We start from the raw sequence: 235,660 nt of genomic DNA on the forward strand, positions 1-235,660 counted from the left end.
GGTCTATGCACGAGTCCTGATACTATGTGTCCAGCTAAAAGCATGTATGCTTCTGACCAAACCCTTCCACGTATTTACAGCTGTTGCGAGTGAAGACATTCATTTTGAGGAGCTAACCAATGCTACAGGTGGCAGTTAATACGCACATTTCTCACTCAGCATTTTGCAATTTATCACAGAGCATAATAAAACAATCACACCAAATTAGATGACCTTTAGAGATCAAGCGCTACAAAGCTAAAAAAGGGAACTTGGTCACTACCCAAATGTCACAGAAACACATTTCTTTTCTATACAAAACAAAGATCAACCAGCACTGCTTTGGTAAGAACATAAAGGGCAGACAAAAAGATCTAGCAAATCAGATAGGAGAAGCAAGAGACATCCATGAAGACAACAAATTCAAAAACCACCTATGTGTAAGGATTCATACAAGTCATTCCTTCCATATCGTTTAATGATAGTGACTCCAACTATTCCAACCAAGCACCAACTTCTACAGGAAGAGAATTAAGACCAAAATACCTGACTGACCTGTTTAAAAAAAAAGATCATGGTATAGATCAAATGTGAATCATATCCCTGAAAACTCTTCTAGCGCCTAAATGACCTATACGGCTCTCCTTGGTCCAAAAGGGAACATTGTTACTTTAAAGCACTACTGAAAGACTGGAAAACCTTTTCCCGAACTTATTTACAACAAATACATGCTTCATTAAGAGATATTTCACAGAGCTTTGGAGTTGAAAATAAAAGTTTCTAAATAGCTTGATGTCATTACAAGTCTTTTAGATTTCTGAATTAAAAAATATCTTGAGCAGTCTTAACTGCAGATTATTCCACAGCAGGCAGACATCATCTTCAACTGTATCCTCACTAGCTGTCAAAACACAGAAAACCCCGTTTTGTTTTGAAGCCAGAAAGCCAAACATTATTTCTGTCATTCAGAAATTAAACATTTCTGCATTTAAGAGCCATACTTCCACCCCTTTATCACAAGAAGGAATCAACCTTGCAAGGTAACAGACCTTAGAAAGGCAACTTCTACCACCAGAGTTTATTCTCATTCCAGCAATGTGATTCCCACACATCAAGAGCAGTTACTGAACAGTCAATTATTTTCAGGCATTACGGTAAAGCTTTCCAGCATTCATGCGATGGACATGCAGGAAGTAAGCAGTTCCTTTACATACACAAAACAGAAACTAATGCTCAATCTCTGCCACACTGGCAGTTACAAAATTAAAAACTGAAGTACTCACAATAGAATAGCAGTAACAGGCCAGGAAGCAATATGAATATATCTTCTGAGAATACATTCAGTTTCAAAATACATCCAATTCCTTAGGAAAGATGAAAACACAGCTGACCATTAGCAGAATGGTCAGTTAATTTTACAAGGCAACTGACAGGAAAAGTGTATTCCTTTGCTCTGCCACAGAAGCCAGCTTTCCACATCACCCTACAAAGGCGGTGCATCACGTGCTGCACAGGAGCACTTGGCACATCCAAGGACACAGCAATTTGAAAGACAGTTCCGCACTTATACCTCAGGTCAAATGCCAAAAGATGCTCTGAATATTAAGTGTATTTTGAAATTCTAATGTTATAATATGCCTGTATGCATATAAAAGTACTTCTTATTTAACTACCAGCAGTAAAACCCAACGAAAATGCTTTTCCAAAATTATTCCAGAAAGATTAAAAACTTTTTTTCCCCTAGACCACAGAAACATTTCACAGGAGAAAACACCCTAAAACAAACAAACAAACAAACAAGCAAGCAAAAACCACACAAAACCAAACAAAACAAAAAAAACACCCCCATTCTTGACCTAAGATCTCCTTTGCCATCCTGCTAATGAGACCTCCTGGTCTGCATAACACTGGGCAGCACTGATCACACAAAGTTGCATTCAATACATCACTTTCAATGCGTGTATAATATTTAACCTGATGTCAGAATTGCCAGCAGTTGAGGAAAGACATTCTAGGTATAGGCCATGCTCTAGAAAAAGCACTTTTAAATGGTGCTATAAAAATAGAAGGAAAAGTCTTATCAGCTATTACTACTTGAGCTTGCAGCTCCTGCCCATGCCAACTGCCAATGAGTTCCACACACAATACCTGAAAAGCTAAATCTACAATACTTAATTTAAAACGTGTTATACCAATAAATAAATGGACAAGGATACAAGGCTAAGATGATGCAAGGATAAAAAAAGAAAAAAAAGAAAAAATAGAGCACATTCTTCTCAAACAGCACCACAGAACATGCTGCACACATTAAAAATCACAAAATAAAGCAAACTTGAAAAGAACCTTTCAAACTTTTGAGAGCTGAAACCAAAGCTTCTACCCACAGTGTCTTGGACTTAAGTACTGTGTTTATTTCCCAGTTCTTGTCTTTTATGTAAGAGATCCTGCTTCAGCATTTATAAAAATAGTATCTTATTTCCTATGATTTCTCCACTGGCTGCTTTCAAAACATACTGACAGAACCTGCAGCCACTCAAACTTAAAAAAGGACCATTTTTAAGTAGACTTGCAGTTAAAAAACTAGGAATATTTTAAGTGTTCTAAGAACGCCCTGCTAAATTCCACCTTTATGACATCTTGTCTCCAAACAGTCTGTTATCAGGATTCATCATCCCTCCCTCATTACTCACAGTACCTTCTCAAAGGAAAGTTTCCAAAGTTCCTTCTCAGCATTTTTGCTTCTCTGATGTGCATCACTTGCAGAGGCAACTTCCACTTCAGTATCTAAGAATACAGGCATAACTTGGCAGACAGGATTGCATTACACCCTGGTCTCAGAGGGATTCCACACATCTGAGCTGCAGCACAACGCTAGAGACTTCTCACACTACCTGGCAAGCCCAACACCATGTGCAAGAGCCTGTCTTTACCTACTCCCAAAACATAAAAGCCATGTCACTCAAAGACCACTCCAAAACTGAAACCTATCACTTCACACCAGATATCCAACTTAGCCAAAAGTCTTGAGATATCACATTTTATGACTATGAAAACCAAAGGTTATCACATTCTACTTAACATACACTATGAGCTTACACCTGTAGGTTAGATTTATTTGTAACGCTTTCAGTATTATTTTAACATAACTGTATTTTTTTGTAGTCTACATTACAAATGCAAAAGATACTTTCCTTGAGAGGCACACTCTCCTTAAGAAGCATGCTCAGTCTAAGAAATGCACCTTACATGGATGTAATTTATAGTTCTCAAATAGGTTGATGGTAAACCCTTGAATACAAAATTATTCACATTAAGTACAATAAATGTTTGGGTAAGACATACAAGCTAAAAGAACTATGGAAGAACAAAAATCCTCCAGCTGTATTTTGAAAGGAGTTAAGGTTATAATTTGTACTACAAACAAAGCTTAACACTTTAGTCAAGTAACCAAGCTCTAACAATAAGAATGACATAATAGTTTAATGAATACATGGAAATTTTACAAGTACACGGGCTAAATTTTAACAAAGCCCTCCACTCAATACCTATTTTATCACTTCCCATCTTGGACTTTCTGTTATAATACAAGCTTTTGTTTCCGTGTTTAGGCCTAAGGAAGACCATTGTATCCAACAATCATCAAACCAAAATTGTATTTACATTTGTAGAGTGTATTCTTTGTAAAGTATACTTTTTGCAGGCTGCAATAGCAATTGCAATGTTTATAGCAGAATACATGCTATAGTAAGGAAAGATAATTCTACATCTAACAATAAACTCTGTATTGCAATTCATCATGATAACAAAGTACTACAGCCTACACTACACTCAGAACTTAATTTCTAACTGTTCTTCAGATCATTATGTTCAGACCACTCAAAAATTTGTTATTAATATGACAGCACCTGCACAGTTGAAGATGTATCTGAAGAGAATTTAAGAAAGCCAGTGGTCATATCAAGGACAACTAGTCAAGCACTTCACCACCTAAATTTCCCAGCATCTCATTTATCTCACCTTCAAGCAGAAGCTATTTACATTAATGAAAATTTTCAACTGATAAATCAAGCACCAAAAGTCAAAATTGCCCAAAGCTTGTTCCTACTCTCAGGCACACAGAAATACAGTCTCTCCTTGTTTCCCTTTTCTTTTTCTGGGTGTCCTACCTGGCTGCTACGAAGGAAAGATGACGGGTCCCACAGTCAGGGAATCCAATAAAGCACACATTTATTTTAGATGCTTATTGTTTCTCTCCTGTCTTGAAGAGTATACCAGACATTTGGGTTAGAATTCAGAGACTTTGACAACAGGGATAGTGAAACATTTTATTTATGCTTGGAAGAGAAAGTTAAAACTCTTTCAAATACATTCAGTGTTTGAAAAGGCATGGCACCATTAAACCGAGAGTGAGTTTTCAATAGCTGAGTTCTGAAGCTATTTCAAAAAAGATGTTCCTTTCTCACATGGGGTGTGAACTCTACCCAGTCCTTCTATTTTATTAAATAACTGAGACTATTATGGTTAGATAATGGAGATGGCAAGGGTGCCCCATTCCAGCACCAAGAGAACCACAAATACTTCAGTGGAGAACTGGGAGTCTGAAGACCCAGATCCAGTAACAATGGGTCCTTTCAAGGAAGCGTTTCCCCTCAGGGGCTATGCCAAGAGCCCAACCTTTCCTGTGTGGCTGCTGCCTTATTGTGAGATGTAGAGTATCTGCTTCCTGGGATATATTTGCTTTAGTAGTATGGATGCTCAGTAAAAGGAGGTAATGACTTTTTTTTCCTCTTCCTCTAAATTCTTGGAAAATATTTTTTAGGTTAACATAAGAACATTCGAATCAAATTTCTGTTTGCCTACAAGGAAATCATCAAGCACAACCAGAACAATCATAAGAGATGAACTTTCCTCTGAAGTTTAGACATTTAACTTTTGTTTCCTCAAAAGTACACATGGTTGGCATACAGCTATGAGTACAGCACAGTTCCAGAACCAGTCATACTCTACATAAGTAATCTGCTTTAGTGTCTCTTTTCTTTCCCATCCTAAGTATGACTTAGTACCTTTCATTACCTTCAGCCGAGCATTGAGACAAAACTGAAGTATTTCTTCACACTTTCCTGAAGACATGATGTAAAACTTAAAGTTCAACTATATGACTACTAAATGCACACACATAGACCATCTTCCAGATTAACAGAAAGAGCACCAAACTGCACTCAATTCTAAAACTTTACTCTGTAAGAAGTCCTATACATGCAAATAGGTTAAACTTCAGCACTTAAACCTGGGGTTTTTAAAGCCTACAGAAAGTACAATTTTTTAAAACAGTTGCAATAAATTGATACAAATTGGCACATTCACTTAGAAACACTTCAAGGAAAGAACTCTCTCCATGTGTGCAACCAATCCACCAACCAATAGAAAAACTATGCATGACAGAAATTGCTACAACTCAAATATATAACACCACTAAAAATTACAAATTAAAAGATTGTATCAAAGAATTTAACACAATTTAAAATGTCAAGCAATTTATTTGCCTTGATGAAATTCTAACTTAATATTTGCAGATTTTTCTGTTGCTTAAGTTTCATTCAGACCAGACTGCTGTAGAAGATTTTCTTTTGCACAGGAAATTAAGCAGCCTGACAGATTAGCTCCTGAAAATTATTAATTTACTCTCAGAACTGCCATATGAGGCTAAGATGAGAAAAAAAGAAGGGGAACAGTTTCACTCTACATCCATGAACAGAAGTTTGACAAAGACAAGAGGAGAACAGATGTACAGGACTGTAACATTTAACTCAATTTTTCCACGCCCATAATGTAAACTTTGGCCCACATCCATCTAGCTATTATGCCCCAGACATTCAGAGCAGTTCTATAAACCCAGAAGAGCTTTATCAATTTAGTGAACAGTTATCCCTCAGAGAACGATTTCTACAATCCATGACATTAAATGAACTCACAGCAGCCTGCTACAATACATTTCATCATTGCCTTAAATAGCTCAGTCTAAATGACACTTTGCAGTGCTTGTGTACCTTTTGAGAATCATTTCCACAGCGTCAGCAGTGGGAGACATCTTCTGTATAATAAAAACAGACTGCAATAATCTGACATGTCACCCCCCTTCAACTGCTGCAATCTTCTCAGTAGTGATGACAGTCAGTAAATATCTTCAGTTTTGCTTCTCTCAGTGAATAGCTTTTAGTTACCAATCCATTTATAGTTAACTTCTATCCTATGCACTTACATAAAAGAAAAAATTCTCCTTTAACATTTAATGTCTAGAGCTATATTTCTGTCTGCATTTCAGCTACCTTTTTTAGCTTTTTTTACCTTTCTTAGCCCATAAACCTTTTTATAATAGTACTATTATATAGTTATAATTATATATAATATAATTATATATTATATGTAACTGTTAACTATCCATCTTCTCTAAGGAGAAAAGAAAGTTTTCTTAAAACCAGGAGTGAAATTATGTAAACAAGTACATTAAAGGTACAATAAAGGAGCACTCTTTCCTCAAGCACTAACTGAAATATCACCACTGTCTAGCCAAATATTCATAAGAAGCCTTTTTTCAGATACCTCTGGTCTAGATGCTCTAACTCAGATTTCCCCACCAGCCTTGCTTTTCCATAAATGTTAGGTGAAAACAGGTCAGTTTTCTAAAGCACTGTTAAGGACTGCCACTATCCTCCACATACATTAAAAGAGGAAGTTGCTTTTACTCTCTACCCTTCAAATGAAACTAACAGAAGAATAGAAAGCCTGGCTGAAGGCTAACAGAGCAAGAAAATAACAGTCCTCAAAAGGTCAGATCAAATGTGCACTTAGCCCGTCATCCTGAAGAGCAGCAGCCATGGAGGTGAAGTTGTATAACAATACTTCCCGGTAGACTCTCTCCAATCCCAGTGACTTGCAGTTCAAGAGCTTTGTAAGTCAAATACTATATCAACTTATTTCACACTAAGAGGATTTTTCCTTCATCTTTTAAATTATTTTGGGGCACATTTTAAGCTTGCCAGCATCCTGCAAACAAAATTCGAGTTTGTGGGAAAGGATTTTAGTTGTCCATCTACTAGTTTCAGCTGAATCCTCCTCCTTCTTGTATCTGAAGGGGCGGTAAAGACATGCCTTACTCCCCCCTGCCACCTGTGAATCTTTTATAAACTGTTTTATCCCATATCCTTCAGTGCTCTCCTCTCCATGCAGAAACAACAGCTTCCCTTACAAAGGTCATTCCATTATTTCTGGTCACCCTTGTCAGCATCTTTCACAGTTCTGCTATGTATCTTTCTTACAATGTCTCATCCCCTACAAGAATTTGCACTTGGCAAATAACACATTAATGCCACAAATAAACTAGAAAATAGTACAGTATGCAAATAGCTAATTAAGATTAGGAAAAAACCAAACAAACAAATACAACTCCACCAAAAAAAAATTTTAAAAAAACCAAACCACAAACAAAAAAAAAAAACAACCCACCCAAACATTTTTCAAATAGCAGAAGTGTGTGTTTTCTGTCATACATACTCTACTCTTTATTCATACACTGACTCTTTACAGGTACGTGGAAGACAACCTTCAAAGATCTCTTCCAACCTCAACCATCCTATGAGTCTGTGATTCCACTTATACCCAGTATATTTTCGTAAAAGAACCATGGTGGCTCACAAGATGAGAGATTTAAGCCAAACATTTAATGAGTTTTCATAAGTTATCAAGGAATTTAACTGGCAGTTACATAAATACTAAATTCCTCCTCATCAAGTCCTGGATCCCTGAGATCTCTCTAGAAAACGCTAAGTTCCCATCAGGACTATCCCTAAATGCCATTTCTGATGAGCACAAGTCTTTCTGGACTTCTGGTTTACAGGATGAAGTTAATGCTTTTATTCCACATAGTGCCACTGCACCCAAATCCCTACATGCATCTTACACTTTGAACCCCACAGTAAACAGATCAAGGGCAGATCACAGAATATATCTGAAAACACTTCAAACACAAAGTAAGCAATTTTTCAACCTAGCTTTCTACACAAAGGAAGTGGGGTTGACATTCACAGTTTACGTAAGTGACCACAGGGCACCTCCGTCACAGTTGACACTTCACCATGAAGCTTCAACTGAATCATAAGACTTAAGCATACACTGAACCCCTTGTAGAGGCTCTGCAGAGTCCTCAAATTCATATACTCCTTACAGAAACTACAGCAGCATAGCCCAATTTCAGATGCAGTAGGTTTTACCCAGGATACCTTAGCAAACCAGTGTGATCAATACAGTCAGAAATCAAAATGTGCAATTTTCCAGCAGACGTTAACTTAACTCCCATCTTACTTGCAAACATACCGAACATTTATCAATGTAGAACAAAAGAAGAAACACCCAACTTAAACACTATCAATCACAGCTCACTGTATGAATATACACTTGGAATTCTCCTTGGCCACAGCACTCAGGAAAGCAAATTTAAAAACAATTTACCTGAATGAAAACAAAACAATCAAAAAGGTTTTGAAAAAGACTGAAGCTCTGAACATTACTTTATTTCTAAGGGACATTAGGCCACAAGTTACTGTATCTGACTACCTTTCAAGCAGATGTAATAGGTATCAAGCCAATTTTCTTAGCTGTATTTAACAGATACACTATCACACTTTCAAAATTAAAGAGATATTAACTTCACTAAAATCAAAACTGGCATCTAAGGCATGAGGATGTTCCCTGATGAAGGCATAAATATAAAAAACAAACTTCAAGAATCCAGCAAAGGTAAGATGGGAGGACAGAGTGAAACACGAAGCAGATGATTCACCACAAAATACCGTCTTATGAACTTAGCAAACTCAACTGCCTAGATATAGCTTAATGTCCACAAAACAAAGTTACAGTCTCCAAGAAAAATGAGTTTTACCAAAAGTGAACTACTTCAATTTAGCAATAAGTCATCAGAAAGCATTTCTCAGGGTGCACACCAAAATAATCTCAACCTGATGGAGATTCTGTTGACAGTAACTAATCAACCAGTACAATCACTGTCTGACTACGGTCTGTGTAAGTTCTCCTATCATATCCATCAATGTTACACATAACAAGTGTTACCTGACTTCAGCTGGACAGACAATTATGGCATTTAATGTATTACTGCTTCCCAGACACTTACGCCATCAGAATATGACTGCTATCAGAAGAAACTGAGGCACTCTACCTCTGTTCCACATGCAAGACGTAGACTACAGAAATTAAAAATACTTTGCACTGAAACCTGAACAAAACACTCCTATGATCCACTCTTGCTGCGTGGACCAGCCATTGCCAGCAAAGAGACAGCAGCAATCTAACGCACCAGATGATCACTATCGAAATGACCACAGCCTAAAAACTCGTGTTACAAATGCTACTAGCATACCAATACCAGCTTAAGGTACAGAAGTCCTTCATAACACATGCTCAGAATGCAATTATGCCAACAGTCCTGCTACTGACAAAAGCTGTCTCTCTCAGGAAAAAGATGTTGCTGCATAAAGGCTGGCACAGGGAAGAACACTATGAGGATACCTATATTTGCATGCCATAGAGTAAGGACTGTCAAGCTGACAAGACCGTAAGTTACTTTGCATTGTGCTTTCACCTTACAAAAGGTATACAGTTTGTGTGGTGAAAGAGCATGTGTGTTCCTACATTTTTGCCTGTTTATTACTAAAGTAAAGCTATTTCTGTTGGAAAAAGACACAGTTATAAGAAAATACAATTTATATTGCAAACCAAAAAATAAAATTTGTAGATGAACTTATGAAGTCAGGAGTCCGCGTACACTTTCAACCAACAGAGACTGTACAGTGGTGGTTTTCCAAGTGCTTCTGTTTGCTCACACATTACATCTGTCTCTGCTCCATACACATTCCCTTCACCATGGGTTGATCACATGCTTTATCCAAGCACTAGGTAACTGTTGGAGCAGTACAACTGTACAGAACAACAAACAGGCAGAAACTGTGTTTCATCCATACACTGTTGGCATTTAAAGCCTGACTGTCCAAAACGGAGTCAACATGATTACTCCTTCTTACACCACAAGTCTTCAATATCGCTAGTATTAAGGCTCAGGAGACTGCCTCCAGCAATAAAGCATGGCTATGATGCAAAAAAAAAAAAAAAAAAAAAGAACAACAATCTCAAGACCCTCTCCTGAAAGACAATTTAACTTTTCTGTGGCCCTCAACAAATGGACTGACTGAAGATACGGTTAATCCAAAGCACACTCTCTGCAAGACTGCACATTTGACAGCTCGTTTATGTTCCTGTTTGAATTACCTGTTGGTTTGAAAAGAACTTTTTGCTGGCTTGTCAGATCTGGAGTACTGCTATAGTGACAACAGCACCAGTTTCAGACAGCAGCACCCTCAGCCAAAGACTGCTCAAGCCAACGGAACAGCTTTTGAATTCACTGGGCTTTGGATCAAGCCTTCACAACTTAGGGACAACTTAGTGGCAGATATGTTAAGATCCTCCACTCCTCTAAGATAAAAACAGTTCCCCTTTTGAGAAACGTAAGTAAGACTATCCCTCTGCTCAAAGAACATATTCTCTAGCAATTCATCAGTAGTAGGACGTTCAGGAAATTAATCTGTACCCAAAAGTTATGCAGCTCAATAAATTACTTGGTGAAGGCAAAGTCAAGCAGGTAACGCAACGTAACTGCCAACACACCACACAATCTCCACACTGGAGGCCAACCCATATCTACATCATTGAACTTTCAGCTTCTGCTATCTAGTACTGCATTAAACGGATTCTCCAGAAGATAAGCTCTTGCTATTTTTGATGTTAAATGCGCAGCAGATCTAAAGGCCAGAGTTCACAAGGGTAACTGTTCTTTCTTCATTGATTTGGAGACGTGGTATGATAGCAAAATGCACAGGATTAATTTCAATGCTTCCACACATTCCAGTTATCTAACAAATCAATCACTGAAATCGAAGGAACAGTTGGATCAGTTGTTCTGTCATGCACTGTATCGCAGGCAATCAAAAGCAATTATAAAAGTGCATGAAAATAATGATACATAAAATAGCATGGCTATACTCACAGTTGGACTTTCAACTTCAAAATCTGTCTGTTCTCACTCTGGCTCCCTGTACTGCTGAATACACCAAAGTATATGTTCTTCAAAAGATCTTCTAAGCCAAAGGTAGACCTTTTTAAGCACGGATCAGAGACATTAGGATTACCACCTGAAGCTACTAACACTACTAAAATTACTGAAAATTCCTCATTGTTCTGTTACACTGAAGTTACACCACATTGCCCACGTGGACATATGGATGTCCCATAGTACCTCCACTGTGAAGGTTTAAAACATCCTGATAGCGTAAGAAAACTTGCTCCATTCACAAAAAGTAGCATCCCAGAGAAAAGAGTAACACCCAGAACACCATGTTTCCAAACTCATATAAGCACCACAGTCTAGTCATTGCAACCTGTGCAATGTCTGAACTGGCATGATATGACCAAGTGATGGACAAAAAGAATCGTGTATTCCCTCTCCTTGGCCCAAACTCGACCTAAACTAAAACAAGAATCCTATCAGATGAGATGAAAGAGACATCAATAGAGAGTTTAGTCTATTCTCCAACCTAAACCAACTATACCAGTCTTTCTCAATACACAAACTTGTTCTTCATGACCACCAATAAAAGACTTCTTAAAGTACTATTCTTACTGTGAGAAAGTTGAAAGCTTAATTGGCATTTTCCTTGATGAAACTTAATCTCATTTCAACCTGCCCATCATGGTCACTGAAAGCAGCATTTCCTTCTTACAAATCTTTCAAATACTTGAAATCTCTTACATTCCACTTAACCTCCTCATCTCTTGCCAAAATAACTCAGATTTTCTTCCATCTTTATGAAGTTGTTTCTTCAAACTGACCACTTGCATTTCTCTCTTCTGAACTCTTTCCAGCTGGTCCAAATTCTTCTTGAATTTTGGCACCCAAAAGAGATGCTGTCTTTTGAGAGTATACCAACAGCAAATAAAGATGACAGATTTAAACTCTACATCTCTCAGACAATATTCCTATTTAAACATACCAGTAAGATATTTGCCTTTTCTGCAAACAGCATGACACTGACTCATGTTCAACTTGTGATCCAGTACACCCCCAGGTCCTTTTTCTAGTACCTAACCAGTTATTCTTCACCCTGCATTTCCACAGCTGATAATGCCTGCCTAAGTGCAGTACTCTGCATTTCTCCCTATTGCATGTCATCGTATTTTTCAGGTCATTTTGAACTCTCATCATGTCCTACAACACATAGTCCCCAAGAATTTAATAAGCACTTTTAATGAGCCAGTTGTCTCATGCTTTCACTAAAGGCAACCTGACCCAGGACAGAGCCCTTAACATAACCTCTCATTTCAACACTGAATCATTAACTACCATTCTCTGAATAGAGCCATCTACCCAATTTTGCACGTTTCCTAGACTGCTTTCCCCAGATCATGTCTCCATTCGCTTATGAGGCTATTAAAATGTGGGAAACTTATTCAGCCAATCAATCAGGAAACAAGATTTCCACTGCTTCTGCCATAGCCACAAAACCTTAAGCTCTGCAGTAAAAAGGTATTAGACTTGGGATGCAGTTTTTCCACAAATCAGCTCATGATGTCGTTCTTTTTGTAGTTATCTTCCAAGCACTTGAAAACCAAATGTTTGTTTATTACTCTCAACTGATGGAAAAAACTGAAATAAAGTGAACTGTCAGACTTCAACTCAGCTCTCTCTCACAATTCTCTGAAGACACCCTTTGTCAGTCTTCTAGTACTTCTGAGTATTTTTAGATAATATTTTTGCATGTTTTGAGCTGTTCTGAGAACTGTACAGTGAAGCTTATCAGGGCCAGCTGACGCAGGAACATCTAGTGGAAATACACTCCAGTGCAAAATACCACCTCACACAAGTATTTATAAGATTAAGCATCCGCATGACACCTGTTAGAGAAAACAAGCAAAGGAAGCACCAAGGACTTTAAATGTTCTGCACTTTCTGTAGATATATATGTTCTCCACTAAATCTAGAGACATTTCCCAATCTTCCTCCTGCTATTAATGGGCTTCTACAGGAACCTTGATAGCTTTTATGCCTCTTCCTAGTTGCAATTCCATGTGCACTTTAGCTTTTCCAGTATCTGCCTCTACTATTCTTTAATACATGCTCTTCATAATGTGACTTAATTTCAAGCACTACATATATTTTTTCTTGCATTCAAAGTAAAGTTCATATCCTACCACTTTCTCTATTTCTCAAAAGCTTTCCTGTTTTGCTGTTGTGTCTCCTACCCTTTGTAAGTATCACAACCTTTGATTTCATAGCTGTTGTCATGTATCACCTCTCATTTTGACATCCTCTAGCTAGAATAAAATCCAAGAGCTGCCACTTTTCCAGCTGTAGGCACCTTATAAACTGAAAATGTCACCATCATGTAACTTTGACAAAGGTCAAAAAAGAAAGTTAAGTATCTGATTTTTAAAGATGGTCTTTTGATCTTAAATACAACATAAAATATCAATCAAACTAAGTAGAAATGGACATGCGACCATTTCCAGTAACTGGTCCTCTTTCAGAGAGCTGGTTTAAGATGAACAATGTAAAGCCACAATTCTAATAAACCAGAAGCATGAAAAAAGGGGCTAAGTTCTTTCAAATGAAAAATACACAATGAAAGAATAAAAATATAGACTGAATGCAAAATGCCACTAATTCTGGTAAGACTGATAGAGTTCTGAACATGATAAACAATGCACCACTTCAGAGCAAGCAGCTAGACTCCATGGCCATGAAGACCCCTTCCCAACCCAAGCACAGCACTCCATTCAGATGGTGCTGAAGTTATATACTTTAGAAAAGGAGTAGCAAGATACAACACATAAAATTTTTGTGTGGATCACATCCAAAACTCCTGAAAAGTAACTGTGAATCACCCATCCTTCTTTTATTTAAATCTGCCTTTCAGCTACCAAAGATTAAAGTTCATTTTTTTCCATCAGAAATAAAGGTGTCAGACTTGAGGCTATAATATAACTACAGTTTACTACAAAATCAAGTTTTGTTCTTCGCTAAGCAGATTATTTAACAAAGGAAATAGCTTTTTTTATGAATGAAAACTATTTTCAGCTCATTGTCTAACAGTGAAAGGGAAACGCTTTGGCATTAATGTTATTTTAAAATATTTTTTTAAATGTCTAATTTGGAAATTAGGACCTTCGGAACTCTGAACTCGGATTGAGTTTGTACAAACATCCCCATGTTAGACATAACCAGATCCAAGCATTAGTCAGAATGCTGGGGGTTTTTTTGCTACTGAAAGAACACAAAACCTACTAATTTGCAAAATACTGTGCCTACAGACCCAAAGCAAGCTTGGCCATACTAGATAACATGCTGCAGAGACTGGTAATCCCTGCACAAAAAAGCATACATTTAAACACACACTCCATTCTCCAGTGCAAGTGTTTAAGCTGTTCAGAAAGTGAGTCTAACCATAGACTGCAGGTACATTTCTACACCACACTGATGATGTTTGAGCATTAAGAAAATCAAATTTAAGGAAGCCCTTTAGTTAATTCTCCCAAAACTCTGAGTTTTGGAAATTAGACAAAACAACTTTGCTTCACAAAGTATTAAAGGAATGAAACCACTTTGCTCCATGCCAGCTACCATCAGGTTCATACCAGACAGACACTGAATAAGGAAAGTGTGAGAACAGTTCTCCCTGGCCTGCTGCTAAAAGATGCTTAAGTATACCACTCAACTCAGACATTTTTCATACCAGAAGTAGTAATTCCTACAACAGACCTTGGAGAAACTAAGTCAAAGTAATCCACTGTTGGTACTTTACAGAAGTAATGCAAACAGTATCTGAAGGTTTCCGGAAAAAAGAACAAGAGTGCAATGGTTAAGATGCTTAACAAAAAACTGGCCTTTTCATGTCGCTTTCCAGTTCTAGTACAGATTTCCTCCATGACCTGGGCAACCCATTCGGACCTGGCTTTAACAATAAAAAGGCATTTTACTCCCACAGAATAAATGGAATTTGTCTCCCTACCACTGAAAATTTGTGTCTTGCTTATTGTTTTATACTCCACATAGAAGACAGTGAGGAACTACCTCTTTGAAGCAAATGAGCAAATTCAATCCAAGGACTCCATGTAAACAGAGACTTTTTTCTTTCTTTTTAAAAATAATTTATTAAGACCCCAGCAAAACAGCTTGTCTGACACATCAAGCCTCTCACATGACACACTACCAGAAGAAGACTGAATTACAAAGTTTCTCAGTCATACTCAGCCATCATGATGCAACTTCCCTCCCTGCTACACAGCCCTCATGCTCCCTTGCCAGCACTGCAAGTTGCCTCACTAGGCAGCTAGAACCTTTCATCCCTCTCTCTCTTCACATTAGAGATGAATCAGTGCCTGCTGGAATCATCAAGTCCTCCCTAGAGGAGAAGAGGATGAATGAAAAAGATACACATGAACACCAAGAAGACACTTCATTCCAGAAGACAAGTAACAAAAAAATTAAAGGGTGAGAGCATGCTGAGCTCAAAGTCTAGAGAGCACTATTGGAAGACACAAAAACCAGCACGAGTGCTGCTGGGAGGTATTCCAGAAGGCAGAAGTTGCTGTCCAGCACCTCTGCCAGAGACAGTGTCTGCAGAATTGCTCAGATCCCTTTCACTGCTTTCTCCTTGTGGCAGGGACAGACAGTTTCGGCCACATCCAAAGTTAACAAGGTCCCTCTTACCCATTTTCTGAAGCCCTTTAAAAGCCAGCTTTAGAGCACAACAGTTTTTCCTAGCTGACCTAGGCACTCACACTGGAACACTTTATGCTGCCAGAAGCCAGTGTTCTTCCTCACAGGTGACTACACCAACAATTCACATTTTTATTTCACCAAGCCATCTTAACAATAAGCTTCTCAGAAGTCAGAAGAGTTAAGTCAGTCCCAGTAAATTTCCTGGTCAATTCTACAGTTCAGTTTCCACAGTACATCTTCTTTAAACTTTGTAACATTGTTTTTGTAATTAGCCAATGAGAAAAAGCAGCTACAAACCCAGCAGTATGTAACCCCTACTGTGATGTTACGCACAACACAAATGCTTCCTTGGTATAAGTGTAGTCAAGATCTATTGCTGTCACCTGTGACACTGCTACTTGGATACTAAGTTTATGAGGGCCTGACTTATAGTATAGAATATGTCTAAATAATGCCCCCCCCAAAAGATATTTCTCCACAGGTTCGAAAAAATCAGTATTCTACAGAAGATAACAGTGTTGTATACAAGTCAGCTTTTCTTTAATGAAAGGTAATAGTGGCTCTTTCAGACATGATGGGAATGATGGCAGAAAAACACAGCTAACCTGTCTGAAGAGCCAGTGTGTGGACAAATCTCATATATACAATGGCTGAGTCACCTACAATAAAAAAAAAAAATACAGTTAGAGGAGTGAATAGACTAACTGAAACCTAATCTTAATTGCCCTGGCTAAGAAAATATCATACAGTTCTAGTGAATGTGGACAGCAAAGGGAACAGGATAATGATTATAAAACTGGAACAAAATTCTGAGCAAGCTCAGATGAAGCGGAAGCAGTCAGTCAGCGTGGCCAGACAACCATGAGAACTCACATAAGAACAGTTTACAGTTAACCACCTCCCGCTGCTGGAGGCTATGCTATCTTAGCTGAGGGCGACAACAGCTTCTTGAAGGGCTCCAAGAAAGCATCATCCAACCACAGCACTTACAAGGATATGCAGCTCCAGGGAAGGAGGTAAGCCAGAGCACCAGTGGTAGCAACAAGCTTTAAGGCCTGTATTGCAGACAGTCAAGTTATTCATTGTCAGTACCAGTGCAGTTTTAAAACTGTCTTGTCAATTTTGTTCCAATTCTCAGTGTTTAAATCACTTAGTAGTTGTTTATCCCTGAAAAAGTATAAACAGGCCTCCCCTTTGGGATGATGCAGGGGCTGCCAGAGGTCCATTCAGTGTGAGATCACCATCTCCACAGCTCAGTTGACAGAAACCCCTCTATAACCTCTGCCAACAGCAGCATAGCGCACCAAATCATATGCTGAAAACCGAGTGAGTCGCATTGAGCCCTCATTTTGTACTCTACTGGGAAAGTTTCTCTCTGGTACACGATCACTAACGCTTCCCACCGACCCCGCCACTACAAAACGCAAGAACGCATTCCCAAGCAGCGAACGCTCTATGCGCGGCTGCGTGGCAACCAGAGCCCGCAGGCGGGACTGGGAGCAGGGCAGAGCGGACGGAAGAAGCGCGATCGCTCTGTTGCCCAAGTGCTGAAGGTGTCGCCGTGAGCCCGGGGCAGGCGGGAGGGGAGGGGGAACCACCGGGCTGCGAGAAGCGCCGCACGTGCCTGGACACCAGCGGCCGGGAGACCCCGGGCAGCCGCCACACGCTCGCAGCCACACGCCCGTTCGCTCCCGAGCGGCGGTGGCTGCCCCGGGCTCTGGACCCGCTCCAAGCTGATCACGGCATCAGCCCCGACACGACCTCTGCGCCCGAGCTGGGCCGCCCCGCGGGAGCCGCTGCGCACGGAGGAGAGGACGGCTTGGCTGAAGGGCGCTGCGGGCGAGCGAGCGCCCGCGCCGAGTCCGAGGCGGCAGGAGCTGCCGGCGTTGCTGGAGGCCCGGCCCGGCGCAGCCCGCGGCCCCTCCCTCACCTGCCGGGCCGGGCCCGCCGCCCCGCGGCCCCACTCACCGGCGGCGCCCTCAGCTGAGCCCCATGCCGGCGGGGCGGGCGCGGGACCGGGACCGGAGCGGGACCGGCTCTCCCCCGCCCCACCCCGCCCGCCCAGCGGCTCGCCCGCGGCTGCCTCGTGAGGCACGACCGGATCCGCCGCCAACCGGCTCCACGCGCCGGCCGCGCTGGGCGGGGGCAGGGAGGGGCGCGGAAGTGACGTCACCGCGGCACGCTCCCCGCTCCCCTCACCCCCACCCCGATTGTCACGCGCCGGAAGAGCGGGGTGCCGCGCGACACCGGGGTTGGGCGGGGCCTAGGGTGGGGAGGGGGCGTCTCGGGGAGCCCGTGTGGGTGCCCGGTTACGGGAAGGGACGCGGTTGTCATGGGGACGAGACAGCGTGCCGTGGGGCAGCGGCGCCTGGGGACAGGGATGTGGGTCCCAGTGAGGCAGGCCTGGGGCTCCCTGGGGACCCGACCGGTGGGGCAGTGTCGGGGGTCTGAGCCAGGAATGGCAGCGGGCGTTGGGTTACGCTTCAGCGTGGGAGCAAAGGCTCCCCGTGTGCTGGCTTTGGGGTGTCCTGCAGGCAGTGCGGGGCTGGACATCGCGCCTAAAAGCCACAGGGCAGACACCCCCATGGAGTCAGAGGCCTACACCTGAGTTACCACCAGACCTCAGTTGCCGTGCGGTGGCGAGAGGCACACTGCAGGGGTGACCGAGCAAGACCTTCAAAGCCTTTGCTGGAGGAACTGACCCAGTCCCCGACAGGCATTCACACCATGGCAGGCTTGACAGTCAACCGCAGGGCCCAGAGGAGCAAGCACCTACGTATATGACCACCATGTGTGTTACACAGTGGTGAGAGTGTGGGGATCAGCTCAGGGAAACTTCCCTGTAAGGCTGGAATGTTCCCTGTGGGAGCCCTGGAGCACCACAGCAGAGGCATCACTTGCTGATGAGCTCCCTAAGAGACCCTATGCCAGGAGTGGGACACAGCCCAGGTCCCTCAGTTTAACAAAGCCAGCTGGTCACTCAGCTGCTCTTCCCCTCAGCCCAACAGGAGTGCCAAGAGGCCTTTCCCCTGCCCAATATACACCCGCTTTTAATAACCCATCTGTGCTTCTGTCAACCACCTTTGCCATCTGCTAATGATATACTTATCTGGAAATGCAATGGTGTCCAAGGAACGTGCCCAGTGCTCAGCTGCCTGTTATTTGCCTCCTCTCCCATGTCACTGCTCTCCATGGCGTGCTCAGCTGGGACTTCGGTGTGCACAGCCCTCAGTGCCTCTCAGAAACCATACGGAACATGCTTGGAAATGCCCAGCCAAGAAATCTCTTTGGAGCAGTGTGCTGGACAGCCTCTCTGTTACTGTCCCACCAACTTGGGCATCTCTTCAGACACTAGATCACAAATTATTTTTACTACTTTCAGGTAACCTATAATCAGTATTGTAGGGGCAAGAAGTGTGTGACTTCACAAAACATACCTTCAGGTGGATGACAGGTATAGTGGTTTAAACCCAGCTGGCAACTAAGTACCATACAGCTGAAAGCAAGACACAGTTTAAGTTTCCAGATGCATCAGTTAAAAGAGTTTGAAGAGCACTGTAAACCATGTAGGGGATCTGTAAACCACAATATGGTCAATATTTATTTTCACATAGTACTATTTTTTTTCCAATAGTTCTCCACTACTGCAGATTAAGGGGACCTTTGACCATTACATCTCATTGCATGCAACGCCAGCAGCAACTGAACAGGGACTACATCTGTCTGGCATAATAGCCTTGCTCTTGGCTTCCCACAGAAACTCCTGTGACTCCACAGCTCCGGGTGACTCAGCCCAGCATGGGGATCCAGCAGGAAACTGCCAGGAATAAAAAGAAAAGAAAAGGCACAGTTTTCTGTTGGCCCAGTGAGTTGAACTGATTCATAGGGCATGCATGTGACCACTATGGGAATGAGAGGAAAAGGAGAAACAAAACTGCCCCTTTCGGCATCCATCCACAGATCAGGCATAATACTGACTCAAACCAGAATGGAGACCTTCCTCTCTCTCAAAAATAAAAATATAATTAAAACCATCTATTTTCCTTTAATGTGTTAACTCTTAAACTGTCACAGTTTGTGTTGACTGCACATATCATCAACCTGCTTACCACTTTTGCCCAAGGCTGGCATCAGCCTAAGACAGAATTCAGTTCCTATTTACTTGGGCTACATCAGTTACTGATTTTTATATAATGATTCAGCAGTTACCTCCTCTGATTCTCTGAAAATTCAGTGATGCAATATTTGCTAAAAAATGAGTACTAAGGGTTTGGTGATCTGAAGCTATTTTAAAAATAATTTTGTATGCAAGTTTTAAAGATAGAAGGGTATTAACTGGTGGGTTTCATTCACTGTCGTTATACATGCTAGACAAAAATTAAATATGGGGACATTGTTCTGTCCATTTGCCAAATGAAGAACAGAAAAATTCACTAATAATTTCAGGTTGTGGTTTTTTTCACTGAATTGTTATTGGTTTTGTCTAATATCCAACCTAAATCACTGTTAGAATTTTCTTTGTATCTATCTCAAGGAAACGTTGCTTGGGCCCATATATTTTCACTGAGTTTTCCTAATTCATTACCCCTGTTTGCAAAGTGTTGATCTACTCATTGATATCAGCTTCAAATTTCCACCTACATAGTCTTTATTGTTGCCTATACCTTCCCTTTCAAGCAGGATGTTTTGTTTCATCTTAAAACCAGAAAAGCCTCCTTTGATGACATTGAAATTGCCAGCATTTGAGTCATCTAATGACACATTGCTGAAGAACCCTTCCAGTTTCCATTTGGATCATGCTGAAGTATTTCCTCAGGCTTACTTTTGCTTGTAACTGCTTTTAGCCTTGCAAACTTAACAGCAGCGTCCCCGGTAGAGTCATACCAAGGCAGGGAGATTGAATTGGGTACCATTCCTCCTGAATATTGTGGAAAGAGAAAAACAGAGAAACACAGGCAAAACACATGAGCAGAGGTAGCAGACACCCATACAAACCTAGAAACATGACTGCGATGAGAAGCCAAGGAAATTTTTTTTTTTTTACTAAGTGTTGGCTGGTAAAAAGAGCCTACCATATGACTCAAAGGAAACATGCTATTAAGTTATTAGTGCTATTAAACAGACACTTTTATACTGTTATTCTCTATTAGGAAAAAGATTTGTTTTAATACATACATTTCTTTGTTCTTCATCAAAATTCCTTTAGTCATTTTCAATTAAAGATTAATTTCTCATCACATCTTTCAAACCATTGCATACATGTGTAAAACATATTCTAATGTATTATCTTTATCCACATTGGAAGGTTTCTCTTAACACCTTGACATGGCTTAACCCAGCCATCAACTAAGTACAACACTTAGACACTTGAGGTGCCCGCTCACTCCTACCCTCCTTGGTGGGATGGGGAGCAGAATCAGAAAAAATTAAACCCACAGGTTTTTATCTTATCAGAGACAAGAACAGTTTAATAATTGAAACAAATTAAAATATAATAATAATAATAATAATAATAATAATAAAGCGGAAAAGAGAGATACGAATAAAATCCAAGAAACGCAAGTGATGCGTAATACAATTGCTCACCACCCACTGACCAATGCCCGTCCCATCCCTGAGCAGAAATTGGTGGCTCCCGGCCAACTCTCACCAGTTTATGTACTAGGCATGATATGCTGTGGTATGGAATATCCCTTTGGCTAGTTTGGGTCATTCGTCCTGGCTGTGCTGCCTCCTGGCTTCTTGTGCCCCTCCTCACTGGCAGAGCATGGGGAACTGAAGATTCTTTGATTAAGAGTAAGCAGTGCTTAGCAACAACTAAAACATTGGTGTGTTATTCTTATACTAAATACAAACACAGCCCTGTACCAACTGCTAAGAAAAAAAAATTAATTCTATCTCAGCCAAAGCCAGGACAGTAGCCACTCCTTATTCCATACCCTTTACATCATGCCAGGTCACACACTTTCCAATACATCATCACCTTTCCTGTCTTTTGATACATATACACAGATGTCATTCCCTTAGTCTATGGACCATCCCTATAAAAGCCCATTGAGTTCACTCAGTCCATGACTTTGGGCTCCATCTGTCATAACAGTTTTGCAAGGCAGGAGAGATGGCTTATGGTGTTGAACTGTTGCATGCTGAAGCCAGTTCTGATTCCAAAATTCATTCCTCGTTAATGTGGTGATCAAAAGAGAGTCTAGTTCAGATCCTCAAATCTGGAGCGATGGAGACAGGCACCATGAGGCACCTAGTGAGGTGATGGGTGTATACTTGCTATAGAAGCGATAATATACAGTGTTACATAGCTATTAACATCATACAGTTTAATTCATTGGCTGTTGTCACCAAAAATAAAATCCCCTTGAGGCACACATCAGATTTTCTCATCCTCCTGCATTACCCACCAAGTGCATTCAGGTCCTTGGACAGAAACAATCCCATAAAGGAGTTTGCATTTATCTGAGGCAGGAACAACCCAGACTATTTTTCCTACCATATCCTTTATGTGTACTACAGGATCTTTTTCCTCTTCTACAGTACATAAAACTTTTAACTGGGCAGGGCCAGCCCAATTGGCAGATCCTGAATAGTTTACTGCAGTCCACTTGCCTGGGTGACGTATAACATCTTCCTTGAAAAGATACCTTTCCTTCATGCTTGAAAGGAGTCACCTCCAGAGGCTGAGGACTTCTATCCCTCTTCCAAACACCTTGTCAATGTCCCCTTCCCTAGCAAGTGATCCTAGCTGCTTGGCTTCCCTATCCTCTAATTTCAAACTACCAGCCCCATTCTCCCAGCATTGGAGCAGCCAGGTGACAATGTCCTCACCTGGATGATGGCTGATATGGTTTTGCATATCTTGCAGCTCACTCAGGGATATGGACGTAGAGGTTACCTCTTGTTCTGCCTTCTCCTCCTGTTCTAGCAATGAACTTGCTTCATCCTCCTTCACTAAGTGAGACGTCTCTTGTGTCCGTTTCTTCTCATGCATAGGAGTGACTGATACCAACACGGGTTAGTCCTCTAGTTCAGTAGCATCACCCCTCACCAGGGTCTGAGTGGTTGTAGTGCTTGTTGCTGGGGTTTGAGTAGTCACAATGCTTGTCACTGGACTTTGAGTAGCTGCAGTGCTTGTCACAGGGATGGAAGCAGCCAAAACCAGGACACATCTAATTGCTTTTTTTTTTCAGCAATTGGCAAATCTGAACTAGTTTATTGCTTCACAAACCTCAAACCATGCAGGCTTTTTTAATCCAGAGATTTTGTTGTTGGCAGAGTCTCTGCACCCGTCTCATTAAGCTATTTCTCAGCAGCTTTCCAGCTCTCTTGGTGTCACTCTGGTTTGTACTGCTGGAAGTGCCTGGCAACCTCCACTCTCCTGCAGCATCACTGGCTGCACCTTCTCTAGAGATGGGATGTGTCACAGGGCATCAAGAGTTATTGCTAGATATATACCTAGAAATCGTTGTGCTTGGTGCTTTTAAAACATTGAGTAGTTCAACCTGGTAGAAACAAGAAAAAAATAAATAAATTAGAAGAGAAACAACAGGGTTTTAGTGTTTAGTTCACGTTAGTGAACTGGTTAAGAGGAGGAAGTAAGCCAAAGCACACATTCTAGCACTGTCATTGCTCCTGGAAATGTTACCGCCCTTCACAGCCAGTGTAATTCCTCACTTTGCTCAGTAATGTGGGAGCAGGCAAGCATCTTGGACCTTGAGGACAGGAGGAGAAGTCCTGCAGCCTTTCTTAACAAGCTTCCTATGGCTATTTTGATTTCATAGTTACATACATTCCACCTGAACTGAGCATAGGTCTCGCAATAAAACTTATTAACTCATTTACAACTTCCTGTGACTAGAACATTTCTCACGTGTGACATTTCTTAATTGCTCCCTCCCATCACCTTTTCCCCAGTGTCAAGGGCGTACACTGTTTTCCATGTCCAGCTTTGCCCCACCAAGCCCTGCGCTTTGCCAGGCGAGGCACAGATGTGCTGAATGATGCTCGTTAGGTGCATGGCATTTAGCAAGTCTCAGACTGACTAATCACATTTTATGTGCTTTTTCTCTCTGACTGTATCCACTGTTATGTTAAACTGTAAATCCTTCAGGGCAGAGACCAGCTTTGTTATCTGTTGCATATTACCTAGCTAATGGGGGTCAAGAATTTTACATGCTTTGGCAGTAAACACCATAAATATAATTTTGCTTTAAGAATATTTGCAAAGTTTTTCTCCTTTGCACATGCACAGGACAAGAACCTATCTGGAGATCACATTTGTGTACAAAATCTATCTTGAGCCAAAACTAGGATATCAAAGTAGCAGAGAAAATAAATCAAAACCTACTGTTTATTTATTCAGTCTCTTTAATGTGTCTATATTAGCGTGTTCCACCCTGCTTTTTCTAGTAGGGCTGTATAAATATGTGCCTTAGCTCAGAGGAGCTTATGGGTCCACCTCCACAGTGCACAGGCACCTAGCTGGCCACATCTGATGCCAGATGCTGCAAGCACACCTCTGCTACCCCTGTACCACCAAGCCCTGCCCTGGGAAAGCTGTGGGACCTCCTGTGGGACATTTCTGGGCTTGTTTGCTTGACTTTCCTGGCAAAGAAGGCAAAGGATCCCTGCTATGCTTAGAGGATGAAGTCCCCCTGGCCCACTCTCTCTAATCCCCAAACACCCTTCAGCAAATAAAAAGAGTTCCATAAGAAAAGGAGCTGAGACTGGATAAGGCTCTATGCTTTCCCTGAGCCACAGAGGGGAAGAATTGGCTGTGGGTGGACATGACATTCCTCCTCCTCCCCTTATGTGTTTTCTCTGACCTCAGTTGCTCACAGGTTCTGCCAGTTGAGATTTTCAAGTTCAGTAGGTTGGCAACAGCAATGCTGTGCTGGCTCTCAGACATAGGCATTGTGTCCTATGGGATCTGCATAGGAATATCTAACTCTTGAACGCAGTGCCAGAGATCATAAGCACACAGGCAGGTATATGGTGACCCATGAAATGGTTGTTAGCAATCTGAAATTACAGTTTCACTCTTCAAGAAGATGATTCATGTGCAGTTGAAAGCCACAAGTCTTTAAAAGTCTCTTTTGAAAGCTCCTTCAACTGCTTTGACAAGCTGGAGTTGTTAAACAATTTGTTATCACTTCTCTGCCAGAAGAGCTTGGGAAACATCTTAAAGAGCAAATTGTACAAAATGTCCAAGATTGTCACAAAAGAAGCCTCTCTTTTCTTGTGCTACCCAATCCTCTTTCCCCCCTTTCCCCAGACATGCAGTTCTTCTTGGTTTAAAATAGTCTGCCTAGTTATTTCCATTATAACAGCAGCATATCTAGTAAGTCACATGCCTTCAGCAACAGTCAGAGTGAAAGGGGAATTCATTGCTTCATTTATGCGAACAAGATCTTAGTCACTTTTTATAGTAGATGGAATAAATAATATGGTGCTTTCCCATTCCTCTTGCTAGCCCCATAACTGCTATGGGAAGGAGTAAAGGAGGTCAAGCCTGTCTCCAGGTTACTTCTCAGGCACTTTGAAGATTATTCCCTCCCCAGAAGTTACCATCCCCTCTCCTGTCCTGGCTCCCTGCTGCCAAAAAGCCACAAGTGAATCACTGTGCAGTTCCTCGGCACATCCTTTTTGTTGGCATTTGTCCCTTTCCCCCTACCCTTTCTATTTTAAATAATACAGAAGTCTTTCAGTTAATAGGACTGTCAGTCTTTGTCTAGCCTGTATCATACCAAATGAAAAGTGGGATCTGAGTGTCTTTACCCACTTTCATGCCTCCACCATATTATTTCTGAATGTTGTCATGTATCACACACCCAAAAACTTGCTGATGGATTGTCTCCACTGAGGACACCAATCTCCTGATGGCTTACATAGGGCTTGCCACAGCTGAGTTGGGCTGAGATTCTTGGGCACCACATCAGCACTGGTGATGCTAACAGCAGAACAAAGGCTGCTGCACTGTGAAGGAGGTTTGAATTTGGTAGCAGTTGTCCCAACTAGAGGGAAAAGGTGCCACAGGGACGCAGCAGATACCTACAAATCTATTGACTTCACTGGAAGTGAAGTAAATGGGGGAGCCCTCCACCCACACCAATGGACAGCATAAACACAATTTATTTACATAAATAAATAACCTATTTACAGATAAACTACCTCAGGACTGCTAAAAAAAAATAATAATAATACAGTAACTATCTAAAGAGAGATAAAAAGAAATAACATGCAGCCAAACCTCAAATGCATGACTCTTGAGGAAACATCACTTTTACCTAGCAGACTACAACTGGCAAAGGGCAAGTGCTTGTATATTTATTATTTGGCTGCAAGTAAGCAGACAGTGAAATGAACCTGCCTGTCACTGCCCACCCAGCACAGAGGACAGATGCAAGCTCTTTGGCAACCTTCCTAGCTGGAAAAGGAGATATTCCCTCCAGCTAAAGAACACACACGCACCACTAATGGACCTTGCCATTAGCAGCACGATGTTTTGATTTCATATTAGAATTGCTTTAAAATAGGGCCTTTAATACCTCTATTGTTATACTTTTCTCCCTCAAAGTATGTTTAAAGGACTTAATCAAACTCATTTCCTTAATTTAAAGCATATCTCTGAAAATGTGTTATCCCAGGCTGATGGCATCAAAGAGGAAATTAGGAATAAAGCCAAATGAATAAAAACAAAGATATTTCCTTTCAGTTACTGTGCAGACTTCACAGGCTGCAGAGCATTAGGGCTGCCGAAATACCACTGGCACGTTCTTCAAGATCTGTGAATTTGCTTGCTTTGACACCCTTGGCAGAAAGTGAGGACACAATCCCCATTACACTTAGCCTGACAAGGGCTGTGCTGTGATGAGGAGATTTAGATTTATAACACTGAAAAATTTCTTTGAGCCATTGTTGTTCAGGTTCTCAGTTTCTGAGACATATTTATCATAGCAAAGTTCCCCTATTAAAACAAATAAACAAAGATTGATTTGATTTTTATAGCACATGCAACACCCCTTTTCACCCTCTGTCCTTCAAGATCAATTGCAGAGAAGCAGCAGATCTTGCAGTCATCCTGGGCCAGGCAGAAGGTCTGCGCAGCCTACTGTCCTGACCATCTCTGACGGGAGCTGGCTCAGAGCAGTCAATCATGCAGTAAGGAGCTGAAATGTACTGAAACCTAGGGTGAGCTTACATGCCTTCCCATCAGGGTATCAAACACACATCCCCTTTTTACTGCCTACCACCGGGGACTGTAACACAGGCAGGATAGGGGGTGTTTGGCATCCGCAGCTTCTCCAGGGGTTCATCAGAGATCTCAAACCAAGCTGTCCCTGTCCTGCCAGGCTAAGGAACAGCTCCTAACCCCTGCCATGCCTGGAGACAAGACACCATTTTAACAGTGTGGGCCAGGGCAGACAGGAAGGGTTACTGCTGAAGTGTCTTATGCAACCTTGTTCTCACTGCACCTCCTGGGAAACTGCCCAGCAGACAGGCAGTCGATGCTGTTACAACAAAGTGGAAGGCTGGGAAGCCTTTCTTCTGCTTTGTGCACTCCAGAGCAAGGCTGGGATGTGCTGGCTTTCAGAGAGCACAGGAGCCAGAACCTGTGTGCATCTCGTCTCCTTGGCACAGTGCCTTGGGGAAGGAGGCAAGGCGGGTTATGCTGTCCAGTCATTTGGCCCACCATCAATCATCCTCATTAGTAACTTTTTCATCTCCATTATTTCAACTAAAAGGGCAAAGTCCACACGCTTATTATGGTCTGAGAAGCTACACTTCTGCAATGTCCTCTGCCGCCCTGGTGGCTCCCAGTTCACCCCACAGACCAGCAGCATCGCTGCCTTTGAGGCTAGTGTGCCCTGCCCACATGGCCCAGCACCAGCTGGAACAGAGCGGGAACTGAATGTGCTGATGGGCAAAAAACGTCTTGTGCAAGGGCCAGAGGAGATCAACTCACCCACAAGACACTGAAAAGCAGTTTCTAGGGCAGGCAGAAAGCCTTGAGAACACAAGCAGCACAGCCTGGTAAATGCAGAGTGACAAGAGACAGGCAGCTCTGCACAAGCGATGCCTGTTGTAGGCATTTGGCTAGGGGTACCTGTACGCTAGGCTGCTGGGCACAGCAGCATCTGAATGTTCCTGCTTGTGAAAGACTTGGAGAAACCCAGGGCTACCTACCATGAAGCCCAGGCCCTTCTGAGCTCACCAAGAGAGGCAGTGGAACATCCCCAGCATGGGCACCCAGTTCCCCCGGTCGGAGAGACGGGGTTTGCTGGTGTGCAGCAGGCAGAACTGCACAGCCAAGGAACCCCCAGACCACAGACAGCCCCCCCCACAAATGCACATGAAATAGCTTTACAAAACACAAGGTGAGAACATGCTTAAGGGTCATTTTGCTTTTTTGAAACTCCAGGCTTCAAAAGTTACCTGCTTTTTCTTTGTCCCCTGCTTTGCAAGACACACTGCTCAGGCTCCCTCCATCTCTCCAGCCTTTCCTCAGCAACAGCCAGGCCTGCAGAGTGCTGCAAAGAAAGCAGGGAGGACAGTCACTTGGGCTGACAGGAGCCAGGGTTTTTTATGCCCAGCCATGGTATCACCATGACAGAGCTCAGGAGTGCTGCAGCCTGACAGAAATGGGCAGCTGTAGGCTTTCTTTTTCTCCCAGCCCATGCCAGAAGAAGGCTTCCCCATGCTGTCCTTCCCACAGCTCACCAGGGTGTGAACTCCAAAGCCATCACACATAAGCAACAGCTAATGCTGAAGTAGAAACTACTGGATCCTTTCCACCATCTCTTACCCTCTGGGAGCCTTTCTTTTGCATCTGTAAGGTATTAGCATGAGAAATTACTAATTACTTTTGCAGCTCCACCCTAACAAAGCACGCTCATCTGCCTCCTTAGGAGAGGTCATGCCCGGACAACCATCTGGCTGCTTGATTGCTTCAAACACCTCCTGGGGTTCTAAAGACAGTGTGGACTCTAGGGCATGAGAAGACAAGTGGTTGCTGAGTAGCTATGGGGGAAGCAGCTTTCAGCCCCCTGCCCTGGGCTGAGCAAGCAGCACCATGCTTTTGGTGGCTGGGAAAACAGAGGAACTGTGCAAGAATAGGGGTGCTTGTGTGACAGCACATCCCACCTACTCACATACATGTGCAAAGGAATGCATCCATGTGCACATGCCTATGCACCACACTGGGGCTTCCTGCAGCTTTCCTGTGAGCCAGCACAGCATGCACTGCCGGGGACCTCCCCAAAGGGCTGTGTCCATGGAGAGGATGTTCTTGGGGCCTCTGAGGGCTTCATCCAAGACATCTGGCCATGCTGCTCCAGCAGCTGGACGCGGCTGGACCCTCCTTCCCTCCTGTCCACACCTACAAAACCAGCAGAGATTAATGTCTTTCTTCAAGCCCAAAACCTCAAGTCACCCTGTGGAGCAGAAGACCCCCAGCAAATGTACTGAAACCACTAGGTCTGCCCAAACCTGACATGGTGCCATCCCTGTCCCTGGCCAGGCTGGTGGGCTAGGCTGAGCACAGCTCTCGGTAGGGGGAGCTGAGCAGACAGATGCAGCTCCAGCCCCTGAGGAAAAGCTTCCTCCAAAGCTGTGCCCGCTCAGAGCACTCCCACCCTGGCTATTGTTTTGGGAATGGCTGGAAAATATCAGCAGGGCGCTGGGTGCGGGTGGGGGGTCAGGAAAAAGGAAAAACGGATGATTAGATTTTTTTCTAAATCAGCCAATAAATTATATTAACTTTTCCAGTGACCTTTTGTCGGGTCACATTATCAGACTGGTGAACGTGGTTCATGAAGATAGTATTATGCTCGCATTTCAAACTGTGAAGAAAATGCATCCCAAGCAATATGCCAAAATGGAAACTTTGGCTCTGCCAGAGGGGTGTGCTGCTCATTGCCCTCCTGAGGAAGGCCAGATCCAGCACCTACCACTATAATATATCTTACCGAAAAGGTCTGTTTCCCAAGCAGGCTGGGGATTTCATTATCTCTGGCTTTATCAGTGGTGCTGTTTACTGCTTTTTTCTTGAGACTGTGGTGGCACTGGAGCTGCCTCCAAAGAGACTGGTTTGCACAAGGTAGCCAAGATCTCCTTCCTGCCTGTGCTTGGCCAGCAAGCCACAGTGCAGACAGCTGAGAACAGGCAGCTTCTCTTGGCCAGTGCATGAACACTGTCCTCGCATCACAGTGCAGGGCAATGTCCAAAGCATGGGAAGGAAGAGGGTGTGAGGGTGCAGGTACATGCGCTGGGTGCCAGCAAGGGTAAGGGGGACCACTGGCTATCAGGGCTACCCCAGCCTCAAGCTGAGTCTCCAGGTGGTGGCAGGGACTGCAGCAATGTGCTGCATTGTATTGGCTCCGTATCACAAAGCCAGCAGCAACAGCTCCTTCCATAGCCATGGCACCTTCCAGGACCACTGGCAGGGAGTGTGCCAGCCCATAGGAGACAGTGTGATCTTGCTGTCCCTGGGCTGTCCTGGTCCTCTAGGCTCAAAGAGCTGCTCTGCCCTTTGGCACAGACAGAAGCACCCTCTCACCTCCTGCTTGCCAGCAAGACCAAAATTAGCCTCCCATGCGTGTGTGCCAGGTAGAAGAGCCACAATTGTGTCTCAGAACAGCATTATTGTACTCCACAAGCCCTATCTTATCAGGGAAAGGAAAATGGGACTTTGACAAATTGCCTCTGTTGCAGCCGGGGTAAGCACATGATTTTCGGTAATCGCCCACCCTGGCCACAGCACTGCCCTGGCCACTATTGTTCCCGGTCCTGGTGCTGCGCTGGGCAGGATCCGGGCAGCCGCGACCCTCCCCAGGTCAAAAGAGCATGGAGGCCCTGGCCACCCTCCCTGTGGCTGTGCCCCTACATTTTGTTTGCAGGTGGGGATGCAGCTGAAGCTAGATTGATCCCTTTATCAGCAGCTTTCAAGTGCTGATAAGGTGACATCATCCACCAGGAGCAGGGACTTGAACTCTTTTGCAAGGGGAGATGGTTATCAGCAGGCTCTGGCAGGGTTCTTCAGCCTTGCAGCTGGAAGCAGAGCCACACTCTGAGCCTCTGACACGATAGGAAGGGTTTGTTTTGCTTTGCACAATGGCTGATCAGATCCTGTCCAACAGCAATGCAGAGAGCACTTCAAAGCCACTCAGCTTCACGCTGCCGTGGCATGGGAGACCCAGTGTGGCCAGTGACCATCCTCCCCCTGGGACATGTAGACAGTTGAAACAGGAGATGCATTGTTTCCAGTCCTGGGGCAAAGAGCATCATTGCCTGAAGAGCTTATGTTACCTCACTGGCAAGCCCAAAAGCAGCCCACAAGCCCCTCTCCACCTGCAGAGCATCCCTACAGGGAGGAGAGCAGGTCACTCCTGCCATCTCTCCATTCTTCACTGCTGCAAGACCACTGGGGACCCTCAGGGCTGGGAGGGCCAAAAGAACCTCCTGAGTGACACCAGGTACCCCACAAACCACATCCTCTGGGAGAGCAGGGAGCACTGGGTGCTTGGCTCACCTTTGCTGCAAGCCACAGGGCAGGAGAAGATCCAAAAGGCAACTGTAATGGCATCAGAACAGCCAGCACAAGCCCACAATGATGTCCCGTGGGGGAAGCCTGACTAGCCCACTTGGTTCACCAAGTAAGAGCAAAGGAACCATGCTGGGTGCATGCAGCCAGCCTCATCGTGTGACTGCTTGTGCAATGTGTGGCTGCAGCAGGACTGCCTGGGCAGCAGTGCTGGGAACACTCCAGTGTGCTCTGCACTGGGAAGAGCTCCTCATGGCCCCACATGGCTGTGGCTGCTGTGGGGTAATCTCCATCAGAGGTGCTGGTGGCAGAGGCAGCTCCTCAAATAGGCAGTAGAAGCAGCCAGTGAAGGCTACAGGGAGTGGGCAGAGAGATTACAGCAAACCACACTGCACAGATGTGCAACACCTGCCCAGTGTTATGGTGCTTTGTGCCGTGTTTTGCTCTGCTGCCAGGTCCTGCTTCCCTAGGCAGCACAAAATGAAGCACTGCGAGTGTCATGATAATCCAATCAAAGCTGCTGCTGTTCTGACTCCTGCAATTCTCCCTGTGCCTACAGCTCAGCCCTCCCCTTTCCAGAGTCATCAGCATGAAAATGAAGGGGAAAAAATCTAGGTGGACTGAGTACAAGATCTGAAAGGGCTGAGACCACTGATCTCCCCTCACTGCACCCCAGAACAAAGAGCAAGTGCAGCCACTGGAGAGCTGCAAACCACAGTAATGTGTGATGTACCTGAGTTCCAGGCCCCCCCTGCACAGCTTCTCCCTTCACTTAGGTCCCTGCAGCCTTCAACATGCCTTCTCACAGCCTGAACTAACACCATCACACCCCCTCACAGCTCCTATCATGGGACCCCAAACCAGAAGGGAGCAGGACACAGCACCTGTCCTGCTGTTGTCTGAAGTTTGGCTGTTAACGACAGGACCCCAAAGCAGCCCAAGTGACAGGATCTGTTAACAGGGCTGTCAATGACAGGACCCCAAAGCAGCCCAAAGCAGAGACTCACCTCTGAGCAGGCAGGCATAGGGCGACTTCCTGCAGCCAGCCCTACCGCTCCCAGCGGCCACAGCCCTGGGTGCATCCTGAGCCAGAGGGGCTGCCCTGGCCTGTCTCCCTGAACTCCTCTCATCATTCATCCCAGCCCTGCTGCCCGAAATAGCACACAATGATTTCCACAGTTAATTTAGGCCTCCTCTGAGCCTGCAGGCTGTAATCTGAACTTGTCTCTGCCAGCTTCATTTCAGAGCTCCCTGTGCTTGTGCTCTGAGATGCAGCAGAGGCACTTGTCCTTTCCTTTGCTGCCCTGATGGTACCCACCCTATTACATCCCCTCTTTGGAACAGGACACCTTTTCAGAGGCTCACCTCCATCCTTCCTCTGATACCATCTGTGCCACTTGCTCCTCTTATTGTGACCTATGTAGCTCCAGGTGTTTTGGGGGATGGCCGGCTCTGTACACACACCAGCATTGCACAGATTCACTTGCAGCCCTTGCCATGGCAGTTCCCATACAGTGTTGTGCTCCCAGGACCAGCCTCCTCTATGGCTGGAGTTAATCCTGCTCCCAGCCCTGCCATATGGACACACTCTCTGTGCCCGTCCCCACCATTCTGACATGTAATATAAGCTGTCACTCTGACCCCAGCCACTCAGCAGTGCTAGACCCTTTCAACACATTCCAGTACCAGCTTTGGGATGTTCCTACACCCAACTATTATGTATTATTAGCAAATATTGCAGCCTCACTTTTCTCTTCCAGAGCATTTAAAGTAAGATTTCTCCCGCCAGTGTGTAAATGAAGGACATGTAGGATGGAGTAGGCCAGGTTCCCTGTTGCAGAGCACTGCAGACAGTGCTGCCACTGTGCACCGTGTGACAGGCGCACATGCCGGCTGTGCCCTGCCAGCTCAGGAGATCCTGGCTCATGCCGACATCCTCCTGTGCTTTAGAAAGCAGCTGAGGTGCCCACCCCACTGTCTGCAGCGGGGACTTTTGTTTCACTTTAGGTTATCTTATCGCCATAGGAAAGGCAATACAGCAGAAGAATTTCCTTTCCTTTATGTTTCCAGCCTTTCCATTGTCTGGCGTCTGGATTTCTGAGCCTTGCCACTCAGCAATTCACTGGGACCCTTGGAAACATGAATCCAGGCACTTCTTATCAGCAAGAGCTCTGCAAAGGCTCCTTTTGCTGCTGCAGGCAGTACCAGGCAGGGTCTGACCACCCCAGGGCCCCATCCTCACCCTGCTAAGCCTCACCCTGTTAAGGAGATGTGCCTTTTCCACTGCCTAAAGCAGGTTCCAGCTCAGCCATTCACCTGGGGGTATGGCAGTGCCAGGCAGCAGTGCTTGATGAGGTTTGACCATGGCATTAAAAAAATCATGGTCTCTCATTTCTTTCCTCCTTCCAGTTTATTCAGCCAGAACAATGCCCAGAGACCAGGGCAGGATGCATGCCATTGGGAAGGAGGGTCAGCTACAAGCCACCAGCATCTTGGAAAAGACTGTGGGGGGCACCATCAGCCCAGGCCTATACCAAAGGCTCCTTTCCTGATGTACTCCTTGTAGAAGCTACCACCACCCATCCTGGGGCAAAGAGCTAAGCTCAGCTGCAGGGAGCAAACTGGCCCCATCTGCACTTCTCACTGCTCTCCCGTGCAGGAAGCTCTTCTCCTCTGTGCTCTGTAACAGAGAGGAGCAGGAGAGCACCAGGCAGGTCCCCAAGTTCCCATCCTAAACCCTCTTGCTTCAACAGAGTGTCCAGGTCACCCAGGGCTTCCCTCCCAGCATCCCGGGCCTGGGGCATCTGTGCACAGCACGGCATGTGGATTTGACAGATACAGACGAAGTTAGAGCTAAAGCAGCACTTTATGTGCAACAAATCCATCAGTGTGGGCTATGGGGTCCTGGGATCCCCATGCTGCAGCCTCACCACTGCACAATGTGGCCCAAGGCACAATGAATGCAAACTGACTGCTCCCTCCTGACCTTTGTGTGGTCTCCTATTTCTGCAGCTTCCACTAGTCTGCACCGCACACATTTTGAGGCACACAATCATCCCAGGGTATGAAATTCATCTCCTCAGCACAAGAATTGGCAGCAGTCTCCTTTACAGCAGCAGGCACCTGCTAGGCAGACCAAGAGCAATGGGTCAGTTCCGCACATACAGCACTTAAGACATTTATAACCTCCCCAGTGGGTGTCTGTCTCACTGGTCCCTGGCTAGCATTAAGCAGATGGGGATAACCGGGAAGCGCGGCAGCCACCAGCAGGAAACCGCAGTGGGGACTGTCCCTGTCTCCTGCCTTGCTGGGCAGAGCAGCATGCTTCAAGAGTTTACAAAGCCTGACTGGGCAGGGCTTGTAACCCCCGGTGCTGGGGAAAACATGAGCCCAACCAAAAGAGGAGACTGCTGGGTTTAAACCCAGCCTTAAGGCTGCATCTCTCCCACAGCCCCAATTCCAGGGAGTGCAGCCAACAGTAGGGGGAAAAGGGGACCCTCATATCCCTTTGCAGCAGAACAAGGATGAAAGGAGATGCTGAAAGTTGTCACTGCTCCATCCAGCAGTGCTCCAGGCACAACAGGGCATGGCATCACGGGATGGCACCCCAGAGCTTATCACCTGTCCCAGGGCAGCCCTGAGGAAGGCCCTTCTGTTTGGTTGGTTGGAGGAGCAGGTGCTCGGGGTGGCTTGGAGGGGCAGCAGATCTGAAGGTGCCTGGGCACAGCATGGAGCAAGGCTGGGCAGCAGGGCTGGGCCGGCTCCACTGCACCGTCAGGGTCCCACTGTGAAGAGAAAGGAGCAGGCAGTGGCACAGCTGGGTGTGAGGGAGCCCCGGGCAGCACTGCTTCCAGGCACTGCTCCCGCGGGGGCACAGGGTCTGTCCCGCCTTTTACGTGAAAGGGGAATTGGCTGTTGAATTGAGCGGGAACTGAAACCAGAAAGTGTTTGGTTCTCCCTTTCTCCACAGCAACGCAAGCAAAGCTCAAAGCAGAACAACACTGGGTTCCATCTTCTCACATGCTTCCCTCCCTGCCCAGGCAACATGAGGACAGGCCTCAGGAGCACATGGGGTGGTGGTAAAGTGAGACACACAGTACGTCGAGAGAGGGAAAATCCCTTTTCCCTGAGATCCCACTGCAACGGTTCCTGAGCATCCCCCTGAGGTGCCATAAGCAGAGCTGGTGCTGAGAGTCACTAAGCAGAGACAGCTCTTGCTAAAACCCTGCAAAACCCTAGACGAAGCTCAGGCTGGTTCTTCAGTGCCAGCAACACCAAGGAGCTCTGCAGAGGCTTCCAGCTTCCCTTTGCTGTGTGCAGGCTGAAAAAGCCTGGCTGGCCTGAGGGAACTTCCCATCAGGACATGATGTTTCTGTTTCTTTGCCTCCGCTGCTGACTCCGGAGTGACACGGGGCTGGGGAGTGGGACATTCCCAGGAAGGCAACCCAAGCCTGCTCCACCCTGCAAGCGCAGTCCTGCTGCCCTGGCACCACCCATAGGACAGACCCTTTTCTCACAGCCGCAGCAAGAGAAAACACTGGGGCAGAGTTCTTCTGACTCAGGAGCAGTTTCTTTTCCTCTTGTCCTCACCATGACCTCTCTTCATGTCCCAGGATGTCTTGGGCACCCCAGGCATGTACCTCTGAGAGGGTATACTCTGGGGCATCCTGGGGAGCTCCCAGCAGCCCAGTGATGCTTTTCCCCAATATTTTTGCTGCAAAAGAAAGATGAAGAAAAGAAAAATAAATGAAACCACCCCAGGAAAAAAGCTGGACTAGATCCAGCATGCAGCAGGTGACAGAACCCAGCACTGCTCCTCGCAGACATGCAGGTAGAGAAACCTGCTGGTGCCAGGCAATGGTGCCAGGCTCACGGGAGCAGGGAAGAAGCTATGAATAGGGGGGTTGCTTCTTACGTTAAAGCACTGGTGCTTCAGGACAGCCAGGAGAGAGCGGCTTAACTTCAACAGAAACAGCCGGCGTGGGCCTGGAGCTCCGCCTCACTCACCAGGGCACGAGCTCATCTCCCAGGGTGTTGCTCCCGACCGCGCTCTTGCCAGGCTGGCCGGGAACGCCCCGTTCCTGTGCCACAGGGCAGGGTGCGTGTGGGGGGGCCTCCACCTCTGCTGGGGTCGCTGAACGGGACCGGACCCAGCTGTGCCGCGGCTGCTCTCCCTCTACCTTGGAAAGGCCGGCCCCTAACGGCGGGAGGGCAGGATTTCATCCTCCTGCTCCGAAGTAACGAAGTGTTCTTGAACCAGGCAGTGCAGCAGAGCTGGAGGGATGCTCGCGTGGCAGCCCCGTGCTGCAAAAGTCATCGTCCCAGAGGTCTTTGAGCTGAGACATCAGGACAAGATCAGACACACCCGACCCTGACAGCGTGCTCTGCAGTGGGGTGACGGGCAAGAGGCTCTTGCATCCTGGCATCCCTTCACTTGCTCACACGCGATGCTTCCATTTTTCAGGAACAGAGTAAAACAACATTGCTCTCCCCCCAAAAAGGTGCTGCAAAGCACATTTTCTAGTAGAGGGATGGCCTAGGCAGCAGCTCTGACGTGGTGCAGTGTCAAGTCTTGTGTATGGCCAGCCCCAGCCTTCTGAACCTCCAGGGCAGAACTGGGGCCAGGAAATAGCATAGAAACTCTGAAAAGGTACCAGTCTTGCCCCTCTTCTGATAATAAAACTCCACTGACCAGTAGGCAGACAAAAAGAGAGAGAAGGGCCAATATAACACTACCAAGAGGAGTCCTGCAAAATCCATTGCTTTCACAGCAGCTTCTCTGCAGGACCACATCAGCTATAGTTTAGAGTAAAAAGACCTTTGAGTGAGCTTGAGACAACCTGGAGCTCACCCTGGCTCCAGCCTTTTCGGGGGCAGCCATGAATGGGCTGCAAGCAAGGCTGGCATATGTGTGAGGAGATGTAGAGATGCTGTAGTGGTTCATCTATGCCTTGCCATGACAAGCTAGCCTCCACACTCCTTTTCTGAGCTCTGCTCTACAGAGCAGCGAATGTGCCTTGGCAGCGTCCTGTGCGTTGCTCTGGGATGGACCTGTCCAAACAGGACACTAGATCCGCCTGCAGCAGCAGGACTGTCACTGTGTGGGGTGGATGCCTTAATGTACACACTGCAGCAGGGCAGAGCGATGCCATCTGGAGCCAGGCTGCCAAAATCCTCTACCTCCCACGTCCTCCCCCCGGGCCCAGCATCCCAGAGCAGCAGGCAGGTGTGTGGCCCATGGCCACTGCAGAGGCAAGGCAGGGTGCCCACCTGGATGCCAAGCTGGCTGGCGAGCAACCCCCCAAAGGTGTTACAGATGTGGTCCAGGAAGCTGTACAGGATGCAGGACAGATGCCTGCCACCAGCCATCCCCAGGCACTCGCCAGGCAGGTTGGACTTCCAACCCAAACCACTGTGATTCTGCTGCAGGTATCAGTGCAGCAGGCAACTGCATCAGCCAGGAAAAGAACTGTCTGCATTAGAAAGAAAAGCCCCCTATAAGGAAGGCACACTGATGGGGGGGTGCCACAAGTGCTGCAGATCCTGAAGAACAGACTGGAGCTGGTTGCAGCCTGCACACCCACTCCACATGCACAAGGCACTTTTAAGTAAACAGCACTCAAAAATGGAACTTGCCTTCTGTAGAAAGCAGTGGGAGTAGCAGAGCAGCTCATTCAACAGGTGGCCAGGGCAAAGCACAATGTCTCCTTTGTGCAGGCTCCTCACAACAGCAGAGTCCTCACATTGCCTCATGCCTGGCAGCTGCTCGTATGCACCGTAGAGCTGTCAACACAGCCCAGCTGGCATTTCCCAGCAAGGGTAGGGCAAGGCAGATGCTGTTCAGCAACAGATCAAACCACCAGAGGAAAGCATTAATTTAACCATGGTCCTCGCCTATTACCTCGTTTGCCCACTGCTCAGTAGCAGCATAAGATATTAACAAGCTTTTAGATCTACGACTCTTGCTTATGGTCCTCCTCCTATTGAGGCCAGAGTCCTTCAGCACAGCAAGGAGCAGCTTATAATTCACAAAACTGAGCAAACATTATTTGCTTGGTTGTATTTACATTATCCTCTATTCGCTCACACACACTGCAAGTGGTTTGGCAGGTCTTGTGGCCAAAGGTTTCTGCAAGCAACAAGCAGAGTTGTCCCAAGTCTCAGGCCCTGGAGATTCATTACTCCCTACATTTGGAAGGGTCTACACCAGGACACAGCCTCTCCAGCAAGGAGGGGAGACCCAGCTGGCAGGAAGGGGCAGAGAATGCAAAAGAAGGAAACTCAGGTACACGCAACATGAGCCAAGAATTCAAAATGCTTTGAAAGGAGAGAAGCAGAACAGAAAAAATATTTTAGAACTTCAGTAAAGGATACCCCAACTTCAGTTTGACAGGTAATAGCTTCCCACAGGACAGGACTGTCGTGGTTTAAGCCCAGGCCGTAAATCAGAGCCACGCAGTCCACTTCCCCCCCCACCTTTCTTCCCTCCGCTCCTGGAGGGACAGGGAGGAGAATCAAAAGAATGCAACTCCCATGGCATGAGATAAGAACAGTTTAATAACTAAGGTATAACACAAATCATTACTGCTACCACTAATAGTAATAATGATAAAGGAAATAACAAGGAAGAGAATACAACCGCTCACCAACCGGTACCTCACCCCCACCCCGCGGTAATCTAGACCTTCCGGGAACTCCCCGTTCTACATCCTGGGCATGACGTGCTGTGGTATGGAATACCTCTTTGGCTAGTTTGGGTCAGGTGTCCTGTCCCTGCTTCCTCCCACCTTCTCCTCCTCCCTGGCAGAGCATGAGACTCACAAAGTCCTTGGTCAGTCTAAACATCGCTGTTATCAGCCCTGTTCCCAGGCTGCAAGTCAAAAACACAGTGCTGCAACACCTACTAAGAAGGAGGAAAAATGACTGCTACTGCTGAACCCAGGACAGGGACAAAAAGAAATGGGCACTTCTGAGCAATCAGGCCCCTAAAGTATTGTAAGGGACAAAGGCAGAAACTGTCCCTCCAAAGTGGGTGGGGAAGCCTGATCAGAGACTATCTGGGTAGGGCACAACCTCTTCAGGAAACAAAGGCAAAGATCACCTTCCCCAGGAGAACCAGATTAAACAGTCTCTTCTGCCAATCTACTTTCCACCATGGTAAACTGACTTAAAACACCAGTGACCATATTCATTCAGTACAATTATGCCTTAGCTGTACAGGTGGCAGGGAAATATCTTCCCTCCAGTGATGTAATTAAGAGCTTGAGAGTAGGGACTTCAGGGGAGGTAAAAGCCAAGGTGAGAGCTCACTGTGAGGGTGGTGAGGCGCTGGCACAGGTTGCCCAGAGAAGCTGTGGCTGCCCCATCCCTGGCAGCATTCAAGGCCAGGTAGGTCGGGGCTTTGAGCAACCTGGTCTAGTGGAAGATGTCCTTGCTTGTGGCAGGGGGGTTGGAACTGAATGAGCTTTAAAGCTCCTTCCAACCCAAACCATTCTATGACCCTCCACACACATAGTGCAAACTGGCTGTACAGTACAAGCACACAAAGGGTCACGAAGTCAAAACCAGCCTGGTCACACATCCCACATCTGCTGTGGCTTTGCTCAGCAGTTGCTTTCATCTCTCCATCCACACTTATGGCCTGGAAAGTACAAAATTACAAGATAGCAATCCCTTTTTTAGTATCGGAGACCAGCATCATCTGTTAGCTTGCTTTACCACCTAAAAACAAAGCACGATTTGTCTTTGTGAGCCTTTCCAGTCCTATTATTACTCCCTGTGTGCTGGACTAGGAATGACCACCACTCACCAAGTGCACATTTTCTCAGCAGGGTAACCAAGGAGTAAATCTCACTTAAGCCTGACCCCAAGTAAGTACAGTCTTTTGAGAGTCAAATACTAATTAGTTTCAGAGACAGTTAAAATCTGCTATTATGACACTTCTGTGACCAGGTTAGTGCAACAGAACATGACACCATATAGGAAGTAAAATCTCAAATATATTTAAGGACAAATTAGCACCAGATTGTTGGCCAGTCACACGGAGCTCGTGTTTTAAAATACCAACAGGAAGTCACACAATAAAAACTGACAGCAGCTCAGTGTGAAGGACATAAAAGCAGCATTTTCCTTGCACAGTGTGCCATGGTCTGCTTTAAGCTGGGAAACAGGGAGTGGTTTCAGTACCAGATTGCATGGAATAGGGCTTGCATAGCAGAGAAGGAAGAGGGCAATAAAGATCCTTTACTGTGTTTTTCACCAGATGGAAGTACTCTGTCAAATTAACAAGCTTAAAAAGAATAATGAGCAACAGTGTCACAAAGTGTAACAAACATCACTCATTGAAATTCAAATGTTCCAAAATTTTAGTCAGTTTTACAGGTCTTGCCTTGATCCCAGCTGCTACAAAATACATCCTTTATGGAAGGAAAAAACATTCCCAAACAGTTTCATCTGCTCCCACTGAAAGGATGCTTCAGCAGCACGCAAATGCCTGGGCTGGCTTCCAGATAACACTAACAGCCAGGGCTCTTTTGCCCTCAGAAGGGGTGAGCTCAACTAGCAGAGCCCAGTCTCATCCTCTGCCCAGGACAATCCACAACAAGTGAGCTAGCGATGCCCACTTATCCTTTTCTCACCCACCTCAGTTCAGGCCTGTGGACAGCACAGTGCCTGCCCTAAAAAGGCCAGACACCAGTGCCACAGCTAAGCCTCCAGGTGCTTAGTGATCCTGCGGATTTTCTCCTTCTTGTTCCTGTTTCCATGTTTCTTCCAAGGCTTTCCTACAACATTCCCAGGATTGGGTGTAGTCACAGGCACAAGGCCACCGCTGGGCTGGTATCCCATTGCAGCCCGGACCCCTTTCACGAGGGCACGAACGTTCTCCTGGAAGAAGAGACAATCACCAGTGACCGTGAGAAGATACTTCACCACACGGAACTGTGACATGTTAATAAAACCAGATACAGACAAGCTCAAACCCATCAAGGCCTGCTCAGCCCCACCTCCAGAGCTGCAGGAAAGGTCACACCACACAGCTGAGTTAAAGCCTGCCAACATGCTCCAGTTCTGTCTGCAGCTACACCTCACTGTGCCAGGTCCTCAGTGTCTACCGCTGCAAGCACAAGAGCATTGACGAGACACTGAGCTCCGAAAGACATGAGCTACGGCACCAGGATTGATTCTCACAGTCTCTGCTTTGCACACAACAAACTGGCTTTGCAAATAAATCTGGTGTGTTTGAAAAGCCAGAGACTAAAATAACTTGCTGAAGTCTGGAGCGTGGGTAGCACTGTCGGGGCTCTCAGCTCACGCCAGCACTTTGGGCAGCCAGAGGAAGAGTCTGGTAATTCCAAAAATTCAGGTCATAGTTCCTGAAACAGCTCACTGGGTTTTTCAGAAAAGAGCCTGAATTCTTGTTTTCAAAATGCTTGGCTATCTTTAGCTGTGCTGAAACAAATACTGTTCATATCCAGCTAACCAAACAGAATGGATCATGCTATCTATGACCCATCCTCCTCACTGCTAAACACCCTGTTATGATCCCTGTCAGGTACACAGACTTAATCAGTTCTGGATTTGACATTTCATTTTGAGTCACTAACAATTTTTTCTGTAGTGTGAAGGCAAAACAGATCCCTGTGCAACCTAACAAGAAACATACAAGTTAAAAAAAAAATTCCATTTTCCATTTCAAGATTTCTCAATTAGAATTTACATCAGTTTGTGTTCTTTTCATCTTATTTAAGGTTTTGAGTCAAACCAACCATATAGTACTAAATCAGTTGTATTGAAGCTTATCACATCCCCAAAATACATCATCTCAAGAAAGGAAAGTTAGTTTGAAGGACCTGTTAGTCCAAAACCATGTTCCTGCTAGGTTGCTGTGTCACACCACCCTCCTTCCTTGTGTCTCCTCCCAGTCACTCTCCTGTTTGCTCAAGATCAATGTCAGGCCCATGATGACAGGTGCCACCCTGCTGACCTTTTAAAAAAATCAACTATGTGTTCCTCATTAGCTGTCTTTCAGTCACCCAGGACATTCCCAGTCACTTAGGGGATAATAAAAACAACAGAGAGGTCTTGGGTGGAAATTACACGCAGCATAACACACCTTTAACTCAGCCCAGCACCCTTCCATTCTCAAAGCTGTATATTTTCCAGTAACTATGGCATGCCAGTGCTGCAGTAAGAACTCCTACAGTAAGTCTCCTCCAGAATTTACCTGGTGGAAAAATGTTTTGTCCACCACATTTTCTATTTGTTTTGCTTTGGTATTCTTCTCAGGCTTCACCTGTCCATTGGCCTGCACAGTTCTGCTCCCTGGGCACCTTTGATGCTGGTGCTGAAAATTACTGGGGTCAATGCCAGGAGGTGGATGGCAATATAACAGCTTCCCCTGTGAAAGCAATGGGATACAGTTATTACAAGAAAAAACAAACCCAAAACCTCAGAGATACACAGAGGAAAGAAGACAACACCAAACCCAAGAAGGGCCCTGGAAGTCCAGGCGCTCACACCAGCTGATTATTTATTTATTTCTCCTTCCAGGCAACAACTGGCTCAACTTTTAAGTTAAAGTACCGTTCCACCTCTACTTCAAAGCACCATTTCCAGCTGCAATGTCCAGCTACAAACAGTATAGTGCAAAACTCTGAGGAGTACTGGAGGATCCCATTAAGAAATACCCAACAATAAGTTGCTAAGAGGTGCTGTAGAAGCATGCAACATTACAACACCACAGTCCTTAGTGGCAAACACAGGTCCAACTATACAACATGGGTTTGTTTCCTGAATGTCTCCTGCCTGTTTTAGAGACACAACTTATTTAGCTGGCACCATATTTTTAAGCAATCATCTTTTTAATATTAAGCAGCTCGAGAAGTTCCATTTATTCTTTTAAAACATAAAAATAGCCCAATTTAAAGAATATTTTGATATATGGTGATTTTATTCTGAGAAATAGAGTTAAAGCTCCTCAGGCTCTAGCAAAACCTTCAGTTCACCTCCTAAGAGGAGAGAAAGCCCAGATGCAGGAAGCACTTACACTGACATAGTCTTTTAACACATATCGAGCTGATCTTGGATGGTCTGGCTGTCCGTGAGCTGTCATAAACCCTCTCATATCTGTAAACCAAATCCAAAGTACATTCTGTGTCAGTACAACCAGAGAATTAGTAGTGTTGTTCTCTGCTGCCTAATTGCATATTTGTATCCTTTCTCAAAAACAATCCCCCCCCAAAAAAAACCAAAAACCCAAAAGCCCCTTAGAAAGAAGCTTCTGTTGAGGAAAGCAGGCAAAAAAAGAGAACCTGCTGACTGTAGAGGTACTGCAGAAGCATCCTAACTGGAAATGAGCTGACATCTCCCTACAGCTCAGTTTTTATTTTTGTTTTAAGGCCAGAGAAGATTGACTGCCTCAGAGAATCAAACAAGGGAGATAATCCTTCACTGTATTCTTCAAAGTCTAATTCAAGACAGAGTTGACGGAAGGTATCTGAAAGGATGAGAGCACCACACTGCATAGGCCAGCAGGGCACTTCAACATCCTCAACACAATCACATCATCTGTCTGACGAAACTGGCAAAGCATCACTGAAATAAACACATGAGATTAGCTGTTACCAAAGGTCCTTCCCGAGAGGAGGGCAAGTTTTAATGGCGACTTGCATTCAGTGTGTGACAAATCTGAGTTGGGTCTAACTTTAAATAGTTCTCTTAATGACCATGCACGCAGCGTAGGCTTTGAAGGGATCATCACTCACATCCATATGCTGTTAGCAGCTCTTCAGCTGTTGGCTTTCGATCTGGATCCTCATCTTCCCTTGGCCTTATGATATTTATTCCATAGGTTGCTTCCAAAACGTTTCGTGGGATATGCTGGCAAACATAAGCTAGTGAAGGAAACCACCTGGTTGATTTTCAGCTACACAAATAATCTTGCCCCAGTCATTCAAAGACTTTCAGGTTTTGTTGCAAACCAGAACAACAATGTCAGTCTGATACGACAAACTTGAAATGAGATGGTGAAACACCAACACAGCAGGGCTGTTTTGTCCACTGCGTGTCCCCACCGCCCTCAAAACATGAGCATGTGTGCCCCTGGCAGGGCTGAATACATTGCATACTCCAGATCCAGCGCTTGCAGACACTCTCACAAACCCCATGCAAAGGATATTAGAGAAATAGGTGGGACATGGTCCCTCATCTGATCTATAGGCAGAATTCCAGAACAAATCATTTCTGCCTTGGTAGAGATGAAAGATGGCATCACCAGACCAGGGCAATCACAAAGACACAGGCCAGGCTCCACATACAGAGTCTACACAATAAATAACCAATTAGCTCACCAAGGCAAGTCAGTGTCCATGGAGGAAAAAGGAACAAAAAAATCAAATGCACAGAAGAAACATGGATGCAAATGTGAATAAGCGGAAATTCTACTAACACAGACATCTGTCCTGCCGGCCTCAGCCACTGAATTAAGGAAATAATAGAATCATAGAATGGTCAGGGTTGGAAAGGATTTTAAGATCATCCAGTTCCAACCTCCATGCAATCAGCAGGGACACCTCACACTAGACCATGTCGTCCAAGGCTCTGTCCAACCTGGCCTTGAACACTGCCAGGGATGGAGTATTTACCACTCTTGTGGTTTAAGCCCAGTCGGTAACTCAGAACCAAGCAGCCGCTTGCTCACTCCCCACCGCGCCCCCCCCCCCCCGCCCCCAGAGGGATGGGGAGGAGAATCGAAAGAATGTAACTCCCACGGGTTGAGATAAGAACAGTCCAGTAACTAAGGTATAACACAAATCACTACTGCTACCACCAGTAATAATAATGATAAGGGAAATAACAAGGGAAGAGAATACAACCGCTCACCACCCACCAACAGATACCCAGCCCGACTGAGCAGTGATCTAGCCCTTCCAGGTAACTGCCCCCAGCTTATGTACTGGGCATGACGTGCTGTGGGATGGAATACCCCTTTGGCTAGTTTGGGTCAGGTGTCCTGTCTCTGCTTCCCCCCTGGCAGAGCATGAGACTCGGGAAGTTCTTGGTCAGAGTAAACATTACTGAGCAACAACTAAAAACATGGGTATTATCAGTGCTGATCCCAGGCTGAAAGTCAAAACCACAGCACTGCACCAGCTACTAAGAAGGAGAAAAATGACTGCTACTGCTGAACCCAGGGCAACCACTTCTCTGGGCAACCTGTTCCAGTGCCTCACCACCCTCACAGTAAAGAACTTCTTTCTTATAGCTGACCTGAACTTGCCGTTTATGTTTTAAGAAATCTGACGTGGAAGACAGCAGCACTTCCAAAGTTCATAAATAACATGTCCAGATGGGGGCAGCAAGATCTTCAGCTCTCCAATCTCATGGGAGAGAAGAAAGCACTCCAGAAAACCTTTAGACTTTTTGAAACGTGTAGGAAATTGCACAAGTACAAATCCCACAATGTTCATTATAGCACTGGAGTTGCTACCTCAAAATTAAATTTGATCAATATGAAATCAGTAGCATAACTAGACTTACTCAGAGCAATGACTGTGGACAAGGAGGACAGTTTGAAAGCTTGACCTTAAGCTATGCAGAGGAGCATTCACTTTTCAGAGGTGGTGTTGAAAAAAACAGGGCTAAACTACCTAAATAAAATCAGGAGATGGAATAGACCTCCCACTGCAGAGCAGCTTTCATGAGCAACTCTCAGATTGTAGCAAGAGTTTAGAAGCAAGAACTAAAATTCCAAAACCAGATACATCAAGCCCAAGCCTCTCCAACTTACTCTGCTTGGCAGAGTTCAAGTTGGCAAACAGGGTTCTCAGTGAGTGCACATGGTTGCAACTAATTCATAATGAAGCTCTCTTCCACCAGGGAAAAAAGAATAAGAAGTTCAATGCCCTTTGTTAGCAATACCTGAAAGTGTTTTGTATGACCTGGTGTAGCAGACACTGACACCTTCTTATTTCCAAGGATTGTGTTGATGGTCGAACTTTTGCCAACATTAGGGTAACCCACCTAGATGATAAAGAAGTGGAATGGTAACCATGATATCAGGCCGGGCAATGCCAGAAGACTGGCAGAGCTCTGATACAAAAGCACTTTAACAAAATGTACTAAAAAATGTAAGGCAAGCAGTGGGGAACACCAAGCTTTAGGAACTTCAGAATTAAACTTTGTACAAAAGTCTTAGTAATTTGTGCTTGCTAATCTTTTTACCCTTACAGGAAGACAGGGTACAGGATGAATTTTTCCCCATGGAAGGCATATGGAATTAAAATTTAGATTAAGTAAGTTCCATTTAAGCACAAAGTCCAACTCACCAGCCCAACATTTACTTCCCCATCCTTCACCCTCGGTCCATTGTGCATGGTTTTGAATATCTCCAGCAGCTCATTTCTATGCACCAAATGGCTGAAGTTCCTGATGTTCTTGTTCTGCTCCCGCACTATATGCTGCACTTCAGCCCCATCAGTCCTGCTTTCCATGCTCTCTGGAGCAATAGCATTTACTTTGTCCCCACCTTCATCTTCAGAACAAGTTTGCCAGGCCTCCTCCTCATCATCTTCACAGTCCTCATATTCACCACTACTGTCATCATCACTAACCAGAACTTGGTTTACAGTTTGCAAAGAGTTGCCTGGGGATGTACTTTCTGCACTATCTTGTTCTGTTTCACCTTCTTCTTGAACAGAGCCTTCATCCTCAGAATCACTCAGGTCTTCTGCTACATCTTCAGCATTTAGTTCCTGTGGGAATAGTATTTCACAGGTGAAATGCAAAGACAATGCTAAGTCTTGCTGCTGACTGCAATTGCTGCAGCACAGTCCATTGTGTTTTCATCAGCCAGATCCCAAGGACTACTTAAATCACAGAGTTTTTCTAGGGGTCTTGAGTAAGACATAAAAACAATTAGCCTGTTTGAGTGGAATGACAAAAGTATGCTAAGAGAGACTGTTAGCTTCATTGTGAAGTTGTTAGGGGTTTCTCTCCAGAAGCACAACTGAATGCATGCACACCCACAGCACCCATACGCACAGCAGCTGCAGAGCATAGCAAATAGTTTTTTAAATTATCCAGTGTTCTCAGTAAGAGGAATTAATACAATTTTTTTTTTCCAAAATGTTTAGAACACAAAGCCATTTTTTTTCAGGTCTAAACATTTCATTAAAATGATTTCAAGCTTTTTCAGTCTAACTCTTCACATTTCTTCCCTGAAAACTGCAAACAGTTCACATTCAAAAAGAAAGACCTTTTCATAACAATAGTATTTTGACTTTTCTTTCTGAAAAAGAAAGCACAACCAACACTTTGAATCAATCTGTAAAAAGATTCTATCCAAGACTAGTTATTTTTGGAGGGAGATATGGGATATTCTATAACTGAGTAGCAATGGCTGTAACCAAAACCTGAAAGTGGCATATATTGATAACATGTTAACTTGGGGCAGCAACAGTTTGTTCCAGTGGGCAAAGAAAGGCCCTCAAGTATTTTAGGCTAAGAAACACCTCCTTTCCCTAGGAGAGAAAGATCCTGTGTGCAGATTCATTCCCCACAGCATCCCTCTTGGAAAGGATTCCAATTCTTTCAACAAGTCAAGGGTTTGCAAACAGATCTACAAGGCACATTTCTGTAGCTATTCAGCAGCAACCTCAAGGAACAGTTACATTTAGTTCACCATTACTTATTCTGTCATAAACCTTGAAAGAGAAATTGTAAGCACTACAGTGACCAAAGGGTGTACCATTTTGTTCACAATTTTACTGTAGTCACTTTTGGTCTGAATCAATCATTAAATTACTGTTCATAGCCACACAGGCCCTTAGAATAATGCTTCCCTGAGATAAGGACTGTGCCTTTCCTAGAAAGGTAATCAGGTATATCACAAGCATAACTGCAAAGGAAGTTATCAGAGGCAGTCAGCACACACTCAGTTTGAACTGGTCACCTACAGTACCTTTTCTTCTCCAGACAGCCATTTGCACTCTGCCAAAGCTGACCAGAACACCACCTTAACACCCTCTTTCTCGAAGAACTGTGCCCAGGCAACCCGCTGCTCCTCACTCAGCAAATCTGCTTTGTTTATCAGGATCATGTTCTCCTTGTCATTGTTGACTTCCTTAACATAACTTTCCTGAAGAAAAAAAGAGAAAGGTCAGTTTGTACTCTGGTTTAGACTCCTCCTCCCCCTAAGGTGATATAAGAGCAGCAAGACAAGCTACCCCATCCAGCTCCACACCAGTGACAGATAAGCTTACCCTCCCCTGGGCTAGATGGAACTGGTGTTGAGCAGACAGCTACAAGAACAAATCAGAGCATGGAACTACAGCAATACAGGCTGTTTCTGGCCACCTGTGCCAACACCTTGTCTGCTTAGAGCTATGACAAGATATTAATCAGCACCTCACAGCAGAACTCCTGAGATCAATTATTTGGGCAATTTCATTAACTCACTGATGCACAGTGTTCTAATTATTACAAAGTTGTCACTTCAATAATTACTGATCCTCCAATTTCAGCGCAGTAATCCTTACCCATTTTTATTCCACCATGCTTTTAAATAGGACAATTCCTTTAAGTGTGGACACTTCTAGTGAGTAATGAGGAGCAAAGTAATATCTGCTATTTAGTATCTGCAGAACCGCCTCTAAATCCTGAACACTCCATGTGAAATATAAAAAAACATTGAAGAAATAAAATTTGATGCCAGAATACTTGTATAAATAAACAAGACATCCAGTTAGGCACAACAGAAGTACAGCTTCAAGGTGGATGAATATATTAAACAAAAATAAATCACACAAACTATAAGAAATAAAATGAAGACAATATTCAAGAAAGTGAATTACTTACCAGATCTTGGCATCTAAACAGAAGGGGGTTTCTGGCATCTACTATCTGGACTACAATATCACTACAAAAATAAAAGAAAGCCATATAAACTTTCCCCCTCCTTTTGTAAAAAGAGTAGTTTAACTACAGGCACTTCCATTAGAGGTCTCCAGGCAGATAATTTTGGTTGCCACATGCTCATTCTGTTTTCTTTCACAGGGATTTCTGTTAACTCAGGACAACTTCAGAACACCATGGGGTGAATGAAAGAATTTCAAGCCTCACCAGGCAGTCAATTACATATAAAAAATAAAATAAATATAAAATCAATACCCTCCCAAGGGAGTAATTTAATAAGCCACATTGGTACAAAGAGGTACTGAACAGTTACAGAAATTCCAAGATGAACATGAGAGAAAGCTGACACCATGGTAGTGAGATGAGATATCGAGAAGTTACTGAATCACACTCCTGGGAGCTCATCTGAAGCAAACACAAGAAAAGGCTGACAACAGATCAAATTATCTGGCAAGGTAAAAGACTGGAAAACTTTTGTTTGATTCTGAGACAACATTCTCACTCTACACGAAATAAAAAGCTTCAACAAGAGCAGAAAGGCACTAATAACATATTCCAACTCTCTCAAAACACACAATATACACACACTGCACATAATGATACCCTATAGTGGATGCGCCTGACCCAGCTCTGTCCCAGCCGAAGGCCCAGCAGCACCCAGTACAAAGCCACTTCTGTGGAAGGACCAGCTTACCATGACCTCACTGGTGAAGTATTTTTCAATTTTAGGAAAATCAGATGAGATGATCTCAAACTTAATTACTAGCGAAATTAAATGCCCCAGTTGGATTAACAAAGCAGATAGCACTCTTATTGTATTATAGGTCTGCAGAGCAAACAAAGCTACTTCTGTGATATGACAGGCTTTTGCCTTTTGTGCACTGCTGCAATTTCTTTGTATGGCAAGAAGCCAAGGACCAAGAGGCTCTTTCTTTCCTAATGTTACTTTAGTTGATCTCCCTTGCCACCTGTCCCTAGACATCAGGCTGCAGCTGTGTGGCTGACAAAGAGAGGAAAGGGTTAATCTGGCTGAAGACCTCAAAGACACATTCTCAGAAGAGGCCTTCCACACAGAGTTACAGAAGAGGCCAAGAGCAGCAGCATCTGAAGAACCATCACAGACTCAAGTGAACCAACTGCAGAATCACAGTGCTGAGGACAAGCATGAGCCACTAAGCAGCCACCTTTGTTCACATCACTTTGTGATCACTTTAAAACAAAATCACTTCAGTGCTGATAGAAAAATGTTACTGACTGAATTTGTTCTTCCTGGGCTCAGACACTTGAAGCTTGACTCAGAAGCTTTAATTCAGGAAAACATATTAAACATCACTTTTAAAAAGCAGAGAGAGATATGCTTTACCTTCTTTCAATGACTCTCCAAAGTTGACGCCAAAATTCCAAGTTGCGTTCAAATGGGGTTAGAATTAACTTTTTTTCTTCCTCAAGGCTAAGGTAAAACAGAGAAAAAACATCCTATTTGGCCCATGTCAGGCAATAAGCACACCGCCAGTTCTTTCCTAGATCCAGAAGCCTTTAGTTTCAGGGATAGTTCATAGTTTAAGTTTCAGGAGTCAAATCAGACTCATATATAATAGGTACTATTTCTGCCAGTTTTGCAAACAGATTAGCACCTAGGTAAAGTGCTGTCAGTGGCACTGGTTCAGCAGCAATGCAATGGCTCCTCATCATGCCAAAGGAGAAGTGGTAATATATGGAAAGAACAAAAACTCATCAAAAGTTTGCCAACGGAATGTCAGAGCCACAATAATAAAACAGAGAAGTTATCCCAAATGTCAGCAGTTCAATCAAATATCACCTGGAAAATCTGGGGATGGTATCTGAAATGGCTCTATGCAACCCTTGAGCTGCTGTTACTACCAGCTGAACAACTTTACTCAGGGCAAGAGTAGGTCTGCTCAGAGGGTGTGAGCAGATACCACCTAATTCTCTAGGACCAGCACAGGCTGGCATGGGCTGGCAGCACTGCTCCCTATTAAGAGCAGCACTGTTGCTCTTAGAAGACACATTCACCACTACCCCACTGCACAGGCAAAAGGAGAACATCACACTCCTGAAGAATTATAACTGTAAACAGTATAAGAACATGCACACACAAAAGCTTTGCAGAGCTCACCACAAATATATGTCTGGACTGTGGCTAGGACTTCCAGCCTTTCCGAAGAAGTACAGCGAACTACTGATGAATTAACTACTGGCCTAGCAAGGATAAATACAAGCCACTGCTTCCTGTGTTTCCAAATGCCAGCTACTTAGCCAGACACAAGCAGCATACTCACTGGGCAAGCTGTCGCCTCCATTCGAGAAAGCTCTCCCTCTCAGCTTGCTGCAAGGCCTCCGCACTGGTTGTCTGATCCCAGCGTGGCCTGTAACAAGCATATTTTGGAGTGGTCAGAAATAGCAGTTACACCAGTTTCACTGCTGGAAACATCTATAAAGAATGTAGGCACCACACATTCAGCTACGCTGAGATGGTTACAGCTCAGATGCAGTGCATTTGTCTTCAGCAGCTTTAAGTACACCTTTTTTCCTTGTTCCTTCTAAACTCCACTAGCTGCTAAGACACTACCCTATGCACACCAGATCTCACAAAGCTGTTTTTTCAAGCTAAGATTTTCAAAGCATTTAAGATGGGAGATGCACCTCTCTGCCTAGCACGCACAGAGCTCTGGAAAAGTTTACTAGGTGGCCTGGTTGCACCAGCTCCAGCAGTGCCATGCTCTGCGCAGAAAACCCACACAATCAGGACAGACAGCCTAGTGCTGGCAGCACCCACGTGGCACATAGGCACTCATACTTGAGGTTACAGCAGGCTCATGCAGACTAGGTAGTGGTTTCCCCAAAAACAGGGTACTGTCAAAGCTGGGCACTGTCCCCATGCTCGCAGGCACCGAGCAACTGAACTCACTCAGCAGAGGGGGATCCAGGCCCAGCCCCACGGGACTCACCTCCGCGGGATGCGCAGGAACTGCTGGTTCTCCTCATGCAGCTGCCGGACGTGCTGGGCCTCCTGCGCGGTAAGCAGGCCGGTGCGGCTCTGGGCAGACACGATCTGGATGTTCAGACGCTCTGCAGGAAGGGACAATCATCCAAAGGCAGCTGTCCTCATCCCTGCCCGCCACCCCTCAGCCCGGGATCAGGACTCCATTCCCTGGTCCCCCACCCGGACAACCCCATTGCCAGCCCCAGCCCCAGCTATGCTCCCACTCCCCATCCCCGGGTTCCCCTCCCCAGATCCTGGATCTTCGCCCCAGCCCCAAAGTACCCCCCCGCCGCCGAGAACCCGGCCCGGCCCCTCACCGGCCACGAAGCGGGTGCCGGCCAGCTCGGCCGTGGCCAAGAACTCCTCCAGCGGGCTCTGCTCGGGAGCTGACCGCAGGTCCGGGCCGCGCTCACCGCACACCTCGCTGGAGTGTAGCTACCGGGACAAGATGCCGAAGTCAGCCCCGGGCCTCCTGGTCCCCCGCCGCGCCCGCCCCCCTCAGCCTGCCCGCCCTACCCATGAGGAGGCGCCGCGGCGCTCCAGCCCGCGCTGCCGCTGCAGGGAGCGTCCAAGACCCGCGCTCCGTTTCTTGCCCATGCTGCCGCCGGAGACGGAAGTTCCCGTCCCGCCGGGCTCCTCCGCCGCGCCCCGCCTCCCGGGGAACAGCGTTCCGGGCAGCCCCGTTCCGGGACGGCCCCGTGCTCCCTGCGCCAGCCGCCGGGCGGCGCCACGGCACCGGCACCATCCCCATGTTGCTCAGCACGGAGACATGCCTCTGACACCCATTTCCAACCCTCTCACTCCCTCAGCAGCCACCACCCCACCATTAACACACAGCACTAATAAAACCCGTAGCACATCTAAACACAACACCTCGAGCCCTGCACTGCTGCAAGGAGCCCTAGCAGAAGGACAACACACAGGGCTGTGAGTCCCGGCAGAGCCCACAGCAGCACCAGTGGCTGCAGGGGCCGGTTTCACTCACCGGTTTGTTCTGGCACAGATACTAACCCCGGGAAGCAAACAGTGCTGGCAGCGAGGCATGTGAAACCTCGTCCTGGCAGCTGGCAATGGGGGCAGAGGTTCTGTGTGTCCCTCCAGGGCAAGCGGCAAGCTCTGGGGCTGAGGTTGTCCCTGTACCTTGTAATACACCTAGCCCCATGCAGGATCTCCATCCCCAGCACACCGAACAGTGCATATGAGGAATGATGGTGACAAAGAGGGATTTTGGATGTGGAGATGTAGCAATGTACCTCAGATGCCATGAGGTAGCTGCCAAAATTTGACCAGAGTCTGGGTGTCTCTACAGGATGGAGAACATTGCTTGCCCATCCAGGGAACCATCAAATGGGATTTGGCAGCAGCCATTGCGACCAGTCTGGGTCAAGATGGAAGAGAAGGCTAAATTAATAAACAACTTGACCTCTTCTTGCACAGTGAACTGATTTATGAACCATTTCTCTTTTATCGGTGTTGGGTTAAGGCCAGACATTTTTGACTCTAACTCTGTAATGTGTGTCAGTTGTAACTGGAGAATAACCTGGCTGCTACTTGGAAAACACAGGTACTGTCTACACAGGCAGGCAAAGCTTAACTTCAGGTATTGTCCACCAGCAGCACGGCAGCGTGCAACACCCTGTGAGCAGGAGTGGTCTTTTCTCATGCTCAGCAATACGTGATGCCTCCCCGAGATAAATGCTTGGTAAGAAGACAAAGTTTTTCCTTTCTTCTCATTTTCAAAGTCAGCAACCATACAGCATGAATTTCCCACGTACATTTGAACCCTTGCCATGCTCATCCCAGGCTCTGCCACCACTGCCAGCCTGGCTCAGCCCCTCCTTTGCTTCCTAAAGGCAAATGAGACAGATGAAAGGGGACTCAGTATTCACCTTTTCATTTACATGAGGTACTTCAGTGAAAGGCTGGTGGGCTGCAGACAGCATGCAGCGATTTAGTAAATTCATTTTTAATCAAGTCGTCTTTAATGAAACCATTTCAGGTCTTTATGTGGGCACTGAAGCAGTAATGTAAGTGCTCATTATTGTATTTCTTTTGTACTTCAGTTAAAAGTTACCTTCCTTCTACACTGCATAATCATCAACCAGAGCAGCCAGCCAGTCCGGCCTTTCCCCATGCCTTGGGTCTGGCAGCACTTCTAACTCCACAGCCGAGGCACACACAGTGCTGTTTCCAGGCTGTCCAAACGGGCAAAATGCTTTAATAATCCCATCAACACAGCCCTGGCAGCACGGCCTCAGCACCGCCAGGATCCTTGGCTGGTGACACAGCCACTGGTACGGAGTGCGGGGCTGGATGCACCTCCATGGGACATGGGCAGCCGCAGACAGTGGCATGAACTGGAAACAGAGACACACGGAGACAGGCAGAAGTGCTGGTGTGGTGGGAAAAGGAGGCTGAGGCTTGCTCCATGGCCTGCAACCCTCTGTGCATCCTGGGGCAGTGAGGTTTGAGGGTAACCTGAAGAGCAAAGATGCGTGCATTTTTATTGGAATGTTTTTCTCACACGTTGCCCTTTTTCCCACACCATTCCCCATTTCCAGACTGAAGCGCTCCAGGGACAGTCACTGCAGATATTTTCTGCCACCTCTGTGGGAGCTGCTGAAGAAATGCCCAAATTTTCCTCATTCTTGCAACAGAAACATTTCTGAGCTCTCCATAAACACTAAGGAATTATTTCTGTCCACTGATGCCAGCAGCATAGTGAGGATCACTTTGAGCAGAGAAGTGTTGAAGGAGGTACAGATTGGGTAATCCCAGTGACAGACATCAGAGCCTCAGCTAGAGTCTTAACTGCCTATTTCTAACTGCCATGCTTCTCATCCCCCTCCTAATGCTCTGCTGTGCCTACCTCAACAAGACATGCTTCTTCTGGTTTTACCTAAACACGACAACCTGCTTCTTCTAGAAGACATTTATGTGTGGATTAATTGCACGCAGTGAAAAGGGCCACAGCAAGATAAATGCTGTCACAAGAGAATTAAAAGGCAGCTTGGCCTCTGTGTGTACCTGTGAAGAGCACAAACAGCCAAGGAGAACACGGAGGAGAGGTGCATGCTGCTGAGAAGTCCAGTAAACCTGTTGATGTGCAGCCCACTTCCATATAATGCAGCTGCAAAATGAAGACTGTTTTCACTGTTGGGCCTTGCTTTTACATCTCAGGTCTTTGACAGCAGTGCTCAGGCTGAAGTGCAATGCTGTCCTGGGACAGCAAGCACCCACTGTGCATCATCGAACCTCTTGCCGCTCCATTGAAGACTGTTAACTGAGTGCTCAACACTGCCAGCTGCTTGGAGTGTAGCCATAGCTTTGGGACTTCTCACAAAACCATTGCATTGATCAAGTAAAATCTCCTGTCCTCTTGCACATTGTAACCACTGACTTGTGCCAAAAGAGCTGGTTTCTCTCCCAACCTCTTTTGCCTTCAAGCCAAACCACTGTTCCAGTTTTTGATGCAAATCCTGAGGATTATTTAGCAGCAGCAGTTCTTTTCCAAAAGCCAACTACACCAGTGCATTCTTGCCTAAAGGAAACATTGTTCTTTATGGACAACTTTTCCTCCATTTTCCTCTAAGGCAGCTCTGGGAGATCTCAGGGCCATGTCTCTGAAATATTCATGTGATGGCTATTCATTATTCATGTAGGCTCACAATGCTTGATTCAGCGGTACTGCCAGCCTCAGCCTGACAAGCAGATACATTAAGAAGCCCCCCAAAACACTCCTGCAACAACATAAAGACAAGTTTGCTTTGTGCACAACTGCAGCTGCTTCAACCCCTTCTTTCCAGCCTTAATCAGAAGCATGCCAGCACAGTAAGAAAAGGGGGAACCTGCTCTGCAAACTGCTGGTGAAGGCCTTGGTCCCCTCTAGAAAGAGCAGCACCTTGGGGAAGCTCTGAAGCGTGGCCCAGTCTTAGCCCTGACAAAGCACCAATCCTGCTAGAGTCCTCAAGCAACTGTTTTCGACTCTGCTAAAGATAAAAATCACTTCCCTGCCTGACAGGGTGGGGGAAGATTAATTAGAAAGAGCTGCCTGCATCTTTGACAGTGCAAAGCGACAGGCAGGATCTGACAGGGGATTTCTCCAGCTTCCTTTGTGCTGGCATTGCCTGGGCAGGCTCATCCTCACTGCCCACCGATGCCTGCACTATCTTCCCCTCCACATAGGCAGGGATCGCCCCATGGTGGCAGTGCCTAGTATGGGGCATCGAGCAGAAGATGCCGCCCCGACACCACCTCTGAACGCGCTGGCTGGCAGCATGGCGGGCGGTGTCACAGCCCCACTGTCCCGGCGAGCACCCCTGCGGGTGCCGTGACCCCTGCGAGAGGAAGGCTCTGTGCCTTTGGCCCCCAGCGGCCCTTCTAATTATAGCTGTGGGTGCAGGACGCGCCGGGGCCGCCTGTGCAGGAAGTGGGTGTGCCGCCCGCAGCAGCTGAAAAACAACCGTGGTGGAGGTGTGCCACTGCTGCCATGGCCCTGGCGACCTCGGTGCAGCCGCTGGGCTGCGGCACCCTAAGCTGCACCGGCATCGCTCTCAGTGCACACAGGGGGATCCAGGGCATCATCGCATGGACTCTCCACAGTCCTCACACCACTCCACCATCACCCCCAAAAACCCTGCCAGCACACAGTGGCTGGCAGAATAGGATGCTGATCCCCTTTGGAAGGGCAGGAGGGTAGCAGGGGTGTCATGAGGCATCCATTACTGGCTGTTAAGGACCCTTCTCCCTGAGCAGGAGATCCTGTTCCCTACCCTACCAGCTCATCTCCCACTGCCTCACATCACAGCAGCATGCAGCCATCTACAGCCAGTGCTGGTGAGACGTGGATGACAGCCAGCAGCAGGGCTGGAGGATGTAGCATCCTGCCTGCCCCCACTGATGGCCCACAGGGCCCAGGTGCTGCTCAACCTTTCTATTTCATGGAAAATCCTGACAGTTCAGAATTTCCTTTGTTCCAGTCCGGAACAAAGAATCGAAACGTTGACATTTAGCATAGATACAGAGTCTCTGAAATACTTTGCTTTGGAAAACACTGAAATGCCAGTTTGAAATGTTTAGCTTTGACTGTGTCACCCCAGCTGCTGTTGCATGAGCTCCACTGCTATCTGAGGGGTTTACACAAGCTGACAAAACCAATATATTCCCATGAATTATTTTGGGCTTGTCGTATCAACTTTTCTCAGCATCTTTTCCTTCTACTCTTCCCCAAGCAGAGACCCACATCAGCTCCAGTTCTGGCTGCTGGGCACAGAGCAGGGCTGCTCTCAGTAAGGTTTTACTCTCTCCCATTGGGAAGACGCTGTCCCTGGGCAGCCAGCATGGGTAGCCCGGCATCCCCCTCCAACAGAGGCAGTGGGGAACTGCCCACCTGCCTGTGACTTAAGAGGGCAGCTTGCACCCCAGAGCCCACAGGCTCATTCTGGGGTGCAGCCATGGTCTCCAGCACTGACCGGAGCAGCCAGCGGCAGAGGAGGATGGAGCAGGGCAGGGTTCTGCCAAGAGCCAAGTGCAGCACTCACTGCGCTGCTGGCATGGGGCCGCGGGGAGAGATGGTATCTGACAGACTTTCCCACGCCTCGCACAAGCCCTCCCGGTGCACGCATGCAGACAGGTGATGCTCAGGATCTGCTGGGGTATTGCATAAAGAGAGCAGGCTGCTGGGCTCCCCCAGGCTACAGGGCCATGCAGATAACCCCCCAGTGTGAATGTCCTACACAGCACAGGTGCTGCTGGCCTCGCAGGTGGGGAGTGAGCCTCCTGCTCACTGGGAACCAGGCAGCATGCTCTGGCTCCCCTCTTACTGTGCCTCAGTCTCTCTTCCTGGTAGTGAAACACAGACATTCAGTGTCACAGGAATAGCGCTACTCTTAGGGCAGGTGCCCCAAGCTTCCTGCTGGTGCACTTCACCCAAACATTGTGGCACTACCCCTCAGCCAGTGTGGGGCTAGGAGGAGTCAGCATTTTGTCTGGGAATTGCAATCACAGGCCACCATGACTTGCAATGGACTCTTCTGCTGCTGAAGCATGCAGCGATCCTCCATGCTCAGGACTGAAGCAGCCACTGCACAGCAGGAAAAAAATGGTCCTGAAGATAATTGGGCCCATTAATGAAGCAAGGAAGGCTGCAATGGTCTGGCACACCAACTGGTGAGCAAGCATGGTGAGGAACTGAGCTGTGACAGTTTCCATCATCAAGCAGGGCTGTAACCATAAGACACCTTCCCTGCTGCTGCACTTCCAGCTGGCCCAGAGGCAGCTATGCCAAGGATGCTGCTGCTCCCAGACCAACACCTGGAGCCCCCAGTGGGTCTTTGAGGGGCTGATAAGGAAACCTCTTCCCCAAGAAGGCAATGCAGAAATGGAAGTACTGCTGACTTGGGAACTGGGGAGGTGGTGAGGAGATTGGGGTTCCTCCTCACCTTACACGCCACTGGACCTTGTAGAAAAATGTGCCCAAATGCTGTTAGAGAGACACAGGGATTGGCAGCCTGTGCAAACCACACTGTGAAAACTGAAGGTCTTCATTTCTGAACCCAGGTCACTTCCACCAGGACAGCAGAGCTCACCACGGCTCTGTGGGAGTCATTATCACAAGTGTCCATGTACCAGCCTCCCCAGTACTAACCTCCCTCCGGAGGCAGCGCTGCAGGGACGCCTGGGGGGATCCTCCCTTGCTCCATCCTACCCAGAGCACACCCCTGCCTGTGGAGCCGTCAGCCTCGGACCCAGGAAGGGCCCCTCTGCCCCTAGCCGGAGGCAGGAAAAAAAAGCTCCCACAGAGAGGCTGCCGGGCCCATGCGTCTCAGACCAGCAGCCAGGGCTGCTCTCGGCCTTACGGCTCGCAGGCACTGTTCGGGGAGGTGGCAGCGCTGAGCACGGGCATGAACTGCGGGCTCTCACCACACTGGTTCAGCAGGACAGGTCGAGGGGAGAAGGCAGTTCTGCGGGCACTGCCGGAGTGCCACGCCTCATGTGAGTGTCACATGTCACCCTAACCCGCTGGATTTATTCTCTGTGCACAGCAGTGTCTTCCCTTTTCACCTTGCAAGACAAAGGGGACAAAGGAAAAGCACCTCAGATGCTTCTGGAGGTGAAGTGAATAAACGGTACAAACCATCTCCTGCTACTCAGGAGGATGGCCCTGCAGGCTGTCAGGAGCTGCCTGCAATGGACTGTAGCATGGCACACATTCCCTCCTGCTCTCCACACCAGCAGTGCTGCAGGGGCTCCCGATGGGTGCCGTGCCCCCAGCCCATGTCAGGCCAGTCGGGGCTGAACTCAGAGATCCCCAGCTGGGGTGGCTGCTGCTGGGCACCGCTGGCTGGGGTGGACCTCAGTCCTTCACTGGCCCCTCTGGACTCCTGCAGAGTCCCCATGGGACTGTGCTCCAGAGGCCAAGGAGGTATCTCAGTGGGTGCTGGGCTTTACACCAAGGGGCTTACACCAGCTTCCTCCACCATGCAACAGCTCCTATGCATTGACTACTGTGTGCCCAGCCCATGCAGCAATTTTCCCATAGGAAAATGAGAGCATCAACATGCTCACTTCTCAGGGCCAGCTACAGCCTTCCTAATGCTGCAAAAGTGCTGTGCTGCTGAAGGCAGGAAATACAGCGTGTTGCAGATCCACACCCACCACCCGCCTCTGGAAACCGTGGATGCGGTCAGGCATCCCTTAGTACGGGCTGTGGCCGAGCAGCCTGAGGGGATGGTGCTGGTGACACTGCCCTCCAGGGAGGGGGAATTTTGGAAATAAAAGCAAATCAGAGATGCTTTGAACAATTTGACCCCTCTCAAATAGTTACTTGCAGTTCTCAGGTAATCTGCTAGATGGCATAATGCTGTAACAATAATAATGATATTAAGCATAATGATAACTATACACAGGTTGATTTTAATTGATCCAAACTTCAGAAATGATTTGTCAAATAATTTAAGCAGGCCTTTACATATCACACTGCACATGTACATACCGCTTCCCTTTTGCTGAGCTTTTATTCAAATACTGATGAAGTGCTGTTCTCCACAACCTTGGAATTTCTCTTCTTTCTGGCAAAGGACATGATACATGACATAAGAAGCTATAGCAACGACACAGAGATCAACTTTCTAATTATGTCTGTGCCTGTACTCGAGCAACCCCAGCAAGAAATTACAAGACAGCTTCTTGTTATTTGGCTGCTGCGTGTAAATAAAGAGCAAAGCATTACTCATGCATAATAGCTTTTATATGCTGCAAGCTCTTCAGCTCTCAGAGCCGGACTAACCAAATCAAAGTGAAAATTATGTTGCAAGAGTGGGGCTCCTGCACTACACTCCCTGGCCGGGAAAGCTGCCGGGGTTCGGGCTCTCCCGGAGTGTGAGGCCCCACAGTGGCCTTGAGATTTTTACCATTTTGGGAGGTTTTGAGCTCCCTGTTCCAACACCCCCCCGGGCCCCGCTGCTCTTTTCATCCTCCCCGCCTCGGCAGCGTGGCCATGGGTACGGCTCTCATGGGGAGGGAGCCAGCTAGCTAGCGAGCGCAGGGGTCGCGCTCATCGCGGGCCGGGATCCCGCAGCGCCCTGCTCTCAGGTCCGAGACGCAGCGGCCGGTGCTCCCGCTGGGCGCCGCGCTCCTCGGGGCCTGTGCGAGAAGGAATACGCGGGGGCCGGGTTGGCACCGCCCCGTGCCCGCCCCCAGCCCGCCCCACGGCGCGCCGGGGCCGGGGCCGGGACGCCGAGGCGGGCGGCGCAGACCGGCAGCGGCGGGCGGGCGGCGAGCAGCGCGCCGCCGGCTCGGCGGGCCGCGGGGTGCGGGCGCTCCGCCCTCGGTGCGCGGGGCCTCCCCTCTCCGCGCCCGCGGAGCGCCGGCGCCCGCCTATATCTACGACCGCGGCGGCCCGCCGCCCGCAAGGATGTGAGGCGGGCGGGCAGCCCAGCCGCTGCCGCCGTGGCATGCCCCCCCGCGCCAGGAGCCGTCGGCGCGGCGCCTAGCCGCGGCTCCGCGGGGCGATGCTGCCCTGGAAGCGGAGCAAGGTGGAGCTGGTGGCGGGCGAGGCGCGGCGGCAGAGCAAGCCCAAGGGGTACGCAGTGAGCGTGCACTACTCGGCGCTCACCTCGCTGGCCCGCGCCTGCCCCGAGAGCGCCCTGCACCGTGTGGGCAGCATGTTCCGCTCCAAGCGGCGGAAATTCCGTGTGACGAGCGAGGACCCCACGTACACTGTGCTCTACCTGGGCAACGCCACCACCATCCAGTCCAAGGGCGAGGGCTGCACCGACCTGGCCGTCTGCAAGATCTGGAGCAAGAGCGAAGCGGGCCGGCAGGGCACCAAGATGAAGCTGACCATCAGCGCGCAGGGCATCCGCATGGCACACGCCGAGGACAAGGGGCTGCGCCGGCCGGGCCACCTCTACCTGCTGCACCGGGTCACCTATTGCGTGGCCGACCCGCGCCTGCCGCGCGTCTTCGCCTGGATCTACCGCCACGAGCTGAAGCACAAGGCGGTGATGCTGCGGTGCCACGCCGTGCTGGTCTCTAAGCCCGAGAAGGCGAAGGCCATGGCCCTGCTGCTTTACCAGACCTCGGCCACCGCGCTGGCCGAGTTTCGCCGGCTGAAGAAGCGGGACGACGCGCGGCACCAGCAGCAGCAGCTGGTGGGCGAGCAGAGCATCCCGCTGGTGCCGCTGCGCAAGCTGCTCAACGGGCAGTGCTGCTACAAGCCGCCGGTGGAGCGGAGCCGCAGCGCGCCCAAGCTGGGCTCCATCACGGAGGACCTGCTGGGCGAGGAGCAGGAGGAGCGGGCCATGCACTGCGACTGCGAGGACATCCTGGAGGCGCTCGGCGAGCCCGAGGGCGAGCTGCTGCGCGCCGGCGCCGGCCGCGGCGAGGGCCAGGAGCTGGGCCAGCTCCTCCGCGACCTGGGCGAGCTCAGCCTGGGCAACGACCTGCGCTCGCTGCGCGCCGACCTCCGCGTCCGCCGGCTGCTCTCCGGCGAAAGCACGGGCAGCGAGTCCTCCCTGGAGAGCAACGGCCCGGACGGCGCAGCCCCACCCTGCAACGGCGCCGAGCAGCCGCCCCCCGGCGACCCCGAGACCGGATGAGCGCTCGGCCGCGCCGGGGGTCCGTGGGCCATTCCGGGAGTGCGCGGCGCCGCCAGGGCGCATCGGGTTCCCCCGGGTCCTTCCGGGAGTGCACGGCTCCGCCGGGCTCGCGGAATCCTCTCCGGCCCCGCCGAGATTGCCTGGCCCCGCCGGGCCACCCCCCGGGATCTGTCGGCCCTCCGGGCTCCCCGCGGCGGCCCCGCGTCCCGCCGCATCCCGGGCAGCGCCACCGGAGCCACCAGAGCCGGGCCCCAGCCCGCCGCCGCCCGAGGAGGGGAGGCTGCCGCGGGCTGTTTACCTCCGGCTCAGCCCTTGAAGATCTGCCAAATTCCTGGAATAGCTTTCCCGGGGGAAGGCGGCGGGAGGGAGGTGTTGCACCTTGTTTACAGTCAGAAATATCACATCCGAGAGGGCCCCCCGCGCCGTTTTCTCCATTAAAGTCACTCCATTGTGCTGTCGTGTCCGAGAGGTTTGCACTGTTGTGAAGGTTTTGGTTTTTTAATTATTGTTATTTCTAAGTTAGACCCTTTTTGGGGCCCCAGTCCTGTCCCCGGTCTCAGTGCTCTAGGTCTTTTGCTGTGCAAAAGAAGACTCTACTTGTGGCTGTTCACCTGTACATAGGGAAATGTATGCAAATACATTTTGTTACTTTTAAGAACACCACCATTGCGATCTCCTCTGTTTGCACATACATGAAGAAAATAAAGATGACAGTAATTTAAAAGAAACTGGGGTCACTGTGGTGATCTGGCCTCTGTGTGCGCATTCCTATAAGGAACTGGAGGAGGGGAGGGAAGGAGGGAAGAGATCCTGTGGGATGTGTTGTAGCTGCAGGAGTTCACTGCACAGAAAGGCCCTTGAAAACACTGATCACGATTCCTGAGCCAAATGGAAATCTTACACTGGGGAAACAGCAGCGGGGACTTAAGGCCTCATGAAACACAGGGATGAGGTTTTCTTTCTGCAGCTTTTGATGACAGGGGCAGGAACGTGTGAGAAGCCTCGTGTTGGGGGCTCCGGCTGGCTTGTAGGCTCAGCTCAAGCAGCCCTCACGGAGTTTGCATTCGTGTGCTGCTGCTGGAGCTGGTCTTTCCCAGCTCGCAGCACCAGCTCAAGACAATTTCATAACCTCACTCAGGGTAAGCAGTGAAGTTGATTAGCCACAGGACTGCCACGGTATTTTTAGCTGTAAATCTGTTTGTAAGTGGCAGACTCCCGGGGCAGTAGAGATGTTCAGGTTTCATTTGTCCCCAAGTAGAGGTATCAATTAAAGGGTAATTAATCAGGCATTTCTGATGTCTAAATGTTTTCCACTGTGCTGCAATGGAGCGAGTTGCAAGAATGTCAATGAAAAGCCCAACCAGCTGCCAGGGCCAGGCCACACTCCTTGTGCAAGGAGCCAGCTTCCAAACTTGTAAATACCTCATTAAAACAGATTGCAAAATCTGCCACTGCACCAGGGAGAAGCTTCTACCATTGCCTCAGCATGAGTCAGTCCGAGGAGGGTGGCACGCCAGGGTGGTTTGCATGGGAAGGGGTAATGGCAAGAGGGGGACTCCCCATCCAAACAGGCACCTTCCTGCCCAGGTCATGCTCAGCCCGTAATGGGCAGCAAGATGCAGCAGGTGACTGTGACCGCTGCTGGATTTGTCACTGCTGAGACATGCCTCACAAAAGAAAAGTGCATCTTGCTGCTCCTTCTCTGGCAAAGCTCCCTTCGCCTTTCCTGGGGAGAGAAGGGGCAGGTGATGAGGGGAAAATGAAACACCAGGGAGGCCTTATCCTGCAGTGCTTTCCCCAGGGTGGGAGCTGCAAGGCTGCCTTGCTTACAGTGGAGGACCCTGGGGATCACAAGTGCCCTAGGTCTATGCCCAGGGTGCTCTGTCACTGCCTGCTGTCTCCTGGGGCGGAGAGAGCAGCTAGTACTTGGAGCAGGGTAGTGATACCGCACCCAAAGAGCAGGGCACACCAGGGAATTCACAGGCTGGCTTGAGCTAACCCCAGCTGCTAAATGACCGGGAAGTGTTTGCTGTACATCCTCTCTGTGTGCTTTCAAGGTGGTTAATGGCATTAGCTCAGTCAATGCCTTTCCTCTGTCCAGAAGAGCCATCGTGTCTGCAGCAGTAAGGAGAGGTTTTTGTTGCATTCGGGAGCTGAAAGCGTGATTTCCTGAGCAGCACCAGAAGCAGCCAGGGCCGAAAGCATTCACACTTGAAGCCATTAGCAGGGTTACCATGTAGTTTCCTTAGACTCCTGTACAGATCATTAGCTGTAAATGTAGGGTCTAAATCCTTTTGTGCCTGAGATATTTTGGTATTAGAGCCATTCGAAAAAAAACCCATACAGATATCTGCAGTGCTAGTGAAAGGTTATTATGTATGCTTAACTGCCGTGGCCCCTCTGTAGCAAGATGCATGGGCCTGCAAATGAGAGCATGTGCATGTGAGGAGAAATAAGGTCATATTTTCTGCACGGCAAGTTTAAGGAGCATCTCCCAGCATTAAGAGAGGAGGAGAGAGGGAGACCTTCTCTCAATAGGTTTGAGTGAAGAGCTGAGCTGCTAATGATTTTCTTTTGAAACAAGTAGCTTCATGCCGAGCTGAAAAGCCTGCTGCTGGCTGATGAGGAGGCAGCCCAGGAGAAGCACAGGGCTTTGGAAAAGGCTTCTCGTGGGACACACGGGCTCTGCTGCCTGCTGTGACGCCATTCTTGTCCCAGGCACTGCTCCCGTTGGTAGAGGACAGACTGTTCTGTGGTCTCTGCTCAGTGCTGAGGCTGCTCCTCGCAGACAAGGTGCAGCGTTCCCCTAGGCATGGCATGTCCCCTGCTCAGGCTGTAGGCAGAGATGCACGGTCCCCCATCCGTCAGGATCATCCATCCGTGCTAAGTCAGCTTTGCAGCTGGCGATGGTGAATCAGTCCCTGACACAGCTGAGACGTGTGGGCTGCACAAAGAGCAGCACAGCCCCTGGAACTGCTCTGCTACAGCCAGCAGCCCCATCTCACCACTGCTTCTCAAGGATGGGCGTGCAAAGGGAGAGCAAAGGCAGCCTGATTGCTCTGCCGGTAAGTTTGGACTGTGTGGGGAAGTCAGATGTGGGAACAGATGTTTGCAGAATTACACATCAAGCATTGCTGTCTGCCGGTGCTGGAAATCACTGCTCTGCTCACTGACACATCAGTTAGGGCTCGGTGGGCCGTGGTCCTGCCTGGGCTTGGGCAGCCCTTACAGCATGGTAAAGTTGAACGCTGAGCTTCACACAGGTCTGATCTAGCAGGCAGCATGTGATGAATTGGCCAGAAAATACCCATAACAAATGATATAACACCAGGAAAGGCAATGATCCTGCTCTACAGTCTTCAGCTTCTGGTCTAAATCTGGCACATAGGACTGATGCTTTGGCAGGGCAGCTTAGGTACTGCACCAGGTGCCTGAGATTTCCTGAGCATGTCATGGCTAAATAGAGCATGTGATTATTCCAGGCAATAGTGATGATTTCCAGAATATGAAGAGATTAAGGGAAAAAGAGCACTTGTTGCTAATACTATTTTTTCACTTTGTGTATTTGCTGGTGTACTATAGACTTGCTTATGCACATAGGTAATGAGGCTGTTGGGGGCCACACAAATGTGGAAGTGTTTGCAGGATCCCACGTGCAGCTTCTTGTTTTGATCTAAGTGTGCCCTTCTCCTGTCCTCACATCTTCCTCAGCCACAACAGGAAAAAATATCATTGACAACCAGAAAAATTAGCCAGTCATCAAGTGGAGTGAGCCAGGACACGGAGTGACTTTTAGCCCAGACTGCAGGACTGATTTAGATCCAGAATTATTTGCAGTTCAGTTTGAAGACATGCCCTGCATGGGGCATGTCCAGTTTGCTGGGCCAGGGGCAATGCTGCAGGAACTGCTGAGGACTGCTTTGAGCTTCCAGGTGTGAGGTCTGGTCGCATGTCACCAGGTCAGTGGTGAAACCCTCTTGGTTTTGAGGTCTATGGGCAATACTACCCAGTACTGACTTACAGCTCCAGCCTGTAGGGCAGTTCTAAGTCACCTTCAGCATATACGCTGCGACTCATGCAGGAAGGCGTCAGGATTTCCTCCTTGGCAGTGTGTTGGGGAAGAGCAGCTGACCTGTCCCACTGCTGTTAGTCATCCCTAAGACACCACAACTGCCCCATTTCCTAGTTCTTGGCCATCACACTATATCCCCCATTACTTAGTGGGGAAACACCCTAAATTTCAGCCTGCAAATTAGGCGCAGGGCAGGTCTCCTTCCTACATTCAAACCATCCAAGGGGGTGTGGGTGACAGCACTTCAGAGCCCCTGGTTTTCTTGGGTGAATGTAACCAGGATCCCATTGGTGACCTGCGGTGCCGCAAGCAATGCACAGTGCCGGCCGGCTGTGCCTCACCTCCCACTTCTGGAGCTGGGAGGAAAATATCCCTGTATTTCCAAGGCCATAAGCAGCCCCAGCTCCCGCAGAGCTCACGTGCCATGAAGGCAGCTCCCCTTCCTCACCCCAGCCGCTGGTAGCAGCAGGGGCTGTTTTCCCCAGCAGCTGGAGGGAGATGATGTGCAGGGACAGGAATGCGAGGGCAGGCAGGCAGCCATGGCAGGGCATGGACAGCGTGGGGTTCCAGAGGCCAAGCCAGGTCAGTTCATCTGCAGTGCTCAAAGAGCTCAAAGAGCTACGTAGATGAAATGATCTGGCCTGACCTCTGGGGTTCTGCTTCCCTCACAGCTCCATCACCCACCTCAGTCAAGGTGACATCTCCAGCTTGCTGGCTAGTGGCTAACAGGGGGCTGCGTCTATGTTAATGCCCTGCAAGGTGCGTGCTGGAGGGGAGGGGGGCGTAAGTGGAATTGGCCGCTGCTATGGCCCAGTGTGAAATCAAAGCTATGCATTCAAAGAACCATGACATTCCGCTTTGCCGGTGGGGGCTCTGCCTGGCAGGAGAGCTACAAAAACACATGGAGAAACAGTTATATAATGAAGGACATGGGCCCAATCCTGCCCTCAGCTCAACACTGCAGCTCTCTAAGGAGCTGAGCTTCAGGCTGCAGCTGCCCAGGACCGTCCAGGATTTGGCCTTGGTTGCTGCGCTCCATGCTGCTGCTGGAGGGTGGAGGCAGCAGAATGGCTGCAAACCCCTTTTTCCCAAGCTGGGAGATGCCCTACGGGCTCAGCCTTGGTAAGCCAGAGCCCAGCTTTCATCTGTAGGCTTAAAACAAGTCCCATAGCAGGAACTGGGCAAGGTCTGGGATGGAATAGCACAGAACTGCTGAAGGGCAGGGGCTGTTTGATGCAGGCATTTGGGCTTTCATGCTACTGTCCTTTATTCTCTGTCCCAGGTGCCCCAGACATGGTGGTGGCACATACAGGGACACATCATCTGTCCCCACACCCTGAACATGTCCTCAGCTCCATGGAAAGAACATGAGCTCTCCCCTCATGAACTGCCTCCAGCAAAGGGCTGTTCTTATAGAGCTTCTCCCATGCTCTCCTGATGCAAAATGAGGGCCAGCTGGGCAGCCTGCCTCTTGCAGCTGATCCTGTTGCCATCCCACATAGAGGGGTGACATGCTCATCATCATGTCCGGATCTGTAAATACCTGCTCTTTGGTGTGGGTACTCTGAAGACCTCAGGGGATGCAAGCAGATGCTCTGGGATAGGACTCACTGCTCTTACCATGGCGTGAAGTTGCACACACTCTGCTCGAATGCATGAGCAAGTTAAACTGTGACATTAATTAGAGCTGACAGCATTCCGGAGGGAGCTGGCAGAGCAACAGCATGAAGCCATTGCTGCTGGGTCTGTGAGCAGAGCAGAGCTCTGCAGCAGGCTGGCCTGGGCATGCCATGGCCCTCAAGTCCTGCTACATTGAGCTCCTTGCTCATGCCAGCTCCAGAAATCATGGTGGCAGGTACACCCTCAGCCCCAAGGGACAGGAGATGTGGTGCCTGAATCCAGCCCTGACAGTTGCCTCCTGCTGAGCATCTTCCCAGCATCACTCTGCCCTTTCCTGCCAGCCCTGCCCCGAGCTGGGCACTGCCTTTTCCAGCCCTGCATGCTCTCCTCCGGCTCTCCCCTCCTGCTGTGGTCCCCGGATTGCTCCAACCCTCAGGACTGCTGTCTGTCACAGCGATTCTCCTATCCCAATTTCATGCTGAGTAAGGGCTGCCAGTCACTGCTGTTTCAGCAAGTGCCAGCAAGAATTGCCTGTGCTGGCACACAGTGCAGGCAACCCAAAGCTGTGAGGGCTCCTCCTCCTCTGGGCAGGGAGCAGTTAAGGGAATTAGGATGAAAAGGTGCTACAAATAACTTGGTAGCTCCTGTAGGAAGATTGCAATTTAGCTTCATTATCATAATTACATTTTCAATCTCTCTGCTAATAATTACGAAACAATAGAGCCAAAAGCGAATGCATCTGCCTGCTTTCCCCACCAGTGACTTCTCATTCTGCTGCTTAAAACAGGTCCACGGGGACAGCAAAGGGTAGGGATGACAGGTAGGGATGTGGTATTTCCGCAGTGCCTCTTTCTGGGCATTGGGAAACCTCATTCCCCTCTGCCTGGCGCTGGGATTTTAACTTCAGCTCCAGGGTGAGCAATGAGATCATCTGAGAGCAGCCTGCTTTGGTGCGACAACATTTTCTCTTCCCCTTGAAGCGGAGAGCAGTCTGGAAATACTTGTTTCTGAGCAGGGAGACCTGTGCTTTCTCTGCTGATGCACACTGTGGTTGCTGACCATAGGGGCAGCTCCATCCATGTCCACCATGGCCAAGGAGATGAGACTGGTGCAGGCAGGGAGCTGGCCCAAGGCAGCTACTGGCAGGAACATTCACTGGCAATAGCTAATTAAAGCTGAGCGCTAGTGATGCTGACTTAGGAACATGGACAGGATTGTGTTTGCCCTGCAGCCTGCTTCTATGTTTGCCTACACAGGAGGAAATGGAGGCTTCCCAGCAGGAGGGGCAAGTTCTGGGGTCCATGCCCTGCCCACCACCTTCTCTGGGGTCTTAGGTGAGCCCAAACCAAGGGCAGCTTGCCAGGGCCCCAGCAGCATCAGGCATTGTGGCCAGGAGGCAAATGAGCCAGTGGAAGATGCAGTTGCAGAGGGCAGGGTATGTGCTGCATCTCCATCACACACAGAACCCAGAGGAGTGGCCAGGGCCATGGGAGGCCCTTCTCCATCCCACCATCTGCTTTCAGCAGGGAAGTAGCCTGATCTCCTTGGAGGGATCCCCAGTGCAGGAACATGCAGGTCCCTGCCCTGCTCTGCCCTGGCTCAGCAGCAGCAGCAACACTCCATGTCCATGTCCTGCATCCACAATACTTCTGCACATCCAGCTCTGATCAGTGCAGGGCTGGGACAGGTCTGTGTGCTTGGACTGCCCCAGAGGCAGTCTGTCATTGTCCCTGCAGGTGACACTGTCCCATCCTGCCTCCCGCCTGCCACACTCCTCCAGCAAGTTGTGGGATGAGATGTGAGCTGCTTATCTTCAGTGCTGCTCTGATCTAATTTTACTTTCTTAAGCAATGTCCAGGCTTGTCTTGTAATGCAAAGGCTCAGCATGGCAAGGAGGGGAGTCCCTGCACCAGCATAGCAGTTATCCCCATACGACTGCTGCAGAAAGCCTCTGTGGCTCCAGTGCTGGCTGGAGTGAGGTCTCAGCAGATTCCTAGCAGAGGATACAGTGTGCTACAGCAGTGCAGGAGACCCTAAGGTCCACCAAGATCTGCTGGAGCTGACAGCCAGCAGGTACACAGCCATTGCTAGGAAAGGCCACCAAAGATCTGCCTTCTCCGCTTTTGGACTCCCAGCCCAGCCCCACAGAGACCTCTCAGTTACTGCTGCTTTGAAGTGAGCTGAACCCAGCTACCTCTGCCTGGCTTTCACTGCTCTTACTGAAGAGAGAAACACCAAGGAAACCAGACCCTCCAGGCTGCAGTGAGTGAGTGAGGCAGAAGAGCAAGGACTGCTGCAGACACAGGGTATTGCCAGGACCTGCTGCACAGCAGTAGAAGGTCTGCAAATCCTTATTGCACCTCTGGGGTAACCCAGACTTGGGGTTCATCAGCCAGGCCATAGATGGTTGTTAGTTCTGCTCCCCAGTTTGGGCTACCAGGACTGAAAGGGGTGAATTTTTTGTGAAATGGGCTACATGACCTGAACTCAGGTGCCCTCTATGGCCACACATCACTCCAGTGCCTGTGAAAGTATCTCCTCGGACACTTACGCCGCTGCTTCCCCATGGTACCTTTGTGAGTAATACTGAGCAGAAAGCTATTTCAGGACCCAACATGACTCTCCCTGATGTCAAGTCCAATTACTTACATCCTGCAAGGGAAAAAAGTCTCCTAAAGCCAGCCCTGTTGGGACAATGATATTAAGACATCACAGGTGCTCATCTGGATTCCCTGAGCAAACCAGGAGCTAAACATTGCCCTGGGAAAGTGACAGGAGGGGGTGGCTGCTATCTTTTGCCCTGAGGTCTCCTGGGGAGATCCGCTCCTGCACGGGCCATCCCTTCTGTTTTGTAACCTGGCCTTCCTCTGATCTGCCCCTGAACAGGCAGTGAGCAGGATTCACCTGCCTGCAGCAGAACTAAAGCAAGGACCAGTCTGGCCTCATCTTGGTGGGCTTGACTCGAGCTTCACCCCCACACTGGTGTCCATCACATCTCACCGTAGTTTTTCCAGGAAATACCCATCGGGAAAAATAAAAATAAAAAAAAATTAGTCAAAATAGTGAGAGACAGAGAATTTTAGGCATTTCATATTCTCATTGTCTTCCCCCACAATGGCATTATCCTTCTCTAAATAGACACTGAGCTGAAGACATAACAACACTCTACTTCCCCCCAAATAGCTTGAGTGAAACAAATGCAGGAAGTTTGGGGGGGTCAGAGCAGAGCTGTGGCCAGCCCGGAGCCCGAGCACCCCAGTGGGCTCCTTGGGGCCACTGGGGCTTCAGGGGGCTGGCAACTGAGCTGCAGCGAGCCAAGGCCGTCTGAAAATGAGGGTGCTGCCTTTCCACAGCAAAAGAGCTCAAATGGGGGCCTTGGCTTGGTCCCCATGCTGCCCCCCATCCCTGAGGAAGCACCAGTGGGGCAGCCCTGAAGCACGGGAAAGGCAGAAACACAGACCCCACATACCAGTCTGGCTTGGTCCTGAAAGCTGGTGATGGCAGGCTGGTGGCAGCGACCCTGGAACACCACTGTCCTGCATAGTACCAGTGCCAGCTCCTGCTTTGGGGTGATGGGGAAGAAACTGGTGTCCCCTGGTTCAGTGCAGCCAAGCTTTGCTGCTGGCACCAGTGACTGTCCTGTTCCGGTGTTGGGAGCTGTGCTCCTCCTGCTGTGCGATGCATGGGGTGATGGGGATGCCCCAACCTGCAAGTAGCCACTGCAGGGAGATGCTTCATATTCAAAGGCTTGTGGTTCCCCATAAGGGCTGCGTGCCATGGGGACAGTCCCCTCCTGCCCTCCATCCCAAAGCGGGGGTGACATTCCCCCTTCTGGGCTGGTGCTGAGCTCCTGCCAAGAAGCTGGGGCTGTGCTGGGACCCCCAGCAGGAGCTGTTCCATCAGGACCAGGGCTTTCACACACAAGGGCAGAGCCCCCAGCAAAAGCCACACTGAGACAGATCAATGGGGTTCAACCCCAGGGAGAGGCAGCCTAAAGCTGGAGGGCTGGTGCCCGAGGCAGGGCTGTGTGAATCCCTTTGGCAAGTGTCTTCATCAGGGCTTGGATCTAGCACAAGGCATGGAAAAGCTGCTGCTGGCAGTTACAACACTTAAGCAACTTTTCTCAATCATCTGTAATGGCAGAACCAGCAGTAAGTCACTCGGAAGTGCAGTTAGACTTTCCCTCCCCAAGGAATACTGTTAACTGAAACCAAAGCGCAGAGGCAGGGAAATTGCTCGATGAAGTGGTTTGGTAATTGTGCAAAAGAAGAACTTGTTTTCTTTGTCTCGCAACAGCAAATTGCACAACGTGACCTGCAGCAGCTTCAGCTCGGCAGGCTTTCAAGAAGAGGCTGTGGGGTGATTTTAAACTCCGACTGTGAGGAGGAAAATGATTCCAAGACTGTTATGGACCATATGGTATAAGGAATGTAGCTGTGGGTGATTGAGATGGCAGTGATTGTGCTTGCTTTGCCACTCAGGTGCCATCCTGTCCCGTTCGGGGCGGGGGGGGGCAGCTAGGAAAGGAGTTGGCTCAGCCACAGGGCTTGCCCATGTTCCCAGGGGTAAGGTAAGCATAAGGGCCCACCTATGAGACACGCATTAAGCAAGAGGAGCTTTTAAGAGCTCAGTTTCCTGGGTTGCCATAAGAACCGTTATGGTGATGATGACTTTTAGCAGTGTAACATAAAGATACTTTTTGGCAAGATGAAGAGATGCACTTGCAGCCGAGGGCAGAAGGAGAACAAAAGCCACAAGGCCAGCTCAGTTTGGAGTGTTTGTTTTGGTGTCACTTCTATGTACTCCAGGCCCAGACATGAGCTGGGTGTGCTAAGTGCAGGATGAAAAAGAAGAGAAAGGGTTAAAAAAGTAGTAGTGCTGAGAGGAGCTGGCAGCAGAGAACAGGACAAGCCCTGGCCAGGAAAGCAAACCCTAGCAGAGGTCTCTCTCCTCCCCTTCTGCATCCTTCTCTCTCCAGGTGCTGCTGCCCCATCCTGGCTTTGCCATTCAGATGTGAATAGGAATGTTCCAGTGTGAGGCAAAGGCCACAGATAATGTATATTTAATTCAACTCAAAAAAGGCTACTGGGTGTTAAAAGGGAAATGAAAACAATATAACCCCACAAAACCCTTCCAGCTCTGTGTTGTCCCAGTTTTAAATGGTAAAATCTGTACTTTGTTCTCAGCTGTTGTTGCAAAATTGAACCACTTTCAGCCTCTCACCTTACTTAACCACAAGCTACTTTCGTGCAGAGCTGCTGAGTGCAGCATGGAATGATGGCTTGGCCTAGAAACCTGATGTGTGTGAACATCACTGAAATGCACAGGAGCCAGGCTTTGAAGTGAGTGAAGTTAAAAGCAAGTGAGCCCCCCAAGAACAGCTGGTGTGTTCTGCTCCCAAGCCAATGAGTGCGCCTCCAGCTGAGAGACATGCTGCATCTCACAGCCCCTAATGCCTTCTCAATAACCACCATGGCCTAGAAATAACCTGGTGCTAGATGATGCTCCTAAGGGGCTGATGGATGTTGCCGACTTTATGCAGCAGCCCAGCAGTTGCATCCCACCTGGCCACACTGCCCCGGGCTCAAGGACCTGCAGCACCCATGTCTGATGAGCGCTGAGGTTTGGTTGCCTGGCTAGGCAAGCAGCTCCTCTCCTGGGAAAGAGGGAAAGCATCTCTGGTCCTGCAAATGTTGCAGGTGCACTGGCCTCCCTGGAGGCTGTGCCTCTGGGAGCAAGTCCAGCACGCAGAGCTGCCAGGATAGCGTTTCCATTTCTCTTTGGAGACGTACTCCTGGGAAGGGACTGAGCTGAGGCTGGGAAAATGCCAGTGCTCATCAGGAGCATCCCCGTACTGCCGGCTGGTGCCCTCCTGGTGGCACTGAATCCTGCTCAGCCTTAGGCTGCACACTCCACTGGACTCTGCTGGGCCAGGGATGCTCCAGCAGTGAGACCAAGTTCACTCCAGCCCCATCCCCAGCCCTCCACACACCCCTTTTGCTGCTGCCACTCCCCTGAGCTGGCTGTGGGGTGGCTGCCCCCCAAACTCCCTGAGTCCTCCTGCACACAGCACCAGGCAGCTGTTGGAGAAGCCGCGGCCTCTGCCAGGAGCAGGGTCACTGCATTGGCCCTGGATAGAGGACAGCGAATTGCAACCTGCAACTGAGTTCCTTGTGCCCAGATACATGCTTTCCTCTGCTCTGCAGGATCACAGTGCAAAGCCAAATGGCTGCTGCACTGCATTTCCCAAGCGGCCACTATTTATCAATGAACCAAGTGAGTCCTTGCCTATGTGAGCACTGTTCATAAGTGTTTCCACATGGAGCAAGCAACCAGCAGCACTGGAGGATTGAAGTCAATAAAGCCATGTTCTTACCCATCCATCCACTCTGCAGAGAAGGCAGGGATGCTTCTGCTGTCAGCAGGTAATGTAGAGACGATAATTCACTTATCAAGTCATTTAGTACAATTCTGAGTTATTAATACTATGCTTTCTGGGTTTTTTTCAGCCTTGTGTAATATCTCTCCTCTGACTCATGCTATCCCCAAGAGTTCTGAGCTCTGCACTGCATTGGCACTGCTTGCGAGACGCATGAGCTCCATAGACGCTTCATGGCCTTGCCAAGGGGACCCTCTCCCCTTCCTCCTTCAGCACTAGACCCTGACCTGTCCCCAGCAGTACAGTAGGAACAGCCCGACCTCTCTAACCTGCCCCAGCTCATGGCCCCAGGCTCCTGCAGCAGCACTGATTTGTTTGCAGTCACTCTACAGGGGAAGCAGAAAGCTCCCTGGCATCTGTTTATCTGTGTCCATGTTAAAGCACTACAGTAATGTGTTAGTCAGGCTTAGCAGAAGGGCAACTTCTTATTTTTTTATTTCTTTTTCTAATGAATAAAACTAGAGTTCTATTTGCAAAGTCACAAACTGCCTCTCCCTTATCAGTTCTTGCTCTTCCACAGTGTTTCTCAAATACAGGGTTCCAGATCAGCACCATGGGGACCTGATTTGCACACACAGGTCCCTGGAGACCCCAGAATATGAGGCCTATCGCACAGCTCCAGGAGACAGGGCAGGCGCACGCAGCCTGGCTTCTGACCCAGGCTCCAGCACCACAGCAGGGCTCCCTGCCTCAGCCTCCTGTTTGGAGAGCTGGGTTGCCTCTATCCAATCCCTCCCTTCCAGACAGAATGTCTTGCTCATCTGCAGCACTCATAGCTTCATTAAAAATGATGTATCTCATATTGGGGGGATGTTATTTACACAACAACTCTTGTTGTCTGACATCTGCAGTGAGATGACAGCATTGCCAGAGGCCAGCATGGCGTGTTTGGCTCACCACTGGTGCTGTCTCAGTTTCCCCTTCTTGATGTCTGAGCCAGGAGCCACCACTCACATCCCTCTGTGCTTCCCTCCATGGGAGCATAGCAAAGACTCTGCTTCTCCTGCACTGTCCCTTTGGCTCCTGGGGCCTGTCAACCCGCCTGCAGGCAGGGAACCACAACCTGCACCAGCCACCATGGCCAGAGCCAGGTGGACCTGCAAGGACATGCATGGAGGCATCCCACAGTAGGCCAATGCCACCCTGCATTGCCACCCTCTGCCAGCCCTTTCCTTGACAGGGCCTGGAGGCAGAGAATGCTCTGCCTGGGGCGAGATGCCTGGAGCTGGCATGCAGCGGCAGCTGGAGCTGCTTTAGGTAGCTGGCCACGGGCTGTGCTGGGCAAGCAGGCTTCATGAGTTATTTATAAGCTATGGGAGGGAAGCAGCAATAAATAATACATTGGCACTCTCATATTCTGCACGCGTGTGGCTATAGATAAATATTTCATTCTCCCAGAGTATACATAGATGCTTGTTGATAAATAAAAATTGGAAAATGTTCTATTGGATGGTTTTAAATGTGACTCTCAACTTGCATCCAAAGAACAGAGTGTACCTTGTGTACAGCACAAAGATGCTAATTTCCCACAGCAGAGCCTGGCTTAAATGTATCACTGCAGTGTACTGGGCACAGTGCCCAGTGTAGTGTGCGCACCCCAGAAACGTAGGGCCCCAGCTTTCCCATCCACACCATTATTTTAACATCACTTTCATAACACTATTCAAGCAGTTTTCTAATTACACCTTGTACTGACTGGGCTCGGGACACAGCTGCCAGCCTTCTAAATACTAGCAGACAGAACCAGAAGGCAGCATGCTGCTTCTAAGTGTCATTGGAGTCTGCAGTGTGCTTAGGCATGGCTGGCAATGCTGTTTAATTAGACAGGTGATTTCTCCCATTGGAAAAGCAAGAGATACTGAGTGGGATGTGAGCAAATCCATGTGTCCCACCAGCCCTGCCACTGGCACGGAGCCACCATATGCTGCTCCCTCTGCCAGCTTTGGGGATGCTTGAACCCAGGGAGCTCCTGGCCTTGAAGGCAGTTTTCAAGGCAATGCAGCCCTCTCCATGGAGAGTGCAGGGAGTTGCCTGCCCTTGGTACTTGCTGCTCAAACCAGGCCCAGCATCCCCACTGCAGCATCAGCCTCCACCAGCCCAGCACCGGCAGCAAGAGCAGGTGAAGGGGGCATTTTCCCTAGAACATAGGAGGATGGGGCTCCTGGGACAGGTTGCTGTCAACTGGCACTGAACTCAGCATTGGAAGTGGAATGATTTAGCAGGGTTGCTGTTGAACTTGGCCTTCACCGAGAAGGCCATGAGCTGCACAGCACCGCTGCCCCTGCACCAGCTGGCGGCACAGCCAGGTCTGCACAGAGCAGCCAGCCCCAGCCAGCAGCATGCACGCTACCAAGTGCCAATTCGCTGTTTCTGGCCTGATAGGCACTGATGTAGCACACTGACATATTTGGACTTTTTCCAGTGGCTGGTTTTGGCTGCACTGACTCGGAATTTTTTTGAGTAACCCTTTTTCTGTTCCATGCCCAGTTAGTTATCAATAACTGGGTGCTGTGCCGCGCTGGCTCCTGTCCCAGTGGCACACGGACAGCTCCCAGCACTCTCCACGCTGTGCTTCACGCCACCACCCAGAACAAAACCAAGGGATTTCCCACCTGGAAATCCCAGGAACCGAGCCAGGCTGCAGCAGCAAAGCTTGGTAGGGAGACTTTTTTTTTTGCCGGGGCTCATTCCCCTCAGCCATCCCAATCAGTGGAGTGCTGCACATCAAAGGGCAAAGAGGAGTAACTCCTGCTGAGCACAGCAAGGCTCTGTGCCATGAGAGACTGCAACAGGCCCCCAGGAAGGGCAAGGCGCAAGGAGCCACTGCCCCAGGGAGGGGAAGGTCTAAGCGGCTCCAAGGGGCCGCAGGGGAGATCCAAGCTCAAGGAGAAAAAACTGGGTAAGAAGTTCCAGGAAACAGAGCGAAGCAGCTATGGTGGGAGAAAGCCAGGAAGGAGGCTGGCACTGCATCTCCAAGAGCTTATCTTGTGCTCCTGCAGCCACAGGACACCATGCCACTGGGGTCTGACTTCAGCAGCCCTTCTCATCCTCCCCATCCACAGGGAGCAGGGAGGCCCTGGGGGAAGCAGGACTATCCAAGGTTTTTGGAAGCTGCACAGCTGAGGTGACACACACAACTGTCAGTACACCAGGGGATGCACAAAGTGCCCCAGAACCTGCCCAGAACACATGGTGGTGCAGGATCACACCGTGCAAAATATGGCAGGCAATGGGGGGAAGCACTTTGATGTTGTGTCAGCCAGCTGGAATTAGAGCCTTGTTAGCTCTTCCTTGGCAGGAATCTCTATTGCTGGGAGAAGGTTTTGGGACAGGAGGGCACCACATCGACAGTGCCAGGGGCCATGCTACCTCCCTGCTCACCCTGGGTATGCACTGCCAGCCCAAATCATGCTGCACCTTCATTTCCTTCTTCCCCTTGCTGCGTGGCATCACTGCCATCTGCCAGAAGAGGTTCATTTTTGCTCTCCTCCTCCTTAGCAAAGCTGTTTGTTCTGCAGCACCTTTTGCTTTCCCCCCACCTGGTACAAGCATGAAGCACACAAAGAATTTTGTTAAGCCCAAGCAGTCTGAAACCACAGTACATTTATCTCTAACGTAGGAATTGCGGGAATTGTATTTCTAGTTTGAGCTAATCCGTATGCTGCTGGTCCCCACTTCTTCCAGCCCCATTAGGACATGTGCAGGCTGTATTATATGGCAAGAATTAAGTTCAGAAGGAAGATACATCACTCCCGTGCCTCATCTCGCTCTTTAATACTGGTCTAGCACCCTGGATAAACTGGAGTATTTGTGCAGAAAATTGCTCCATCCATATCATGCCCATGAGGAATTTCTGCTCCGAGTAACTGATTGTCACCAGTGGCCAGACCCACCCCTGACAGCAGGTTCCTGGGAACATCAGGCAGTGTGAGGGTGATGAAGGGGCCAGAGGCTTTACCCCTCAGGGCAACAGAGGAGGACCTCACAATGGGCCTGTCCCACCACCCCAGAGCAGGACACTGGGGGCAGCCCCAACCTCAGGCAACCTCATGACTGAGGTCAAGGTGGGAAGCTCACCTGTAGGTCTGGACCAGGGGAGCTCATGGCTGGGCAGGTACAGCATCTGGGTGCTCTCCTGCTCCCTGCTGCTCTGGGAAGTGATGCCATCGCAGGGGCGGGGTGAGGGCAAAAGCACCGTCTCCTCAAAATGCATGCCTCTTCGGGCTGGTGTTTGCAGACTGAGCAGGCAGGGCAGGCTCTGAGCAGTGCCCAAGCCTTGGGCTTTGCTGCCCGCAGGACACTGACCCCATGTCCTGTCCTTGCTAGTCCCAGTGTGCTGGGCTGGCAGGGGCAGGCACAGTCAGGGCACAAGGACAAGTAACTGAAATGTCCTACATAACAGCGCAAGGTAGGAGAGCCTCCGCCCCAAGGACATTTGTGCTGCCTGTGTCAACCAGAAAGGGAATAAAAATAGTGTCTATTGTAGCGTGCAGGCAGCAGGCTGTGCAGGGTTGTGTAACGGTGCCAGCCAGCGCAGGCTGGGTCTCCCAGGGATGGTGTGACTGCTGCAGGGATGTGGGTCACCCAGACAGAGCTCAACAGGAGGCCAGGCAGCAGCAGTCCCCAAGGTAGAGGAGGGATGGCGCAGCCACTGCCCTTATGGATCCCAGCTGGCTGCCTCAAGCCCCAGCCTGGGGCTGACATCCCTTGCTGCACAACTGCCAGGGGCGCTGGCTCCATCCTTTACCACCTGCCTGCATCCCCCCAGCTTGCACTTCCCCGGAGCAGCCCAGCTCCCTCAGCAGCTCCTCCAGCCCTCACCAGTATGCCAGGTCTCCTCCGGATGCTCTCCAGTTCCCCTGCCTCCTCCTGAGCCAGAGAGCCCAAAGCTGGCTAGGAGCAGCATCAACAGCTTCCCAGGAGAAGGGACACTCACTCCCCACTGCACCGCACAGGGACATTTTCCCCTTGTGCTTGTCTGTAAAACTGTGAGAGCGTAAAGGGAAAGAGCATTGAGCCCTCCCCAGCAGCCAGCATGGCACTGGCAGGAGCCAGGCGGGTTGGACCTGCGGCTATGCCAGGGCAGCTGTGCTTATGTGTTCTCCCTGCAAGCTGTCGCTGTGCCCGATTTTGCAGCTGGTGTGCTGCCATGCTTTGCCAATTGGCTTGCAGATTGCTTTATGATAGCATGGTCCTGTCAAGTGTTTTAGTAAAACCTGGATTCTATTTTTTGTATGGATTAAACACAGCACCAGCAGGAGCTGGTCTCTGGCCAGACGTGGCTGCAGAGTAAGTGGGTCAGGGAAGCGGTTTTTCAGACACCAGCCACAGCCAAGAGCTGTGTGCCTGCGAGAGATGATGCCCAGCACTCTGCTTTCCTTGCAGAGAGGCTCAGAAATCACTTGCAGATGTGTCTCAGCACAGGCAAGCACCAACCACTCAGGTATGTGTGGTTTGTGATGTACCACTATGTCTTAACCTGACCATACACAGCCACTGGTGTCAGTAGGCAGTCAGACAAGTCCGAAAAAGGGTGCAAAGTAGGTTGACACGACTGTCACATCCAGCAAGCATCTACCTGACCTGCACTAGGGACACTAGATGGGTGAACACACACATCTGCAAGACAAGGGAGGTCCACCACACCACCCTCACCCTGCAAAGAGCAGCTTGTCCTGACTCTCCCCTCTGGCTCCTCTGCTGTCCTTAGTGTTCAGGGAAAGCAAAGAGCTCAGGTAACAAAAGCAGAAACACCAGTACCTGCCTACACAGAGCATCTGAAACACACCTTGACCTGTGGCAAAGAACCCACCAAAAGCTAGCACCAGTGTGGTCAGCGCTTTGCATGTGTTCCCTCCCTAAAGCAAGCTGAGTTTTTAGTGGGAAACAGGGATTGCGCCAAGAGAAAATAAATGGCATATTCCAGGTGAGCAGTGTCCATGTTTCTCATTGCCTCATCCCACCCTTGGGTGCACACAAGAGCAGACCCAGCCAGAGGAGCATCTCTACTAGAAGGGGTGGCCCAGGCCAGTGTTTAAGCCATCTACCCCAGCAGCAATCCCCACCTTGCTGCTCTGTGACAGCCCTGATCACAGTTTCTCTCATAAAGCACCAGGAGAGCGTCTTGCTGTAAATCCTCACTGTCCTCACCAGTACTTGAAGTTTGTCCTTTCTTAATCTCTGTGTGGCTCTTTCCTTCCTTCTGGAGAGCATGCAAATACCTTTAAAGTTGATAAGATGTTTCTATATCAACTTTCAGGTTTATTTATACAGCAAAATATCACTTCATTATAACGCAAATGGAGGTATCCCTGGGAAGCAATCAAAGCAAACAGAGAGGTTTGTTCACACTGTTTCATGTCAGACAAGCTGGGATGAAAGGACTGGCTGGCAGGAGCCACTGTCTACAAATGCCACCACGCTTTTGCTGTTCCTGTGCTGATCACGCTCATGCAGGCACAGGCAGAAGCTCTTCTCCACACTGGCTCTGCAGATAACCTGCCTTCCCCTTCACCCATCTGGCTACCTGGTGCCACCAGAACAGATTCCCACCCACTGCAGCACTTTCTGCAGCAGATGCCAGTACACTGCATGCTGCCCGTCCGGCTCAGCAGCTGCTGGCATCACCGGAGCACTGTGAAACCCTGTGCCCAGCAGCCACCCAGCCCATTGCTCAACACCTAATCCTGCCCCACAGCCTCATGCTCAGTCCTGTCTCCTCACCCTGCTCTGGCATCTCTATTGCCATTAGAAGAACAAAGCCAGCTGAGCAGCTCACCATATCCCACACCAGACAAATAAGCAGGAGTACTGGAAAACAGGTCCCCAGAGGGGAAGCACTGGGGGCTGTTGCTCCACTGCCTGTGCATGCAGCAGGGCAGCACAGCAGGCAGTGGGAAGGAGGGACAGCAGGAGCAGCACCACCAGTAAAGGAGCTGGCACAGGAGGGCACAATGCATGTCAAATAGCGACCACAAGCACCAAGCCACTGCCTGTCAAGGAAAGAGATGGGGACCATGGCCATCATTCCCCAGTGTGGGAGTGCCCAGCTCCCCTCTGGGTACTCCAAGAATGTGCTGGAGCTTGGGGACAGCATTCCCTCCCCAGAGGCACTGTCACCACGGGGACAGCCTGTGAGGCCAGGGGTGTTACCTGGTGTTGATAAAGCAGGTAAGCTGGTTCTAGCTGGTAAAGCAGGGTGCAGTCCTGGGCATGGGCAGATAGCAAGGGTTCTACCCTCTTTGTGAGCAGGGACATGGACAGGATCCATGAAGGAGAGGCTGCTGGAGGCTCACAAGCCACAGACCTCATGTGCCATTTGAAGACTGAATATTTGCAGTCTAAGAGGAAAGCCTCTGGCACAGCTTAATCCAGCTGAAGCAATTGTGCTTAGATAAAGTCACTAGGTGCAAATGGCTCATAATGAGGGAGTTTAGCTGGATGAATATTTCTGGAGTAATTGCAGCTTTGCCTGATAAGACAGCCTAAATGGGTTTGCACTCTCCCATTATACCAGGAGCAGAGAGCTCAATGACCAGTGAGAGTGCTCCCGGGCCAGTTTCTACCTGCAGATAAAAAGACTGGTTTCCCTGGGATCTGATTGTCTCTGCTGTCCAGAGCCCACCACAGCAGTACCAGCCAGGTCATCATCAGCAAGGGTCCCACCTGGGCAGCATCAAGTATTTAGCTAGAAAAGGTCCTGGGACACCAGGCCATGTGCCCCTGCCTGCCCTAAGGGGGCTGCATACCCTGCACGAGATTGACCTGCTCCAAAGGCCTCCCCTATAGGAAGACTCCAACAACCCAGAAATAATCAGCCCATTTTTAAAGGTTAGGAAGGCTCCCAGCAAATGATCCCCTGGGTTTCCTTCCCTCAAGCTTTTTCTCACCCTCTGCCTCTCCCCTGAGATAGCAAACAATGATACCACAGGTTTAATTAATGTTTTTGACTTCCAGCACAGGGACGTGATTTCTCTTCTGTGCTTTTGCCAGAAGCCATCTTATCCTGCCAAGCAGGCAGGTAATCTGGGCAGGCAAGACTGGCTTCATACCTGCAGCTGCTAACACCGCAAAAGGTTGTGCCTTCGGGATCTCTGGGGGTGCTGGCAAGGCAGCAGATCCCCAGTGCTTGTGCTGAGCATCACGTGCTGGTGCTGGAAAACCTGTGAGCTGAGACAGGACCTCTGTGGGGAGGAGAGGAAGAGGAGGCAGCCCCTGCATAGGGGCTGCCAGGTGGGGTTTCCCCCAGAAGATGCCCTGGTGCCGGGAGGGCAGTAGGCAAAGTGCTGGTCTTGGGAAGGGACACAGGAATCCAGCACAGGGGCACCCAAATAGCCCTGATGACAGCTGGCATGTTGCTGTCATCCAAAACTGTTTTGGAGCCTTTCTACTTTTGTCCAAGGTACTCAGACAGTGTAAAATTAGGTTTAGCCTTACTGCTAAAAAGAAATGCTAATAGCATTCAGCCTAAAGGCTAAAGATGGAGCCACATCCATTAATACACTGGCGCCTTCACCCTCCGGAGTGGGATTTCCAAGCCAGCCTGCTCCACTACAGCCGAGGACTCCCTGTTGCTCAAGAGCTGGCTTTAGCCACAATTCCCTTCTATGCAGAGTAGCAAGAACACATGACACAGGTGGCTACTATTAATTACAGGGAGGACTTGTTCCCTCAGGTTGTTTAATTAGTGCTGATCAGCAGAAATGTGCCATTAAAGCCAAGTCTATCTCTGTAGGTCATCATGGTCTGGCAGACCACTCAGCCCTGGAAACATGGCAGCAGTGGAGGCAGGAGTGGGTAGCACCCATTGGGTGCACTCAGCAGGCACAGGGGCTTGGACACACCAGTGTCAAGCTGGGAAGGCAACCTGTGCTGGCTGTGGCAGGGAAGGGAAGAGGACCCGGTTGATGCACCATGTCATTGGTCTCCTTCCTTTGTGCAATGCATGTGCAGATGGTAAAGGGAAAGCTCAGACCTGCTCCCATCCCAGTGACACCCACCCTGTCCTAGGTGGAGCAGGGAGACACAGGGTAAGAGGAGGTGATGATCCTGTTTTTTCTGGTCCTGCCTGCATTCTGTTGTTACTGTATTTCGAGTTCCAGAAAACCATCACATGGACCATAGGATTTCTTTAAGTCTATATAAAAACATACCTCTTACAATGAATGAAGAGGCCATGGACTGATAAGGTATCCTGGGAGCAAAGCCTTGCCTCTTCTCAGCCATAAATCGCCTGAGTGGGCTGTGACATTTTTGCTGTGCTTGTCATCCCCATGATGCGTGAAGCTCTGCTGCAAGCACCCCTGGTTCTGTAGGCTGTGTGAGTACTGCCTCTGATGAGCAGGCTGCACCCTGCTTCTCTTATTTTGCTGCCCAGATCCCCAGGGTCCCTGGATTACTACAGCCCCATGAAGCAGGAGATCAGCTAACCACCAGTGTCTCCATGCAGAACCAGGGATGGTTTTGCTTGCTGTGCCCCAAAGTGTGTTCCATGACATAACACCTAATGCCCCACAACCACCACACCTCTTCTCCATGGACCCTCAGCTGCTGCAATGTCCACAAAAGCCTCATCTCACATTGCCCTCAGCTGCCTCCTGCCCACAAACTGCAGGATGGGAGCCAGTTTGTGTGCAAAGTTGGGTGAGTGCTGAGCTCCTGCTTGCCTCTGGGGCCCCCAAAATGAAACATGCCAGTAGACATCCCTGGAAGGGGAGATGATCAGGCAGGCACCCATGATTGCACAACCCTTGTTTGCTTCGGAAACCAGGACAACAGCAGCCCTATTTCTGCCGGAGGAGATGACAGCAGGGATATGGCCTACTGGAGTTGATGGGGAGCAGTCCCAGTGGCAGTCACCTGGTATTGCTGGAAGAGAACAGCCCTGCAATGGCTGCAGCAGCGCAGCCACGCTCTGCAGGCTTGTACTAACCAGGCTCAGTCCCTATGAACACACCTTGGGGATGGCTATGCTGAACCACAGCCCCTTCCTGCAAGGAGGGGGCTGGCAGCTCTTCCCAAAAGCATCCAGAGCAGTAAATGCTGGGCTGCGCTGACAGCTCTGCTGCTCATTCACCCATCCCCACAGCGCTGCTGGTGGTGACTGCAGCAAGGCAGTAACTGGAAGTGCTAAACACAGCACGTGCTGCCCACCAGCCAGCTTTACACCTCTGATGAGTAAAGGGCTAGAGGGACAGCAGGTTTCTCCATCCTACCACCACGTGGCCATGCCACACACACATGGTAATGGGAACCGTCAGCTGGGCTGGAGGAAGCTGCAGTTGGGGCTGGGGGGTGAAAGGGGGCAATTTATTAAATACTTGCCATGAAACGCTGTGGTTTCTGTGAAACTCGTGGCAGAGACCTGCTCACTTCCAGGCATGCAGCTCAAGCGATCAATGCACACCAACCTTGCTGCTCATCAGGCTTTTTGAGCAGTGAGCTCAGCCTGGCTTTGGCTGTTTCCTATCAGCTACTTAACCATTTCCCTGGCAGCATTAGAGGGGCACTGCCAAAGCTGTGGCCAGCAAAGACAGAGTCATGGACACTGGGGGCTATGCAAATTCTGTGCTGGCTCCCTGCTGCACTGCAGCTGGATTGTCTGCATAAGGTCAATGCAAGCCTTCAGGAGCATCCTTGGCTCTTGCTCCTGGTGGTACCCAACTCTCCCTGGGGACCTTACCCCAAAGGTAAGCTTATAGGCAGCAGCATCCACCCCCTTGCTCTCCATCCGTCATCTGGTGGCTGTGCCAGGGGTGTCCTGGGGGAACTTGCTCCAGCCTCCCCTAATGGATGGGCAGGGCAGCAGTAGAGCCAAGCCACTGAGCTAAAATCCCATTAAATACTCCATGGCACTGAGCAGCAGCTCCAAGCCCTGAGCCTCCCAAAGGACATAAGGCTGCTTAGGACACCCTAAGCTTTTCATGCAGATGAATACTTGGGGCCATCAAAGAGATCTTAAAAGCTTAAGGTAGGTAAATGTTTAAACTGCTCTAAGCCCTCAGTGTTGTAGCCAGGTCAGAGGGAAGTCCCCAGCACGAAGCCATCCCTGCATGGTTGCTTTCTGCCCCAGCAGATGCCCCTTCACCCTCAGCTGTGTTTCTCCCATCCCTGTCCTCACCATCTCCCCAGACCATATTCACACAGCAAAGGGTTGGGCCACCACGTCTCTCCCAGCACCGTATTTATTTTCTGTCTAGACACTAGTGGATTTGATATGCAGCTCCCTAAACCCCAGCCATGGCTTCTGCTCCCTCTCATCAGGAGAGCAATAAAATGAATGTTTTTTTTGTGGGCAGTTACACACTTAATTCAAGTTCTTCCCACTGAAAAGCCTGAACGAAATTGCACAGAGCACAGTCGGTGCCCCAGGAGTGTTTTCATAAATAAATCTGGAGGTTTCAGTGGGATCTTTAATACACACTAAATTGGAGTCTGTCACAAACATGTCCTCTTGCTAAGAGACAGCAGAATATATATCGTCCACAACAGCAGATCAATCCACACAGATTTTCCTCAAGTGGTTTCTCAGTGTCACTAATGACTCACTCCTTCTGGTTGCAGAGAACAGTATTTGAAGTAATGGGATACCGCAAATTACTTCATTTGCTTCCAAGATGCTGAAGCTGCCCTTAAGCTTAATAATGCAAGTTATTGCAGGTATCTGTTCTTCTTTCCACTGAGGTACCATGAGAAAAGCCTTTCTGCCTGCCTCCCTCCCAGGTCTTGTGTTCCTACATGTTTATTTTCTGTGTGGGAACAAATCAAGTTCTTCAGTTCAGTCCATGCATCTGCCCTAGAGAGGTCCCTGGGTGCAGGGTGCTCATCAGCTGAGCTTTAGCCCTGCACCTACAGTCATTTCTCTCTCCAGACTCCGTTAACTCAGTGAGTGCCACCAGCATAGCGTTTCCAACCATACTCACAGAGCAGGAATACGATGTCCCTTTCCAGAGCTGCCTGCCCTGGAGCAGGGCTTGCTTTCAGACTCCCTCTTTACCTTTAGGGATACTTCTACAGCATTAACCTTCAGTTTGCTATTTAACTTTGCTGGGATACACACCACCTGAAGTACAGGGGCATTGTAAAGCCAAAGCAAAGTAAATTAATGTTTTATTTTGACACAAGAAACATCACATCCAGCCAAGTGATTAGACACCTGCACACATCCTTTTCAGCATCCTCCCCAGCCAAAGCCATCTTCCCACCGTAACATCCCGTCCAGTGCGTAGCACTTCTGCCACTCCTGGAGCCAGCTTGCTCCCAGTCTAAAATGACCTCATTAAAGACCCCTTCTGACCTCCCCAGCTTTTGCAAGGAGATGATACTACTATCAGCTGTGACCAGTGCTTCCTGTAAACACACTGCTCCCTATGAAGTTCAGCCTGGAAAGCACCCCAGCAGCCAGGTCCTGAGCACTGTGGTGTGGGAGGGAGCGATGGCTGGCACGTGATGGATCACTACTTTCAGATCTGACAGGCATGGGAATTTACTGTTGGGTCTTTCATAGGTTTTATCTCCATTCAGAGCCATATAGAAAGTAGAAAAGGCAGCCAAGCACTTTGATGTGGATCCGCACAGAGAGTTCCCAGCATTCGGGCAGCCAACTCAGATTCCCCAGGTTACCAGAGGACTTCTGCTTCTTCCAGACCTCTGAGAAAACCTCACTCCAGCCCCAGGAACCTGTTATGGGTGAAAATATATTTGGAGGGAGGAGTGGATTTCCATATGAAAGAAGGCATCGACTTGAGAAGAAATAGGAAGACTGCAGCATGATGCTAACATGAAAAGCACACTCATGAATATGGACTTGGTAGAAGAGCCTGTAAAAACCCTTTCCACACTTTGCTAATGCAGGTCTATTTTGCATGCAGGACAAATGCTTGCATACCCCAGCTCGGTACTGCACTGCCAAAGGGGCTCCAGGCCCTTCCAGCAAAGACCTGCAGCAGCATGCTCAGGATGCTCCTGTGCTGCTGCAAGACTCAGACCCTGTGGATGTGGACACACCTGCAGGTCTCACCCCAAGAAGTACTGCTTCTTATGACTTCTGCTGCTGGAATAGGAACAAGGGACCTGGAGCATTTTGCTTACAACACCCCCTATTCCTCCTCTTCCTCTGTATGAGACCCCATTCTGTAATTCACAGTCGCAGTCTGGGAGACCCAGGGACCCCAGCACTGGGGTAATACTGGGAGGTAAGAGTTCCCTAAGCCTAAAGTACCTTTTGTGTTGAAGGAATTCTCACATTACTTTCACGGTCTCTTTAAATAAAATCCAAGCCCAGGCCAGCAAATTGAATCCTTTACCATGGTGCTAAATTTCACACACATTTCTGAACCTAAAAAAAGCAACTAATTATGATGCTATAACTATGCAATTACATCATGAGGGACAGGAAAATACAGACAGAACTTATAAAAAAAGCCAGGCTTACTCAGCTTTTAATGTAGCACAAGTGTTCACTCAGGCATCCTTGGAATGAGATTTTTGAATTAAGGTTGGTGATAGCCTGCAATAATAACCTCCATACCATCTACGAGGCTTTCATTCTATTAACTCCTGCATCTCAAGCAGGATGATAAATTCACTCAATAGTGGTCAATTAGCACTTTTTCTTACAGCTGGTATTTTCTGCAGATACCATCTCCACAGTCCAGCCTGTGCTGGTGCCAAGAGCACTTGCAAAAAGCCTTTCTATTCAACTGCCTTGTAATGACTGAGGAGCTTTGCTGCTGGGGACGTTCTGGTCCCTGAAATGAAAGTAAGTGGGACGTGCCTTTATGTCTCACTACTCTGTGCTTTTCCAGGTTTTCTTGTACAGAAAAATCACCCAAGTGCCCAGGACATTGTTAGCCCCCATCCTGAGTTCAGTCCTCTGGTCTCTGTGAGCAGGTTCAGCTTCATTTCCCTTCTCTAGGGTCAGATCCCCTCACATTTTTCAGGAATATCTTGATCCCCTGAGCTGTCATTTATATCTTACACCTGGCTTGTCACCAAGTTTGTACCAGCATCACTGCAGGGGTAACAAGTACACATGCTGACAAGTGAAGCCACTGAGAGCAGGCACCATGAGGCCTTGCTTCATTGCACAACCACCAGCATCCCGAGAACCCTCTTCTGTATGGTACTCTTGGAAGCTACTGTGAAAAAGAGAGAGAATGACTCACTGTTGAGAGCTACAACAAGATAAGAAATACTCAGCAGGGGAGCAGCTGCTCTAGGTTGCAGAAAGGGGCTGCCCTGCTCAGGACTCCGTCTCTCCCAGCATCCCGGCTCCAACCGTGGCCACAGCACATTCAAAGAAGGATGCAAGAAGAGACCAAGTTTAATGATACGTCTCAGGATGTGGAACCAGGACCAAGAGCTTGCAGCCCCGGAACTTCTTTGAACCAAGGCAATATCTTGTCTTTATAGCCTCCAGTGGCCAACAGTGTCAACTCCCTGTCTGGCATTCAGCCTCAGTAAGGGACACCAACCGAGGTCCTTTCGCAAATGGCACAGCTTCCCCAGGAATGCAATCCCCATGTAAGCAAGCAACACCATGGAGAGGCACGGAGAGGCTGAGGAAGGAAGACAGACGATTTCAGATAAGCTCTGGATGGGAGCCAAGCACAGCATGGACATCTCCAGCACACCAGTTCCTTTCCCGCAGCGTAGGCCACAGCAGCACATCTGCTCCCAGTGTTCCCAGGATGCTTCTCCAACCTCATGTACTGATTTGGGAAATTGGTCTGGTTCAGAAAAAAGCACAAGTTCCATTTTCAGCTCGTCTTCCCCAAGCAGGGACATTCTCTCCCAAAAGGGATGCAAGGGGAGATGTACCAGGGGGACCCTGCAGGGACTGAAAATTGCCTTAGCAGCAATTACTTGAAAGACCAGGGCCACAGGAGATAATAAGTGAGGAGCAGCAGAAGGCCAGCAACCTCTATATGCGGTATACCATGGAGAGGAGGAACAAGGTAGACTGGTCCCTGGCACTGCTGTGGGAATGCAGACGTGACTCAAACAAAGCTTTGCCTAAATACTGTGCCTTGTCTACGGACAAGGCAGGCAGCAGCAAAGAGCTTTTCTGATTTATACTCAGGACACAGGTACAATAAGCAATTTGGTAAATAAAATGAAACGCCAGTGGAAAGGGCTCAAGCTTTCAGGGAATTTTCCCCTTAGGAAGAGCTGATTCTTCAATAGTCAGACATCTAAGGTGTCCTAACTTCCTTAAACTAGACTCATAACTGGAAAATGCAATGGTGGCTATCATTTCTGTAGTGACAAAGTGGAAAATTCAAGCCCTGATTCCCCTGGCCCCTTCCCCTGCCTGGTATTTTTCCATGGCCTGGTTACCCTTTGGACACATCCCAAGTTCCTTCCTGTGGTGGTCTCTGAAATTCATTTAAATCAGGAAATTACCCTGCCTGTTTTCCTCCATAGATTACATGTGCCCAGGCTGACAAATCACAGCAGGACTGGATGTCAACCATGATTTAACTCTTCATATGAAAGGCCATGAAGGACCCTGCCCTCTCAGCTCCACAGCACAAACTGTGCCAAGATCACAATTTCTAGGAGAGGCTCATCTCAGTTATACTTTGCTGGATCCTCCCTGACTCCAGTTCATTACCCCGGGACTGCTCACAGCACTCAGGATGTGAGCACACTGTTTTTATGCAGGTATATGCTCTACTGCGCAGTGGCAGCTCATGCACAGAGCAACACATGGATGCTAACGGCATGCAGGGTCCTGCAGATAGTCCCAGGACACATGGCAGCAAGACCAACAGCACTGCTATTGCAGGCTGTAGCAGGACAGGACATCTGTCAGCATGAGTGAAGCCACAAGGCTGTGTAGAGGGCAAGGCTATTTCTCAAAGAAACAAGAAGTACTGCAGGAGTTGCTACAGGACAGGACAGAGCATTCTGCAGTCAACAAGCTCGTGGTGGCTAACAGATCTCACCTCCCCAAGGAGCAGCTAAGCTACAAGTCTTCAGTAATTAACACCAATTTCTTACAGCTACATCAGCCTCTCTGGTGCATCAGCTCCAGGAGGAGGACAAGTGAGTCTAGAGCATCCCTGGCAAAGATGCACCTGCAGTGAGCAGAGGTGCCACATAAGCTGTGAGCACTGCCAGCTGTGGAGGCCATGCCTACTTAGCAATGGTCACTTCTGCTTTTTAAAGCCTTTCCCAGTCCTCACATGGGATCAGATCACACCCATTTTGGGGCACAGAAGCTGTGGCCGATAGCAGGGTACAGAGTTGATTGTAGCCTTTAAACTCACGTTGGGAATGATCTGGAGACCCAAGGTCCTTCTGTGATGTTCATTCATCTGGCAAGCTCACATACATGGGAAGCCTTCTGACCTTGAAGCACATTCCAAGGAGGGCAAATGGCTGGTGCCCAATCCTACCACCAGCAAACTGCCCAGACCAGTGGCACACATCCTGCCTCACAGGGTTCTATGCAGATGACCAGGGTCAGGAGGAGGGAGCTTAAAGAGCAGGTCTAGACTAAGGCTAACCCCAACCAAAGGTCCCATATACTCCAGCTCAAACAGCCAAGCAGAAGCTGCTGCTGGAAGACAAGAAAAGCTGGAAAAGATGATTAACAGAGGCTTGGAAAACAGCTGGCTTGATTTCTTTTGAAATGGAGAGCAGCTCCTCAGACAGCAGCCTGCATGAACCTGCACAGCTTCCAGTAGGAAGGAAGATAGGCATTGGCTGGATGCAGTCCAAATCACTGCAAAAGAGAGATGCATCAAGGAAGCAAGTGTTTCACAAATCGACCTTGTGGCTCTCCTTCCAAGGTGCTAAGATGGGCTCCTGCTTGTGGGACAGCCACATCATCACCCTGCACGAGGGCAGAGGCCTTCAGGAGACAGACCCTTCCAGCAAAGCCAGCTGGGCCAGGAGGTGCAGGAAGCTGGTTTACAGCCTTTGGCAGAAGCTCCAGGAGCTGGCCAGGATGGAGAGCAGAGCTGCTGGCTGTTTCAAAGTCTACACTGCACTGGCCCTATAAATCAAGTGGGGACATGTAGTAAACTCATCACGGTGGGATTAAATGGATTTCTCATTGGTATCACGCCAATGCCATAGAGCTTTGGTTCATCTCACTCTCATTGCCAGAGGCTTTAAATAAAGCCTTCTCCCCTGCACTGTTTGTGATGTGGGTGAACACATCACAACTCCTGGCTGGAAGGACAGGGAAGGCAGCACGGAGCATCTGTGCTGCACACCACCTGTGAAATTGGGAATAGATCAGGGTAAGCTACTCCATGCCAGCATGGGAGGGGAGCTGTGGTCCCCCTCACCCAGCAGGACTTGCAAAAGACCCTGTGGCCTCCACAGGACTGCTCCAGCTTGCAGCTGAGGCAGGTAGTCCAGCCACAAACCACACCGGCCAAGGGAATGATTCTTTTAATTAGAAACAAACTCCATCTATTAAATAGCCTGCAACACTTAAAGGGCTGTTTAGAAAGAAAATGTTTTATTTCCAGGGAGATGGCTCATTTATGACAGCTGTAAAACCCCATTAATGAGAGGATAAGAGCTCTAGAGCTGTTACGAAATCCACTGGCTCATTTGTTGCTTTTACTGTTGCTTACAATTCAATTTGCACTCAGGAACATTTGTTTAGCAGATGTTAGTATAGCAAAGGTGAGCTAACTGCATCCAGCACTTCTTCACTCCCAAAAGCCCATCTGCATGACCCAAAGGATGCAGCTGTGACCCCTCTGCTAGGACAGGGCCAGCACAGAGCCTCTCCTCACCACAAGCACTGGTGCTTTTGGTGCCAGCCATTGTTTGCTGGTCCCTCAGCAAACCCGTGTCACACCAGGCAGCTGTTCCCCTGCAGCCCACCTCACATGGTGCTCATTGGCGCCTGAGGCAGTTCTATAGCATCCCACCATCAGCTTTTGGGCTTTACTCCACCATCACCACAGTGCTCAGAGCACTTTGGATACCCAGCCCATGCAAGAGGACATCCCTTCTTTGCAGCTCCTCTCTTGTATGGGGCAGCAGCCTGGACTATGGTATGACAGCACTGGGGGTGGGGAGAGTGGGGCAGTGCCACATCCTAATCCTAGTCCCTCTCCCACAAAGGCAATAAAAAAATTACATCTATTCCCATGGGAACACCACTCAGCTTTGCACACTGAATAGAGAATCAGTTAAACCAGACAGCCTCTCCTGGAGCTTATTCTGTATAGCACAATTAAACACTACCAACAGCTTCACACCCCCAACTTTAACAAGGAGGCAGGAAAACTCCACTGCAAAGGCTCCTGTACAAAGTTACACGAGGGCAGAGGTGCAGACCCAAGTGAGTAGGAAATACATGGGGCAGAAGGACTGCTGAAGCCACCAGTCCCAGGCACCTCCTGTCATCAATGCCTTTGTGACACTGAGATTTGACTGTTGCACTGAACTGCAGTGAGCTGTCTCCATTTATTTGATTTGTATTGCCTGAAGGAAAATGCTTTTGCTGTCTTCATGCACTCTAAGCATTTGGCTTCAAAACAGAAGCTCTGGGGACCTGTCATCACACACTTTCCTTCCCATAAAGAAAGGGCAAGATGCAGTCTTTTTGAGCTGAATCGCAGGAAAGCGCTCAAGCCTGCTGCTGCTGCTTCGCCTTGCTCAGAGATGACCTTGCAAAGGTTGTTTTTGAAAGCAGCTATCTCCTGCAGCAGTTTTACATTAGAGCTGTCATGTCCTGACTTCCCTGCTTTACCTGGAGGACTTCAACAGCTTTTGAAAGAGTCAGAAAAGCAGCAGCATGGCTCAGGCTTTTCCACCCTGCACAAACCCTCTCAGGACTTGATCCGACATACCCACACACATGAATGCCTCTTCTGCTGGCATCACACGGGTGCTCACATGCACAGAGTGACTCCGTGCATCTCTGTGGGATGGGGTCAGGCCATATCTGCTGCAGGTCTGGGTCATTCCCAGTGAGCTGTGGCAGGATTTCCTCCTCTCCAGGCATGCAGAAGAGCACTAGGGAGGTACGTGTCGGTGCTCCTCCTGCCTCGTGCACGTATGCATGACCCAGACTGCAGCTCCCAGGGACAGTGGCATGGATGTGAATGGCCTGTGTGAGCCCAAATGAAAAGCACAGGACAGAGCCACTGAAAGAGTCTATCTCTGCTCTTGGGAATGAGTGGAAATTCAGTTTCCCAATTGCTCCCAGAGCAGGTACTGGTTTCTTCATCATCTTGGACACCTCACTTTTGTGCAATGCACTTTCTGTGGTCCATGAGCCAGACATCTATCCTGAAGCACATCATGGTGGGCATCACTGCCTGCAGGGACACCAGGCAGCTGCAGTGGCCCCTGGGCTCCTCTTGCTTCCGTCTTCACACTGCACCTCTACAGCCACGCACACCCAAACACTCACCCACAGGAGCACAGCCAACAACCAGAGCCAGCCAGAGAGCTCATTCTTTTCTCTTAGAGAAAGAAAAAGAAGTATTTGAATTATTTACTTTGCAATTGACTCCAGTCCCTCAGATCAGAACAAGCCAGAACAGCAAAGCCAACAAATGTTTCCCTAATTCTGCATTACTCCAAAGCACTGTTTTGCTGTAAAATATTTAGCTTGCTCCAACAGCAGTGTTAGTGTTGTACCAGATCTCACTCCTCCTGTCTCTCACTTTCTCCTCACCTCCCCTCCCTCCCCCTCCTGTTTTTCCCATCTGTGTTTGGAGCTGAGGAAGCGGAGATGAAACACAGGCTGCTGACTCTTCCTGCAGGCTCCAAATCGCCCAAACCAGTCGACTCAGTTCAGGCTCTGCCTTTCTTTGTCCACTTTTGACAAGCTCTAAGGGCACAATGTATTTACTCTTCTCCTGGTGCACTGAGGAAGATGAAATATGAGTGTTCAGTGTACTGTTACAGAAACCACAGAGAGGCTCTGCAAATACCATGGCTGGAGGATCCAGAAGGGCTCAGACCTGACCCAGCACAGAGGCCCGGTTAAATAACTTCCCAGGGGGCCACGCAAGCATCATGCAGGGCAGCCTGCTGCTGGCTGTAGAAATTACCTGCTTATTCCCTTTGTTTGGTTGTCCCCCCAACCTTATAGGAGAGGAAAAAAAGGGGTTCTTGAAAGCTCCCACCAACTGCAGTGAACTGCGGCATTAGGGATGTGGATGGAGGTGACCCCACCGGATCATGGCTCATTCAGCAGCAGCCCATGGGTGGTGCTCACTGGAGAGCCGAGCAATCCCTGGCAGCTCCCTGCCCTACTTCTCTTGTCAGAAATACACAGTTGTGACGCTGTGTTACATAGTTTATCTTGTTACAGCCAGACTGGGGCCGTCCTTGTGCAGCTGATTCCGCTGGGAGTGCCAGCTGCCAGGGAGGAGAGACAAGAAGGGCTTGCAAGGGGTTTTCTCAACTGGAGGATTGATTTTGGGAGGCCCTGTGCTGCAGCCCTGGAAACAGACACTTCTTTAGGAATGGCTTTTAAAGTGCAGAACAGTCCGAGAGACCCTATCCCACAGCATGCAAGGAAGATGAGCTGCACAGAGTCTCACGTTCAGAGCAGACCTTGGCCTGGCACAAGGGTGCATTACCTATCTGCACCACACACATCAGACCTCACGCAGCTCCCTGGCATGCTGCTCTAACCATGGGATGCAAGAAAGGGCTCCAGTACATCAGCAGAGACTTCCAAACAGCACACTGCTTTTTCAGTGCTCCCTTATGCGCTGACAAAGGACACAAAAAAGGCACAAGCACTAAAGGGTAAAAACTCTCCCCACCTGGGGTGCCTGCAGAGCCAAGCAAGCCAGCATTCGCTGGCCCAGCATGCTCGCAGAGGAGGGCTGCACACTCGCAGCCACAGCACATCTGTGCGGAGCAGCAGGAATCATGGACAAGAGCTCATCTCCCAGGAGGCGCCAGCACCTCCCGCGGGACACGCTGCACGTGCGCCGTGTTCCACCGCCTCCACCGGCCAGAGGACAGGGCTCAGCCTGTCCCACGACACGCGCTGCCTGCTCCTGGCTCAGCTCTGGAGCCCTGCCCTGCTCTCCCAGGGCAGGCAGCGCAGTCCCGGCTGCAGCTCCCTGTCCTTGGCACACGGGGGTTCACAGGGACCTCACTCATCCTGGGAGCTGCCGCTCTCACCCCACTGGCAGCAGGATGGTCTGCTCCAGCCTGCATTCCCCCCGTGCGGGGCAGCTGGCGCCTCACGTCTGCCCCAGCCTGCTGGGGTGATGAGTTTCACAGGCACAGCAGGACTTCCCGCATCAACCCACTCAGCGCTGAACCTGGAAATGAGTCCGTCAGCCCCAACAATGATGACATTGCCCTAGCCCTCCAGCCTCCAACCTTCCCCCAAGCAAACCATGTCCAGCTGCAGGACCTACCCATCAGGGAGGGCAGGGCAGAGGTGCTGCAGGCAGTCATTGCTCGTGCTATTTCTTCCAATGCCACAGCAGTAGTTCTGTGTACACACACCATTAGTGAGCCCTGACACAGCCTTGTAACCACTACCTTACCCCCAGACCTCCTCACGAGACAGGGATGCTTGGCAAGGCACCACCAGGGACCAATGACAAACAAACAGCCCTTGTTGTCCCCAGAGGGAACTTGCTTCTCCCATTAATACTTTAACTGACTGCCACTGGTTTTTGCTGTGTGAAAGCCTGTACAGTGGAGGAGCCAATGCAGCTGCACACCCAGCACCAGACAAAACCTGGGGCCTCGGCTCAGAGATGGACAGGGCAAGAAACACCCCAGTGCCACTAGTTCCCACCTACAGCCAAAAAGCTAAGGTATGGGATGGTATCGTATCCAACATAGTTATGCACCTCATCTTCTCTGCCAGCATGGCTCGTGAGAGACAGGTTCAAAGCTGTTGCCGCCTTTTTTTGGGGGGGTGAAGGCTACAGCCCTGTCTGACAAGCTGGGATGCTGCCTTGCAATCCAGTTTCCTTGAGGGTTTTTAATGCCACCTGACATTCTGAACAAAAACATCACGTGCAAACAAATGCCCTGACCAAGTCTGAATTGCAGGAGAGAATTAGAGATGCCATTTCGCTGTTACAAGCAGTTCCTAGGGGATCAGCTCCTCAAGTTGCATAATTTAATACTTAAACCAATTGACTAAATGGCTAGAAAAATCTTTCCTGGTAAGACAAGCAGATGACACAGGCTGGTGGTGTCATAAACAACAAGGAGCTCATGCTGTTAGTGCCAGTGATCTGAATCACTCAAGGAACAGCCACAGCCCCAAATACACCTTGAAACCATGAGCACTAGGTCAGGCTTGGACCTGAGGGCATAGGTGCTACAAAGGATGAGGGATTCAGTACAGGGAAGCAATTGCTGAGGGCATGACCTGGAGGCCACAGCTGATGAAAGCAACCGGGCTGCCCTGCCGTGGTGAGACCACTGATAAATCAGTGTCCTGTGCTGAACACAGCACCCACAGAAAAATAGAATACAGGTCAGAAAGGACCTCTGGAGGTCTCTGATCCAACCTGCTGCTCCCAGCAGGACCACTGCAAATGCTACGCGAAGACATTTGAGTTTTGGAGACCTCCAAGAAGGGAAAACCCCCCTCAGGCATTTCTCTAGTGGTCTGGTCCAACCCCACACCACCCTTCTGGCACAAAAAGTAGGGGAAAGCTGCCTGACCAGCAAAACAAACCTTCAAAGCAAATGGTACGAAGGACAAGACATTGCAGGCACAATTGGTGAACACAGACACATGAGAAGGGGAACTGAGCCCTCCATCGCTGCTGGGACTACAACATCATCTCAGGGTTACAACATGACACTCAACAAAAGGCACCTCAAAATCACGAGCAAGTTTTCTACAGTGAGATAGGTCAAACACCACCCAGCTTACCAGGAACTGGAAGACTGACTGCCACTGCGTGTCTTGAGCATGGCAAAGAGCAGCCCCACTCCACAAACACAGGAATGCCAGTATCTGCCTGCATTGCATAAATAACCTGACCAGGACCAGCTGGAGTGCACAGAGCCAGTGGATGGCCAATAATAAAGCAAGTGAGGGCGATGCCCAGGTGTTTTGTGCTATGGGATTGCGTTTGGTGTCAGGAGAGCTGTTCATCTTGCTCAGCTGTCAGAGCCCTCCCAAGGTAGCTGCTGACGCGCAGCTGTGACAAGTCCCTGTATCAGCAAGATCATCATACCTCTTGTCATGCTCATACTTACAGGCATCTGTCACTGGTTTCCCAGGGTGTGGGTGAGCAGGGCAGCAGCTGGGGAGCAGCACCCTGTGCTCTGGGATGCTGCCCTTCCCATGGGCATCTTCATATTTATTTCCCCTTTCTTGTGACTGAGTCAGTCCCTGCACAAGCCTGGCACAATGACAGTGAACCAGGCACGTGAGCTCCTGCACAGGCCTGCAGCCCTTTGGGAAGTGCCTCGGGGCTGGGATGGGTGACAAGCTTTTTTGGGACACAAGAGAGCAAGCTGGGAAACAAGCGATCCTGGACACACAGCCTGGGGGCTGCCATGCAATTTGGTCCCCACTCTGTGGATGGGCAGCCCGTGCTCTGCTTCTGCATTGAGGCTCTGCTTGGGATGGTGGAAAGAGGCATTTGGGATGCCGAGCAACCCATGCATTTGCCGGGGTGAAGGTGGCCAAGGCAGGAGCAAGGGGCTGGAGCAGGGTGGCAGCCCAGGGGTACTGCTGTTCAGCCTGGCTGAGGAGATCACCATTCCCCAGCCACCAAGAACAGCTGCCACACAGCTTTTTGGTGATCCACAGGCAGAAATATGTCCCAGCCTCCTTCCAAGAGTATACAATTAAAAAGCAAGTTTGCAATTAGATAATTTGTAGAGAAGAAATTAATTGCTCCTTTGGAGCATCACCTCTCAGAGCGCTCACGTTCCCTCTCCCCATCACAGTGCTTTGCATGCAGGCAGGTTTTGGGTGGTGGCTCCTGTGCTTTTAAGTACATGTGGAGATAGCAGGAAAGGCTTATCTGCCTCTCCTGGGGATGACAGGCAGCCATCACCCCCACCCAGCAGGAACCAGCCCCACAATCCACCTTCATCTCTGCTCTGTTGGGTGCTGCCTTGGTGCGATGGCTGGACAGCCCAAGGGAAGCAGGTTGGTGCCCAACTCAGCGGAGCAGTCAGTGGGTTGGAAAGCTCCACGCTGTGAAATCTGGAAATGATGGGCCAGGAGCAGCGTGTGCAAATAGAAACCCCAGAGCGTGGCTGAGAGCTGCCCCAGCACGTGTTGGCCAGCTCCCCAAAGCTGCGGCCTGGAGATGGTGCAGGTCTGTGGAGCACAAGCTTCTCGAGTGATAAGGCAGCTGCAGAAATAAAAACTGGAATAAAAAGACTGAGTTTATGACAAACTGCATGTACATCAGGAGCCCACAAGATTGATGAAAGAAGCAGTGAGCACATGGAGAAATCTCTGCATGCAAATCTCTGCAAATAAAAAGGCAGAGGGTGACAAATCATGTAGGCAACAACCCAGAAAAGAGAGGTATTTGATAAATATTTCTGATCAGCATTTGGGAGGCAAAAGCCAAACAATGCAGCTTGCTATAAAATAAAATACTATCATTATAAAACACTTTCCAACCTATGAGGGCTTCAGGAAGATATTAAACAATAGCCACTGAGGTTAGATTTTTAAACAGCAGGTCTGACACATTGGTGAGTGTAAAGCAGCCGGGTAAGGAGCCGTATAATGAGCTTCTGCAGGTCTCTGGGACTTCCCGAGGGTCCCAGCACTGGCACGCTGCCGTACCTCCATGGAGTAAACAGGATGTCCCAGGACAGTCCAGCTGACATCAGTCCTGTGCCGGGGGGTGAAACGGCCACTGCCAGGTTCAGTCGATAAAGGTTTGAAGTGAGGAATTTTCATTATTGTCAAATAGCACCATTTTGTGGAAAAGAGATCTTGGCACATCTATGTTCTTGAGATTGCCCCTATCAGCCAGGCTTGTGACAGTGCTGATGTAAGAAGCTTGCGTAAGGCTTTTGGCACTTTCAGCTGCTTGGAGAGAGCGCAAGGAGTTAGCGCATTGGAAATCCAGACACTCCAGCAGTTCCAGAGCCTTGCTCCAAACACGTCACTGCTGCTTAGCCTGGGTGTTTTCAGGGGCCTTCAGCAGGGATTAATTCTCAGCCCTCCATTATTTAACACCACCTCGGTTTCTCAGCAGAGGCAGAAGGTGCCCAGACTCTATTGAAGTGATCCTGGCACTGATGCAGCCCCAGGGGCAGGCTGTACCCCTAGCACAGCTCCTGACACCTGAGTGAAGGGGGGCTGCATCCAGGGAGGCTAGGACCCCCCAAAACAAAGATACCTTCCTAAGGAAGGGCTTGAACACAGCCCCCCGCAGGAGGGGTTTTCAGCCCCCTGCAGAGCAGTGCCCAGTGTGGGTCAGCATTTCAGGAGGAAGCAGGAAGCTGGATAAAGTCCAAAGAGGAAGACAAGGAGCAATGGAGGAATGGGAAGACAGACTTTTCATGGAAAGGAGTTCCCTGGACACCATCTGTGTGGGCCAGAAAACGAGGTTAAAGGGCTAACTTGATCCCAGCTTATTAAAGCTCTTTCTAATGTGATTAAATCTTTGGCAGTGCCTCTGTTTGGCAGACAAGGATGAAAGAAGGCTGTGGTTGGAAATAAAGAATGGATTTCAATGTGTGAAGGTACCTAGCCCCTGAAATGCTCTGCCAAAGCCTGTGGTGAGTTGCCCATCCCTGGCAATGCTTTAACCAAGGTAGGGGTGAGCTCAGACTGGGTGCCCCTGACTTGGCTGTCCTGCTGGCTCATCTCTGTGCATGAGACAGGTCTGACCAGAAATGGCGGCTGGACTCCAGAGGTCCCTTCCAATCCCCACGATTCTGTGGTTCTGTGAAATCAGATGTGAGTCCATTTCCCTCCCCAGGGCAGCCAGTGGTGCCTGAGCAGGCCCAGCCCCCAGGGATGTCCCACTCAGTGCTCAGGCACTGCAGCTTGGATGAAAACTCTGGCCTGTTGTCGCACCAGGGATGCAGATATTTCCTTGGGGATATATTGCACCTGTGTGCTGGGTGATGCAGCCGCAGGGCAGGACCATGGCTGATGTGGGTGCAGTCACCAACACCTGGGCACCACAGGAAGGTGAAGCAACCAGACGTGCACAGTGATGAGCTCCCGGGAGATGTGACACCTCTTCCTTGCACAACAGTGGCCCCCAGCGTGACTGCTGTCATAGGGCTGAGCTTAGGTTAAACTGGGATGAATGTGTTTCAGGTGGGGCAAGGAGGGTGACACAGCTCCGCAGCTCTGCTATGGACAAAATCTGTGCTTACAGACCAGTGCCCTGCCCTGGGGTTTGCCCCCGTGCCAGCACTGCTTGGTGGGGTGCACCAGGGCTGCAGGAATGCAGAGAAGCTATTGATGGGCTTGCATAAATACTGGCATAAAGACAGCCTCAGGGAGGGCCATGGGTTTATGGCTGGCCTTTCCCTGCCCGGCTGAGCCTGTCCTTCATCATTTACCTGGTGCAAAAAATCATGGTCCCTGTGAGCTTGTCACTTGCTGTTTTTTATGGATGCCTCTCCCAGGCAAAACCAGGTGAAAACACCTGGTTGCTCCTTTTTGGAAGATATTTTACTGCTGACAAGAAGCAATAAAGAAAACCTGGCTGATTAACATACTGTCTTCCTTGATATGCGTGCTAGAAATAGAGGAGTGGATAAAATGGTCATGATAAGCAGCATGATTAGAGACCCACAAGGGGAAATGAACACATCAAATTGGAGGCAGCAGAGCCGAGCACCTGAGCCACAATTAAAGATGGATCTGGCAATCTGTCCTCATGTGGAGGTCACCAGCCTTTCTGTAATTTTGGCATTCAATTGGAGTAATTACTCAGAGCTCCCTCTTAGGATTGCGGTGGAACACCGGGTCAGGTTGTTTCTCTGGTGATGTGGCAGCTCCTTGCAAATAGCTCTGAAGTACAGGGTGTGTTGCTGAAGTTGCTGGCCACAGGCAGGGCAGCTCCATGCCACTGGGGCCACAGCAGAGCAGGGCTGTGCTGGCCTCTGCACCCAGCCTGTGAGAATGGAGCAGGAATCCCTCAGCCCAGCGCACTTGGCAGCAGTGGTTGTGCCCAGAAATTAATTGCCCAGCAATCATTTAATTCATGCTCCTGTTTTCCCCTCAATCCTCCACATCAGCACCGCTCAGCAGGCTGCCCTGCCGATAATCCCTGCTCCGCACTCAGAGGTGCAGCTAATCCCTTCCAGCAGGCAGTCCCCAGTGCACACAAAGGGCCACAGCCCTGTCCCCCAGCGCAGCACCATGGGGGAATCCACACCCTGGCCAAGGGAATGTAGAGAGGTTTATTTGCCACCTTGGGAACATTAGCTGAGGAGTGTGCTTTGCAGGAGGCTCCGGGCAGGTCTGACCACTGGCAGCATGGAGGATGCAATGGCTGGAAGGGATGTTTCTGCCTGCCCACAGTGACTGCAGCTGGGGCTTTACCCACACCATGAATTCAGTGGGACAATGAAACAGGAACAGAGGGACCTGGCCCAGGTCTGTTCATCCCTGCTCCAGCACAAACCAAGAGCAGCACTGACAGGATGAGGAGGTGGGAGATCCCAGGAGGACAGGAGGGTGCTGTGCATATTTTGAAACCCAAATGGTGGAAGACTGCTCCATGAGCAACAGGGCGCAGGCCATGACCCAGTTTCAGTGGCTCCTCTTCCCAATGGAGGAGCTCTGCAGCACTGGAAATCAGACTGTGACATTGGGCAAGACCTGTTCAGGACTGCTTATCACCTCGTGGAAATACATAGCAACCCCACTCCCTGTGCCCCATAGTGTAGCCTGCTGAAAAGCATGTGTGCTGCAAACCATGAGGGCTTTCCTCCCCATGGCTGCTGCTCCAGAGGGACTTGGGACATCATCCTGCAGCAGGCACGGAGCCTGCTTGCAAAGTGGAGCTCACTTGGCTGGAGCTGATGGTGCTTCCCGGCACCGGATCAAGCACAGAGCCCGTTTTCCTGGCTGTGGAGGTGCTCTGCCGGGAGGTGTTGATTAGCTTGGCTGGTTGCTAATTGCCAGGAAGGGCCTGGCACTGAGGTCTGCACGGCTGTTCTCCAGGAAGAGGGGGGCCAGGGCAGCCTTCGTGTGGGACCAGCCCAGTTAAGCAGGAGGGCCCTGTATGGTGGGAAGGGGTCCCAGCAATGCCAGGGCTAGAAAAACCCCGCTGCTGGAGGATAGTTCTCTTCTAAACAACATGGATTGATAAAACACAGCCAAATCCTTCAAGATTTCCATCTGCGTCTCACCTCACATCTGCACCTCCCCAACAAAGCCCTCAGTATCCAAGGTGCATTGAGAAAGCAGGGTCACAGCTGTGTGGCGAGCTGCTGCTTGCCCCTGTGCATAACTGGCTGCCACCTCCCTTCTCCGTCTTATTTATTTATCTACCCCCCCCCAATCACCTGCAGCTCTGCCCTAGGGCTCCTGCATCGGCTTCCACAGAAAAACATCTGCACACACATACAAACATCCATTGTTCTGCAACGCAGCCACATGTGCCCCTGTGCAAGGAGAAGCACCATCCCACCCTCCATTGCCTGTCCTTTAAAGGCTGGAGGGGTTGACATCAGAATGCACTCGCCCTCCTCAGACATTCATTCCACTTTGCCAAGTGTCCCACAGTGCAGATAAAAGGGACACCCTGCGCTTTGGGCTGGGTGTTGAATGAAGCTGGTCTATGAGAGACGGCGAGAGCGTTTCAAGCTTTTTGCTTATGATGTCTAATAACGATAAGCCTCCTAAAAAGATGAAAGATGCCCTTTGGTGCGCTTTGGAAGCAATAATAAGGCAGGAAGGAACGCCAGCCTTAAATTACCGTGAAAGCTGACGCCACCTTTTAACATTCAATGTGCAAAAAGCCTGTGTCCCTCTTGCATTGTAAGTGTGAGCAATAATGACTGGAGATACTTAGGCCTCCTCCTGGCAGGTGCAAAAGCTGCCAACAGATACTGTCTTTCATGCTACCGTTTTTCTCTCTGGAGGCATAGGTTTGCAAGGTGTGAATGTAAATCCATGCAGAAAGCCTAGTTGATGTTATCCTAATGCAGAATATACAGTGGAGAACAGAAACCACTGCTACAGCCTGGCCTGGGAGCAAGGAACGGCCAATGTTTAGGGCTTTCACCCAACCAGGCAGAATAAAGCACCACATCTTGATTTTGCTTTTTGATTTATAGCCACGGCTCGTGCTGCAAAGTCTGCCATGCAACACACATGGGAAGTCTTTCTTCAGGGCTGAAATTGTTCACTGGACTTAATACGACCAGCAACAGCTTTTTAGTTTCCTCTCAGGATCTCAAGGCTTTAAAGACAACACTGTGGGCAGGTATTTTCACCTGGCATTGTTCTGAAAGAATAAAAATAGCCAAGGCCTGAGGGATTAACTGCCCTTTCGCCCTGTCTGTTGGAAACATTTATCACTGTTCATACAGCTCTCCTCAATCTTTATTTCTATCAAACGCCTGTGACCAAAGATCTCTGCCCTATCTGAACGCATTTCTTTCCCATCAAACACAGATTGTGTGATGCTCCCTGGTGCATACAAATTTCATGTTGCTAGAAAATTACAGTTTCCAGATCAAGTGGACAAGGAGTTCTGCTGGTCCATGTACTCCGCGGAGCATGATGTGCTGCTGCCACAGGGGAGGCTGAAGCAAGGGGAGGACACAGGGACAGTGAAGAGAGATGTCTCCATCCTCCTCTGCAGACCCCTGAGGGGCCCAGCTCCAGAAGAAGGGTCCTCAGGCACTGGGATCTCCCCAGCATTCCCTCAGCCTGGGTTTGCAGCACTCCCCAGCAAGATCCATGCCATGGGCCAGGAGGGCATCATGGGCCTTTCCAAGACATGCTCCTGGTGACCAGGAGCCTATCTGCTCCCTTTGCTAGTAGCGGTTCTCAGAAGGGGTCCCACAGGCCTGGCGCTGGTGCCACAGGGCTGGGCATGAGCTGAAAGTGCTGAGATCAGATTTTCTCCTAAAACAGTAAACACATACTGCCTGTTCACAAGGGGTAAGAGATGGCCATGACCCATATTCCTGCCCCGTGGTGGGATGCTGCAGAAGGAAGAGAAGCAGACCCACGGCCTTCCCCATGCCATGCCAGCCACGGGCCATGGGCTGAACAGGTGGTGGTGGGAACCCTTTCCTACAAATACCCCTTTTCTATAATTTGCTTTGTTTTAAGAAGGAGGAAACTGGTGCAAGCAGAGGACCCACCAGAAAGCAGTCCCAGACAGCACCAGTGGACCTTGCACCTGGAGTGGGAGTCAGGCTGGAAAGCCCAAACCCTTCCACACAAACCCAACACAAACCCCAGCATCAGTTTTCCTTCTGTGTTTTCCTAAGACCACCCTGAGCCACTCTCCACAGGGAGAGCCCATGCTGGGATGTTGTGCTCAAGATTTGGCTTACCCAGTGAGGTTACCCCAGGCCTCTGCTCCTCACGCTGCCAATCCAGACAGGGTAATGGCACAGCAAATATTTAGATTTATTCATAACTATAGAAAAAGCATATATCTGCACTCCTAAATACCCTCCTGCCTTTTTTTGCAGAGGTTTGTCAAGGGTCTGGAAGGCAACAGTAAGCCAGGTTTGTAGCAGCATTGGGCATGGCTGCTGGAGGCTGTTGAGTTGCTGTAGGAGACACTGGAGATGAGCAGCAGACAGACATTACGTGCATTGGATACAATACCTTAGTTCTTCTTTCATCTGGAAAATAAACTATTAAAGATTTGCTTGAAAGGGGCATTTTCTCTGATTGCTATCGATACTTCCAGCTGAAGAAGTATCAGAGCATTTCCAACCGTTGTTTGTTATGGCAGTTTGAAAGGAGAAGAAACCATCATCTGATTATTTCCGAGGCAGCAATGAGACTGAATTAACAATATTTGGAAATATAAAAAGTAAACTACACACAAATGGTTTGAAATTCAACAATATTTGCAGCTGATAAAATGATAATGTTCAACTAGTGAGACACTACCCTAATGACACACTCACGGAAAACGAGGAATATTTGCTTCCAGCTAATTGCTGAGCTTGTATGTCGTGTAATACCACAAAGTGCGTTCTAAATAAATCTTCATTTGATCTTGAAGGTTGTGCAACAAAACCCCTCAATTGCCTTTTCTCATCATCAAAAGAATTTTGGGATTATAGGAGAGATTTTGTTTTTCCAGCTTTGAGAACATGGAAATGCAGAGGCAAGCCCTGGCAGGACGGTTATCTTTATGCCATGCCATCTACAATGATCTTGAGGTGTTTCCCAGGTCAGGCACTTCCTCGTGTGTGAAGGGGCTGCTGAGATGGTAGGGACCAGGCAGAGAAGCTGCCACTGCCTCCGCAGCACTGCAGCTGCCTGCACCTCTGCTCAGAGCAGCTCACGCAGGATGACCCCCAGCCCATTGCTAACATCCTGGAACTCTCCCTGCAGCTCACAGGTGTGGGACAGCCACAAATGTCCTTTCCTTCAGCCCAGTCCCTGCTGCTGGCCTCAGCACTGATTTAGCTTTGGTCAGGTCCATGCCTGTTCTTGCATTACCAAGGCTGCTATTCTGAAAGCAGCTATAAAGAGCTTGAAGAGTATCAATTATGGTTTTCAGACAACTGATCTGCAGAAAGAAAAGTTATTTTGAGAAGGATAAATGTAGCTGAGACCATTACATATAATTCCTGTTTGCCCACAGCATTCCTGCACTGCTGGGCGCGGCGGCACTTTGAACTCCATGTCCTGTCCCAGATGTGACTTTGAGGGCAAGGGGACTTCGCTTTCAAGTGTTGCTGCTTGAGGACTTCTGACTGCTTTCTCCCCAGAGCCCTCCCTGCCACCCTCCCATGCCACCCTGCGTGCCCACCATACCTGGTGCTTTTACAGGCACGTTCCCAGCACCCTGGACCATGTCCTTCCCAGTGTGAATGTGATACTCTAGGTACCTGCTGAACTGGCCCATCCCAACCACAGCAGGGTGGGCATCGCTTCCCTGTGAGGGATATGAAAATGAAACGGAGAAAAGGAGCCACATCACCCCAGGACACCTGGTTCTCAGGTCAGCATCCTGTCTCCTCTAGTCTGGGACATTTGGGACTGGCAGCTGAAAGGACAGGCAGAAAATCCAGCAATGCCCTTCCGGTTCCATGTCAGTGGTTTCTCAATCTCTGCTTCTTTTTCCCCTCTAAAACCAGGACAATATGGCTCCTTCAAAGGGTGGCTTGGCTAAATGGGGGCTGCAGGAACCTATGGGCAGGAGGAGCTGCAGAACTGCAGACTGGTAACTGGGTACTGGAGAACACAGAGCAATTTCTCAGGATCTTGATGGGATGCTACTGCACCCACTCAGCCTGCCTGATGCTGCTGCCCAAATTCAGCTGACACATTAAGAACCTGGTACTCTGTTTTTATGACAAGTATATAACTGCCTTGGCACTCCCTCCTCAGCCCAGCATTGTTTAAATACTTCTCCTATTATTATTACTCAGTAATGAATCTTATTACACACAGCTCTTGAGGGAAGGAGAAGACAGAACAACTCTGTGCATCTGATATCCTCATTCTTTCCTGGAGAAACTTCATTGGAGCAATGACTGGCAAAAAAAATTTAGTAGCATCTGCTAAAAAACGTTTGAAGTTTACAAGTATATGGCTCATGGTGGGATATTTCATTACATTTGGTTTAATAGTGCTGACTTCTTGTATTTCCTCTTTTTGCAAAGTCTGTTGCTTTGAAAACACAAAACTCTGGTGTGTCAGCAGAGGCACATTGCACTGGCCTCCAGTTTCCCACTTTATTACCTACTGCTCTGTATCAACCACATTTTCTGCAGTTCTTCACATTGGCTCTATATTTCCCTCTCCTGAACAGCTCAGTGTCAGTAGCAGGTTCTGCCATGTCACCATTATCCCCCATTTTCCAGATAAGGGTTTTAGACTGGTTTTGCCACAGGACCACAGGGCCTGTTATTGCAGCTGAGCATCCTTCACCTGATCAGCTCTCCATGCCCCTGTTCCATGGCCGAGGGGCTCAACATCATTTTTTCCTTACTGCTGCTGCTGTTGTTTAAGCATTCCATATAAAACTTGTCTCTCTTGCGAGGTCGGCAGATCTTGCTGGAAGGGCACGTCTTTGCTGTGTTCCCCAGGTAGCCAGAGCAGTCCTCCAGCATAGAAAAGGGATGAGCTTGAAAGTAAAAAGCATGATGCAGAAAAAAACACACATCTTTTCTTTCTGACACAGTGCCAAAAGCCCCATGTGCCACAGGGCATCTGCAAGTGTTTTGTTCCCTAAACTGGGACTGTCCTTAGTACTTCAAAGGGTCTATTTAACCTGACCAGCTCCAAGGAGGGGATACATAATGAAAAAGGCCCCAAATCTTTCAATAGCTGCAAAATGCTCTTTGAGCAACTGGTCTGTAGGTGGTAAGTGGAGATACTTCACACAGTGCCTTGCATGAACAGGGCTCTGCGTGCAGCCCGTGGCTTGTGCGGCTTTAGGATTGTCACCAGCAGGGTCACAAATTGCTGCTAAGCAATGGCCAAGCGGGATTGGAAGGAGAAGCTGGTGCTGGGGCCGTGCTGGTGATGGCTGTCACCAGGGAAAAGTGTCCTGCCAGGGCTGCAGGGGGTAAAATCCATTTAGAGTGAGCTGGGAGAAAGAGCTCGAAGGTACCTCTTTGGAGGGGAGCTGGAGCCACGGGGCACAGTTTCCTACCTCCCACAGCAGCAGTGGGATCACATCTGCCCAAGGAAGAACACTGGCTCTCAGGAGCACCCCTCAAACTGTCAAGCATCCCCTTCCCCAGGAGGACAACACTAAAGCCTCCTGCCAGGGCCAGGCCTGAGGCCCATTCTGGCAGCTCCAGACTGCTTTGTTTCCGCTTTTTCTTCTGACAGGCAAATTGCTGAATTAACATTGAGAATTAACAGTGAGGTACAATACAGCTACAATATTCCTGTGAGATATCTCAACAAGGTAATTTGCTCCCCATTAGCAGCTGGTTAGCCAATAAACGATTTCCAGAGGATGGTGCTGAAAGGACTAACAGGACCGGGCAGCAATTTGTTTGCAATTATTGATTAAAGCCATGGAGGTTCATGATGGTCAGAGGCAGTTTCTGAAAACCAGGCTGAAACACTCACCATTCTATGGAATGTGTCCTCAGCGGCTCTGCAAAGCTTTTGAGGAAGAGTTCACCAAACAATACAGCTGCCTAATAAAAACCTTCATTAAAAGGGAAAACCATCAGTCACCAACCCATGTCCTGAGCTCACTGCTCCTTTCATGCCTCTTTCTTATCCTCTGGGAGCAGATTTTGGGTGGTGGTGCTGCTGCCTGCCCACTCTGCTGCAGCCAGGCATTGCTTAGCAAAGGCAAAATCACAGGTTGGCTTTTTCTGGTGTTCTGCAAAGTTGGGAACTCCATCTCAGCTCTTAAGCCCGTTGTTATGGTTTGTGTTATTCTTGGCATGCTGGCCGAAGTTTGCTCCGTATGAACAGCAGAGAGCTGAAAAGTAAATATTGTATCCTCTGGGAGCAGCAGAGAGGGGAGGGTGGTTCTATTGCTTAATAGAGCACCCCCAGCGCCTGTTTGGGTTAGGCCTACAGTAATTGCTCCCTAGGTGAGTTTATACCAACAATTGGTTGTTTCAAATGGGAAAGAAGTACAAATGAATAAGAGAATAAACACTGACAGTGTTATGAAACGCAGGAGAGGAGAGCAAAAATCCCATGCAGCTCAAGCGTGGGGCTGAAAGCAAAGCTGGCCAGAAAATAGGGGATACTGTTTGTTGTATGTGCAATTTCTTGTGAATGCTGAATAATACAAGGAAAGAAATTGAATTTTCTACTTAAGCTCAAGCTACAGGAGCTACTTTCCACAGCCTGATCTTCCTCAAAGAGTTCAAGGAGACTCCCATCTCCTTCTCCATTCTGGAAAAACATGGCGAGCTGTGAGCGAGTGGTGAGAAGACAAGGAGCAGGAAGGCAACAAGCGTGACGGAGCACCTCTGGGCTGAGTAACCTCAGTGTAAAACCTACCGCTCCGTTCATGGGCCCTGGCTGAGCCACTGCAGCTCTCCCGTGGGTGCAATGCCAGTAGGGTACAGCCCCATCCCTGCAGCCAGCCTGTGCTGGCGGGGCCCTGCTCCCCCCCCAGCTCTGTCCCCCTGTATCACAGCAGTGTGTCCCATCTGCTGCTCGCCTTTCTCCTGCTGCATTTCCAAAAGGGCTTCAACCAACCCAGATCTGGTCTCGAGTCTGTGCATCCCTCTGCTAGGCAGGGGACCAACACTGGCCCAAGGACACGGTGCCAGCCCTGAGGACTAGGCTCTGCCTGTCCACCCCTGAGCTGCTGCCACAGAGTAACTGCAGCAAACTCAGTGGCAAACCAGTGCTGCTGAACTATAGAATGGTTTGGGTTGGAAAGGACCATAAGACCATCAAGTTCCAACCCCCCTGCATGGGCAGGGCTGCCTCACACTAGGCCATGTTGCCCAAGGTTCTGTCCAACCTGGCCTTGAACACTGCCAGGGATGGAGCATTTACCACTTCTTTGGGCAACCTCCTCCAGTGCTTCACCATCCTCACGGTAAATAACTTCTTCCTTTATATCTAACCTGAACTTCCCCTCTTTAAGCTTAAACGCATTACCCCTTGTCCTATCACTACAGTCCTTGATGAAGAGTCCCTCTCCAGCATCCTTGTAGGTCCCCTTCACATATTGTACAGCTATGATGTCTCCACACAGACTTCTCCAGGCTGAACAACCCCAACTTTCTTAGCCTGCCTTCTGAGCATCTTTTATTGTGCTTGTGCTAGTAGTAGCTAGTGCTGGTTGCAATGGTTGCAGGAGGGGATCCTCAGGTTTGACTTAGTGCTCCTGGCTTCAGAGTGTGAGGAGAGATGGGGATGGGAAGTCCCTATTCTTCCAGGAATTCCCACTGAAGGAAGGGCATGGGATGGCCCAGCAGTCCCCAGCTGGCTGGGCACCCAGCACAGGAATGCCAGCAAGCTCTGAGAAGGGTGCTCCTGGAGGCGGCACCCTTCAAAAAGGCTGAGCTGGCAGCCCCACAGCAGCCAGCCCCAGGCTGCCACAGTGGCTTCTGCAGCTGAGCTCATCAGTGCCTGCAATCAGCAGGGCATGAAGGGGAGGTAATTACACAGGCAGCACAGCCCGGGCTGCGTGCAGGGTCTATATATAACTCTGTGTAGGTCTACATTGCCTGTGGTGCTTAGTCATGGCCCTGGGGACTGTGTAGGTCAGGATGGGGCAGGCACTGCCGCATGGGGAGCTGCTGCGCTGGGCCATATGTGTGCCTGGGGAAAACCACCCTGAGCTGAATTAAATGCTTCCCTCACTGTATCTTTCCCAGCTGAAAAAGTGCTGCAAGTTTCCCTGTGAAATGCCGTTTTGAACAAAAGGAAAAAGGGAATGGGTTTTGGTGGTTTGTTTTTTTTGTTTGTTTGCTTTAAAACCTAAGCAAAAGGTTTCACCCTGAGGCTACAGTGGCCATATGAAGGTGTACTCCTCACAGACCCCACAGAAAGGGAAGGGTGCTCCCAAGCCTATGGACAGCATCCCCCAGCCACAAGCGAAGAGTGCCCAGAGCCTGGCCCAACCCCAGGGGTGGCTGTGGGGCAGGGGGTCACCTGCCCGGGCTCCTGGGGCTAGCAGCCTTGGTGTCACCCTGTGGCAATGCCATCCCAAACCCATCACGGTGCTTTCAGGTCAGCCCCAATACCCAGAGCTACCCTAGAGCTGCTCAACTCCAGGAAGAAGCCACATTTGTTCATCGCCCCAGTGCTCCCCAAGACCAGTGACACGAGCTGCCTGGCCTGTACTAGCACAGCCGTTTCCAAACTGACAGCAAGGTCCTGCCCTGGTAGGCGAGGTTCCATGTGTCACTGGTGCCACCAGTGTGCCCTGACTGGCAATCGCAGGGCTGAGTTCCCACAGCAGCATTGCTGGGCACAGCAGGGGCTGTGCACATGGGGCAGCCCCAGGAGCCACTTACAGGGGCCTCAGAACACACCAGTGTGGTGATGAAGCACCAACGCCAACCAGGGGACCGTGACACTGCACCAGGAAGCCCTGCCTCCTCTCTGTTTTTCCCAGCAGCCACACAGCATGGGGATGTCCCCTTCCAGCTCACACCTAAACCAGAGGAGGCACTGGCTGAGCAAAACCTGCCTGCCTCTGGAGTGCCAGGGCACAGCAGCAGCTCTGGCTGGCCAAGCCACTGCAAACCCTCCTTGTCCTTCAGGGTGCACCATCACCATGCATCACCCACCCTGAATCCTGCACTGCTGCAGCCTCCAGCACCCTGGCTGACTGCCTTGCCTCGCACAGCACAGCCTGGTCACCTTCGGCTTTGGTGAAAATGTGAATCTAACAATGCAGGCTACTGCTTCTTTCAATCACCTTCTTATCACCTCTTCCTTCCCTGGGGATCTGAAAATACTTAAAGCTGAGCTTTTGTGCTATTTGGAAATGGATAGGCCCAGCAAACGAAAGAAGGCAGTGTTAGGGCTGCAGCCCGTGTTGCAGCCTGCCGCTCCCCAGACATCAGTCAGAGGGAAGGCTCTCCCTCAGTAAAGATAAATGTTCACAGGCACAGGGAAGGAGCCCAGGAAACTTCCACCACACACTGTGAACGCTGTTATTAGGCTAAGCCATAACTGGGTCCCCGTCCCTCTCTCTTGCACGTGCACATCACACAGACACACCTGGCTCGGTGTAAAAACAAGCAGGCCTGACAGTGGGTTAATGTGCTTGTGCAGTTCTGCTGACAGAGACGTGTAGAGGAGCCTGCACCCAGCAGCCAGACCAGCTGAGCCAAGATTTATTGAGGGAGCAGAGCGCTCTCGCCTGAAGCCCGCTCACTCACAGCAGAGGCACCTCCCAGTGCCTTCCAAACCAACCCCTGATGATCTTGGTTCAAAATCCAGTTTCTGTGCTGGACTGTTTAGTTGCATTACTCGTTGGGGACAGACGCAGGATAAGTTATGTGGGGCACCACATTCAACTGCCCAACAGATATACATCAGCTACTTTTTAATCATGACAAGAAGAGCATGAAACCTCCCATCGCACAGACAGTTGTGCTGCAGAAAACCAGCCAAGTGTGTTTCACATCTGCAGCTTTATTCTCATATGAAAGGTTAAAGGCAAAGCTAGAAAAATGAACCTACTGGTACACACTCACTGAACACTTCTAAGGCAAGATAGAGAGGTAAAACTTTTACTGCTACGAAGAACCAATGGAAGGCTTTAAAGCACATCTAGTGTTCAGTTTTTATTTGTAAGTAGCCAAATTTAAAGCAGCTTTTCAGTCTTTAAAACTCTCTCACCTTTCTGGAATGCTTCAAAAGGAACCTGAGGATGGTGTCTTCTCTCCAGAGGGATCAGACAGATGCTCTGCATGAGGTGCAGAAATGGACCACCAAGGAATGCCAAATGAAACCTAACTGCCTGGCTGTGGGCTCCTGTTGCTCATTAGACAAGGCAAGGCTGCGCAGCACCCTGCCACGTGCAAAAGCAGCAGTCACTTGGCTGTCCCCATGCCTGAGCGGCTGTGGCACAGATGGGCACCATGTACTTGCCCCAAAGAAAGCCAGGAGCTGAGCTCCAGGCACGGTGAGTGTGAAATGTCCTGCTTCAGCTACTGGACTGCACTTCCTCCTGGAGGGGTGACGCCACAGGCAGTGAGATACTGAGCATTCTTGGGATCCTAAGGGATACCCTGGGATGCAATGGATGGGGGCTGGCCACCATTCCCAAGGGATTGCTGGTGCAGCCATTACAGCTCTGCAGCGCTGGCTGCAGCCCAAGCTGCTCCAGGGGTGGTGCTGCCCTAGTCTTCAGGGATTGGAGTGTTGCAGTTCCCATGGTAAATTTTGACCTCACCCTTGCAATGGAAGTACTGGTCAAACACGTCGCTGTATCCATGGTCTTTCCACCATGTGCAAAGCTGCCGATTCCACGTACAGTCAAGCACATGGAAAAGCTCTGGGTGCTCCATCCCCACCATGGTGAAGAAATCCTGGTCCCCAAGGTGGCCCTTGAAGTGGTACTTCTCTGTCAGATTTTGCACCATGGAGGGCTCTAGCAGCTGGTTGTAGAGCTTGGACTGCCTCATGGCTTCCAGGTTCAGGAGCAGGACACCACTGTTGAAGCCAGGCAGCCCATCAGGAGGGGGCTCCCCCACTTTGGTTTGGGGGTTCTCACGGCGGTACTGCCAGAACGTGTGCCTGCAAAGAGAGGGAAAACAGGAGTCAGGGAGTGCAGCTCAAAGAACAGCCATGTCAAGTCTGAGCGGGTTCGGATCACAGCACAGGATCTACCACCCAAGGGATCTCGCAGTGTTTGTCTTTTGCTAGCTGAAGGCACCCAGAGCAGCCTGCTGTTTCACAGGCTGTGTCTCTCTCCAACCCCCTGCACAGGATGTTGCCCAGACCTCAAACCACTACTCTTGGTCTCTCCTAAAGCCCCTTTTGTTTCTAAAAGCATCACTCTGGTGAGCCAACTGGACACAGGATGATGTGACAGCTCACACGGCTGTGCAGGTAGACAAAACCACATCCCCAGTGCCTAGAGGCACCAGAAGTGCCCCCTAGCTAGTACATGCCAGGAAAATGTCCTGCAGTTAATGGGATCTCAGCAGCAGAGCTCATAGCATCATTATTATTTGATTACGGGGAAGCTCCAGATCAAAGATCAGCCCCAGCTTGAGGCTGTGCAAAAAGGCTTGAAGTAAATCTGAGTAGCAGAAACAGTTCTTAAAAATAGAAGAAGAAATCCAATGGCAACAGGTCATTAGCTATGAGAGCACTGCTGTAGTAGCTCTAGCAGATGCAATCTTCACTAGCTAATTTCCAGCTGCCAAGGAGAAAAGAGCAGTGCAAGTATAGCAATGCACAAAACTAACTCCAGAGGGTGATTCAAAGGGGAAAAATTTAGACTACCTGAGCAAGCAGCCCAAAAATATCTTTGGCTCCTTCCTCAGGCCTGGGGCAGTGAGCACACCCCACCATACACACACTGGCTGCTCCCACTTGCAGAAATTGAATTCATCCCATGCTATGAACCAAGTGGCTGGGGTTGAATCTGCCCCAGAAGATCACTCCCATTCAGACTGAAAACCTTCTGACCCAAGCAGCACCTTTTGCTGCAAAGCTGGGCAGCTGAGAGCTGGCTGAGCCTGCGGTTCAGAAAGCAGAAGAGACCTGCGGTCCTATCCCACCATTTGACAGCCCAGGCCTGCCAGCACTGAGGTTTCCTTCCAGCCCTAACACTTCAGGTAAAGCTACAGCAGTTTCGGGTTTTGGCTTTTTGCACCTTGCTGTGAAGATGTCAGGGAGAAACACTGTTATAAAGAATAAGCTAAGCCTGCCACTGGTTCCTCTCCAAATCTGTCAGACACTGACCAGAGCCTCCATGTATCTCCTGGGAACAAGAATTTTTTGGTACATGGTGTGAGAATTTAGCACCCAAAGGTTTAAAGTGTTCTCATGCTTGAAAGCTGAAGCTGTGCTAATTCAGATGTAAGAAGATGCAGGGACATTAGGGGCTGGGACACCTCCAAAGTCACAGTAGGTAGTTCCCCACATTTAAATTGAAATCTTCCTTGTAAGAAGTTGTGTTCAGGTCCAACAGGCACTTGCTCAGGTAATCCTACAGTTTGTACAGAGATCAGACTATTAAATCCATCCTTCTGGCCTGTCCTCTGGATCTCCAGCACAACGCTGCAAGACTGGCCAGGATTCAACAGCCACCAGCAGAATTGTCCCAGCAGAAAATCTGGATCTATTAATGATGCCAACTACGAGCACTTTTTATTCCCTGGTCTGGAGCACCACAACCATCATGCAGCATTGCTTCCTTACAACTTTCCATTTAGATGCTTTAGAATCAAGCCTCTGATATTTCTCATTTCAGGAAGGGTCTTTACACTGCTCCCTTTCACCCAGTTCAGGACAGAAGAGGTTTTTCCAAGAGCCAGTTTTTCACGGAAGGAGGGCTCAGACTTCGAGCAGTCATCTCCAGGCCTCCCAGGGAAGAGGAGCGGAAGATGGCTGCCTCACCAGAGCCCACAGGCAGCAGCGCTCCATTGATTTAAAGGGCAGGGAAGGGATAAAAGGGCTCTGCCTCTGCAAAGAGCAGTTATATCTCAAGGAGAGGCACCAGGTCACTGTGAAGACAACTCATGGATGCTCATGCAAAAAGGAAGGCAAAATGCTCTCCACACTGCATGAGAGGGAAGCTCAACCTGCAAAGACAAGATACAGCCAGGGGCTGATCAGCGTCCCAAGGTGCTCAGGTCCAGGAGACTCAGCAGAGACTGGCTCAAGCCCACCTCTGCACACTCTGCTCTTTCCGCTTCTCCCTGTCAGTGGCAGGAAAGCCATCACCATGTCCAAAAATTGATGCTGGAATCTGGCAGGAGGGAGAGGGGGAGCAGTGCTGCAGAGGAAGGCACCTTTCTACCTCCACCGTGGCAGAGCTGACTCCTTCCATGTTCTTACCTCTAAAACACGCTGCCCAAGCTAAGGGATGGGATTACAGCCCCTTGCAGCTAAAACAGGAAAAACGCAAGAGCCCAAGTCCTCAGCATCTCTAGGCCATAGTGGGGTGAAGCAGATCTGTATCAAATGACTCAATTTTGCAGCAGTGCCGTTCCTCAGCAGATTACTCAGTGATGGCTGATAACAACAAGGGAGTAATGTGCCCTTTTCTGCAGGGAGAGAAGACTGACTGAGAAGTAGCAATTGTTCAGCCCTTCCTCCTGGCACTGGTGTGACGGGGCCATCCTCCTCTGGCTGCGCATGGGGACCATGGGGAAGCGGGACTGGGTGGGGAGGATGGGGATGTCCCAGGGGAGTGATGCCGGGGCGAGATTCAGGATGCGATGAGCTGTGGGCGGCTCTGCAGCACCGACAGCTCGGGAGCCCGCCCACAGCACACCGCAGCCTTGCCAGTACTGAGCTCAGGCCAACCAAGGGAAAGGTATTCTGGCAGGGCCACTGGCAGCAGCTGGATTTCACTTGGCTTTTATCCTTCTAATGGAGAATTTTGGCGCTGTCCTTCTGCTGGGGCCAGGACAGAGAAGAGCATCGAAAAGCACCTCCACCCATTTGGAAGTGGAAAGAGTAGCGGGTACAAGAGCATTGTTTTCTTTGGAGGAGATGGGGCTGGGGAAGCACAGCAACCAGCTAACAACTAACCCAGCCTGTGCCCTTCACTGCTCTGTCCTGCCCAACATCAGCCCTTGGCACCCACCTCAAACTGTGGCACAACACGGGGGAAAATCCCACGGCTTGATGAGCATGCTGCCAGGATGCAGGGAGGGGGTGCTGGGGCTAGCCTCAGAGACAACCATTTAGGAACTGAACCCCAGTTGGATACAATGGAGATGTCTCCCTGCCCCAAGCCCCTGGAGCAGGTGGGATTTCCCTTGGGACAGGCAGTTCTGGCAGGGCAGCCTGTCTCCAGCCTTGGCTCTGGGGTGCCCTCCTCCCTGCCCCCGCCGGCAGTGAAAGCCACGGCAGGAAGGCAGCCTGGAGATGCTGGGATGCAACAGGGCCGAGACGTAATGGGGCAGGAAGCTGCTGGCCGGGAGGAGGGGAGGAGAAAGGAAGAGACATTTCAGGCTTTTGTTAAACCTCTAGACTGGAGGGGAAAGAGGTGACCCTGAGCTCCAGCCCCTGTAGCATGGTGTGGGGGAGCCGTGCGGGGCAGCTGCTGCAAGCACCCGCCTGCAGCCCCAATGGGCTTTGCTTTGAGGAGCTGTTTATAAACAGAGCCAGCGTGTGCTAGGAAACATCTGGAGAAGAGCATTTCCAAGCATTCAAATGCCGGGCCCAGGCAGCCCAGATAAAAACCCCTTCTTCCACCGTGACTTCCCTTGCTGCCTGGCGCAGGGTGCTCCCGGCACCTCCCCTGCCTCACAGCCCAGTGGTCATGAGCCTCCGCTCAGGCAGAGCTGCCATCGCACCCTTTAAAACGGGGGATAGCTGACAGGGGCAGACGGGACTGCTCCAGCTGTCAGCTGTATTTTGCCTGTCCTTCCCTTGCTTTCATGCACAGCAAGAGGAAAACACTGAGTGGGTGGAAGACTTTGTCCAAATCCATGGACTTGTTTATTTCAGCTCTGGGTTATGGGACAACTTCATTGGATGAGCTGGAAATTGCTGGTAAAGCAGCAGGGTGCTCTTGCTGGAAGGAAAGGTAAGGTGCCAGCTGGGTGACCAACAGCAAGCCTGAAGCACTGACCCCACAAGCAGCAGACTGGGCTTTTGTGCCTGTACCTATCTGAGATGTTCAAGAAGCTGCAACCTTGCCCCATCAGCTGCATGGCTGCCACTGGCCTTGCTGATGAGGATGTGGATCCTCCCCACGCAAGATGGGCAGTAGCAATGGGCCAGCACTTTGAAGACATGCTGTGCTATCAAGTCCCTTTTATGGGGATCAAGGCTGGGAGATCCAAAGCCCCATCTAGCCAGGCACAGGGCTCCTGGCACAGAAGGGAAGCATGGGCTGCCAGCCATCCCTCTCCGCGTCACTCTGGCAGCAGCCCTGCCAGCCCAAACACCAACTAAAACAACAAGCACACGCTCTCACTACTAAATACACTTTTTGGTTCCTGAGCCAGAAAACAAATGTCTGGCGGCATTATCCCCAGCTGCAGCTGCTGGCAAATGCTGCTGTTCCTGTGCAACAAGCATCGAGGCGTGAGCATGCTGTGCTCCTCACTCCATGCCACTACTAGCGCTCCCCTGGGAGGGCAGGACGATGAGGCATGTGGCTGCAGTTCTGCCGTGCAATCCCCAGCCAAGCTGCCCACCTGCTGGTGCCTGGCGAGCTGGCTGAGGCAGTGGATAGGATGGGAAGTATGCAGTGTTCTGAATGGTATGGAGGACATGGCTGAAATGGAGGAGGGAGAGCAAACAGAAGGGGTAAATAACTGTAAAGGCTTCTGGGGTGAGAGATACACACTTAAAAGCAACCTTGTTTCCTGCAACCTGGATGGTGGTGTCTTCATCCAGGGGATGATGGTGGCTTTTGCCCCTAATCATCAGCAAGAAGTAAGAGCACAGCCAAGAAATCTCCCTGTACCTTTCTCCTCTTGGCTAAACCTTGCTACGGCAGGCAGCTGCCTGTCCCTTGCCACCACTCTGCTCAACTGAGATTAACCCTCAGGAAAAGGCTGTCGTCCCTTCCTCCAGAACCCCTCCAAAGGCACTGCTGCAGTGAAGATGGGCCCTTCTGACTTTCTGCCACAGCTAGAGGTAAACAGCTCCCCCAGGGCTGCATTCAGAGTAGCATCTGATCTACACTCTCCCCTTCCACTCCAGCGCTGCCGGAATCTGGCTGGGGTGAGCTCAGCCCTGCTGCATACAGAGGCCTTGCAACAAAGCAGCCCTTGTTGCTAATTGCTTATTTCCCATGTGCAAACACTAAACCCCTTAAGGAGCTGGGGTGGCAGGTTCAGTACCAGGCTGGCACAGAGAGCCTTAGCTGAGGCTCAGCAGCTTGTGTAACCCAGGAAATCTCAGCTCTGTGCTTCTTGGGAGCAATGGCATCACCAACACAGTGATGCCCTTTGCTCTGCAGTGAAAAACATCACCATGGTGCAAACCAACCCCAATTCCAGAGCAGGATGCATCTGCTGGTGTGCACACCAGGGCCACCTTACCCTCCCTCTGATGAGTTCATAGCGAGGGTCCGGCTTGGGAAGGACTCCAGCCCTCCCTTGGAAAATGCTTACAAACTGAGTTCTTCAATGAAGACATCAGTAATTCCTTAACAGAATTCTCACGTAATGCACAAATTATGTCTCTGCAGCACTGTTCCCTACTACAGCACCATATGCATGCCAAACTTTTAAAAGGCCTGTATTAGGAGCAGCAAATTGATTCTTGATGATTACATTTCTGCGTGAACTTAGCAGTCCAAAAATGGGCACACTTAGATAGATGATCAGTAGTAACTTGTGAATGCAGCTTGCACGCAAAACCCTTCCTTGGGACATAGATGTATAACTCCCCCCCAGATTTTTGCACCCCACACTGGTGCTAAAATTACCCTCTGAACAGAGGTGCAAGCATAAATCCTTGTCTGGGTTGTAGATCGGTTTCCTTCCCTCTGTCAATCATGGCACTAGTGTCAGGGGAGAATGACTGGCTGTGTGCATCAGACCATCCGCTCCTTCAGCACTCGGGAAGGATGGGGTCAGCATGTTCATGGGGCACTTTAAAACATTGTGAGCCTAATTAGTGCCAGAACAGCAGATTTCTATTAACAACTGCAAATGGACTCTGCTCTGGCATTGCTCCACTGCCTGCCTCAGAGGCAGAGGCAGCATGTCCCGGGCCATCCTTCTCCCCTAATGGGTTTCTGAGGAACAGGGAAGATGTTCTCCCTTCACAGATGCACACCTGGTGTTGTGGAGAGAAGAAATAAAAGGCCTTCAAAAGGCCTCCATCCCCCCATGCCTGTACAGGAGTCTCAGCCATGGAATGTTGTGCTGCCACAGGGGAGTTCTGGCACTGGAGTCCTGGAGGGAACCACCACTGAGCTTCAGAGAGCAAGAGGACATTGGGGGGACCCCTCCAGAGGATTGTTGTGAGCTTCCTCGTGTAGCACCAGCACCGTATCACTCCACAAAGCATTCCAGCTATGCACCCAAACCTCTCCACTTCCTGCTGTTTGTTTGTTCCTCCATCAAAGGGCTTCAGCTCTTGGAAGCTCCTTCTCTACTAAGTGCTGGTGAGGAAGCTCTACTCCTTGGCCCACCTCCGGACACTCAGCCCCAGCAATCACTTTCCAGAGTAGACTCAAGAGCTGGACTGGTTTGAGACCTCTGCTACCATTTACAGCCCAGGCTCTCCTCTCCACCATGCTGCAAAACTTTCTCTGGGGGTAAGGAGGTAAGAACGCCTGCACTGCAGAGGCCACTGCCCATGAATAGCATTTTTCTTAGCAGCCCCAGAACAGGTTGTGACCTCCTTCACAAGCATCATTGCCCAGCGTGGACCTGCTCTTTTTTCAGCACATCATTTCTCATGGCAAAATGTAACCACTGAAGATGACAGCAGTTGTGCAAATACCCAGCTGGATCTAACCACCAGCTCACGTTGTTCAGCATGCAGAAGCTGGTGAGCTACCAGTGCAGCCAGGTATTCCAGCAACCCCAAGATGCCACCAGTGTGACACCTATCTCTAGACACTGAAACTGAGATGTTCAGGAACTGAAACTGAGAAGTTCAGGAGTTGAAGACAAGTGCAGGTACGGTAACTGATGCATGCTCACTTGATGCACCCTGGACTTGTGCGCTATGGCCAACAAAAAACCTCAAACCAAAACAACATAGCAAAGTCATAGCAAACTTCTCAGGCAGTCCTTGCAAGTGAAGACCGCCATTCATGTGTGCTCTCTGCAGTACTGCAAAGTCCTTGGAAAGAAAGCTTGAACCCATTCTTGGAGAGACCTGACTGCCTCAGCTAAACACACATGGGTGACTTGGTTATTGGAAAAAAATCATAGCTGTATGTCCAATATGTCAGAAAAGGAATAGTTAATAATATTATCAATAGTATTCATGCTAATTGATGCACAGTTGTGGTTGTCAGATCTTGTCCAATTTATTAATTGGTTTAAAATGACATTTCAAGTTTGCTTGGTAATGGGAGTAAGTGCAATGGGTCCTATATATTACTGATGTGCAGAGATATAAACAACAAAGCCCTTCACCTTTTTTTTTTTTAAAATTTTTTAATCAGAAAGTAATGCTGCATTCCTGAAATCAGTTCTGCTGCCAGTTCTTTACAGGTTCTGCTTGTTCCATAATTTTGGCTGCTTCCTGGTAGCCATGGCCAAAGAATTCCTAGAACTGCTCTCCCTGTGCATCAATCAGCAGCACTTGCTACAAATGAAGTGAAAGCCTTGAAATGGTTTCAAATTCAAAGTGTGCAGGGTCTGGCTTGCAGGGCTGTGGGCAGGCAGCACTGGCATCACCATGCCTGGTGGGGCACAGGCAAGGCAAATTTCCCTGCCTTTGCTGAGGGGCTTGGGAAACAGCCTGTCATGACAGGCAACTCCCTGCTCCCTAGAGGAGAAGCATTTGGGAAAACAGCAGTCTCCACACATCAGGGCCTGCATGAGGAGCCATGAAACTAGGAGAACTCAGGCAGCAGGACCTGCCTGCTGGAGATGGTTATTTCCAACTCCAGAAAGCTCCATCCCAGGCAACAGCCCACCTGCACTGCTGTATTGTACGACCACCACCCCTGCCTCAGCTGGTACTCAGGGAATCCAGCTGCTCCCCTTGCCTGCAGCTGTCTGCAGCACTTTGGGTTTTATTTAGATCCCACAAGAAGGTACAGGATGTACTGTCTCAGCCCAGACATGTGGACAGCCTGGCCTTGCCGTGGATTCAGCATTAGCCTGCTCGCAGACCAGGGTAATTCCATTCCTCTTCCAAACATCTGACAAACTGACTTAGCATCGCTGCCGCTTAGCTCCCAACAAACACTGAGCACTGAAAGTACCGTGCCTGGGTCTGCAAGTTGCACAAGCTTGCTTCCACTCATTAATGTACTTCTCTGGGTTATTTTACCAGCTCTCAAACAAACAAAACCCGTGCAACAGAGCACACAGCACACCTACAGGAGCTCTCACATGATCCCAAGCAGAAACAAAGCTTTTCCTTTCACAAGATAGTCCCATGCAAGCTCTCCCTAGGTTTTAGGCAGAAGCAAAGGCAAATGGCCTTGCAGCCATACAAGGACCAAAGTGTTTCTCCTTTGTAGTCTGTAGCTGTCTCTTTGATGTAGATATCCTTTCCTGCGGGACAAACTTGTATCAATTCCAGCACTGTGCATTCCCAAGATGCCTCTAGCTTTTATTAGCTTCTTGTCACAAGGGCAGTAGTGAAGATCTTGCCCAACATCAGGAATGGAGGCTGCAGCCACCCTTCCAGCCCCAGCTATATTCATCCTTGGACCTGAGAAGGTCTGAGACCTCTCCTGAGGTCCACCATCACAGCAGTACCTTGCTCCAAGCTGGAGCAAGTGGGTAAAAGCAACCACCTGAGGACCTATGGGTGAGGTGCTTTCTGTTGCCAGCAGACCAGTCCTCTCCAATGAGAACTCCAAGAGGAGCAATGTAAGGCCAGCACTGAGAGCCTTAGGTGGTACCAGCACTAGCAGGCACCCAGAGTTCACCACCACATGGCAATGCCAGTAACACCACCTGCATTACGTAGGAAGTGGAGAGGCCAGGATGCCGCTTGGTATGGGATGGAGAGCATGGCAGGGCACACTGGTCCAGGGTCAGCCCAAGGTTGCCAAGAGCAGCTGTGCAATCACTGTTCTGCTTCCTCTCACATGCCACCAATGTGACCGGAAGGATTTATAACCAGGAAACCCGGTGAGAAACTTGGTAAGAATAGGGGTTAAGCTCTGTCTTCTGTAATCGGAGAGTTTCCAGGACATTTCTGGGAGTGCTGCAGTATTTCCTCTCTCTGTTCATCTCAACTGTGGGACTGCTTTGAAATGGGAACGCTTCTCCCTTTAACACCTGGCAGTGCTGAGCTCCTGTGCCTGGGGACAAGTGCTGAGCCAAGCCAGGTTGGCGAGGAGGCTGCCAGGGAGGTCTGGGCTGCAGCAGCATCTGCATGAGGATGCCCAAAAGAGACCTCTGCTGTGCCGCAGGTGCAGCCCCTGCTGCTCACGCCTGGTCAAGAGGCTAACCTGAAGCATGCTGTGCTTTACTTGGCCATCACCCAGCTCCACTGCAGGGGTGACCATGGCTAAGCCGCTTTCCAGGCCAGACACACACCCTGCATGCACATGGAGGACAGTGACCTGCCTGCTTGCCTGGTAACAGGCTGGCAGGCTGCATCTGCAGTGCATGTTTCTTAGCAGGGCTAATTGCACAGGAGAACCTGGACATCTCCATTTGGCCATGATCTGGCGCGGAAGGCTCAATGCAACATAAATATTTACACAGAGCACCATCACTCACCCTCTGTAGCCTGGTGAACAGGAAACTGCCAGAACTCCTGAGTAGTTGAAATGCTGCAGGGGACAATAGGATTTTTAATTAAGGTTATGACTCTGCAGAAGCACTTTATAGCATGGAAAGCCTTTTGGACCAAGCAAACTTAGATGAAGATTTTAATCTTTCCATCAAAATCATTCTCACTGAAGCAAGAGCTTCCAGTCTTGGCTCTGTGTGGATCCTGTGCAGGCAGACACATGAGCAAGCATGTGTCAGTGCTGGGAAGAGGCTTTGCCTGCAGGCCAGCATGCAAACATCAACCTGGCAGGAGGCATCCAGCGCTGCCATGGAAAGCCCACAAGTGTCTATGATCCTAGTGCATAGTACCAGTGACCCCAACAACCCTGGCAGTGGGGCAGCCTCCTGTGGGATAAAGCTCTGCCTGTGACTCCATTCACAGAGGTGTTGACCATAACTGGTGTAACACATTGCATCCAGAAACTGCAGGAAGGACAACACACCTGACTCACGGACAAAGTGCCGCTTCCCCCACTGCAGCTGAAGAGAAGCAAACCTGATGCCAATGGCCTTGGGCCTCAGAGCAACTGCTGCACCTGACATGGGCTCCTGCAACCTTCCCCTCCACACCCAGGACCCCTGCCATACATCAGCCTGTGGGACATGGCCAGGTTGATCTGCAGGGCCATCCACACACAGCTTCAGCAGGAGCTACCGCTCTCCACAGGCTGCTCCAACCCACCCTGAGCAACCCCACAGGCTGTGCAACAGTTAAACCCCAGAGTTTGCCTTGCAGGAGGGCCAGGAGATCCTGTTGCTCAGAGAAATGCATTTGTCCAAGACAAACAGTGGCCAGGCATTGTTTCAGCATGAGTCAAGTGAGTGGAAATGCTCCCTTGCCATCCTGTTTTGCTGTTTGGAGGTCTCTCCCTACCTTCAGGATGTACAAGCAGGCTCCGGGATGTTTCCTATTTGCTGTTCTCTTACTCCTCCGTTTCCTGTAAGCATCTGTGCTCAGTACTGCTCAGTGCACCAGTGCAGCAGCATGGGCCTTGTGCAGTCCCAGCCTGTGCTGGGAAAGTGCAGCCTAAAGCCAGATAGCCAGCGAGCTTTCACTGAGGACACCACTGCCTCCCAGAAAACAGTGCATTGTCTACAAAATTTGCTGTTCTGCACTTATTTACCTTCTCTGATGTGCCAAGTAGGTAGCAGGGATCCAACACAGCCAAGTGGACTGACCTCCATGCATCTTCTCCATTGTTATAGAGAGGGGACCCAGGCATTTCCCAGCCACCAGCTTACCCTGCCCTGAGGGTGCCAGTCCACAGCTCTGTGAGCAACCTCAAGAAAGCTCTGCTGGCTCACCCCAAGCCTCTGGGGCAAAGTTGGAACTTCAGAGAGGGAAGGACAATCTGAGTGCCAATGGGGAGAAACCACCACTGCTCCATAACCCTCCTCTCTACCCCCACTGCCACTTTTCCATGCCTGAGCTTGCACACGTCGGATCACACGTCTCAAACTGGCACCTCATATTCACACCTACAACACATTTTTATGTCGCTGAAATTATAAAAATAGTGAATATATGTATATGTATTTTTTTACAAAGATGCTCATGCTTTGTCAGCTCATGTTTTCATCTGGAAACTCTTTCAGTTGCAAGGTGTGAGCCCTGTGGGGCGCAGGCTTGGCAGGAGGGCAGGCTGGCGTTTGCACAGCCCACCCTGCACTGGGTAATTTGGCAGCAAGAAGTATCAGGAACTTGTTTTCACATGAAGATCAAAACAGCACAAGAAGAGAAGCACAACATAGCCCAAAGTGACCCAGAGTGTCAAAACTGCAACAACAGAAAGTTCAGCCCAAAAATGCAGCCTATGAGGGCCGTTACAGCTTGCCTTGTTTGTCCCCACCACAGGTGGCAGGAGGGGGGAGAACACAGCTTCAGCTTGGGTCAGATATTCCGTGCTCAGCCCTGCAGTCCCGTGCCTTGTCCCCTGCCATGCTGGAGAGCTCTTCCTACAGCTGAGCACCCCAAATTTTAACTTGGCCCCCTCCAGGCATGCCCAGTCCCACAAATCACATCCAGGCAGCAGAACACCATCCCTTGCACCCTAGCTACGTGTGGAAATAATGCAAAACCAATCCCTGCAAAGACAGAAACACAGTGATTCCAACATGGACTAATTGAAAGCAAACAAATGCTCCATTTATGCTGTTACAGGCTGCACTGCTAACGAGTGGGATATGTCCTGCTGGGCAGCGCTGACTGATGCTGAGAGTCCAACACAGCCCAGTGGCCACAACTCAGCTGTTGCTTCCACACTGCTTTAAGCTCTAACAATTGGATAAGATAAAATAGGGCTGGATTTACCATTCCGTGCACCAAAATCCTGCCAGGACACCCAGAGTAGATACAGGAGTCCTCCATGGACTGCAGACTGTATAGGGCCTATGGAGATGAGACCTCAGCATCCATGTTCCTCTGGACCCATCTCTCTCTGCCAAGAGCGCAAGCCAGGAAGGGAGGTGACACTTCTGCCACAGGCACAGAGATGTCTTTTTGCAGCCTGGGAACAGTGGCGATTTCTGCAGTTTGAGCAACCAGAAATGCTCTCATGAGCATGCCCTCCGTTGGCTTGGGATTCTAGGAAGCAATTGGTGGTGATTAATGACCACCAATTCCCTGGTGTTGAACTTCTCTCTGTCTTTACCCTCACCCCTTGCGGATGCACTTGCAGCAGGAATGGCTGCTCCAGATCTTTGCAGCTCAGCTTTTGCCCAAAAGTGCTGGTGGACATGTCTTAGGATGTTCAGTTATTGATCTTACTATTAAGGCTTCCAGTATGGAAGGAAAAGACATACAGAGCTCTTAAGCCTTTTTATCTTTCTCCAAGAACATTTCCATTAGGATTAGTGAATCTAGCCAAGCCATCTCAGATGCTCAAACTCTGCTCACCTGAGAAACCATTAACGTATCCTGTGTTGATTATACGATTCACCCTGGATTAAAACAAAACCTGAGGCCCATTCTTGGAACAATGCAGGTTAAATTAAACCAACTTTTTAAAGCACCAACCTGGAACTATCTATGTCCCTGAAGAACACCAGTGGCTCCTGAATGGGAAGAGCTGGGCCGCTCCTTGTGGTTCCCACTACAGTTCACACAGGCTGGTGGACAAAGGGTCTGAAGAGCAAGTGACCATGGGGCTATTCTCATGTTTGCAAGCCCAGGTCACCAACAGAGTTGCTCACTCAGTCTTGGCTGGGGGAACAGTTCTTCAGCAGAAGGTGCACTGACACTCCAGGGACACAGAACCTCACTCTTGCCCAGACTCAACCTACTCTCTACAATATTCACACAGCCAAAACATTTGAGCCCTGACTCACAAACTGGAGCTCCTGAATGCAATCACAGCACCTCAGCAGGCATGGCTGGGCAGACACTCTTCTAGCAGATATACTATAATCTAGGTATGGGTTCTGGCACTAATGACCAGGCGCTTGGCTCTGGAAGCACTGTGATGGTGCGTGAGACCAAGGAAATCACAAGGATGCTGTACAACTTTGTTCATACCTACAATTTTTAGATTAAGTCCCCCTGCAGGGATTTAAGCAGGGAGACTGCTTCCCCACAGATTTTCTTCCAAAGATCAATCTGAATTGAAGACACTGCCCTCCCACTGCTTCCCATGGGGAGGGCGCTGTACCTGTACACTGGCTGCATTTCCCTGGCAATCCCAATGACTGCTCCCTCTGGGAAGTTGTCAAATTCATCGAACAGGTCTCGGATGTTGGTCTGGTACTTCAGGTCCAAGTCTACCTGAATGACCTGTGTTATTTCTGAAAGCAAAAAGAGGAGAAAATCAGCTATATAAGCCAAAATTATAAGCAGAGATTACCAATGGCTACTTGATGAATTACACCCAATAAGGATTTGGTGCAGTGAGCCCCATGGACAAATACAATCCAGCTTCAACCTCTACATGAAGCTACCAACCTTTAACCAACATGACAGCATGTACCACTGCATATTTTAGGAATTATTTACTTCAGAAACCATTTTTGGTGACCTCCTGCTTCTATTCACTCCCTCCTTCTTCCAGAAGACTGGTTTTCCATATGACTGACAAAAGCAGGAGGTAGCTTCACCTCTTGTTCCTCTCCCTTTCTGAAAGTGCTTCTACAGGAGCAGCCACACAAAACCTCATGCTCACATTCTGCTACCTACTTCTGGGAAAAGCTACCAACTCTATGAGTGTTTCCCGTCTCCAGCCTACATAGCATCCATCCCTGGCTTGAAGTACCAGACTGATTCCCATCACAGATAACATCAGTAATTCAGTCAGTCACATAACACCCTCGGTAATACCTGCACAAGCTCATTAGCTGCCAGGAGTCTGACACGGGCTTCCCTGAGGGCAGAGATAACATCCCTCTGCCTACACAGAACTGCTGATAGTCTGCAGCAGCCTCGAAAACTTTATTATTCCCAGCAGTACTGTTGGAGACAAGGAGGGTCAGGCAGACACGGAAGCATTTTCCACTTGCAGGGGAAAATTCAAGAGCAAGGGGAGGCTTGAGAGCATCATTATGAAGGCCAGGCTCGATCTCATTAACAGGTCAGGCTCCTGCCTGCATTTGTCAGTCTCCTCTGCAGCACATGAGACCAACTGATGGAGATGTTGCTTGGGAGAGGGTGCATGAGATGTCTCTCATCGAAATTGTTTGTCCCAGGCGGATCTGGGGATGTTGTACAGATTGCAGCAGGCCAAGTGGGATGCAGCAAACAGAAACACTATGAGAGATCAGACCATCAGATGGGTTCCCCAAGCAAAGCCATGGTCACCTCCTGTCCAGCCATGCTCAGCCCTCCTTGGGGACCGTGAGCAGAGAAGAGCCATCCCCCACAGCATTATGTAATGCCACGCTATTTATGTGTGTTGTAACAGCCAAGAGCAAGATGGCTAGGTTGCTTAGCCCTCAGCGCTAACTGGATTATAAGGACTGTCAACCTGTTCTGGCCCCACTCATCATGCACAGGTGCCATTACAGCTTCCAGCAGGCTGCATGTGCATGTCACCTCTACCTTCCAAGCAAACCAGGCCCTCATCCTTCCTCCTGTCCCCCAAACCAGCCTGCCCTCACCCTCTGCTGCCTGCATCCTCCATGGCTATGGGCAGGGCTTCCCATCAGGCTGGTCTCACCCTCCAGCCTTGACACCACCACTATGCTTGGAACAGGCTGCTGGCCACCACAGGTCTGCAATCACTCAGTTTTCAGCCTCCAAAGCCACTGTCAAGACTAGCAACACAGAAGCACTGAGAGCAGCCAGGCACAGGCCGCTCTCCTCCGGCACAGGAATATAGCTTTGCCATTTCAAATGTGTTCATCACTCAGTGCACCAAGCAGTTGCTGGGCTGTACAGCAGCTCTGAATTTTTTGCAGATCCTGCACTAATCTGGGGCTCTTGGCAATTGGTTGTATCTACCACACTGTCCTCATTTAGAAGGAAAAAGCTCTGTGAGGTTAAGCAAAAAATATACTGCTTACTCTGCGAAGCATCCAGGCAGAAATATAAATCAAGGAGAAAGAGTATCTGAGCTTCAACTCAGGCTGTATCTCAATTTATTTTTTTTTAACATTCATCACTCCCTATCTGCTAAGGGAAAGGCCACACTTCTTTCACAGCCAGCAGTACGGCAATCCCCAGGCCTACCTAGTATTTACCACCACCATAATCCTCTGTTTGCAAAGATTTAAAACCTAGGCAAAGTAATTCACTAGAGGCTAAAGCAGGTCTTGACCTGAAAGCAATTTCCCTCAGCCTTCCTAGATGCCTTAGAAATTGCTAGCACAACTCAAGTAGATGAACAAGCAGAGTGAAGGCTTTATGCAACGGGGAACAAGACATGTATTGCAAATGCCTCAAACATCCCCAGTGGTCCATACAACAGTGGCGCAAAATCCCAAATCCTTAATGCTATTGCACTTGGGAACATCCAGACCTGTCACAAAACTCTAGGGTGAAGAGACCCCAGATCTACAGCACAAGCTCAGCTCAAGAGAAGTGGGACTGGGGGGAGCCTGAACCTTCTGAGGTGCTGCCAAGGACAGGGAGATGGGATGGGGCTCCCAGGAGGATCCCAGCATGCTCACCCCAGTGCACAGCAGCCCTCTGATGCCTCATCAGGTTTGAATTAGTCAACCACGACACGTCATCCGATTGTTCTCTAACATTACAGATGAGTGCAAACTGCAATTAATCACAGTGGAGAATGAAAGCTGAGCTTGGGGGATGCTGCAGTCCCACCCCTGCCTCAGCGCCCCAGTGAGCAACAGGCTCCGGAGAGTCCCAGTGCAGCTGCTGAGAGCCTTGGGTGCAGCGAGGAGCTGAGCACGGGTGCAGCTGCAGTGCCGGGCAGATGACAGTGCCACAGAAAGCCCAGTGTGGATAAACATGGCTTTTTAAACAAACATGCTGGGTTCTCCATCCTGCCCTTCATTAGAGGCTCCCTGTGCTTGGCTCACCCTCCCTGTGCACTGGTCCCCTGCTGTGCTGGCAGAGCCCTGCAGGAAAAACTCATGACAAATTAGACCCAGATAACACAAAGTACTTTTTCCTTCAAGCACGAACTGCAACACTGAGACAAAAACGAGCATGGGTGACATTAAGCGCCACTTTGCCAGATGCAGCTTGCACGGATTAATGGCAAAGATTATCTCTCTGCCTGGGACTGGCAAGAGGCCAGGCACTAATATTTATGATGCATCATGCTTTTTTGCCCTTCTACCAAACACTTTGTCCTGGCTGCCATGTGGGGATGGAGGAATCGTGTGCTCTCTTAGGCACAAACTGCTTGGAGGGGTCCAGCTGGAAATGTGGGAAAGGCTAAGAGTGTTCTCAGCAAGGAATTTTTCTGACTTTGCCATGCTGCGTATTATCCTTTGCTTCTCTGCTCCTTTCAACTCTGGCTCTTCCAGCCATGGTGCATGAAGTGGAGTTATGCCACCCAAAGCGGAGATGATCTCCATTAGCAGTGACAGCTTTATGGCACAGGCTGGCCCCGTTTAAAGCTCGTAATGTTTTACTGCAGCCTCATACCAGTAGCCACAGCAGAGCTGCTCTCCAGGCTTGCCTCAAACCCTCCCTCCAGCCACATCCAGAGGAGAAAGACCAGCTTCAGGGATGCGCAATCCTGCAGCAGTGTCTGCGGTGCTGAAAACCAGGAGAGAAAGGCACCACTAGTGCCTAAGCCACCTTGGGCACTGCTGCCAAAGACAAAGAGAACCAAGATTGTCCCAAAGAGAGAGATGCCAGTTGCAGACCCCATCTTGTGCAGGCGCTCCCTCCTTCCTGCAGGAGACTCAGCCCAGCAAGGGGCACAGGCAGGCACAGATCACTTCCCTGTGCCTGCTGCCCAGCATCCTGTGCCAGGACCCAGCAGAGCGATCAGGCTCCCCGGCTGTGTGCCGAGATTCCTGTTAGGTTGTATGGATGCTCTGAGCGGAACTCAGGAGCCCCTCTGCAGGGGACAGGTTCTGCAGCAAGTCTGATGGCCTTTCCCAGGAGGCACTGTGGGGACAAGGCAGTATGGGGGCAGGCCCACCCCACCAACATGTGATGTGACCCTTAGGAACAAATTGTTCTTCTCAAGGCTGGGAAAGTGCTGGCCTCAGCTTCTTCCATACAAACCATGCCAGATCTGGGACAGAGGCATGCCACCACTAGCAGCCACCGTTGCACTATGGAGAGGGGAAAGGAGTGAAAATAACAACTTGTGTCAGGGAACAAATAGAACAATTGAGAGCTGCCATCACAACACAAAAGGCAGAAGCTGTCCAGCAAATGGTGTGGTCTTAATCATTGTTGATTGAGCAGTGGTTTAACAGCTTTAGAGTAGAAGCAGCAAGAATTGGAACCTCCTAGAGGTGGTGTAGCTGTCCAGCCCATTGACAAGTTCTGTTCCTTCCTCAGAGTACAAAATCTGCCAGCAGCTGGTCTGGCAGCAGAGACACTGCAGGCAACAGTGGGATGGCATGAGGGGACAGGCCATCACCCTGCCAGCCTGCTCTGTTCCCAGATCTCACACACACACCTGAAGCTACCACTTGCCACCAGTGCTGGCAGTGACCTGGCCCTGCTTCCATCCTCTGCACCAGGGTCTCCATCTGTCTCAACAAACCTGTTTTTGAGGACCTAAGCACACTGATACACCATGCTAATGAGGAGAGACTCCCTGAACATAGAACCATTTAGGTTGAAAAAGACCTTTAGGATTGAGTCAAAATGTTAACCTGGCACTTGGCATGTATCTTGTGCTTTCCCTACAACACAGCATTGACATCTGGGGCCAGAGCCTGGCAGCTTGTGCCCATAAGAGCAGAAGAAGTGAGATCAAGGAGGACACCGCTGGGACTGCCAACCTTGCGTACTGTGGACCTCTCCCCACAGAACCACAGCAGCGAGCTCTGCAGCACAAGGAGGCAGAAGCCCCTCCACACTTCTGGAGATGGCACAGGGGGCAATGGCCTCGATGGGAAGGGACTGATAGATGCCGATGTGGAGTGGCTCAGAGATCCTTCTGCAGGGATAGCAGGAGGTGAGACGGCTGCGTGACACGGCAGTGAAGGGACAGGAGTGTCCCCTGCTGGTTGCAGCTCTGGGTGTCGTCGGGCTGCTGCAGGGGTCTTGGAGGGGCCAGGGGGTGGCTGTGCATTTTGCCACTTGATTTGAACTCTCAGAAGGAAGAGAGCTGGGTGGCCCAGGCTCTCCAAGCTGGGGTCAGCAGGACTGGAGAGCTCAGGTCCACTGAACTGTAAATGCTGGGCATACCTGCACAGCTTCCCTCCCATTACTTTGTGTTTAGCTCTGATTACCTGACTTTGGCCAGGTTTTGTAGCTGTCCCCATCACAACAGGGCTAGATCCAAAGGAAAGCAGGAGGTGTGGAGGCCCAGTAGCCACTTTTGGATCACTGCCTTGGGCAATAAAGCTCCTGGATCAGGGTGGCAGCACCCCCTGCTCCAGCGGGCAGCATGCAGACCAGCAGCAAAGCAAGGCACAACAAAGCCGCTCATGCTGACTGTGAAACCAGGATCTTCTGCCTTCGAGAAAGACACGTGGCCAAGAAAAACACCGCTCCCACGGCCAGCACCAGGGCTGGGCATGGGTGTGGGGGGGTGACAGGGTCCGGAGGGTCCCTGTGCAACCCAGGGGGTGCTGCTCAGCAGCATCAGCCAGCCACCTGGAAAAGCCTCTGGTGCAGCAGGGAGCAGAGCACGAGTGGAGCTGCAGTGCTGGGCGGGTATGCCTGCACCTCAAGCAGCCTAGTGTGGATACACACAGCTTATTTACACAAACACGCTGGGTTCTCCATACTGCCCTTTATTAGAGGCTCCCTATACTTGGCTCACCAACCCCAGCGCTGCCAGCTGCCCCTGGCCATTCTCCCTCCTGCTGTCAGCAGGGCTGTAAGCAGCTTCCTCTCTGGCCATGTGCTCCCCCTGCAAGGTCTTATTTTCTCCGCAAAGTCTCCCTCTGCTTCCAAGATTAATCACTGCTGCCCTGACAGCACCAGAGTCTCACCCAGAGGAAGGCAGCCGAGGTAGGAGCATGCCCATGTCTGCAAGCACAATTCACGCTTCACAGAGCTTGCTGCCAGCATGCTGGTGACTGGGGGTGAGGGTACTGCAGTCCCCATCCCAGGGCCTGGTGCTGCTCCAGAGCTCACCCTCCCAAGAGAAGATGATCCTACAGAGCCCTGCACTAGCAGGGCAGACAGCTTACCTTCCAGCTGCCTGCTTAAACACAGGTCCTTACCTCTGCTGGGTGGCCAAGGGTTCCCTCTGTTCCTTGGGGCAGCCCGGCAACCTCCCTTCCCTGCAAGCAGGGCATCAGTGCAGGGCAGGCAGTGAGGGGGGATGTGCCCAAGCACCCCGGCCGCTAACCATGTTTCTGCAGCAGTGATGAGGCACCCAGCAGAGCAGAGCAGCGCGGCTGCACAGCAATCCCAGGCTATCCGCTAATTACAAAATTAGGCTGCCTGCCAGAGACAGACGACAAATCATCACTGCCACCCATAATGGGCAGCACTCAGCTGAACTCGGGGGTCTGGTTCAGCAGCAATGGTCCTGGGTCCCGACAGCAGCATCGCTCTGCTCGCCTTGCTCCACACCCCGTAGCCATCTCCAGAGGGATGGGAAAGAATCGGCAGGAGATGAATGTGCTTTGTTCCAGGAAATTAATTTTTCCTGTGCATCCTAGTGTCTCCTTGTAATCCATTAAGGTTTGAGGGACTAATACTTAACAGCGCTCAACACCTCGGCTCTTAACCAGACTCCAAGGCAGCGACACCACTTGAGCACGTGACATCTTTCAGGATGGAGCTGAAGGTGTTGCTTGCCATGTATTTAATATACACCGCCGCTGGGGGGAGAGTGTGAAGACACTTTTTGCAGCTGCGGGAAGAGCAGCAGAAAACCTTCTAATCAGAAAAAATAAGGTTTAATTCCGGATTGCCATAAATTACAAGGCAATGTGGATGGAAAGCTGTGAAGTATCGGCTGGATGAGACGGAAAGGGAAACCAAAAAGAGATACAACAAAATAAATGTATTAAGGTAGATGAGCTCACATCCCAATTAACTGCACATGGTGGCAGAAGGGGCTGCAGGCAGATTTTTCCTTGTCTTTTCCTGCTAAGCATTAATGAGCTATGGCAGCAGGGAGCAAGGCCGTGGGGAGAGCAGCCCCAGCATCAACACTGGGTGACCCCCAGCAGCTTCACCCTTTAGTGCCAGAAGAGTGGGGCTGGCTGAGGAGGGAGGGGAGCAGTACCCACCGCAGCACCGGTCCCAAGACCCTGATGCTCCGCATGCAGGGGGGAGCAGCCACATGCACCTGTCTCCATCTGACAGATCTAGGACATCCAAAAAGTCATCGATGGTGACACTGCAGTGAGGGGTGGAACGATGAGGAGTGACACCACCCCCAGGGGCTGCGGGTTGCACTGGCCTCTAGCAGCAACAGTGCTGCAGGGAAAGGGCCTCCACCGTGCTGAAGCACCCAGGGGCTTCATCATCTGCATCCCCCTCATCACAGCAGCCCTTCCCGAGGGGCTCTCCTGCCAGGAGAGATCCATCCTGCAGGCAGCTGGATAGGGTTAGCCTCTCAGTTTGGCAGGTGAGAACCCCCTACAAGGCAACAGCTTCCGGGGTCTTTACCTGGGGTGAACTTATTTAGAGGTTTGCTGCTGCCTGCTCCCAAAAAGCACCACGAAAATAACAACTCTGGCACAACAGGCTCGCCCTAGCAAGGAACAATGGCTGGCACTACCCTGCCTGTTGCTCACAAATCGATCACTCCAGCCTCTTCTCATCACAGGATCTGACATGAGTGCGTGCAGCCAAGAGGTAAGCTGGGGAAGGAATCTGGAAGCTGTGGCTGCAGTGTGAAGCAGGGAGGGAGGTTATGAGAGCACAGCAGAAACCATTAACACCCCCTCCATCCCTATAACGATGGGAACAATTTTGCCAGAAAATAAACCCTTCAGCTACTGCAGCATCCTGTGGGAACTGCGGCTTGCAAGGATGTTGCTCTGGGGCCAACTCCCATGGCTCCACCACAGACTCCCATTTTCTGTGTCTCTTCACAACATCTCCACTTCAATAATGTATGATCGGGCCTGGAGCATCTGGGACACAGGCACTCTCCTCCTAGCACTCTCCCAACCTGCTGCATTTCCTCATACCCCCAACATGGTGGGGATCAGCAGTGACAGCAATGTTCAGCCAGCAGGAAAGGATCAGGAGTGATGCACTCAAAATGCTCATTTATTATAGTGTAAGTCACTGAGTTTTGTGGGTAGCTGCACCATGCACCAGTAATTGCTCTACAGCTGACAGAAGGAAGAAGAGGAGGTGATGCTTCCCCATCTGCCAGGCTCCACCTTACAGACCTTTGATGCACACTTCCTTGTTCACTGTGTGACACAGGATTAGTACACCATAACCCACTGCACACAGGTGCTGTTGAGGGGAAACATCACACGTAGTCACCTGGTACCCTGTGCGCAAACAGAGGCCAACCTAGGCAATCCCATATTACAGATTGGAATGTTCCAGCTGCAATGGCAAACCCTCACAGGCAAGCACCTATAAATGCAGCAATATTTTCAGGATGCTGCATGCCTGCTTTTACAGAGGGCACTAGCAGAAGACAGTTACTTGCCAAGGCATTGTACCAGCAAACAGACTATTTTCCTGACACCTTTCTGCTTAACCCATTCCCCTAGCTCCCAGGCTGTCCACCTCTATAGCTAGCAGCAGAAGTGTTCCAGGTGCCCAGCCCCTGAGAAGGCAGAGCTCAGCCCAGCATTTGCTCCAACATGTCCCCTCCCTGGCCTTTGCCCTCCCTCCAGCTCTGCTCCGTGGGAAAGGCATAAACTGATGCTCACAGAGGCCGCTGTCTCCAGGCCAGGACTCCAGAGCAGGCAAAGGCTGATACTAGTTTCGTGAGAGACCAAGCCAGAGCCAGCAGCTGGAGTCTGCTGCAAGCAGCACTAAACCCCAAGTGGCCTGAGGCTTGGTCATTAACAGGCAGCTTTGACAAACATCCTTATAATCTGGTCTATGCTTCATAATCAGTGCAGACATTGATAATGAGCTGCAGGAATTGCCCCATTCAGAGCCTGAGTCCAGGGAGACCGCTGGACATCCCATTTGATCCTGCTGTGTCACAGATGTTAAGTCCGGACACACGCTGTGAAGCCAATGGCACAGCTCCCTGCTGGCAGCCATACATTTCAGCAACACATAATGATCAGTCCTGCTCTATTTCTCCTTCCTTGTAGCTCCTCATCTCCATTTAGTCAAACAGAAACATAGCCACTTCTCCCACCCAGCTCCTACTGCTCTTATCCATCACCTCTCATGAGCACTGCAACCACTGATCTTAATAATTTAGTCATATGTCACCTCACCAATGTCAATAGTAATAATTAGTCCAGTATTTCCTCACCAAATGTTTTCTCCCAGATATTTTTCAATACATCCACTTTCTCACCCGGATTCCTAACACCAGAATAAACCAGATGAGGGATTGTCTCTCTTCCCCTTCTCAGTCCCATGCTTTCAAAGTATTTAAAACAGGCTGAGTGTGAAACAGCATTTGCCTCTCTCCCTGGATGCTAGCTAGACACCTTCTGATGGCTCTCGCCATGTGCCCTCGGATCCTTCAAGCACACAAGTCATCTCTGGCATGAAACAGGCATCAAAGCACAAGAGAGGCTGGGCACGAGGAGGAATCATAGAATAGTTAGGGTTGGAAAGGACCTTAAGATCATCTAGTTCCAACCCCCCTGCCATGGGCAGGGACAACTCGCACTAAACCGCGTCACCCAAGGCCTCACCCAACCTGGCCTTGAACACCACCAGGGATGGAGCATTCACAGCCGCCCTGGGCAACCCATTCCAGTGCCTCACCATCCTAACAGTAAAGAATTTCTTCCTTATATCCAATCTAAACTTCCCCTGTTTAAGTTTTAACCCGTTACCCTTTGTGCTGTCACTACAGTCCCTGATGAACAGTTCATCCCCAGCATCCTTGTAGGCCCCCTTCAGATACTGGAAGGCTGCTATGAGGTCTCCACACAGCCTTCTCTTCTCCAGGCTGAACAGCCCCAACTTTCTTAGCCTGTCTTCATACGGGAGGTGCTCCAGTCCCCTGATCATCCTCGTGGCCCTCCTCTGGACTTGTTCCAACAGTTCCATGTCCTTTTTATGTTGAGGACACCAGAACTGCACACAATACTCCAAGTGAGGTCTCACGAATCATCCTGTTGAGCTCCTTTCCTGGAGATCTCCACAACTAACTTTATACATATGCTTGTAAGAGATCCCGTTAGCAGAATTAAACATTGCACTCACACCCCTCCTGCTCTGCACTCTTCCCTCCACTGCCTGTGTGAAGACACCCTGAGCCACATTAGCCCAAGCAGGGGGCCATTCCTGCTGGCACTCTCTTTCCTTGACAGGTCCGTAAAGAGGGTGATAAAAAGCTTGCCAGGTCCTCTAAAGTTACATGACTAAAAAGACAAGTAATTAGAGGGATCGAAGCCAGTTGGGAAGTGAGAGTTCACTTCTGGATGTGCATACTGAAAAGGAAAGTGAAAAGGTTTGAGTTCTTGTCCTCCTTCCTTCTCCTAGCACTGCTCTGAAAGTCCCCAGACCATTTCATGCTGGCATAATCCTCATCCTGGCAGCTCCTCCAAAGCTTGAACCCTGCTTGTCCTCTCCCTGTGTAAATTTCCCATCACTTCTCCCTTGCAGAACCATTGTGATGCATGAAGCCTTCTCCTCCAGCTCCTCAGGCCTGGCCACACCGCATTAAAACAGGATTTATGAGCCTCAGGCAGACAAGAGTTATGCAGTCTGCACTTCTGCATGCTGCATACCAAGTCTCCAGCTGGTTTAAATCAGATTAACTCCACTGATGTAAGACATTTAAGGCATGAGCGTTCCATGATTTATACCAGCCAAGAAGCTGTTACATTATAGTTTGGCAGCTGCAGGTTTTAGATCTGAAGTTTTTTGGGCGAGCATCCCAAACAACAGTGAAAGACAGCAGCTGAGTGGCAAAACCCATTTGTTCTCTGTGCAATATGCTTGCAGCCAGCACGTGTTCCACAAAAGTCCCTAGAAAAAAAAAGAAAACTAAGCCTGGTGTTCAGTTTCTGATCTGCAAAGTCAGTGCCTGTCACAACCCCAAGGCTCCACACAAATCCCTAAGTCATGATACCACGGAAATGCCTCTCTTCAAAGATAAATCTGGGAAACTAAAGCCAGGCAACTTTAATGCAAAGGTTGCCAGCTATTGAAATAAATCCTATAGACTGATTAATACAAATGCAAACAAACACACAAGAGAGTTTAATATTCAAATCAGGGCCCTCATTTCCGATGGAGGATGCTTAACCTTCCAATCAAATCTGGCTCCCACAAAGGAATGGTGCTAACAGCATGGAGCCAGATATATCTGCAGAAGTGCACAAGAAGATGCAGCATTCAGGGCAGGAGAAATGGCACAGAAACATACCAGGAAACTGCCTGAAAAGGAAGGCTTAGTCCTTTCTCTTCCAGCTCAGCAAAGTGGCCTCTTTACGCCAGCAGAGGCTGGTTTGCCAGGGCCAGGAGAGTGGCAGGAGCCCAGTGCCCTTCCCACGCTGCCTGCAGCCTGCAAGTGGGCAGCAGAGCTGTAGCCTGTCCTGCTGCCTCCCATCCGGTGCTGGCTATGCACGGAAGAGGCCAGGGAGCCCCACCAGCTCCGTAAATCACCAGGCACTCAGTGCAGCAAACCTGACCGCCCTTGCAAAGGAAATATAAATCAGCTTTACTAGCAGCTTCTGAAACAAAAACTAAGCTCCTTTGACTATAAAAATGGCTCTTTAAACATTGTATGCCCCGAACAGGCCATTGAAAGCCCCATCAGGCCGAGGGAGAGCAACAAGCTTTCCAAAAGATGAGGCAACTTGAAGATTGACAAACCGAGAAAAGGCACTTCAGACTGACCAGGTTCTTGCCGGCAGGCAGCACGACATGGATATCTTTAGCACATAGTAAAGACAGGGCAGGGAATAGTGAGGAGTGAATTAGATGGCATTAATGCCATCATTTGTATTCAGCCTACTTCAAGGCACCCAAAATGCAGACATCATCAGAGACCAAAATAACCTACCCAAGTCTAACGGAGAGTAAAGTACAGCACATTTGCTGGAGCCCACTGAGCGATCATTAGTAGGGGCTGGACTGGAACCTCAAGGCCACCTCCCTGCACAGGCTACCTCCCTGCCTGCTCTTCCTCAATGCCTGCCCGCACAACTTAAACACCACTGCCCCATGGTTTCATAAGCTAGCATAGGATGGTTGTACCAGGAGGACAAGGGTAAGTCCAGAGGAAGCCTCACAAACCAGTGTAGAGGCAGGAGCTACTGAGCAGAGCCAAACTGAGACACGGCTCAGCAGGGGCACAAGGGAGTCACACACCCCACTCGTATCTTCGCGAAAGCAAGACTGTGCCTGAGATCCATGGTAGCAAGTCTGCAGGGAATATTATCGCTGGGCAGAGGCTACAGATGCAGAGGAAGCTGCTGATGCCAGTGGTGCTAGCCATGGGAACACCTATTTCAGCGACACATGTGGAAATAAGCCACCACCACGTACCATCCACAAACAGCTTTGAGATGCTGGTCACCTCCTGGGGTGGGGGCATAGCCAGGCAGGACCCCAGGGCTCCCTGCTGCCACTGCCACCTGTGCCCTGATGCAGCACAGGAAGGGCACGTGGATAGCCCAGGAGGGGATGCTACCATCACTGGTGTGTCAGGCCAGTAAGGCAGCCAGCTGCGAGAAACCAGGGACCAGTGCCAGGAAGCAACAGTCAGGGCTGGGGGAGCTCAGGGAAAGGTTTGAAGCCCAGGGATGAAACACCCTCTTTGCGTGACCAGTACAAGGCTAGAGACTATGCTGGTCCCAGGAGAAGCATCAGCGGTAAGCTGGGAAAGGAAAATATGGCATCAACTGAACCAAGCCCTGCTGCCAGCTGCCTTGTTTTCCTGTGATTTATTGTTGTTTCCACACTCAAAAACAGGCACAATAAGGAAACTTAAGTGATCAGAGACTGCTAATCAGCAAAGCTTTCCACAAGCTCAGCAAAGCCAAGGGGAAAGGCTCAACAACCACTCTCTGCTGATGCCACACAACTGGCATGTGGCACCTCTTTCTGCTGACACCCCAAGGGGAAGAGGGGCTGTAAACACACAAGGGGAAGCATGCTTGCTCCTGTCTCACCTCCCCTACCATCTCAGGCTGCAACACCAAGGCCAGTTGCCGTGTGGCACAGATAACTTCCTGCTACTCACACCAATGGAGACCTGGATGTGGGCAGTCTTGGACTGAAGGGCCTGTTACTCTGCAGGAAGGATCAGAACCCCTGGAGCCCATCTCCCAAGTTTATTAACTTTTCTTGCATTTCAAATAGCACTGGATAACATCTCTATGCAGAACAAAAGGAGAGGCTGTGTTGCCAGAGGCAGCTGCTGCTGCAGCTCAGCAGCGCCTTACCTTTGGGCATGATGCGATGCATTGCTACTGACAAGAAGAAGATGGAGTCACTGTAGTAGGTCCCTGATCCAGCGCTGAAGTGTTTCTGCATGGCTTCAACGACTGGAAACAGCTTTTCTGTCAGTTCATTCACATCATGGACAATTACCTGGGAAAGACACCAGAAACACCACTGAGCTGCTTCTTCCAGGGATGGGCCCAGCTCCGCAGCCTTTGCTCAGCCTGCACCAGCATGAGGCAACGGGGTAGGCTGTTAAAGCACAAATACTGCTGGTGGCACTGCAGCTGCACAAAGGGGTCTAACTGCCCCAGTCCCTGCACGTTTCCCTACCATGACAGCCAGCCAAGCGCAACAGGGGAAGGAGGAAAGGATTTTTACAGCCATTTCATAACTGTGAGATAGGCAGAGGCTTGAATCCACTCACATAATCAAGCGTGTTCAATGTCTTGTGGGTTTTTTCTGCTCTGTTCCCACTGTCTACTGCAACCACGTATCTGGTTTTCCATATGGAGTCTATCAGAAGAGGCAACAGTTTGCTCCAGGCTCTGGCATCCTGCTGTTCCAAAGCAAGCCAGACCACGTCACTTACCCTGAGGACCAAGACTTGCTCCCTGCTCCAGAGGCAGGCTGTGACAGGGACGCAGCCCGCATTTCCTGAGCCTCAGCCCAGCATGGAGACAAGCTTTGCAGCACGTCCCGCCGCAGCTGGAGGGGGAAAGGAAGGATGGGCCACAGCATGCCAAGGAAAATCCAAGCACCAGGAGTTAGAGCAGAGCTGAGAAACTTCTCTAGATGGATCTCAGCCCACTTGTTCTGGGGCTTTTGCTCTGCACTTCTCAGCCGCGCTGGAGCCCATGGACCAGCACCAGCCCTGGCACACCTGTGCAGGTCGTGACTATGGGCCACAAACAGGAACAATTGCAAATTTACCCTTGTCAGCTACTGAAATGTTACAAGCTTAGAAGTAATATTGGTGAAAGCTTAACGAACAGGAACTCTGATGCAGGCTGATGCTTGTTATACACACAGAAGGACACAGGTCACTAAATCACACAAGACAACCAGAGGGACTGTCAGGGTAATTAAGAGAGATGAGGGACACGATCCCGGTGTGGATAAGGGGGAGGGCAGGAACTCAAATATGGAGGTCATGCTGCCTTCTCCATGCCAGGGAAGCACGAAGAGTCCTGCAGGAACTGAAGGCCAGCGAGGACACAACTTTGAAGCAGTACTTGAATTTTGGAAAGGGGAGCCTATACCTCCTGTCTGAGGGATATCGAGGCACTGCCCCAAGCTGGCCCTGCCCTCAGCAGGAAACTCAACCCCATGATCTCCATAGGTCCCTTCCAAACTAAACTATTCAATGATTCTATGGTTTCATTCCTTTTCTCTACTAAAACTTTAACTCCTTAAGAGAAAGGAGCCCTGCATTATACACTTAAACATGCAGGTCTGTAATGCATGTAAGGCATTTGCCTTAAAAAAACCAATCAAACCAACAATTAAACCAAATCAAGTGCTTCAGAGGAAAAGGTGGCTCTGAGCTGAAGCAATGACCATCCTCTCTATGGGATGCACCAGGGGCTGCTGTGATGCTCAGCAAGGCTGGCACAGAGATGGAGGCAGCGAGCAGTCTGGACCTTCTTCCTCCTTGCCCTTCTTGCAGAAAACATTACTCAAACAAAAGCACTCTCACATTAGAGCAGAGCTCACTGGAGGTAGGGAGCTGCTCATGGGACCTTCAGTATGCCAAACACAGCAAGGTGGGGGGCCCGTCCTGACCATCTGCACAATGGCAGAGTTCATGGTGGGGAACATACAGCCACAGCAGAGCCCCCATGGCCCCTGCCCTGGGGAGAGCACCCCAAACACCCATCATCATCCAGGCACTGTACAAGAGCACTTGCACAAGCTCCGTGGCCAGGGCGTCCCTCGGTGAGATGGCCACGCTGCCGGCGTCCTGGCTGCTGGGCCTGGGGCCAAGCGCCTGCAGGAAGAAAAACACAGAACACCATGTACCAGGAAAATGCATTGGAGAGCTCATCAGCAGCCACACCTGGCTTTGGACAGCACAGCATATTCCCCAAGACACCATGGGGGAAGAAACACCGTTACCAGTAACATTACAGCAGCCGTGCCAAGCTGCACGCCGGCATCACCATCGCAGTTAGCACCAGCAGCACTGCAGGAACAGGTGGCAGAGCAGCTCAGCAGCATCAAGTGCTGCTGCCAGCAGCGATCCCAGGTGACCAAATACAGCAAAACACAACCACTGCTCAGGGGCAAAGGCACTTGCCTATGCATGGAGCTAAGCACCACCAGCACCTCTATCACTGGGATGCACCATGCTCTGCTCCCAACCCAGCTTAGCAGGGACAGCTTCGGGGCCTGGCCAGACTGGAGAAGCATGGAGGAGAAACACAGCACCTGCAACCACCCTTCTGCACTCAGGAAAGGCAACCTGAGGTCTGCACAGCACATAAGAAACAGCTGAGCAGAGGGAAAACAAAGTCAAACTAATACTAGTCATCTCTGAAATAAGCAGTGCCAAGCACCAGCGGACAAAAATCATGGGAAAAATACTCCTGAAACTCCAGACACAGCATCATCTGCCTCTCATCCCCTGCCAACGAAAACAGGAAAATTTATGCCTTTTGCCCACCCTTTGGTTAGGCACTTCTGCAAAGCAAACTCCTGAGCAGCTGAATTTTCCTTCCACAGCCACAGGCCAGCCTCTCCAGGACTGTGAGGGCTTCTCCTCTCCCCGCTGCTGACTTCAGCACAGATTGTTGATCTGCTGCTAATTTTGTACTTCGTTATTTATTTGTGTAGCAGCTTTCAGTAAATCCCTGTGTCTAAATCTGACCATGTTTGCTGAGAGCATTAACGAAAGTAAGTTCTAGGGGTTTCCTCTGCAAACAGTTTTATAAACACATGTCCCACACAGAGAAAAGACCTTTTCAATTCACTAGGAAAAAACAATCCACATTTTGTTTCTCTTCAACTTTTCCTCCTTCTCACACCAGGTATCTCTTCAGCTCTCTTGTGAGATGAGAACCACAGCAGCTCAGTTACATTCACCTTAGCATCTCTTCTCACACCACCAGACCCACAGAGCAGTCAGCGTTTGGCAGCATCCTGCACAGGGCTGATCTACACAGGCCACTAGCAAGAGAAGCGAGCAGAGCAGAGTTAATTTTATTCTCGCAGGGGAACAGAATAAATAAGCGATATGAATCAGCACAAGGAGACAGGAGGAGCATGCAGCCCAGAGCTGCAGGAAACGAGGGGAGCCGGGGCTCCTCTGTAAGCACAGTATCGGTCACTGGGACATGCCTATGCTCGCCCGGGTGTTTCCCATTCGCTGGGAAGCAGGAAAGGCTGCAGCATCACCCGCAACCCACGGGACGGGACATGCTCTCTGCAACTGCCAGTGGAGAAGCTCTGGTAAAAGTCCAGGCTCTCTGAGGACGAGGCACGGGCAGGAAGGTCAGGACCTGGCTGGGCTCCGGCGTGCGACAAGTCTTTCCTCTGGCACCGCTGCTCCCAGTGCATTCCGGCCAACTTCCTCAGCCCGCACCGCTCTCCACCCCATACCAAGCAGCCGCGCAAGCACCACACTGCAGAGCAGGAGCTCCATCTGCCGCTCGCCACTGTCACGCTGCACCCTCAGCTCCACAGCTGGGACACATCTGTACAGGCACTGTGGGACCGGTAATGCCATGTCATGACTGCCTCAGGTCTGCCCTGTCCTAGGGCCCAAGCTGATCCACACACCCTAACCGCCGTGCACCTCAAAGCCCCTCTGCTCTCTTCCTGGCAGGCGGCAGCCAGCTGCTTCCATTTCCAGGTGATTTTGAACGTTCCTGAACTTCCTTAGAGAAAGAGAAGAGCTGGCCGATGACTTTCTCCAAGGGTTGGGATCCAGGTCTGATTCCTGGGCTTCACTCCAACAGAGGACCCAACTGATCCCAGCTCTGTTGGGAGGGGGGACAAGGACAGCTCCAAAGGGAAAACCTGAATCACAACCTCATGAGGAAAAAGTTGAGGGATTTTATCAATCCTGCATTTTATCAAGCCCTGTCTCTGGGCCTGCTCTAAGAAAACAACATAAGAACCAGTAAAGTGTTCTAGGGACACCAAAGTGAACCAGGAAAGAAGTATCAAGATGGAAATGGGCTGCTACTGGAGCTATGATTCTACCTGAGCATTCAACATTTTAGTGGCACCAAAGGTCCAAGCAAGGGTGATGTTTCCTGCTAATAAAGAGGAGCAATGGGGTAGGCTACACCAAAAATAAAGACCACTGTTGCCCACTCGCCCATCAGAAACTATGCAGAGTTAGGGGCAAGGCTGTATGCTTGAGCATCAGGTAACAGTGTCTGCTCTGCACTAGGAACTCTATCCACAAACAGGTAAGTGGATGAACTGCCTGCCCATAACAGGCTAGCTAATGAAACCAGGGCACATCAGGCTCTGCCCAGAGAGAGGAAAGGTGTCCCACTGAGTACATCCCCATGAGATCTCACCTGAGCCCTGCAGACCATACTGCTTGCTTACACCCAGGAGGTCAGCTCTGGCCCAAGACCTAATCACCAAGTTGTCAGCTAGACTTTGCTGTGAGACCACAGCACCAAAGAGGCCCACCCTGGAACAGGCACATTGCTGCATGTCCCACCCCATGCACATTCAGCTCACAGGCCCGTGTCCCCCTGGAGAAGCTGTGCTGGCAAGGCTGCCCGCAGAGGAGTAATTTGGTTTCTGAGAAGAGCAGACAGCAATAAGGCAGCCACGTGCAACCAAGGGGTGTCTGGGAGGGATCTCCACACCATGGGGGGCCCATGTCCTACTCCATGGGGATACAGTATCACAACCATGAGTGAGGGTGCCACATCCCACATTTGCACTGCACTGTCATGAGGCAGCATGAGTCCACCCTACTGTGACAGGCACACAGAATCAGTTTGGTTGGAAAAGACTGTTCAGACCACCAAGTCCAACCGTTACCCCAGCACAGCCAAACCCACCACTAAACCATGTTACTAGGGGCAAACTGATCTTCCCTCAAGATCAACCCTTATGGCTGCCCCACATGATCTCCACTCATAGACACCCCTCATCTGCCCCCCATAGTATAGCTGCTGCCCCTACCCCCACCATGGCCATCCCTCACACCCCATAGCTGCCCCTGCTCCTCCCTCATAACCTTCCCTCACGATCTCCCTACTGCCCCTCACCCCTCATGGCCACCCCTCACATCCCATGACTGCCCCTTCTCTCCCTCATGATCTTCCCTCATGGCCACCCTTCCTCTCCCCACACGATCAACCCTCACCCTTCATGGCCAACCCTCATCTCTCCTTACACTCTCCCCTAATGGCCATCTGTCCTCTTCCCTCACAAATACCCTTCCTCTCCCCTCATGCTCTTCCCTCAAAGCCACTCCTCTTTTCCCCTCACGATCTCCCCTCATGGCCAGCTCTCCTTTCCCTTCATGATCTCCCGTTATGGCTGCCCTCCCTCTCCCCCTCATGATCTCCCCTCACAGCTGCCCTTCACCCCTCATGGCCACCCCTCGTCTCCCCTCACAATCTCCCCTAATGGCCATCCCTCCTCTTCCCCCACAATCTCCCCTTGCAACTTTCCTTCCTCTCCCCTCACATTCTTCCCTCCTGGCTGCCCTTCCTCTCCCTGCACTATCTCCCCTCACACTGGCCCCTCATTCCTCATGGCCACTCCTTGTCTCCTCTCACAATCTCTCCTCATGACTGCCCCTTCTCTTCCTCACCATCTTTCCTCATGGCTGCCCCTCCTTCTGCCTCATGATCTCCCCTCATGGCCAGCCCTCCTTTCCCTTCATGATCTCCCATCATGACTGCCCTCCCTCTCCCCACTCATGATCTCCCCTCACCCCTGATGGCCACACCTCATCTCCCTTCATGATCTCCTCTCATGACCGCCCTTTGACCCTCACGGCCCCCCTCGTCTCCCCTCATGTTCAACAGTGTTTAAATTAATACTGTCCCATTTTTGTACAACAGCCACATGTACGCACTGCAGAGCCTGTTTCCAGCTCTCCTCCCATAATGAGGATTAACCACATGCTATCTCCTTTATTGTGTACACTCCCTTCCCCACTCTGCCTCTTTTTCCTTCTCCCACTATACAAACCTCACTAACTTAGCTACAAGGCCAGATCACAGCAGAGCAGACTCCTTTCTGCACTTCAGGCAGGTTGGTGTTCAGCATGTTTTGGACCAGGATCTGATCCTCTCCAATGCTCGCTGCTGTGCACATCCCCTCCCTGGAGACCACTGAGCACAGCTGGCACTGTGCAGGTCACCTGCCATGATATGGGACCCGACCGGGCACCAGCACTGCTAAAGTACTGTCTAAAGAAAAGGAGAGGTGGGATTGGTTAGCAACAACAAACAACCCAGTATGAACAACACAGTTTACATCTCTAGTTACATCTCAGGAGAGTTCAGTTAATATTAAATACCTGAAAGACGAGACATTAAAAGTTACAGCAGAAGCAGAGGACACTTTCAAGCAATACTCTGCAGCAGCACCTCAGAACATGAGTCAAGTTATCTGAGTCTCTAAACTTAATGCTCCTCCAGCTTTCAGACACTTGTTCAATGTGAAAGAAAACTTCACTTTGCATGGACTGCACCAACTACATTTTTGGGAGGTAGAACCGTATCTCTGGCAGGTAGGAGGATGGAAGCCCTCCAACCTTTGCAGGCTCTCCTTTCCCTTTATTGAGAGCCTCTAGCAGCAGCGTGAAGGCCTTTTCCAAACACAGTCCCACAGGACCACTTGGGAAGCCATTTACACTCAAGCGTATGTGGTGCTTGTCCTGAGGGGCTGAACTGAGGCTGAAGACAGGGTCTCTGGAAGAGAAACTGCACTTCTCATAGCCACTGCTGTCCTCCAGCACAAGTGGTTTACCAGAGATGCTCCCAGGCCTCATAGCCGGCCTGTCCTGGGTAAGAGAACCCCGGAGCTGCACCAGCACACCTCTGTGCCGGGAGCGGCAAGGAGTGCGCAGTCTCCGCTCACACAGAACAAGCCCTCCAAAGGCTTCACTGGGGAGGGCACTGGGGAGAGCGGCAGCCTTTCCCAACGCAGACGGGAAGCAAACACCCTCTTTGGGGAGCTAGAGCAAGGGCTGTCAGTGAGAAAGTTTCTCTGTGGGGGAGCTGCTAGAGTGCTGCTTCCTTCGCCTACCAGGAGCACTAACGCTGCTGGGAGCCCACTCACGATGGCTCCTGGCAGGAACGCGGCTCAGCAAGAGCCCACAGAACCTTCCACACTGAGGATCTCAGCGGTCCGCGGCCGCGCCCCCCCGCCCGCCTTCGCCCCGCACCTGGTGCCGGAAGGCGGCGCCTTGCAGGTCCCGCAGCAGCCCGAGGCCGATGTCGCGGCTGGCGCCGTCGGTGACGAGGTGGATGTGCAGCGCGTCCCCGCCGCCCAGCCGGCCGTGCCGCAGCAGCGACCGCAGCGCCGCCTGCCCCTTGGCGCGCAGCGCGGGGCTCCGCTCCGCCTTGGTGAACATCATGAGGAGGTGCAGGTCGCGGCCCGCAGCCTCGCCGCCGCCCTGCGGATGCCGGTGCGCCGGCGCGGGCGGCGTGGCGCGCAGGCGGCGGGTGGCGCTGGAGAAGGTCTCGCCGCCGCCGCCCAGGTAGTAGAAGGCGCAGACGGCCAGAGCGGCCGCCATCGCCAGCGCGCACGGCTGCCAGCGGCCCCAGCCGCGCGCCGTGCCGGACAGCGCCGCCATCACGGGGCGGGGCCGCCGCGGCGATCCGATCCCGCCCCTCCGGTCCGACACCGCCACCCCGGTCAGAGGCCGGTCACAGCATACAAAGGTTTAATCAAGTCCGGTATTTACAATCGTTACAGGATGTACAGTCGAGTGGCTACAAAGGTAATAAATGCGTCTACTCTCATTTACAACGACCAGCTACAGAAAACTACATTCAAGTTTTAAATACAAAGTCTACAGACTGACTGAATGGTTGTAAGTTCTTTACAGCTATGCCTTAAAGGGGAGGAGTGCATTGGAGACCACAAGCATTTTCCTGCTGGAATGCATAGAAACCATCAAGTACAGAAGGGCACGTGGATAAAGGGGAAAAAACAAAAATCATTCTTTCAGACAGAGCAACCTCTCTACTCCAGGAAATGATTTCTCAATGATTTCTATCAAAACAGAGAAAATCTGGCATTGTAACAGAAACACGAGTGGGATTTTTTTTCTCCTCTGTCATCTCCTTCCATGGGAAGAGAAACAAGAAAATACTGTATGCAGAAAGGTAAAGCAAGCACGTGAAAGGGGCTAACACACAGTGGTATGTTCACCCTTTTCCCCAGTCTTGCCTTGCTGGAGCTGGCCCTGTTTTAAAAATGTGCTTCTGTGCAAGCAAGACCTTGATGGCTCTCAGGCTGCACAAACAAGTGGCATGAACTCTAATTTGGGAAAAAGCATCTACCTGTGAATGTGCAGAGGGCAGTTTACAGAACTGACTCTGAGTACTTTCAGTGTATTAAGTAATCAGAGTAATACACTCGGTCCTTTTGACAGTGTAAAAAATATGACACCCTTAGAACTTGCACATCATTTGTAGTTCTATCAAACAGTCCTTTTGCAGACATTGTGTCACTTGAGATTTTCATGATGAAGAAGCAGAGTTAACATCCGCACTTCAAAACAGATGGCTGCAGAAAAGCACCAGAGTTGTGGGAGACATCCCAGCCAACTCTAGTCTAGTTCTCCCCCTTTTTTCTTCAGTACTACAAAGTTTTTGCTTCATCCAGGAGAACTCTCATAATTTGGACAACATTTGTGTACTGACGGCATACTGCAAAACAGGAGAAACTTCCTCTTGTATGGGGGTTTGCTGACAGTGATTGAAAGGTCTGGTTGCATTTTCTAGAACTGTTTCAGCTCAGTATAAAAACAGGTAAAACATAAAACCCCAAAGTGAAAAATGCAGTATTCATACAGGTCTTTGAATGCACTGACAGTAAAAGCCACAGAAGGTACAATGCTGCTGAAACCCGGGGAAAGACTGCCACTGATTTCAGTGACTTCTTGGATTAGGTCCCAATTGGTAAGGAAACTGAAGTCCACAGTGTGCTAATGAACAACCAGAACAAGCGTTCAGACTGCAACATCTGTAGCTTGTGGAAGCAAAGACTGACTTCTACAATTCAACAGCTTCACCCAACTTTATAGGAACAAATTCCACCATGTCTAATATACTTCAGTGGTGTAATTCAGTATGATAACTGTACTGGCATTAACAAAAAATATGAAACCTCATGAACAATCAAAACAATGCAGACCATTAAGTAGGTGCCACAGACACCAACATGCAACAAAAGTAAATTACGCCTCTGAAATCAAGGTGCATTAGAATATATGTTGAGCTCATGGCCATCTGTCTTTCCAAGAGACTTTTGGGACACATGATCTAACTCTGGCTGGAAATATTATATAAAGAAAAATAAATCATCTTTCAATGGACTATCTAGTGTATCACTAAAAATCCACATGAAAGCTGATTTTAAACTGTGTCACGCATCTACTGCTCTGTATCTCACCAATTATAACCTACTGTATTTCATACCTACATAGAAAAATGAACTGGAATTGAAGCTTTTTAATATCAGGTACAGCGTAGATGTTAACCCACAAAAGAGCCTGTCTACTATTCTAGTTATACTCAGATTTATATTGTAATAAAAATGGAAGTTTCCTAATGTTACTGAGTAAAAGATTAACACTTGAGAACTTCATATGGAATCCAGATCTTCAGCACCCTGGTGATACTCATACTTTGTACTATTATTGGGGGTTAAGTCCTGTGAGTTACAGAGGCTCCAGAGCACTGAGCTGGCCCATGTCTGGTAGGACTAAGCCCTCAATACATTTCATGTAACTTAATTGCATTTTTTCTGATGAGCAACATACTAACATGTATTGCACCTGATCTGGGGAAAAAAAATAAAAAGCTTTGACTAAATGTAAACAGGACATCCTAGCATTCCTGCAAGGACTGGGGAACAAGGCTGCAGGATCAGAAGTGACACGCATACTCCCTGAACCATTAAAACTCCAGAGCTCCTGACAAGAAGTAATACAACCTGTGGGTCAGGTATGCTAGTAGTCCTTTAGCATAAATAGACTGCCACTGCCTCCCAGACAGATGGGATTTGGGAATGAAGCACACTGATCTGCAGAGCTACAGGAAAGAAACTTTTTTGTCTACAGGAAGTCATCCTGCAAAATTTGTCACAGATTTTTGCAGCTGAGAAAGAAAATACCGGTGGAGATTTGAAGTAAGTGTCTCAAACATTTTCCAGCGGTATGGATTGAGATAGTGATTATGCCATTAAGTTTTATGTAGCTTTACATTACAGCCAATCGCACTACATACTTACTGCCTGTCATGTAGGCTGCAAAAGACAAATCTGTAGAAAAAACTATGTCTAAAGTGTATCCTATACATAGTTACATTGTCCCATCTGTACACTGGGAATTTTACTTTTTCTAACGTCTACTAAAACATCCACTGCTGCTAAATACTGCAGATTAGGAAGTACATTATCATTTCAGATAGCTATTTAACTTACTTGAAATTACTGCTTACAGGTGATTTTCCTAAGTTTTTTATTGTTCAGACTATATGGACTCTTTAAATGGGCAGATTCTGCTTTTCCTAGCACAAGAAGACCACGTATGAAGCAACAAGTGGCTTGTAACATTCTTCAGCTTGGAAAAAGAATCTATTAGACAATTCTAAAATGCTATTAACTTTGCAGAAATAATCATCCAGATGTGAAGTATTATTATATATTTGATGCACAATTATAAATATTTGAAGTGTCTTGTTAAAACTCAACATGTCAGAAAGTTTAATTTTACCATAGGTTACACAATTTTTCTACCCAATTTTGTGATCTTAGCCAGCTTGGACAAAAAAAAAAAAAAAAAAAAAATCATTTCCAACTATATTTAAATAGCAGGTTAGCATAATGCCATGGCTGTTAGGATTATTAAAACCTCACATTGATGCTATGCTGCCTAAAGATTCTCTTTGAGTTGTGCACAAGGCAGACAGAGCATAAAGAATTGCATTTGCTAGTTTCGGGCTTCAGGTGACTACTATCCAGGTATTAAATAACCTGACACAATCATGTATCTAGAGACACCATTTATGCATGCACATTGTCAGAGTGGAGCTCACTCTTGAATCAAGCAAGTTGTGTTGCTGCCCTTGGAACACAGCTGGAGACTATGTTCATTACTTTACAAAAGGTGCAGTGAAACTCCTAGGTTTTCTTGTGCATATTTTAGTTTAGACAACAGGTATAAATACACATCTTTGCAGATTATATAAAGGATACTGCTTCCTGACATAAATGACTGATTGCCCTAAATATAGGGTGGAGACATTAAATGAGAGATTTTATATATTCAGCTTAGGGCTAGTAGTGAAGACATCAAAAAGTAACAAACAGGCTTCCCAGGTTTGTTCTACACAAACTCCATTAGCTCAATATTTACTTTTGTGTCTTAAATTTGAAGTCTTGATGTTAAAATACTACAAATCTCACATCATGTCCAGAGGATTAAGTTTATTTTTCATTAAAGGTTCCACGTACTTATTTAAAAGTATACTTGCTGCACAGAAAGCTTCATTTAAGAGACAAAAGGAAAACAGACTGCTCTTAAAAGTTTGGTCCTTCAGGATATATACCTATTGTGACTGACCCGCAGCCACTAGCATAAAGGCCAGTCTGGTGTCAAAGCTTCCACTGTGAAAGAGCTTGCAAAAGAGTAGGAGTTATCACATCTTGTTATTAACAGCCTACCTCTAACCAGGGTCAGCACAGGAACAAGAGAAGCTGTTAAGTTACAGACCCACAAACAGAAGGACAACCAAGTCAGTCATTACCTGATTTCCCTTCCAAACAGTCCCAGAAAATGCAATCCAGACCTTCTTGTCAGAGGCACCTTCTTTACAGCAACAGGGAGACAGATGACAGTAGGCAGACACTAAATAGCAAAGCTGGTCTGATCATCCTGCCATCCAGAGTCTGCCATGCATGCAGCTCTGCTCTGCTACCTTATGGTACGAACCACAGACAAGCTTTGCACTTGCTAACAGGTACTGTTTTTATACTGAGCTAGCAGGTATTCCTTTTTATAAACATTTTCTTCAGCTGCTGAGGTATACATACTGTAGAACATAAAAACAACTCATACCTTCCCCAGCTACCACAATATAAAGCTATACTGGAATGGTCATTTTATCCAAACTATCTAACAAAACACATATAATTCATTCTGTTAAAGTAAAAAATGACTTGCACTACAAGGATCAGGTTATTTTTCTTCTTGACACTTAAGACTTCTGGGAATCTGACTGCTGGAAACGGTTTAGCTTCTCTGGATTATTTGATGCCATTTGAGAAAAGTCACGGAAAATGTCCTGATAAATTTCATCTCCTAGGTAGAAAAAGAAAAAGAAAAGAGTTTCAAATACATTTGCGTTACTTAACATCACCCACCATTACACAAATGCCCTATTGTGCTACCAATTACTGTGTAACACATTCATGTCTAAAGATTGCTTAAAGATGGAATGATGCTGATGTGAACTCTTTGGGACCGTTTATTTGCATGCATGTTCTGTAGAAGCAAATTAAACAAAGCTGAACTATACCTGAAAGTGTAAACCTCACAGGCAGCCACACAGAGGAAAGTTCAGAGTTAGAAAGGAAAAAATGAAAGCATTTTAAAGCAATGTAAAAAGAAAAATGTTTATTAGCTATTAAAGAATAAAATCCTTGTTTTTGCAAGGAGGTCCTAACCAAGATTCTCTTCAGAAAAGTTGAATTACAGCATGATTTGTAATGTAAATAAGGTCAGAAGTCTTACAGACAGAACTCTCTATGAAAGAAACAAATCAGCAAGCAACAGTATATATAAAAAAAAAGCAATCCTAAGCATAGAAGTTATTTTTCATATCTCCTTTTGGTCTATTACATCAGCAAATATAGATTTTTACATGTATTACTGAACATCCATTACATCTTTTAGTTTTATCTAAAAGAGTGATGATATTTTCCTTAAATGTCTTTACCCTTTGTGCTTAAACACAACTCGACTAAAAGGGCATATCCCAAAATGAGGGATAGCAGCAATTTCTACCAGGCCTGTCTCCCTCTCCCTTCCTGTCTACACAGGAAAACACATTCAGGAACGATTACTTCTTGAGCCCTTGCCAACTCATTCTTTCGCCACTTTAAAACGGACATTTTTACATTCATCTGCTGCAGCATTTTGGGCCTTGAGTTCAGGTTTCATTTTAAAACATTAACCATACCCTGTTGCCCTTCAAAGGGAATTAAATGCATAAAACACTTGGTCTGGTCAGGAACTATGCAGCTATCCAAATTCTACTGTCTTCCCAATGCAGATAACCACAGAGGACACAAGATCCCAGCACTACGGTTTCTTGCTGACAGCTTGATTAATAGCATAACAAAGGAATCAACCCAAAAATCTTTCTCATCATGTATTTGAACATGAAGATTTTATCTGCCCCCCCCCCCCATGACTGCAGATGTATTATTCCAGAACTTTTTTTCCCAAATGGCAGTTTTAAAAATATTTTTGTGTTTAAAAGTTTGTACTACAGTGAAAAGCTGCACTGTCTGGATTTTTCCATCTTTTAATGCACATTTCTAACAACAGAACTATTATTCTTTTGGAGATGCGATTCATTCATTTGAAAAAACTTTCAGAAATGGTAACTGACCTTTCAGATATATTTAATGTGCATGGCATGTGGGTTTATATCAAACTGTAATGACACAATTCTTCCCAGACTTCAAAAGATAAAATTCATTCCATTCTGCTTTACTAGGAAAAGTCAGTTCTAGTGAAATTTCCTTTTGGTTTTCAGATTTAGTTTCAAGTATGTTCTAGAGATGAAGCAGGCACAGGACACGTTTTACCATAACGGTTTCTGGTTAATACTTGCACTGGGACATAAGCACAGAATGGAGTTGTAACATCACCAAGAGAACAGCTATGATGAGCACAAATCATAGTTAAGCTTGTATGATAAAGCAATTATGCTTTTAATACAGAAGTGGGTTCCACTGGTGAACTAGTACCGTAGGTCAGGTTGCCATATTTGGTTCTTTCAAATTAAGTTGAAAGAAAAAACAAAAGCTATTTCTGCAGGATACACTGAGGGTCTGGTTTTAGCTCTATTACATAACAAAAATATTACATACAAAAATAGACTAAAATAAAGTGCCCCTTTAGTTTGTATGCTCTATTAAAATACTTAATACTGTAAACCTTATAATTATTTTAAAATCCTACTTTAAAATTGAAATCTGGAAATTCCCTTTCCAAGCAATGTTTTCCCTAAAGTGCAGATTTTATGTACAAAAATACTATAACACTGCTTTACTGTAACACCAGAGTAACTCAAAAGGCACACATCATACATTCAAGAAAAGATAGGAAGAAAAAGTAGCAGTACTAATATCAGATAGTTAGCAGACATAACTGTAGCACCAGAAGATGAGCACTCCAGTATTATACAAGAAACAGTACAATGGTGCATATGGCTTCTACCACCAGAAATGAGCTTTTTTGTGGAATAAGCTGGTTTCAGCTAGCTCCCATTCTAGGAATATTTTGGAAGACCAACTGTACCTTGCAAAGCAATATATAAACATTGTCTTAGTAGCTCCCACCAGATGGGTATATTTAAATTAGATACGTTGATGCCATTACCTACATTAGTAATTGTTTCTCAACCACAGCACTAAACTGAAGAAATAGGCAGTTGGCTTCGCTCTGATGACAGCAAACTCACACATTGATATTTACCCTCATGTAGCTTCCAGAAAACATACAATTGTCTTTAAAAATCCTTATTTTCATCTAGAATCATAATTTTGGAAAAGAGGAGTTCTAAAATAAGGGCAGTGCAGATAACTTAACACGCATCTGCAGCGAAAAAGACCTGCCTCCTCTATGACTACGTAAAGTTATCATACCTCACAAGAGCAGAGACAGGTTTTGTGCTTACACTTACACATTGACACAACCGTTCAATAGCAGGCTAGCAGACATTAACATTTAAAATGCTCAAATATTTGCTTCAACTTTCAGAAGAGACTTCAGCAGCAAGTAAAGAATCGAGCAGAGGAAAAGCTATGCTGTTCACAGATACAGCAAGATCTCCTGGCTGGGACACTGTGCTATAGCTTGTGGCCTGAATTTAACAATAATTCTACCCTTCCACTGATTTTGGGCAAGCTTCACCCATTGTGGCAGCTCTACTCGCCTTTGTCAATCTTGCCTGTTTACAAGGATCAGATATCATCTGTAAAATACCTGGATGAGATTGTATCAGCTGCAGTCTCTAGGTTCTACTGTAATACAAACTGATGAAAAAGTCACAAAGTTTTGAGTGACAGACTTATCCAGGTTCTTATTTCCCCTACCTAACTGAAGAATCTGTCTAAAAAAACATTTTAAGCAAGATGTCAGGGAAAATAGTCTCCACCACCTCCAGTTTAAACACGTTCATATTTTCATGTTAAGTACTGCCTGTATTTGCTATGAATGAAACATTTTACTAAATATTTGTAATGTTTAATGACCAACTAAGGCTTTTTGTACAGACTACAGTAACACATTTTCTGGTTTATAATAATTTTGGATTTGTGACGGGTCAATTAAGTGATCTAAAATTTTAATTCATGATTTAGCACAGAGCTTTCGAACCAAAATACTTATCTCCCTTAACACAATGGCATCTTCCTATTTGAAACTGATAGTTACTAGTTCTACCTCTTAAAATAAAAATGAAGAGAATCAAAAATACTTTAGAATTTGTTATGTGCAGCCTGTCAGTGAACTAGTATGCATTATATCAGAAAATAGCTCTACATTCAAAATGGCCAAACTGGCAAAAGCCTCTTTCATATACATAGCCTGCTGCATTTTTTGAGTGTGGAATTTTTCCTCATTTAAGCTCATAATCAAGGGTATACTTTTAAGTTATCTGTTGCTTTGTCAAAGAAAGCATTTGAACATCTGAACGTCTATAGAACATTTACTGTTTTAAGCCGAATTTTCTAGAAGATCTGTTTAAACTTGATAAACACCTATTCTTAAGGAGAAACTAAGTAAATTTGGTTATCAGTGTTGCCTCTTGAGTACATTCCAGCCCCAATCTGGTAACAGGCATAAGCACACACAATCCTTGTGAATCGATGGGAAATACATAAGGGATTTATAGGAGTGAGCCAAGAGTACTGAGCATTCAACCTTAAAAATAAGGCTTGCCTTTCACTACTGCCAGGTACAGCAGTGTGTTTTTAGCTGTCTAACTTAACAATAAGTGTGCTTTCATTACTGACATTTGTAGGAGATGAAATTAGGTTTCCTATGGAAGCATACCATAACAGAAGAAATGGTTTGCATAAGTATCGCATCAGAACATAGTGTAAATTGGGACTGAGTGCCTGAGAATACAGTTTGTTTAATTAAATAGTTTGTTACTTTCTCGTAACTGTTGGCTCGAATGTCTGCCAATTTTTATTCTTTTAATCAAATGGCAAGATACTATGCATACAAAAATACATACTTAAGAATGACTGTTTTGTTTCATATTTGTATCTTAACAAAAAATATTTAAAAATAAAATCTGAGGAAATAATACTTTCCTATTTCTGTTTGAAGTCATTTTGAAATATTTGATGTACATTTTTACATTGGTGTGCAAGCATTTTTTTTTCTTAAAATAAAGAAAAAAGAGGAGCATTCCACAGGAAGGAAAATGATATCCTGTCATAAGATGAACTCCTCAACTGCCTCTGAGCAACATGGGTCAGAAGGCTGCTATTGAATAATGTCAGGTAAATCCTAACATGACATGAGTTTCAATGGAACATCAATAGGAGAAAACTGTATAGACAACTAGCAGCAAAGAGGTTGGTAATGGCTGTAGTAACATACACTACTATAATAATGTACTTTAAACACTCTCCTTTTAGGTCCCCTAAATACTCTGACAAAGTCACACCAGCAAATTTCAATGAAGCTTTAACATGGGTCAGCTGTTGATAAAAATCATTACTGTAGGAAGCTATTTTAAATTTCCCTCAAATCCTAAGAATCTAATTGTAAACTGATAAATTCCTGAATACACTTCTTATACTGCATTTCAGTATGGTTATTAGTAGAGTATTGACCTGGCTGTCCATAGAGTCCTTCTGATTCACGCATTTCTTCATTCATCCTTGCTAAACGCAACCTGTGATTTAGAAAACAAGAGAACAGTGTCATATTTGAAGCACTAAGAGACTGCAGTTCAAGACCTACAATGCACTTCTGAACCTCACACCAGAGGGGGCATCTATGGATACTGCACCCTCTTTGATTTTACTTTTGCTCTGCCTGTTTTTATGTAAAGGAGTTCTGGCATTTCTTTTATTTTTAAAGTTGAAACAAAATAGGAAACTCTAGTTACCCAGTCAAAAACAGGAGGTACAACTTACAACGTTACAATATCTGCATTTGCAGCTTCTACTGCTATACTCAATGGATCCTTCCCATCTTCATCAGTGGCATGCTGGTTTGCTCCTCGTTTTAGGAATAAACACACTTGTCTGTTTAGAAAAAGCATTTAAAAAATATTTCCACAACAATAAAGGAAGAAGGCAAATAAATTCAAGCTGGATGCAATGTATTTGGCTTAAATCATCCAAGTCTCTTGAACAGATTAAAACAGTGCTGTTCATCTAGAGCAACTAAGATGTTACCATAGTAGTAAGCAAAACCTTACTTATTTAATCCACATTACAAAGAGCCTAACCCAAATCACGCTAACGCAGCAAGAAGTTGAACCCTTCAGAAGCAAGACTCTACCCTCCTGTATTACCCTCAGGTTGTAGAACCAAAAATCTCATCCCTTTCACCACAACAGACAAGAAGCACTGAGCAGGATAAATCAATACAGGAAAGAATACAGCTCACACATGCCTGATTTACCCAATAAAAGCTGATATAATTTTTATTCTGCTATTAAAATTCTACATCTTTATAAACGGGCAAACTGACCAAGATTACACCTTGAACTCTCCCAAGCTGTTGTACTGTACTTAGAATTTATGAATGCAGTTTGAGCACTACCAATGTTGTGTCCTCATCTGAGTTGAACTGTTACAGGGTTTCAGTTAAAGCCATGATTCCAAAACTCAAGATGTAATGCAGTACATTTTGAAATGAGATATACTCTCAATGCAACACAGAAGTGGGATGAGTGAGCAAAAGCCTAGGCTGTCGCACACCATTTCTCCTATTTGTATCATATTTCCTGAGAAACTAAGAAAAATCTCATGAGTCTTCACCAGAAGTTCACGCTATTTCAAAGCATTATTAAATACATGTTTAAAATTAGACTAGAGTGTGTTTAAAGGTGTACTTTGCTAGCGATGGGACTGACTGCTAATTCAAAGTGTTATTTCCTCTCTTTTCACAAAAGTTAAGAAAAACCTAGATCATGAAATATACTAAAATGCCAGAATATTTGGGGAAATGAAGAAGCTTCACATTAACAAGTAGAGTAAAGGATGGCCATGTACAAATCCTGGAGCAGTGAGTTACCCAGTGTGTCCTAGAACGGTGGCGTGGTGGAGAGGTCCCCTTCCCTTCATGTCCCTGATGTTCACATTGGCCCCATTCTGCAGCAAAAACTCACAAGTAACCAACGAACCCTATGGAATAAAAGCAAAGAAACAATTCAGCACCAGATCTCTGGAATAAGAGCCAAACCTGCTCTGCCTTCTCACCACTGAGTCATGTGGCAAAGGGAACAAAAGGAATTTGCTTCCATATCAAATTTAAACACTGCTAGGTTATACAATTCCAAACAAAGCATTAACAGGAAAAAAATAGTTCAGAAACAACTTTGAGAGAACACTGTATAGACAACTTCAGCACCACATTATCATTCACTGGCAAAGCAAGCAGTTCAAAAGAAACAGTGACACAGAAATATCCCTGTTATTCCACTTCCCCTCCTCCCACATCAGCTAGTGCTGTACATCACATACCCCTCGCACTGCCTGAATGAGTGGTGTTGCTTTGTTTTCTTCTAGGTTGACCCAGTTTACTTCAGCTCCATGAGCCAATGCTTCCGCCATATCAGGAAGATTCTTCTCAAAGGCAGCTCGATACAGCTGCAATCCTGGACTAGGCTGCTTGGAGTCACAGAACACAGAAGACTCTTGCTTGTCTCCTTCTGGAGGGGAAAAAAAATGCTTATCCAACCTCTGGTTTTATAAGGTACCTCCTGGAATTCTGACCAAAAACGTCATTTCTCTGGTGTAAGGTAGCTCCAGTTTTGCAGACACTGTGCACTGTTGCCTCATTCTGCCAGGACAAGTCACAGATGCCTTTAGCTTGTTCCAACATTCAGGCACGGCCACTTCACAGAATTATTACTGCCCAGAAAACATTATCTCCCACAGTATTGGCACGTGTGCATATCCTTCAATCTACATATTCCATATAATTTTTAAGAAATTATTTCAGGTTAGCAGTGTGGTTTACCCTATACAGCAAGATATGAATAGAACTAATTTCCTGCAGATAGTCATACAAATACATCTTCATCTGCAACAGCTGGGTAGACTTGAATATGAGACTGATACTGTTCTGACCTGATTTTTGTTAAAAGATAGCATTGTTATTTACTGATTACTTGTGCTGCTATAATCTTTTGGACTAAAGCATAATCTCTCTTATCATCTCGATAAGTTACACAGAATGAAGTCTGGGAGATAAAGACTTTGTCAGATATAAGCTTTCATGAGATACAGCATCCTAAGTGTTTCAACAACACAGGCAAAAAAAGCATCCAAGCCTCATGCTGCTTGCCTACAAACCACAGCTGTGAACTACTGGATTTAAAGCATACCTCAGAAGAGTGCTTTGATGTAGAAGAGTAAGTTTGTTTTACAAATAAATGTTCTGGATATTTTGACAGACCATACTCAATACCTCTGTCAGACCAGAATGCCAACATTAGATAGCAAATAATATCATCAATAAGTTTATAAAACATTCAGTAAAGAGGGAGTAATGCTTAAAGACATGGTCAATTCCACATAAGCAGAAAACAGAACAATTAAGCAAGAATACTCAAACAACATGTAAAACAGCAACCGACTTAACAGCAATTCCATCGCCAAAGATTTAACTATTTATAAAAGGATTATGCATTTCTATGGAGGCTTGTCTATAAAAATGCAGCATTGCTCTGTCCATGAAAAAATGCAATTCTGGCTCAGTATCATCTGACTGGAAAAAAAATTACTCTTTGAACTCATTTAGAAGGATTCAAAGTCATTGTTGCTACCAAGCCCAGAGGACAGAAAGGTGTCACTCAAGCAATTACCACCATTGTTAAAAATGTTTCAGCCCATCAGGTAGAAAAGATGAATTGTATCACCAAGTACTAATCCCTTTTACAAGAACATGCTACCAAGAAGTGATTAGATTTTCATTTTACAATGCAAAGCTCAACGCACCTGGTTCATACAAGCTGTTGGCTGATATAGTAGAGGCAAGGTGTTCTCTACTGTTATCAACACTCTGCTGGATCCCACTGTCACTGCTTTGCACTGTTTTGGGGAGAAACTGTGATTACTATGCAGACTGCAAGTTACCTAATCTTCACAGATACCATGATAATATAGCAAACTCTTATACTTGGTCCTGAACACATAGGGGTTTTTTTAATGACTAGTAATTATTCCATAGTGCATCCACAGAAAAATATGAAGTCACATATTGCAACCATAACATCTGTAATAATAATAAGTGTCAAAGATTATTAGAAAGGAAAAGATCAGGATAAGTAAAAAAGCTTAAATTATTTAATAAAACCACTAAGCAATGCAGTAGCCTGGAGGCAATAGATTAAAGGCAGGGAGATGGCCACAACACACAATGGATCACTAGAGCAAATACTGAACACGCCATAGCTGTAGTACTTACTACTACGTAGTTTTGAAGAGGTATCAAAGTAGGAGAAGAGTGAATCTAGTTCATCAGGACAGAACAGAGACTCCCGCCTCGCCTCGTCGCTACTTACAGCAACCGCTGGGACATGCAAGTTAGCAAAGCACAAAGCAGGCAGTAAGGAGGGGATAGGGCAGGAAAGAACGTTATTGGAAAAAATAAGAAGAATGAAAATATGGAGGAAAGAAGGTGGTTAATATGTTTCTGAATAAGCATCCCCACTCCAAACTCTTCCCCGCCTAAAAATGCACATGTCTGAATAAACCTTTTCTCCCCCACACTTTTGAACTAGGCTATGACCTATTTTAAATCAGATTCTGGTTTCTCTGCAGGAGGCAGGAAATCAATTAATACAAAAATATGTTACTTAAAAAAGAATGTGGGTAACATAGCTGAGAAGTGTGTAAATACCTTTATGGGCTGCCACACCCTGTCCCCCTGCCAAAAGGGATTTTTCAGGGCCACTGTGCCTTTTCTCTTCCTTACTTTGAAGCAAACCTTTTGTTCCAGATTCAGGCAGAGATACTGACGCAGGCTGCTTCTCTACAAACTTTCTTTCCACATATTTTGCTCTGATGTATGCCTCCTTCTCCTGCCTGTCATACAGAAAAACACTAGAGTTCATAAGCTAATATTTTAGTATTAAAACAATGTCCACTTCATACTAAAGCCAGTATCCAAAACTGTAGTTTGGCATTGCACATAAGACACATTTTCAGGACATTTTCAAAAATATGAAAAGCACGCTTTACAACTCCTTCTGGATTCTCAATTAGATTCTGAATAAAGCTCAAAAGAAAGTAATTTTGTTAAGTTTGTATATGTTGGTTTTGTTCTGGTTTTTTTTTTTTTTTTAGGCAGAAGCCTTATAAAGTGGTATGTGGAAGAAATAAGCATGAATTACTGTATGCTACTTCTCAGTATTGATCCTTTATACATGTTTTACATTGTTAATAACCAATTAACACAGCATACATTTAGTTTCTTAGGTAAATATAAATTGCAACATTTGTTAAAGGAACATCAAGATTGCACAAGAGAACAGTAATAATAATAAGCCTCAGGTAGGCACAGCCACCAGTTCCATAATGTATACTGAAATACTTTTTCTTGTAACCTGAGGTTATCATCTTAAAACACACACACTACTTGTGACAAACTGATGAAAGGGGCTATACAAGTATAACTATAGAAACTCTTGATAAGCAGTGATCCCTAGAAGGAATATAATCGCTACACTATTTATGTTATTGTTGTCTCCTAATTGCCAACACTTTATAAGCCGCTGTTTTCTATACCACAAAACTGCCTGACAGAAAGAAGCACAAAACGGGAAAGCTGGTAAAAACCAAAGGTTTAAAAGAAATCTTATGCAGCAGAACAAAACATTAGGAAACCACTTTCAAACACAAATTAGCATCAGAAAGAAAGGGAAGACAACAGTACAATCATAAGAAGGTTGCTCTAAAGCAGCAGCACTCATGTACAACATAAACAAAGAGAGAGCATTCTGGGGATCAGGGAACAAAAGTTGAACTCAAAGTCACTGTAAACAAAAGGCACAGCCACAGGTTCCTTCCATGAGTGCTCACAGACCAAGTACAGCTGGTTCAGATGGTACAAAGCAGACAGGAAACAAAAGCAACATGCCCACATTGGTGAGACAGAGCAGGATGCTATAAAGTTGTCATCAAAAGGAGAGAGCGAGATCAGAAAAAAACCAAACGAACAAACAACCCACATGAACAGAAACATAAACAAAACACGAGGCAGAAAGGGATCAACAGAAGGAATTCCTGGTAAAGACAGAAAGTGAGAAAAAGGGGTAACACAAAACATACTGGTGATAGGGGGAAACAGATGAAATCACAGTTAACAGTTAAACACAGTTAAGTGACAGTGTCTTTTAAAGCTGGAGGCTGAATGAAGCAGTATGAAAAGGAAGAGGCACTGCTAGTCAATTCCTACCTTTGGCTTCCATGTTGTGGCTTCTTTACTCCCACTTTTTCCAACTTGGCTTCATAAATTCTATTTATAACATCATTTCCCAATTCACACATAAGCTATGAAGCAAAATAAATAAATTTAAATACAGTTGCAAAAGGCTTCATCTACTTAGTTGTTTTTAACCTCACTCAGCCTATTTTTACAACTTAGTATTTTCATTGGTAAAAGTACACTTACAAAACTAAACATGGGTTTATATCATGATAATGAAACAATCAGTGAATAGAGAGCCTAAATTCTGAGTAAGACAGCAAGAAAATATGGTCACTCTTAAAGCACCATTCCCTGCTGAAAAAGGACTGCAAAAATTACCATCTGTCATTCAAGAATTTCTTCTGTGCAATCAGAATGATATCTTCAAGCCTCATTAACAAAGTACTCTTTCCCCCCAGCTTTGCTAGTACCTATTCTTATCCCATCAGCAAGAGACAATTAAATCAATTCCATTCCATCTTGTTCCACAGACAGTTTTGCTAAACTATAATCTGTTATGTCTACAGAAAAAGAAAGTAAGCCTGCAGACACTACTTTAAGGAGAACTTGGCCCAAGAAGCCCAACTTACTGATGGCAACGAACAGACTTCTTGCTTCCAATACCAGGTAGAACATTCTTCTCTGGTATTTACATGAACAGGACAAGGGGTGTCATTTTGGGTTTGGTTTTTTTGTTGTTGTGTCCTCAGCATGAACACGTTGATACTAAAATTATTTAAGGTTAAACCACAAGACAAACACCCCTACTTACATTGTCTTTTGATTGTTCAGAATGGAGAAGCAAAATCTAAGTACCAGAACATCACAGCTAGGACCAAATGCTTTGTATTAGTTAGCCAATTGCGCACAAGCATCCCATGCATGAGTTCCTATTTCGGTATTTCAAGGTTACCTGATTTTCATAGCCATGTATTTCACACTAGAATTTGGCATACGAATGCACATGAGCAGTTGCACAGGTGTTCCCCTATAAGCCAGGAGAGTACGGAATCAACACTTCACTGTAAGAGCTGGCATTTGAATTTTCAACTATGATCATGCTTTAGGCTGATGTAACACTTCCAAAATTTTTCAGCCTACTACATTATTGGTCTGTAAACAGATTTCCCTTTTTATATATTGAAGTATCAGATGAAACTTACTACTCAAAGTGCACTTGGCAAACCTGAAGGTGTCACAAGTTCTTCTGACTTGCAAATTTGTACCAGGAATGACTACTGCTACCACATGTATTATAAGAAAGTGTGAACAAAAAAACCCAACTATGAACATTTTCTACTCAAAGGCACAAACATGCACTGGGAAAAAATGCAAGCATTGAACTTTCTGATGCAGAGGCTTTAGAACAACAATTTAAGTACCAAATAGAAACTTGTTTCAAAATTGTCATACCTTTAGAAGTTCAGGTTCCCATGAATCCAGTGTTAAAGATCTTACTTTTGAAAAGTGGACTCCCAAGCTCCTAAACAGCACGAGAAAAATACTAACCTGTAACTACATGCTATGTCTTATTTCAGAGAGATTTACCATTAATCTATGCAAATAAAGCAGTTACCTTAATTCTGTTTACAAACAGGGGTCTCTAATCTTGCTTCAATATACATTCGAAAAGGCAAACACCACCCTTCCTAATTCAGTCAATGCATTCATCAAATACAGTTCTGAAATGTTCCCCAACCTGTGTATCCCAGAGCACTCAATGCACAGCGTGATTCCTAAGTTGATACTGGCCCAGCGAGGATCTGCCAAACCACAATCACAGCAGGCAGCATTACCAGGAATACACTGAACCCGCTGCAGAGCACTTTCTCCCTTTAACAACTTCTCTTTTGTCTCACTCCCAGATTCTAGGCTTCCAGCAGAAGGGGATGATTTCTTTTCCTGTTTCTAAAAAAGGAAACAAACAAAAATGGAGACACACACCAAATTAAAGAAATAAAAGTCCTATGGATACTGACTGGGTGCTAGGATCTTAGAAAAGTAACTTCTGCATTTAAGGCCAAGGACAGCCAGAGAACTGAAAAAGCTATTTTAGAAGAAATATGAACTGAATATAGGAGTTGCCTATGAATTTTAATCATGCTACAGAAAAATCTCATCAAAACATACAGGCCAAAGTAACATTATTAAGATTAGTAAACACAGCCTTCAAAGTTTCACTGCATTTCCACTGGAAGACAAACAGTGGATTCTTTTTGTTCCTCTCCACTCGTGAAAAGATGTTTTCTCTAGTTTTAATTTCCAGGATCTAAAGGGGTGGTTATTGTTTGGTTGATTTTTAAACTTACCTCAGATTCATCCCCTTTCTCTCTATATGCTGTAGCAATACTGGTCTGAACAGCTTTAATCCATGCCTGCCGCAGCTTTTCCGAATCTGCCTGAAGCATGCAGCTTCTGTGACAAATCACATGTGTAGTCAAGATTTAGAGACTAACCAAGCAGCTAACATCAAAAAACACATTGTTCAATAAAATAGAGAAAGTCTCTTTTATCACAAGTATATTGTTTAGTAGGCATCATCTAATACACCCATTTATTTTGGGAGAACAAAAAGCTAACCCTTTATAAATGACAAACTATTTTCAAAACTATTTGCAGGTAGTGCTAAAACATAGGTATAACTCTTCAAATAACCCAGAGAATCGGTTAGCTTCCTATTGCCTTTCTTCTTCCAATTTTGTCATTTTTATATGCTCACATGCATTTTACCTCCATGACTAATTACACAAGACACAGGTATCCGTCCTTACATATACAGTTTAATTAATGCAAACCTTAATAATTACAATTTCATTAATGTAAATATGGTCACATCTCAAAATCATTAATGAGAAATCCACATCCTGCCCTTGCTGTATGCAGCAGGACTGCCGTACTTCTCCAAATACAATTGATAAACTGCACTGCTAAAGCTGAAAGATATTTTTATTTGGTAGCTTCATTTAGTGCATTCTGAAATGTAATTTAACACTATTGAGACAACAACTTATTAATATGCTTCTCTCTCAATACACCAATCAAATCTGGAGAAACTGAGATCTGTTTTTACATTACTGAGTAGCTCGACAGTATCAGCAACTACTAAGTTACAACAGCTCCGCACAAGAATGCATGTTTATTTTAATGCCAAAAGTAAACTAAACAGTAGGAACACTTCTCACAGCATCACTTACTGTTAGCCAAAATTTCAGAGAACAGAATTGTTCAGATACTTTTCCTGTTTTGATCTGTCCCAAGAGAAATGTTAATCTCCCATTTCAAGACAACTGAATGTAAACTACTTTTTTTATTTTTAAATAAACATGCTCCATCTCTTCTCCTTACTTTGTTGGAGAAACCACCTCAAAACAGAAACGTCTTTCTATGTCTTCACAGTGCTTAACTGTGCAAAGCCGCAAGTCTTCGACAACTACTGTGGGATTATCCTAAGAGACAAAAATTAACAAAAAAGTCACAGAGGAAAGCTAAAGTTGCCAAGAATTCCATATTATCTAGAATTTAATTCTATTTGCCTGTTTACATAATTTTTTTCTCCAAAATAGAATTTTAATTAGGTGGAATCAGAGGTACTTTGCAGGAAATATTTAGATACATTTCAATGCTTTTTTATATTTAATGAACATTTACTACAAACTCTGTAAATTCCTTTTTGCCTTCAATCCACTCCACGAAATAATCAACACCTTATTCAAAACAACAGTATTCAAAAGAGTTCAAAGATACTTTCTAAGAAATACAATTAACTCACAAATAAATAACAAATATTATTTTGAAAATTTTGAAAATTTCATTTTGAAAATTCGATTCAATTCATAAAAATCATGCTCTAAGCTAACAGCACTTCAAAGGTGTATTAAAAAAGAAAAAGTAACTGGAATTCACAAATGCAGAATGCCCAACTGAAATATGCTCACACAAACTCAACTGTTTCCTTTCCAACTACAAAAATTAAAATCTTTGATTTGTTACCACCAGGTAACAAGGGACAGGCTCTGAACCTGGTCTGTTAAGACTGAAGAGAAATGAACTCTCATAAACTCTTCCTTCCCCCCTCCCCCCTCCCCCCCAGTTCTCTGCTTTTTTCCAGCATGAAGAACAGTTACAGCTATGTGGCACAAAAGCAGATTCTAGAACAGTGAACAAAGGAGCATAGGCCCAAATGTTGCTTGAAAAAGGCTGGCTTTACAGTTTGGGGCAGTGCTACACTTGCTGCTGTAATATACAACTGTACTTACTCACCAGCAAAAAGACAGATACTCACTGCTGAACCACCCTACATTTTCAGTATTAAATACATATACATGGTATTCCTGACTGTTTCACAACAAATGCTTTTATGCCATTTTTTCCCCCTCTGCTCTCTCCCCAGCTGCTAAATTGGGTATGTGAATCCAGTAAGTAACTGGAGGGAGCAGGTCCTGCAAGAGTTAAACACAACTGCCCAAAGAACAGGATGGAGTATTTCCCAGTCAGCAAGTGACTACAAGCCTTTTGGGTCCAACAACTTTTAAGGCTCTTCAGAAACCTTTTCTGCAACAAGGTAACAAACCCCAAGCCAATAATTATGTGCTTACAAGTCACTACACAGGAATCTCAAAATCTGTAGGCATAGCTATTAATCTAATTTTACAAAGGAGAAACTAATTTAGAAACAGCAGTAGGTTGTTGAAGACCACACAGGATGCCAGTGTCAGCACTGTTTCTCCTTCCACAATCAATCAGGAAAATCATCACTCAGGCCCCAGACTATTCCGGCTTTTGATACCTACCTTAAATTTCTTCTGGTACACAAGTTGGTTATTTTGTATTGAGAACCAGCGCCTATTCAAATGAAGAGACATCCAGAGAATACATAACTAATTTTACAACGCTTATTTGATCGAAATATGATAATAGACAGTCTACAGAGAGACTGCCTAAAAGAATTCACAAAATTAATGCTGGTCAGTTTTGCCAAGTATTTCAAGAGAACAATGGAAAAAGGTAAAGCAGAGACAAAACAGAAAAGAGAGCAAGGTTCAGATAATTTGAGTCATAAACAAATACATTCATGTTATGACATTAGTTAAGATACCACACAAAACATTTTCATTTCAAAGAACATGTACTTCTGTATTTCAGCAGCAAATTACATTTTAAAGTAATTGTTTGATAAGACAAATTCAGACAGTCTGAATAACAAAAATCCTTGAACTATGTGAACTACTCACTCCTGAACTATTTTTGAGTATAACTAATAAATAGCTTACTAAGGCACTAAAATTCCTACCGTTGCTATCCCATGCAGGTTTTACATCTATCTATAGTTAGCATTTCTTAAAATTTTAGATGCTGAAATAAAAAGATTGCATACAAAACCAAAGCAAAACCAAGAAAACCTTCTAAGTAGGATCCTAACTTAAGCCTCAGCTTTGTAGAAAAATATCGAACAAAAGATTTAATGAAGGCAGCCTATAAAATCCAAAGGATAATGTAACACTTACAAACTCCTCTGAACTCTATCCTTCCTTGTCAAACTCACTTCCAGATAGGATATTGTTCATAAAGAATGGAAATATCATTCATGTTCTGGAAAAAATTGCAAGTCCCTCAGATCTCTAACAGGGCATTTTATCAGACCGCTAAATATAAAAAATATTAATATTTAATATTTCATAATATAAAATATTTTATAATAAATATAAGAAAGCAGCTAATATAACCATACATGTCTAGCTTTTCTGGGGATGAACAAAATAAAAGCTAACCAATCATCACTGGTTTTGAACTGACAAAAAATGAAGGGAATGTAAAACGTAATTCAGCCCTGCAGAGAAAGGCACACTTCTTGGTTTTGTTCAGGTTTATAATGTGAACCTGTGTTTATCACAGCATAATTCCTCAATGCCTCAAATACTCCACTTGCACCACATTTCACTTCCCCCTGCACTGCAAATAGTTTGCATGGCAACACTACATAAAACACCAAATGCAACATATCTCGTTATTCTCCACAGGCTGTTGAACTTGTAGCTAACAGGTTACTACAATTAGTAACAAGAAGGGTCCATGTATTTTTTCAGCCACCACAAGCCATTCATGAAAAGAAGCAAAGATTAAGAAAAATTAAAATAAACAAAGTTAGATTCAAATCAGAAATTCTAGTATTTGTTAGAAAAGTTAGTACTTCATAGACAGATGAGATTCTACCTTTTAAGAATCTTTTCAAATGTTGTGCAGATATATTTCATTTTAAAAGTAATTTTAAAAGCAACAACAGGATCTTCTTTTAATACTGGATTTCAAACATAGTAACAGATCTCTTTCTGCCTTAAGGTAACTAAACAGAATAATGAAAAAGTTAATTACTTCTTCAATTTATTAACAGCAGTAGTTTTGGTCACTGCTATTTAAAAGGTATCACCTTTACCATCTATTTAAAAAAAAAAAAACCAACACCCTACAGATGCAGTAACTAAGCCTCAAATATGAGCATAAGTTGGGTTATTACTAATATTTAAATAGGTAACTTAACAAAAAGTAGACTAGAAAATAAACTCCAGCTTTTTTATGTGCTTTTGTCAAACAGAACAGCAAATAGAAAAGCATGGAAAGCAGTGCTTAAGTGATAAAGGAAAATAAAAGGAAATAAAATTAAGCCTTGCCCCAAGATAACATGCAACAGCGCAAATCCTTAACAATAGCCGTAGGTGGTGTAATTAACTTCATTAATGTAATGCTTCATTTATTCTACAGCTAAATATTTAGTGAGTTACTAAAGTAAGAAAGCTCCAATCTGATTAACTGGATATAAGTGAGCACACAAACTGTAAAACAAATTTGTGTCATCTTTAAACCCTAGTCTAGAAATTTTCAAAGTATTTCAGACCCTTTTTTTCCTAGTAGAGAAATCGAATCTGTTTAAGAGAACTTTCAAGTCCAACCAAAAAAGGGGGGGGAGTCAGTATTTATTTGTTTTAAGGAAACATACTGAACAAGATCAACAATTTAGAATGTAGTATAACTTGAAGATCACACTTCTGAAGTAGATGTCAAAAGAAAAAAAAGTTAATACATTTTATTGTATGCTTGAAAAAATAGAAGTGGCAGACTGCCCTCCAACATGAGCACCACAGCAGGTCAAAATCTTTCAGTTATTTCATATAACTATGTACATCAATAAATTCCATTAATTACTGTAAGGAAAGAGACTGCTGGGGGTCTACAGCAGTAACAGCCAGGAGGCTTTCGGGTACAATAAATGTACAGAAGGTGCTATTATACAGTATACAACCTCTATCCTGTTGTAAGAATTAATGTTCATAAACCTTTAGGCAACATGTGTGTATTAAGCACTGACCATTGTCAAAGTTTCTTTAAATGTGTCATTCTGTCAGTAACAGGAGAGGAGCACGGTGAAGGAGAAAAACATACTTGGGGAATCTTTGAGTAACTTGCACTGCCTCAGTGGTGCTTAAATATAGCTGTTTGGGTTTAGAAACTGAATGTTTTCCAACATTTATACCTACGCAATTAAAAATTTAAGTCAAATCAGAAGCAATACAAAATTCATTGAAAAAGATTTCAAACTTTTGAGAACTGAGAGTAATAAAAAAAACCCAAAACCTTGAATTTTTACAATTAAAAAAATGAATCATGCTTATTGATTCTCAAAAGTAAATCTTTTTCTTCACTAGCTGCTATCAGCATGCAAATAAACCAGAGTGATTAAGAATGCACAACATTTAAAAGCCACATCTTTACTTCCAATGCAGTTGATAAGAAAAAAAATCTCACCAACTTCAATCGGAAAAAGTCAAAACACTGATCATGTAATGCTCACAGGTTTGAGTGCAGAAACTTTAATTCCTTTTCAACTACATCTAGTTTGATCTTTCTTATTTCTTTTAAAGTTGTTGAGCAGCAGGTATACTGGGGCATCCCAGGCAGAATCCTTCTGTTATTTTCTTAGACTGAGCCATTTATACATCCATTGCAAGTAATCAAAATTAAATGCAGGGTTAATGAAGAGCTTTTGCGTGCCAAAGAAACATTGGGAAGGTAAAAAAGAAGCTGGTTGGTACCTGATGTGATCTGGCTTTTTCCTGTCATGTGAAAAAATGGGGTAGGATTAAAACATAAGGGAAAGAAGAAGGAAATGAAAAATGCAAAATGAGCAAAATAAGCAAAGAATTAGCATGATCTGAAAATACAGCAGAATTAAAAAGGAAAACATTTAACGCATCCAACCTAAAACCTACACAGATTATAGCACTGCTTGATAAATGTGTTTCTCCCTACACACGTTTATTTATGTATATGATACACACTTAATTTCTAGGAACTAAAACAGCTTTCCACCTACTGCTCCACAATAATAAATGCACCTGATTTCATCTCCTGATGCCTTAAGAAAAATGGTATATAATAAGAGATATTATTTACAGACATACTTCCAAAAACCAGGTCTCCATTCCTGTTGCTGTAAGACCTTCCAGTATAAAGATATTATTTTGATTCCACTAAAGTGTATTATCTGAAATACTCACAAACATTATATGCTATCCATTTAGTCACAACAAAATGAGCTTGCAAAATCTTCAGCTCTTTTAAAACACAGCAACATTGAATTGCAAATAGCTTGTGGTTTACTTTGTAACCTGTTCAAACACTATTTGTTTCTCAAGCCAGGGTCATGCAGAACTATTCTGAGAACAGGAAATTTGATGCAATAGCCCAAATAACTATGAAGTTTTGAGACAGTGAAACCCAAGATGCCAGCTGATCCAGGAGGAAACTACATCATCCTAGCAAGAAATTAGCTTGGATTGAAAACAAACCAGGTCTTCATTTATTAGAACAGATTTGCCCCACTTCAATGGGCTGCATTACATGTTTTTATTTTTAATTTCTCCCCCAGCAACCAGACTTCTCCCAAAATAATCCACTATGGTATCCATAGATTCATTGACCAAGACATGCACAAAGAATCATAGAATGGTTAGGGTTGGAAAGCATCACAATTCTCTAATTTGTTAGCTAGAACCGTACTGATGTGGTGTCAAACCCAGACAAAATCCATTGTAACATTTCCTTTTATCTTATGTTTTTAATGCTGGCAAGTACATACTAATAGTGGTACTTGCAATGAATTTTGGTACCCTTAATTCTGTCTTAAAAGAATACCTGAAAAGGCCTAGAACCATCAAAATACCAACTGATACCAACAGAGGAAAAAGACAAGCTATCATTTGCAACACGTTACTACTGACAGCGCAATAAGCAGTTAGCAAGGAAGACCAGTGCCATCACCCTTGGTTCAGAACATCAGGAAATTCCAGTATTTCTTTCTAGGCTGGTTTTGTTTCAAGTGTTTGATTTTCCACCCACTTCCCAAAAAGACAGGGCATAAAATGAAGCAGCAAACTACCTATCCAATAAGAACACTGAAAATATCTTGTCTGTCTTGGGGCCTTTCACCTCAGCTCTGAATTCTCTCACATAAAGTATGTAATTCTCTAAATGTTTCCTCCTTTGGTATGTCATTGTAAATTTTTAAGCACGAAACAGTTTAATGCAATGACACAGTCCTTTCTTCTACTCTGCTTAGTGATGGGAAAAACACTCATCTCTAATAGATGGTAAACTTTAATCAGTATTACCTCCCAGCAGCTGAAACTGCAATAGTACATAAGTAAAGCATTCCATCAGTGGAAAGAGGCAATGGAATATGGCAATGACCACTTCAGTGCCTACCATGTAGCAAGCAACTACAAATGTATCCAGAAATACAAATAAGATAAAAACACATCTTTATTTTTAGTAAAATGGGACTAGATTCAGAAATTAATATAAGTTGCCTTCATTAAGAAGATCCTAAACATGTATTTTATGTATTATAATAGTAATTTCATAACAATTAGAAATGGTTTGCAAATGTGAAATACAAAATTAAAATGATTGACTCAATTTCTAAACTGTGTTCAGACCCATAACTTAACCTGAAAGAATGCCACTGCATATCTTAATTATGACTTTCTCATATTCATTTTGTGCCCATTCACACCAGGAACCTAGGAAGCATATATCCTACTTTTTTCTTTTCACCGTCCTTTGATGCCTGGCAGATTTGTTTTTGGGAACTCTGAATTCTGCTTGGATGAAACTAACCTAGAAAGTACATTACAGATGGATAATCAGACCACAGGATCAGACTAGAAGTAGTCCAAAGCAAAATCCCTTATACTAGTTGCACATGACTTGGTAATACAGATACAGTCTTATTGACACCAGTGGCCTTCGCATCAGTCTATGGGTTTAACTGAAGCAATCCCAATTTGTCATAGACTTGTAGTGTTCCAAGATGCTCGAGGAATTATAGAATAATTAAGATTGGAAGGGAGCACATACCCAAATGCAAATTTTGGCATTTGAAACACAGCAAGTAGTTTAACAGAAGCACTGCTGCAAAAATTACAGAGAATAAGATAGTAAAAAAGAGCTCTATATCACAATAAATTAACTTTGAAATTCAAGAACTGTATCCAACTATACTGTAAATGCTTCAGCATATATATAACATTTCCTTGAAAAAAACTTATACCCTTGAAAGTACACATGAAATCCTGTTCAGGGAGAAAAAGATATAAATAATCATAAAATATACATTGTTAAAGAGACATGACTAACAATGTATTTTGAATTGGCAACTGGCAACTGGTCAAAACTACTAAGCAGAAGACACTTCACAGGACAGGAATTGTAAAGGATAACAATTATGTGCTTATCTTTCAGGAAAAATAACTTGAGTCTTTCACCAGGTTTCCCTGCTTCCAATGGATATCCAACTTCCATTTTACTTTGTCCTCTAATGCTTATTTTTCCAAGCACAGAAATTTGCATAGCTTATTGCATAAAATCATAAGGATTGGTCTGTTTTAATCTCAAAGTAAGGCCAAAATGCAATTACAGAGCTGGACTGTACAAAACAAGACAAGCTTTCTATATATAGGACTTCTCCAGATTAAAGATAACACTGAAAAATGCTCGCAAACAACTAGGACATAGAACAAGGGAAAAACGTTTTTGAAGTATCATCTCTACATAAATTAACAGAGTCATCCAAGTATTCTGTCAAAATGCTGAAATCAGTGAGTTGCATAGGTTATAGTCAGACCAGAATTTAGCTTAACAAGCAGTATCTTAATAAAGTAGTAAATAGAGGTTCTGAATAATTACCTGTTCCAAGTCTTGAAGGCATTGCTGGCTCGCTTAAATAGATAGCCTTCCATAACAATACCATTGGCTGCATCTACATTGTATTCTAGTTTAGTATCATCACTGGAATAATCCTAGTACAAAGGAACAAAACAAGAAAGAGACATTGCAGTTTCAAATGAAACTTCCAACTACGGACAGCATTAGTGTCAAAACCAGCAAACACCTAGGAATAATGTTTTGCTTGCAACACTCATTAGTCAAGCCATGACTCTGAGCCCCAGCATCTGTTTAAGCATTTTTAGGAGATCAGAATGCTGAAGATTTTTACTTTACCTGCACACAAGAGGAATTTCTTGCTCAGGTATGGTGACCTCTATAGCCAAGTAGAGGGCAAATATTACTGACAGAGCATCTGATGCTTCAACTGTCTGCTCAAATGGTCTCACATATATTCCAAAGAAAGGAAAAAGTAAGGTAGAAGAAAGTGAGCAATGGGAGTTAGGAGTCAAAACTGAAAAGCGATTGCAGACAACTGTATAGAACCAGTCATGCTTTAGCATTTTCTTCAGTTCTATGATCTTGACAAGTGAGCCAGATTGGAACTTAGAAGACAAGTAACCAAATAAAGATGATGCTATCAGTTATCTCTAAATTAAAGTGGTCGGGGTGCTGACAATGACAACAAGAACTTAGCAGTAAGTTTTTCTTAATGATCTTTGATAAGAATATGAACCTAGAAGTAGGACAAGGGAATACATGTATCAATCAATCTAGTAACAATAACAGCTAATAACAGTTAATAACGTATGTGGTGATTATTTGCTTTCCTATTGTCTGAAACAGAAGGGACTCTTCTGGGTTGCTGCAGACCCAGGTATTCAGTGAGTGGGAGGCTAACAGCTACTAGGGGTGCATGAAAAATCCACATGGATATCATTTATCATAAGCTATGTCCAGAGATCAAAATATATTATAGTAAATATTTCATTTTATATTACATAATTATATAATATTATAATAAATATGTTATTATTTAATTTCACTATTAGTAAAACATATCCTTAAGATAAACTAACAATATATGGCTTCTTCCCCTTAATTAGGGCAGAATAGACAAATCACTGAAAATTAAGTTTCAGAACAAAAAACCAAAAAAGACAAAAAAACCCAAAAAAACCACCAACCCCAACCCCCACCAGATTAAATACAGGACACTTCATAATGTTACTCTGCTACACCTTCTGCAGGTGCTTTTTGTAAATTGAAATACTAGCTTTGCATGAAAAGTAAATCTGTGTTTTGTATCTTGCTCCTTAGGAATTTGTCTACAGTAGGGGAAAAGAAGCTATACTAAAAAAATATAAGTTTCAAAACCAATGCCATTATCCCTATGTAATGGTCCAGCCCCCCCCTCCCCCCCCCACTTTTCTTCTACACACAACATTTACTCTTATACATGCAGATAGCTTGGTCCTATCCAAGGTTAATTAAACAAGACAGCGAAGTGGTTACAAGTATCAAAACAGTCCTTTACACTCCCAGGCCAGCACGGCACCAAATTCCATAAATCTACAGTGTTTTCAGCCATTACCAATATCTGAACAGACTAACTAAATTTGAAATATTAAACCTAGATTTTTATTAATTCACTGGCAGAAGATCAATGCAAAAGTAAGTGTTCCAAAACAAAACAAACTACAGTATCACTGTCATGTAGTGATCTGAATAAACGTACAGGCTGCAAATAAAAGCTTCTTAAAAACCACAGATTTGTGCATTTACTATTCAGTATTTAATAACTTTGATTTTCTGCCTGTTCTCTAGATCAGAACATGCTGAACATTAAAGACTTCATGTAAGCACAAACAGCCATATATCACAGTGCATTTTTAACTTAAGTATTGCACAACTTACAGTATACACAAACATCAGTGTTAAAAGTCCTGGTTTTTTCTTACCCTCTCAAAAAAAGAAGGGGTGGAATCCCTATAAGCACAGACTTAGACATGCTGATGTCACATTTCCTCCCTCCCCCAAAACCTGATAAATTACTCTAACTTACCAGCTCCCAAACATAATGAAACCTGCTAAAGATGTGCATCTTCCTGCCTCAGTGATGCCTGCAACTCCTTGCCTAGTGAAAGACACCTTACATTCCCTCAGTCTTTTCTGTCCAAACTACCATGTAATCACAGTTTCCTCCTGGTTTGGAGAACTGCTGCAGAAAACCTAACTGCCTTTTTCCAGAGTATCCAGATTTACACTTTGAAAATATACACAAGCATGACAGGAAAACTCCTTTGGATCATTTATCATGCTATGCTCTCAGTCCAAATTGTCTAAAATACTGAGTCTTTCTCATGAAGTACACTCAGTGTCATTTTTAATGGCTTCCCTGATTGACTTCCACCTTTATATAGCAGATAAAGACACAAGAGTATACATACAGATGTTTAATATTTTCCTAACTATACACAGCAGACTGCCAAGGGAGGTGGGGTGCTAGAACTACCATATATTGATAAAGTGGTGGTCAGGAAAAAGACAAACTAAAAAAGAAACAAACAACCCCTTTTAATTTCAATCAAAAGGATAAAACTAGAAAAAGGAACTAGATAAGAAGTCTTTGCTATTTTATAATTAAAGAGTAGGAGAAAAGCAGTCACATTATAGTTTATTTTTATCTTGGCACATGGAAAAGTTTAGTGAATTGTGAAAAATAATCAGGGGGTGCAGAAAAACACATCCATATCTTTCCAGTATCCTGCATAAGAGAATCACATGTTAATAAACCCAGTCACTTTGTGTGATTCAGAAATTTGTATTCCTTAAGCAAAAACTCATGATAAAGACCGAATTTTAAACATTTATTTACTGATTAGATGTCAGTTAGGAGTAAAGTACATTTCACCTAATCAGAACTAAGAAAATTAAGCCAGTATTATTAAAGTTACACTGAAATGCTATACTGCACATTTCATTCAGATTTGAAGGAAGGAGTATCTATGGCTTCTATTCTGACAGTTGGTTGCCCAGCTACTGGAAAAGAAACACATTAAAGTGGGCTATGTAAGTGAAGCAGACAGCATGCTTTCATGCCTGGTGTTTTCTTCTTTAAATGTCCATGAGGCATAGCAAACTAGCTGGCAATGGAAAAACAACTATAACTTCCACAACTAATACTAATCTGATGGGTCACAGAATACTTACGAGTCTTGATGGTCTTTCAGTGAATGAATTTTCATACAAACTTATCAATTTACCACACATATTGGATTAATTTCACAGCTTGCATGTTTTCTGTTTCTCTACATATAATTTTCTTGTTACCAAAACATAAGCCCTAGCACTTTTTCAGCAGCAGCAGTTTTCAATTTACTTTCAATATGAAGGTTGCTAGCAAGTCATGAAAGTTATTCAAGCCATTTTTCCAGTAAATCTTAGGGACTGTGAGTATCAGCATTTTAATATTGAAAATATATTCAATACAAGTTTTATTTTAGAGAAACAGATTGTTTTAAATTTTTAAAAGGCAGCAAGTGGGGGTGCATAAGTACCAAAGAAAACACTACTCTGAAAAGTTACTCCAGCACATACTAAATAGAAGACACTGTGTGACCCTCCTATTTAGAAAGTTGCTTCCATTCCCTTCCCAGCAGCAAGAGAATGTCATGCTTAAGTTTAAAGTCCCTTGAGAAAGGGCTTAAAACAACAACACACACAAGTAACAAGGCTTACCGTCCAAGATGAAGTGAAAGAAAGCAAGATAGTCACTCAGTATACACACCACTTGAAATACTGGCACATCCTTGCTTTCTGAGACAGGATTTAGTTAGCATTACTTCTCAACAGCAGCTCTGGTTTATGCCTGCTTTCTGACTGCAGTAGCATCTGGTTTCCTATCACCCTGTTTATTCAAGATGTTAAAAATTTTCACATCACTCTCACTCCAGCTGTTTCCTGAGCAGCTCGTTGGAAGCAGAATTTTTTTTTTAATGACAAAGGGATTTGAATACAACAAAAACTATTTCAAGTTCAATGCAAAAATTTTTCCTGTTTCATTTCCCTCATTTTAGAAATATCAGCTTTGTCCCCAAACCAAAAGCCATAATGCTGTTTACACGTCCAACTGATTTTTCAATTATTTCTTAATTCAACATGTTACTACAGCAATGGGGTGCAAACTGCACAGAAAACAAGAGTTACAAGTCTTAAGTGATACTGACACTGTGACACCACTCTTTAGATACAAATCTTTCCCTATGAAAATATATGGCAAAACGTTCCCAGAATGATCATGACATTTCTAGATTAATTCATAGTATGTGTTGCTCCAGATTAATACAGAAAAACATAATTTCTTACACTAAAAAGCCTCCTGCATATTTGCTGAGTAAATAAGACCACAAAAGTTAAACAAAAAAAATGAGACATCAATTCTCTGAAAATTGAAATTAGACTATAGTGGTGACCAAGCCCTTCCACAACTTTTGCATTAGCTTCTCAGACAACAACCTAATTAAATAGGATGATGATTATAAGGAAAAGTGAGATGAGTTAATTAGTGCAATTATTCTGCATGCATATGCACATATATGCAAACACAGGTAGTGTGTGGGTAGGTGTGTGCACACGTGCACTTACCTAAACATTTCAGAAAAGGAACTGTTCTTTATCCACACAATGAAGAAAAGGCATCATTCTGAAGCATTAGATTAAAACTTCAGTATATTAAATGCATATATACCTCATGGAATATTCAAGACAAGAAGCAGAAGTTTCAGTAGTTATAAAACATAGAAGGATTTGGCACTGGGAGATTTGGGAATATATGCCTAAGAGACAGCCCAGTGGAAAGTAACATGACAAGCTGTAAGAACAGAGAACAAGGTTGCCATCATGGTCAGGTTGACCAGATAACAAATAAAGAACAAGATCCAAGGTCTAGAGCAGTTCAAGATTCTGAAATCCTGATGAGCTAGAAGCAAACTTGGTGTTAAGGTTGGGAAAAGCAGGCAGGAAGAGACAAAAAACAGACAACATGATTTGAATAAGAAACCAAGAAAATTATTTGACAAGATGTAAGAGGAACCTGCAGTAAACCACGCCCTCCAAAGCCCAGATGCATTCATCTAGGTATTGTCATCACAAAAACACATCAGTGACTTCACTGATAAGGACAGGAGACAACATATGTAACTTGAAACACAGAACTTTCGAAGACAACATACAATACAATCTGACTTCCCTGATTATATTTTAGAGACAGTGTAAAATTGTCATTCACTTAAAATAAGGAACAACATAGAAATAACCTCAGTGATTACAATTTGTACTAGAAAGCGAGAATATTTGAACTACACAAAAGATAGAATTTAATTAGTTTCATGAAGCTTAAAAGTTTCAATAACCATTGATACTATTAGGAATATTTTACCTGTAAAGCAGCCTTAAGCAGCATTTGAAGAAAAAACAAAGACTGTAAACACCACTGGCAACAGCAATTACCATAATTCACAGTAATAAGTAATAAATTTCTATGGCGGCCAATTAAAAGAAAATTGAGCGTAACTTACACCCTTCACCAAGAACTGTTGTTCTGTAACAGTAAAATCCTCAACTACTGCCCACTCCTGAAACAAGGCCTATTCAGCCCAAATAAATTAAAATTTGAACAGTGTTAATTCTCCAGTTCCATCTCTTTCTTATTTTCCTTCTTTTTTCCCATTCCTCAACTGTAGTTACCTTCTGCCTGCCTCCAAACAGAGCACATCAGCACTGCCCTAAAATCCATCATCATGTCTGCTCAATTTCACAGCAATTCTAATGCTTCCCACCAGCTCCAGCAGGCATGATGGGATGAAGCGACAAACCCATTTTTAGCAACCAAAAGCATTACCTTTTCCCATTAGTATTAATATTGATTTTTACTAAAGCTACCTAAATTATAGTCTTAACAAGTTCTCATTCCTGAATTTACTCATCAGATTTCATTTACATTAGGCTTTTTTTTTTTTTTATGCCACCTGAATGGATACCGAATGTATTTGGTTGAGAGTAAGAAGTGATGCATTACCTTTAAACTGGTATCTAATCCCTTTCAAAACTACCTGCAGTATTAGCTCACTACCGGAGAGTTCAGTGGAAATATTTTTAACTTCTAGCATTATACCTGCAAAACCAATATTGATCTAGAGCTTCTGAAACATCCAAACAACAGAAACCATTCCCCTCCCCCAGTACGAATTACCTAAATTGATCTCAACAAGCAAAAATATTGCACATACAAATCTTCTCAAAACAGCAATTTATTGTTATCACTTTTTTGTACGTAGTTGAACATTGTACATTAGAGCAAAAGTAAACTTTCAGAAAGATTATCTTTCTATGCAACAACAGCTGCCACACTACCTCAAAGTGCTGCATTCTTATTTGGCACAGTCTAGAAAGCAATACATGACTGAAGGACTGTGCAGTATATACATCTCTTCTACAGACACACAGGAGGGAAAACCAGCAACTTTTACAACTCAATTCCTGTTACAGCTTGGATTGAATAGAGAGTTCTATTGAAATGTTAGAGTCCCAAGCATTCAAATATATTCCACTGTTCTATATATGCTTCATAACTAAACAATCTTCTGTTCTGTAATACAAAATTAGTATCTGTAATCCAACCCTAAACTTAATGATGCATAAGTCTCTTTCTCTGCACTAAAGATAGCATCTCTCAGAGTACTGATGCAAAGCTGCACTGCTGGGGAGAGATGCTAGAGACAAAAATGTGTGTGCAGTCTGTCTTTTACATTCTCTCAAGTACCTTTTGTTGAATAGTGGAGTGCTTTTGCTCCATATCTCTCTTCTCCTTTGCAGCATCTACAGCCAACTGATCCAGCTGTAAAGAGAAACAGAAAATTGTATCTTTAGATATGAAGAGAAATTTGGCTCAGTAGATTTCGTAACACTGACAAAAAAAGAACACATTATGTCTAGACACTGCATGACTTTTATTTGCATAGTATAATTACTTCTCTGGTCAGAAAGTGTTTACCTTGAATAACCACTGAAGCCTTGTTTAACAACGCACTGCACTACCATCCTGAATTAACCTCTATGAAAGGTATACATTTCTTGTAAGCCTTAGAAGAAATGTTTCAAAGAACAGCATGGTGCCAAGCATATGCGACTCTATACCGCATTGGTGCTCAGACTCTGAGGAGAATGACTCATGCTTTAGCTGCTCTGGCTGGCTGGTCTATGCAGCAGCGCTGGCATTAGCAGCAAAAACTAGAGGGAGCAAATGCTAGTGATTTTTCCCCTCCACATAGTGGAGGGACAGTCCCAACCAGCCTTTTGTACTAATAGTTTTGATCAGGTCACCAGCAGCACTTGAGTAAGTCTCCTCGAAATCTTAGGTAGAGCCATTCAAACTGTTCCTAATTTCAGAAGAAACCATAATACGATTTTGCACAGAAGAGAGACTGTCACAACAGAGAGGGTTTCAGTTAGCACCCTCACAAAGTCTGTGATGATTAAGGAAAACCCCATCCACTACCAAAAACTTGCTGCGAGCTTGTCTATAGCACTGCCATATAAACTTCTTCCTTTTAATATCAGAAGGGAAAAAACAACCAGCAGGAAATTTAAGATATCCTGTAAGAAAGTTGCGCTTGGGTTTGTTTGTTTGTTTTTGGTGTGGTTTGTATTTTCGGGTTTTTTTGGGGGGAGGGGGGTGGTGGGTTTTTTTGGTTGATTTTGTAGGCATTTTTGTTGTTGGTTGGTTGGATTTGGGTTTGGTTTTTTTCAGACTTTGATGTTTAAATCAGAAATACGGTGAAGTGAAGGAGCAGAAGCTGCCCAAACAACCAGCAATCTTTGTACTTATGTGACATGCCGTGACATCAGATGAACTCCTCCCTATCCAGCCTGTAATACAAGACTGCCATTAACTCCAGTCACTGCATCTTACTGAATAACAATGTAGATACAATCCTGAACACAGCAGTACAGCCTGAAGCTTTATATCTGTGGGACAGATCTTGCCCCACTCCAGGCCTAGAACAAGTAAACCAGGAACAGCACAACAGCAGCTTTCCAGCTGAAGAGCTATGTGGCAGAGGGCACAGTATGACTAACAGAACCTCTAATTCGCACACAAATAGCACCGCCTCCACCCACTCTCATAACCACAAGCAAGAACCCCTGCCAACTCCGGTCATTTTCCTGTGCTGAAATTCTCCTGCTTGAAATCATAGAACAGAATCACAGAATATCTTGAGTTGGAAGGGACCCATATGAATCATTGAGTCCAACTCCCTGCTCCTCACAGGACTACCTAAAATTAAACCATGTGACTAAGAGCATTGTCCACACACTCCATGAACTCTAATGGGCAATGATACCTATGAGACAAAAAAGGGACAATAACTAGCTCTTACATGCTTGTGCTACACAGTCTCTAACAACTATGGAGCCATCAGACAGTCAGAATATCTGGATCTAATTCCATATTCTGTCACTTTTCTTAACTCTTCTCTCTGATTTCTTCTCTGGCTAAAACCAGCACTTTCACACCTTACAAATATTTGTGAACAGAGACATGTTAAAGACTGAAGTGTCCAGGCATCATATTTATGCAGCTGCATGACTTCAAAATTATACAAGAGCCTCTAAAACAGGCTGTGCTACCACTGTACTCAAAAGCAGTTTTGCACCAAGAACCCTGGGAAACCCACTCTTTTGTGATAAGGTGAGAACTAGCCTGAGGGCTGCTCAAGACTTTACAGGAATCAAGTTTCTTACTAAAACCTCAGATTCAGGAATCTGCACATGGCCCCCAAGAAATTCTTCCTCCTACCTTGCTAGATCAAACAAGAGAGCCACATTCAGATTAGGGTAATGACCTCTAATTTATCTTAAACAAAAGTGTTTGAGGATACATATACCACAGCATAAGTACCAAAACAATGTTCTTAACAGCAGTTCACTTCATCATTTACTTTTGCTATCAAGACAGCATTGCATCATTCCAGTTTTCAAGCATAGACCAGAATTTCCTCTTCTGAGGAAGTGACCAGCACATCAAAACTGCCTTAAACAAAAATGACCAACAGCATACAACTGTCAATAGCTGTGGCCAATCACATAACTGAGCAGTCAAAATCCCTGTCATTACACCACTACTGCATAGTCTCCAAAAATTAGGTTTTTTTTTAAAATACTGCATTTACCAATATATCATAGATTCATGGAATGGTTTGGGTTCATCCAGTTCCAACCCTTTCCACAGGCAGGGACACCTTACCCTAGATCAGGTTGCACCAAGCCCCATCCAACCCAGCCTTGAACAATGCCAGGGATGGGGCAGCCTCAACTTCTCTGGGCAACCTGTGCCAGTGTTCAACACTCTCACAGTAAGGAATTTCTTCCTAATGTCTACTCTATATCTCCCGTCTGTCATCTTAAAGTCATTTCTCCTTGTCCTATCACTACATGCTCTTGTAAATGTAATTTTTTTTATAAACATATAGCGCTGTAAGTGGTATGCTGTAAAAAACTAAGTCAGACATAGTTTAGCTGTCTGTTTAGCAAATGTTTAGCTTTTTGAATAGTCATCTTGGAACGAAAATTCAAGTAAGCTTTCTTTTTAAACTAATACCACATTTCACATGAAAAATGCCAAATACAATCGTTTCCATGCAAAAGCTTATATTACACTTATGTGCCATTAAAGATTCCCCTACAATGATCTGATTCACAAGTCATCCTACCCTGACCTAAAATATCCAGAAAGCAAAAATTGCTCAATCCTATTTCTTCATGTAAACCAGTTACTTTGAAAATGCAAACCAGAAGAGCTACAAAATAACTATCCTCTTTAAAATCACTTCAATTTTAATGTCTTGGGTGCTGTTAAACCTTGTAATTAAGATCATCCACCAAATTTACCTGTGAATGAAAACTCAGCAGCAGAAATAATATAACCGTATTTTCAGAAAAATCCAGCAAATCCCTGTTTTATGTCACAACATACCTTCTCTCTGACCTGTTAAAGACAGAAGCTTCAACTAGTGCTAACTGCAAAGCCATTAACAGTTAAATGTCCATAAGCTATTTACAAGTCTGCTTCTGTCATGAAAAATATCCAATCCTTAAATGCCAAGGTCTGCCACAAAAGAGTACTTCAGCAAGGTGTACAACTCCAGAGTCTTCAGTCTACCTTTGTTCCAATTGTAATATATTTTAAACATTCTCAACTCCGGATTTTCTAAATTTAACTCCTTCAGTTGCTATGATACCAGCACCAAAGTGTGTTACACAATGCTCCTTACCAGTTCAAGGAAAAGGATGTCCAGCCACTTGAAAATAACCTTTTGTTCCTTGCTTAAATAATCTCAATAAAACGAAAACATTAAAGTGTAGCTGGCAGCATAAACCACTACCAGCTCCATAGGTTTTGTCTGCTTTCTCCATCCCCTCTTCTGCAGAGGTACAGGACACACATTCTATGCTATCAAAACAAGAATTACAACCCAAAATGGAAGGATGTGAATGAATAAAAGGCACAACTAAGGATAGAGTCATGAGCACCTGAACCTTTCAAGTGCCACTATTACACCACAAAGGTCTGTAGCTGTGCAGTCACTTTCCTTCCTGATGGCAGCTCGAGCAGCCTGTCTCTCTTCTCAGCTCAAACACTTGCTGCATGCATGCACGCACACACAAGCACACACCTCCCTGACATGTATTTGTACAACTAATTAAGACCCACAGTAAGCTGACTGGGGACTAGTCTAGCAGAAAAATAACTATTTAAACATTTGATTGTTGGAGTTATTTCCTACAGTTCCCGATCTGCTTCACTGCACAGACACAGTAGAAGATTGAGCAGAACAGATGACAACACTGCTGTGGCAGGAATAACCAGCTCAGAACAATGTAATTTCTTAGACATTCAATGACACATCTAGTTAAGATGAATGCAAATAAACAGTTGCTGTCATTTATTTATCCTTTTATATCTGGAGACAGAATTTGGGTTGGCTTTGTTTTGTGGATCAGGTTCGGAAGTGGCAAAAGAGGGCTTTGTATCAGTGCAGTTGTTGCAAGCCCTTGGATAGAGGCAAAAGGGACGTGGGGGGGGAAATGTTGTACAAGTATTTCCAGGCCCATTCAACTTGGACTGAAAATAAGTCAAGACACTACTGAGTCTTCTTCCTGCACCACAGACAGATCCTCAGTTGAATATTGCATGTTCTATTTTGCAGAACCATTTTCCATGTCTCCCTTGTGCACTTGGCTGTGGTCCAACCTTTGCGTGAGTCCATCACTGAATACCCAAAAGCTGAAACTGTGTGCTCTTAAACAACAAAACTGGGCAAGAAGGATTCCATGTGTGAACTCATTTTGCACTACTTATAAAATCAGGTTTCTGTTTTATGGTCTAAGCTCCTAACATCAACGGTTTTGGCATATTGCCTAATTTACACAGTAAATAATGTATACAATTAGAAGGAAAAAAAGCCATCTACTTCTTATCATTAAATATATTTACAACATGTCCTATACAAAACTTTTTAAAACAAAATAATCCAATGTTCTGAACAGAGTTCCTCAAAACGGCACTATATGGCTATGTTTAAATGTATTGGGGGTGTTGGTCGATGAGAAACTGAACATGAGCTGGCAGTGTACGCTTGCAGCCCAGAAAGCCAACCATATTCTGGGCTGCATCTAAAGGAGCGTGACCAGCAGGTTGAAGGAAGTGATCCTGCCCCTCTACTCTGCTTTTGTGAGACCTCACTTGGAGTATTGTGCGCAGTTGTGGTGTCCTCAACGTAAAAAGGACATGGAACTGTTGGAACAAGTTCACAAGAGGGGCACGAGGACGATCAGGGGACTGGAGCACCTATCGTATAAAGATAGGCTGAGAAAGTTGGGGCTGTTCAGCCTGGAGAAGAGAAGGCTGTGTGGAGACCTCATAGCAGCCTTCCAGTATCTGAAGGGGGCCTATAAGGATGCTGGGGAGAGACTCTTCATTAGGGACTGTAGTGATAGGACAAGGGGTAACGGGTTAAAACTTACAGAGGGAAAGTTTAGGTTGGATATAAGGAAGAAGTTCTTTACTGTAAGGGTGGTGATGCACTGGAATGGGTTGCCCAGGGAAGCTGTGAATGCTCCATCCCTGGCGGTGTTCCAGGCCAGGTTAGACAGAGCCTTGAGTGACATGGTTTAGTGTGAGGTGTTCCTGCCCATGGCAGGGGGGTTGGAACTTGATGATCTTAAGGTCCTTTCCCACCCTAACTATTTGATGATTCTATGTTAAATATGCACTACCTAAACACAGTATTTTAGTAAACGACTTTCAGTTTATAACTACATTCATTTAAACCACAATGTATTTCTAATGAATAGATCTACAATGTACCTCATATATACTAATATATCGAGTTTTCATTCATTCCAACTTACAATTATGAATTTTTAAAGTAGTTTGTTACCTGTGCACCAAGATCTTTCATGTAAGGCTCAAGTTCACTAAACAGATCATAGCCTTGATGGAAAAAAGCCAGATGGGCATACATAAATGATAACATCTAGAAAGAAAGAAGTATATTTTTTAAAAGGTAAATGTTTATGAGCTATCACATAAATGTATCGCTTAACTAGTCCACATGAACAAACTTAAAATACAGTTCCAAGCTTAATTTCTGCTTTCTTGTGTCCTGGCAATTTTACGTCAACATCTCACAGAGCTTCCAATGATGGAAACAAACATGCAAGGTAAAGGCAGCAAAGAACCAAGCCAAAAATCTCAGAAGGTAGTTAACAGGATTAACCCCATTAACAAAACAAAACAAATCTACTTAATGGCAGAAAGTTACTTCTAATTTGGGTCCCCTGAAACTTTTAATATCTGTTTAACTAGAGAAGGGCTACAGAATGCATTTACTAATGATCCAAAGCCATAGCCCTTATAAACATAAAGAAATACCATTCTTGTAGAAAGAGCTGAATCTATCTTCAAATAGATTCTAAGTAGTACTTACTGTTTATAAATGAATATAGCAGACCTAAACAGCAGAATTCTTGGCAGGCAAAGTTTGATTTTAACCATGGAACACATACCAAAGAGTCCACAGCAGTGAAAACCTTAAAGTGTTCAAATCTGAACCAAAAGGATTACCAAAACCATCTAAGCATTAATGCCAACTTATAGTAAAGGCCAAACTGATTGTCACCAAAGGGCCAGATGTACTGCTAATGTTTTGATAGGTCAAAGGACTAAATTTTTAATATACTGCTTTTAATCACATTTTTCATTTCAGATGTATTTACATATTTTCTATACAGAAAATAAACTATATCTTACCGATTTCAAGATTTCTGCTCTCCTTTTAGACTGAAGAACATTGATCTGGGAAAAAAAAACAAACGAAAACAAAAAAAAAGAAGCAACTTATTTTATTCTACTTTCCCCACAGAAAGTAAACTTCAAATTACTTCCAAATCATCATATCAAAGCTTAGAACACTGGAAGAACATACCTCCATATCAGATCTCACAAAGCATGTTTAGAGATGAATGCTAGTTTTGTCATGATATTAAATTGATGCAATCAGAAAAAGCTTGCAAAGCTAGAATTTCACAGCAGTAGTCACAATTTTCATATATTAGAAGGGGAAATAAAAGACACCACACGCTAGCTAGAAGTAATATAACACACTCTTTCAAGAGATTGAATTCAACATGTTTGAAATATCCTCTCCAACAGTATGAGCTAACCCAGCCCCCAACTTCTTAAAGAAGCTGCACTCCACACACTGCAGTCTCCTGACAGGGGAGAAGAAAGGACAGGGCCGAAGAAAGGACAGGGACATGTTTATTCTTCCCCTATGCTGACTTTGTCTAAAGTATCCCAGAACTGGGATATAACCCCAGTCTCTGAAATAAGCAAGATCATACTAGCTTCAATAAGTAACTTCTCATATATACTTGCACGTTTAAGCTAACTGAAGTCACTGATCAATAGTTTCGCCCTAGAACTTGAAGAATTTCACATTCTATAGAAAAAAGTGATATAGTGATATTTTACATTTAGCTAGTCCCTCTGTCCTTTATGATCCCTAATCTTTATGGCTGCCATCCAGAACTACAGATTTCACTTTAAAGCCCCATTTAGCAGAAACATGCATGGTGTTGTAATTTAACACCTCTGTATCAGTTTAAAATTCCAGCAGAAGAAGTAAACTTACTGAAGCTCTAATCAAAACCAGATTGTACTTCAAAATGGTCAGTATTTTGGAAAACCTTCTGCAGCAAAAATAATGAAGATTTGTTTGTATAGAACAAACCTTCAACTTGCAAGACAAAAAAAATGTTGAAATAAAGGGAATGCAAAGGTTCTGAAATAGAGTTTAAAGCCAATATAACTACAAAGAAACCATAGTTGTGAAACCACAACTTCTTTGAGAGGAGTCACCCAAGTAGAAAGAATTCCTAAAGCTGAATTCATTTTAGCCTGCATTAATTAAGAGATGCTGAAACTTTTCCTTGTTATTTTAAATGTATCTTTATCACATGAACGGCTAATACTTTGAACATACAAATTCCAGGAGGCAAACAATTTGCAGTCCAATGCATACACAAGGAACTGTCCCAAAGTAATAACTGCCAGCTTCCCCCCCCCGCTACTAATTGATGTCAGTACAATTAATTAAGTGGTACATAATTCCCACGACTTTTTAAACATCAGAATGAACTTTGTCCTTAGCGCACTAGAGGCAGGAGTGCAGTGTTGACCACTGACTACCATAACTGTGTACTTGCCTGGGCTGATCCAATCAATTCTGCTTCACTTTACAGGTAATACATGCAATTTAAAGAACAGTTAACTAAGCTTTAAGTAACTGACTCGACTGTCACAAATCAAGATGATAAAGTCCAATATAAAACCAACATAATTTTAAAGGGTTGTTCTGTGCTTGATCATAGGAGAAGCCAAGAACCTTTCAGGAACCCCCAGCTCATCATACCATCCGAGTTCCAACAATCCTGTTTTGCTGTAGTTGTGGGTAACTATGAAAGAGATGAATGATAACTATCAACAGAAAATACATTAGTATTTCACAGGATTCAAAGTAGTAGGACAAAGAAAACCTTCAACACTCTTTAGGAGATGTGCACTAAAAAGCAATGGAGTAGCAGCTACGTTCTTGATTTCACCTATGGCACATTGTCAGACTCTGAGGCTTCTAGACAAGTAGGATCTGTTAAATAAAACCCAATGCAAGCAGCTGAAGATGTAGTAGTAGCCAGCACTCTAAATCAGAATTATTCAGGTAACTCATATTTCCTAGGCTAGGTTATAGTTTTTAATTCAAAGATATAAGGAATAGCCAATCATGAAATACGTTAGGTAAGTGTCAAGCAAAAACTGCTTTTGTAAAAATAATGTTCAAGTTCAAAATTAAACTGTGTCATTACAGCAACAGCAATGAATAACAAAGCATTAAACAATAAAAAATGCATAATGTAAATTAATTTTGCTTAGATTTCATTCAAAAGAGAAATTACTTGCAGACAAAGTTATTCCTTTTTCACTTAAATCCGTCTAGCTTCCGAGGAGCTTACAGCACGAACTTCTGAAGCACAGACCTCTTAACTATATGTAACAGACAGTTTTGAAGGACATAACTTTTATTGCTGCACTTACCTGAAGAACATAATCCAGAGCTATGTGTCGAAAACATTTCCGTGTTGCAGTCAAAATATTGGTTGCTTCCTCTACTTCGTGTTGCTTATTCCTTTGAACTTGCGCATTTTTCACTAGAGCATTCTCTTTTTCTTCACTAACTTTTTCAAACTGTTTCTTAGCATCTTTAAATTTCCTAATATCTCTAAAGAGAAAGGAAAGACATATAACAAATTAATTCCAAAGCATGAAAAAAGTGTTTAAAGATGAACTAGACAAACCATGCTCATGACTGTTATAGCTATTTCTCTTGTTTTCATACCCTTCAACAAAGGCTTGGATCAAAAGGAAATCATACAAAGTATGATGGAAGCTTCACTGTCTTTCTCTTCTGAGGAAAGGACAAAATTAAAATTTAAATAAATGCATCTCATGTGTACTGGGGAAAAGCTTGGGTAAGCACTTTTTTGCTAAGCTTAGACAACGACAACATGTAATTAAGATCAGTAATTCATACCATTTCAACATCTCTGCAGCTGGAACAAAAGCCTCACTGATCTGGGATGGTTTTTGACAAGCCTTAATATGTACTTCTCAATATATGGCTAGCCATTCCCAGGAAAGATGTTTCACCAACTCACCCAAATCAGATGTTTTAAAATTCTATTTTACCTATAATTTTCCCACTATAAGTGCAAATTAACTTACTCTTTAACGAAAGTCTGAAGCTGTGCTTTAATTGATCTTTGGGTTTGGTCAAACAGGATCTGAAAGAAAAGCACTATATAACTTTGGGGTATTCATAACTTCCCACTTTAGATATACACAGTTATTATGCAATATTAGATAGGAATTAGAATTAAACCAACGTGTGTCTTATATTAAAAGATAAAGCCCTTCAATGTAGTTTTAAATAAATAAATAACAAATAAAATAGGGAAAATAACACAAACCCAACAAGTTTTGCTGGTCTTTTTTAAAAGACTGTGGTTATAACGAGAGAAAATAGCTTCTGGCATCTTATTCTTTAATCCTGACAATGCAGGACATGCCCATTCTCATAGAACATATTTATTATGATTATTAAACAGTCAAGAATATTGCTGTACTAACAGCCTTGAAGCAGCAACTTTGAATGTTAAGTAACCATATTTTTTATTCTTACAGACTTCCACAATTTAACCAACTAGTAAAGGACAAATGAAACCATACAAAGAATATGCCTTTACGTCCTGGCAAAAAGAAACCAGACTGAAATTAATGCTGAAAATGTAACATACATGAGTAATTAGTACTAGCTCCTTTACATAATACATTCGTAAAAAAACCCCAAACCACCTACTGTTGAACTAAGAAGAATGGCTGCTTTTTTGCTAAGATTAAGTGTTCTAAACCACACTTCTCAGATTTGTTATGATTTGGCGAGGCTTGGGGGTGGGAGGTAGCACAGAATATAATCTACTAATTCAAATCATAAAGCATGAGAAATTTGTTACGTTTCCAAGGCCAAAGCACACCTGAATGTTAAACAACTGGTATTTTCTCTTATGACCCCAGAAATTCTAATAGAAGAATGAAAATTCACATTCCTTCAGCTTCATGTCTGTCCTCTGAGTTACAGGACAGAATGGAAAAGGTCAAAGACCATGGGACAAATCCTTTGCACTTCTCATTGTGCAGACTACAAATAATGCCTTAATTCCCAACTCCTCTACACCTCCCATTCTGCACTGCTGAAATATACAAGGCATGATCACAAAAAAAATATGAAGAGGTGAAAGAATATATGTAAGCAGAAGTTGGCCCAACTCTACAGAAGCTCTTCCAAAAAGTAAAGATATTTAAGTGTTAAATAATTTTATTCAAAGACCAAGTCAAGAACTTAAAGTTTCAGGTCAATGCTTTCTTTAAACATTCCGTCTTTTTTTTTTTTTTTTTTTAATAAAAATTTGGGAATGACAAGCCATGCAATGCCAAGCACTGACAGCAAAGCCCTTCTCAGCTTGTTTCTCTTTTCTAGAAACACTAAATGAAGGAAAACATGACTGAGTGTAAGTCAGTCATTAATAGTGGTACTATATCCTCCATCCAGTCTCCATTTTTGGAGGTTTTCAAGACTAAATGGGGTAAAACCCTAAGCAATCTGCTCCAGCCTCAGAGGTGACCCTGATACAGGCAGACAGTTGAGCCAGACATATTCTGAGGTCCATTCCAACCTGAGTCATCCCATATCTAATAGAAACACATGGAAGATCCTGTTTGTATTCCCACTTTGGGAAAACAGAAAAACAGACAACTAGAATAGATAAAGAACTTCTTGACAAGCTGGAAGTCGTGCCAGGACTACTCCCACTGCTGACATTTAAGCTTGCCAGTGCCTGAGGAGTACACCAATCGAGATCAATACCGAAAGTGTACAACCAGATGGGAGATGATTAGTGGACTCACAGAAATACAAGCCTTGCAGTTCTGCTTACAGTAATGATGAAGAAAAAAGTCCTAGGCAGAAAAATACATACACAGTTCTCCACACAGTTCTCCCCAAGAACAGAAAAACACCCAGACCACGATCTGACTAGATTTACAGCCTTTCCAACTATCACCTTTCACATACTCCAAACCAAGTCTAAGAAAGTTGCTATTTGACATAAGTTGTCAAAACTACACCCCCACTGCTGAATCAGTGAAGATACTGCGTTAGTCAGGTTTCTAGCCTTATTTCATAGAATCATAGAATGGTTTGGGTTGGAAGGGACCTTAAAGATCATATAGTTCCAAGCCCTCTGCCATGAGCAGGGACAATTTCCACCACGTTGCTCAAAGCCCTGTCCAGCCTGGCCTTGAACACTTCCAGGGATGGGGCAGCCACAACCTCTGAGCAACCTGTGCCAGTGCCTCACCACCCTCACAGTGAAGACTTTTTTTCTAGCACCTGATCTAAATCTACCCTCTTATTTCTAGCAGAGCCTTATATGAGAAAGCTGACAGTCATCCAAACCTCAGTGGGACCATCTCCTCCCTCTTCCCACCTTTCTCTGGAGGAAGCCTACATCTCCTCTTTCTTCCTCTAATTTTTTCTCATGATGGCTCTCCTGCCAACTTGATCAACAACAGAGCTGACATTCTGAGCTAATAAAGTCCTGCTGAACTAAACAGACTCACAAAAGCAACACAGGACTGCAATGTGTCTGGCAAAGCTCTACATCAGAATGCTGCAGCATGCCTCATTTCTCATGATTGTGCCTTTTCATAAAGGCCACTGTTCTACTCACTATGCACAGAGCAAGGAACTACAGGGAAGAAAAAAAACAAAAAACTCCCAAACAAACAAAAAAGAAAAACAAACAAACCAACCAACCCACAAATGATGCTACTTAGATCTGCAAAGAAATCTTCTTTTAATATGGTTTATTCTTTGCTTTCTGCATTCAAACTGCCCTAGAGGGAGAGCTGTGCTGTGCCAGATTTTACCTAAATACTGCAAGCCACAATCACATAGGACAACAGCAGCAGCAAGAATGCAGAACCTTGGTCAGATGTGTCAAAGAGCATATCATATAGCAAAGATACGGTTAAGAGAATAACCATCAGCAAGAACTGCTTGAACTGCATTCTCTGAATCTCATTACATTTTAAACTCCTAGAAATATATTAAACAAACAAACAACAAAGTTAAGTGCCCTGCATATTCTCAGCACTTTGAAGACATTTCAGTTGGTTTCTAGCCATTTGGTGGAAAATGGAAGAAAAGCAGTAGGGACAAAAAGAAAAGGAATAAAATAGAATGACGAACACATCCCTTTGGCTCTAAGGATACAAGACCGAAGTCTTCAAAGCAGGGAATAAATTAAATAAAAACTAAAAAAAAAAAAAAATTTAGTTTTCCGTCCAGGCAAAACTGAGCTTTCTGATGACGTCTGACATGCTAGAAACCAATCTTAGTCTTAAACCCCAGCATTTTCTCCTTTCTCTACGCTTGTCTAAATCTGTCATATTTTCAAAGAGAAAACTACACATAGATCAGAGGTCCTTCATGTTGTGTGTCATAAAGGATAAGATAAAAGCAGAAATCACGGAAAAGATAATCATTATTTCAGTCCAGCAAAAAAGTATGCTCATAGTTTGTCACTGCTGCCCATCAGTTTGATTAAAACTGATAAACGAACCCAGTATTCACCCTGCCTTACAGCACTGGCTTTTAGCAAAGCTTATAAACTCCAAGCAAAAAAAATCTGCAGAAAAGAGGATATTTATAAATACTTCATAATCAAAATATAAATAAAATATTTACAAGTATAAAATGAGAGGTACTCAATACCACTTAAACCATGACTTTGTAAACGCTATCAACATTGATTTTGGCATTATTCTCTTACCAAATAGAACTCTAAGTGTCATATTTCAACTAGAAATACTTACATTGTGATAATTGATCATTTCCTGTAAGGTATCAGAGAACTTTGTCAAGCTGGTCTGTAAAGAGAAAACCAAAGTGGTTAAACTCTACCAAACACACAGCACAAAAGCAACATTTCAGAGGTTTACAGCTTTAATGAAAAGAACCTGGGAAATTATTTTACTTAGCATGATTGTTAAACTAAAACAATCGTGCTAGAAGGAGAACATGGGGGTAATATCAAGTAAATTTGTTAAAGCCATAAGCTTTAAGCTATGTAATATAAAGGGCTAAGCAGAAGCACAACAGGAAAAATTCAAATTAAGTTGACTAAACTACAGGAAATTCACATAATTTAAGATATTAATTGAAAATATTCAATATTACAGCACTTATTATTCATTAATGTTTAATACTAACTCCAAAAAGCTGGTTAACATGTTGTAATCATAAGTACACACATATGTAGAAACTACTGCCCCACAGCTGATGTGCTCAGCAACACCAATCTGTAGAATCAATGTCTTAAACACCAATAGAAAACAATGATCCCTAATATGTTCTGAAAACTGCTTAAGCTGCATTTCTAGCAAGTAAATTTCCAGTTTCAGTTGCACACAGACAATATTGAAGTTTGCACCATATCTATTCCAACTAGCATGTGAAGATGCATACATGTAAATGATGTTCTATTGCAGAACATGCATTAAATATAGATTATATACACCGAAACTTGCACATAATTGTACCTGCATATTACACAATTTCATACCTCATTTAAAGTAATAGACATGATATTAGTTGTTCCAAATTAGCCTAACAACATCAGTCTGAGGTTACACCAAAGTGGGTTCTGTACATTTAAAAATTTGAATTTCAATATATTAGAGAGTGCCATTGCCAGGACCCAAGAGATCAACTCAGGAAATTTCATTGCAGAGAACCATGACTGGAACTTTAGCAAAATCAGGGCAGAAGTTCATAGCTTCAGCCTTTCTCCACTCCTCCCAAGATGACTATTCCTAACCTAAACCACATTTTCTGGAATTTGGAGAACCCCTGCCATCACAGGTTAAAGCTGAAATTAAACTTTAATTTCAGTAAATAAGACACTTGCAGTGCACCACAGTCAAAAGACATTGCAAAGAAAAAGGAATAAAAAGGCAAGTAACAGTATAAACTTCAAATACTTCTCTTGCTAACTGTTACATTTCATCCCTTTTAAGTTACACTTTTCTCCTTCCATTCTCACCTCTTAAAGAACTTACCTCAACCAATGCATCTTTACAGGAATATTGTGCAAGGTCTCGAATTCCATTCATGAACTGCTTGTTGGCTGTACAGAATGCTTTCCCGGTATCGATCATTGCAATACAAAGCTTCACCAGCTAAAAAGAGGAAAAAAAAAAAAAAAAACCAACAAAAAAACAAAGTGGAAGTTTGTTAGTTTTGTTTTATACACCACCATATAAACATGAGATACATTCAGCTTAGTTAAGTCTAAGAAACAAAGATTTCAAAAGTTAAATTCTAGAATTACAGAGCCCCACATTTATGAAAAGCTTTATACTGTACAGTGATAACTATAAAAATACTATTCTAGGTCAACTGCTATGCCACTGAGGAAGTTACTACTTTTTATATTTTTTTAATTATGTTTTATTTGTTTTAATTTCAAGAGGGTACTACATGAGGGCAAAGAGCACAGCAACTAAAACATAACTGGTTAGAACCCAAGCAAATTATAAGTGGTTTGTGGCTTCTGAGCCAAAAAAACCAAACCAAAAACCCAAACAAAACAAGTCCATACCACTTTTTTCATTTGGAACACAGGCACAGAAAAGCGAGACACTGTGCATAAAGCACAACTGAAGAGTTATGGTTACATCTCAGAAGGTGAAATCAATCATGTTTTCACTCATACAACAGACTAGACTTTCTGTGATGGGTTTCCATCGTTACCACTCATTGCTTCGGTCAGTACCGTGGCACATCAGACTATAGCCATCAGTATTTTGTAATGGATGTTTTCCCACTTTTTGAACCACTTCTGCACTAGGCCGTTAATCAAAGAATGATTAGAGCAAAAACTTAGATGCTTTCTTGAGAGAGGGCACATTATTATCAAGCTCCCCAACCCTAAACCAAACTGAGAATAAAATCAGAAGATTGAACCTTTCTCTCTGAAGGATTTTTCAAGGATGCAGACAAGCTTTCATGAATAACACCACCAAAGAACTTGATCCTATGTTGGGACAAAGAAACCACCCAAGTGACCATCATGCCTAATTTTTCCTAAGAGAATCTGAGTCAACATAAGAGGAAATCTGAGCATCTCCCACATTCTGACAAATGGCCAAGTTAATTGAACAATGGACAGAAAAATCACTGCCAATGCGATCCTTTTTCCTTCACTTTTGCTTACAGTTCGCAATCCTGAATCGAGTGTCCTTTCTTCCAGAGTGGGTGAAAAAAAAAAAAAAAAAAAAAAGGCAGATAATATAGCCCAAAGTCACAGTTCTGGGATAATAAAGTTTAGTATGAATAACTGTGCAGAAAAAGTTACCAACCAAGTCTAGACAAATCATTACCCTCAGGCCATAGTTACTTCAGTTCACACAAGAAGCCTGGCTTTCAACTTAAGCATTAAACTAGATCATTTATACATCACATTACAATTAAACTACTTAAATACTTACCTTGTGCATTTGCTTTCTTGTCAAGGGAGCAAATGTGTTTGGGTGATTTTGTTTTGGAGAGTACTAGGATAGTCTCTCAGGGCAAAGAGTAATATTACAATTATAGATTTACATGCTAAAATGGTGTATTTGGTACAGGCCTGCTGCAAGATGCTGGGGGCAAGGCACTGAATAACACCCCTTAAGGAATCTGGGAATTCTTTTCCCTCAAAATGACCCTTCTAGACTGGTGGAAAACAAACTTCCAAGACAGACTTTTCAGATCCTTTAAAAATACTTCCATGGTTTAATCTACCAAAACAGATTCATCACCCTTACAGTAAGAATGTGTCTTAAACTCATTAGTTTCACCAAAATTCACACCAAATCAAAGAACTTTACATTTATTTTTAAAGTGCACATTGTTACATTATTAAGTACAAAAGCTAGAAACATTATTAGAAGGAGTAACAAAAAGTCTTCAGACTTAATGCTACATTGGACACTGACTTTGTCTCTATCTTTGTGCAGTCAACTCGCAGCTGCAGGAACAAAAGCTTGTATTCAAAAAGTAGCTAAGAAGGTAAACAAATGACATCTGCCTCCCACATTAACACACAAGCAAAAATAATTTTAAACATTTAGCATAAAATGCTAAGGAAAGGAGACTTTCTACAGATGTAAAACAAAAAATGCCACCTTCAAAATACTAGCAAAGAAAGAACTAAAGCCTCCAAACACTACTGGTTCAGGAACCAGTAAATGGATTGTAATGCATTAAAAAGATGCTACATAAAACCTTTCATATACATGCACAAAGCATGACACAAAGCTTGATGAATTTTACAAGAGGTCAGTCCTCCAGACAGAAGTGTGTGTATATATATATATATATATACACACACCTATCCTGCTGTGACTGTGCTGCAAACTGCCAAAGACAGAAAGCAATGACTTTAAATCTCTAAAACACACAGTATCCGGATGTGCTTGCAGTATGCTGCTGCCATCATACAATATAAGCTCTCACTGCAGGGATGGCCAACCCTTGGCTTTTAACTCACATGAAAACTGAATTAGTCTGCATACAGCTCCCACTGTGGGACTGAACCACATGACTGCAAAGGGGCCACAAATTCAGGAGAGTATTGCACAATCCCAACCCTCAGCTGGTGGAGAAAGGGAATTCACTCTGGATCTTGCTGCTTACTAAAGCTTGGCCCTCTGAGGCCCAGCTGTGCACTGGACCCAGATCTATTTCCTCTCCAAGATCTGAATGTTTGGTTGGCCACTGCCACTTCCCAGCTGTGAACTTTAAAACAAAACCTAAACACATCTTTGTGAATTTTTGAGAACAGACATTGTTGAATTAAGCTTACCTTGTCAAGTTTCAGTTCCAGTTCTGTCACATCTCCTTCTACTTCTTCTAAAGCTGCCCTGCATGGGTGAAAAATTTTTCCTTTAAAGTTTTCCTTTAAAACTTTACACAAAAATAGTCTGGGACTGGAGAGAAGGAGCATTAATTTAACCCATATATTGCCATCATAGTTTCACTTAAATTTCAACGATAAGACAGCACAGATTTTAGAGAACCACAAGAACTGCAGAAAATTTGATGGTAAAAAGAAGGAAAACTACATCATTGATAAAACAAATAGCTTAGCAATAAAGCTTTCAGATGAAATTTTATTAATCCTAGTGTTTGCCACATTGAAATAGTTTTTCTCTGTTCTTGCATAGCTGACAGTCTGTATGTTTGAAGGTAATAAAAAAAGGAAAAAAACTAAAAGTCTGAGTGAATTTTCTTAAGTAATTCCTTTGGTGACTCTCCTAGCTCAAAACTGCAAACCTAAAAACCTACAGCTTTTTGAAAAATGACCTTGTCATTAGATTATGAAAAAACATAGCATTTGCCATGAGCCAACTGACTTAGCAGTAAAATCAGATGCCACACTTGATTATATCATTTGCCTCTGGTACAGATTGGTTGCAACTTTCAGGCCACATTTTACTTGCCACTATAAAAGTTGCTTTCCTGAAGCATTTCTAAAACATAACTTGGCTTGAGAGCTGATGTTTCCTTTGACACCTCCTTCCTTGCTTTTGGCTACCTGAAAAAAATAGGGAAAGACTAAGAAAGGATGACACTTTGTTCAGGGAATTTATGAACACTGCTGTTCCACCAGGCCATTGCCTTGAGAGCTTGAATGTACTAATTTCTGGCAACGAATGCCCTTGCTCCCATCATAAGGTACCTCGCTTTTTCAGTCATTCCAGCATAACTGTTCATGGAGCCACACTGTTCACAAGTAGTAGTCTGCCTTAAAAAAAAAAAAAAAAAAAACTAATAGGAAGTTTTCTGTAATGCTTTCTGGAAAATTGGATCAGATACATTTCACTCCGACAAAAAACTCTTCCTGGAAAAAGCGAGACAAGCAGGAAAGTACGATTTGGAACAGGAATTTCTTAAGCCAGCTTAACTGCTGAGAGAGTACACAGAACCACAGCTTTACTGTCTCTTGCTAATTCCGTTCTAGTTCACATGAGTTCAAGCCAAGAACAAAAAATAAAAAAAAAGGCTGGATCAGGCCCCAGACTCAGGAAAAGCAGTTTTTACAAGAATAGTTCTGAAAAACACTGCCAATTGCCTGCAGTTCTCAACCGACAGGCATGACATTCCCAGCTTTTGCAGATTTCATTACACATAGTTGCATTCCAGCTTTTGTATCTAAAGGCATTCCCACAGTTACATCCTAGGTTTTGTATCTAAGCACATTCTTGTGCAGCTGCACTTTGGCTTCTGCCTCTTCTCTAGCTTCAGACCATGAAGTATGAAGGAATTCAGGCAACATCAATTTCTCTTTTACTTACTTTGTTTTCTTCCATATTCGATTAACTTACATTTAATTAAATTGGAGTACTGTGCACAGTTCTGGTGTCCTCAACATTAAAAGGACACAGAACTGCTGGAACAAGTCCAGAGGAGGGCCACGAGGATGATCAGGGGAGTGAAGCACCTCCCGTATGAAGAGAGGCTGAGAAAGTTGGGGCTGTTCAGCCTGGAGAAGAGAAGACTGCGTGGAGACCTCATAGCAGCCTTCCAGTATCTGAAGGGGGCCTACAAGGATGCTGGGGAGGGACTCTTCATTAGGGACTGTAGTGACAGGACAAGGGGTAACAGGTTAAAACTTAAACAGGGGAAGTTTAGATTGGGTATAAAGAAGAAGCTCTTTACTGTTAGGGTGGTGAGGCACTGGAATGGGTTGTCCAGGGAAGTTGTGAATGCTCCATCCTTGGCGGTGTTCAAGGCCAGGCTGGACAGAGCCTTGGGTGGCATGGTTTAGTGTGAGGTGTCCCTGCCCATGGCATGGGGGTTGGAACTAGATGATCTTAAGGTCCTTTCTAACCCTAACTATTCTATGATTCTAAGTCTCTAAAATTAAATCTTATTTTTCCAGAGAGCATTACGGAGAATAAAAAAAACCCAATCCAACACACAAAGGAAAGAAAAGTATCTCAATATTCAGACTGCAGGTTTTATTTATTTGTTTTTAATCACAGTGCAACAAGGTTTTGTTTGTTTCTTTAGCGTTAATGTAAAAGCATGATTAAGTAGTTTGTTTAAAGAACTACAGCAAGATCTGGTAAGAATTGGTTTTTTTGGTGTCTTTAACTAGCAAAGAGTTCCAGCTCCACAGGAATTAATGAGCTAAAAAGGCAAAGATTCATGATGAAGATGAGAGAGAGGCAGTTAGAGCAGGCAGAATGACATCTGCTCAGTAATTAAAGCTCTGTTACAAGGAGAAAATTTTAAGAGAGAATAAGCTCAACCAAAAGAGAAGTAACAACAGAACATCAAAAGGCTGAAAAGACGAGGGGCAGGCCAAGAAAAAAGGATAAAGCAAAGCAGAAAGAGGTATCATGCGAGAAGGGAGACACACAGCCCCTCCCACCACCAGATTCATTGCAGATCATGTCTGAACCACCACAGGCGCCTGAAGCGCCAGCCTGGTTCTCCAAGTTATTTCCCACCACTGTCACATGATGGAGGGAAGACACATCTGGCTGGCCCTTACAGCTGGATATGGATCAAACGGCTGTTAGGTTCCAGCCAAGGCCTGTTTAAGCTCCTTGTTCCTTTTCATCGAACTCTCTACTTTTATTATTTCCATTAGAAACTAGAAGAAAATTTATTCTCATGCAAACATATTCACAGTGTTAGATCAACATTGGATTACAAGCATATGAACAATGGAGAGATTGCCCTCAGACTATCAGAATACAGTTAGATACCTATAGCTAATAATTTATTAACACCAACTAGTCACAAAAATTGTTTCCATACTGGGTTAGGGAACACATTAGGAACAGCTGATCTGAGCTGTGCTATGTTAACATTACCCTTGTTTTTCTTAGTACTTTTCGAAGCCACAGAAAACAAAAGTGCATTTCCTTCTCCAAAACATTTGTTTCACGAATTACTTAAAGCTCACAGAAAATTGTCATAATTCCAAGTAAATCTCACTTCCACAGCCAAAACCCAATGTCCAGCTATAAACACAGGAAGTGGTCATAAAACAGCTGAGGACCAAGTCCAGATCCGACATGTAACAAAAATGTTGCTCCTTAGTGAAGTGGGAGCTGCGACCAGGGTTTGCATCAGAGTAATCTTAGCCAGAAGGCTCTGGCACTGTGAATAGAAGCAAATCTGCTTCGGTACATGAATCAAACATCTGTGGCTTCCCAAGATTTTCAAACACTGCATGGTAACGCACAGAATCAGAACAGCTGCTTAAGGGTGGAGGACAACTTTTATAAATGACCAGCCTCCTGTACTCTTCACGCTCCGTAAAGTGGACTATCAGGAATGTGTTTCTCCCCTCTGCTGCTCCTCCTCTCCTGCATGCCCTCTCCTAAAACAGTTAAGTTTGCTAGATACAGCTTCCTGCAGAACCACAGCTGCAGAGTAGTAGGAACACAGAACATGATGGAAGAAAACTCAAGACTCAACTTCACAGTCTTTTAAAATGAGGATAATGTCACCGGTTAGCCAGTCCAGCATGATGATGAAGGAAAGCTGAACTCTAGTGTCCATCGCAGCATTCCCCTCAACTGACCAGTGAAAGACCTTCCGCCAGGTTAACGTGCGAGGGGGCTTTAAGAATCCCAGGAACCAAAGAGAAAGGAGACAGCTAAACTCTCATCTAGAAAAAGAAATCGTCCCTTTTACACCACAAGCTGTGGACACGTGCTAAGGAAATAACAGTCTGGACTAAACCACTATACGCTGCTGACCATAATGCCAAGCACAACGTGGCCACTGACCAGTGTCTGCATAAAAGCTGGCAACGGTGAATGCTTTTAAAGTCAGCTGTTCTTCAGCTGTTACCTAACTGCCATTGAAGCCACCTCCCGGCTTTAGTCTTTCACTCATTCATCATGTTTAGAATGTGTTCCTGAAAGTAAGGAGGCTGGAATCAGTAGTCATTATAAATTAGATGCTGACAAGCAACAAATTGGAGAAGTCAAAGGTGATATGGATAATTATCAATTAGTTATTGTTAATTCTCAAATTAACACATCACTCTATAAAAGAACATATTCAAACTAACAGAAGTCCATTAATGAAGTATTTTCCCATAGTTTTTTTTGTTTGGTTTTTTTTATTGTTGTTATTGTTTTAATATTTTTATTTTTTATTTTAATTGAGGAACTTTTCAAGCCTAAATCTTTGATCCACCTCTTGAATATACTTTCAGAAGAATAGGAACAAGTACACAAAATCAAATGCTATTCAGACTGGGACTTCTGAATACACTCATGCATTTGGACTCGTAAAATGGGAGTAACAGATTCTCACCATCACACTTTTAATAACGTTAAAGTCTTGACTTCAACTTGGAAAGCCAAAGCTCTCCTACTTGCATGTATTCTGTGCAGAATAGCCTGTTGATGCACAACTTAGATTTCACTGCAGGTGACATGTCCTTTCAGTTATCATCTACCGCAGTTCAACAGCATGAAGTTGACATTCAAAACTAGCTATACACTATCAACAGCTAAATCGAAGTATCTGAGTAGTCATCTTCAAGTATGACTACATTCACTTTTTCTTTCATTTACTGCCACATCTTTTCACGACACCAGCTGTGTATCAGAAGAGTACATAAAGAAGCATTACCATGACAGTGTAGAACAATCCAGCCTTGGAGGGACAGAGAACACTAAACACGAACCAAGAAGCAAATAGTACTGTGATTAACTCCACTTTGTTCTCTTTGATTGCATTTAATTTTAAACTTTAGGGACAGTAGGAAAACTGAAAAGCAGTTACAAAGATATGTACAACTTCCTAATTGCAAAGGTCAAAGCTGGATAAAGCTGGTATATAAATGGCTGAAGTAAAAGCAATTGATCGTTCTAACTCTCATGTTAAATGCGAACCCCATACAGACACTAGTAAAGATTAGCTGCAAGCTATCTGTGCATCCCACAGTGGTATCACAGATTAAGATGGAAAATAAAAAAAATAATTAAAAAAAAAAATCAAACTATCAAAATTACCAAGCACTCATGCTATAGCTTTATGCGATATCAGACTTAGGTTTCAACCTGTGCTGCCCAAATTCAGACAAAAAGGACAGCAAGATAGTGACTTCTAATCCTCTTGATCCAAATTATCAGACTGAAATGAAATCAGCAATGGAGTTGCTTACGAACCACTCCTGGCAGTGACTGTATTCAGCATTCTCAGTAGCAGAGGGAAACAGGAGTAAATCAGTCACTAAGTTTCTTAGTGATACAAGCAACTTCAAAGTAAGCTGACTTCAGAACACCTTAAAGACAACTTGGGGGGGGGGGAAGTACTACTGAAGGTGAAAAACTGGATATAAGATAAAATACAGAAATGCAAGATAAGAATCTGCACCTGATGATGTACAGCAATGTCTCCTCTATGCCAGAGCCTATCAGGGAACAGACAGCAAAAAGGTTAGTAGACATTAATCAGAGGAGGACTACAAGGTGTAAGTATGATGCAAAGGCAAATTAACATGCAGGTATACCACACAAGGTATTATACTGGCTCACCTACTGTTCTGCTCACTTGCTCACTATTTCTCCATGCTCACACAGCAGTTGTGCCTTGGTATCACACTTCAGATGCTAAGCAACTAGTTACACATTTGTTTAGAAACAGCTACAGGCTAACTGCTGTGGGTAAAATCAGGCCAAGGCAAAACATGTACTATGACTAATGCCACTGTACAGAGAAAGACAACACTGACAGCAAATTCATCTAAATAGAAATCTATTGTGAATGTCATGGAAAAGACAAAATAGCAATACCATACCAAACAAGTAAACAGCCAGCTTTACTTGAGACATGTTTCAAGCCTCTCTACTTCATGTGCCCTCTATTAAAACACCCAAGGCACAACACACATTTCACCTACAAGAGATTGTAACATAATGCTGCTATGACAAAAGCACTTTTTAGTGGTATAATTTGATGACATTATTCCACCCAAAATAAGTTGTGAGTGCTTTCCTCCATTTTGGTAATATCTTTCTTTTACCAGCAGGGCCCCAAATTGGTCATAACACTCCAGACTTTGCCTTGTGACAGCTAAATACAGTGTAATCATCTCTTCCCTCAACTTGCCAGCTATGCTCTTGCTAATGCAGCCCAATATGCTGCCAGTTTTCATGGCTGCACAGGCATGCTGCTGACAGATAGTCCATTTGCTGTTCACCAGGATGCAAAGGTCCCTATCTGCCAGCACAGCTGCATGGTGTCTTTCCTTTTCAGAAGAAGTCTTCACATTTGTCTTCGTTAAACTTCAGGAGCTTTCTACTTTTACTTTCCTCTAACTTGCTGAGGTCCTTATGAATGACAGACCCATCCTGCAGCATATCAACTGCTCCCTCCAGTCACTGTGTGCTTTATTTGATTTTCTTCATCTATAGTCAGATATAAAAAGATATCTAGAGGCATCTTAACCAACATGCTGACAAGGATTACATTTGGTACATGTATAATAGCATCAGACAACCACAGATCGAAAAAGAAGCATGACATATTGAAGGACAAGTCACACACTGAAAAATAAGACCTAGTAACCTTGGATAACAGCACAGATACATACAAGAAGAGTTTTATAACTTATGAGATGTGTCATATGGTCTGAAGAACGTACACCACCGCAGCCTGTCACAGAATTCATTGACGCCCTGTTTTGCCACCACAAAGATTTTTCCCTGCTGGCACAGAGCCCCTCCACACTGAGAAGATGATGAATGCTCCCTGACATGCTGAGATAAACTTCCTCATTCATGCTAGTACTCCTTACATTATTAATTCTTCAGTCATTGCCACAAAACATTTTATCAATAGCTTGGAAAAACCTCATAACATGAACAGTAGGACTTTCAATCAGAAATGTGACATTTGCTTCATCCCTACTATGAAATCCTAGACACTTTCTATGAGCTTGGTGGACTGAAGTACAGAAATGCATTTCCTGAACCAAAGATTATTCTGCTGATGAATAAGACAAGTCTTCTTGGGCCTATAGCAAGCACTATCCATATTTCAAATTTCCCCAGAGAAAAGAAATAAGAATCAAGATCTCAGTATTAGAAGAGCCATTCTTCACTCCTCTCAAGTCAGACTTCTTTTATAAAATAATCTAATTAAGTAAGACTTCACTGAATTCACCTAATCATTAAAGCAAAAGCCTGCTTGTAGATACCAGTTCTTAAGGGCTTCTTCACCTACAAAATTTAATTAATCCTAAATCACAGTCTCTGATATAACAAACCAAGAAACAGGACAAATCCCTTTAGGATGCACGCTTCACCTGATTCATTCTTTACTGCAAGACTACACATGGCTCAAAAGATAACGAACATTATAAACAAATCAGTCTTCAAAAAGGAAGAACTTCTACTGCATTTAATATACATGGCTGAAAGTCAAAGTGATTACCACTAAACTTGCAGCAGAATTTAATGATCATACACAGCCTGCAAGGACATCTGTGCTACCTGCTGGCCCTGAACTGTCAAGCTTCTTGCTCATTACTGTTTTGCAGTAAATTGCCAGAAATGCTCAACAGTACTCTTTTCCCCTAATAGTTTTGCCTAATATTTTTCCACTAAACTTCTTTACCTCATGAGAGCCTGACAGTAAACCTATCTAGGAAACTAGCAAGCTTTCCACAAAGATTCCGATAAGCAGGATTTTCTTAATCTTTCAATTTAAATGCTTTGCTTGTGGTGGGACAGTTGCTAACATGATGAGGACACAATGCTGGCCATGAAAGCTTCAGAGACAAGACGTTGATTAAATTGCTAAATGTAAACTCACATAAGAATGCAACACATCACAATGCCTGTCCTGAACAACTTCGACTAGTAACTCCATCTCAAGAATGAGTCAAAAGCTTTTTAGGCGGCCTTACTATCAGATAAGGAAGTAGGACTACAGTATCAAGATGTTGCAACAAAAAAAGAGCAGCAGAAACAAGCTGAAGAAACTAATAGCGCAGTGCAGAAACTTCTTGTTGCTGAAAACTTGCAAACATAGAATCTTAGAATCATAGAATAGTTAGGGTTGGAAACGATCTTAAGATCACCTAGTTCCAACCCCCCTGCCATGGGCAGGAACAACTCACACTAAACCATGCCACCCAAGGCCTCATCCAACCTGGCCTTGAACACCGCCAAGGATGGAGCACTCACAACCTCCCTGGGCAACTCATTCTAGTGTCTCACCACCCTCTCAGTAAAGAACTTCTTCCTTATATCCAATCTAAACTTCCCCTGTTTAAGTTTGAACCCATTACCCCTTGTCCTGTCACTACAGTCCCTGATGAATAGTCCCTCCCCAGCATCCTTATAGGCCCCCTTCAGATACTGGAAGGCTGCTATGAGGTCTCCACGCAGTCTTCTCTTCTCCAGGCTGAACAGCCCCAACTTTCTCAGCCTCTCTTCATACGGGAGGTGCTTCACTCCCCTGTTCATCCTCGTGGCCCTCCTCTGGACTTGTTCCAACAGTTCCATGTCCTTTTTATGTTGAGGACACCAGAACTGCACACAATACTCCAAGTGAGGTCTCACAAGAGCAGAGAAGAGGGGCAGGATCCCTCCTTTGGCCTGCTGGTCACACTCCTCTTGATGCAGCCCAGGATACGGTTGGCTTTCTGGGCTGCGAGCCCACACTGAAGCCGGCTCATGTTCATTTTTTCATCGACCAACACCCCCAAGTCCTTCTCTGCAGGGCTGCTCTGAATCTCTTCTCTGCCCAACCTGTAGCTGTGCCTGGATTGCTCTGACCCAGCTGTAGGACCTTGCACTTGGCATGGTTAAACTTCATAAGGCTGACATCAGCCCACCTCACAAGCATGTCAAGGTCCCTCTGGATGGCATCCCTTCCCTCCAGCGTATCAACCAAACCACACAGCTTGGTGTCATTGGCAAACTTGCTGAGGGCGCACTCAATCCCACTGTCCATGTCACCGACAAAGATGTTGAACAAGACCGGTCCCAACACCGATCCCTGAGAGACACCACTCGTTACTGGTCTCCAGCCGGACATTGAGCCATTGACCACAACTCTTTGCGTGCAGCCATCCAGCCAGTTCCTTATCCACCGAGTGGTCCACCCATCAAATTGATGTCTCTCCAATTTAGGGACAAGGATGTCGTGTGGGACAGTGTCGAACGCTTTGCACAAGTCCAGATAGATGACGTCAACTGCTCTGCCCCTGTCCATCAGTTTCGTAGCCCCATCATAGAAGGCCACCAAATTGGTCAGGCAGGATTTCCCCTTAGTGAAGCCATGCTGGCTGTCACCAACCACCTCCTTGTTTTTCATATGCCTTAGCATGCCTTCCAGGAGAATTTGCTCCAAGATTTTGCCAGGCACAGAGGTGAGACTGATTGGTCTATAATTCCCCGGGTAATCCATTTTTCCCTTCTTAAAAATGGGGGTTATATTTCTCTTTTTCCAGTCATAGGGAACTTCACCTGACTGCCATGATTTTTCAAATATGATGGCCAGGGCTCCTTTAATCTTAAAGCTCAGGAACCACCCAGGAGCTTGAACACAGAAGCAGCAGAAGGAATGAAGGATTTCAACATTTGAAAACTCAAATATGTAGTAAGGTCAGGAAGTGGAACCACAAATATAACCATCAAGCAACCCAACTGCAAAAGATACAAGGTAGGACATCCCTCCATCTAAATGCTACGCCCTAACTATTAGCCTCAACAACTGGAGTTAACTAGTCATATGCTAAGGAGTCAACCTTTCTTTTAAAAGCTACAAGTAACAAAATCTGTGGAAGGATGAAGAAATTAATCCCTGATTGGGAAAGATACTTCTTATTTATCTCAAATGCAAGCAATATAAAAAACAGGGTAGCAGTACTTGAAAACTGAGAGAGAGTGATTGCCCCAGTACATGGCTCTCAGTATCAGTATGTTCCGAACTGATACAGCAAGACTTAACCACCTGTAGAAAAAAAACTCCTATAGAGGAAGCTGAAGATCAGAGTACCCTGTAATTATCTAAGAGCATATTTTACAGGTATCATATAATCTTAAAATGAGTCCTGTGTTTACTCTGATTTCAGAAAAATAAGGCAATATCTGTCCCTTCCCTTTTGTCATTTCATAGAATCATAGAATAGTTAGGGTTGGAAAGGACCTTAAAATCATTCAGTTCCAACCCCCCTGCCATGGGCAGAGACACCTCATCCTAAACCATGTCATAATTTACACCTACTACAGTTAGAAAAGTACTGTTGTGTCCAAACCACCATAAGACAGCAAAGCCTTTATACTGACCACCATGTTTCAGAAGACCTAAAGTTCAGTAGCTCTCTACAATTACATCAGGTGGCTCTTCTCTACCAAAACCAGAGGAGAGTTTCAGATTTGCTATGAAGACAGTCCTCAGCAAGTATTCACCTTTTTTGTCCATTTCAGAAGCTGAGTGTTTTGGTAATACACTTCCACAAAATCAGAATGCTCTATATGACAGTCAGAGGGGAAGTTGCAGCTTTGTTGCAATAGACAAATTCTGGATTTGATTTATTTGTTTAGCTATTAGGTGCATACACAGATGCACATCTCACAGCTTAAATTCTACACCTCTGTTTTGCCAGGCAGAAGGGATGACATTCACGGCCAAAAGTCAGATTCTGAATACAACAGCACTTCCCTTTGTACTAAAGGCGTGAATTCAATTCAAAGATCAATCCACAAAATGTCATTTTAAACATCAGTACACAAACATCTGCTACATGATATACAGCATTACTTAAGTTATACATCTTTTTAAAAGTAATTACAAGATCACTAACAATTGAAGACTAGGGTATTTTAAATGCATAGAAACACTGAGTGCGTTTGATACCTGTGTTTTCCTACTTAAAGTAACATCTGGCACCTAGAAAGATGGAAATCTGAAACTCTTGCACAGAACTTTTTTTCCTCCCCCCTCCCTCCCCAATTTTGACAGAATGTATTTCACTACATATGGCTTATCCAATTTCCTCTTTATCAAGCTTAAAATAAAAAAAAAAAAAAACAAAACACAACAGTATTTTGGAAGTTTAGAAACTTCAAAATCACAACCCGCAAACGAATCACTAGTTCTCCTGTATGTTTATTCATGCAAAATTGCCAACAGAGGTCTTCCCTGAATAACTGTTATGGAAGTCATATCAAAAATTCATTAAAAAAGTAAAGGTAGTTTGTGCATGTGCACTGACTGCTGCTTATGCAAAGCCACAATACGACTATTTAAATCCCCATTACTACTGACATATGAACACTAAAAATTATTGAAGAGCATCATGTCTGCATATTGTAGAGTCTTAGAATTTCAAACATAAAACTCACAAGTATCAAACAGAAAGCCTGACTCACAGAAAGATTCTTGCCACACAAGTCAGTCTGCCAACAACCTTTTTTTTAGTCTATTCTTGCATCTTGTCAGTTTCAAAATGTATACAGGACTTCATCCCATAAATTAGTTATTTACAGTGCATCAAAACAACTAATTTACCCTAGGTTTGAGGCCTGGCTACTTTTAATATTCACAAAGAAAATGTTATCCATAAAGTAACTATTCTGCCACACATGCAATGACTCCTCTTGAAGGGATCAGTAGGATGGAAAAAGTGATGTTTTAATCTGTTTTACTGGACTGCTTAAAATTGTTTAGTTTATGATCATAATGATAATATCTACTATTTCTCATGTTCTTGATCTAATCTTTAGTCATATGAAAGAGTGGCAACAAAACCAGGACTTACCTTGTCACACAGAGAAGTAGCAAAGACTCCTGCATATACTAAAAATCATGTTACAGTCCATATGCTCATCTGTATTTCCTCATAATGGTCTTCCATTGCATATAGCTATTTTAGCTGTTGTTTTTGTTACAAATCTGCCACTATCAAAAAGCAAACCCCATCATACATCACCTACACTCACAGGGTTATCAAAACCTCAAACAAACACCACAGTATCTGCTCAGAAAGGTCACAGATGCACTTACACAGTTTAAGCTTCTATACATGTTTTTAAACTGAATTCTGCATTACAAGCGAGAGACAGAAAAAAACCCAAGTAGCTAAATCAGTCAGAATTTATTCTTCTATTTCCTACCCACGTAAACCTAAGGCAGTGTAAGACATAACATTAAGTAACCACGTGGGGTTTTTGAAGGGATTTTTTTGCACTCCCTCATGACACTTCCACATTTGCATCTCCTTGAAATACTAAACTCATTGATTTAGCCAGAAAGGCCTGCATGAAGACCCAGGCAAAGGGTTCTTGGCTCTCTAAGCTGTAATTTCAGTGGGAACATTTCTGTAGTCAATGAAAATTAGATATTTTCTTTTCTTTTTTGTCCCAAAGCAGGTTGGATTTTCTCCCAGATCAGGACAGATTTCGCTTTAGAGACTTTTCAGAATAATTTTCTATAGTAAAAAATTACCAATAACTTAAGTCATATTGTTCACTGCATGAAGTAAGAACAGGAAAAAATGCTGACTCCACATAAAACAGTTCTAAGTACAAGGTTGTCAAGAAGCTAAGTCTGAAAGAAGATCACAGGATACTGCTAACAGAGCCAAATCAGCACATTTGCTATTCAGTGGCCAATGATTTCACAGATGGGTAAAGGATAAAAACAAAGCTACCCCAGCCCTATCTAGACCAAGACAGACAGACTATTTTATAGTTGCCTATTCCTTAATACTCCATTCAGTAACCCTGCTTTCCAGAGATTTTAATATTGATATTACCCCCCCCAAACATAAGACTGTCATCTCCATAACTTCAGTTCATAATGTAATTACACAGGATGAGCTTAGCTGACATAAATGAGACACTCCAGGCTAAAGAACCAAACCTCTTAAAAATTTATATTTAAAACCTGAATGACTGTATGAGCTTGTATAATTACAGTTACATTGTACACATATAAATAAGCTGTCCTTTTAATACTGCAAGTACTCATTAAAGATCAGTTGCACACGCTTAATTAATATCAGTTCTTCAGCAACTGATCCTGTGCTACAACAACATTATGAAAGCTGGCAGATTTTGTTACTGCTTCCACTGTAAGTACCCTTCTCACTGCGGGGTTTTTTTTAAACATGCCTAGAGAAAAACTTAAAAAGACCAAACCCAAGGAAATGAACATTTTAAGTTCCTATTAGCAATCTGAGATATAGTTAAGATTTTTTTAGTTTGCTACTACTTCAGGTAATTCATAATCAAACAACAAAGAAATAGAATCAGACTCACCATTAAAAACCCCAACCTTTCTAATTTATAACAGCCAACTCTGTTATAATTAAAAAAAAAAAAAAATTAGGTGCTCAAGACGACCTGATTTCAGGACACATTTATCCAACTTCCATTTGAAAGGACTGAAACAACTTCATGTTAATATGAAAAGTCTTTAAAAGGCTTCAGTATGATAGATTATAATGAAACTTCTTTAGTACGATTGGTGTAAAAGAAAACGCTCTACCATTGGGTTCTATCTTCCAATACACCCCCCTTTCCTAAACCAATTATTTTCTTAATGAACTTGTGAAAGAGGTAGTCACAGATATAAAATAAAAAAACAAATCAGTGACTAGAGTCTGAGTAGAACAGCACATACACTGTAATCTCCACAGAAGTGAAGAATTGGAATTCTAGAAGCACTCTGTTTAACTAACTCCATCAGACTCCTAGCAGCGTGGACTGACATGGTACACATGTAACTCACCAGCATCCTGCCAAGATAGTCCTCCATGTCACTACACTTCAGCTATGAAAAGTGCTGCTCTACAATCACCTACTGGGAATTATAAATATAACTACATTAAGTATGAAAAATGGTAAATGCAAACTTATAAGCAAATGCTTGGCAGCTTTCCCTTTGCACTTACTGTATCTTTCTTTTCCTCTTCTTCAGCAATACTTTCCACCCTGCTTTGCCAAGTAAGTTACAAACTTGCTTTTCAGTCCCAAACACCAAGGGCAGAAAGCCCAGACCAAACATTTCTTTGGAAAGTCCTCCTAAAACAGCTAGGTAAGCCTCAGGAAAACAGATTTTGCATGCAGACACAGTTCTTGGTCACATACCTCTTAACACCTTAAATGCTGCCGAGTTTACCCATGTGAGCAGCTTCAGTGATTTCAGCAGCACCATCACCACACACAGATTATGTGTGCTATAACCCATGCTGAATAAGAGGGGTTTATTTGCTACTTGCAGTACAAAGCAGGCTCAGAAGCAGCCTGCACTGCAGCACTGGACCCATTGGAAGTCACTGCAGAAGGGGCAAGTTTACTGATATTCCAATTACTATGTTTTCTTCAGAAAGAAATAAGCAGACCAAAGTATATGGGTTATGCACATAGGATAATTTCTCTGACTACTGGACAACCTCTATTCCAAATAGGCTAAATAAATCGCTTTCTTATATAACTCATGTTTTAAAGTGAAAAACACTTCCTGTTACCTGGGAAACAGATGCTTAATGACTAAACTTTGGTTACACAGTACTGAAGAAGAGAGAAAAAAAAAAATCATAAGTCTAGAAAGCTATAAAGTGGCGTGAGAGAGCCATTCAGCCTGCATCCCCTACATAACCCTGAGGTACATCTCAGCTGGCCCCATTTACGTAGGCCAGAATCAAAGCCACAGAAAACCAACACACATAACAGGGAACTTCAGTAACAAGCTAGTCAGTGGAGGCTTGCCTACGGAAATCAGTATTTCAGTTCAATCTAAACGGAAGACTCCTCAGACAAGTCCCCTTGAAGGAATACACTAGAATCACCAGTTCTACACATAAGCTATCCATGATATACTTTTACTAAGAATGGCAATTTGCACCAGTTTCATTTCATATTCTTTCACCTACCTCGTTCATCCATCATCTGCTCTGCAGCTCGGGTTTCAGGAAGTGAACACAAAATTAAATGAAAATAACTTAAACTTCAGCAACAGTAACAGACAAGGACAAAGAAATGATCTCAAAAATGCACAGCTTTTTACTGATGCTTATTTAAAGACTGGAACAGACTGAAGGTTCTTCTGTAGAGTTCTTACAATCGCACACATCACAAGCAACAGAATTTCACTTTTGTATTGTTTGCTGTTTTTCAAGATTGTCCACTGTTAGCCGCAAGCTGATGTATTTCCACAGCACTTAAACCTGCTTCTCCTTTTTAAAAATTTAGGTTCAGACTGATTAATGTGGCTGCTCCACAGTTCATACTTCATTAGGAGAAACCATTCTTTTGGTACAAGAATCAAAAATGAAGATGAAACACCAAGACAAAATCTTGCTCCATTAAGCACTGAAACTTAAATTCTCATGGTTTAAAGATAAGGAGAAAGTATACTTTCACAATACTATTTGTATAACAACAAAAAAAACCAAACAAAAAACCACTCTGGGAATTCCTAGTTATATACATAGAACTTGCCAGCACAGCTCAGTTCTTAGTACTCAAAGACTGCTTCAAGGCCCCTCCCCAGGCAACTTCTTCATTTGATGGGAAGTTATGGACACACTGTATTAGAACTGCAAACACATTTCCTTGCTAGATCTTTGGTCTGTCCATACTTTAAGAGAGAGAGTCATGAGGGAAAAGCATGTGATTTCAGTGAGATTATATTTCAAAGTGGGTTTAAAAAAAACATGATTGCAAACTTGCAACAGTGTGCCTGAATTCATACCCTTTTCAAAAGCGATTTCTAAATATCAAGTTTCCAACCCCAAACTGATCTGGTATAAACCTAGTGATGCAACAGGCCATCATTGCTTCAGGTTTTATAATTCAGAGATTTCTTTATCTACTGGGGGAGGGGAGCATGCCTTACTATTAAATAGCCCACCATACTTCTGACATGAATCTTTATAGCCATTGTTATCTAATCACGTATCAGCAACTCAACAGCGACAACCCATGCTCCCTCTATATGCATGTCAAGCAAGCAAACAAACCTTTATTTCTTTGATTCAGATAACTATGATATTCCCAATTACATCTCAAAGCCAAAACACATCAACATGAACTTCACAGGAAGCAGATAAGCAAGTAAGCCATGTGTCTGAAGGTGAATGTAGTGGTATGTTTTAAAAGATTTAAATCATTCCCTGTGAAAACAGGGATTTGGTGACTCATGAACTTCGACTCACCCATGTCCTCCCAGTTGTCTCCACAGCCATAAGAAACTAAACCATGACATTTCTATACACTCTATGCCTCCCAACAGGTTTATTTAACTGCTCCAACAGGTATGCTGATGGGAAGGATGAAGACTACACCCACCTGCTCAGCAAGATCAGGAGGAAGCTGCAGCTCTCCTTTGTTATGAGGAACACAGCACGAGAAGGTGCTTTATGTCCACACTACTCCCTGCAAGAATGCCAGAACATAACGACCTTGTTCTACGTTACTGTCTCTACCATTCCTTAACAAAAACACTGCAGTAAAATCCATTTGGAAGGTTTCTAGTATTTGGTTTAGGTACATGAAAAATACTACAGGATGTTTACTTCACGGTTTTAGCCACTTCCTATTAGTTAAAGGTTGAAAGGGTATTTCAGTGGCATCAGTTAATTACACCATAACATTTTCTGCAATTTCTTCAAGGGCAATAGTATCAGAGACTGTCAGAAAGACCATAACGCACTATATGATCCCAACAAAGGGTTTTCCTTAGTTTCCCTCCTTGCAGTAAAAGAATCAAGAGGGGCAAAAGAAGAATGATACAAAGTGAGTTCAAAGTAACTAGTATGTCTTAACTTGAAAAGACAGCAGCATGCTTCTGCTCACAAGTTCTAGTCACTATTTCTTGCTTTCAAACGTGTCTTCTACACTTCAGCAGGTATTGATAATTTAAAGAAATGATACTTAATTGTATAGCTCTATGGTTAAGCTAAGCCAACCTAAGATTGCATGGTCATCACAATGGACCCAAATTAAACATACTTGTGACAGAAAGTACATAAACTAGCAAGCATGTTAGGGCAAAATTTTGTGGATCTGCTAAACCAATATAAAAGCTGCCTGCTGCCTCAGGAAAGGTCTCACTCCCCACTGCCTTCACCTAGTCTTGCTTCTGGCAGTGAAGTTTCCTCTTCCTCCTCCCAGTAAAAGCTTTAGTAGGTCTCACACCCTTCACAATGCTGACTCAACTCACTAGCCTAGCAGATAACCATCCAGTCTCTTCTGCCAGGGCAGCAAGCTCACAGAAAGGTCCAACAACACAAGTCACCAGAGAAGCCTGTGGCAGAAGCAGCAAGGGACAAGCTGGCACAGAGACAGGAGCAAAAGAGGGAAGAACAGGAAGTCCACCTTCTGCCAGGGGTAAGCCATTCAAACCTTCTCCAACTTCCTCCACATCCCAGAACCATGCGATTGCTAAAGCTGACACAAAGAGGAGGCGTGAACACACAGTCAGACACCAGAGGAAGAGCAAGACTATTTCCTTCACAGTCAGAGCTCACCGAGCCTGTGTAAACCACAGAGCCACAGCCGCTCCAAAAATGGGCTCAGCATGGGACAGGAGAGCACAGCAGTGACAGATCTCATCAAGTCACAGAGCTGTTTGCCTCTCCATCATCTAGAAGGGCAATATCAGGCACAGACAGTGGATCTGTGTGCACAGACCAGCCACACATCCAACAGAATTACGTTGAGTAGACACAATGGTGCAAAATACAGAGAGAGAACGGCTAAAAGCACAGGGACAGGTAAAGGGGAAAGTTGCCTAACACAAGCAGAAGTAAACCTACAGGACGGACAGTCACTTGAGTGGGGAAAAACAAAAGAGTACATGCCTTGGTCTGACAACAGGAAGTAAGATTATACCGAGCTTGTTTAGTCCTGGCACCCCAATAGTGGGCAGATTGAGCATGGACAAACGCAGGGGACGCAGGCAGGAGACACTGGGAGCTGAAGTGTAAGCACAACTATGAAGAACTGGAGATGGACCAACAGGAGTGCATGCTCTTGAGCTGGATCAGGCATTGCTTCAGCTACTGATCATTTCCCGCACCAGCTGCCTACCACCCTCCATCTGCTCAAAGGCGGGTGACCCCAGCAGCGCTCACTGCAGGCTGTGCTACCGCCGCATCAACCCCAGTCCCACGTACCACAGATGCTGCCCCTCTCCTTGAACTTCCCAGCTCCCGCATGACCCTTCTCAGAGCCCCCCCCCCCAACTCCAGCAACGTCTTCGTCCTATAGAGCCCCACAACACCTCCTTCCTGACCGCCTCACACCGCCCCTCACAGCCACCCCTCCACACCCGCTGCCGCTGCCCCTGCCCTTCCACCCTATGCTCCCCAAATCCTGTCCCTTGCCACTCCCAGATAACACCGCCCCACACAGCCCCAGCCCCATCCTGCCACTCTCCAAGGATCCGGGCACCCACAGCTCGCCGCCACCTGTCACCCCCTGGGTCCCCAAGCTGCTGGCCCGCCCCGCAGCCCCCTCCCCGCCCCGCTGCGCGGCCTTACCACCCTGAGACACCCGCCTCTCTTCCTACCCGCCCGGCGCGGCCCCCGCCGCTCCATCGCGACCTGTCCCCCCACACGACCCCGCCCCGACCCCTTCCCGGTGGCACCTGAAGCGCGGCGAGTCCTTCAGGCACTCCTCGAAGTCCACGGTCACCTTCATCCTCTCCTGCCGCGGGGCGCGCCGCTGCCTCCGCTGCCGCTGGTGGCGGTTGTGGTGGTGGCAGGGAGAGCCCGAGCCGAGGCCGGAGGCCGGGCGGGGCTAGGCAGAGGCGGCGCTCATGGAGGGGCGGTGAGACCCGGCGGCGGGACGGCTGCCGTGGGAACGCCGCGCCGAGCACCGCTCTGCCCGCCTCGCACGCCCAACCGCGACTGACGGCCCGGCCAGCCAATGGGCGGCAGAAGCAGCAGAAACAGCCAACGAGGCGCCGGCGTAGGCGGGGCTTCCTCCAAATCCTCTTGGGGCCGCGGAAGGGGAGCCTGCCCACCCAGTCGTAACAGCAGGGAAGCGCTCTGGCCAACCACAAAGCGAGAGGGGCGGGCATAACAGGATGACCGCCCTCCGCTGAGCGCCACTCAGAGGAGGCAGCCAACAGTCGGGTGCCGCAGGGATTGCTTCCTCACAGGGAGTCTTTAAGAGTGACAACCTGGTAAGCCAACGGGAAAACAGCCTTTGGCCTCCCACCAATTGGCAAGTCCCATTGCCACGGCTGCCCTGAAGACCAATCCCATCGCTGATGAACACTGAGGGGGCCGCTCCGGCGCTGCGATAGGCTGCCCCCTTGTCACTCGTTGCCCAGGGGCGGGTCGCGGCGCGGTGGTTGGTCCCGGTGCTGCCGGGCCGGGGCGCTCGGCTCCTTCGGGTTAACCGTGAGTAGGTGAATCCCAGGCACTCGCCACCCGCCTGAGGAAGCCGGGCCGCTGCGCGGGCAGGCAGCCGCTCCGCTTGGAAGTCCCCCTCGCTCCCGCGGGGAGCCTGTGTCGCTGCCGAGAGTGCAGCAGCAAGTGCTGAGCCACCGAGGAGAAGCGGCAGTTCGGATGCTCTCCGAGGTGTTGCAGGTCCCGATCCTGGCGGTGGCCGGAGATCTGTATTGCTCTGCAGGAGGGACGCGAACAGCAGGGCTTTCTGTACAAGGAATGCCAAGTGTGCATACATGGGTTTTGCACGGAACGTTTGCCTGGGAATACTTTCTGAAGGATTTTCAGGCAGCAAAGAGGCTGTATCATAGAGTGGAAAGGGCCGTGTTGGTCCTCTCCGGCTTCATAAGAAAGGACAGCAGAACATTGTAGGTCATTGATCCCTTAAGAAAAAAGGAGAAAGATCGGCTCTGGCACTGCTTAGTGTTCCCAGCTGTAAAAGTGACAAAGGCACGTCAGCCATCCCCACTCATCCTCAAAGACAGTGACCGAGGAGGTCAACTTACTGTTCAACTTAAACTCAGCAAAAATGAAGCAATGTCACACCAAGTCACGGGCTCCATCCAGCAGGATGCTGTGCTGGGAAGCAGACACGAGTTGATGACTGTCACTCTTAGCTCCTCCAGGAACCTGAGGAGCCTCTGTACCTGCTCTCATGAAGCCTGCTCACCCCCTGTGGAGTTCAGACTCCATCCCTCCAGTGCCCCATCACCTGCACCAGGCTTCACCTGTTTTTTTTAACCTTTTTTCTCATCCCACCCTTTCTAGCTCCCCGATGTCCATTTGGTATCACAAGAGAAACAAGGAACATGGAAGGATGGAGGAAAATGTAAGACTTTTTTCCTTTCCAAGAGGTGGAATGCCTGCTACACCCCTACTGTCCCTCCCTCAGTAACAGTGTCCTTTCAGAGAAACAAAGGGAAAAGTTTCAGTTCAGTCAGTTGTGGTTTAGGGGTTTGGGTTTTGTTGCTGGTCCCGTCCGTCCCCTCCCAAACCTGGAAACATCAGATCTAAACTGAGTTACACAGGTGTAATGATCGTATATTTTTGTGAGCTGCCCCTCACCTAAACTAACCAAACTACCAACTCCTTTAGGTTAGGAGTTGAGTGCCTCTGTCACACCCACAAAGGAAAAGCAGCAAGTTAAGAAATGTTTTTATCACTTGGGCTGCAAGTGTTGTGAAATCCACTTTTCAAATAAAGCATGCCATTGGAAAGAGAGCCCAGCTCTTTTTTTCCTTTTTTTTTTTTTTTTTTTTCTTTTAGCAACAGTTTTACTTCCTGAGGAGTAGTTGGTGTTAGTCATTTTCCATTACTCAATGCCAGTAAGCGATTCTTCAATGCTAACCATGAAGAGACAGATCAGTCTTCCTTTAAACCCTACAACACACAAAGAAAACTACCTTGGAAAATGCAACCTATTCTGTGGTGCTGCTGCCTTAAATTCATGATTCAGGTCCCAGATCTACTCTTACATCGCTGTAGCCAAGCATATACAAACTGATGCACATCAGTTACACTAAAGAATACTTCCTTCTTTGCAGTGATGAGGAAACTGCAATATTGGTTTAAGTATTTGCCCATGAACGCACCTGCAGACCTTACAGAGGCTGCCAGTTTCTTCTGAAAAGTTCCAAGAAGTCAAACCAATACACCTAGTGTTAGTACCATAAAGCAGCAGTGAAAACAATGGTTTTATTTACACTGTGACATTTAACACTGGTTTCAAACAGGACTATTACATTGGTGAGGTGATATCATGATAAACGCCACAAAAAGCATGTTACAGAAAGAAAATTCTAGTAAGATACACAAGTTTAACATGAGAGCAAGCTGTGGAAAAAAGTATTTGCAGTTTCTATGAACTGCAACTTTTCGCACAAGTGTGTGAAAGAAACTTTAAGGACAGGGAAGAAAAACTTAAAAAGGCAGAGTTAAAGCTCTTATTTGCAAGTCATCTTGCTACTGGAAACATATTGATATTACTTTCTCCAAACAGGATGCAGCATGGGGACTTACCCCTGTGCATGACGCTTTACAATTATGATGCTGTGGAGCTCAGTCTGCTATGTGTTGTCCTTCCTCTTTACTGTATGAATGAGCTTTTACCATAAGCTCCTCAAGATGAAGACATGCATGCAACCTGAGTCCTCATGAAATGTAAAAAGAGAAAATGCATTTCCTCTCTTGTCCCCATTCACCAAGGGACTATACTTGATATTTCCAGAATAGAAGGAAACCAGATATCCCTTTGTAAAAGAAGCTGTATACACTATATGTAGTTACTGCAAAGTAAGCTTGCCTATTTTAGCTTTTAAAATGCACAAGGCGTAAACCTGGATGAAATGAAGTAAACCAGGCTTTCAGTTAAAAGTGGTGTCAGGCACATCGGGTTGCACTCTAGGTGAGCAAGATGAGGGAGCACAAACAATTTTTTGCTGAAGATACTGAAGAGAACAAAGCCTTTAATAACACCCATAACTTAAACCAGCACGAGTTTCAAAATGGCATTTAAATTGGTAGCACCAAAAAAGGGAGATCACCCAGACAGCACAAAATAACTGACTGATGAAGGGATGTTCTGAGGTTCATTCAAAACCATCCTCCTGCATTTATGTATACTGTACCTCCCTCAACGCTACATACCCATTTCAACCAGGATTTTTGAAGCCATTACAGGAAAGTTTTTACTGGGAGTTAGCAGAGCCTTTTTTGTTTATTAAACAAAATGATTCGTAGGCATTGTAGCCCAGAAAGCTGAGAATGAAATTGAGGTCTTGAAAGACCTCAGAATGAAAAGCTGAGAATGAAATTGAGGTCTTGAAAGACCAAAGTGTGGGTGACAGGAGGGCAAGACATAAGCTTATATAAAGGCTGCTTCTGATGGATTCTGCTTTAATTGCGGGTGCAAAATACCCACTAGTACTTAATCACAAAGTACAAGTCATCTGTTTTACAGCTTTGCAGAAGACATCTGCATTACCCATACACATTGGTCAAATTCTCCGTATTGAAAAATTAGCATCACAACACTAGACTAAATAATGTTCAAATCTTTCTTGTGAAAAGATGGTATTAATCCTGATTCAGGCCCTTATTAAACCAAATATCCCACAATGGACAACCCTGTGGAGAGGAGAGAGTTGGAAAGGCACACTACAACACCCAATTAGTACAACTCACAGGTATCTTTGGCAATGCATCCATTCCAGTTAATTACTCTTGTATAAATCTTCCGAAGAACAGCATCCTATTACCTTATTCATTCTCCATCTCTCTAGGATTTCATGAAAGCTCATACTTGAGAAGGCACATAACTGTAAAATAACTTTCATTCCTTTATTCAAACTTCACATGTACAGTGGACAAAAAGACATTTTAAAACAGATCCATATAATTATATGGATTTTTGCAACATATCAAATTCAGATCAAAATTAAGATATACACTATATTTCATAACCAAGCTAAAGCTTAAGTGTATACTTCATTTGTGTAATAAAACCCAGAAACTATTCTGAATACTGGAACATTCACCAGTCAGATTTCACCAAGTGGAAAGTTGTTTACAGCAATTTGCAGGTTCAGAATCCCTCTTTATAGGGACTGTACAACCACACTGTAGGTAAGTATCTGAGTTAAGGAGTTTCCCTTCTATTTTTCCACAGAGCCTTCACTTTACAAAACCAGCTGCTGTCAATTGCAATGGATATAGAAAGATTTAGACCAGCACTTTTCAGTATGCAGGTTGCCAACCCCAGATGAGATCAGCAGCAGTTATCTTTATATAAAGAACAACCAGAGCCTAAACTCAGCTCATCTTCACAGTCCTGATGTGGTTTTGCTTATAGTTGCGTGGTTTTTCCTCAGATGCTAGTAGCAAAATCACTCTTCAAGCAACTGCAAAGGACCAAAAGTTTGAAACAAGAGCCAGAAGAGTGACAGTACATGTGGTTTTAAGAGAAAAGCTGGAGGGAACATCCACATTCTCAAGATAACCCAAGATAACCCAAAGAGAGCTCCACAGAACATCCACTCCCAATGGAAGAGATGACAGTTAAATGCAAAGTTCAAGATAGCACATTTCCAGTGTAAAAACATTCCCTCCACCAGATGTTAGTACTGCCTTAGTCAGAAATAACAACCGATTCTAAACAAAAAATAATACAGTTCTTCTAAAGATGGGGAAAATACAGGTAATAACGTACTGAAATCTAAATTAACAGGCCCACACTTTACAAAAAAGTTGTAAGACTTAAATAATCCCTTTTTAAACTGCATAACACATCTGATAAATAGCTTGCATGTTAATCTGATATATGCTGTACCGTTTAGCTCTTGAATCCGAAACCTTTCCATAAGAGATGTCACACCTAGAACACCGTCAAATAAATACTGAAAACCCAAAAGATACTGTTTCAAAGCATGAAGAGTTAACAGTACATTATGCAAGATAATCAGCGTTATACATACAGGGAATGCCATTCTGGTTGAACAGATTATGAAGCAGTATTCTCCATGAAATACTAGGCACAAGAACAAATCAATTAGACAGGTTTTTTCCTGCCCAAGAGACAACTCTAAAATAAACATTCTTGGCAATACAACATTGTAACTGATATGCTTCTCAATATTTAAGAGCCTTAATAGCAAAAATTGTGAAGCGGTGTTTATATTTGTGTCCTTGACAAGCAGTTACAGTTCTGGAGAGATTTCTTCTATGCTGTGTGCTCTACTTTCCAGCTGGTCATGAGTAGCATGTGCTGCATAAGAAAGATTACACACAAAAAAATGAAATACGTAATTCTTTACACTCATTGCATATTTTCAAAACACACACAAATACCCTCCTGAAACCATCTTTGCTTCTCCATGGGTAATGTTTGCCAAGCCATCTTAGCAACATACAAGCTTTTAGTTTGAGAGCACAGAAACTTCTAGAATAGTTATTTCACCCTCACGTTCCAAGGGGATGGCTACTAACAGCATTGTTCAGCATAAGGAGGACTGAATGCTCACCACTCCTGGTACTGGGGGGACGACTGAAACCAAGAGTTAAGAGAGATCAATCTGCAAAACTAACATGAGGTTCCTGAAACACAAGCAAGCATAGTGCTTTTCGGGACAAATTTTAGTCCCAGATAAGACACTTTAAAACTAAACAAGCTTATAAATGAGCAAACAGAGTCTGTTGTGTTTTTCAGGAAGTCATTAAACTCATGGTTTTGAGCCAAAGAACAGCAGTAAATCAGAGAAAACTCCTTCTCATTAGTGCGCATGAAAAAGCCCATCAAAAAAATATATGTGTATGTGTATATATAAAGGTACCTCAAAAAATCAGTGGCATGAAGCAAAGATCAAAGAAAACCACATCCAGATGATAATAATTTCTAAGAAAGGTCAGTTATGCTTGTGCATGAGTTATGCTTGGTGTAACAAGTGCAGTTTAACAAGCGCATAAGGTAGCTAACAAGTGAAACCAATGAGTGTATGCTCCCAGACTTCTCACTTCAGTCATCTTCAGGGTGATGCCCACCCTGGTTAAGAAAACACAATGTATTCTGTATCTCCCAAAGGCCAAAAGGGCACACTCAGTCATCTGAGAGCTAAATTGAGGAGCAGTATCTGAGCAGTGCTATTATAGCAATAAATGCTAAATGAACCATAAAGAGGGAACAATAGTTTTACTGCTTGTCAGATGAACTGCTATCGATCACACGCTTGCAGCTGATACTTTTGTGTACCAGAATTAAAGACAGATCTGCACTGAAATCATCATGCTTAAATTTACCTACATCAGGCATCTTCGGTGATTTCAAATAGAATTTCTAAAGGAAAAGTGTTTATGGAGAGGAACAAAGGTCACTTTTGCTATTTATGCCATTTGCAGAGTAATAAATAGGGAGTAGTCAAAAAAAAAAATCCAGAGAAGCTGAAATGCTAAAGCAAGCAATCCTAATGCAGTCTATTACAACTTTAGCTTTCTTTTCCACCAAAATGCTTGGGTGCCAGAACCCATGCACATGGGATAAGGTAGTTACTTGAGGCAAGAAGGAATGACCTATACAGTTAAAACATTTGGTAGCCCAAGATGAAAACAGGCGAAAATATGAAAACAGTTCTCACCATTACTGACTGGACTGGCCATCTTCATTTCAATCAGCAAGAAATCTCAGTCTGTAACCAGAAGTGCAACTTATATTAGTGGATGCGGTGGTAGCTGACAGAAACTTTCTTAAACACCTGTTCTAAGACTTTAGCCCTTCCTTCAAAAGGAGAGTATAAAGATTAGAAGAGTACTGTTAGTTTTACTCACATACAAACCAGACAGGATTAGAGGGTGGAAAGGAACATCAGATAAGAGAAGCACAGGACCTTTAAGGATCTTCATGGACAAAAAAAAAAAAATTCTAACTGAGAAAAGGGTCTTAAACTGCTTGAAAAACAACGCAGGAGCTAGCAGGGCCCTACAGTCACAACAGACCACTAGCAAACACCTCTTATGTCACATCTTGTCCTAGAATAACCATCATAAATCATGTTATTCCACTGGAATAGAAAAGACACTTTATGCCAGCTCCTGCTTACATAGATTGACAGACTCAGACATAACAGGGGACTGGTGGCCACATCATCAGATGATCTCCAATTTCAGAAGAAGCGAGGCTGAATGGAAGAAATTATCAAAATGTAGCCACAATACAACATGCAGAAAGACAGACATTTCCTCTGCAGTTAAAAGTAAGCGTCAGAGCTGTTAGTTTAACAAGAGCGAAGCCAAAATAAGCCATCACCAAAACCACGTCCTGCACCATCCAGTAACAGACTGAATAAAAAAAAAATCCTCCTTTTCAGCTCTGTAAGAAAGCATTTCAAAACACTATTTGAAGTCGCACAGCTCTTTGAAGAGCTCATCCAGATGAATAATCTTTCCACACACTTAAACCTAAGAGGGGATTTTCAGGAACAAGAATATTAACAGCATTTTAATCCACTTCCATGAAGGAAGGAAACAAACTGAAATACTATTTAAATACCCAATTGCTTAATATGAACAAAAGCATAGCATGACCAAACGCACAGACTAGCAAAAAAACCCCAGGTAGCGAGTGTTAAAACCAGCTATTTGAGGAAACGCTCAGTAGCTGACATCTGTTTAATTAACGTGTAAATAAGCAGGTTCGTCTTGCCTTCAGAATACAGATCAGTGATAAAGAGATGTCATCTTAAAGTTATTTCAGTAAACTTTGACATTACTTTAATATAGCTGGGTTGCTGAACATTTATCATCAGTGTAGCAATTTCTTAAAACGTGAGCAGTGGCAGAGGACAGAGAGATTTATTAACAGTTTTATCCATATTCATCATCCTCTGACTAACCCTGCCACAAAGAATAATACATGATCAGTCTGAGGGCATTCAATTCACCAGCTGCTAGAAAAGGAAGACCAGTACTTGACCTCAGAGGAATGATCAAGTACAGAGACCAAAAGCAATGATAGCTGATAGAGACATTAGGAGATAAAGAAACATCAGGGTTTAAGCAGAATGATAGAAAACAAAAGTGAAGAATTGAAAACTACATCAGATTAATGGCAAGTACTTCTATATGCCCTGTTGTGGAGGTGAACCAGTTAGTTAACAGGTTAATAAACTGGCTAGCAGTTATGTTTATAGAATCTATTGGCCATGAGCAGTCTAAAATTGATAATTACCAGTGGTGGCTCTGAAGCTGGTTATGAAGGAAGGTGGAATGGACTTCAACAATAGAGATGGAAAAATGCTGCAAAGGTGTGCCTTCTTTCCACTGGTGAATGCAGCTGGCGAGCGGAGTTGCCTCTGTTTTACAGCAGAGTGCAGGATGGCAGCTTCAAGCCATGGAGAAAGGTCATAAGGTTGCCTATTGGAGCCCTCCTTTCCCCTGGAGAGTGAAGTTCTAGTAAATAGCCATTCTAAGGCGTATATTAAGTTACTGGATAAAGTCAGTCCATTATTAGTGGGCCTCGGACACATACCAAATGACCCTTTTGGAGCACTGATGAAGGCATTAGCCCTCCTGTAATTAGTAATGGGACTAAAATGTGCAACCCACAGAACTTGAACACACGCAACTTTGCAAATCACCTTTTTATTTTGTGGAATTTATTCTAATTTTAGAAGAGACCCTAGTTCATATGGTTATGAAAAGCAAGTGTGAACCAAGTTAAACCCATGCAGCATCTTCCCAAGTCTGCAGACCGTGCTAACATCACATAGCTTTGCCAAGCACCAGATGAATGAGGCTTACAGACTTCATTGCCACTAGTCTCATGAGCAAGAGATGTTTATTTTTTTAATGCCAAAAACTTGTTCAAAGTGCTGTTAAACACAGAGGTGGTGAACAGAGGGTAGTGAACAGCTGTAATGATTCAACAGAAGGCCACCACAAAAAAATTCAAAAACAAAACAAAAAGAAACCACACCACAAGGACTTCCATTACACAGTCTACCCTTTTCACCCAGGCAGAAGCTTAAAAGATGGAAGAGAAGGTGTCAGGCCCTAGTTTTAGGAGTTTCCTATCAAGAGACAGCCCTGCAGCAGGTTCCAAAAGGGCTCCCAGCTAAAATCTCTGACTTTCTTCCAGCAGCTGCACTAAAAGCAAAGCTGAGGGTCTTATCCTATGCTATAGAAAAGAACATTACTGCTGAAGGACAAGAGCATAGCAAAATCCTAACAGCAGTTTTACATTACAGTAAGAGAGGCAGAAGTTCTTATGCAGGAACTTAGACACTCAACAGGGAGGAAGCATTCATGCTAGTTTCCCACTGCTGCCTACAGCATGGTTTGACAGCAGAATAGGAACTGAACCACAACATAAGGCCAGGCTCCCCTGTGTGGTCACAGCTTTAAGTGCTCCATACAAGGCAGCTCTTCCTTTAAAAAGGAAGCTGGCAATTTCACTACCAAGAGACAGTTACATTGGGGAAGACAGCAGGAAGCAGAGATGTTCGTTCTTCTGTTATGTCACAGCAAACAAAAGCTCACACCCTATTTAGCAATACTGATGTTTTTGGTACCATGCTACAAATCTACCTATCCAGACAGCATGCAGTATTGCACATGGAGTGTTCCATACATACTGTACCCTTTCTGTTCATTCTCACACTTAAGTGTGTTCACTTCCCAACAGCTGAAAGGACCATTAATACTTAAACACATTTTTTGATTAATTGGCAGCTCACCATGTTCAGCAACTTCTGTATTCATTGTTTCTACATCTGCAGCATCATCCATCTCTTCATCCTCCTCATCATCGTCCTCTTCACCTTGTAGTTCTTTTGCAATGAGCTGTCTTGCCAGTTTGATGTTTCGTCCTTCATTGTAGTGCATTTTTCTCTTCATTTCAAACTGTTTCTTTTTCTCTGTTGACAAACAAATGCAAATACTTATTTATTCTCTTAAAAAAAAAAAATCAGCTTATTTTCTCTTGAGAGAGGCACTAACTGCTTCCTAGGTCAAATTTATTACTACCTCGAAATTGCACTGATTACATGATCAAACAATCCCTGAACTAAAATTATTTTCTTCAAGCAGTGGAGCATTCTTTTGAATGAGTCTGACTTATAAAAAGGCCAGTAACTAATGGACCAGAAAGGCTGAAGCACTTGTAAAAGAACCTATCTGCAAGTAAGAGCAAGTCTGAACCAAGAGAAGCATCTAGTAACAGCAAACAAAATTCCGAAGTTCCACAAGCGCTGTTTCCAAGTAAACTTAAGGACAAATTAAACGTACTGATGGGATAGAAGATGAACTTTTGCAGATGTCCAACTTGACTCCTGGCTAGCTACCAAAGGCCAGTTATGAGAGGTATTTATCACATGTAGAAGAAAATATTTTCCACTGTCTCCATGGCCTGAAGCCTAACTTTGCTCCATATGTTAAACATTATCAGGTCTAGCAGTAACACATTAAAGTTAAACTAAACTTTGCTTTTTGGCAGCCCCAACACTGTGGGGTTTTTTCCTTCCTTTAGAATAGTAAGGTTACACAAACAAAGTTGGGGCCAGGAAAGATGAGAAGCTACAGATAGATAATACGAACCTGAAACATTAGAAGTACTATTGTTTGTTTCCTCAAAATGTTCTAGCCCAAGCTAACACAAAACATCTTTTTTGAAGATGTGATCTGCTTCAGAACAAATGTAGATTTCCTGCTGGATTCATCTACCAGTTGTTTTGAAAACAACAGAAATATCATCTGTATGTTTGCAAGCAATTAGCAGCATCTTAATTAAATCTACCTGAAATATGTTTGGAAGAGGAACTACTCCCTCACCCCAAAACCGTAAGAGCTGCTTATTTGACAAGTCTATGTTTCTTAAGAGGAACTCCCAGACCTTAAGCTTGTATACAAAAGGACAGCCAATAACAGAAAATTCCTGTTTATTGTGTATATCCCAAACCAAATGGTCCTGATCAGAAACAAACGGCATATTTGTTCAATCTCTCTTTTCAAAATCATAACATTTTTCTGATAGTACTTCTTCTCAAATATATTTACCAAAAATCTGAGACTATTTATAGGACAAAAACAGAACAAAGGAAACAACTTATGCCTACCTCGTTCTTCAGGTGTTAATTCCTCATCCTCTTCCTCCTCCTCACTGCTTTCCTCTTGCTTTGCCATAATCTTGGGTCCTTTACCTTCAGCTGCAGCTGCCAGTCTGCAAAAATCATGCAAAACAAAAAAGTTTTTCACATACATTATATTTCAGAGCACTCGGCTTTGTTCATTATTTTTGCTATATTTATGCGTACTAACAACCTGCAAGAGGTTTAAAGCACCAGTAGCACTATAAACCACTGAAAACTACTAGATTTGTCAATAGCAAAAGTTGGACTTTACAGAAACTAGCAACAGCTTTCCATAAAGAAAAAATACTCCAGGAAAGAGAACATTCTCTTAAAAATTAGTAAATTTTCTATGACAATACTTACTTTTTACTCAACACATCTGGTCTTACAGGCTCATTTGCTTCTGTATCACTCACTGCATCCTCATCATCTTCTCCTACCATGCTTGGAGGGCAAACAAAAAGTAGCCTTTATCAATAATTTTCAGTGAAAACCTTACAACACTCCATTAGAAGACTCCTTCAGTACTTGAAAAACTTTCCAAATTTAACCTAAATATCAACACAACTTTATATTCTACTACACAGATCTTAACTGAAAAAAAATAAAATCAATACAAGTCAGACATATACACCATTCAAAGCCTAAAGCCTGCTAGACAAAAACCTTTTAAAAATGGACTTTGTCCTTTTTGACAATCTTCCTCAATAGCTATAAGCCTTATATAGAAGCTTTTTAAACCTGAATGTTGTATATATCCAGTAGGCCTGCACATCCTGTCAGGCAATCAGCTGTAATAAATGTTACATCATCCACAAAGTCAATTTTGCTGTAAAACTACTATGTCTCCTGCCCTCATTTAGGGCAGCAGTTTAGCAAGCCTACCTGCGATAAGGAGTAGCTGGCTCATCTATTTTCATCAAGCCATAATCTTTCCCTGCTGGGTGGTACGTAGCTATGATGTTCATTTCATCCCACTTCTGAGATTTTTTACTGAAATAAGAAAACAAAGTCAAATTTTCTTTTACTCAAAAAATAGTTAGTTCTGTTTGGCCACAGGAGGAATGTTTAGAATGTGTTTTGACCTCTACTGCATACTAAGCACACAGAATATTGTTATGACACACAGGAACACTCAAAGAATGGCTGTTAAATACTTTTCTACACATACTTTAGTTAAGTCATGACAAAGTATCAATGCAACTGAATTTCCCTGGAAATTCACAATAGCTAAATAAACTCAGTGATCCATAAATGTATTCTTATTCATATAGTTCAAGAGACTATTGGCCCCATTCAATCATTGTCTCGTTAGCTGTCTACTCTTGGTACAAGTTAGTGTAAAATCGTTCTTCCTCTTATTACAACCCCCAACACCTCAACAAAACCAAAAACTCCCACCTCACCTCTGCTCAGTGGATGGGCTATGATTATTAGCAAAACTGTTACATAAATAATATCAACCAACAAACAACTTCCTGCAGTAAAATAAATAGCACTGAAATAGGCTGGTTATTAGTACTACTTTTGTCATCCAAAATTGGAATAATAAACCAGAACTGATTCACTGCTGTAATTAAACTAAGGAAGTGTCACATTTTACACAGACAGGTACCAGTGATGTTACATTATTTAGAATTTCCTCAGCTAATCAGAGAATGTACTATTGCATGTATATTTGCAGAAACAAAAGCCCACCCAGAGTGACAAAACACAAAAGTCACAAAGAAAACAACTGCCTTGTGACCAGGGGTGACCAGAGTCACCCCTCCGCTGATTTAAAAGCCACATGCAAGGTGGTCTTTCCCTTAGACTAAACGAAGACATTTAACTTTAGAACAGTAAAATAATTCCACTAGTTAATATTTCCTTACACATTAGCATATTAACATATTGCAAATTATTGCTTTAAGGAAACCACTGTTACAGTGCTTTGTTTTTTGAGGGTTCTGTTTTGATTGGGCTTGGGTTTTTTTTTGTTGGGCTTGTTTGTGGGGTTTTTTTGGGGGGACACAGTTGGCTAGAGGAATAACTGAACTACTCTTATTTAAATACAAACCATTCCAACAACAAATTTGAAATATAAATTCAATCTCAGTAACACAGCTGTTCTTGAGCAGAATGCTATCTGTAAAACAAAACTGATAACGCAAAATTCCAAGCACAAACTAAATTTTGTATTTATGGAAAGCATAATTACTTTCCAAATTACGGACTGCATAATACAATAGGGGAAAAAACCACAACCCAAACCTAAAGGGATTAAAAAAAAAAAACAGATGTGGGAGTTGATGCTGAATCCTATACGCTAGAGTCTTATATTCCAGAAATGAATACACATTAAGTGAGCTTAACCTCCTGAGCATATAGCAACCAATGCCACACTCCCATGTTTGAGGCTTCTATGTAATCATTTTGTTCTAACATAAGGACTGCAACCTAAGCAGGCAACACGTGAGTCAGATTGCTTGCTCTGGCAGGGTGGAGAGTCATGAGCTTCATGATGACAAAGCGAGAGCTCTACTTTAGGAATGCCAGCTATTCAAACCTATCTATTCAGGAGCTGAAAAGTCACCAGTTAAACATCAGCTAAACATCTGCTTAAAATTCACCTATGACTAACACAATATGATCATACAGTTACACAGGGAGTGCATGAAGATTTTTACTAGCCATAGCAGCTGGACAATGGCATGCAGCTCCTGTGAAGAGACAGAGCTTAGCTGAATAGGAAATATGACAGATCAGAGAAACTCCCATCACATGCCTTATGCTCGCCACACTTGTTCAGAGCACATCAAGGTTTATTGCCCGGACTCACGACTCAATACCTTGTAAGAATACTGGCAATCTTAGAAGAATCTTTTTGGCTGCTCTCTAAATTACCCTACAGTTAGCAGTTCAGTAACTTACAAACACAAGACTGAGGAACTTTTTAGTGGTTTAAGTTTTTCACACTCATTTCTTTCAACTCTGATTCCAATACTAACAGCCTTGGCTGCGGAACACCTCCCAAAGCACAATTTAAAATTCAGATAGGAAAAAAAATACCCTCATCACTAGTGGCAAACAGACAAACATGTCATTTCACCCCTCCATGTAAAAAGCCATCACAGGAGAGTGACTAAGTACTCTAAAAACCCACATCTCCCTTGACTGCGATTTGGCATGCTTAGGCATGCTTGAACAGCATAACATTAATGACAGAACTTAGGACCATCACAGGAAAATGCTTCCTGACACCCTTTCACATACAGAAGCAGGAAATCTAATCTTCCTTAGGAAAATGAGATTTGAAAAAATCTCAGGAGTGCTCATTTGTATTCTCTCACATCTTTAAATATACATAACAATGCGATATTTTGACATGACACCTTTACAGGCAAAAAGTTCCTGCAGCAGTATTATTCAGAGGAACACTTCTCACACCTCACTTACTCCTACCATAAAAGAACCTTCTCTTGCCTGTTCCAACACATGTACTGTGGGTTTTTTTACAGTTCCTTTGTAAAAGGATCAGATTGGTCACAGGCTCTTACAGGAGCCTTAAGGCAAAAAATACTTTATACAAGAAATGCCAAGAATGTATCTACCATTAGACCACAATCTCAGCTTTTAGGATGCAGTTCCAGTGGTGTCCCAATTTCACAAGTTCCCTCTCGCACCATATTTTCATTGAGGAAGTTTTCCAAAGATTTTTGCCATCACTAATAACAGAGCAAAGTCAGTAATGATGCAAATACATGACAGCACTACTGAACACTGTGCTTTGAAAGATGACAGCTGACACAATGAGCTCTTTCATCTGCAGCTATTTTTAAAGCTATTTAGACCTGAATTTCAGTATTAGAAATAAGCAGAGACTGCTGCTAGAGGTGCATGAAGAAAACAGGTACTGGAATTTATTACGCAATTTTTAATCTTTGAGGAAAATCACAGCTATACCACTTATCATTCCTTTAAGTAAAACATTATTTTGCTGAAGTCAGAAATAACACTGGCTTAATGAAGCATTGCCAACCAAAAATAATACCTGCACACAAACCTAAATACGCTATACTGATGTTTCCAGGAAATCTAATGCAGCCCACGAGGTTTAGACAATATCCTTCAATTTTGAAATTGCTTTGCAACTTAATCTAATTGACTTTATTGACTCACATTGGTAAACAGGAGACAAACCTGGACTTCTGACCTCTTACTAGCACGCAAGAAATTATGTGTACTGTAACCAATATAGCATATACTCAGCTCACCAGTTTGTACTTCAACTTCCCATCATTCTTCAAGATGGTACAAAAGAGACAGCAGAAAATGAAACAGAGGCTACCAACAGCCGGTTTTACTTTATGTCTGGTGTGGCAGTAAACACCTTAGGCTACACTATATTAAAACTGAAGAAGAGGGGAAAAAAAAGAATCACAGCGTTTGCGTAGCATACTGCTACTTACAATCACCTCCTTCAAAAACATCATCTCATTCTTCAGTTGCAATAATTTCTCCCTGGAAAGCAGGAGCAGCTGACACAGGCAACACAGTAAATCAAATACTTTTCATTCTTGCTTTGCTGACTTCAGACTTTATTCATGACTTAGGCAAAGAGGAGAGGAATATTACTGTATTATAAAAAAAAACAACTGCACATCCATTTTATCATTATTTCCCTCCTTGCAACGCTGAGCAATGTCACAAATAAATATAAATGTCAAAGGCAATTTTAGAGAGTTTTTGTCAAACCCTGGGCATCACAATGTGAAGGAGTCTCACAGCAATGTTGGGCAGTTCATATTGGGTGCTAACATCAAGAAAAGCACTAGAATTCTTACTGTCAAAGACAGCTACTCAGCTGGCTGAAGACCACTTCCTGAGTATTGGGACTAATTCAGCATGCAACAATTAAACCAAGACTTTCCTGTCACTCAAAACACAAACCACATAGATAGTGCCTATTCTCAAGTGTGAGATCTTTACAGACGAATCTGGCATGACCAAAGATACTTCTTACTTACAGTCCAACCCAGAGGTCTTCTCCCCAGGGACATGCTTCTACTTACACGGAAATAAGCTACCTTTAAGAAGACTAAGAATAAACCTGCCACGGCAAAGTGCATCTCTCGAGTAGTAAACTGTCCTCGTAGCATCGGTAAAACCTTTCTGTTCATCTTTCTGATGAAGCATTTAACACCGATACTATTTCTGCCAGGGTTTCATGAACAGCGAAGTATCACAGCAGCTCCCTCAGCCGCCACTGCCCCACTCTCGGCAGCAAAAGCTAGGACGGAGTTCCCCTGCCCTCCCTGCAGCAGCCCTCGCCCTCCCCGCCTCGGCACGCCCGTTGTGAACACGAACCCGCTGCAGGCAGCACCCCGGCCTCGGCGGGCCGCCTGTCGACGTGCGGAATGCCGCTGCAGGCCCGCGGTGCATAGGCAGCACACGGGCACGACCCACTGACCCGCTTACCGCGTTAGTGCCCCGCCCGCCCACCAGCACCCCTGGGAACCGGGAGCCCCCAAGCGGGACACGCCGCCCCGCAAGGCCCGCTCTGCCCAAGTCTCGGACGAGCGGAAGGCGGCGGGGAGGCGCTGCAGGGACCTGTCGCTGCTGCCTCACCAGCACCGAGGCCCCGCGGGGCTCACCGCGGCTCTCACCCATGCTCATCTTCGTCGCGGGCCGAGCTGACCCGTCGCGCCCCAGAGGCCGCTCCATCCACCTGTGCTTTGCTGCCGTTCTTCTTGAGGATGCCTTTGATGGGCGCGCTGTCCGCCGAGCCCGACGCTGAGCGGCCCGACGCGGAGCCGCCCGACGCCGAAGCGCCCGACTCCAAGCGCTCGTCCATCGCCACTCCACCCGACCGCTTCCGGCCTCCTCTGCCGCCGCTGCCTCCGCCTCAACTAACACCTCCCCACCGCGCGTCAGAACGGCCGGCGCGGGAAAGAGGCTCTGTGCCGCCACCTCAGCCCGCCGAGGCCGCACCCCCTGGCGGCCGGAGGACCGCCATGCCCCTCCTCCGGGATGCTGTGCGCATGCGCGAGTGCGGCTGCCGGCGCTGGGGGGCGCTGCCCGCACGCGGGGCCCTGGCGCCCACGTCCGGGAAGTTTTGGGGCGTGCGCGTGCCTCTGGTTGTGCGCGAGGCGGGCTTGGAGCGCCGGCTGGAACGCTCCCGTTTCACGGGAGCGCCCGCCCGTTCCGGTGCTCCCTCCCTGGGGGTTCCCTCCGCAGGGCTTCCATCCCCGAGAGCCAGGCAGCAGGAGGCTATGCGGCAGCGGTGAAATGACCTGCGGCAAAAT

The 235,660-nt window shown here is 45.8% G+C and overlaps 5 protein-coding genes across 12 annotated transcripts; 1 reads left to right on the forward strand and 4 right to left on the reverse strand.

Annotated features, from left to right (window-relative positions):
* Nucleotides 1–40,868: 40,868 nt before the first annotated feature.
* LSG1 (large 60S subunit nuclear export GTPase 1) lies at nt 40,869–52,911 on the reverse strand. 2 transcript variants are annotated; one of them, XM_080624259.1, is made up of 14 exons: nt 52,804–52,911; nt 52,605–52,722; nt 52,253–52,373; nt 51,584–51,670; nt 50,647–50,733; nt 49,227–49,287; nt 48,331–48,507; nt 46,697–47,122; nt 46,290–46,391; nt 44,532–44,691; nt 44,135–44,263; nt 43,417–43,496; nt 42,595–42,768; nt 40,869–41,255 (listed from the first exon to the last, which is right to left on the reverse strand). In XM_080624259.1, exons 1-14 carry the CDS (start codon nt 52,882–52,884, stop codon nt 41,076–41,078), a joined length of 1,983 nt encoding a protein of 660 aa, XP_080480385.1. In that variant the 5' UTR covers nt 52,885–52,911; the 3' UTR covers nt 40,869–41,075. The 2 variants fall into 2 exon arrangements, with proteins under 2 accessions (XP_080480385.1, XP_080480384.1); XM_080624258.1 differs by lacking the exons at nt 43,417–43,496; nt 44,135–44,263; nt 44,532–44,691.
* Nucleotides 52,912–61,298: 8,387 nt separating this feature from the next.
* On the forward strand, nt 61,299–62,506 carry FAM43A (family with sequence similarity 43 member A; the record flags this gene model as incomplete). Its single annotated transcript, XM_080623649.1, has 1 exon — nt 61,299–62,506. The coding sequence occupies one exon, from the start codon at nt 61,299–61,301 to the stop codon at nt 62,385–62,387; it is 1,089 nt and encodes a 362-aa protein (XP_080479775.1). The 3' UTR covers nt 62,388–62,506.
* Nucleotides 62,507–113,401: 50,895 nt separating this feature from the next.
* XXYLT1 (xyloside xylosyltransferase 1) lies at nt 113,402–148,467 on the reverse strand (the record flags this gene model as incomplete). Its single annotated transcript, XM_080622972.1, has 4 exons — nt 113,402–113,798; nt 127,276–127,408; nt 140,684–140,831; nt 148,057–148,467. 4 exons carry the CDS (start codon nt 148,465–148,467, stop codon nt 113,402–113,404), a joined length of 1,089 nt encoding a protein of 362 aa, XP_080479098.1.
* Nucleotides 148,468–148,579: 112 nt separating this feature from the next.
* On the reverse strand, nt 148,580–218,193 carry ACAP2 (ArfGAP with coiled-coil, ankyrin repeat and PH domains 2). Of its 4 annotated transcripts, XM_080623814.1 has the most exons (25): nt 217,953–218,010; nt 200,044–200,105; nt 199,168–199,225; nt 196,379–196,498; nt 195,134–195,187; nt 191,423–191,481; nt 190,736–190,919; nt 188,393–188,437; nt 187,521–187,616; nt 181,841–181,915; nt 175,039–175,151; nt 171,885–171,905; nt 168,591–168,642; nt 167,146–167,246; nt 166,110–166,215; nt 165,500–165,708; nt 165,214–165,283; nt 163,789–163,883; nt 162,232–162,416; nt 161,328–161,420; nt 159,849–160,036; nt 159,400–159,509; nt 158,292–158,402; nt 157,986–158,047; nt 148,580–153,204 (listed from the first exon to the last, which is right to left on the reverse strand). In XM_080623814.1, the coding sequence occupies exons 2-25, from the start codon at nt 200,076–200,078 to the stop codon at nt 153,101–153,103; spliced, it is 2,346 nt and encodes a 781-aa protein (XP_080479940.1). In that variant the 5' UTR covers nt 200,079–200,105; nt 217,953–218,010; the 3' UTR covers nt 148,580–153,100. The 4 variants fall into 4 exon arrangements, with proteins under 4 accessions (XP_080479940.1, XP_080479939.1, XP_080479938.1 ...); XM_080623813.1 differs by lacking the exon at nt 200,044–200,105 and having other exon boundaries at nt 158,295–158,402; nt 217,953–218,193; XM_080623812.1 differs by lacking the exon at nt 200,044–200,105 and having other exon boundaries at nt 217,953–218,193.
* A 5,246-nt stretch (nt 218,194–223,439) lies between these two features.
* Nucleotides 223,440–235,263, reverse strand: PPP1R2 (protein phosphatase 1 regulatory inhibitor subunit 2). 4 transcript variants are annotated; one of them, XM_080623609.1, is made up of 8 exons: nt 235,022–235,263; nt 230,259–230,366; nt 229,737–229,817; nt 229,359–229,462; nt 227,982–228,161; nt 226,475–226,627; nt 224,886–224,936; nt 223,465–223,522 (listed from the first exon to the last, which is right to left on the reverse strand). In XM_080623609.1, the coding sequence occupies exons 1-7, from the start codon at nt 235,207–235,209 to the stop codon at nt 224,932–224,934; spliced, it is 819 nt and encodes a 272-aa protein (XP_080479735.1). In that variant the 5' UTR covers nt 235,210–235,263; the 3' UTR covers nt 223,465–223,522; nt 224,886–224,931. The 4 variants fall into 4 exon arrangements, with proteins under 4 accessions (XP_080479734.1, XP_080479735.1, XP_080479733.1 ...); XM_080623608.1 differs by lacking the exon at nt 226,475–226,627 and having other exon boundaries at nt 223,440–223,522; XM_080623607.1 differs by lacking the exons at nt 223,465–223,522; nt 224,886–224,936 and having other exon boundaries at nt 226,501–226,680.
* Nucleotides 235,264–235,660: the final 397 nt, after the last annotated feature.

Source organism: Psittacula echo, assembly GCF_963264785.1.
Source record: "Psittacula echo genome assembly, chromosome: 7".
Lineage (NCBI taxonomy): Eukaryota > Metazoa > Chordata > Aves > Psittaciformes > Psittacidae > Psittacula > Psittacula echo.

Bases quoted from the DNA above. Each gene is read 5' to 3' on its own strand.
- PPP1R2 (XM_080623609.1), bottom strand. From the start codon at position 235,209: ATGGACGAGCGCTTGGAGTCGGGCGCTTCGGCGTCGGGCGGCTCCGCG. The intron at 230,367-235,021 runs GTGAGAGCCGCG...TTCTTATTTCAG, and splicing joins CGCGACGAAGATGAGCATGG to TAAAAAATCTCAGAAGTGGG. The intron at 228,162-229,358 runs GTAGGCATAAGT...GTTTGTCAACAG, and splicing joins ATTAACACCTGAAGAACGAG to AGAAAAAGAAACAGTTTGAA.
- LSG1 (XM_080624259.1), bottom strand. From the start codon at position 52,884: ATGGGCAAGAAACGGAGCGCGGGTCTTGGACGCTCCCTGCAGCGGCAG. The intron at 52,374-52,604 runs GTGAGGGGCCGG...CCCTTCCTGCAG, and splicing joins CGGCACCCGCTTCGTGGCCG to AGCGTCTGAACATCCAGATC. The intron at 50,734-51,583 runs GTGAGTATGCTG...GTTTTACCTTAG, and splicing joins TGGAGGCGACAGCTTGCCCA to CCTTGAGGAAGAAAAAAAGT.
- ACAP2 (XM_080623812.1), bottom strand. From the start codon at position 218,005: ATGAAGGTGACCGTGGACTTCGAGGAGTGCCTGAAGGACTCGCCGCGC. The intron at 162,417-163,788 runs GTAGGAATTGAC...TCTGTATGACAG, and splicing joins CCACAACATGGAAGCCAAAG to GCAGGAGAAGGAGGCATACA. The intron at 159,510-159,848 runs GTATGTGATGTA...TTTATTCCATAG, and splicing joins TCATTCAGGCAGTGCGAGGG to GGTTCGTTGGTTACTTGTGA.